At 43.6% G+C, this 248661-nt stretch overlaps 1 protein-coding gene across 1 annotated transcript; it reads left to right on the forward strand.

The window, feature by feature from the left end:
- The first annotated feature begins 33497 nt into the window (after positions 1 to 33497).
- RORB (RAR related orphan receptor B) lies at positions 33498 to 177709 on the forward strand. The gene is made up of 10 exons (XM_028749099.2): positions 33498 to 34077; positions 132290 to 132375; positions 135250 to 135391; positions 142390 to 142791; positions 164738 to 164859; positions 166607 to 166739; positions 167832 to 167939; positions 170364 to 170474; positions 175196 to 175308; positions 177113 to 177709. The coding sequence occupies exons 1-10, from the start codon at positions 34071 to 34073 to the stop codon at positions 177266 to 177268; spliced, it is 1380 nt and encodes a 459-aa protein (XP_028604932.1). The 5' UTR covers positions 33498 to 34070; the 3' UTR covers positions 177269 to 177709.
- The last annotated feature ends 70952 nt before the right edge of the window (positions 177710 to 248661 follow it).

Below are 248661 nucleotides of genomic sequence, written 5' to 3' on the forward strand. Positions count from 1 at the left end.
TGCTGACGGTACTAAGTTAGGTGGGCCAACAGGCTGACTGTATCAGGCAGATTCTTATGTTCCTATGCTTTTAGCAGATATGTATCTTCAGTGGGATTTTCTTTTTTTAATGCATGTATCAACAGAGCACCATAAAGTTCTCCACTTCAGCTGAGAGGACTTCAGACACATCCTGTTGCTTTTTCTTCTATTTGCTGCTCCAAGTTATTGGTTTGGGGGAAGTGGTATATAAATGTTGTTCATAAATAAATGTGTTTGATAATGTCCCATCATAATAATGATAGTAACGGACTGTTTCATAGGGGCTGAGGGGCCAACGCCCCCAATATTTCCATTGAAAGGACCAGGCACCCCCAAAGTTCCACGGCAGCTACACGCACACACCACGGGGCATGCTTGTGTCATGTGTGCAAGTCCACACGACACATCAGCATGTCCCAGGGCATGTGTGAGTGACATAAGCACACTGTGAGCAAGCCACGAGGTGTGCTGACATTGCACAACTCCAGAGGCCCTCAATCGCGGGGACAAGGCAGCAGCCCTGGACTGTTTGGGTTTTATTTCTATTCCCCATTTCCCAAGCTGCCAATTCCTTGCCCCAGAAGCCTTTTAAAGAGCTTAAATTTCAGTCACAATTTTCTCTTCATTGAATAGGCTTTGTGCTTTCCTATTCTGACCACTACATTCTCTTTGTAACACATGTATCCTCACAAGTAGGGATAAAGTGCATTATTTTATTTTATTTTAAGTTACCCACATGAACAATGTAAGAGAGCATCTCAGTCTTAATTGACTTAGGTGTGATATCATTAACCAAGCAGCTGAAAAGGACTTCAGCAAAAAAAGGGAAAGTATTATTTAAAGAGAAATGGAGATGCTATAACCTCTCACTTAAACAGAAGATCTGTGCTGCTGTTGTAAGGGGCATATTATTTTTTTCTCAATTTCTCCCCATAATAGTGAATCCTGGCATTAATTTATATAAGGGTAACTTCTAAGCTATTCATTTTGGTCTATAGAAGCAAATACAACTGCAGGATAACTCTCTCTCTCTCTCTCTCTCTCTGTGTGTGTGTGTGTGTAGGCAATTGCCCATCTAGTCCGGAATGCTGTTCTCACAGTGGTGAACCAGATGCCTGTGAGCAGGACCCAAGCACATGAGCACTCTGTGGTTTCCAGCATGTGGGATGCAGAAGCACTACTGCCTTGGACCACAGAGGCCGAGCACAGCTCTCAAGACAACACTGGATGTAAAACAGTGCAGGCGATTCACCCACACAGGGCACCAAGCCAAGGGGATGCCAAATAATCATCCCCATTATCATCATCATCCTATGTTAATATGGGTAAATACATTTTTAAACTGTACCAAGATGAATTATTGTGAAAATAAGAGTGGGGCAAACCCCAGCAGCATGATCCCCAGGGTGCCATCGTGGCTGCCCCCCCCCCCCTTGCTGGGCACCCTACCCCTGCCCCCAGGACGGCACACCCCGCCCCCGCCTGCTCTTCACTCCCAGTGCCGGGGCATGAAGCTCTGCCACTGCTCCCCTGCTCATGACTTGTATCTGGCCATCTAGGCTGGTGGCTCCCTGCCTCCAGTGGGAATAAGTTCCATTGTTAAACCAAGTGCTGCATGAAGAACTTTTTCCTTTTATCTGTCCTGAATCATCCAACATTTAGCTTCTCGTGTTATGAGAGAGGAGAAAACTTTTCTCGGCCCAGTTTCTCAGAAGACCTTTTACAGGGGAAGGGGCTGAAATTCTTCTTTTTCACATCCCCCTAAAAAGGAAGGCCACTCTGAAAATGTTCTACAAATAGTCTCTGTGCTAGGGCTGAAGCATTGTGAAGGATGCAAAATGGTGACCAGGCCACCAACTCGGCAGCAGCAGAAGAAGAAAACCTTTTTAAAAAGAGCAAGAAGCTGTCCTATGGCAATCCCCAATGCCCCTCCATGAGAAACTGCTGAAGAATTTCACCTCCCCTAGAGGCATCTAATGAAATAATTTTCTCCCCACCTTCCAACTTCTCTTACCACCAATATGGTGAAGAATTTTGAGTGCCCACATGCACACAACTCTAGTGTTGGTACATTTCATATTGCAGGGCAGAAAAGAAAAGAAAACAAATATTGGAACAGCACAACAGCAGCCTCACGTTCTTGCAGGGCTGCCAGACTGACCTGTGGAAACTACATCTGTAACTTTATGCATGCCATAGCAAGGGGAAAGTCTCAGCTTCAGAAACAATGATAGTAGCTCACAGGCCCCACATCACCAATCACACAAGCAAATCAAGGACCCAATCCTAATCTAAAAATTCAATATGAACACTAAACGCAAAATTAAACATACCCACAATGTATTATTATTAGGCAGGGGTATGTTTGCTGCATTGTTTTTGGCACCTGCTTAAAAAGAATTGTTTCACCAAGCCTACTAAGGTATGTGGAATTTTAACATGTAATTTGATTGTGTATCCTTTTTTTATAAATTGCTGGTTTCATTTACATTTTAATGTTTGGTTTTTTGTATTGAATATTTTCAATTATTCTTTGTAAACTATTAGAGATCTTCTGTCAAGTAAGTGGTCTGTAAATTTTGTTAAATATATACATGAATAAGAATGTATTACTCATGTATAGAGGATAAACATGTGGAAAGTGGGCTTGGGGCTTCATCTTTGGCCCCACACACGTCCGAGTCCCACTCTGCCTCCTGTCTCCATCATGGTGGTTGTCATTTCCAGGCTAATGTCTGTCTGGAGGAGACTTCTCCAAGAATGTAGGCTTCCTTCACAGTTTAGATCCCTGGGTGATCAGGTTTCTAAATGTGAGACCGAAGGAAAGGGAGAACTTACAAATTATAAATTAGCACAGCCTAGGATCTAAGAAAAATTATCACAGTAGTTGCTGAAGGAATCGGTTTGTGTCCATGATGCTAAAAAACTCTGCTCCACCAAGTTAATAAAATCCCTCCTGTACTCACACTGTTGTCCTAGTATTGCAACTCAGAAATTTGCTTGCAAAGAAAAAAATCTCATCTTCAATAAAGCAAATACTATATTTGCCTCTGCCTTTTTGTCTCCCATTTCCACCCGCCCCCTTTTGCAGAGGTCAGGCCAGAGTGTCATGAGATTACAATAAACTCAGAAAGAGCAGAATTAACTCCTCCTCTCTGCCACAAATTGCTGTAATCATTGCTGCTGTAACTTATAGATGCCCTTCTTTGGCTTACAACAAGCACTTAGCTTAACCTTGGTTGCCCTTACATTCGTAGGAGTTAAGAGGTGGCTCTTCAGATGCTGATACTAATATACAATCAGAAAAGCATAAAAGGCTGCATGCATTAAAAATTCCTGTTGCTTTCTTTCCAGGCTACTCCAATTGTGACCTGCTGAAATATGGAAGCAGCAAGTATTTGTTCCATGAGATACTATGCTTGCCAGAGCATAATTTTTGTAATTGACACCCAAGATCTATTTTATAAACTTCAGTGGACCTATGGTGTGTTTATAATAAAGGAGGTGTGACAGTAAACGGTGATCTTCCAGAATGAAATAATTTATGCAGTATTTAACAGGCTATAGAGGATTGGTACTGAAAAATCTGATATCCAGTGGGGGAAATTGTTACTTGAAAAAGAGGACCATATATTGAGATTCTCTTGTTTAGATCTGTTTTATCTCAATATTTCTCCAGTTCTGAATTCACATTTTCTTCCTGAAAATATATTTATGATCTGGTATATGGATCCTGAAACAAAAGACTTGGGACTCATTTTGAAGAATTTAGGAGTCCTGATATAAACTGGGGGAAAGAGAAGAGGTTATATTTACAAATATGGTTAACCTCATACCCTTAAAGAAAAGTGACATTACAAATGAATGTTGGTTTTATATCAGGTTTTTGTTTGTTTGTTTGTTTTTTTACATCAGTTTAACTTTCATGGCTTTGTTGACATCAGTACACAGTCCCCTCAAGCAGAGCCCACTGCTATTCCAATGCCTGCCTCAGGACGCCTGCATTGGCCAAATGGGTTGAGGAATCCGCCATTCTAATATCCCCCTTTGGAGTATTGTGGGAAATTCACATGGTGTCTGCAAGTTGTGGTTCGAGGACCCGACCCCCGCAATGTGAAATGAATACACAAGGACATGTGATATAAGGTTAATGGGCAAGGAAAGGCCACAACTTTATTGATTACAGCAGTGAAAAGGTATTGGCTTAGGCATTGGATCTCTAAAACAAGTGGGTTTATTCACCAGTAGGTGGAGCCTGCTGATGCTAATCCAACTATAGGCTCACCCCTGATGTCACCGAGGGTCGTGCCATGGCCTCCTGCCAAGCAGGCATCGGACAGAATACACGACCGCCAGATTCCTTTAACGGAATAACCCACGGTAGATAGCATAGGCGATGGCCACACCTAGCCCTTGACACACATGAATCCAATGCCTAACCTACCCACCAATACCACAAAAGTTGTGACGATTGCTACGAGGTAGGCGAAAAAACCAAAAAGCCTAATGCCAAATGGAAAAACTCCTACCAGGCCCCCTGGACAACCAGGGTGACCAACCTAAGGTCCATAGCAAGGCCAATGACCTAAGCCCTAACTCAAAGGGAGTGGAGGGTGGGTGACTCGCGGCGAGACGCCGAAGAATGAGGCCTGGGAGAGGCTGGCGCCGCAGCAAAAGGCTGCTGAACACGCCCCCTCTGAGGCACCTGGTTGGATGCCTGCCGAGGGGCGTGGGCGCCAGCCAGGTGAGGTGGAGGTAGGGGGCTAATGCCCCCTGCTAGGGGCGGTGCTCGGGCTCCCTCCCACAACCACTCCCCTCTCTTCCAGGGAGGAGAGTCTTTGTGCCACACGGACCACAGCACTGCACTTGGGGCCCACCATTGCCACTAGGGGTGGGGGCGCAATGGATTTGAATTTGGTTTGCATTTTAAAACTACTCAATCCACACTTCTCAAAACAACATGTGAACCAAAACATAACTATCCTTTGAACTTTGCTCTGAATCTTACAATGCTTTTCCAACCACAAAAATGTGATTATTAGAGGAATGAGTACATTAAAATGCATTTATTAATTTTTAAAACAGCCCATAAAAATGAATTATAGGAATTATGGAAACTGCTTGCAAAAATGTGTTTATTAAGCAAAACTGCATTTCTCCTGATGTACAAAATTGTGTGTATCAAGAGAAATGCACACAAGAATGTTGACAAATTTTCATGAGAGTTTATTTTGAAAAATTCATAAACTGATGCAGAAATTTAGAGAACTGAAACTCAAAAAACTGGGATGAAGCAAAATTGCCAGATTGGTCCATTTGTAAATGCCACCAGCACAAAGTATGTCCATCTGTGACTACCAAAGTATTAAGAGGACACACAAGAAAGTATTTTGCCAAGGCCTTTACTCAGTGCTGCCTCAAAGAATCCTGGTAAATGCAGTTTGGGAAAGGAGTGGTAGTACTTTCAGAGAGCCCTGCAGTACCCAGGATTCCCTGGGAAGATGTTAAACCTGTTTAATGTGCAAGGTAGATGTGCCCTGAGAGAGAATTAAATATCTCAATAGCTGCTACAGACTCTCGATTGTCTCCTCAGATTTCATGTGTGCTGTTCAGCAAGAGGGGCAAATTTAGTTTGACAATCTCATCTGAAATGCTTCAGTTCTCACCTCTTTTTATATACCCAGAGCCTTATAACCCCCCCACCAAAAAAAGTCTTTTCATCTCCTACGTTATGAAGTTTGAAAAATGTAAATAGCTGGCCATATGCTTGCATGGTTTTCATGCCCCAAAGTATATACCAATATACTTCAAACCCTGACAACCTTTTTTTCCCTTTTTCTTTTTTTGCATAATCACAACCCTCCTACTTTCCATGGTTGATATATTTTCACACCAAAAAATCAGCCAGCATACAAGCTTTACAAAAGAACAGAATCTTTTAAAAGGATTCTGTTCTTTAAAGACAGAAAGGAGGAGCCCAGCCAAACCAAATTTCTGCATATAATACCCTGGGAGAAATACAGTAATAATAACCAAACACCTCAAAATTAAAGTGGAGAAAGAAACGCTTATGTGGACAAGACAAGAGTGTAGCCAAAGGACCTGCTGCTATTATAAATGATCTGCAACTTTGCAAAAGAAATTTGTGCTGAAGCATCAATAGCAAGTATATCTAGAAACTCTCAAACTTTTGACAGGCAAGCCTCTCCACAAAAGGAAGTGCAACCGGTTTCATGATCCTCACTCTCATTACCTAAGAACCTCATATATAGCAGAGAGTGAGATGCAAAGCAGCACTATTGAGTAGGCTCTGCTGATAGATCGGCTTCTCCTTCCCTCAACAGTCACTGGGCCTGGAGCGAGAAAGTGTTTAGGGGGGCCATGACCCCTTTGTGGTGATGACACGGAAGAAGAGCTGTGTATCATCAGGATACACAAACATAAGATTGAGGGGGGAGCACCTGGCTTGCCAGTAGTGCATGTGAGAAGGATCTAGGGGTTTTAGTAGACCACAAGCTTAACATGAGTCACCAGTGTGATGCAGCAGCAAAAATAAATAAAGACTAATGCTATTCTAGGCTGCCTAAATAGAAGTCTAGTGTCCAGATCAAAGTAATCGTACCACTCTACAGTGGTACCTTGGGTTACATACGCTTCAGGTTACACACGCTTCAGGTTACAGACTCTGCTAACCCAAAAATAGTTCTTCGGGTTAAGAACTTTGCTTCAGGATGAGAACAGAAATCATGCTCCGGTGGCATGGCGGCAGCAGGAGGCCCCATTAGCTAAAGTGGTGCTTCAGGTTAAGAACAGTTTCAGGTTAAGAACGGACCTCCGGAACAAATTAAGTACTTAACCTGAGGTACCACTGTATTCTACTTTGGTCAGACCACAACTGGAATACTGTGTCCAATTCTGGGCACTACAATTTAAGGATGTTGACAAGCTGGAATGTGTGCAGAGGAGGGCGACCAAGATGATCCAGGGTCTGGAAACCAAGCCTTGCGAGGAATGACTGAGGGAGCTGGGTATGTTTAGCCTGCAAAAGAGGAGACTGAGAGGAGATACAATAGCCATCTTCAAATTTCTCAAGGGCTGTGACATGGAAGAGGGAGCAATCTTGTTTTCTCCAGCCCTAGAGGCTAGGACCCAAACCAATGGCTTCAAGTTACAAGAAAGGAGGCTCTGGCTAAAAATCAAGAAGAACTTTCTGACAGTAAGAGCCGTTTGAGAGTGGAACAGTCTTGCTTGGGAGTTGGTGGACTCTCCTTCCTTGGAGGTTTTTAGGCAGAGGTTGGATGGCCGTCTGTTATGTATGATCTAGTTGAGATTCTTGCACTGCAGGGGGTTGGACTAGATGACCCTTAGGGTCCCTTCCAACTCTACAATTCTGTGATGCTATGATTCTACACTCACCCTGTATGGTTCTATGAAAAAGCCCTCGCGGGACTGTGAGGTGTTTGACAACCCCTGCCCGGGTGGCCTAGTGCTTTGCTCTTGCCAGCTTGTCACCACTCACTACTCCTGACATGCAGACACAGAGAGAATAATTTGATAATTAATAAGGCACAGTGGGGCAAAGAAATTAAGAACATAATTTTAAAAATCACAGAGACAGAATATAGACTTGCACTACTAAAACAAGCAGAGGGAAAGATAATATAATAATCTTATAATAAAATATAATCACTTGAGACAGCCTAAAGAAGGCTACACACAGAACAGCCCCATAACTATTGGGGGGGGAGCTATTTATATCAAAATATCACAAACTGGAGCACTGTGGCTCAGTGATGTTTTTATCACAGAAATTATTATTATTTATTGAATTTATGTACTGCCCTATACCTGGAGGTCTCAGGGCAGTTCAAAAAACAAAATCAAAATATAAAACAACAAAATATATAATCAAAATAAAAACAACAACCCAATAACACCCCCCCCCCAAAGCCCCACATTTTAAAAGGGCATAGGATGTCAATCAAATCAACCAAAGGCCTAGTTAAAAGGAACGTTTTTGCCTGACGCCTAAAGATGTGTAATGATGCCAGGCGAACTTCCCTGGGGAGAGCAATTTCACAGACAGGGAGCCACTGCTGAGAAAGCCCATTCTCATGTTGCCCCCCTCCAGACCTCTCAAGGGAGAGGCACACGAAAAAGGCCGCAGAAGATGACCTCAGAGTCCAGGAAGGTTCATATGAGAAGAGGTGGTCCTAACAAACTTTTACAAAACCCAAAGGTGTTTCAGCTGTGGTCTTCCTCCGTGGTCTCTGTGCTTGGCAGAAACGTAATGATAGCTCAACATCCAATAAGCCAAATGGAACTGTGGCACCACCTGCAAATGCAAAATACAATAATTAAAAGTGGTATTATTCATTTGAAAATTAAGGTTGACATTTTTGTGCTTCTTGATGTTTCATGAGCTACGTTTGCTCAGTTGGGGTTTTTGTCAATATATACTGTTTGTATTCCTTTGCTTTAGGTATAAATAAATATTTATTTCTACCTAAAGCAAATAAATAATTGAATTCATTAAATTATGTTTTATATATCATATGCATTTACCGGTATATTAGTTTGTAACTGTTTTGGCTCCAGTCTTTTTATTATGCTTTCAGTTTGTTGGTATTTAATTTCTTTCTTTCTTTTGCCACTCAAACAAAAATGTAACCATAGCAAGATTAAATCCGAAGGAAATTTTTTTTAAAGGATTGTAATGATTTGGAGGGAAATGGGTTGATTATACATAGGAACCAGGCGGTTAGCAAACGCTTTCAGCAGAACTCTTATATGTTGCTAGTCCATTGGCTTGTGATTTGTCCAAAGTCACCGCACAGCCTCCTAGTCACAACCTACCACTTGATGATCCATAGTATACAATATGAGATGTGCAGCCATAGAAGAACACACAGCGTCTTGTACTTGGCTTGCATCTGTCTAGGAATTGTAAAGCCCTTCAACACACTGATAATAAAGATAAGCCGCCTATTGTTCAAAAGAAATCAACATCACATATGAACCGTACTTGAGTCAACTTAGTGTGTTAAACATTTTATTCCCAAGTACAAAATGTAGGTACAAAATTCATGTACATAGTGTAGTTCATAAATGGGTGTGCGAGTTTCAAATTTGTCTAAAATATTTGAGAATAGCAAGCAGAAAGATGTGGCTTCTTCTCTGTGGTGATTTTTCTAAACATAGACTGCATTGATAAATTGCATTTTACACATGGGGTTTGTGCTTGGATGTCACTTATCAAGGGCAAAATATTTCATCAAACAACACTTAATTTTCCATGTGTGTTTAGCTTTCTCTTCTCTCTTTTTTCCTGTGTGTGCGTGTATAGAAGAAATGACTGTGGTGCTTCTTGAAAGTCTCCCACTTGCCTGTGCACAACAATGCTGTCAGTTAAAATATCTTCTACTCTCCCTCCCTCCCCACCCTGCAGTTGGCCCCCCGAGAATTCACACAGAGATGGTTTTCTCCTGAAAGCAAGTACTTGCCTTCTTTAGTGGAAAAACTGGATGTTAGTTGCTGAGCTGTTTTTCTCTAAAAAAGACCAAATCTCCAACAGCATAACTTGCTGGTTGCTTATAACATTTTACTCACTGAGATGAGAGCTACTCACTCTTCTATGAGCTGAATTAAGCTTTTCATGGGTAAACAAACAGCTCATGAAAATTGTGTAGCTAGGGACAAGCAGACAGATCCAAACTGAGCTGTCACCTTATATTAGTTATACCCATGAACCCGTCTGTATAGCCGTGCCTTGATCCCAGGATCGCAGAAAACTTGAGGGTTTCTTTTCTTTTTGTAGAATAATTTGTTTTGAGATTAATTGTTTGTATATGCACATATGACCAATTGATTGCATAGGTACAAAAATCTCCAAGATTAAACTTGCCACAGTTTTATCATAGTCATTTGGATAGGAATTCATTGTTCTACAATTGAATCTACAGACTAAACAGTTACATTGTTTACCTATTTGCTTCTTTGCCCAGATGCAGCATCTCCCAGACATTCACCCATACAGTCCTATATTTCCTATTTAATTCTTGAAATGAGAAAGCAAGAACATTTCAGTTTGCCATTTTGCCTTGCTTTTGTCTAAAATGCAGCTTTCATTCTCTTCGGTTCCTCTCAGAGCATTTTGCGAAATCATTAGGCAGCCATGCTCCTCAAGAGACGAGAAGAGACCTTCCCCATGTCCCACCCCCCTTCATCTATTCCATTTTGTTTCATCACAAACGATGGGGCGAGAAATAATACAGGTATACAGAGGATTGTGCTTTCATAACACCCTATACTCTCTAGCATATTGAGTAACAAATATGAGGGATAGTTGTTTCTGAGGTCACAAGTTGTGTTTTTCCTCCCCATCGGCTCACAGCCATGTGTGCGCACAGACACACACACACACACATCCTTTACTAGCCAAACCAGTGAGTTTAGATTTCACAATTGCTTTGACAGCCTGACAACTGATATTACATGACCATAGCTAGGAGTGCTGCATTACTTTTTAGTGGGAGTTATTTCATTCTGTCTCGGAGCCCTAAGGGTGGGGTGAAGATTTAACTGAAAATTAAATTCCAGCAGGGAATCTTTTAATATAAGGGGAGGGGGTGGTCAGAAAGAGAGGGGAGAAACGAGAGGGTTTAGGGGGCGGGGAGAGAAAAGGCCACTAGGGAAGTTCCATTTAAAATGAACATGATTATTTTAAAATGCATTGGTCGTGCTTGACAAGAAATATATGGGCAGAGTTAAAAGGCAAGAGGAAATCAGAAAAGTACAAACCACAGCAGAGCAGAGGTGGCAATTTGAATGAATTATACAGCCCGAGACTTTAACAGGAGTGCTATTCAAGTCAAGACAAAAAGAAAGTTTTACTAACACCCAAACTTCTGATATTTTTATTTTAAAACCGTATTTTTACTTTATAGATTTAATTCATGAATACCTGACAGTTTTGTAAATTGTAATCGGGAAAAATCAGGAAATTACAATATAGATATAGTTTTAGATAGACAGACAAACAGACAGAAGGGGGCTATAGAGTATAATGATTTATAAGACCCATACACCCGGAAGGTAAACTGAACTAAGTGTTGTTTTCTACTTATATTTCATTTGTGAGAACTGTGTCCATACTTATACTATGTTTTTTATATTTAATCTGTTTTATTATTGAACTAGAAGCCAGAAAAATGCCTCCTTAGCTATTGCGGGGGGGTTTTGTTCACGCACATATAGCATTATGCAGGCATTGATATAAAATGCAATTATGATTCTCATTTCTAGAATATTTTAAACCCCCACCGTTACTCCAGATGTAACTGCAAAGGCGCTCCTTTGCTTTGTATGATCTGTGCCTTGCTACATTATAGATTTAAGGATTTCTTCATAGGAACTTATCTTGCTCAAGATTTGTTACTTTATTGCTAAGTCAGAAATTAAGAAGCATCTCCATCCCCCTCTTCACTCAAAAAGAGAAGGTACAATGTGTCGCAGGAAAATCCTTCTTTGACAAAGCAGCCTGAATAGTGGAAAAAGCGAATAATATATGAAATCTTGAAGAAGATATTATATATATATATATATATATATATATATATATATATATATGCAGGTTTTGGTGTCCTCGGGTGTCTTCCCGTGTAAAAGTTGGGGTGTCTAGGCGACGTTTCGACGAGGTCTCACTCGTCATCTTCAGGCTGGTGCTTTCGGCTTCTTGTTACTGGAACAGAGCAGGATCTCAGTGTTTGAGTTCCTATAAATACTGTTGAAGAGGTGTGGTGTATAGCCTCCAATGTTCTGGGCAGAGAGGAAGTTCCCAGGCTTGTGTGACTTTTCTTCTTTTGTTCCTTAATTGTTTGAGGGATATCTTGAGTGATTTCTTGAGTGATATCCTGAGTACCACTTAGGTGGGTCATTAGGTATGGATTAGTTGCTAAAGCCTTTGTGTCTTGACCTCTTGAACTTTGTGAAGAGTTTTTCTGAGAAGATGGCTGTACTGCATTTAGTTGTGCTCTGGCTTGGCTTCGTGTATAGGGGCGAGCTGTGGTTTTGTGGCCTGTGCCAGCCAGATCTGTGTAGGGATTGCAGGGGGGTGCAGCATCCGGAGGTGCCACCATGGTTTGGCTACTGGATGGTGTCTGTAATTTATCTGTGGAGAGGGTCTGGGTTTGGGTCTGGTGTGGTTGATTGGTGATGGCGTTCTGTGTGCACACAGAACGCCATCACCAATCAACCACACCAGACCCAAACCCAGACCCTCTCCACAGATAAATTACAGACACCATCCAGTAGCCAAACCATGGTGGCACCTCCGGATGCTGCACCCCCCTGCAATCCCTACACAGATCTGGCTGGCACAGGCCACAAAACCACAGCTCGCCCCTATACACGAAGCCAAGCCAGAGCACAACTAAATGCAGTACAGCCATCTTCTCAGAAAAACTCTTCACAAAGTTCAAGAGGTCAAGACACAAAGGCTTTAGCAACTAATCCATACCTAATGACCCACCTAAGTGGTACTCAGGATATCACTCAAGAAATCACTCAAGATATCCCTCAAGCAATTAAGGAACAAAAGAAGAAAAGTCACACAAGCCTGGGAACTTCCTCTCTGCCCAGAACATTGGAGGCTATACACCACACCTCTTCAACAGTATTTATAGGAACTCAAACACTGAGATCCTGCTCTGTTCCAGTAACAAGAAGCCGAAAGCACCAGCCTGAAGATGACGAGTGAGACCTCGTCGAAACGTCGCCTAGACACCCCAACTTTTACACGGGAAGACACCCGAGGACACCAAAACCTGCATTCCTATACCCGTGAAAATCTACGAAAGCATATATATATATATATATATATATATATATATATATATATATCTTTTGCTGGCCCAAAACACTGGAGTCTGAAAAAATAATCCACTTTTTTTAAGGGGGAGGAGGAGAAAAGTTCTATCATAAGTTAAAATATCTACGGCCATTTAGATCGAAGAGTTCCTTCTTATGGTGATGCACTGAATAAAAATCACAACTATATCTGGTCACTTGCATCCATAACTATTGGACAATAATATGAGTTCATTGAAAATGAGGTGGGGTGTTCTGATCTTCACTGGGTGCAAATCACATAATCTCCATAGAATTATGATGGCTTCTACTAGCTGAACTGCTAACATCAGCATCCTTATATAGAATGAAAAATGTGCACTTTCTATTGTAGGAAAATGTTGCTATTGTTGTTTAATTGCAACGGTTTTACAAAAATGGTGTAAATAATCTAAAATTAGTAGCCTCCTGTGCATACAAACAGAATAAAACATTGCCCTAAGTGCCTACTAAATACCTAGCTCTACATTTTGCAGTTTTGCAAGGGGGAGTTGAGGGAGAATTTGATTTCATCTGTCAAACAAGTTAACAGACATTTTACTAAATTTTGCAAAGTGAATATCTTCCTTGTTGCTAGTCTCTGAAAATGCATGTTTTGAATGGAAATATTAGCTGAAACTTTATGAATGCACAACTATAAATGTCATATGGGTCATTTTAAAGTGGGGAGGATACATTTTCTATCATGTTAAAATATCTCTTAAGGCCATTTAGATAAAAACCTTTCTTCGCATGGTTGGAATGCTCAGTTGGTATTAACCACAATTGCACCCTACACTTTCCACAAAAAAATTAGCAGTGGTGCATGTTCACATTACATTGCATCGTCATTTCAACAATCCAGTGTAGGGTAAACTCATGGACAACAGAACATGGTCATTCTTGCTGATCCCATTGCTGACATCATGCACCAGCCCCACCCTCTGACATCCATGAGTTGAGCGAGGGTGTTTGCAAAGAAGAGTTTTATGCACCTACTGCCCAGCTGGAACCCTGTGTAGTTGGTGTGTGTACAACTCTATGCATTTTGCATGGAAGTCTAACCCACAGACCACAGACCGCACCCAACTTTGCAATACGTTTGGGGGGGCAATAAAAACTTTATACTTTGAACAGAACTGAGTGGGAAAGGAGTTTTTCTTAACAGGGAACTCTGGAAAAGGCTGACCACTGGAAAGCGAGAAAATTCGGCTGCTCTGCTGGAAGATTCTGCTGCAGCTGTGCATACTCTGCTGATCACTCTGGTTGATGTCATACCAGCAACAGATGGTGGACCCAAGTTTAACAGGTTATGTACCAGCTGACTTCTACAAGTCTATGTGAGTACTGATGCACAAGCCAGGATCTTTAGCATGGAGGAGCTAAGTACATCATTACATTAATTCAGTAGAACCTCAGAAGGTACTTCATATCTAGGTGTGGACAAAAACAAGGTTTTAGAACATTTGATTTTGCCTTTTTTATTGTTCCTTGGCAGGTCATTTTTATCAGTATATATACTGTGGTTAGGGACGCGGGTGGCGTTGTGGGTAAAACCTCAGTGCCTAGGACTTGCCAATCGCATGGTCGGCAGTTCGAATCCCCGCGGCGGGGTGCGCTCCCGTCATTCGGTCCCAGCGCCTGCCAACCTAGCAGTTCGAAAGCACCCCCGGGTGCAAGTAGATAAATAGGGACCGCTTACCAGCGGGAAGGTAAACGGCGTTTCCGTGTGCGGCTCTGGCTCACCAGATGCAGCTTGTCACACTGGCCACGTGACCCGGAAGTGTCTGCGGACAGCGCTGGCTCCCGGCCTATAGAGTGAGATGAGCACACAACCCTAGAGTCTGGCAAGACTGGCCCGTACGGGCAGGGGTACCTTTACCTTTTTATACTGTGGTTAAAAGAAGGATAATGCTTAATTAATGCTGTAAAGGTACATGCTGGTTAGGAACATTCCCGGGAGTCCTGGAGACTATTATCAGAATCTCATTGTAATATATTACTGGTCTTCTTTTATTTTTGGTAAAATTATTCTATCGGTTGCTCGCCAAATTGCACAGAAGATTGGAGACCAATAAATTCAATAATCACCTCATCAACTAGTAATCAGGTATCCCTTTTGGGTGAGACTGCTTTTAAAAATATCTCATAGTAAGTTCCTTCACTGAGGAAACAGCAAACCTAGATACACATGTACATTGGATATAATTCAAGTATTTAATTGAAACGCAACAGTGGGTAGATTGTTTCATCAATTCCCAACTGGCATTGCAAATGTGTAAAAAGCATGGGCAAAGAACAACCAAGTTTTCAGTGTAAATGGGGACTTTTCCCCACAAGATTGGTGATTTTCTGCAGTATATTATAACATATGCACCACTGAGCAGAATGTGTCTGGAAAGGGGGTTTGCATATTGCAAGGACCAGTGCAGTGAATATATCTCTGCAATTGCAGGCCTCTGTCCATAAGGGCCGGTGTAGGATGCAGTGGGCTGGGTTTAGGATTTGCCCCTTGGCTTGTCCACAGTTCCATTTGCCCTGCTGCTTTCCCAGAAAAATCTACTTTTTAGCGCTAAAGGAATCCGAGCGAACATCAATCCGTGAAAACCCGATTGACATTTGACTCAGCAATAAAGATCAGGTTTTCCCAGGGGAAAGTGTCAGGGCAGTTGGGAGTCTGGATGAGCCCACTCTACAGAAACATATTTGGCACCCTGGCCTGAGCTTTCCACCTCTCCTTCCTCCCCCAATCCATTGTCCTGTGCCGCAGCTTTTCTCGGCCAGGCGCCCTCCAGATGCTTTGGTCTCTAAGTTCCATCAGCCTGAGCTGGCATGGCTGGGGTTGATGGGACTTCTAGTCCAAAACTTCTGGAGGGCGCCTGGTTGGGGAAGACTGCCTATGCTGGCTGGAAAGGCTCTTCATTCTCCAGAGACTTCCCCGCCCGCCCAGTGCCATAAATTCCCAGGATTGCCATTTACACCATATGAAGAAAAATCAATTGCTCAACTATGTATTTTTAATGACACACTCCACAAAGCATGATGAACGTTTGAAGCTATAGCGAGGCTATAAATGTGAGGCTCTCCTCATAATGTATCACATTATGCCTATAAAATGTTATTTAAACAGATTGCTTTGGAAGGAAACCACCTTTATTATGACACTAGTTCACTGTAGATTTGCAAAGTGTGGTGACTAACCATGACAGAGGAAAATACTACTTTACTGAAAATAATGTAAAGCTAAACAAGCAGAAATAATAAACATTTTCTTTTTAAAAAAAAAGACCACCACCACACTGCAACAAAAATGTTTGTTTTTAATGTATTAATTGTCCGTGGCTTAACCTTAACCGTGGCAATGCTTATATCATCTATGTCTACATTCAAATCTGATGTAAATATCTCCAGTCTGAATCAATGTACTTGTAAAACACAACTATAGACAACACTACTGTACGTATTTAATAATGATCATGATAGACCTGAGGCATTTCCAGATAATAAAAAGCCTTAGAATTTGCTTTTAGGGCCATGGCACTGGGGGTGTGGATCTTACAGCAGGACAGCCATATTCATGTGTACCACTTCTTTTAAAACAACAACAATACGGCAATATTTATTCCTTTATATGATATTTGTTTATCACATTTGAATGCAATCCTTTTCCCAAGAAGCTCAGGACAGCCTGTGTTGGTCCTTTTATCCTGATAACCATGAGAAGCAGATTAGGCTGTGAGATAGTGATGTTGAAGGCCCATCCATTGGTAAGAGCAGAAAAGAAGCTACACAGACTTCATAAAAAATGATTCTGAGGAAGACATACCCTTTCTGGTATTCACCATTTTTGTTGTTGTTAAATGGTTTAGATAGGCAGTCTTTTTTGGGGGGAGGGGGGTTGTAAAAGGAAATATTCAGCTATTAAACACCATCCTCCTCATTATCAACTTAAGGGACAAGAGGAGGACTCATGCCCATCACCAACAGTGATATCACTGGAACTGCCAAATATGTGTTCATCACATTTCACAAAATCACATTCCACACAATGCTCAGCACTGCAATTGGTAGAAATCATTGAGATGTGGGGTATAGCCCTGTTTCCAGTGACAAAATACTATGTTTAGAAAGCTGGAGAATATCACAACTCACAACAGAAGCACATGTAGATATCCAATGGGATCCAATTCCAAGGAAATAAGGCTAAGCATTTAAAGGATATTTAAGTGTGGAGCCAGCTGCCTGCTCTTTGCCTTTCTGCACATTACATTTGCCAGTCCTTTGACCTGAGCCACTGACAGATAATATCCAAGTGAGGTTACTCCTCAAGTTATATCTGAACAAAAGAGTGAGTCACAGACCCATTTGTTGAGAATATTTATATATACCTTTTGCACAGTACAAGTTGGCTTGTGACCATGTTTTGTAAAAGGCCTCTACATGTAGGTCTTTCACCCAAAGCCAAAAGGACAGACTTCCCCTCTCCTTGTGCTGATTTGGGCTCAGGGTCCATCTGTCTCAATATCGGCAATAGGCAAAGAGCAAGTCCTTCTGGGAAGCAACCTCTGGGAGCAAAGGAGCCAATGCCTAGCGGCTGAGGTCTCTTCGGGGACCCCATATAATATTTGAGGGGCCCCCAAAGTTGACGGGCATTGATATTCAGGTGGTGTGGGTGTGCACTGTCCTGTGATTGATTACATGGTGCAGGGCTTACTGCTCCCCCCCCCCCTTTTATTCAAGTTGGCACCCCTGTCTGGGAGCAAAATTTGGAAGGGCAGCAGGTGGCAAAATCCAGGTGTGGAGGTTGTGCCTGCTCCTGCCCAACAGCTCTTCCATAAGATTTGGTGGCATTTAAAATCCTCAAAGGATGGGGCTTTGTGGAGTTGCCCTCCTCCCTCTCTGGGTCCGTTGCGCAGTGACTAACCATTTGTGTGACAAAAACCATCCCACATCAAGCACCACATACGGAGCTTTCATCTCAGCTCAAGCACAATATGTTTAAATAGAAATTGCTCACATGGATTGCTGCAAGTTATCAAGTGCTGAAACTCCATGAGAAGCGACAAGACGTGGAGTAATGAGCATGCATATGTAAATTAAACTTTAGGAAGAATTATACTTGGAAATAGTCAAAAATGAATCCACTGTGGTTTGTATCCAATACTATCCTTCTGCTGATGGAAAGGTCACTGATGCGGCAGATCCTCCATTCAGCAGAAGGAGGCATTTTTCACCTGTTTCTCCTATTTACAGGCAGCACCTGAGCTTAGGAATTCCCTGCTTTAGACACCTGCCAGCTTCTTTCTAAATTACCTTTATTTGTTTTAGAAGTTGTATTAATTTTATCTTTAGTTTTAATGATGGTGGGTTGGTTTGTGCGTATTTGTTTTTCATTGGTTTGTGGATTTTTGCTGTGTTCTACTTTTTATCTGTACACTTTTTGATCAAGAGGTTTATAAGTTTTCTAAATGACTAAATATTGTGGTCTGCACCCACCTACCCACGTAGGAGCTCCCTGGGCTACCTGAAGGCCCTCTCTTTCCATCATATGGAGGTGATTTACTGCCAGAGGCCTACACAGAATCAAAGAAGGGTCTTCTGTCATTGGAGGCACAGGCATTCTCTTTGCCAGGGGCGTCTTGCCCATAGAGGCAAGTGGTGCAGGGCACCAGGGCGCCAAGTTCTGGAGGGTACCAGGGAAGAGGCGGGGGCTGGGCACGGCACCTCCTGGCATCACCTCACTGCCCCCACCTCGCTGAAGCAGCCCCGCACCCGGAAGCTCCGCCTCTTCCCTGCCAGAGGAGCCACCCTCCAGCTGCTGCCCGCCTCCTCCAGCCCCGCAAAGCTGCAGACAGTGCCGTAAAAAGGTCAGCAACGCTGGGAAACTGGGGGGCAGAGGGATCTTTGCACCACGGCGCCGGATATACTTAAGATGACTCTGCTCTTTGCCCTACCTTGTTATGTTATTGGAAATACTACACAGTTTCTGTCTAAAAGTGAGGAGAAAGGGAACAGGTGGGTCTCCCTGCCCATTCTCCCACATTCTTTCTTTTCAAAAATTAATCTCACTTTTCCACATTCTACACCATTTCAGAATGAAAAAACATATTGTTTTCTGTATTAAGCCACCAATTCTTACACTAAGGAAATACATTTCCCCTCAGTAATATATTATTACGCATACCAGGCATTATAGGTGCGTATTAAACACTAATGGTTTCTCTGGTGTTTGTGTTAAGGCCCTCAAAATAAAGTGAAAAATTCCCTGATGTTTGTGCAGGATTGCTAAAAATATCCTAGCAACATAGAAGCAAAGCTGTCAAGAGAGCAAAATTAAGAATCACTGGTTTAAAAAAAAGTCTGAGTAGGTTTGCTAAGAAACATTGACATTCATCGTGAATCTCATTTAGGAAAAAAGAAAAGAGAGAGCGGGAAAGAAGAGTGCTGAGGTGACATGGCTTATGTATTTCAAATGAAAAGGGTGAATGAATGTTGCCATTTATGGGTCAGTCCTCCTTTGCCATGTATTCACTGAATGCATTTATGCAGTTGGGATAAATGTTTAACCCATTCAACATTCATCTGAAAATAAGTGCAAGATTGTAGACAGACAGATTCATACAGGACACATAGAAGGATGAGCAGACTTACTGACATCATTATGTTCCTTTAATTTATTTTCTTTCATAAGATTAATATACCATTTTATTGGGGAAAGCCACTTATTGCTGGTTTGCATAAAATGATATGAAATATTTATTTTAAAATACCAATAAAATCAAATGTTAAAAACAAGTTGTCCTAAAAAAATTAAAATGTAAGTAAAATCAGCCTGTTTAACTATTAGGTCTCAAAGCAGTTTACGTAATAAGTACTATATAGATCTTTTTATATAGATTATATATATTACATTAAAGGTAAAGGGTAAAGGGACCCCTGACCATTCGGTCCAGTTGTGCCTAGGGTTGCGGTGCTCATCTTGCTTTATTGGCCGAGGGAGCCGGCATACAGCTTCCTGATCATGTGGCCAGCATGACAAAGCCACTTCTGGTGAACCAGAGCAGCACACGAAAACGCCGTTTACCTTCCCGCCGGAGCGGTACCTATTTATCTACTTGCACTTTGACGTGCTTTTGAACTGCTAGGTTGGCAGGAGCAGGGACCGAGCAACGGGAGCTCACCCCGTCGCGGGGATTCAAACCGCCGACCTTCTGATCGGCGCCACCCGCGTCCCATATTACATTAAGAAACATCTCAAATTATTTATGTAATAACAAATGTGTAAAGAATATCCATTATCAGTATAAATAAAATAAGAGAGTACGACAAGACAACATTGTGTAAAATTCAAACAAGCACTCACACAACCGCTGCAATCATTCACTCCCTCAAACATTCTCTCTGATACTTAAACCACCCACAATGAACAATATTACGACCCACATACAAAGGAGCACTGCCAAGCAGGCACATACAAGATTCTCTCCCCATCTCTGGGTATGATTTAATGCCAATTTCTTAAATTGGGCCCAGAAGTGTAATAGGTATCTAGTTCCTACAAGTGTTTTAGCAGCTGTATTCTGCACAAAGTGCAGGTTCTAGACTACCTTTAAGGGCAGCCCCACCTATAGCATATTAGCATAATTTCTCCTGGGTGTGACCAAAGCACAATATCACTGAAGCAAAGTGTTGTTTCTCTAAACCAGCTGTAAAAAGCTGTAAGAAACCCCTCTGATGCTACCTGCACCTCCATATATCATGCCTAGCCCTAGCCCAAGAGTACTCCCAAACTACATTCCTGACTCTTTAGAGAGTGCAACTCTATCCAGAATCGTTTGCACACCACAGCCCAATTTCCAACCCACAATACCTCCATCTTGGCTGTATGCACAACATACACAGAAAGTGCATTGCTTCCCCAGAGAATTATGGGCACTGTAGTTCATCCCTCAGAGAGCAACAGTTCCCAGCACCTTGAACAGACTGCTGTTCCCAGGATTCTTTGGTGGAAGCCATGTTCTCTAAATGTATTGTCTGTACACAGCCCCTCCCTGGTTTCAGATTGCCTTCATCCAGCCCCAAACCACCTCCATACCCCTGTACAGGATTTCAACTGCCTTCTTGGAACAGGGAATGCAAAACAGAGGTAAAACTGTGGGTCATCCACATACTGACAATGTCTTGGCCTAAACCTCTGGATGATTAAGCCCAGGAGCTTCATGCAGATCACAAAAAGCCGGGGGGGGGGGGGGAATTAAACCCGGAGATGGATGGAGCAACTTAATTCTGCTTTGCTGTTGTTCAATCATAGATTGTTGCTGCCTCTTTTTGTGCAGGTATTTGAAATAATATGCAGAAAGACCACATTTAAATTGTATGCCCCCCCTTTTTTTACGTAAAATAAACATATTTGGTGCACATCATAAAATATGGAGAAGTGCATTATCCAACCAGGAGTTTTATTCTGATTCCAAGACCATTTAGAAATTGCAGGGTTGGGTCAATCCACTATGAAAAGTGGACCCAACTAATTCTTCCTCCATCACTAGTGGAAACTTGAAGCCCCACAAAGCCATTGGCCTAGAGGTGGAACAGAAGTCGCCCAGCAATCCCTGCTTCAGGCAACCTGCCAAACAGAACCAGAGCACTGCAATGCCTTATAGTGTTTTTCCAAACTGTACATTTCAGAAAATAGAAAGCACCCCGCAAAAATGTTAAGTGAAAAACATGAATATTTCTTTTATCATACAGGATTTTTTTTTATTTTTAAAAATGTCTGCAGTAATGAACTGCTAGATTGTACCAAAAGTGGGGGGAAATGAAAGGTGGAAAATATCTTCAATGAAGAGTACTTTCCACTGGGGACTCCACTGGCATTCAGCTGTCTCATTTAATTATCAGTTTCCTAATTCAACCATTATTCATGAACTTTGCCTTGTTCTTAAAGAGCTCTGAGCTTTGCTTGCCAATGTTATGGCATATTATGAAGTGTAGCTATGTGGTGGGGGAGGTGAATGGGGTTGGGGAGAATAATGCATCACTTTCCATTGCTGCCATGCATTTTCTTTGAACTCACTGCCCTCTTGAAGGTAGCAGAGGGGAAAAACCTTTTTTGACAAGCCAGATAACCCAAACTCTGTGTGGGTGTCAAATTCAGCATTGTGCAGCACTGGGTTGGCATCAAACCCTCTTGCATTATTTAAGTCAAATACAAGCAGACAAATTTGTGCAGCAAATCAGCAGTAAAAATAATTTGCATGGGGATCTACAGTGGTTTCCATTTGACTGCATTCCTCTCTGAAACCAGGTTGAAATAATTGTGCAAAAAATAAAAATGAAGTTCCTATCAGATGTGTGCAAGAAATGTTGGAGTAGATTCTGCTTAATTTTAATTGGCAATTGGTAATCCATACGTAAGGCAGAAACACGTATATCACTTCTCCAGCTTTTCTCTCTCTTTAAATGAAGGGCCAGGAGTTTGAACTGAAACATTCGAAGGACCAATTGACTCCAGATCTTTTTGTTGTTGCTTAATTACTGACAATGAAACTCACTTGTTGAATACTCATGAGCAAAAAAACTACTTTTGTTAGCCATAATCAGATGTCATCTATTCCCATAAATGACTTTAGTGGTGTGGTTCAAAATTGGAGACGTGAAAAAATGGTACCTCAAAGGAGAGGGTGCACTCATTCGCTGTTTTGCCCTGTGTATATATATATATATGTGTGTGTGTGTGTGTGTGTGTGTGTGAGAGAGAGAGAGAGAGAGAGAGAGAGAGAGAGAGAGAGAAATCTCACAACACATACCTCTCTCTCTCTCTCTCTCTCTCTCTCTCTCTCTCTCTCTCTCTTTCTGTTTGTGTGTGTGTGCTCTACTGACTACCCACCCTGAACCACTAAGCTATACTTGCTTACCAAACACTGCTAGTCTCTGTTGCTGGCTTTCGCCATTTCTAAAAAAATAAAAATGACAGATTGGCAATCTTCAACCGATCCTATTTGGTCCTCATGCTGACCCATCTGACTGGGTTGCTGCTTGCACACGGGGGCTCCACATTTGCAGGACACCAACACAACTGGGTGCCCTGGTCATGTGGTACAAGCTGTTGCTTCTGAGCTGTTGCTTGTGCAAAGGGTTCTTTTTTTCAGACATCCATCCTGAATGTGCAAGCATCAGGAGAAGGCTAGCCTGAAGACCTGGCATCTGGGGTCAGACTGGTAGTGCAGCTGCCGTCCACCTTCAGCTCATGTGCTCTGCAAACAAATTACAGGAGAACAAGGCCATGATCAGTCTTTGAATTGTGCTTAACCACACTCAACCTGGTAGAGCCCAGCAGAGTCTATCAAAAGTAGCTAGCAGAGATCAGAAGAGTGAGCCTGCAACCCCTGTATCAGGGCCTACGACGGTGCAAGAAGTTGTCAGGAACAGGGATGAGGGGGCATGTTCTGCCTTGCAACAAGCTATGCAGAACTGGGGCTATGTTCGCATTAGGTGTCATGAGAGTTAGAAATGGCATACAAAACTCAACCCCCCCCCCCCAAATAGTGTCTGCAACACACTGACCTATCTGTTTGGCCCAATGGGCTATGTCTGGTCACTCTGTATGGCATATGAAAATGTTGTTTTGCTTTCAGGTTTGTTTGTTTGTTTGTTTGTTTGTTTGTTTGTTTGTTTTACTAGCTCTGATAAGAGATTGTCAGAGACAAGTAATGCTTCTGAATACCTGTTGCTAGAAGCCGTAGGAGGGAGAATGCTCTTGTGCGCAGATCCTTCTTGTGGGTTTCCACTGTGAGAACAGTGCTAGACTAGATGGGTCATTTGCCTAAGCCAGCAGGCTCATCTTACGTTTCTAATTCATAATCATTTGTTTCTGTGCTCTTTTCTGTCCAATAGTGTTTTCATTGTGTTCCTTTGGTAGAGTGAGATTTACTTTGTATATAATTGTCACAGTACCAAACTCATTTAGGAGGTTGTTGCTCGGGGGGGCCATGATATGTTGTTCTTTCAAATGGGGGTGAGCCAGCCTTACTGTATTTAGGGGTGTCTTTCTCATTCTGCTGAGTGGGACCCTGGATGTCTGCCCCAAAGTCCCGTCTTGATGGCATTGCTGCTGGCTATAAACATCTTATATGGAGAGCCAACTTAACATCTGTCCTTCTCATACATTAAACAAGCTACAAAACACTTACCGGTAGTCTCCCTGCTGTTCTCACTATACATCTCAGTGAAGAAATTGGGACTCCACACTGTTCTTAGCTAATGTGGTATGCCAGCATTGGAAACCACTTGCCCATGGGCCTAATTAGGTTCAGCAGAGGTACTGATTTGGTCATTTCCCCCTATGATACAAAGGTATAAAGATACAATTGGGACCCTTCAAATGTGGCCTTGTATTTGACACCTTTTCAATTTGGTGCCAAATGTTAACCCCATTGGGATTAGTTCCACTCAGGAGGTATTGATCAAATCCCAGATGTATGCAGGACCTGACATCAGTGCTAATCAACAGTGGCTCCTAGGATTGGCTGCTCTCTGACATTCCCCCAAAACATTCCTTTGCAGTGAGGTGCATGTTCAATCCAGACTGCAAAGAAAAAATGCGTCACCCAACAGTGTGGTGACATCAGGTGATTGGCAAACGGGCAATCCCAACCACCTGTCAAAGTGACCCACAGGAGGGAGGCTGTGGGTGCAGACCACTGGCTGAATTCTGTACCTCACCCTGTTGTATGCCACGGTTCTACCAGAAAGCGACGACTAGTTTAATATCATGTGTTGGTGCCTGCCTCTTTCTTCTGTCCCTCAGCTAGAATCAGCATTGTCTCCACATTCTTCGTGGGTATCAAGCATACTGATTCAGTGCACTTACACTAAACAAAACAAACAAAATCTTCATCTGGAAGTACCCCTAGAGAAAACTCCAAGCATGTCACAGCTAATTTTCCTTTAAAAAAATGCAAATTATCTTCAAGTCATTGAATTTCATGTATTAACAGCAATAATCCTGAAGAAATTGGCCATTAATGAAGTTAACAACCAGTTTGCTAGAGTGCAAGTTGCTATTGGCATCACCCCAGGTCATTAAGTCAAAAACCATCACTTGTTAATAATGACTGATTTTTAATAAAAAATAAAAAATCATTGCTTAAACACTAAATTGGCACTTGATAGGCATTTAAATAAGCTGGAGAACACATTTAAGATTAAATTTCTTCTTTTATCAGTGAAGGCATCTTACGAAAGCTTGTTAGATGTTTCCCATAAAAAAATAAATGTAGGAATTTACTCAGTGCTTTGACATATATTCTCTTCCTATCATCTGTTTTATATTATTATATTAATTAAACTGAGCAGCCCTGTGTTTGTACTACTCTGTGCCCTCCTCAGCCCAAAGCTTTCTGATAAAACTGCCTACCTATTATAATAAATCTTAGTAGCTTGCAAAAATAATAGGGCCTATGAAAGTAAATTCAGCCATTTTAAAGCCTAATGTGATTGTGTTGAACAAGACCATACTGAGCAACCCTGCCCAGGAGAGATTGAAATTGTAATTCAGTGAAATTATTTGGCATCTTTATATGACACTTACACAACACATTCTGGTACTCTGTGCTTACAAAGCATTGAATTATTAAGGTGCATCCAGATGTGGGGAGATTGCATTAGTTTTCCTGATTATAATGCTATCACTTCTGTCTTGCTTTCTAACATTGCTTCTCCTCCAGTCCTTCTACACATGCTTCCCCATGATCCTCCCATGAAAACAGCAGGAAAAACCAGTATGGAGGTGTGCCGCCACAAATTTCATCACTTTACTTCTGCGGTTTTTCAGATTAAGGGGCAGTTATTCTGGAATCGAATAACTTGGAAATGAACTCAAACATAGTGTGGAAATTAGCAGTTGGGAAACGCAGGGGGAATAAAAAACCTGCCATGTGAATGCAGCCTTAATGTTTTGAACATTTGTGCAAAGAGTAGCCTCTCTTTGAAACAGTAGAGCAGGAGAAAGTGGGGGAAGGAGAGACCTGCTAAAATACAGGCTAGCAACTACAGCATGCAGAAAAGCTGCTAAGGCTTCCTTCATTACCTGAGTTGGCCCACTACAACATACCTCCCTCTTTCTGAACAAATGTTTGCCGCTCTTCATACCCTGTGCCAGCCTGGAAAATTAACAGCACAAGCATTTACCAGGAATCTTGAGAAAGGATGTGGAACCTCAGAGGCTGGATATGTTTGATGTATCATAGAAAATGTGATATTCAAACCTATGTTTGTTTGTTTTAATGAAATGCCAAAGAAAATTTTAACACTACAATATGCAGGTTCACAACAAACTGAACATTGTCTTAGAACTTAAAACTCAAATCTCAAATTCAGATTCTGACCTTTCTTTTAATATCTGCATGCACATAATCTCCTTTAAGAAGGGAAAATAAAGGAAAATAAAAAGTGTGATGTTTGGTTCTCCATTTTTCATTGTCTGTTAAAACCAGGGTTTGTTTGTTTTTTCAGCAGAAAGTCACCGGAACTGAGTTCTGGCACCTCTCAGGTGGGCACCATTGCCATTCTAAGAGAATGAGGGAGGTGTTCATGGTGAGTTCCGGCACCTCTTTTTCTAGAAAAATAGCATATGTTAAAACAAGCAGATATAGACACATTCCCCACTCACACATTCTCTAAAGGGTGTGTTCTGGTAGTGAAAATGAAACAGGTGTGGGAAGAGATGTGTATTCTGCAATACTGATGCTGAATTTAGACCTCATGTCAGACCATGGTTCGGAAGTTCAAACTGTGGTTTAGAGCTGCGTGACTTCTTTCCTTTCCATAAAATATTCCCATCTGTAAGAGAAGTAGCCTCCAGAGGTTGCAACTGGTTGTAACTATAGTTTTTCAGTTCAGACTTCATGACACTTCAGAGCATGAAACTTAGAAACCCACTTCAGAGCATGGATTTTGAATCTGTCTTCCTGCCTACTCACACACAATAACTTTTTCAATTTGGACACAATACCATGGCATAAGCCATAACCATGATTCAGGATGAAACCAGAATTCATTCTGAAACATCATTAATCTTTTCTGCCTCTGCCTAACAAAATGATTTTCAATGAGGACAAATTTAAGGTTCTACACTTAAGATCTGGGGGATCTTAGTAGACCACAAGCTTAACATGTAATGCAGCAGAAAGAAAGAAAGAAAGAAAGAAAGAAAGAAAGAAAGAAAGAAAGAAAGAAAGAAAGAAAGAAAGAAAGAAAAGCTAATGCTATTCTAGGTTGCATCAACAGAAGTATAGTGGCAATAGTTCCACACTATTCTGCCTTAGTCAAACCACACCTGGAATACTGTGTCTAGTTATAGGCACTACAAGTTAAGGATGATATTGACAAGTTGGAACATGTGCGAAGGGCAACTGATAAAGGGGAAACCAAGAGCAGATTGAGAGGTGATACGATAGCCATCTTCAAATATCTCAAGGGCTGTCATGTGGAGGATTGAGTAAGCTTGTTTTCTTCTGATCTGGAGGCTAGGACCCAAACCAATGGCTTCAAGTTACAAAAAAAGGAGGTTCTGACTAAAATCAGGAACTTTATGACAGTAAAGAGCTATTTGAAAGTGGAACGGTCACCCTCAGGAGGTGGTAGACTCTCCTTCCTTGGGAGATTTTAAGCAGAGGTTGGATGGCCATCTGTTATGTATGATCTAGTTGAGATTCTTGCATTGCAGGGGATTAGACTAGATCAGTGTTTCCCAACCTTTTTTGGGCAAAGGCACACTTGTTTCATGAAAAAAATCTTGAGGCACACCACCATGCCAGATGGGGAAAAGTCACTTTTTACTTATGTAAAAAAAAATAAAAAAATAGTAACAGCATAGAAGGTAATGGTTATCTCTTTGATGTCTGATGGGAGGGCATTCCACAGGGCGGGCGCCACTACCGAGAAGGCCCTCTGCCTGGTTCCCTGTAACCTCACTTTTCACAGTGAGGGAATTGCCAGAAGGCCCTTGGCACTGGATCTCAGTGTCTGGGCTGAACGATGGTGGCGGAGACGCTACTTCAGGTATACTGGACCGAAACCGCTTAGGGCTTTAAAGGTCAGCACCAACACTTTGAATTGTGCTCGGAAAGGTACTGGGAGCCAATGTAGGTCTTTCAAGACTGTCGTTACGTGGTCTCGGCGGCAGGTAGCAGCGCTCACAGCTTACGGACTGCACCGTGTAACAGGTGTCTGGCCCAGCAGCCTAAGGCGGACAAGCCACTGAAACAGGCATTCAGAATCCATTCATTTCATAAAACCTGCAGGGCTCAATCTCTGTGTTTGTGTATGTGTGTGTTTCTGCTTTGCCCAAGGGTCTGGGGGTGGGAGAGAGCTCTTTAGCATGATGCTTTTAAAACAATTAAATTATCAACAAACAAACCTGATGATACGAATAGCAACGTCAGGTGCTACGGGGGGGGGGGGAGAAGGGGGCCTACTCAGAAGTAAATACTGCGTCCAGGCGCAATTAGCGCTGATTTAAGGTGCACCAAGACTGCCTAAAAACCTCACCAAAGATATGCAACAAAGCGCTTCGTTGCAGAGGGGAGAGTTTGTGCACCGTGGAGGCTGGAGGGCTTCTATTCTACATGCGGGGGTTGGGGGGGCGAGGAAAATGTGCTCCGTGGGGGGGCGGGGAAGGCAAAGTTGCAAAAGCGCCCTGCTCCTTCTTCCGCGGAGGGAAACGCTCCTGCGGAGGCAAGAGGCAGCGAGGAGGCGACGAGGTGAGGCTTTTGTGAGGTAGGGAGAGGAAAGACGGGGGAGGGAACCCAAGGAGGATTTGCACGAGGGAATGAAGGGGAAACGCGCCTCCCACGTGGAAATGCACGGGGTGGGGTCGTGGCGGATCCGTGCTGCGCGCTCGCGTCGTGCGGCCCAAAGTGCTGCAGGATCGCCAATGCAAGACCCCCTTTTAAAACCTCCCCCTCCCCCAGCTCTGGAAAAAGTTGCAAAAGCGCCCTGCTCCTTCTTCCGCGGAGGGAAACGCTCCTGCGGAGGCGAGAGGCAGCGAGGAGGCGACGAGGTGAGGCTTTTGTGAGGTAGGGAGAGGAAAGACGGGGGAGGGAACCAAGGAGGATTTGCACGAGAGGGAATGAAGGGGAAACGCGCCTCCCACGTGGAAATGCACGGGGTGGGGTCGTGGCGGATCCGTGCTGCGCGCTCGCGTCGTGCGGCCCAAAGTGCTGCAGGATCGCCAATGCAAGACCCCCTTTTAAAACCTCCCCCTCCCCCAGCTCTGGAAAAAAAGGGGGAAGGGGATGGCGTCGGCGTCGGGGTGCGGAGGCTGCCCGTGCCCGGCCAGGCGTCGGTGGCGGTGTCAGCGCTGCTGCAGTGGCTGCTCCTCCTGCGAGCAGTGAGTGGAGCGCAGCCGCAGCGGCGGCGGGGGGCGCGCGCGCGCTAGGGCGCAAGGCTGGCGGTGGCGGTGGCGGCGGGGAGCCCGGCGGAGGAAGGAACTTGTCCCTTCCCTCTGGACTCGCGCCCCCCGCAGATGTTGCGCCCGGTGCGACTGGCTCCCCTGGCACCCCCCACGCTACGCCACTACTCCCACGGCACACTAGGCAACGTCCGGCGGCACACTAGTGTGCCGCGGAACACCGGTTGGGAAACACTGGACTAGATGACCCTTAGGGTCTCTTCCAACTCTACAGTTCTATGATTCTAAGCTTTATTTCGTTGTTCTGGTTTTTAAAAAATTAAACCATAGTTCATGAAAATTGTAGGATATAGATCATCATTCATAAATTACAATTTATAGCTAACTTTGAACATAATTGTACATTTGAAAAAATTCATAAATACATTTTAATCAATAAATAGTATTTTAACGTACATTTCTTGATGTGCTCTTGGCAGTGCAGGAAAAAATTAAGGTTTGCATCTCAGTATTGTAAAATATTGTGAACATTCTAGAGGTACAGTATGATCTTTAGAAAAATTAACACTCTTCATGTTGATTCAATTGGAAGCATAGATAGAATATTAGGACTGGGTTTTTTACTGTGCTGAGCGAACTATTGAATCTAATAATGCATAAAGACATAACATTAATAATATTCTTGTGAAATATTTTAAATCATGTAACTGATTATGTAAAGTATTGCTAATTTAACAAGTTTTTCTTGGTGTTTTTAAAACACACCTTGCTATACAAATCAGAAGAAAATGACATGCCCTTCAAGAAAAGGGAAGTATATTAATGCAACCTGACATAAAATGAATGATAAGCTATGCAGGAGTTTGACTAGACATAATGTTCCTCTGCGCATGCCTTATGTGTCATTTTAAAGCACAGAGTAGCAACAAAGAAGCAGGGAAGAGTTACATAATGCAGAAAGTGAGCTCCAGCTATAGCTTCTCAGAGGGAGATGCCTGTGTTCTTGAAGCAGCAGAGACAATTTTCTGCTTCCATGTTTGTAATGCAAATGCTTAAAAGAAAGTTTTCAAGTACTGTATTCAGTGACTTCTGAAAGGTTAGGAATGCCTGGCATTCAAGTTATATTTGCTTCGGGCAGATGCAATTCAAATATTGCACAGTGCCCTATCCTGCTTTTTAATGAAGCACAGAAACAAATAGTGATTCTGGGTCACATAATTCTTTCTTTCCCTAAAACAGAAAGAGGGGTTATTTGAAGGGGGTGCAGAAGTCATGCAGTAGGTGCAAAAGGCTTAATGACTATGTTTTCTCTCCAGTAATTTTTAATGAAGTAAGTAAATTAGGCATAATGTGGTACGATGTTAATGCAGCTCTGATTGTCGTCACTTAGTTGTTTAAGAGTAATGAAGTGCTGCGCCCTTTAAGCATAGCCTTAAAATATGTCGCGCGCACAGCTGCAGAAAGGGGCTTCTGTTGCTGACTATTCCGAATGCAACTTCTCTTTGTTCTACCTGAAATCCACACATATGAATGATGTACCTTTGATAATTCTTTATTTGTTTTCAGCTTGTTAACTAACATATTTGAAACTAAGCGGAGGAATTAGACTCAATTTTTTACCAAATAAAATCCAACCCCTAATCCAGCAATTTACATAGGCATCTGATAACAACCTAGTGCACGGAATGGATATTTTAAGTGTACAGATTTGTAAAGAATCCCGTTCTGTGGTGAGAAAAAGAGATGATCCAGAAGTCTCCCTTCTACATGTGCAAGTAAGCACACCACTTGATGTCAGGAAGCTAGATGACACATGCAGATCCAAGCTTGTAAATGTGCCTGCGGATGCACATCATCCTTGGGAATCCCCACAGAGCCACCACAAGGGAGGCAAAAATGCAATGCACATGGGAATGTGACTCTTCGTATGTGCTCTTGTCCCCCCCCCCCCACTCATTACTAGGCATGCATTACTACTTAGCTAACTCTTATTCAGAGGCATACAGCATAATAAGGGGGGGAAATTAGCATGCCTAAGTTGCAATGAATTAGCTCAACAAGAATGGTTGTGTGAATATTTCTAAACTGCAGCACATACTATTGCTGATACTGCATAGATTAGCACTAAACAGAAAGTGCAGGAAATGCTTCTCACCACATTTGAGGAAGAGGAGGAAGAGGAGATTGAATATGGTTGTTCCATTCATTTTGCATCTTGCTTCAAAAATTCTGATGGTCATTCTGAATTCTATGAGACTGAAAGCAATATTCACAAAACTTCAAAAAGATTGTTCATTGTCTCAGACAAAAATCCTAGTTTGCAACTTGAATGTGAAATTACCTGAATTTTGCAACTGAGTTCTCAACCAAAAAAATACATGCAAAAAAGTGCCTCTTAGGAGGAAGTGTGCACAAGATGCATTTATATGTGCAAAATGCATTGTATTAGGGGAATTTATTGTAAACATGTGTAGATCAGTCAAACCACCATACAAAAATGAGTATACAAGAAATGTGCATGCAATGAATAATAATTTTTGGTGCTGATTTATTTATTTTTAAGTTTGCAAACTGACATGGCAATGGGACAAACTGAATTTAAACCTAAAAAAGATGAGGAACTGGTAGAAATAAGTATTAACAGACTCATCTATCCCTCTCTGATGAGCTCAGACATTCTTCCCTACATTCACTGAACGTGGGGAGGAAAGGACTAGAATCCAATCTGATGCATCCACCCCTGAAATCCGCTAATCAGCTAGCCCCAACCTTGACCTCTACACACACATATGCAGTACAAGGTGCTTCTATATAGACTATGATTGAGAACTCTGATCATGCAACGTTCCTCACACAAGCCTCCTCACACAAAATTGCCTCTCCTGCCTCATGTGCAGGTAGAGTCAACATGCTCAACCCTGCATGGAGAGAACCTATGAAGAGGCCTATTATTGAAGCAGTATCACTGTACAAATGGAAGACTTCAGCAGTTGAACTGGCAGCTGGATTTTCAGTGTATACATTTGGGCAACAGAACTACACAAAGGAATTGCTCCAACATGATTTGCATGTCCTCTGGATGCCACACTTCGGTACCTACCAGACAAGGAGGTAGAAACTTCAATCAAAGCAGGGGCTTTGAAATCCTAGGTTTGGGCAGTCCTGTCTATGCTGAGCTTGCCAGCTATTTTGGAGATCAGTATGGGATTCATCATTGCCTTCACAAATTTGGCAGGTGCCTCTTACACTGAATTAGTATGTCTGACATCCAAACAAAAGAAACCCCAGCATCTCCAATCACCCTGAATCCTTAGTAGGAGAGAACATTGTGACACTTTAAAGTAGGGTTGCAGAAACTATGGCCCTCCAGACCTTGTTGGACTCCAACTCCTATGAGCTCCAGCCAGCATGTGCAATGGGCAGGTATCCTGCAACATCTGGAGGCCACAGGTTCTCTGCTTTGAAGTCTCCCTGGCTTTCTCTGGCATGCACTTAATAAGCAACAGCCTCCTGAATCAGAAGCATGGCGTGAGCTTCTTCGGATGTTCTCACAACTATTTGAAAGAAACAATGTCGAATAAATTCTGTGTGTTCGGCGGTTTGCCTCCTCCAGACGGGACCCTGCTAGTAGCAGAGAGAGAGAGAGAGAGGTCCACGCAGAGCAGAGAGAGAGAGAGGTCCACGCGGGAAGTTCAAAGGGAGTCCCCGACGGGACAAGCAGGGCTACCGGGAGCGGCTTTTGGAAGGGCGCCCCCTCAGCCGCGCTGGCCCGACGGGGGTTGGGCGCCTGGGCTGCTCAGCCCCACGATCTGCGCGCGTCTCGTTTGAGAATCTCTTGGAGTGATTTGCGGGTGAGGGGCTGGCAGCAGAGGGTGGGGGGGGCACATTTCCAGAGGGCGACGTCCTTCCCGTGGCCTCCTCGGCGCAGCTTTCCCCACCCGGCGCCTTGTCCCCCAGCGAGAGGCGCGCGCGCCCAGTCCAGCCTTCGCGTCTCCGTGCGCCGGCGCGCCTTCTCCTTGGCCCCGCCCCCCGCGTCCGAGCCGGCGCTTCTCCCTCCGCCGGGCTCCCACCTCGGGCGCCTCCCGATTGGCCGAGGCGCTGACAGTGGGCGGGGCTCGAAGTGGCCGGCTCCCGCCCGCCCTCCGCTATAAGCCTCTTGCCAGCTTTCCCTCAGCACCTCTCGCCCTCCGTCTCCCGCGCTCGGCGCGTCCCTGTCCAAAGCGAAGCCGGGGAAAGAAAGCTGCTCCGACAGGCGCGGGTGTCATGTGAGAAACGCACAGGCTCTGCCCTCCCCACGGCCCTTTCCCTGCCGGGGGCTTCTTTTTCCAGAAAGAAACTCCCGTCCCCCCCCCCCCTCGCGCCCGCCGTCATTTCTCTCTCCGGCTCCGGCTCCGAAACTGACAAGGCGACCACGACCCCTCCCTCCCTCGCCCGCCTCCCCCTCCCGCTCCTCACTTCAAGGGATCACAAAAGAAATCTCGGGAGTCGCTCGGGGGGCGCCTTGGACGCGGAGAGCCAGCGCGGAGGAGGGCGCCCCGGACGCCCCAGAAAGACCCTGGGCTGCAGGGCGGAGGCGCTTCTCCCGCCGCGAGAAAGAAAAGTGTGCGAGAGGAAGCCCAGGCGAGCGCAGCCCCGGAGGAATGCTCTTGGCAGCCGAGCAGCCCTGCTCTCGCCGCCTGCGCTCTCGCTGAGAAGGGGATTTTAAAGCTGGGAGCTACATGACTGCGCGGAGCAGGGAAGCGCCAGCATCATGCGAGGTAAGGGCTGCTGCATCGGGATCCGCGGGGAGAGCGGGGCGTCGGGCGGCCCAAAGGGGGCTTGGCGCGCGGGGGGGGGGCTCTTAACAAATCTGCTTCGGGGCGTCTAGAAGGGATCAGAGACGGAGAGGAAATGGATGCTGACGTTGTCAGAAAGTTCTCACGTTCGTGTCTCTCTTTTTCGGAAGCATGTCCTTTATTATTATTATTATTATTATTATTATTATTATTATTATTATTATTATCATCATCATGAAAGGTGTCTCCGTAGGGCCTGAGCGCTTTCTCCGCCTTCTTCTCCTGATACTCTAGCAGAAGTTTCACGAGCGGCATCCTGCGTGACAACTTCTCCTGGAGCGTCTTCTAAGTTTGTGGGAGGCTTCCTTGGGTGCGAGTTCAGCCCCAAACGCTTCCTGGGGAGAGAGGCTGACTTGGCGCTTTGGAGGCTCGCTCTTTGGGGAGGCGGGCACAGAGTTTGGAGCGAGTTTCGAAACAGAGGCCCCCAACTCGGTCTTCTCCCGGTGGGCGCCCACATCCACTAAGCAGGTGGCCGGTGCTCAGGGATGGAGAAAGGGAGCATCGCTCTTCTTTCCAGAATAAAGGGGGGGGGCACGTATTTGCGTGGAGAGCCGGGATATCTTGGTCGGCGCACCGAGTGCAACTTAGCCCAAAGGGGTGCAGGTAAAGACCGGAGGCAAAGCATCCCAAACTTGAGACGCGCCCATTTTTAGGAGGGGCCGCGATCCCCCTGCATGCTCGGGGGCAGCAAGTCCCGGGGGAAGGAGCGGCAGCTGGAGGCTCCTCTTGGCACAGATGGCTCCTTTTCCTGGGCCCTCTTGGTGTCTGAGTAGTGGGGCACCTTCGTCCACCTATGCAGGTGGTCCCCACAGGCAGGCATCTCTCTCGTGCTTAGCCTGCTGGCATCCCATTCTTGTTGACTGTCTTTCTTTGGAACTCACCACTCGTGGCACCACCGGTCCTTGTTCAGTGGCACTCGCCGTCCTTTGGCATCACTGTTCGAGTCCAAGGCTGGCGATAGGGGTGGGGAGGCGGGGTTTGAAGGGGGTGAGCTGAAATGTTTGGAGGACAGGGGACTGAGCTGCCTGCGGCGGTGGATCCTGCCTCTTGGAAGGACTGCCGGGGTGTCCCTCGGCCAGGAGAGTCCCCCGAGGTGCGGTTAGGTAATTCTAGGCTCCGGACTCCATGGCCTTACGTGCGGGAGGAGCGGCTCTCTCTTTAGAGAGAACGTGGATTCCTTCAACTACTTCAAAATGTGACGAGCTCCCCCCCCCCCAGCTTATTCTGCTGAGTGGACTTTTCTGAAGTCTCTCTGAAGCCCCACCCCCATCCCGCATGTTGACTCGACTCGTTTTTAATTTGCGAGGAGTTCCTTGAGCCGACACCTGCTTTTACCTCTCTCTCTCCTCCCCCAAAGAGACCCTAGCCATCATTCCCAACCTCCATTTCCCAAGCACATCCCACCACTCCACGAGTCCACTCTCAACTGTTATTGCGGCCACACGCGGATCCTAGTATTCCAAGTTATCAGCCTCGTATTCCCTAAAGCCAGTGAAACTCGAGTTTGTTGCCGTGGGCCCTCTCCGGCCTGATCCTTATATTGATGTATTTATTCCAAGTGCTTTTATACCGCGCTTTCCGTCAGAAAAGATCGCAAAGCTGTTTAGAAAGGTTCCCAAAGCATTGGATGGAGAGGTTGGGGGGCGCAGGGAGTGGAGTCCAAAAAAACCCCAGCCCAACGTTGATTATTGTTATTATTATTATTATTATTATTATTATTATTATTATTATTATTATTTAAATGTGTATACCGCCTTTCACCCAATTCATGTCCTTCTTACATCACTCCTTCCGTGCAAAAGTGTTTTTCAAATGATAGACTTACAGCTCAATCCTAATCATGTCTGTTCCATTGAAGTCAATTGTGCTTACTCCTAGGTAAGTGGGGTTAGGATTGCCACCTAAAACCAAAAAAAAGGGGGGGGCGCATATTACTCTCCCATCCAGCGCGTTTTCCGGTGGACCAGAAGCCTTCGGCCGCGCCGGTGGCACTGCTCCATCTTTCTGTCTTGCGCGCCTAAGGGAGCTTGCGGTCAGCTTTCTCGCCGGTCTTCTGACCAGCGCTCTTGGCCCTGTTCTCATGTTAAATAAGGCCGGCCCAACGGGCTTCCCGCCCCTTCACTCAGTAGTGGATTGGCCGGTGCCTTTGAAAAGCGTAAGGCCACTGCTCTCTAGCAGTAGCTTAGAAGAGGCACCCTTGCTTCTTCGCTACCCAAGCACGCAAACTTCAGGATTGCGCATGGCTCTGTTTCGCTCGCTCTTACTGGGCCGCTCAGAAGTCTGATGTGACGGGCGCTTGCGCCTTTCCTCGCTCCCAATATCTAACCCACTCCCTACTTAACCCGGGTCCCTTTTAGGGAGACTTCGGTAAAGCTGGGAAAGGGGCGGGAGAGTCTCACAAACTTGCTGGATATGTATTTGCTGAGTGAACTTTTCTGTCTCTGCTGTCTCTCTCCCGCAAACGAGTAGGAGGCGGGGAAGGCAAAAGCGGAGATAAAAACTGGCAGCGCCCTCCAATGCAGAAGGGAGGGGGGCCTATGTTATGTTATGATGTTATGTTATGATGGGGAAGCAAAAAAACCCTGTCTGTGTGCGCGCCCTCGGTTAACAGTCTCACTCCTCTCTAGATCCCCGGAGACAGACTGTGCGCGAAGGGAAATAATTTGGGGTTGGGTGTTTGAGGGTGGTTGGGGGGGTGTCGAGGGGTTCAGTTTTAACTTGCTGATCTAAGGAGAGGAGAGACTCAGGGCTCATCCAGACTTCCTTTTGTGCAGTGTTTCTAGGCAAAGGTACGAGTTCGGGGTCGGAGCGGAATTCCCGATTCCTACTAAATAATACTAATACCAATACTCATACTAATAATACCAGAAGCGGGGGGTGAGATCCCTGGGTGTTGATGCGAAGGGGCAGTTTCCTTCAGGCCTGTAAGGATTGTGGCTGTGGGGAAGAGGTGCTGTGCGTTGCAGGATGACTTTGAGCCTAGGGACAAAAAGGCGGGTGATGATTCCCCGGGAGCGGAGGTCAGTCAGGGGTGCTTGGAGCTGAAAGGGGCGCGCGCAGTCGGAAGGACTCTGCTGGAGCGGCGGCCTGTGCTCTGTGGAGGGCCGGAGAAGGCCTGACAGCAGGCAGTGCCGTGGGCGCTTCCTTGCCATTGCTGGGCCTCGGAGAGGGGAGGAAGAAGGAGCAGCACTTTGGGCGGGGGGGATGAGGAGAGAGTAAAGAAAAGCTGGGAAGAAGCCGGGAGGGGACGAATATGGGGGGCGTTTCATATCCACTCCATTGGCGCAAATGTATATATTTTTGTATGGAGAGGTTCCTGGGGTGAGGCTGGCCTGTTGGCTTTCTGACCTCGCAGCTCAGAAATGCACTCTGCACGCGCTCAAAGCCATTCTCAGCTTCGATTCTCGCTTTAGATGAACTGGGTTTCAGAGGCTCGGCTGCGGAAATCTGGGGTTGTTTCCTTCCGGCCTTCTCTTGACTCCTGTTTTTCTGATGGAATGGGACGGAATTGGAGGAGGCGGCTACAGTGGCTAGAATGGACCACGAGGGTGGGAAGTTCGAAGTAAGATCGAGGACACTCCACACATGCCGGAAAAAAGCCCAAACGGATGACCCGACTTATGTAGGAAGTGGGGCTACTGTAGCATTGTAGAGTTGCTATATTTTGAAATGCAAAATGACGGCCATTCAAAGCAAATAAATGCAATTTGTCTCAAATTTTACCCCTGAGAAAGAGGACGTGTCCTGGAAAAAGAGGACACATGACAACCCCATTAGAGACTAACAGTCTTTTATGCCGTGCATGTTTCCTCGGAAGTAATCCTTGCTGTGTTCAATGGGGCTTACTCTCAGGTAGGTGCGCACAGTGAGTGCTAAACACACTTATTAGGGAGTAAGCCGCTTTGAGATGAGTGGGATTTCTTTCGGGGGTGGGGGCTTGAGTTGCGTGGTGGGACTGAGTTCCATGGGACTTCCAAGTAGACATCGCTGAATCGACATTTTTTGTGTTGGGATATTTGGAGGACAAGATCCTGTTGGGTCATATGCATGAAGAGGTGGCAAGCATGAGCAGTGGAAAACCAAGCGAACCACCACATATGCGGGAATGCGCTGCCAAAATAGAAGGCGCCGCTCTTGGTTTTGGGGAAAGCGCCTTCTGGACCCGGATAAGGCACTTCTCTGATTCGGAAGCCTCGCGTAGTTCTGCGGCCTCCCATTTCCCTTGGCCAGGGAAGGCTCTCCTTCACCCGCGTAATGTAAACCTTCGAAGAGCATTGTTGGCGAGCGATGACCTGGCTATGCGACTTGAATGGTTCTGCAGGTCGACCAACCTCGGGTATTTCTACCTGGGGAAGCAAACCCCAAAGCGACCAGCTGTGCTTACTTTCGAGTAAGCAAGCAATAGGATGCACGCCCAGTAACTGGGTTGCTGAGCACAAAAAGGGGCAGGCAGGGATCTAGAAGGTGTAGCTGACTTGAGGCTCAATAAAGGGCCTGTGTCAGTCCGACCAGCCACTGTCTGGTCTGAAACCCAACCGTTTTGCTTTTACCTAAGCTATGAATCCGGCAGCATCTGCTGTCTTTTCTCCGTCTGTCTGTCTCTTTTGTATGTTTCTGTGTTGGAGCCGGGGCTTGTCATGTGCTCCACTGACCCACTTCTTTCGGCTGAGAAAACAAGTCCAGAGACCAGGGCAGGATCCCCTCCGCCCAGTCTCCAGCGCCTGACAGGCAGAGATTACTCAGCGAAAGCTATCCAGATTTTCCAAGCGCTTTTCTTTCATAAATATTTTTATAGGTTCTATATATCACAGGACACCACACACACACACACACACACACACACACACACACACCTTGCCGACGTCTTCCTTAACACCATGCGTGAACGGCAGTTTCATTTGGACTGTAGGTTCCTTGCACGTAGAATCGGCCTGAAAATATATTTGCAGGACTGACACATGGTTTCTCAATTACTCCACAGACAGATGCAAACGAAGCTTCGGTGGGAAAATATAGAAAGGCTGAGTTATAGTCCCTTCCCACCGAAAAATTGCGGGGTTCGTTTGTGTATGTCTGCTTTCCTCTCCACCCGCAATGTGCTGCTTTTACAATATCTGCTGTTCCCCACACACCAGTCTGGTTCTGTTCACCCTTACGCTGAATGAAGTCCCATTAAACTCAGTGCGACTTATTTCCAAGGACGCTTGGGGTGCAAGTTTGCTCTCATCTAGTTTTAAAAACGGCCTTTGCACCATGTCATCAAATCTGCCTGAATAAAGCGCGAAGGAAGATGTGCCCCCCGTGGTTTCCCGAAGGATGCGAAATTCACAGCCGCTCCAAAACTCCGATGGACCTTCCTGGATTGGTGGACTTTACCCCTTCCTAAGTAAAATGGGTTTGGCAGCCCTAACCTTTACCGGAAGCCGGAGCTAAGGCCCAAGAAGTCAGCGGCATTTACTTCCAAGTAAGTGCCTTCCCACCGCGCTCCGCGGCTGCACGAGTGCACATAGAACTGCTGGCTTTGAAATCAATGCCACGGATGAGGCCCCGAAGGGGAGCGCCGTGGCTGCTTCCGTTTCTGCCGGCCCACAATCTCTCTGCCTCTGCATCTTCTCGCTCGTGCCCCGCACGACCAAAGGCGCCTTCTCCCCCCGCCCCGTGCAGCAGGTGACGGGGCCCCGCCACGAAGACCACTTTCCCCTGGCAAGGCCCGCCCCCGCGTCCCCAGAAGCCGAAAGTTCGGCCGAGGGCGGGGAGGGCGGCAGGAGAGCCAATCAGAAGGGCCTTCTCGTGACCAGGACATGGCAGGAATCCCTCCCGCTCGCCCTTTTAAACGTTTTGTTGTGACGGGGGTGAAATCGGGGCCGGCTCGAGGGCCTCGACGTCGGGAAACAGTCCGGGGAAACTCCCCCCCCCCCCTCGCCCCCTTTCCTGGCGTCCCGCGTCCCCTCCCCGCCACCCGCCACCAGCTTTGCAAGCTCGGGGGGATCTTGAAGGCTGCGGCCCCCGCGGCAAAGAGCCCATCCAAACCATATTTGCGCGGATGCAGAACCTGCGGATCTGTGGGCCTTCTTCCCAGGCGGTGGCTGCATTTCAGACGGGCAGCCGAGGTGGGGAGCTGGCCTTTGGATCCCGCCCCAAGGCATTGCGCCTCGCGCTCGCTTCCACCACAAAGCAAGGACCGAATGGCGCCCATCAGCCTGGAAATCTACGGGGCGGGAGAAGAGTCAACTCCCAGCCATGCTATAGCAAAGGCTCCTGTGTTGGTTGCCGGCATAGGCCCCTCTTGCAGTAGGGGTGCAAGCTTGACTGGGGGCGCATAGGTTGGGTATAGCGATACGTGAAACATCGAGGCGTCTTGTAGCACCTTAAAACCCAACAAATATCTCATGGCCCACGCGCATTCCTGGATTAGAGAGTTCCTTTCATCAGATGTACCCGATTCCGACCAAGTGGAGTCCAGTCTGAAAAAGCGTTGCTAAGTTAAACCTAGTAGGCTTTGAGGTGCAACAAGACTCCCCTCTTCTCTCCCCCGCGCTGACCCTCTACCAGCTCTGCCGTCACCCACTGCTGTAGGCGGAGGCTTCGTCCCATGTTAGGGGTCCACAATGGTGGATGCAACTTTGTCTGGATCTGACCACAAATCCTAAATAAATCTGGGTATACTGAGCCATTTGCTTGCATTTATGAGTAACGGGCCTTTGTTACCACGGAAGAGCAATGAAATGAAACGTTGGCACGAAGCGCAGACAGAATAAATCGACCGAGTAAGTCAACATGACAGACTTCTAATAGTGTAAAGCTGCGCTCCAAGCCCGCATCGCGCAGCCCGATCCTATGCACGCTTACTCGGAAGCAAGTCCCACCGTCCTCTGTACGGCTTAAGCCCAAGTCAGTATGGTTAGGCTTACATCCTCAGGCCCAGTGCACTTGGTGGGGCTTCATGGCGAGGAAAGATGGTTCGCATCGGTGCTCAGATTGAAGTTGGACTCAAAACGCCTCTCCCTTTGACACCCCATTCTGCTGGGACAATGGTGCCAAATGAACCCCGATATGTCTTTTGTTTCATTTCAAACAACAACAACAACAGCGAGTATCCCAAACGCCGCCGGGTTCATCTAGGATCCTCCAGCCCACAATCCTAGAGAAGGTCTAGTACAATACTGTAGTGGCGATTCGTTCGATTTAGGACCGGAGTTGTTTGTTAATGGAATATTAATCACACCGCATTTTCAGTTCTGTCCCTGAAGGGGAAGAGGACACGGGAATCAATAGATTTATTGGCATTCAGCAAAATCAAAGCACGTTAACCTTGCGAGGCTGAACACGCGGTTATAGCAGAGGAGGCGATAAAGGTCTTATTTAGCGGCGATATATACATCTCACCATCTCCACTTTCGAAAGATCCCGCATTTTTTCGCTCCTCTCCATCTCCGCCCCTCCTGGTTGGTTGAACTTCAAACTTCAAGTCAAAGTAGGCGAAAGGGCGGCAGAAATGAATTGTTGATCTGCCAAAGTAAGGTCTGAAGCGTGGGTAGATGAGGAGGGGGTCGGTCTGATTTTAAAATCCTGAGGGGTGCTGTATCCCTGCCCTGAACAGAATTCGATGAGTTGCAGCGTTTTTTCAGATCCCAGAATGAGGCTCTCTGTATTAAGGCGATTCTCTCGTGTCTTGTGCAGCAAAATTTCACAGGAGCCTGGGAAGAGCCAGGTTAACGTTTTCCTGTAATTCAAGAATTCTCTGCTATTGCCACTGTATAACGGAACCACAGAAGTATATTTAGCATCTGGTTTGATGCAAGCTTCTTTGTGCGTTTCACACATTGATCTTGCCCTTTTCAACTAATCGCTGTAGTTTGCGATTAAAAGATCTCTGACTCGCCGAATGGTTCGTGGTTGTGGGGACGGAGGAGCTGGCAGAAAAAAAGAATTCATATGCAATTGTTAAAATGCCCATTTGAGCTGGAAATTTAAAAGGCACTGCCTGATTCTACCAAAAAGAAAAGAAATGGAACATCTCTTGAACACCTTTTTCACATTAAAATACATACTTATAGAATCAGTGGGCAGTCCAGATTTAAAAGAACAAACACATCTAAATTGTGGCTTTCCCATGCAAAAAACCCATGGATTTTGATGCTCTGTGGGATACTTAAAATGTCGAGGGTTTTGATACTTCTTAGTGTTGCTGGGTCTGTAACCAAAATGGTAGAGAAGTGACAAGGTTAACTGAAGCTGACGATATCCTAAGCATGCCTTATCACTAATAAGTATCCACAACCCATCATTTATTGTAAAGATGTGTTAAGCCAATACATCGCAAATTGTTTTCAAATCTGTACTTTTAAAACTTTACAGTGGCAACAATGCATCCAACCTCAGCTTCACAAATCTGGCATTCAGGTGTGTGGGTGTGTATTCTTTTTAGCCTCAGAATAGGCCCCTAGGAAGTAGAATGGTTCCCCCAACAATTTGGAGGTTTTTGGGATTATCAAAAAATGCATAAAACTCAATCTTCATGACTCAAAATATATAATTTGTCTGACGGTGAAATGTAGGTAATTTTGCAAGATTATTAACATAAATAAATTTCTCATTTAATTATCAATAATTGTGTGTTACTGAAACATGATGATTAATTCTGAATGCCATCCCAAGGAATGATTTTTTTATTCTTAATTGATTTGGTACAATATCTGTGAAACAGTCAACAGCTATCCATAATACATTGGCCAGAATTGATACTTTTATTTGAGTTGGTCACCACTGGGGTTCAGTTTTTATTGATGTGAGCAATGAAAAAGATTCAGGGAACCATTGACCATTAAATATACTATTTATATGTGGCATAAATAGATACGACCAGGCTTATTAAAGGAACTGTGAGTAGAAAGGCCTTCAATGACCATAAGACACAAGCCAACTTTGCAGCAATACTTAACAAATCTAGGGGACATACAATGCTGTATGATACTGCTTAGTACCTTGGATACATTGGTTTCATTTTGCATGGACTGATACCTTTCCAGTCATATTACAGTACATAAATCTAGCCTGAAATTGAAAATGCCGTGATCTTTTTGAAACTCTTTCCATAGATTAGTATTTTTTCTGATAATGATGCTTTTCTCACTGTTTTTTTAATTAAATAACATATTGAAAGGTTTTACTTTAGTAAAGTGCTTACAAATAAATATAAGAACAATTTTAAAAATATATTTAGCCACATTTGAAGCACTTTTAGTAATAACAATTCTGCCTTGGCCATATGTTTAACCCCTTTTGGATTTTTAAACATTATATTCTGTTAGACACAGCCCCTTTGAGGGTGATCAGTCTAGAATATTATAAGAAACAAATAAATTGAGATGAAATTATCAGGGGGGAAATTCAACAATGAAACCAAAATAATTCTAGTAACAAGCATATGGTCCAAACATACAGAACTTTCTTTTTGAATTGTCCATGTTAATCTAAACAGTCTTGGAATTTTTTCCATTTAAAATTAGATATTAGTATTGAAACATATTCCTATTTTCAAAGGAAGGCCAAGAAACTTTAGGAAATGAAGAATTAATTTATAGTTAATTTACAGAAATATCTCACATTATAAAGCACATACCCCTTTTAATCCAAATGCATTTGAAATCAAATGAAATATTCTGTGACTTCCTAGGTAAAGCAAGGGTACAATTAATGCTATGAATATATTGTACCAGTAACAGCCACTTGCAATATTTTTCTAATGGTTATGTAGGGCAAGAAAGCAATATCAGAAGGGAAAACCCCCAAGAAGCCATCAAGCTCCGTTTTTGCTTTACGCAATGGAGTCAGAGGAAAATGCTTTGGCGTCTGTGAAACTGAAGGATGTCTGCTCTTGTAACTGAAGACAAAGGAAGCACACAGGAATTAATATTGATTGAAGTAATCATCAGATGAATGGAAATTAGATTTACCAGTGTACCAATACAATATACGTGAGTCAGCCCTTTCATAGTCCATGTTGTGTCTTCAGTGCATGACCCAGCCCATTCATACCTTTACAAGACAACCCACGGGTATTTTAATGACAATCATACTAATTACTAGAAGTGTAAGCAACTATCAGTAATTACACAGAACTCATAGTGAGCTAGATAGAGAGTGCAAAGAAATTCATAAAACATTAAATAAGAGCATCCTGAAGAATACAAAGACCTCAGTGACTCATGGAGTCATATACTGTTTGCATATTAATAACTCATTTTTGGGTAAGAATACCATTTAAATCATTTTTCTGTGGTTTCTATGAAAACTGATTGTACAAGATCCTGGTAAGGTTACAGTGAACAGGGACAGTCTATTTTATATGTCTTTTTGAATGACTACAATGTGTTGTTTGCCTTTTCCAGTTCAAATATAATGCAGTCTACCTTAGTTGGAATGTACCGTAAGTTTCATTTTAGAATTAAACTAAAATTACCGTATTTTTCGCTCTATAACACGCACCCGACCATAACACGCATGTAGTTTTTAGAGGAGGAAAATCCGTAGGCATGCCACCTGTAGGCATTCCCTCCATAACACGCACAGACATTTCCCCTTACTTTTTAGGAGGAAAAAAGTGAGTGTTATGGTGCAAAAAATACGGTAAGTAATGCCCTGCAGTAATAACATTTATGCCTGTACACCCAATACAATAAGGGCTATAGTAAATTGCCATCTGTGCTATGTCTGAAAAAGCCCTTTGATTCAAAGGGTTTCTTAGTGTTTACTTGGTTACTAAATTTATTACCAATATCCAATGTTGGTTCCTTCAAATTCAGATACCATGCTTCTCTCATTTTTCACCAGACTTACCTTTTTTAGGTCTAAAGTACAATTACACACCTTGTGCATGATCAAGCCAAGTCAGTCAGTGGATCCCTACTGATTTCAAAGGAACATCTAAGCAAATGCTTCATTTCCCACTGAAAGGAAAGGAAAATCCACATGCTTAATGTTTGTTTGGATCATGTCCATTGTGTTGCACCTTTCCAAAACGCATAGTGCTGAGAATTTACTTTGAGAAGTGTTTGCAATTTATCTCAGCATGCAAAGTAGACTGAGTGTACTTTTTATGGTGTTATTATCAAACTATTCTGATGGACTGTAATTGTTTCAAGAACTAGCATGAGGCTGTATAATAAAATACCTAAGGGTTTTTTTTTTAAGACAATGCCAGATTATCTCTGGATTAAAATCTCCGTAAACAAAGTATTCTTTCAAGAAAAAAAAAGGTCAAGCATTGGTGGTGGATACTCATGAGATGAACTCATTATTTGAGAGATTATTTCATAGTCTACAGGGAAATTTTGCTATCCTGAGGCTATTCACATGAACAAGAAAAATCAGATTAGAATCTGTGTACTGTATGCCCATGTGAAATCTGGTGGCTTGAAGTTTTATGAAATGCCAAAGATTAAACATTGCCTGAGATAATCAAAACTATAAAACCATTTAGCATTTTAGAAAGGGTGCAATACTGGTCCCACTGAAGTCAGTAGTAAAACTCCAGCTGATTTTAATGGATTGCTGCCAAGCTTTGTTGTACAGTCTCCAAACTCCTGTTGAAGGTATGAGTATGAAACAGGAGTAGATTTTAAAACGCCCCGTTGAATAGATGTTGTCAAGGTAGGATTCAGAGGAACTTCTTCCTCTGGATGAAGAAGGTGCTCCTTCTAATGAAAGAAGGTTTACTCTGCTGCAGGAAGTTCCTCTGGATTTAGCCAATAGTAAGGAAGCGGGGAAATCTGAAATTTACAAAGTACTCGGAAATAAGCTCAGTGGGACTTTGAGTTCAGTTGAGTTTATTCTCCAGTTAGTATGGTTCAGATTGTAGCCTTGCTGCCTTGATTCTACATACCCAGTTGACTAACAGCACAACCCTACGTTTATTCAGAAATAAGTTTCATGGTGTCTAATGTGTCTTGCTAGCAAGTGTCCTTAGGACTACAGCCTTGATAAGTAACACAGTTGGCTACCCAAAACTCAATAAACCCCTAGTTCCCAGAGTGTTGGATAATTCTCAGTTTGTCTTGCAGGAATAACTAAAGTAGCTTTATATTGTCTTATTAGACATTTTGTTAATGTTGTTTGGTAAAAGGGTTTAGAGAAGACTGGGAAACTTGATCAAAAGGAAATTGACAAATATATAATTGGACCATTTTAACATGTAGCACGTCAGCCGGGTTTTGCAATTCCTTAATCTGAAATTTGAATGTAAAATATATACAGTACAAGGCTTTAAAATTCATTTTTGTTTTCTATCCTGCTCATTCATATATGCAGTCAAATAGCACGATAGAGGCTGTCCAAAAAGACAATACTAGCATTGTATGTAGAGAAAACCCCATAGCTGTGTTCATTTCTTCCTGTTCTATTTTATGGCTGTTTGCATGATTTTATATTAAAGAAAGGACTTTGGATGGATCTTTTCTAATCTAAAAAGTATTAGTCTTTAATTCTATGCACAATTTTCCTCAGGTGTATAGGCTTCATGTCATTCTACCTATGCAATGTCACTGAGAAAATTAAAAGAAAATATGTGTTCAGCTGATCAATGCACAATCATTGTTTTATAATTCCTTTATTAATTCCCATTTTGTAATTAACAAGTTGCATGACCATGTTATGACATCCTGTGCTATATTCCAGAAGGAATATTTTGTTGCATCTGCACAGTAATTGGCTGCACCACAGAGATTTGTGAGTGATCATAGACTTCTGTGGGTGTAATCCAAAGCTGTTGCTCCACTTGCACAGCAAACTTCTGCATGCACAATGGAACTACCTCCTTCCCCTTCAACCTCTGCAGTCCCCTCAAAATATGCTCCAAAGGACCCTCCAGAGCAAATTCTGGGGAGGCACAAGAACAAGGGGAGGTCGAGTTGTGTGAACAGAAGTCTGTGTTCACAGCGTTGGATACTCCCATATTTGTGTTGATGCAAGAAAACAGGGAAAGAGTTGTGATAAGGATTGAGTTGTTTCAGTTAGAAGACTTCTAGGCGGCCTGCAGACAATAATAGATTCTGTTTCAAACAAATCTATAAGAAAAGATGGTGCTTGTATAATGGGGTAAACTATTTTACCAATAATATTCACTGCTGAACTGTTGTTGTGACAACTTTATTGTTCAAATGATGTGTTACTTTGCATGATCATTTGCTAGCTGCCCTGGAAGGGGAGAATATAATAATCTTGAATGAATGAGTGAAGTAATCCAGTACACACTAAAGAGTAATACAATTTTGCAAAAGTATTGAGGGATCATATTGGTAGGCTAAGTAGGTTCTTGGAACGGCATAATTCAAAGAATGCCATCTGTGCTGGAAGAAACACATGAATTTATGCTGCTCTGCTGTTTCTGGAGTGACTAGTTCTCTGTGTAAACTGAGAGTGCATTTCAAATGATTTGTGATATCATGGGGAGTATTCTTCAATGCGTTCCAAGAGCTACTTTCTATACTGCGTTTCTTTTGTACATTTTTATACCTGAGTTGTTGTTTTTAAAGAGACCATTCAAAAACATAGGGTATGAATGTGACAAACAGGAATCTGGGAATGCACATACTTATGGGTGCACTTGGGGTGAGAGTGACTGCGCTCCCTTGTCAAGTGTACCTTTCATGATTGTGTAATGCTTTCTTGACTTTGTAAAGTTCTTGGACATATTCTTACCATGTACTACTCTCTGCAGGTAAGCAAAACCCACTGATCTGGTTCTGGGATGGGCAAAGAACCTGTATTAAAAATTACAGACACCAGAAAATTGTGCCTAGGCCACTTCAGCAGAGTTATGTGGCTTGAGGTGGATTTTTACTGTCAAATGCTTACTGTTTACAAAAAGCTAAATGACAAAAATAGCAGCCATATCTTTGGTCTCAATATATGCACATATCCTGCCCCCAAATACACCATCACATATTCAAAAGCATAATAATAATAATAATAATAATAATAATAATAATACATTTTATTTATACCCCACCCCTCCCCTGCCAGAGCCGGGCTCAGGGTGGCTAACACCAGTAAAATCACAGTAAAAACATAATAGGGGAGAAAACCCCAATTTAAAATACAGGTTAAAATGCAATTTAAAATGCAGCATTTGTGCATTTTATGTGACTAGATTTTAATTTATTGATTTTTATTCTTATTTATTTATTACATTTACACTTCATATTTCTTCCATGATGCAACTGAAAGCAGCATACAAAGAATTTTCAGGCAGTCTCCCATCCAGTTCAGATCCAGACCTGTTTTGCTCCATCAAGGTGGTTGCTCCTGCCTTCAGAGAAGAGCTTTGCTTAAAGGCACAGGCTACAGCTAACTGGAAAGCACAGGGAATCAGAATGTTTTATTACAAATGGTCTTTCCAGACAGGCCAATCTGAGTTGAAGTGCAAATAAGTAAAGGCAAATTTAGTGCCAATTGTGATTTCAGAGGACTTAGGATTGGCTTAACTAGTATAAATATGTTACATGTTTAATGGAAGCAAGTTTGGCACCTGTGACTGATGAAGAAAATGATATAGTCTACAGATATCAGTTTGAGCCTAGTAGGGGTTTTTCCTCACACCAGTTCTATGTATCTGCACCTGAATAATCCAAAAGAACTACATTTTTAAGATTTACCTTTTGTATTGACATTCCCAACTTATCTTTCAAAATTGCTTCTTCACTGGCAAATATCTAATTATAAACAATGCACTGTGCTAAGTCTGAAGCAGAAATATAATGGAGTGGCAATATTAAACTCTAAATGAAATCATCTGCTCCTTGCTTAAACCAATTTTATGAATTGCACCTTAACGTTTACATTTTCAAGAAACAAAATACTGTTACTTCTGGATAGAAGCTCCCCACTTCAAAAGCCAGTCCTTGTGATCCCTTAAATAATTCTTAGTGTGCAATACTATGCATGTTTACTCAGAAGCAAGCCCCACTAAGTTCAAAGGGGCTTAGTCCTAGATAAGTGTGCACAGGATTGCAGCCTTAATAAACATTCCAGATAGATGCATAATAAATTCCGCAAACTACAAAATATTTATTTGTACATAGAACTATTACAGATCTAAAATGACACACTGCTCTCATCCAGGGAATCCTGTGCATGGTGGAAGTCTGTGTGTAATAGCTTCAGTGCTTGTGACTCCTTAAATCTGTTGCATAGAAATCAGAATGGGGAGAAACATATGGTTCCATGTGCATTATTGCCAACCATAGCTCTGAAACAGTTGTCGTCTTGCTTGACTGCCTCAGCCTTTTGTGTGCTTGCTACAGCTGGCATGCCCAGGAGAAACCGTGTGGATCACTCGACTGGATTAGGATGTCTATCTGATTTTTAAATTATTCACAATCAGTGGCATGCTTGCTTACTCAGAAATAAAGACCCATTGAATTTAAACACCCTAATCCAGGATTACAGCTTTATTGATTTTGATGGTCCATAGGATTACAACTTTATTGATTTTGATGGGGGCATCCTGCTTAAAATCAAGCTGTGATTTTACTGATCTGCATTTCCATAATGCAAATATACATGTTTTCTAATAACTTCTGAAGGGCAAAAGGATGGGGTCAGATCATGCTGTGAAAATAATCTAAGGATAGACTATGATGGGCTTCCTCTCTGCCATTGCTTCTTAGTGGCATATTATTTATATCTATAGCTGTCTTCCTAATTTATTCAGTAATTGCCATTGGCAAAGAAAAGGGAAGCACTACAATTTGCAGGTAGCTGTCTTCATTTCTGCATGTGGCTTTGCATCCAATACAGGAAATAGGCATTCATCTCCCACCCCCACCAACCGCTCTCCCTTTCCTTTTCTCATCTCCTTCCATCCTTGTTTACCTATTGTTGTGTTTACAGGGCAAATGGTACAATTATGCTGTTCACTTCAACATTTGTATGAATGTCAGGCCTTATCCCCTGGCCAACTTTTCAGCTCTGCAATATTGGAACATGCAAAGCATGCAAACAGCATGAAAAATGTTCCTCATTTCAATTGCTAAAATTAAGAATGATCAATATCAAATCATGCAAATCACATGTTTGGTTCAGTTAAAGGGTTAACGGGTTTTGTCTCAGTGACAGAAGTAGAATCTGTAAAACAGAAATTCACCAGTCCAGCAGGAGAGTGGCTGTTTTTGAATCTCCAATTTTTACTCAATATATGGATAAACAAAGCAATTGTTTCTGTTCAGTTACAATTTTGAAAATGTTTACTTATTAAGGAAGCATTTATTTAATTTGCCTTCATAAAGACCTCCAAAGAAGAAGACTCCACCACACTCCTTGGCAGCAAATTCCACTGTCGAACAGCTCTTACTGTCAGGAAGTTCTTCCTAATGTTTAGGTGGAATCTTCTTTCTTGTAGTTTGGATCCATTGCTCCGTGTCCGCTTCTCTGGAGCAGCAGAAAACAACCTTTCTCCCTCCTCTATATGACATCCTTTTATATATTTGAACATGGCTATCATATCACCCCTTAACCTCCTCTTCTCCAGGCTAAACATGCCCAGCTCCCTTAGCCGTTCCTCATAAGGCATCGTTTCCAGACCTTTGACCATTTTGATTGCCCTCCTCTGGACACGTTCCAGTTTGTCAGTGTCCCTCTTGAACTGTGGTGCCCAGAACTGGACACAGTACTCCAGGTGAGGTCTGACCAGAGCAGAATACAGTGGCACTATTACTTCCCTTGATCTAGATGCTATACTCCTATTGATGCAGCCCAGAATTGCATTGGCTTTTTTAGCTGCCGCATCACACTGTTGGCTCATGTCAAGTTTGTGGTCAACCAAGACTCCTAGATCCTTTTCACATGTACTGCTCTCAAGCCAGGTGTCACCCATCTTGTATTTGTGCCTCTCAATTTTTTTGCCCAAGTGCAATACTTTACATTTCTCCCTGTTAAAGTTCATCTTGTTTGTTTTGGCCCAGTTCTCTAATCTGTCAAGGTCGTTTTGAACTGTGATCCTGTCCTCTGGGGTGTTAGCCACCCCTCCCAGTTTGGTGTCATCTGCAAATTTGATCAGGATGCCCTTGAGTCCATCATCCAAGTCGTTGATAAAGATGTTGAATAAGACCGGGCCCAAGACAAAACCCTGTGGCACCCCACTAGTCACTCTTCTCCAGGATGAAGAGGAACCATTGATGAGCACCCTTGTGGTCAAGATGAGCACCTTCATTGTGGTCAAAACTGGTTGCGTAGTATATTTACACCATCCTATTTACAAAATGATCCCAACCAAACAGGCTGGGTCTGGGATGATCGGTGTGGCTTATTGAGTAAATATTGCCTCTCTCTGAACTGGCTTAGTTTAGCCTCAGTGATGTCATCACATAGCCAGATCCAATTTGGTACATAGTGCTGAGATATCACCCTGGTTACTCTGCAATTAGTGATTAGTTGGGCTCAACTATGTGATAAATTCTGAAAGAAGGGACAGTAATTTGATGGGAGATGGAGTGCAAGGTAGCAGCATATAGGGAGAAAATGATAGTGAACGATATCAAAGTTAATATAATATTCTATGACATCAGAATTGGGGGGGGGGGGTTGTAAGAAAAACACTACTTTTGCCTCATAAATTGAAATGGAAATATGTTCAGTCCATTCCTAGTATTTAGAAACATTCTTTGCATGTTTATTCAGAAGTAAGTTCCAATGAGTTACTTGCCAGTAAATGTCCATACAGAATTGCAGCCATTAGACCTTGAACCAGAGCTCAGTGAGTTCATGTGTGTACGGATTTCCCTATTCATTTTTCAAAAGTCTCATTCATGTCTTTGTGTGCCTCTCATTGAGTGTCTGAAGCCGCATCTTCCTTCAAAGTGAATCGGGAAATATTGGTGAGCTTTGTGTGTATAAGGATGCCATCCACAACTACCAGGTAGCGCTGCCAGGGCCAGTCCAGCCATCTAGCAGAGTGAAGCAGCCGTCTTGGGTGGTGGAATCCCACAGGGTGGCACACTAGTGGTCTCCCCGCCCACCCCTGCCGCCACCACCAGGGTCAGGTGGCGGCATTCAGCCGAGGCTCGCTGGAAACCTCCACAGCCATCTCAGCTGCATGACCCTGGTGAGTGAGGCTTCGTGGGGAGGAGTAGCAGGGAGGAGGAGGAGGAGGAGGAGAAGGAGGAGTTTGGATTTGATATCCCGCTTTATCACTACCCGAAGGAGTCTCAAAGCGGCTAACATTCTCCTTTCCCTTCCTCCTCCACAACAAACACTCTGTGAGGTGAGTAGGGCTGAGAGACTTCGGAGAAGTGTGACTGGCCCAAGGTCACCCAGCAGCTGCATGTGGAGGAGCGGAGACGCGAACCTGGTTCCCCAGATTACGAGACTACCGCTCTTAACCACTACACCACACTGGCTCCACACTGGTAATACCTTCCTGTTTGCCTGTTTGGCAAAAATAGATGGGCTGCCCCTGATCACTGGATTAATTAGACACAAATGTGGGTGAGTGTATTAAATGCTTCCTACTATATTTAAAATCATGAATGAAAAGCAGATGTTTTTGATAATACTTCAGCTGAACAACATTCACATTTTGGTTACACTGCAGTTTGTTTCCAAAGTCACCAATTCTGAAAATGGCCTATAGATATGTTTTCTAAGGAAATGAGTCCCCCAGTTTTACTTATAAATAAATTTAAAGTGGCTTATAAAAATGTTCATGTAATGCATAAAATAGTCTTGGACCCCGAGACTTATGATAACTACTGCTTAATCAACAATATATCTTATTGGGAGCAGAGCATCAAGAGGTGGCAGCTTTGGGCGCCCTTGGATGGAACTTGTTATTTTGACCCCTTTCACTTGGCTTCAGGCCTAGCTCTGGGACGGAACTGGCCAAGTTGTTTCTCCTGGATCACTCAGTGGCTGTTGCTACTGTTAACCACAGTCTCCTCTTAGACCATCTCCATGAGTTGTGAGTTGGGGGCTCTGTTTTATGGTTGTTTCACTCCTACTTGGAGGGCCAGTTTCAGACAGATCGCTGTGCCTTAGCCAGTTGATCTGAGGGCTGTGACAGGGCACAATCTTGACCCCAATGTTATGTAATATCCTATGGTCACTTCATATGATCACTGGAATGTCTGGTTCTAAAATTATATGCAGTGCTGATATAGGCATCAACTCTTGGGGGCCCCGGGGGGCCTCAGCACCCACAAAACTTCCACCGTGGCTGCCCAAGCACATCTGTGGCCACAGTGGGCCCCAACAGAGGCCCTGGCCCAGTTGCCACTTCTGCAGTGCTGGAGAGCCAGTGGAGGCAAGGCAGCGGGCAGCAGCGGTGGGCAGAGGCCAAGCAGCATGCAATGTGATGTCATGACATGACAACATGCGCACGTGATGGTGCAAGTGATGTTGTGATGTCACACGTGCACACAGCTGGGCACCCACAATCTGGGGCCCAAGTCGGTGCCACTGAGTGCTGATTTGTCTGGTGTCTCAGAGAATGCTAGGACTGCCTTGTTATATACTCCTTTGTCACCTGAAAGCCAGCTAAGGGTCCAAGGGTTTGGGAATTGTTGACAGCTCACTTTTCTCTGTTAGGGGTCTGTTAGGAGAAAAAAAATCCATCTGCATAATTTTCACATTGAATAGTCTCAAAATTACGACTGGCTATGCCTCAGAAAATCTCAACAGAGGGATCATATTTAATATGGGTAGGGAAAAGGCAGAAGAGGGAAATAAAAATAAGTAACTGTATATTCCTCTGTATCTTTTGGGCTATAATATCTTAATCATGTTGCATAGGGCATTGAGATCAGAACCACAAATAAAACACTGTGTGTGGACTGTAGAATCTCATACCACCGGTGCCAGAAAAATTAGCATAAATTAAATGACTGATTGGTTTATGGAATCAGAATTATCATTTATCACGATCATTTTCATAGCACTTTGCAGTCGATGAGATGTTTTACAATTGTTATCTCATTTCACTAAGCAAACTAAAGCTGTGTGGTAGGTTATTCACAGAGGAAGAAAGCGGAGTGCCATGCCATAGTTAGTTATTTATTTAATATCTAAACCGTGTCACTCTTACCTTTCTTCAACAGAGCTCAAAATGATTAACAGCAATTGATTAAAACTATGGATTATGAACTGGGATTTATTTATTTGTTTGTTTAATGGGTATATGGATTTCAACCTGAATGTCCCACATATAAATCCAACACATTTAGACTCATGTACTGTAGTTCTGTAAGATTTTCCCTGCTGTTTGGAAGTGACCAGTCATTGCGCTAATAACACGATGTCTATTTGCAAGGGCTTTGTTAAATAAGTTGGTGGTCTCCATCTAGTTCTTAATGAACTTTCTCCACAAGACCCAAAAACAAAGCAAAGGGGGGGGGGGAATGTGAAATCCTGCACTGCAGTTAGCACTAATTGAAATTCCTGGTAGCAATCTCAGCAGTGAAGGCCAGGGCTTGAATGGACTGGCAAGGGGGTGGTTTCTCTCCCCCCCCTTCTTCTTCCTCCTTTCTTTCCTGTCTTTGGCGGACACAATAGTGGAATGGCATGAGAGACACTTGTGCTGCAGCTCCTTAGAGTCCCTCCATCCCCCCCCCAAGATTTCATTATATTAATTTGACATGGCATCAAGTTTTCTGGTATTAGAGTGCATGTCAGAAAAATGTAAACATGCTAAGATGTAGCACAAAGTGTTATACAAAAACAGAGGCAGCTACACTGGCTGCAGTCCTGCATTTCAACAAGTTAGAGGCTTAACTCTGTGTATATTTGCTCATTTTGCTCATTTCCCCCCGCTCTACACACAACATGTCCTTTTCACAGCCCTTCACATCCTCCCCCCCCCCCAAATATATTTATAAGATGTCTCACTATTTTTTAGCTATGCTATCCATGATTGCACTTGATCTTAGGACCTTCCTCCTAAATAAATTTGTTTAAAAGTGAGACCCATTGCTGGTGCTGGTGCTTTTAAAATGGAGCTTGTATAGTTTGAAAAGGTTCAGAGAAGGGCAACCAAAATTCAGGACAGACAAAAGACAGCACTTCTTCACACAGCACTTATGGAATTCACTCCCAGAGGAGACAATGATAGACAGCAACTTGCTTGGCTTTAAAAGAGGACCAGACAAATACATGGAGGAGGATATGGCTATCAATGGCTATTACCCGCCATGGCTCGGCTCTGCCTCCATGGTCAGAATGGCTTCTGAATGCCAGTTGCTGGAAATGGCAGGAGGGTAGATTGCCCTTGCGCTCAACTCCTGCTTGCAGGCTACCACAGGCATCTGGCTGGCATTACAGGAACAGGATGCTGGACTAGATAGGCCTTTATGTTCTAGCAGACTGTTATGTTCTTATGAGGGGGTTGTCCTGCTTCTGTTGTACTGTAGCGCATTCATGCCCTTCATGATGGCAATAACATAGTAACACTGGGAAAGCATCCCAAACCAACTCTAGGGGCTCTGGGTGCCTGAGCACCCACAAAAAATCCTGGCACAACATCCGGAGCCTTGTGAAGCACTGGAAGTCACATCCGAGGCCTCGCAAGACCTTGGAGATGCTTCCCTGTCCCAAAGCAACTGATAAAGCAGAATTTGTTTGGACAGTCCACCACCAATGCACTATTATTGCATAAATGACATTTTGCCCAACACACCTGCAAAAAAAGAAAAAGAAAAATACCAGTCTAGAGGAGTCTGCACCCTCAGTCCAATTTCATAATGTAGAATGAGAGATGTGTCTTTATTCTTCTTGTTTTATTTTCTGCAATTACTTTGGCCTTCAGAATTTGAGTTGTCAGAGTTATGAATGCTAATCAGTAAGATAAAGCCCACATGAATATTGTCTTTTCTGATGATAAAGTAAATTGATTTTATCAAAGGGACTGCAATAGAAAATAGTTTTTAAAAGAAATGTATTTGGAGAGAAATAGAGAAAACAGCAAAGACAGTTGTATTTGAGAGATAAAACAAAATCCTTGGCTTGGAGAGGAGGATAGAAGTTGATCACAGTGTCTGATTATTCATTTCCCTCTTATCTCATTGTTACTTTCAAAGGAAAAGTTTCAGCAACATAACAATTAGCATAATGATTTTTTGCTTCTACAATTATGGATTTCTAATTTAGAAATAAAATATTTATCTATCATCTATCTATATATCTATCATCTATCTATCAACAGTATAACTTTGCCATCCTGGAAAGTGATGTAAATAACAGGCCAAACTAATACCTGTAAGACTGATTTGGAATATTAATCAAATACTGTTCCCAGCCAGCCTCTTTTCACTTCATTGAGATGTTCATGGTGTAACAATACCTGTCTCAACATTCCATATACCTGAAGCTAAAAAAAGGCAAACATTCCCCTCTTGAGAGGGTGCAAAATGCTAATGAGGGAGAAGCTCCACTATGAAGGCTTCAAGAGCCTACACAGCATTAGCTGAAGAAAGACCACCGTTTAGTGGTGCAGCACCTGCTTTTTGCATGCAGAAGGTCCCATGTTTAATCTCTGGATTATTCAGAGAGGGCTGGGAACATACTCTGCCTGAAACCCTGGAAAACGGCTGCTGATCAGTGTGAGCAATACTGAGATAGATGGATTTAGGCTCTGGCACGCTGTAAGGAAGCTTCCCATATTCTTCAGGGCTGCAACTAGCAAATGGTGCTGTGTATCAAATATGAAGCATCCAGTACTGTTAGCTGCCAAATATAAAACAGCGTAAAATATCTGTGATAGGCTGACATTTATAACCAGGGGCTTGGAATGCTAGGCTGAGGAGTTCCTTGCAGTTTGTAACAGGCTTGACTTCATGCCTTCCAAACCTACCCTTGCAGTGGACTGAGACATCATAAGGAATTGAAAGCTACACTTCACAGGTTTCTCAGTATTTTCCCTAATATAATACACAGTATTTGTGTGCATTTTTGCCTGATATACACATTTCAGCAAGCAATTTTCCTAAATATAATTTCTGCATTTTATACATTATTTGATGGAAAACTGCACCACCAAATTATGAGTGGTGCAAATGTGTTTTGGTTTGCATATTTTTTCCAGAAAGTGCAAATTAGTCATATATTAGTAGTCATATATTAAGGTAATCAAATAATCTCAGATGCCTACTGATAATATACTATGAAATATTGAATATGTTATGGATGGTTCACCAGAGAATTCCTAGTAAATATATTTGTGGAGCCTGAAGGGCAGTGGTGGGGAACTTTTGCATCAGCTTTCTTTTTACCCCAAATTCTGAAGCAAGTCCTTACATTTCTAAATCAGATAGAGCCATTAACAATATATTTCAGTTTGGATCAGGGATTCCCTAAGCATCCAAATTGTTCTGTGCTGTTTGCTGTCCATGAACCAGATGGCCATTCCCCCACCCCTAAGAAATGAAGTGAAGCTGACCAGGGAAATGCTCAGAGTGGGGGGGGGGAGGTGGTGGGCAGGATCTTTTGTTTTGACAGACAGGTCTAGCTTTTAGGCACAGTGTATTATTTCCCAGGGCACTCCAATTATGGTGATTTGAGGGAGGCATTAAAAACTGCATTTGTTATAGATCTTTTAAAAATTATTTTTAAAAACCAAACTATAAAGGTGCCATGGTTTAAAAAACAAAACCCCAGATGTGTCTGCCTACAATTTGACTGGCTCAATTCACATTGAAGGGGCTGCTGTTCCTGTAAATTTCATCCACTTTTGTGAAAAGGGGGGAAGTTACCACTGTGCTTATATTTCCCATTGTAGTGAAGAGGGAAGCAGAGCCCCAGTAAAGAGTTGAATTGGAAAGACACTGGATGCCTCCAAAACCCATTGGGCTGCTACCCAAAAATATAAAAAAAATATATACAAGGTGGCTCTTGTGTCTGGTGTGCACATCCTTACTTGTGACCCTCCATTTTTTTCTGGATTCCATCTCCCATCAGCCTCTGCCCAACATCTTAGCATTGGCCTAAGGGACCTGTGGAACATTTTCCAACTCAAAGGCTGTATTCCTGCATGGAATCTCCCAGGGACCACATCCCAATGGTGGTTAGGGCCACATAAGTTGACAAAGCAAGCTATGTGACTTAGCTTTTGACAGCAAGTGTCATTCACCTTTGTACAGCAGACTGTGAGTCAAAGACAGAACTTCCTACACCCAGACCTGTCCATCTAGGCCAGGAAGCCTTGTCACAGTTCAGGGACACATTCCAGCCAGGCAAAAGCACTTGAGGAGGGTGCAGAGCAGGACCAAGAAGGGGTGTAGCTTGGAGAGAGTCCCAAAGGTTGAACATAGAGATCTAGAAGGCTGTATTTGCCCTCCAGGCACGAGGTCCTCCACTCCTGCATTGTACTGACCATCTGTATCACAACTGAGAATACAGTGGTACCTCGGCTTAAGAACTTAATTTGTTCTGGAGGTCCGTTCTTAACCTGAAACTGTTCTTAACCTGAAGCACCACTTTAGCTAATGGGACTGCCGCTGCGCAATTTCTGTTCTCATCCTGAAGCAAAGTTCTTAACCCGAGGTACTATTTCTGGGTTAACGGAGTCTGTAACCTGAAGTGTCTGTAAGCCAATGTACCACTGTACTACACAAGAATACTAAACAAGTTCCTAAAACAATGAACATGTGAAAACACTCACATCCCCTTCTCTGCTTTAGCCTGCCTCTTTATTGCTACTCTCCTAGTGCAACGTGGTAGCTTTACCTCTCTTCACTCTTTAGGACTGAGAGGCTGAAAAATCAAATTGAAGAAAGCAGAAAAATTATGATCATGATACTTGATCATTGGTAGTTGATAGTTATTGATAGTTTTTAATTTATTTGCTTGGGGAAATTTCCAGCCTGGTACTGTAAATTATCGTAATGCAATGTTGCAGCTGTGCAGAAGAGCGTTTCCTTTTCCCAACCCTGTTTTGCAGGGAGGGTGAAGCAAGTGGGTTTAAATATTGGAAAACTAGGGGAGACACTTTAGCCTCTCCTTCAAGTACATCTCCCTCCAGAGTACATTTACTTCCATCACAATGGACTAGAAGAGATCCTTGTTTAGTGTGGCAGTGCCCCTGAGACCTAATTTAGCTTTTATAGGAAATTCAAAGAGACAGAGTGAGCAAGACAGAGCAGAACAAAGATGTGAGTTTGCACAGGGAATATTGATACTTGCCGTTTGCTTCTCTAAATCCTTAAAAAGATTCTGCCGGGGCGGGGGGAGTGCTGACTTGGACTTTTTCTGAAAATGGACAGCTGAGCTTAAGTGCTACGTGTTAACATTCCATTATGTATGTTCTGTAGTCAAGAGGTCCTATCACCTTGATACAACTATTTTGTCACTTTCTAAAATATATCATATCATACTGTTTAGAAACAAGCAAGTCTTTTTTAAAAAACAAAACACTGCTGGTGAATGTTAGTGTGAATAAAATCAAGGCATCCCCATTCCTGCCTCTTTTTAAAAAACAAATACCTCCAAACTAGATGAGAACCGCGCTTTTAATAAAACACACTTTCAAATGAACAAGCCTGTGTTTTCCCCACTGCCAAGCCCTACAAATGGATCCCGACAGGCCTTTTTCATGTGTAACCCACATGAATCGTATCCAGCAGAGTTTGCTCAGTTTTTGCCCTGATTACCCATCCCCTGTTGTACCCATTACATAAGCTCCCCTCGGATCCTGAGTAGCGCTACTCTAAAAACACAACATGAAGCTATTGTGTGCATTTGGAGAATTTTTAGTGGGAATCAGTCAATTAAATTGCTGTGAAAGGAAGTAGCTGCGGTGCATTGTGTCATTCTGATCTCAGTCACAGCACATGAGTGATTCTTTAATGTGCTGCTGGCACTATTATGAAACACGTTTTTCATTAGTTAAAAAAAAACAGGTAAACTATCCTTCAGATGATGATATTTGTAAGCAATTGTGTGTATGAATTTGTGCTTGATTGTTTTTCCCTTTTTACACTGTTCCTCATATTAAACGCACATGCTAAGGGTTTCAGCCATTAGATTTCCCAATTTCCTCGTTTAAATGTTCCTATTTCGTGAGGATCAGCTACCTGGATCTGATTCTTCCTGATATTACAAATATTTGAATATTTAAAACATTTTTTCCATATTCTTATATAGTGTGTGTATATATAATATATATATATATATATATATATTCTGTTCATCCAGATGTGGCTTTCATTTTTTTTTAAAGACCTGTATAAACTCTGATCTTCTGCCACCATATGGAAAATTAAAGAGAACCAAATGGTTTCTAATAATATAAATATCTATGTTTTTTTAATCAGCTTATTCAAGCTGAGTCCCTTTGCCATTTCCTTCTGTTCAATAATACAAAGTATCTGATAGACTTCCTACAGAAACCCACACCAAGAGAACTAGTTTGTTCCATAGTTTGTATCATATTGCTCAGCTGAAAACTATTGTTGCTGTTGTTGCTAAGCAGCTAGATTTATAGACACTGATAGAATTATGCAGTTTATCCAGTCAAGTTCAAATAAAAGGTCAGCCATCTACATCAACACAGCAGTAGAGCCAAATGAAGTAAAATAAAAAGCCATATTCTTAAATATTATTGCTTTCCGTAATACAGATAGCACAGGTGTATTGCAATATGATTATGTAACTGAACTACACATCTTTGGTTCTGCCTTCAGCTAATTTGATTACCAGTAATAGGTCCATCCAAATCTATTTTGTTCAATTTCTTTTATTATATGCTCTGAAAGCACATATGATGGTCGGGGAGTGGGGGGAGAGAAGATGATCACTGGAAAAAATAAAAAGTTTTAAATTTTACAACATAGTATCTAATTTTTTTTAGGGGTTTTGGTTTCATTGTAGACCTTAGAAGCAGCTGCAAGGTGCCTCTCTGCACAGTAAAGTCTATTAGTGACACACCTGAAGATAAGCAGTGATACAGTGGATTCCGTGGTTTGTCCCCCAAACATAGGAAGCTGCCTTATACAGAGTCAGACGATTGAACCATCAAGCTCAGTATTGTCTACGCTGACTGGCAGCTGCTCCCCAGGTTTCAGGCAGGGGCCATTAAGCTTATTGCAGTCTGACTTGCAACCTTAATGAGGTTCAGGGAGAGCCCTCACCCTTTCCCAGGCAAACTTTATAATGTGAAGAGAGGGAACCAGCAGTGTGGCAGAAACCCTGCTGACTCCACCCTTAAGGCCTTACTGCCCCTGTGGATACTTCTGGACATCTATTTTCATTGGAATGCGTGGAATGGTAGCACTTTCCAGAGGAAGCTGGTTTAAATCAGGCTGGGAGGCATTGGAAACAACATCTCCTAAGCATCCCAGTGACAACAGGTGCTTTTGAGTAAGTCTGAGCACATCCAATATGTCTGCCTTGGCAATCTTCTCTTCTGATCCTGCAAGGCCATGTTTGCTTGGGAAAGAGGAGGAATGTGGAGGACTGTCCAGAAGCTCACTTGAGCCTCAGCTTTCTAAACTTTCTTGGATTACTCTAATAAAGCCATTATGTTTGAGAAAGACTGGAAAAAACAAGCAAATTGCAAGGTGAGCCAGGGGAACTCACCCATCCTTAAAGCAAGACTGGCTTGTCTGGTAGGTCTCATACTGTATAGCAAAATCAGGATTTGCCTCCCTTTTCATTTTGTTTCGTTTCGTGTGACTCAGTGAGCTTAGTACAAGTGCCGCCATTCTATCAGAGGGAAATGGAAAATTGTTTTACCATGAAAATTATGTTTGCAATCTTCAGATAAGAAAATAATAATTCTCCCTTTTAACAAAAAACATCAGTACAGAGATGCCAGCTTGTGAATGAGATGGGGGGGCACTACCATGCCTGTCACATCATGTCCAGATGTTGTGCCTGGCTGAGGATCCAGGAACGTGGCAGCAGCAGGGCATTAATGGCCAGTGGCTCCTCCTCCTGCTGCTGCTGCCGTGGGCCAGGGACTGTTTTCCCTCTCCTTCCTCAGACACAGATAGGAGTGTTTCCCCCCTCCCTCCTTCTTTCAGGCAAGGTGGGGCAGCATAGCTGAGAAGAAATGAAGTGGGTCAGCTCCAAGGAACGTCACACGAGAGTGGAAGCAAGTCAGCTACTGGGCCTCAAGGAGCCCCCCCCCCCATCACACTTCACCCCATGGCCCATGCAGGGCTCCACAAAGCCAAGGGAAGATGCAGAGTGGGTAGGTTGGGCAAGGGCAGGATGCAGCTGCTGGCAAGAGGAGAAGTTCCTGAGCCACAAGGGCTCAAAAGACGCACCAGTGCTCTGCTTCTTGGGGATAATGCTGTGTTCCTAGCTCCTCTGACCTGACATGGTGAACACTGAGTCACACACACACACACCCCTGGTAAACAAATGGGGGGGTGATGCTTTGTCCCCAAGGATTCAGCATCCCTGCTTCAGTACATCAAAATCAGAGGAAAGCACGTAATTCAGTGTTTGTGTGTTTAAAGTAAAAAGACTGAAGGACATAAACAAGATGTGCTTAGTCTGTCCTTAATACCTACTGTGCATTATTAAACTCTTGGCAATGTAAAATGAAGACATTATAACGAGTTGGGAGAGTATATTGATTTTTTTTCATTATTAGCTAAAGGTTTGCAAGCAGGAGAAACCCTATTCAAACACCATGGCAGCAAGCAGTCATATTTCCAAGATTCTTTTGTAGAATACAGCAGGAGACCAAAGAGCATTTTGCTTTAGTTAAGTCAGTTGTGTGGTTTGATTTCTTTTTAAAGGACTAGGAGGCTAAGGTTCTTTTTCTTTCTTAGTGATGACAGTTGTGTGTCAATAAAGCAAAAGTCTCTGTAGCATAGGTTTGCCTCTTCCTCTACTGCTGCAGCAGATAAAATCAGGGACATGATCCACCTGCTGCTCAGTTGCATGAAGGGAGGGGAGTAAGGATCAATGGCTCCCTCTTATCTCCATCCAGCACCCATGACTAGTCCTAGCACTCAATTAGTTTGATGACCACGGCTCTGGGAAGGAGACTTTGAGCAAAGTCAGTAGAATCTAGGGATGTATAAATGCGCCTCAATCAATTCTAAAAATTCATTCACACTTTCATCTTGTATTTGTCATTCAGCTGCAATTGGTTTATTTTGCCCAAGTCTTTCTTCCATTTCATTGGCCACTGATGTGGAAATGTAAGAATTTTTACTTTTATGTATATCATAGAGCACAATATCTCAACCACCAGTAGATATTTACAGATAAAGTACCTTTTCTTGGCACTACTTTTCAAAGGTAATGAATTTCCAGAGAGGTAGCCCTGTTAGATTTCTGCTGCAAAAACAACTAACAGTCTTGTAGCATCTTAAAGACAGAGTTAATAAGGTGACTAATGGTCCATCACAAAGCTATCTATGACTGCAATTCAGCCATTGAATATACCCATTGAATCCAGTAAAAGGTAAAGGTAAACTACCCCTGGATGGTTAAGTCCAGTCAAAGGCGACTATGGGATGTGGTGCTCTTCTTGCTTTCAGGCCAAGGAAGCCGGTGTTTGTCCACAGACAGCTTTCTGGGTCATGTGGCCAGCATTACTAAACCGCTTCTGGCACAACGGAACACCGTGACAGAAGCCAGAGTGCAGCAAACACCATTTACCTTTCTGTTTACTTATTTATCTACTTGCACTGGTATGCTTTCAAACTGCTGGGTTGGCAGGAGCTGGGACAGAGCAAGGGGAGCTCACCCTGTTGTGGGGATTTGAACCGCTAACCTTCCGATCGGCAAGCCCAAGAGGCTTGGTGGTTTAGACCACAGCACCACCCATGTCCCTATTGAATCCAGTATACCCATTGAATCCAGTGACCCATAGACCAATATAAACATGGTGTTCTATCTTTTTTCCATCACTCAGGCACCACAGAGGGAAAGTTTAACATCCTGTTGATATTTTGCTCTTTGTGTGTCCAGAGTGTATGAATTACTCCTCACTCAGCTTAATGCCAACTTTCTTTTTAATTGCAACATTTTATTTCATAAATACATATTTTAGTCAGAAAATGGTTGTTCATGTGTGCCTGTTGAAACATGATGCTCAAGCTAATTTGTCTGGAATGTTTGTTTTATGTTTGAGCACTTTAGGTTCTTTCTCCTACCATGTAAAAAAGAACTTTAATAAAGAATGGAAATGGGACAAGGACACTTTTAAAACAAAGGGGATAGGTGGATGGGATGGCTTTTCTCACCTTGGCAAAGAGGCTCAAACTTTAACTCACTGAGGAATGCAGATGAAATCTACAGTAGCAAAACAGTTCACATCTTTCCATGTGAAAAGAGCAATAAATAGTGCATTCCACTGATTTTAAAAATCCCCAGTAGGAAGGAGATTGACACTGCACTCTAACCCCATTGGCCCCATTGAGTGCAGCGGGGTCTTACTTTTGAGTGGAAACGGTTAAGCCTTAGCCTTAGTGCATGGTGGCTGCTGCCTCCAGCAGTGAAAAACTTGCACAAAGTCAACAAACAACGCTTAAAAATAAAAGCAATAAGGCAACTACTGAGACAGCACCAATTATACAAAAATGAATATGAAAGTAATGTACTTACATGTAGAGCAACTTACGTATCTATCTTCATATAACGTGTGGATGTTTTGTTGTACAGATCTAAGATAAAAATCACTCATAGCAAGGGTCCATGGCAGGATGAGAGATGAACAGGTGGGCAGAAGGAAATCTGTTTGATGGTCTCTTTCCTCCAACACCCCTAGCAAAACCTAGTTTTTCTCTTTCCAGTGAACATTTCTACAGAACTCTGTCTGCACCCGCACCCCTGGTTCCTTTTGTTTCCTGAGCTGAAAAAGCCTCATGGGAGGAATTGTTTCCTGATGTCTTTTCCTGGACATTAACTGAAGCATTGGAAGGCTAGCTGATTTTGTTGTTATCTTTTTTCACTTAAACTGGTTTTTCTTAAATGTAACAAAAATTAACAATGGAAAGATGTCAGGGACATGGTAGGTAGGCTCCCTGGCTTACTGTGTTACAAGGAAGCCTGGGTGAGGCCATCACGTGGTTTTCAAAAAGCCCAGACACTTTGGAAGAATGCAGAGCCCCAGAGGAAGGATTTGCATCATGAAAGAAAGGACACCCTCAAAACCTTCCAGTCATCTTGAAAGTAAGGTAAGTGTAATGAAACCTGCACATCCCACACAGTAACGATTTCCTTGATTCCCCCCCCCCTTTCCTCTTTGATAGTTTTTGAATGAAATTACTTTTTCTTGTTAATTGATGGGGATGGGTCAAAAAATGCAGGAGACATTTTCAGCCCAGTACCAGATTACAACCAGTGGGTTTGTTGGCAGCAGTGAGTCAGTCATATAATCTTACCTGGCTTCTAGGTTCACTGAGACATGTTATAAATTTTTAAAAATATATTAAGCATTAATTTTGTGATGATAATTTTGACAGTTATGCTCCATGATGTACTTTCTAGAAAGCAAAACACATAAAGTTATGGTGCTGAAATAAAAAAATGGTAGTTTACCAGCATTTTGAAAGTATTGGTAAAACACCATGAACAAGTTTCTTTCAGCAGAGGAACTGTGACAATATCTTCACTTAATCAGCTTTTTTCTCTTCATTCCCGACAGTGTTCCCCTTACTTGTTACTCAGACCTGTTTGTTCCTGCTGAATGGAGCAAATCCTTCTTAGCGCTACATATGCATGAACAGTTTGTACTATAAAGAAAACAGCTTTCTGTTTGACCACACTGAACAACAGCAGGACACTTAAGCCATCTGGGAAATAAGATTTGATCAGAATTGTATAAAAACAAGTACAACAAATTTAGGAGTAGGATTGTGGCTGAGGGGCAGAGCGCCTGCTTTGCATGCAGGAAGCTCCAGGTGAGGCTGGAAAGGCCTCCTGCCTGAAACCATGGAGAGCTGCTGCCCATAAGTGTTGACAGTACTGAGCGAGATGGACCAGTGGTCTGACTCAGTACAAGGCAGCTTCTTGTGTTCTGGAAATGATAACAGAGAGGTGAATAGCCTGCATTGCTGCCCCTGTGAATCACTGAGTACTTGCAGCCCACTCAAATCTTCTGAAGAGCTCGCCAAAAGAAGAAGTATATGCTTGGTGGCAGCTCCACAAGGGCATCCTTGTGGAGTATCATATTAGCAGTGACAAGGTGGAGGTTGTGCATACGGTCAAGCCAATCCATGCGCTAGGCAGTTTGCATGGAGACACTGTCAATGAAATGAACGACGGTTTTTGTATGTGCCTTTCACAACACAAAGTGAACTTACTTATTTTTCTGCTGTGTTGTGCCACCATGAAATATTCAGGTACATATATGCAGCTGATTTTGACTCCGCTGTTACAGCGAATGAATCTCAAGGGGTGTCCAGAACACTGTCTAGTCCTGTTCTGTTGAATAAGTTTCAGTTAGTAAGGCTCAAGGTGATTGTATCAATCAGGGCAACCATGTGTGTTTTGGACCCTTGCCCCTCTTGGATGATAAAAAACTATCGGGGGGGGGGCATCAGGCTGGGCCAGGGAGATGATTAATGCCTTCTTGTGAGATGGGGTGGTCCCTGCCTGCTTGAAGGAGGCATTGGTAATACCACTCCTCAGGAAACCCTCCCTGGATTCAGAAAATCTAACTACAGGCCTGTTGCCAAACTCCCCTTCTTGGGCAAGGTTCTTGAGAAGGTGGTACTGGTCCAGATCCAGGAGTTCTTGGAGGAAACTGATTTTCTAGATCCACTTCAGTTGGGGTTTAGGCCCAGTTTTGGCACAGAAACTGCTTAGGTCACCCTGTATGTTGACAAACCACATTAACTTGATCAGTTGGAAAGAGACCCATCTCAAGTTGGCATTAAATGCTGACCTGTAATGTTCTGTTGTGTGTGTTCTTACTGTTTGAATCCTCTTAGGAACATAAGTAACTTCTTTCCTTCAAGTCAGACCATTAGCCTGTCTAGATCAGTATTGTCTACACTTATACCCTCCAATGTTTCTCAGATGAAAATAGGGACATTTTCATCTGAGGAATGTTGGAGGATATGCTGCCCCTTCAGTGTCAGTGTTTCTGCCACTGCTCCCACCCCAGGAGTTCTCATCCCCCCACAACTGACCCTCATTGATTTCCCCCTTTTCAGTCCCCTTGAAATTCCGGAACTGTCCCTGGAAAATTGGGACACTTGAGGGATATGTATGCTGACCAGCAGTGACTCTCTAGGTTCTCAGACAGGCATACCGGTGACTGAACCTGGGCCTTTGCCTGCAATGCAGATATTCCACCACCGTTCCCCTTACATCTTACAGACATAAGCTCTGTGTATCCAAGCAGAGATTGCCTTGTACGTTATATATACAATGCTTTCAGAATACGATACTGTTACTCACACGTATGAAGCCCAAGGGTGGAGGGGTTGGATTCAGTAGATCCTACAGAACACCACAGAGCCTGAGAATGAGAAGGTTATTTTTGCCTGAAGCAGACACTTTCATGCTAAATAGATCAAAAGAAGAGTGTGTGTCTATTTGTGTCCTGTTGTTCTGCTCTGAAATGCTCTTTTTATACACACACCGCCATGAAATGGGAAAGATGATGGAATGGCACTGGGCCCCTCATGGCTGACTTGGAAGACGATGGCTGCTCAGAGTATTTTGACACAATAATAAGGCATTACTTCTATGGTTATTGCATCATAAAGTTGTTGCATCAGGATAGCATTGCTTCCTTCCCCTCCCCCATCCATTTTCTTAACTACAAAACTAAGTTCAGAATTCGATTTGGCAGCTGCTGAGGCTCCTTAATATAGCAGCAGATGAACCCAGGCAAGGAACAGATCTATCACTGTATCTGACTGATCTTTCTGCTTATGCACAGTGACAAATTCTCACCTCTCCATATAGATCAGCAGACACTGTAACCAGCCAGTCACGCATAAGTTATGACAGCACATCACATGCTTGGCAATTTGGAGCCCTGGGGAACAAGGTGAAACATGTATTTATTTTATATGGAAACAGCAGCCTTTTCCACAGTGATTGGTTGGGTTCCCGTGCATCCTAATGCAAAAAGGCATAGATGCTCCCCTCACTAATTCCAAAATAGGTACAAAAATGTATCAATAAGGGAGAGAGGAAAAATGCTTTAAACCTTCCTTCCTTCCTTCCTTCCTTCCTTCCTTCCTTCCTTCCTTCCTTCCTTTCTTTCTTTCTTCATGGAGTCAATAGTTATGAATGGAATTAAATTAATGAGTCAATACTTATGAATCTAATTAATTAATTTAAATTAAATTAGCAAAAGAATAACAATCTGCGAGAGTGTTCTATTTTACACACATCCCCTTCACATACATGCATTCACAAACATACGCACATGTTCTGGATGCCAGCTTTCCAAATTTGCAAAATAATAGTAAATGAGGGGTGAGGAATCATCAGCTATATCTTTCTATATCCACTTACATACCCGCTCTATGGCTTTGCACCTACCAGCGGGCTAAGGCTTTTTCCACCTGGCTCATCTAAAAACCTGGTACAAAACTGGGACTCTTTGAAAGCAAGTTGCTACCTATTAGATTCATTTTTTAGGATAAAAGCACTGAAACAGCTTTAGGTTTTCATACATTTTATCCATTTTCATATCCAGGTATCATTTTGAGAGGGAACAAGGGGGGTGGGAGTCAGTCCTTTGAGGTGCAGGAAAGAACAGCGACTCTTAGATTACACAGAACCCCCTAAGGTTTTATTATCTACTTACAATACCTTAAAACTCTAAAAAACCTCCCATCCCATAATATGGATAAATTCCATTAGACAGTCCTTTATAGATGACAGAGCCTTTTTACACATGGAGAGATAGCCAAGGACAAAGCAGGTTTAAAACTCTGGACTAGTCCATCATTCTAATCTGAAAGGAATTTCATAATCATCTAGTATCACTTTAAAGCACAGTCGCAGTCCCCAAACTTTTTGATGAAAGAATATCTTCTGAAGCACTAGAAAAGTAACTTGCTACAAATTCTCCCTGTCACTCTTTGGAATTTGCCTGATAAGAAACAAAGTTGTTTGATATTATAGATGGATGAACTCACTCAAAATAATTCCATGGAAAAAGTCTACTCCACTCGCTCCATGGAATTTGGAAGATCTTGCACAGCGGAGACTTGTCAAAGTCCATCACCCAAGCCCATTGCTTGTCCAAATTAATCTCTGCACTTGAAATTGGATTTAAAATGGGGGTCCAATACTTTGACCATTGACATATTTGATTACTAGTAAGAGGAGAAAATGCTGGTGGATCTTCTGAAAAGTATGTTATTAAGCAGAGACATTGTCCCATTAAAAGACTCCTAGAGTCAAGGTACAGTGGTGCCCCGCAAGACGAATGCCTCGCAAGACGAAAAACTTGTTTGAGTTCTTGCGAGTTTGTTTCCTTTTTCTTAAAGCCGCTAAGCCGTTAATAGCCGCTAAGCCGCTAAGCCGCTAATAGCCGTGCTTCGCAAGACGAAAAAACTGCAAGACGAAGAGACTCGCGGAACGGATTAATTTCGTCTTGCGAGGCACCACTGTACATATTATGTCCAAGCAGGGATGGGGAAGGAATTATTTTCAGTTAGCATTAAAAGGCAACTCTACCTAATTTGTACCTTCCAAAGCAATGCATGAACTGAAACACTGCCATCCTTTGAAATTCACACGTTTCTGAATTTTGCAATGTTGTTCTCTAGACAAGTAATGTGTACAAAAATGTATATACTAGAGTAAAGTGTACATAAAAATGGAAACATTAGTAAAACTAACATAGAAAAAATGTGTTATATTCAGGAACGTAATCTGTACATTAGGCAAAATTGCATGCAAACATTAGGAGAAACTTGCACCCAAGACCAGATGAATTTTCATGAGGACTTAAAAAAAGAAGAAGCAAACAGAAGTGGAAGTGTGGAGAACTGAACTTAAGATAAAGACACTGAGACAAATTGAAATGGACAGATTCTCTCATCCCTGTATTTAAGCTAGGATGCACCTTTTTTCTTACTCAAAAGTAATTGCGGGGAGCCAATCCAGATAAGGCACCACAAGGACAGGAGGTTTAAATATTCCCTCCAATCTGCAATCTCCCAAGACTCCTTCACACACAGTTCAGTGTGACAGCCAGTTTAAACCAGCTGCAGCTAACTTGTGGCAGATGTTGTTGGACCTCAGAGGCCATCATCCCTGATGACTGGTGATGCTGGCTGGTTCTGATGGGAGGTGGACTCCACCAACATCTGGAGAGTCACAGGTTCCCCATGACATTTTAAAGAAGAAATAATCTGACATTTGTGCACAGCTGCTTTCCTAAAACTGGTCACATGAATTACAGTTAAGAAGTGAAATTTCTCCTCAAGCATTCCCTTGTGAGTGAGTAAATGATAATGCTTCTCTTCATCAAATAGATTTTTGTGTGCTGCTGCTTGGATCTAAGAGTACGCAACATAGGTGAGTGGATCATGTTATGAATTTTGAATTTTCTTCTTTAATTTCTGTAGCTTTCATAGAAAGTTTTGGTAATTCATTCTGGCTACCTTTAGAAACGGTGTTTCCATGCGCTGCTCTGGTTTCGCCAGATGCGGCTTAGTCATGCTTGCCACATGACCTGGAAAAACTGTCTGCGGAAGCAAACAAACACTGGCTCCCTCGGCCAGTAAAGAAAAATGAGCGCTGCAACCCCAGAGTCGTTCATGACTGGACCTAATTGTGAGGGGTACCTTTACCTTTACCTTTAGAACATATCTGTGAACCTCCTTCTTGTCACAGTTGTTTCCTGTGGTTCCAGAGAGGGAAATCCAGATCAAGCAAATTGGAGAAGTTCCCTCTGAACTTTTGTTGTTTCTTCTCTGAGGCATTTGGGACTTAAAAACTCAGCCCTATATGTGCTGATGTTAAAATCAGTCTGATTGTGTTCTATGGAAGGTAATTCTAGAGAAGGGGGCATATATACCGGTATATGTGTGTATACACACATTTATAGCCACCATCTCCTTCAGAAGGCTACATGGTATGCATCGTACACCCCCCCGCCCAATTTAATTTCACAGTAATAATTCTGGAATACCATTGTTCCATCTAGTTCAATATTGCATATATTGACTGGTCGTGGTTCTCTTGGATTCCAGATAGAAATCTCACGCAGCCTCACGGGAGGATGCCATGAATAGAACCTGGGTCCTTTATTTTTTTATTTAGCCCATTCAATCTCAGTTACATCACATCATCCTGCCACACTCAAGGTGGTGTACATGGTTCTCCCCTTCCCTCATTTTACCCTCAAAACAACCCTGTGAGGTAGGTTAGGCTACAGTGGTCTTCACAGCTGAGTGGTGATTTGAACCTTGGCCTCCCAGGTCCTAGTCTGACCTTCTAGCCACTGGGCCACCCTCAGTCTCCAAAGGGCTTCCACTCTCCAGAGAGACTGGTAATTTAGGAAGCTGCCTTATACTGATACTAACACCTTATACTATGCTGCCTTATCCCACCCACATCATACATGTAAAGCACTCCTATATCATTTACACCACTCTTATACAGGGTGAGTCTTTTAAAAGAGGCTACGTGGAACATGTGTACTCCATATCCACGGGGCCTCTTTTAAAGGACTCACCCTGTACCATCTAGCTCAGTATTGTCAATACTGACTGGAGCAGATCTCCAGGGTTTCTGACAGAAGTCTTACCCCAGCCCCACCTAGAGACTGAACCGGGGAGATTTTGCATGCAATGTAAATGCTCGACCACTGAGCTATGGCCTTCCCCAAAGGGAGGTTCAGTGGAATGATGGGTGCCAAATTACCCAGTGTGTTTCATAGCTGAGTGGGGATCTGAATCTGCATGTGCTTGCAGCTTAAATCTTGTTGCAAGTTCCAGCTTCTGTAAGGAAATTATTATTATTATTAGTAGTAGTAGTAGTCGTAGTAGTTGGTGCTTATTTCAGACTCTCTTTTTTTAAAAGTGTCCTTTTCATTGCTGTTTTTTCTTTTGGCATGTTATTAATGCTGGTGCTTTGTTTTGGCTGAATAATTAAAAAGTGGCAATCTCCAGTGTATCATGAAGTAAACCTGAGAAGACAAGTCAAGGGCTACCTGGGGTTTCAGTTTCTGCAGAAGTCCAGTTTGAATATTTCTCTCCTCTCTCTCTGTTTTTTTGTTTGTTTTTTTAAGAGTGAAAGGCTGGTGTCTTATTTCATTCATCACTTATCTGATTGCTGCTTTGAGACAAGCCAGTTTTTGTTGCAGAACGAGTTAATACAAAGGGGGCCGATGGAGAATGGGGGTGGGGGTGGGGAGGATTGGAAACAGTAGCCTCAAAAATTCTGACAACCACAAGGAATATTTGGGAGGCACCCGCCACTTTCACTGACTCTCCTCTGCTCACCTCCGTTCCTCTCTTTCCTTTCCTTTCCATCAAAATTGCATATCTAACCACAGGCAGCCCCAGGGTGCCTAAAATGGAAATGGTGTCATGTTGTCATTCTAGTATTGTATATAACATCTCGTGTTCGAGAGGGAGAGAGAGCACAAACAGGCTCAAGCTAAAACTTGGGAACGCAGCGTATCATAAACCACTAATTAAAGCAAGTGGTACCCAGCCTCCCAGATTGCTTCTCCACCTCCCTTTGCTTTCCTGACAGCTACTAAGTTCAAAGATGTCTGCAGTTTGCTCCACTCCGTTGCAGAGGTGCTGTATTTTGCTCCATTCATGAAAGCTTTTCGGCACTCTCTGTATAGCATATGACTCTAAATCTTATTTTTCTGTAAACTACAGTAGAGACCTTTGTCCCTACTGTGATTTAGCTTCTTTTATTAGACCGTGACGGGGCTCGTATCCAAGAAATGAGCGGATTTACTAATCTTGGGACAAGTGAAAAGCAGGAACTTTTAAAAAAGCTATTATATTTTGTGAAAACCGCAAATCAGATCCAGCTTATACTTTTTATTTGATTATGTTCTATAATTGCAAAAGCAAACTTTTTGAGGGAGGGGGAATTACTGTTTATTGTCATGGCAAGATTCCAGTTTGGCATTAAAACTGAAAAAGAGTAAGTTACTTGACTGGAAGAAGGAAACCAATTCCAGTGTCCACGCTTTAGGGAGGGCTGCTGTTCCAACTAGATCTATTTGGAGCCCAAATAGATCATTAACAGGTTAATCTTGCATTTGTCTACTCAGAAGCAAGCCCCACTGATGGCAGTAAGATTACGACTGTGTACATGCTACAGTGTTACAGCATGGTGAACTCATCAAAGCCTTCAGCTGATTTGCCGGTGGGGGGTACAATGGTCACCATGGCTAAAACGAAAGATGATCTCCTTGCAAGATCTTGAGGGAGGGAGTTACATGCCATGTAGTCCAATCAGATCTCATAGATGGTCAGAGTAGAGGCTCCCTTTAAAACAGGCGTCGGCAAGGTTTACTGGCCATGGGCCGGATCACTCCCATGGAGATCGTCCGTGGGCTGGACTGGCACAGCGCAACGCCAGAAATTGTGCTGTGCATGTCAGAGGTTCCGTAAATTGCTTCTGCACATGCCCAGATGCTGAAAATCGTGCCTACATAGAAGTGATTTTCTGGACATGCGCAGATGCGATTTTCGGTATCTGCGCATGTGCAGACGTGATTTCCAGCACCGCTTGACAAGTCCCCACACTGCACTGCAGTGGTTTAGCGCAGTGCGTGGGGGGCTCGCCGAGCAGGTGGCTCGGTTCAGGGGCAGCTCGTGGGCCGGTAAAATGTCCTTTGTGGGCTGCATCCAGCCCATGGACCACACTTTGCCAACCCCTGCTTTAAAAGGACTGACTGCCATCTCACCCAGCTCCTTCATCCTTTTCATCATGTAGAAGAAACCTTTGATGTGATCTGGCATTGGGACAGAGACCAAGGTTGCTGTGGCAAGAAGGCCCGTACTGGATGGCACGACTGGGATGGTTTACATGTTGGTGGCCCCCTACCAGTTTGCAGGCCGAATGGGGTGCGAAGAAGAGTGTTAATGTACACGTGGGTCACACAGACCTGATAATCCCATGTGCGTTTTTGTGCATGTTTGTCCACACATGATCACTTTCAACTGAACTCTGTCTCAACATTTCCCATCCACACTAACAAGCAGTGCTTGATGAGACATATTTGCACTGCATTGGTGTCCCCTCACCTCAATTAGCACCTCCCCACCCCCCCTCCCTGCACATCAGAAACCCAAAGTGAGCATGCATGCAGGGATTTGTCTACCTGAGCATGGGACCATTTTAAAATTATTTTTGAGACACAAGTTTTCTGATATACAAAACAGCAGGGGTTTTTTAAACAACAACAACATATGTGTTTCACTACTGGCCCACCAGCAGTTTAGCAATGAGCATATTTCCAATAGAAGTCAGGGCACAGTGATAGATGGCACCCATGTGTAGGAAAAACAACCTGCCCACACAATGTGCTTCAATATGCCCAGTTTATTAAAATGCAATTTTGTGCTGGATTTTATTTTCCTTACTGTATTATCTGCAGATGAGGAAAATTCAAATGAAAGGAGGGGGAGGTCAGGCTGTCACTTAAAAGCAGGGCTGGCCCACTCATGAGGCCGGGTGAGGCAGCTGCCTTGGGTGGTGCAAGCCCAAGAGGCAGTGCTGTGTGGGTGCCATGCCCACCCCACTCTCTCTGACACTGGCAGAGAAGTCGTGCTGGCAGCAGCACCAGTTTCTGGCAAGATCTCACAAGATTTGGCTGGAACCTGCCATTGTTTCTACTGCTTTGTGGGTACCACTCTGCAACCCAGGTAAGGGAGGCTTCGGCAGTGGGGTAGGGCAGCATGTTCCCATTTTACCTCAGGCAGCAAAACAGGGCACACTTCCTCTGCCTGAATAAAGACAATGTCACATGGATGATGCAGAAAACAGGCACATGTGGCATGTATTGAGTCCACTTTAAACTGCTATGTGTACACAGCCTAAATACCAAACAAGAGGGTTTAGGATTGAGGTCTGTACACACCTCAGTAAATCTCACAAAACTCAGTGCAGCTTACTTCTGCGTGCAAAAGTATAGGACTGTCATATTAAACAGTCAAAATGTAAAAATGTTTGGGGCCTTCACGGAATTGGCAGGAGGTTACCTAGGCTTGAAAACAGTCCTTTGCCTGGTCACCTGTGTTGATTAAGAAATATTTTTAGGGGACTCGACAGAAGTGCTTTATAAAAGTTAGACTGACAGAAGTATGTTTGCGCAATTTATGTGGAAATAAACCACTGAGCCTAGGGCTTGCCGATCAGAAGGTCCACGGTTTGAATCCCCGCAACAGGGTGAGCTCCCGTTGCTCAGTCCCTGCTCCTGCCCACCTAGCAGTTCGAAAGCATGTCAAAGTGCAAGTAGATAAATAGGTACTGCTCCGGTGGGAAGGTAAACAGCGTTTCTGTGCGCTGCTCTGGTTAGCCAAGCTGTATGCCGGCTCCCTTGGCCAGTAAAGCGAGATGAGCGCCGCAACCCCAGAGTTGTTCACAACCAGACCTAATGGTCAGGGGTCCCTTTACCTTTACTTGAAAGGCTGGATAAACAACATGGGTTTCGATAATGCTTCTGCTATCAGAACGCTGTATGGCTTATGCAGTACATTGCCAACATCAGCATAAGCTTGCATGGGACTGTTTCACACAACACCTCCCATCATTCCTAGCCATTGGCTGGGTCTGAAATTTGAGAGCCCAAAGAGTGATTAAAGTTTCAGGTAGGTGCTAACATTACTGCTTTCTGCTGCTTCCAAATGTAGGAGTTGACAGGGCAGTTTGTGTACAAAATCAGTATGGAAGAACGGAGGAGGAATAACCAGGAATAAGCCTAGCAGAGGATAAATGACATGCATCAAGCTCCTACTGTTGAATGCACTATTTTGACACTTTAAGAGTACTTATCTTTAAGCTCTTAAAAATCCCATCACTTGTAGATGACTTGCCAAGCTTCTATTCAGCTTCTTTAAAAGTCATACAGTGTATAACATTATCTGTTCTCTTCTGCATATATTTCTTCTCAGATTTCACAGTAAAGCATGCATATTTCTTTAGAGATCAGAGCAGCAGCAGCATTAACACATCCAATGTTAGGGTTGCCATATTTCAAACAGTGAAAATCTGGACAGAAAAGTTGTTGAGCTGACATGGATTGCCATACATCCGGATTTTCCCAGACATTTTTAGCGATTTCCACCCGGACACTGCTTCCCACTGCAGGATCATCTGCTATCATCTGCAGGACCACCCTCTGCTATTCCTCTTTGCCCTTACCTGAGCAGTTCCCCAGGGATCCCTGAAATAATGTTTTACAGCAACCCACACTCCGTGTCCTGAACTGGCCCAAGTCTGCTGAACTTTATAGATGGACCTCTAAGTTATTATTGTTCAAGCAACCTCTTCACAGATTCATGACGGCTCCTGGCTTGGATGCTGATGATCACACTATAAGAATTTCCGTTGTAATGGCTTCAGCACCAGTGTAGTCCACACATCTCCTTCATTTTCAGACTTCACCCTCCATTCACACTTGTTTTGATTAGGGCTTTTAACTTGGATTCACTAGCTCTGCATCCACACTGGTCCTGTATGAAGGCTGACATCCCTTATTAGCTATGGATTCTGCAAGCACTGCTTCAGAAATCAACGAAAATGAAGTCCAGGTATTGGCAGGATGACACTGTTTGCCACTGTTACTTATTATAGTTAAATATGAGACCTATAAGCACACACAGGCAGGAATGCCATCACCAGCTTTTGCATGTGCACACAGAGTTAATTCTCCACAACAATTGGCAATGCAAAAGACACACCAGTGTATTCAGGGCTAACGTATGCAACTATTATCATTATGTAGTGGGGAAGGTCCACTGCTTTTTAAGAGAACTCACTTTATGTCTTAAGCTTAGGATTCCAGTATTTGTGTAACTCAGGCAGTGCAATCCTTATACATGCTTACTTAGATGTGAACTCCGCTGAGTTCAGTAGGACTTACTCCTGGTCTGTGTTCATCGGACTGCTGTCTAAATGATATTAATAATGCTTTTCAAATGGTTTTGATATCATTGAAGTTCACTTCTGGGCTACCACCTGTTTCCTTGGCCCATATTACTTATAATGAAGCCTTTGGTAATTTTGTAATGTGTACTACTCAATTAAACATCATTTTGAAGCATTCTAATTGCCACTGCTAATTATATGATGAAATTATAATCAGCTAGTCATCATGAAATTGTGACCTAACTATTTAATCCCAGAATGCTTAGAGAAAGGTATAATATTTTTGAATTAAATTAAGATAGTAGAGGTGTGTGTGGAGGTGGGGGAGGGGTAATTTTAAAAGGAGACCAAAGGCAAGGTAATGGGTTTGTGCATTTTTTAAATTCAATTTTATTTAATTGAAAAGCTATTACAGGTTTAAGCACAGAAAAAGTAAAAGAGAGAAGGAAAGTAAAAAAAAGCCTAGGATTTATTTATTTATTTTAAGATGCAGAAGTTTGACCAGCTGTAAATACTACACGATAGATTGGCTATAGTTAATCTTTCTTTTAAGATTAATGCTTCCTGCTTCCTAACATATTTAACAGAGGAAGGACCATAGCTCAGTGGCAGAACATCTGCTTTGAGTGCAGAGGATCCCAGCTTCAGTCCCCAGCATCTTTGGGTATGGTTGGGAAATTGACTGGCAGCCAGTGTAGACAATGCTATGCCAGATGGACACCTGGTTCTGCCATTGCCCTGACCCCCTTCCCTCCCCATAGCTTCCCATCCTACCCAAGGGGGGGGGGGGAAATGGTTTACCAGTGGAGAGGGGTGCCCTTTGGTACAGGAGGGCAGTGCAAAAGAAATGCTTGTAAATATGAAAGAGTATCAGTTCCCTCTGGGCTGGAAGAAAGGAAGCAGCAGGGCAGGGGATCCAGCGTTGCTCAGACATCCTTCTAGAACTGGATCAAGCCTTTGGTAATGTCCTCACTCCACAGGAGACCCTTACAAGGCATATCTATGCTGCACAGGGCAGGGGTTGGTGGGCCATAAGAAGAGCCCAGCTGAATGAGGCCAAAGGCCCATCTGGTCCAGCACTATGTTCTCACAGTGGCCAACTGGACACTTATGGGAAGCCTGAAAGCAGGATGTGAGACCAAAACACTCTCCCCTCTGGTGTTCTACAGAAACTGGTCCTCAGGGGTGCACCACCTCTGATACTGGAAACAGGACATAGCCACTGATAGCCTTTTCCTTCACAATTTTGTCTAACTCTCTTTTAAAGTCATCCAAGTTGGTAGCTGCCTTTCCGGACATCTTCGGGAGAAGAGAAGGCTAAGGAACAAACCCTGCACTCAAATCCAGAGTGGAGTCCCTAAAACAACAGAATTGGAATTATTATTGTGCTTCAATAATCCAAAAGATCTAACATGCTAAGATAGTGACAAACGGAAGTGTAGGATTTGCTACTGATCTATAGTTTGATTTGCTCTTTTTGGGGTTTGTTTTATTTTTTCCTTTAAACAATTTACAAAGGGGAAAATGGAATAAAAACGAAGTAGAAAAATGAATATGGCTGACTATGTGTGTATTCGGTATTGTTAATGTTTTCTTCAGATGGTGAATTGCTAAGATGTAAATAAACTCCATTCCTCTTCACGATTCCTCTAAATGGAATCTCTAGGGGAACAAGAGAGAAATAATAGACCCTTCTCCTTGCTCATCATAAAGTTTTACAACTTGATCCATAAACTGGTTACTCCAGAGCGCTTGATGCTAAAGCAGCAAAGCATTATATTCCACTTGTATTTCCCCATTACTCTTATTTTTTGTTCTTTTAAATGCTTTATTAAAGGTGAGGTTTAATAACTGTTAACATATCTTCTCTTAAATTAATAAAATTTCAATTAGGCAAGACAATTTTTCTGCGTGACCCTGAAGTCTAAGGCTGTTCAGCTCAGTAGCAGAGCAGCTGCTTTGCATCCTGACCGTCCCAGATTCAATCTCCAGCTTTCTCAGGTAGGACTAGACCTTCACCTGAAGCCCCAGACAGCTGCTATCAGTCAGTGCATAGAAACACCCAATGAGCTCTATGAGACAATGACCCTTGTCTGTATAATGCACCTTCTGATTACTGTATTATCTTTCGAAGGGTCTGAGATTCCCCACCACAAGCACAAAAGGAAGAAATACAGAAATAAAGACCATGATCTAGAAATGCATACAGTGCACCAAAGTTATTCAATAAGATTTCCTATGACCATCTCTCTGCACCAACACTCTATTTTTTAAACTGTCCCATTCGCAGGAGAACTCTAGGGGTGGGCTGGGGTGGTGCTCAGATCAACAGTGTGTGATAACTAGGGACTGTTTCCCACTTCAGTGGATGTTTGGAATTTGGAGGTTGATAGAGAAAAATGAAATAATAGATTCTAGAGGTGTAGTCATGTTAATTCTGTTTCAGCTGGTCCTGGGGGAGAAATTAGATTCAGTTTGCATTTAAAGGCAAACCACCTAGGAGCACAGGAGGTTGCCAAATGCTGAGTCAAACCATTGGGCCCATCTGGCTCAGCAGTGTCTGCACCAACTGGCAGCAGCTCTCCAGGATTATCAGTCAGGGAGTGTCTCCCAGCGCTACTTTAAGATGCTGGGGATTGAACCTAGGACTTTCTGCATGCAAAGCAAATGCTTCACCACAGAGCTATGTCCTGTTCCCAAAGTAACTCACTTGCATTTTCAAAATAGTACAAGAATAAAAATTCAGCCCACCTTTGGAACTTAATCTTCTCTGAATTTTGCAATGCAGTTCTCCAGCTGAGTGACACATACAAAAATGCATAAACTGGAGTAAAGTGTGCATAAAAATGTATTGTTTTAGGTAAAAATAACATACAAAAATGCATTATTTTAAGGGAAATTGCTTTGCAAAAATATGTTTATTGCTCAGAATTGCATACAAATATGCAATTAGTATAAATTTGCACCAAAATGCTAATGAATCTTCATGAGGACTTTAAAAGGAAAAGTGTAAACTGATGTGGAAATGTGGGGAACTGGAATTAACATATGCTTTCCCAGAGAGAGAGAGTTCTACCATTGGGAAATCATCACATAGAAAGCCCAGTCCTATGTCATGGCTCCTTTGGCCAGTAGGCAGTGGGTGTTAGTTTATGCAGTTGCCAGAGCACTTGAAGGTTCTAGAACTGAATTGCCCAATTAATTGCAATTCAAAGATTTCATGCTACAGTTTCCCTGAAAACTGTCTTTGTCCAAGGATGGCCTTGCCTGTAGTTTGGCTATGAGGATAAATGTATGGAGTGTTACGCAAAGCTATCTCACTCTTCTGGTGGGATATGCAGGGCTTTTAGCGCATCTCATGCAATGAACATTTTCAGTGAGTGGGTGAAGACCCAAGGAAGAAACATTGAAGGAAGGAACAGTTCTGTCCTGTAGAGTCTGAATGGTGCTTGTGTACGAAGAAGACAACCTGCTTTCTATGCAGCAACCAGTTGGTCAGTCACAAGGGAAAGCAGCTAGCTGTGACGGCTAGGCTATGTCTCTGAACACCCAGTTCTGGGAATCCCAAGTGGAGAGAGTGGGTTTTGTTTTTGTGGGGGGTTTTGCTCAGGTCCTGCTTGTGGGCTTCCTGTGGGCAGATATCTGGGTGGCCCCTGTGAGAACAGGATGCAGGGCTAGATGGGCCCTGGCCTGATCCAGAAGGGTTCCCTGTGTGTTCTTATGGAAATACCTTGCCACAGAGAAAATGCTAAGAGAAGCTGTTGCCACTTACATATTTTGTGTGCAAATGTTGCTTCTTTGCCTCCTGGCAAAAAGCCTTTTTGTTAGCATAGTGTACCTTCCTTTACTTTTACTATACCAGATGCCTTTACCAAGTGTAACATAATTTAAGGAGGCAGATACGTTGAATGAGCATCTGTAGTGAGCATGGTGTAAGAAGCCAGCATGGTGTAATGCTTTGGAGTGTCTCAGGTACCAGGATTGAGGTGATCCAGCTTCAAATAGCTACTCAGCTGCAAAAGCCCCTGGATGACTGGTGCTAATTGCCCCTTCTCAGTCTGATGTGCCTCACTGATGTGCCTTGCATATCACCCTGAGCTTAAGAATGACCTGAGTTCTTCTATCACAGCCCAACCACGGAGAGCGCTGTTAGTTCTCCCCTAATTGGCCTCTGCTAGAAGTTGGGCACTGGGTGTCACTGGTCCCATTATTGTACCTACTGCTGTATACTGCCATGTTATATTGTATGAGTCGGTGGCACTTAAAGAAAATTAAGAACGTAAGAAGAGTCAGCTGAAGCTGGTCAGGGCCCATGTAGTCCAGCATCTTGTTCTCACCGAGTGGTCAACCAGATGCCAACGGGAAGCCTGCAAGTGGGACATGAACACAACAACATTCTGCTCACCTAGTGTTAAAATAATAATGAATAAATATAAATATCTCCTACACCAATCACTGGGGAACAACAGCAGGGAAGGGCTATTGTGCCCAGGTTCTGCTTCTGGGCTTCCCAGAGGCTTCCCAAAGGTCTGGCTGCCTCCAATGGAAAACAGGATATTACTAAATAGGACTGAACTAGGTGAGACTGATAGGAATGGGCTAGACAGGCCTTTGGCTTGATCCAGCAGGGCTCTTCTTAGGCTCTTAGCTCTGACTTTCAGCCTTGTAAGGGTGCCCAAGATATTTCACAATATCTAAGGTGGTTAAAAATAAATGATAGCATTCGCTGAATTTGAAACAGCTTAATTTTAAACAACAAAAGAAAAAAAAAGCACTGGACAGCACTTTCTGACAGCCAAGTACAGTAATTCATTTTTGTATTTGCCTGCTGTGTGCATTTACATTAATTTTTCAGAATTGAAAGTCAATGTAATTATGATTCATATTATTCAAGTTCCTGTTTTGTCTAGTGAGACAGCAAAATGACAGAAGTATACTGGCATGAGAACAGACTTGCCAGTTCCTTCTGCACACCAGAACCCACCCCCACCCAGAATAAATATTCTGTAGGTTTTCAGCCCATATCAGAGGACAACAGAAATGCCAGACCCAGTTAAAGCCATATTTAAAGGAACAGGACCTTAATAAGTACAGGACCGCTGCTGCTTACTGATCAAAATAAAGCTACCCACGTCTGTATTTAAGAGATTCAAATATTTGCAGTGCATGCTGTACATTTACAACCATGAAAGTAGGCAGTCACAACCTTGCACATTCAGTGCTGAAGTGTTCAGGAAAAACCCCTTACATTACAGGATTACCCGTTGCTTGTATGTCACAGTAATCTACAGTGCCCTGCAAAAATGGTGTGCGTGTTTTTTAAAGGAATGTGCAAATAGCAAGGTTATTACACAGCAGTCAGAGCCAGTTAGGGAATCAGCCCAAAATAGCTGATATGCAGTGCATATTTGACTGTATCAGAATCACAATAGGATTAGACAAATAGTTGTGATTCAACCACTTTGAAGGGAGAGTAGCAAATCACGTGTATTTAACTTCTGCTTACCTAAGATTCTTTTAATCCAAAAGCAATGGAAGGTGGAAAAAAGACGGTGGACACAATATACATTGCATTAGAGCTGCACAGAAGACGTGCCAGTCTTGAATCAGCTGTTTTGCATTATTTTTTTCTATTCTCTCTCACATGTGAGCTTACCTTTTTTTAAGGCCACCAAAGAGCTGATTCTCAAAGTATTTCGGCAGCCCCAAGAGAAATGTCTTTGAACCCTTTCCTCCCCTGTCACTTAATAGCTGTTTTGATATTCAGTGATCTGGATTTCAGGATAGCACAAATCTCCTCCTCCCATTCTCTTTCTGCTGTCAGCAGCTTAGTTTCGAAGCCATTCAAGAAATCGTCAGTCATGCACTGCCAAGTTTTACTAGAAGACTCACATCTTAGCAAGAGAGAACTCTATATTCTGTCAGCCAGCATTGTGTGCACATGAGGAGCAAGTGGAAGGAAAGTTTCTTCTATCACCCTCTTCAGAGAGATGCAGTTAGTGAAAGAGGGAACCTACACTTCCCTTCCCAGTTCCAGCACAATCATGGCAACTGAAGCTCCCTTGCTTGACTATGCATCTGACAAGGTGGGTTCTGGCCCATGTAAGCATATGCCACAATATGTTTGCTAATATTTAAGGTGCCATGAACTTCTTTGTTGATATTATCATTAATATCATTGCAATGTTTATCTCACCCTTCTTCACCAAGGAGCCCAGGACAGCAAACATAAACTATAAAATAATACTTTAAAAAGATTATAATATAATAATAATAATTATTTGCCTCAACAAGCTAAAATACACCTGACTTTCTATACAGATGTGCATACATGGAAAGATGCCTCAAATTTTATTTATTTATTTAGTGAGTTCAAGGTGTTGTACATAATTCTCCCTCTTCTCATTTAATCCCCACAGCAACCCTGTGAGGTAGGGTAGGCTGAGAGGAAGTGGGTGGCCCAAGGTCACCCAGTGAACTTCATGGCCGAGTGTAGATTTGAACCCTGGTCTCCTAGGCTTAGTCCAAAACTCTAACTGCTACACCACATTGGCTCAATATGATTTGAGTGGTTCTTCTATGTATACACAACTGTATGGAAAAGTCATTGAGCTTGAGACAGCCTTGGAAGGTAAGGTTGTTTATCCATCTAAACTTGTGCTGGAAAGCACAACTTCTGTTTTCCAATAACTTTATAAAGTGAGAGTTAGATTTCTCTATAGCCTGTGAATGAATTTCCATTTCTTTAAGGAAATACAGTATGCTTTAATGCAGGGATGGGGAACCTCTGGCCCTGCAGATGTGGTTGGGTTCCAACTCCTATTGTCATCCCTTGGTCATGCTGCCTGGGGCTCCTAGCAACATCTGGAGAGTCACAGATCCCCCCTCCACTTTAATATTGCACAGAATGGCTGCAAGTGCATGAAGAAAGAGAAGAGGCATCCCCCCGTGTGACTGACACACACACACACACACACACACACACACACACACTCTTACAAAAAGGAGAAAAAGATACAAAACCCTAACTCATTCCCCCCTCCCCACTTCAGGATGGATCAATCTAGTTAAGGTTGCCCAAGTCCAATCTGTGATATCAGTAGTTGCCATTCAGGGTTAGCATTTTTAAAAAGGATGGCATAGTTCAACAAAATCATCTTCATCATTTGTATTATTTAATGCGTGTAATCTGTTTGTTAATTTTTCTAATAAAGCAATACACCACACATTCTGCTTCCATGGGAGATACACAGATGTTCCAATCCTTTCCTATTCTGTGCCACTAGTAGACATGCCGCTACTAAAAGAAAAGAAATTAGTTTTTTATAAAAAGATTTCTTGAGAAACTGAGATGCAAAACACACCAGAACATCCTTTACATTAACATTGAATATATTATATTGACATTCTAATTAGCACTTTGGTGTTTAGACTGAGGGGGCAGCGATCATTTATATCTGTAGGCCAACCAACTTCCTCTTGTCCTGAGGGTTTTCCTTTAAATTGTGAGGACTCAGCGCTGGTGAGCCCTGGCACCTGGCCAGCCCAGATACCAACCCTCTTTCCTTGGGCTCATTCTGAGACTGAAGACAAGCCGAGCTCCGCCCAGCTGCTAAAATTAACAAGGTGTCTTCTCAATCTAACCTTTATTGTCAAAGCAAAAGCTTTACAAATAAGCCAAGTGCTTCATGTGGAGATGTGCTTCTCGATCAGGAAATGGATGCAACAGTTCTAAGTATCTTCATGCCTATTGAATCTGTCACAGCATCTTTCATTAGGTGGTAATAACTTATACAATTAAGAAGCTTGCACCATTTAACTCAGAAAAATGACACCCATGGGACAAACCATTCATGACATTGCTGTGCCTTCAGGAACATAACACAGAGTAAAGAACAAGAAGCACCACACAATTTTTTTGCAAAGAAATATCAGACATACATGCATGCTATGAAATGAAAATGCACAAAGAATGGACCAAGAGTCACAATTTTGTTAAATTAACATAGGTGACTTGCAACGTAATTAACTGATGAAATGCCTTACTTCTCTATTATGCAATGCAGAAACAGAGAGCAAGGAAAGAACAGATGTTATCAGCTGAGCTTATCAGATGATGCCCACCTTCACTCAAAGCATCAGATTAGTAAAACAGCAGCAACAACAACAGTTAACTTCTCTTTGCTGCTCATGCACATAGCCATCAACTGTTCCCCTGGGACTCATCCCATAATAGTGAGACTTGTGGCCATGAGGCCAGCAGAGGTGCTCTCTGTCTAGGGATGGGGGATAAATTCAATTCAGTTTGCATGTAAAGGCAAACCTGCCTAATTTGCACCTTTCCAAATAGCTTGTGAACTGAAACGTGGACATCCTTCCAAAGTCACAGTTTCCAAAGTCTGATTTTGCAGTGCAGTTCTCCAGCCAAATAATGTGCACATAAAACACAATAAAGTGTGTCTAAAATGCATGTGTTAGAGATAATAACACAGAGAAATGCATTAGGGAAAATGTGAATATATGGGGTTTTACAAAAATGGGTATACTGGGCAAAATTTCATAAAATGTGTATATTATGAGAAATCCACACTAAAATACTAATGGACTTGGGGGGGGATGAAAACTGATGTGGAAACTGGAAAACTAAACTTAAAATGGGGGGGGGGGGATCCCTATCCCTGTTCCATGTTCTATTGAACTGGTAATGTGCCTCATCTTGCTATTTCCAGTGCCTCATAGTCTGCATCCTTCCCCTTTCTTTTATTTTTCCCTGTGTGTCCATTTTTAGTTTGTACAGTCGTGCCTTGGTTCTCGGACAGAATGTGTTCTGGGAGTCCGTTCAGCTCTTGGAACTGTTCGTCCTGCAGCCAATCAGAAGCTGCACCGGATGTTCGGCTTTCGAAAATCGTTTGGAAACCAGAACACTCACTTCCGGGTTTCGATCATTCAGAAGCAGATTTGTTTGGGAGTCAAGGTGTTTGAGATCCAAGGTGCATGCGCCTCAGGGCTGATACCTGTTCTCTTATAGTGTCATGTAAAGTGCCATGTATTTGGATGGTGCCCTATAAATTGACTTCTCAGCCTGTCAGCTAGCCCTGCAAGATTAAGTAGCAGGGTGGGCTGATGAAGATTAGGCTACTGAGTTGGGGGGGGGCTAGTCCTGTTCCTACTGGCCTCCTGTTAGATGTACTGGACAACCCTGGATAACCAAGCTGCTCCTTTGCCCTAAACCTTTAATTCTACTCTTTCCCAGGAATAAAGGCAAAGGCTAGAACAGTAAAGGCAAAGGCTAAACCCCATATTCCATGGGCTCATAGGCTGCAGAGTATTGTTCCACTGCGAAAGTAGTTCTGTGGTTGGGGATACATATATTCCAAAAAGTCCTTGCTGGGTTTTTGGGGACGTGGGCAGCTGTTTACACCCCTGATCAGCTTTTGCACCATTTTAAAAGAATCCTTCATGCTGAATATTGAGTCCAGCAATTTCAGATCATATCCCATGATGATTATATGGCAATGCTGTGTAGCCTCTCAGATATGTCTGCATGGCATCCAAAAGCCAAGTCAAGCTAAGTGAGGGTGGGAATCATAGTCCCCACTTACCCATGGGAAAGTACCTGGGGTGGCGGCAATGTTTTTTTACAGCTTATGAAAAAGTGCCCATGCCCAAAGAGCAGCTTCCCCAAACAGCATGCCATGTTGCTTTTAAACTCTTGGGTAATTTCAGCCTTAAACTGCAACAGGATAGAGGATGCTGATGAGTGGATTTAAAAAATAAAAAATAAATCCCATTATGAATGCAGGTCTTGTGCTTAGGCTTCTTTGGGACTCTGGTGATAACCACAATAATTGAGCCTTATGAAAAAATCAATAGATTGAAGAGTGTTGAGATATCTTCATGCTGTTTTTAAATAGAAGCATTTTGCTATAGCTAGGGTACCTAGTCATTTAAATTTGTGCCTATGCTTTATTTTCAAAAGATCAGATACCCAAGAATAGTCAAGAGCAGTGTTTTGTGCATGCCATATTTGCTGCCTTCAGTTTAGAATGTAGATGGGCATTGTAATGCAGAGTTCCTGTGAGCTTGATCTGACAACCTTCAGCACAAAGGCAAGGCTCCTGTTGTTCGACAACCAGACTTAATGATCACAGCAAGTAGGACTGAAATTTTATTGGCGCTCTTCAGTGTGACTGTGATAGTGTTGACACTAAATCAAATTCAATTAGCAAGGGCTTGCTAATGAGTTACACAACTTTGTGAAGGAGAAAGGACAAAGCAGTTTGCCATCACCAGAATGGAGACTAGTTACTAAATTGGGGTTAACGGAGCAATAGCACAATAGAGCTGTGAGATTTTCTCCGGAGGCCACTGTGAAGAGAGAGAGAGAGAGAAGCTTTTCTAATTAATATTTTAACAAACATGTTGTCTTGGAGAATATGGCAATGGGAAGGAACATGCATGAAGCTTTGTAGTAATCAAGAGCATTTCCAATTATTTTTAAACAGTGATGCCATTAAACAACTCTTAGGTCTGGGAGAACTGGAAATATAGAAGCTCAATATCCTAATGGGGAAGTCTACCCATGAACTTTTTTTATCAGCTGCTTGAGCCCAGTTCACACTTAGCTGAACCTGGGTTTAGTGATTGGGAGTATGGTGTGACCTTCACCACCTCTTTGTGCAATGATGCACACACATACACCCTTTATCTGTTTAGGAGTTGCCCAGGACCATTCCCAATTCAGTGTAAATGGAAATCATTCATTGTCCTAGGTCACAGAGTATGGTCTGAAGGGGCCCTGCTGAAAAGTGAGCAGGTCTCGGTGTGGAGGGAGGGAGGGATACTAGGAAGGGAGGCTGCCTAGGAAGCTTATGTAGATTGTCTTGAGCCCCTTGATGGATAAAGCTGGAATGTATAAATGGGAAATAAACTCACCATGGAACACTGATTAATTTCAATTTTCAAAGTGAGTTCAAGAGATAGCCAAAACTGAGCACAGGAGCCAGGGGGAATTCACACCTGAGAGGGGCCAGGCAAGAAGGGGGCATATGCAGTCCCACAGCCACTCTCATCCCCAAGTTCTTGACCAATTCAGATCTCCTTCTCCCTTGTGTCCCTGGTTGGGAAGAAGTGGGAATCAGCTGAATGAAGCCTCAGTGTGAAGGCTGGAAGGCTTCATGAAGAAGTATTTTTGAAGTGCTTGGTTAGGTTAGACATTTTAAATCTCAGTCCTAGAAATGAATAAATGTTAGGCTTCAGTCTCTCTTCTTTTAATAAATCCAAACAAACACCATTCAATCCTATTGAATTAAAATCCACCACAGAAGTTTTAAAATAAATATGTACATTTTTAATAAAGATAATAAAAAAACCTACTTCCCGCATGACGACCAACCAAGTTAAGCCCATTTGAGCACTATAGGAGGGCTGAGTAATGACAATTTTGACACTGATGTTTCCATTGTCCACTGTTATATAAAGCTTTTGTAATGCTTGTGAATCTGAGCTTTTATTTATACAGGAACTTTCCCATCCCCTCCACCTTGCAGTACAAAAGTGTGTTTTTTCCACTGAGAGAATTTCAAGGATATAATGTTACATTAAATAGGCTCTCTACTGTTAAGAAGATTCTTCTAGGTGACTAAATGGCAGCAGTGTAATGGGAGCAGTTTGATCTTTAATCATAGTGTTCTATCGCCTTTTTCATATTGTTTCTGCAGTTGATAATGAAGTTGACATTTTATATTTATATTGAGAGTGGGTATTTTTTTAAAGACTTTGCACACCATTCTGTAAAAGAGTTTTTGTAGTGGTTAGAAAAATTGTTGCTCATCCATTTCTATAGATTTTCATGCCTTTTATCTAAGGACTTCACTTTGTTTCACAGCTTTTAGGAAAGTATCACAATTCTTCCGAAGGGCAGATAAGCATTTCCTTTAGAATTGTTGAATTGGGAATGTAGGGAATGGAACTCAAATGGTTCTGTATGCAACCCACAACATACATGTGACTGATTTTCCTGTACTCATGCATTCCTAACAAATCAGACCACAGATCAAAATGCAAACTAGATCATGTGAGATCTAGTGCAACACATGCAGAAAGCTGAAATGAGAAAAAGGAGTCCATCTGACAATGAAAATTTTTAGCAGAACACTCTGACTTGGCTCATAAATGTCCAAAGTGAACTGTCAACCATCCCAAGGTAGACTGATAATCTTGCAAGCACCAAACAGAATGTCTGGAATGATGGAATTATACCCACGTGAATATTGACAAGGATTGTGAATTCATTTTTTTAAAAAAATTGTCACATTTGAATATACGTTTGGCAAGAAAATGGGTTTATGCTCACTGGTCTGTCTCAGTATTTGGGGACCTCAACATATGTAATGGATTACTGACATCTGCTTGTGACTTCCAACATTCACTGCAGTCTGAATATTCACTGTAGCAGTCATTCACACACACTTATTTGTTTCAATACTTCCCTGGTCAAAAGGTTGGAACAGGTAATGACAGAGTCATGACAAAAACTATAGAAAAAGTAGTCTCAACCTGGTCACCTGCTAAACATACCCTGTCAGTCTCCCTAGGTTTGTATTTATAGTCAGAAGCAGTAATGGGACATTTAAAGAGAAATAATTCTATAGAACCCTCCCAAGTTCAAACTGCTGAAGCAGCAATGTCAGAAACTGAAACTGTACTTCAGGGTCCCTGTTCTAGGAACTAGAAGGAATTAGGCATGGAGAATTGTGATGGGCGAAGCCAGATTTAAGTGTAATGAAGGAACTATACTAGCAATGCATATTTCATGTGAGTTGGTTTAAATTATTGTATTATGTGTGCCTTACTTTATTTTGTTGTACACTGTCCTGTGACTGTAATGGTGAAGGGCAATACAGAAATACTTAGATAAATAAAACCTGGCTATATACCAGGGGTCAGCAAACTTTTTGAGCAGGGGGCCGGTCCACTGTCCCTCAGACCTTGTGGGGGGCTGGACTATATTTTGGGAAAAAAATATGAACGAATTCCTATGCCTAACAAATAACCCAGAGATGCATTTTAAATAAAAGGGCACATTCTACTCATGTAAAAACATGCTGATTCCCGGACCGTCTGCGGGCCGGATTGAGGAGGCGATTGGGCCGGATCCTGGGCCTTAGTTTGCCCACCCATGCTCTATACAGTCATACCTCATGTTGCGTCCACTTCAGGTTACATCTTTTCAAGTTGCGCCCCGCAGCAACCCAGAAGTACCAGAACCGTTACTTCCGGGTCTCACCGCTCACACATGTGCAGAAGCACTAAATTGCTTTGTGTGCGTGCGCAGACATGGCACTTCTGGATGAGAAAGCTTCGATTTGAGGGCATGCCTCCGGGACGGATTACGTCTGCAACTCGAGGTTCCACTGTACTAGTTTATTGATTTATGTTGTCCTCCTGTATGCTGTTTTGCTTAATTTTCATTTCTTTAAATTCTTTTGTAGAGGACATGCCTTCGAAACGCATTTGCCTTTTGCCAGTGAAATCATGGTGGGCCTATTATACACTGTTTTTTCCATGAGTTAGGATGCCCAGGTGAGGAAAGAGATACTTAAGTATTTTTTGCACCATCCCAGAACCACCTTAAGCCATCCAAGCCTTCCTCTAGGCTCCTTCTGTGCAAACACCTTTGCCCGTGGACTAGGATCACTTTCCCAAAGGCGTAAAGACTCTTGCAATGCTGATGCAGCCTTGGCACTGCGTTCCCAGAGACGCCAGGCTTCCTGGCCCAGGGGAGCTCAGTGCTATGCACCTGGAGAGGCGGTGCTGGGCCAGGAGCCAGGAGCCAGGGGCTGAGGGGACCGAGGCAGGCAGGTGGTGGTTGTGTTCACATTCCCCACCTCTCTCTAAGTGCTCCACTGCACACACACACACACACACACACACACACCCTGCCACCCCCCACCCTGCACACTTGGCTAGCGACGGCCTCGCTATCGGCAGGAAAGGAAGCAACCGCTGGCTTCTGACCACTTGCTTCCGCTTCCACAGTACAGCTTTTTGTGCTCCTAGAGCTCTGGGCATTTTGGCATTTTTAAAAAATCCCCCCTGGACATATGGCAACCCTAGATGCACATTGCAGCATGTTAAAGCCAGACGTTTTGGCCTTAGGGCTCGCCCACACTGCCACTTGTCCCATGCCTAGAAAGCATGGGTCTGAACAAGTTTCTGCTTGTCCCGTGCTTTCTACGCATGGCTCCAAGCAATTTTGCTTTGCCCTACCTGGAAAAACTGCTCTTTAGTGCTGAATCTGAACAAAGGGCAATGCATGGAAAATTCAGCGCTAAAGATTGCGTTTCCCCATGGAAAAGCAGCCGGGCAAGTGGAGGTCTGGATAAGCCCTTAAACAACCACATGGCTTTGTTCTGAAGTTGGATTGCCTTAGATTGGCTTTTAATTGAGTGACAATTCATACTTGTCATGTAAATATTTAGTGGGCTAAATAATTGGTGGACTAGCTAGTTAATACAATTATGTAATTGTGACCAAGCAGCAGAAAACCAGGAGAAGCGTTCTGTGTAAAAGCTGTTTCGCCATAGGTTTGGCCTGTGCTCTAGAATAAGATTTTAAATAGCCAGTTTGGCTGCTAAAGTTTCCAGATTCTTATTCTATTCATTTTACCTCTCTGCACTGCAAGCTGTATTTTAGTCAGGATCAATAACACTTTTGAAGAAATAGTACTACAGATTTTGGAAATCTGGCAGCATTAAAATTTATCAGGCAGAAGGGTTGCCTTTTTCTTTCCCTGTTCCTCAGGGCCAACATGTAAAATGTGCAGCTAATGATTACACCCTCCCCACTTAGGAATCTCACAGATTAATACTCGTCTTTGGTTTCTCTTCATAGACTTGAAGATCAACATTGGCCACTTGAAACAGATACCAAGTTGTTCCTCTGACTTTTACAATAGTTTTCATAATAGTGGTGCTGGTAGTAGTAGCAATAGTAATTGAATTATTATTATTATTATTATTATTATTATTATTATTATTATCATTTTATTTATACCCCACCCATCTGGCTGGGTAGAATACAGTAGAATTGTAAATAATACTAATACTAATACTAATACTAATAAATAGATCAATCAGGTCCATCTTCTACACGTGTCATTACATTAGACATACAGGAGTGTTGCCACTGAGGAGAGAAGGTATTGGAAAGGAATTTCCAAGTGCAGAGAACTTGGATGTGCCTAGTACATCCACCATTTCCCCCCCTGATAGCTCAAACTGTTAAGCAGAGATCAAGTGTGTTTGTTTATAAAGTTATGTGAGAAGGTCTCTATGTGATTGCCCTACCTAGATCTGATTCCCATTTCTGCTTAAACTTTCTTTCTGTGTTATCTTACATTTGTAATTAGAGCTATAAATTGCCCTTAAAACTCTTTTAGAATCTATAGTATGTATCTTATAAATGTTTAATTGTAGTGAAGGCCTTCTCCCATGATTCTGGAGGGATAAATACAGGATATGGGAAAACCTAAAGGCTAGTTCAGGTATTTAAAATGTTTTTCCAACAGTGAAACCTGACCTTCCTTGGAGACACTTCCACAGCATGACATACTGAGAATCAGACTATGCAGCAGTTTCTGCCACCACAGCATCACATTTGGAATTGCTGCCAGAGAATGGAAGATGCATTTACAGTTGGCTCAAGTCGCATTCTTGCGTGGCTGGTCCCCTTGTGGGCCTTTGCATGCAAAGTGAACTGTAGACTCCTGACTTTTTATGACTAAAAGATGACCTCAAAGCTACTCAGTGATGCTTTTAACTGTGGATGATGAAGTATTCATTTGACCTCAGGGATGTGCTAGGGAAATACCTGAGGGTTACCAATACACTTTCTAGGCAGCCATTGGCAGAATGTGGAAGTGGTGAACTGAAAAAGAAGTTTTGGCCCACACTCGGTCCATTGTTGTGGGTCTTGTAGTACCAGGTGCAAAAGCTGCAAGGAATCTGGGTGAACCATACACTGTATGAGGCTCTAGTGAAGAAGGGTAGCTTGGAAATATTCCTCAGACGCGGAGTGCCAGATGTTTGGGCGAGTGCAGCATGAGAGCTGCTCAAGGCAGATCATTAGGGAGGGAGAATGGACAGATCATTCCAACCCATATGCAGTGGGATGCTCTTTCCTACATCCATGCTGGATACCAGGAATATATCACAAAGTGCTGGTCACAAGAGCAATAATCAGCATGGTAGCCTTGGATCTCAGCTGAAATAGAAGAAATACCCTCTCCCAGGTGCCTCTGCCCAGGAAGAGGTTGAGTTTAAGTAAGAAAAAATATGGAATGTATGAAGTGGCCTAGAATTGTGTGGTTTTTAAAAAAATAAAAATAAATAAAGTTTACCAGCTAAAGAACATTAGCTGTAAAGCATTCACTTTGTATGTACTTCTATCTTTTCATTTGCTAGGGTTTATCCCCTGCCTTTTACTGTCTAGAGTTAGGCACAGACGAGGAAATGGTCCCTTTTTGTCCTCCTTCGTTTAACTAGCCAGGTTGCCAGAATTGTGCTCAACACATTTCTATTGTGGGAGAGAGAGAGAGACATCTGGACTTTTCATTGGCAGCCTACATAATAAACCTCACATGAAAGAGAGCTCCATGACCCAGTGGTTTTCCCCCTTTTAAAAAAAAATGATCTGTGTAGGTGTGAGTCTTTTCTGTCCAAGTGATAGAGGAGACATTGAGTTTTAAAGGGATACGGCTTATGTACTTTCCTAGGTTTTTAATTGGATTTTATGACCTGCGAAAGACAGCCCTGGTTTTTGTCGGTGTGTGTATTTTAGTCCTCTTCTTAGACCACTGCTATTCTGTTTCTAGAAGCGTAAGCTGACCTGGCTTTTAAGTTGCTTGGATACCTTTTTTTAAAAAAAAAATATTCTTGCATAATTTTCTGCTGAGGCTAGATGTGGCATCAATCACGCTACATGTCTGTAGCTTCATCCACAGTTATAGTCTACTCTAACAAGTAGTGGGATCCTAAGAAACATGGTGGGTTTTCCTATCTGGGCACTAATATTATGGGTGGTGGTTGCTGCTGCTGCTGCTGTTCACAACAGCATTTATATCTATTAAAGAACTGGGGGGGGGGGGTGTCCTGAGTTTTGGTTCTGAGCCTTGTAGAGGAAGCAGGAGCAACCTAAATTAAAGTTTCTTTTAACTCATCAATTTAGGTGTAAATGTCTCATTTCCTTGAAGTGTAAATAGAGTCAATTGGGATAAAGACCCTTTGCTCTTTCCCGCAGTCCTGGTCTGGACCTTAGCCTCTATGCCTGCTATTTGCACTGAAAGGAAAGGGCTAATTTATGCCAAATAGTGCAAGTAGCAGGTGCTGGGGGGAGGGGGTTAAAGCTGCTCCCCTGCCTCACCAGTATCTCAGTCTTGATCCCACTGCTGCACCTGCTATTTGCCCTCAAAATTCCATTGACGCAACTGACAACTGAATGAGAATGAGGTCACATTTCATTTGTCCCTTATGCTATTAAGTTATGCAATGTGCTAGCAGGTGGTTTGAGATGTTCCTTAGTAGTATTGACATAGAGAGGTTACCAGGTGAAGGCTACACCCACTGATGTCTTTGTCCTGCCTGCTTGCACAACTGCCTGCATCCTTGGAAGGATCTCTCATGTTTAGTCCTATCCCTGCTTATGGACGGAAGAAAGTTTTGAATCCTAGAGATAGATGTGGCCTTTTGAATCCTAGAGATGATGATTCTGCCTATAGTACTCAAGCTGGCAGGGATGGGTGGGAAAGAAATTTGAATCAGTACACATTTTTAAAAAGCTAATATACCTAATTTGCACCTTCCAAAACAATATGCAAACCAAAACTCCATAAAATGTGCACTTCTCCAGCTAAATAGTAGTTACAGAAATGCATATACTATGGTAAAGTGTGCATAAAGTGCATGTAATTAGTGAAGATAGCATGCAAAAATGCATTCTATTAGGGTTTTTTTTTTTTTTTGCAAAGAAGTGTAAATTAGGTAAAATTGCACACAAGACTTGCAAGGCTTGTGAGAGTGGACTTCCTCCTCCTCCTCGTTTTCTGTGGGGCCCTGAGACCCCTTCCCAGGGACCACATGATGCACTTCTTCCCCATTATTTTGCTATAATTAGAGGTGTTTGGAAACTGTTGTTACATCTGCGCAAGAGAGGCAACCTTAAGTCCTGGCCTTGGAAAAAAGCCCAAGTTGACCCCTGAAGAGCTGATGGGAGAATCCATTGCAACTTTCCCACAGCAGTGTCATCAAGGAAGGACTTGGGGGCAGAGGTCCAGGGCCCTGAAGGAGGTCAACTCATTTTGTGACCTGAAGACAATGAGTGACCTGAAGAAATGCACATTGCCATCTACAGAAGTGGAGGTGTAAAACCTTCAGTCCATAGTGTGCTGTGTAATCCTACACCTGCTAACTCAGCAGTAAGTCCCATTGCGTTAAATGGAACTTATTCCCAAATTAATGGGTATAGGATTGTATCTTAAAATTACCTAACCGCACCACTCCTTTGTTGTATTAAGTTCTTGTGGGACAGGGCAAAAAAGATTGCCAGAAATAGGAGGTGAACTATTTTAAGTGAGAACTATTTTTATATTTTCCATCTAAAATGTAAGGAGCCCAAATTGACACTTTGTCTACAAGCTGCAGTTGCTGAAACTGGCCATGAGGAAAACAAAATCCCATCTCTCTTGTAAAGTAGACTCAACACAGCTGATACGATTTGACAGAGAGGCCAGAAAGACGAAAATCCTGCAGTGCTATTTTTAAAGATTCCACTTCTAGAAAGTACAATTCCTTGTTGGTAAAGTTTTATATATTGATATTGGAAGCAGCACCCAATTCCCGCCCCCCTTATTTATTTGCTCTATGTAGAATATTTGTAAAGTAAAAAAGCTGAGATTTATTCACATTTAGACTACTATAGGAAAAAATGACCCACAAGTATTTAGAAATCACTACCTTTCGTGGGTGGCGCTGTGGGTTAAACCACAGAGCCTAGGAATTGACGATCAGAAGGTCAACAGTTTGAATCCCCACAATGGGGTGAGCTCCTGTTGTTCGGTCCCAGCTCCTGCCCACCTAGCAGTTCGAAAACACGTCAAAGTGCAAGTAGATAAATAGGTACCGCTCCAGCAGGAAGGTAAACAGTGTTTCCGTGTGCTGCTTTGGTTCGCCAGAACCAATGCTGGCCACATGACCCGGAAGCTGTCTGCAGACAAACGCCAGCTCCCTCAGCCTATAGAGCGAGATAAGTGCACAACCCCAGAGTCGTCCACGACTGGACCTAAAGGTCAGGGGTACCTTTACCTTTACCTTTACCTTTCAAAGCTAATATCTCTTTGACAAACTAAAGTGCTAATTGGAAAGTTTCATGTTATTTGTTTCTGCATTCATTTAATCAATCTATTTCTTAAATTTGTATTTACTGCTTCCATAGAGAACAAATAGGAGAACAAATTTTCAAAATCTTTAACAAGGACAAATAAGACAAATTAAAACAGTATTGTAGATGGCTGTTATATCCTCAAAAAAACACACAAAAAACAACACAGCATCCAGTTTGATCTAAGTGATCTGTTTTCTAAAAGAGAACTGAGAGGAAAACTAACAGACAATCCTCCCCCACACACCTTAAGAAGTTTCATAATTTGGGTGCCTCTACCCAGACAGCTCCAGGATTTATACCCATCAGATAGCAAGGCAGCATCAGTAAAACAGTCTCCAAATTTATCAGTGTGCAAGTTTGGTGCAGGAGAGGGGATATATGGGTAAATCCAAAAATGGCAATAATATGGGTGGGAGTAGGAATTCCTTGTGATGGAATTGGATGAAGTGGCACAGCATCTCCTCCAGAATGAATTAATCCTGCCAAGTTACAGCTGAGTAGGTCCATGGAGGTTGTGTTGAACACATTGGTGGTGAGGAATTAAGGAACCTTCTATGACTTTTTTATTTTAAAAGTGGTAGAAATTTATGAAATGCAGGTTGTTAGCCTATTCTGAGCGGCTGAATCCTGTCAAATCTCAGAAGGATAGCTGAAGTGGTTTTTCTGCAAGAACAGCCTTTATAGTTTTGGTGGGGCTAAAAAATATCCACTTAATCCCCCCTATTGTTTTGTGGTTATTTTATGTAATGATGGCTTACATAAATGAGGTTACTCTAGGCTTTAAAATAAACCTGACAAATTATGGAAAATTAGCTTGGGGGGCGTGGCTTGTGCGTGTTAGACATTTTCCAAGCAAGCACCACTTGCAGAACTATCAAAAGCACAGAACATCTGCTCCCCAAAGCACTGTGATGGAAGAGCTACCCCCTGGATTAGAAGCTATACCTGTCAATCACAAAAAGAGTTCTCCGTCCTCTGTCATTTTTCTTATTTGGCAATATTAGAGAGAAATTTTGCAGGCATTTTGTCTGCACAGTTGTTTTTCAACATCAAAATCTCTGAACTACCCCAAATCATTTTAGGGATCCCCTCTTCTGTTCTAGGTGTTTGGAGAAGTCCTATTTCAGCTTTGCAGAACTGTCTGAAATGACCCACTTCAATTCTTGATTTGGCATTAATTAACCTCAACATAGACCCATTTAAATTAATAAGCATGACACAATTAATTTCAATGGGTCTACTCTGAGTAGAACATAGTTGACTGCAACCAATATAAATTAAAGGAAGATTATGGAGGGAAATAGAGGAATTATTGCCAGAAAAGAGGCCCAAAGAAACATGGTTATTTACAGCAGTAAGAGGCAATTGTGGGTTTGATTTCTCTCACATCTTCTTTTTCTGATCTTTTCTCTCTTAGAAGGAGAGACTTTTCTATTATTAAGCAACATTTCACAGACACTATTGCAGAATAGCCTCTGTGTTATTTCCTTCAAATTCACACCTCAAACTAAAAGTGCAATATTTCCACCTGCCTGGGAAGGAGTGATGGCTTATATTGAGTGAAAATGTGTGAAGTGAAAATAATTCAGACGACAAACAGAGCAGGTGTTGCGCATCTTTTCCCGGGTCTTTGGTAGAGGCGTGTCCCTTGGTGCAGAGCCTTGGCAGGAGACTTGGCTTGCCTTAGCTATTCAATAGTCTTATGCTTGATTCAGTGAGTGAAAAATTACCACTCATTTGTACCTGATCTCAGTAAGTGTCTGGCCCTATCATATGCCTGTTTACCCAGAAGTAAATCACATGGAGCTCAAGGGGGCTTTCTACCAAGTAAGTGAACACAGGAGTGCCACCTGTGATTCTCTTATGAGCATTCTGTTCCACCAGTTTTTCAGTACGTGAGAGCTTTTAAGACAGAGAGAAGTGTATTCTGCAACACATTTATTTGCAGCACAACTTCTGTAGTTTAAGAGTGGTTTTCTCTCTCCCCCCCCCCCCCCAATAATGTTCAGGTGCAGTGGCATCATTTAGATATTTTGAACTATTTCTTTTTGCTTCTGTTTCCAAATAAACATGGTGAATTGTTATAACTTTGCCTCAGCAAATTGTGGTTAATCTTAACTAGGGTTTAGTAAAGAAAAACTAGTTTACAGTCCTAGTTTGTTCCCCTAAACCATAGTTAAGCTTGACCATGATTTGGTGTTCAGATATGAGGGTGGATATATAAACTTTTGGTCTCTTCATGGCTGCACTGGAGAAAGGAGGAGTGTCCAGGTATTCTTTCTGGATCTGGAGCCAATAAGCACACCAGACAGAAGTCACACACAATCTCCCCTTTGAAGTCTCTCAGCCCCACTCACCTCACAGAGTGTTTGTTGTGGGGGAGGAAGGGAAAGGAGAATGTTAGCCGCTTTGAGACTCCTTCGGGTAGTGATAAAGCGGGATATCAAATCCAAACTCTTCTTCTTCATCTGGAAGAGGCTGAATGCTCTGGAGGGACAGGCTGCTGAGGCTGCAGTGACCTCGCACGTGTGGGGCACTCAGCTGGCCCCCTCAACATTCAGGGACCCAGGGGCCCTTTCCAACAAATATGGAGAAAGGAATGGTGTGCCTTAAATATAAGGTGTGAACAAGACATTACATGAATTGACAGTGTGTGATAATATATGAATGGTATATAATCACATATATGTTGTCACACTATTGTGATGCTATTGGCATGCTAGGCATATACTTTGTTCTGGCCATCAGTCAGGGTCATCAGCAGAAGCAGTTGAGTGAGAAGTAACTGCACATGTAGGTTTTGCTAACCCTCTGTCTGTGTTGCTGTGCATCAGTCTGGCCCCTGAAGTCCCGTGGCTTCATCCAGTTCCTCACAACTTCACCAAGTGGGGAGCCCTTTCTATTCATGTAGTCTCCCCATGCAGTTTAGAATCCTTTTGTTCCTGCACTATATTTCAGAAATGAGGAGAAACATGTGACCTCAGGGGTGCACCTAAATGCAGGGCCTGGCAGATCCTTTGTCTCTGCATTCCCCCTTCTTGTGAGTATGCATGGCTTGCGCTGAATATCTGCACACCTATACAAATGCTCAGTTTCATCTGTTTGCAGGAGCATGCTAAACTTTGTTCTTCCTCGCACTCCACTTTTCATCAGGAAAAGCAAGCAGCTCTCCTGCCTCGGGTGCAGCAGTGACGTCTATGGTGAGGGGGAGCCACCCTTCGAACACTGGCATGTCTGCGGCTTACCTGAAGGGAGCAGGGGCAGAGTAGGGCAGGGTGTGCCTGGGCCACTAGATTGACTCCACTAAGACACCTGCACAGCCCTAGCCTCCCAGCCATCCTGTCCCAATGCAGCTGTGTCTGGCTGCACCAATGCTGGTGTTGGGAGAAGAAGAAGAAGAGGAGTTTGGATTTGATATCCCGCCTTTCACTCCCCTTCAGGAGTCTCAAAGCGGCTCACATTCTCCTTTCCCTTCCTCCCCCACAACAAACACTCTGTGAGGTGAGTGGGGCTGAGAGACTTCAAAGAAGTGTGACTGGCCCAAGGTCACCCAACAGCTGCAGGTGGAGGAGCGGAGACGCGAACCCGGTTCACCAGATTACGAGTCTATCGTTCTTAACCACTACACCACACTGGCAGATCTGCCCGCTATTTGGGCTTTTTCTGCTAGGCTAGTCTTTTACAAGGCTACATAAATCTGCTTTGGTTCCTTTGTAACCACCATTGATTGTGGATTTTGTAGGAGCATTGCCAGGTAGATTTTTCCGGTGCCAGCACCTTATATCAGAAACCTGTATGGTACATGTGAAGCATCCTATATATTTCTTTAATATTTACAAGCTACATGCTTCCAACAGTGCAGGAAGCTCTAGGCAGCACCCACTGCATTAGAATTTAGAACTGCAGCATGAACTTAAAAGGCCTCTGATTGCTAATGCGATCAGAACGTGACTTTCCCCAAATGCCATGAAACCTGAGCTCTAGCAAATCTTGTACAGAGACTCGCAGGAGATTCTAAATACTGCCATTCTGCTCCCTCATATTTTATATAAGCAATGCTTATTCAGGGTGATGGCCTGTATTCAGGGTTCCAAATGAATTTTTCAAAGGCTGGGCTAAAAGTTAATTTCAGTCTTTCTGGCATTATATTTGCATAGTTATCACATAAAGACTGTTATCCATTTTATATCTGTCAGTGATGATAAACTACATATGGATGAGTATAAGCCATTGATTCGTTTGTGGAGCCTAAGTTGCTTAGAAGAGAGTGTCAGACATCTACATGGCATTTCAGAGCAATGTATTCTTATATCTGGATATCAGGTGAGCTGAAAAATATGTACAATTCTGTGTCAACTGGCAGGTCCCTATTAAGAATGCATTTTAGAGAGTAAGTACAGAGGCAATACAGTGATGCCTTGGTTTAAGAACAGTCTGGTTTAAGAATGATTTGGTTTACAAACTCCGCAAAACCGGAAATAGTGTCTTGGAATCCGAACGGTGGAAGGGCACCTGCGGCGGGAGCAGGGCCGTCTTAAACATATCTGATGCCGTGGTGCAAAGATCTCTCCAGTGCCCCCTCCCTTTCCCAGAATTTAGAACTCGGGGCCCAACTCGTGGAGCACCCTGGGAGCCGCCGCCCACAGAAGATGCCACCGATGTGGTGGACGCGGTGTGGCTGGCCAGACCGCTGGAACCCCACACTCACTTGCGAGGCTCCGGAGACCTCTTCCTCCTCTGCTGCCTGACAACGACAGCCCACTGCCAGCGCTCTCGCTGCTGCCCAGCGGCCTGAGGGCCCAAGGAGCAGGAGGCGGTTGCCACACCGCCGCCTGTGCCCTGGGGATTGGTGGTGGGGCAGCAGGCATCGGTGAGGCGGAGGAGGCCCCTTGGGAGCCACTCCCACCACCGCCACTCCCACTGCTTCCTCGGACAATAATGACAGTGGCTCAGCGGCCACTGCCTCAGAGTCAAGGAGTGGCTCCTCGCCTGCTGCTGCCATGGAGCGCTTGTGGGAGCAGCACAGGCAGCAGCAGCAGCATCACCAAAGTGCCCTCCAGAAGAGGGGGGTGGGCCGAGGAGGGTAGGAAGGAAAGATGGTTGGCAGGGTGCAGCTGGCGGCATGCAGGGAAAGGAGAGGCTGCCGGCAAAGCTGTGCAGCTCCCCCACTTGCTGGGGGGCCCCGAGAGGCCGGTGCCCTGGCGCAACGAGCCACTAAGCCCTATGGGAAAGATGGCTCTGGGCAGGAGGCCTCATTAGGGAAAGTGAGCCTCGGTTTAAGAACGGTTTTGGTTTAAGAACGGACTTCCGGAACGAATTGAGTTTGTAAACCGAGGTACCACTATATAACACTTCAAAATCTGCTAGTGACTGACTCACTAATTTATAAAGACTGTATAGATGTTGTTTGTTTGATTATAGGCACTGCTAACATATCTGTTGCAATTTGCATGTAATAGTGTATATGGAGAATGGATCTGTAGTGAGATAGCTATAAATATAGCAATAAATTATAGATCAGATTAGATATATTCTCATGCATGGGGATATTAGATGCAGAGCGCTAAAAACAGCAAAATGTAATGAAAACCTATTTGGCAGACAGTGTCTATCCAATCATTGTAATGTATTTGTGTTAAGATCATTTGGTATTCCATTTCAATAATGAGGAGGATAAAATGAACAAAACAATTGTAGGACTGTTGGGCAAGTTAATAAGAAGTTTCATGTGTGCATATTTATTATTTATTTATCATTTGTAAATATTTCTTTCCTGTAATAATAATTTGTTCTGAGATTACACCATCAATGAACTGTGAATTTGTATAAGAGATGAAGTATAAGAAAACTGGTAATATTTTACTGGCTTGACTTCTCTCAGTGTAGGATTGTGCAACCTTGTACAATATATAGAGTTTACCATTAGATAGGACAATTGTTTAAAGATGAGGGGGGTGATATGGCCCCTTCCCTGTGTTCTATCCATTGGCTGCAGGTTCTAGCAAATCTTATAATCGGGTTGTTCATTAGTAAAGAAAATATGAAGTAAACAATTAAAATTGAACACTCCAGAAAATCCAGATTGAACTGTGTCTCACCAGATGGACTGAGATGGCAGGGAGCCCTGGGGTGGAGGACAAATTCTTAGACGAAGGTATCCTGCTTCACAGAATGTGGGTCAAAACCATCCTAATGCATAATCCATGCTTCTGGTAGGATTTGAACTCGGCAGAGTTGTCCCTTCCCCAGACTCCACTTATGGGAAGCTCTGGTACTGCAGAGGCCCCACAGTGTCTCCCCAAAGACCAACAGAGCATACACCACCCCTGAGTTTGATGCAAAAACCCCAGACAGGGTGTTGTGGGGTCAGAGCAGGGTCAGTGATGAGTCCACAATTCAATTCCTGGGAAGGGGTAAGATTTGGGCCTCTGTGCTGCAGCTGCCTGGAGTTGACAAAGCAGAATAGTTGGGAAATGCTCCCCTGCACATCTTCGCCTTCCACACTTGCCAGCACGTGCCACTTCCCTCTCCCTTGCCCCCCCCCATCAGCTACCATAGAGATATATATGGTTTCATGTGAAAAAGATTGTTTTAAGATTGAGGCCTATGCCCATTTACCTGGGTGTAAGCCTCATTGAAACCAGTGGGACTTACTTCAAAGTAAAGTACTGTTAGGCTGCAATCCTAGACATACCATATTTTTCCATTTATAAGACTATATTTTTTCCTAAATTTTAAAATAAGGGGTCGTCTTATACACGGATAGTGCACAGTGCATTTTGGGTTTAAAAAAATAGGAGTCGTCTTATACATGGGGGCGTCTCATAAACAGAAAAATACAATACTTCCCTAGGAGTAGTTCCCATTGAATTACAGGGGACTTATTTCTGAGTGGACAAGTAACTAAAAAGACAGTAAGTCCAGTGATGTAGTTTACACCTTAAATAATCTTAATGCCCAATTAGGGAATTGAAGCACTGCAAGAGCAAAACATTAGTAAACTCTCTTTGGGATATAAAAGGTGAAAAACTCAAATGTAATGAGAATTTATGTTGTGAACAGTCACAGTCACTGACACTGAACTTGAACTATGCTTTTATATCTTAATTTCAGCTCTATTTATTTTGTGTTAGGGTCATTTCTCTTAAACTAAAATGGCCAGTAAAATTTGGTCAAGCGCTCATTTTGTAGTAATGCCATTGCTGCCATGCTTGGAAGTCAATGAGTCTGAAAAAGAGTATCTGAAGGTCTAATTTGTCACGTAGAATAAATACGATAGTGACTTTCTTCTTCCCAAAGCTTTCTGAATATAATCAAGAGCTTAAAAATATCCATTCTGGCATGCTTCCACTTCCAGATTCCATGCAATCTAGACCTGTAGGATGAAATGATGATGTTTCACTTTTTATTTCCCACCATATATTAGATCTGAAGTTGCTGGCATTATGTTGTTAATATTCTCACATACTTTCCTTCCCAGCACCCTTTGTTGTGGAAGGAACTATGGGATCTGGGATCAAACAAGTGTGGGAAGGCTTGTTTATTTATCTTTAGATTTATATCCCATATTTCCTTCAAAGAGCTCAAGTTGGCATGCTTGGTTCTCCTCCTCTCCATCTTCACAACAATCCTGTGAGGCAGGTTAGGCTGAGTGACTGGCCCAAGGTCACCCAGTGAGCTTCATGGCTGAGTGGGGGTTTGAACCCTGGTCTGATACTCTAACCACTGCACTACACCAGCTCCTGTTTTAAACTTTAAAATTTACAAGAATTATTTGAGAATAAGAAGGGGTTCATTACAGTACCTGATTCATTCTGAGGAGGGAAAGAAGAAAAGCTTATTTTATTATTATTATTAATTATCATTATCATATTTATGCCCCACCTTGTTTACACCCCAGGACTCAAGGTGGATTAGGAAAAGGCTTTATGGACAAGGCCAAATGCAATTGGTTTCTCATGCAAGCACATCCCAGGAGTCCATGGAATGGAGATACAAAGAGAGAGAACAAAAACAATCCAATAGTATAGGAGTATGAGCCAAAAGGTGTGACCTTCTCTCTGACAGTCATTCCCAGATCCCTGAGACTAGGAGCCATTCCGCAGAGGTGATCTATGCTTTACCGCTGAGGATCCATTCAGCAGGGAGCTGTGGTCAGTCACAAGTTCCTGGCAGGTGTAATTAACAAATAATGACATGTAATTAATCAAATAATGTGTGTTCTGTGTCATAGTAGTGCAGAAAATCTAGTGACCCGAGACATGAGCTAAAAGTGTGCAAAACATTCCCTTTATTTCTGCAGAGATTTCCACTAAGAGTTTGATCACCACCTCCAATCAAAATTAAATCTGGTATAATCAGACATCAGGGCTGTGCAGGATTGCACCAGGAAAATGCTAATATCCATATCAGAGATTGCATCTAGTAGATTACCAGGACATCCCTATCCTGAGCCAGTAAAAGCTTTTTCTTTATCTTCTGAAGGGTCTCCAAAGAAATCATGTGCCAGCTTACAAAATTGCCACAAAATGCCCATTTCAATGTATCTTTCTCGTTTTGCTTCTTCTTTTTTTTCATTTTTCATACTCATACTTCTGTTTTCTCATAGTTACAGGAGCTGAAATTCTTATTTCAAACACAAACCATTTCCCAATCCAATCAGTGAGGACCATCTTAGCACCTCTGGTTGTTGACACTTCAAAGTGATGGGAGGACGGGAAATCTTTAAATATACACAAACTAATGGCGTTAGCAGCTGCATTTGAGACACATTTCAGCTAAAAGCCTGCTGTTACGTGTAATAATCCCCTTTCCTTACTGAGGAAAAAGCATCTGAGTCACCTGAAGAAATGGGATTCATATTTTCTCCCAGACATGTCCTTTTTTGTGCATGCTGTTTAAAGACTAAACTCTATAAAACAGAATTGACATGATGTAATTACTTGCCTCTTACACTGTGCTAACTTAATTTGCTTTTCATTCCCAGGTATTTAAAAGACCATTATTTTCGCATCAGACATTACTGACTGCCAATTAAAGCATTAGATCGATGAAGTAGAGAGAGAAGAAGAGAGAATTTTGTTATAAAGATTTCCAGGTAGATCTACTGGTAGAGGAAAGAAAGGGAAAGAGTGTTTTACACACATACACACACGCAAATACTTAACTATATATTAATGAAGCTCCCTGCCCTTCAGCATCGCCAAAGAAAAATATATCAGTTGGGAAGGGAAGGAGAAGTCTTTGTTGTCCAGCAGATACTAATGGAAAAGTAATAGGAACTGAACCAAGCGGTTGCTGGGGTGTATGTGCATGTATGTGGGGGTTTCAAGTTCCCTTTCTTCTCTTGGAGATATCAACTAAAGTTGTACCCAATGAGAGTGCCTTATCAGAGACTGTCAAAGTGCCATAGTTTGGCACCTGTTTGCTGGTATTATTATGTTTCTGCTGTCTGGATGCTTCTTACTAAGCCTAGTATTACAGCTTCCCTTGGATCTTTTCAACTGAATGATAAGAAATCATTATGTCCAGTGAAATGTGAAGCTAGGAATGGGTAATAAGGAAGGTATAACCACCCAAAATGAAAATGCAAGTGCAGTCTCTTGTTACTCACTATCATTTTAAGCAATAAGAGATATAGTACTAAGATCTGTCTGTCATGTACAGTACTTTGAATTCAGGATGTTTTTCTCCCCTCTGCAGTTATAGAAAATGTTAGTACTTTGGAGGTGCAGAAAGTCATTGTAATTGCATTATGCATAAGAATGGTGCAGAAAGAGAATCTGGTTTAAAGGACTATATTTTCCCTCCTCTAAATGAGCATTAAAATATGGCATGAAAGGTCATTATAAGCACACCATTAAGACATTTTAATAAAGATGCTATTTCTCACAACGTTAATGTGATTATAATTTAAGGATTTAAGAATATTATAGAAAGTAGCTTAGTGTTTTACCATGGTCATACACATTCTACTGGTTAGAAAAAAGGAAAGAGGAAAAATATTTTGATTGTTCCAAAGCTCTTTTTTAAAAAAATATTGTCTAGGAAATTAAGTTTTTCCTCACTAGGAAGCAGGAATGATTTGTACATTGTCTGTCAGAGAATCACACACTTGTTAGAATTAGATACCTAGAGGATGTTATTATGATTCTCATTATACTTTCCTCACTGGATTATTTAACTACCAACTTGTGAGAACCTGTAGTTTATTATCTAGAATCATCAGACTGAATCCAATACTATTCCTACTCAGAGTAGACCCATTGAAATTAATAGGCATGACCAACAGAGGTGCATTTCATTTCAGGTGATTCGGAGAGTTGATACATGTATGAGAAGCTCTGTGTTTACATATGTGTGTGTAGTGGGCAGAGAGAGAGAGTCCCCAAGAGTCATGAAAATGCTTTAGCCTGTCTTCAAAGAACTGCACAACTAGTTCCCAATTTCCAAGGGAGCTCTTTTCAAAGAGCATCTCCTTGTGCCCATTAACTTCTTTTAAAAGTTTGGATACATGGATGGACGAGGGTGTGGGTTCTGCCCTCTAAAGGGGGGAAATAGCTCTTTGGATCCTGGCCTTCAGATATTGCCTGACCTGAGACATAGAAGACTTTCAGTTATCTTCAGTGCCTCATCTTATTTTCTCCCCCGCCCCTCTTTTTTTTTTTTTGTATTGCATTCTGTTTCATTCTGCTAATCAAATCAACTATAATTATAACCTGTGGTAATAATTATTACAATCCCTATTGTTTTAGGGGTGCTTGGAGCATTGACTCTCATTTATCACACACATAAATGCATCAAGTCCTTTGCAAAGTTTAGGGCTACTTGAAAGCATTCTATAAATGAAAAGTATTGCCATTACTGCTAATGTACAATTTAGAGCTTTTCTTTGATTTTTCACAATGCCGCAAGTCACCCTTGGCAACTGATTAGTTCCTTAAGATTTTGATGGGATAAACCATTCTCAGACTTACTACTGGAGAGCTCCCAGTGTGATTTCTCTGTGATTATCATGAACATCGGGCAGAATGTATGTTTGGCTTTGGTGAGCCTCCACTAAGAGGTCTCACTTTCTACAATGGTAGTACCCATCCAGCAAGATGAATCCAGATTTTTCTACAATGTTTAGGAGACAGATCAGCCTCTTCCTCTCATTTCACAAGACTCCTTCTGTTCCCTCAGATTTGGAACTACAGGTGAGCTATCTCCACATAAGATTTTGCAGGGAAGTCAAACCTCCGCAGTGAAGGAAAAAAATACCCCTAGGAGACACTATATAGGAGATACTATAGACAAAGTACCAGGAGCCATCTTGACATTGCATTTTCCAAACCTCTACTCATGATTGCTGGCTGGGTGACTTTCAGGAGAACAATCCCAGCCCAGTTTAATTAATCTTATTTCTAAGGTTTTACAACCGTATTTAATTAACCTCATTTCTAAAAATGTTGCAGTGAAGAGTGGCTCCTTCACTGTCCTGTGTAGTCCTCTCCCTCACCACACTCTGAATTTAGTCCTTGAGTTAACGTGAGTATCATGAGCCAAAGCATTCCCTTCTATATCCTGTGTTAGGACTTGTGTGCTACTCCTTATACAGCTAGAACAGCATCACTCAAAAACAATAGAAGGATATCAGCAGACTTCAGGTAACTCCAAAGTTTGTAGAAGTATGAATAATGTTTTGGGGAGGGGGCTAAGAGGGAGGGGGGAACCAATAGCCAAATAATGGCAGTGTGCATTTAGCGGCTACAGAATATTGACTTACAGTTGTGGGAGGGTGAATGAAGTGGAATGGAGTACTGTACCATTGGGGAGGGCATGGCTGACTGGCTAACTGAAACAGTGAACAAGAATACTCCATTACATGTTCCTTATGTACATGGGGATATTTACTCCCCCTCCACTTATAACAACCTGGGAGCATGGTTAAGAGAACTGGCACAAGGTCACCCAAGAGGTGATGTATGTCCATGTGGGGACATGATCCCAGTACTCCTTAGCAGTCTGTTTCCCCCCCATTGTTTATTGCTTCCCATGAAACATCCCAAAGTGATTTAGCAATAAGAAAAATCAACAATAAATGTGTGTGTTTTGCTACTGCACTGTGCATAATGATGGCTTTGAAAAGCAGAGAAAATAGAAAGTTATCCTCTTGATTCATTTATTTTGATAGCTCAGTGATTCCCAGACTGAGTGTCAACAGGACACACTGATGTGCTTTGGGTCATGAGTAGAGGTGGAAGGAGGCACTGATTTTCATCTCATTCTGTGTTCATCACAATCTGCGCTGTTTCCATTCCATCACATTTCAGTTTCCACTAAAACCTTTCTTATTCATAGCTATCTCCTATAGTTGAAACATAATTAATTACTTAATTTCAATGGTAGGAAAATGGGGGGGGGGGATGTTCAGAAAATAACACAATTATTTACATAACATTTGCAGACAAAAACAAACAAACAAATACCATTCATATTTGCTTGCCTAATTTCCATTCTGACTTCAGAACATGCAAATTCTATCAGTTTCCACTTCCATTTCTGGTTCCAACAGAATTTTCGGATACCCTACTTGTGAGTAGGGCAGAAGTGTGCCTTGGAAGATTACTGTGATATTGGGTCCATCCACCACTCAAATGATGCTTAGAGTAGGGAATCATTGCAGCATTGACCCTAAACACAGGATGACAGTATCTTCCAGAGAGGAGTAAGAAGGCTATCCAAAGATTTCTTGATGAAGTGGATGTTACATATGGGAGAAACCCTAAAGCCCTGTCTGATCCCTGGGACATGACTAACATTGGAAAGTAGCAGCATAAAAATAGCAACAAATAAAACCATCCGACTTGGATTGATAAAATCATTAAAATGAACAGAATGATTCCATACTAGCTCTTTTTGGGAACTGCTTAAATATTTTATTGCAATTAAGCAGTGTAGAAAGTTTGTGTAATAAATTAAGAGCAGTGAAATATACTTCTAAAGAAAAAAAAAACATTTGGAACATTTAGGTCTCTAGCCCCCTTTTGAAGGCTTGCAGTTATGAAGCCATACAAACTCAGCTGGAGTAGAGTTACATCAACATAGGGCCACTGCTATAAAGGCCATCTCCTCACCCCTGTTAGCCTAATTGCTTGCACCTGCAGGTACATAACTTGGGCCTCCCTCCAAAGGCTTTATTGAAGCTGATTCTGCTTTTACTCCAGGAGTGATTTTAAAGGGACAATATACATTTAGACTAGTAGGAATCTTAAAAAATGCACAAGCAATAATACACATCACTCGTCTACCTCTTAATTACTTTAAAGTAAGAAAGAGACAGTTCCCCCACTCCTCCCATCATAAGGGAGTATAGGGAAAAGGAAATTCCCTTTTATTCCCTGTCCCCTAGCTCCTAAACCCATTTGCCTGCAATTTGGTAGACTTAATTCACTCTGAAAAGGCCCATTTGCCAGTAAGTTTCATCCACTTTGTCCAAAAAAGGGAAAGTTATAGCTCTTTTTGATTCTTCTCTATAGTGACTGAGAGAACACAGAGCTTTGTTTTATATGGAGTGACTTTGAACCTGAAACAAAGACAGCAGTGGCAAGTGTGCAGAGTGATTTGGACACTCCAAACTTTTTAAAATGCACAGATACAACTTAAACCGTGGGTCCCATGCATTTTCCTACCATATACTGCAAAAAAAAAACCCCCAACTTCACCATTTAATGAAACCAGTGTGTGTGTGTGTGTGTGTGTGTGCGCGCGCGCGCGCGCCTGTGTGCACTCTGAGAGATCATAGCTTGAGAAAGCTGCAAAATACAATTACCTTTATTGTTACATCTCCCCAATTAAGTTTATTTCCCAGACCACAGCAGTGACCTTTCAGTCAGCTAAAATCTCTTCCTTCCCTCCTTACATTAACAAAAGTTGGCCTTCGCATGCATTATTCACTGGCTGCACTTCGAAACAGAAGCCTTTGGTGTGTTTAGAAGAATGACTTAAAAAATGGATGCACTCTTTTTGTCGCCGAGCGCAGTCTTGGTCTCTGGGAGCGCAAACAAGAAGTGCTGACAGAGTGATTAAAGTGAAGTTCTTGGCTTCTTGTTTTAGAAAGGTTTGATGTTGTATTTTGTATTATTAATGAGCACAAGACTCAAGATTAGAAACCCAGCAGTGATGCTTTCTTTTGCAGCTGACCTTGCAATCTGGCAGCCAGGGTGCCTTTCTTTTTCCTCCAAAGCTCACTTCAGTCAGAAAGTATCCCCCAAATCAGCTGTAATCATGTGACTTCCACTCCTATCCACATCACTGTAAATGACAACTCAGATAAGGAAATGCGCAGGTAATTGGTGGGGACAATTTCCTCTGGTTCTGTTGCTTATCTGGATTGCATGTCCACACAGCACATACATTACTTCAGGTGTATCTGCTAGAGGCTTGCCATGATAGTCATCTTCAGATATCTAAAGGGCTATCACATGGAGCAAGCTTGTTTTCTCCTGCCCCGGTGGGGGGCAAGGAGGGGTAGGACCCAAACCAATGGCTTTAAGTTACAAGAAAGGAGATTCTGACTAACCATCAGGAAGGAATTTTCTGACAGTAAGAACAGTGGAAGAGACTCCCATGAGAGATGGGCGACTCTCCTTCCTTGGAGTTTTTCAGCAGAGGTTGGCTGCCCATCTTGTATGGGCTCTTTAGTGGAGATTCCTGCACTGCAGGGGGTTGGACTAGATGACTCTACAGTTCTATGATTCTGTGTCATCACAAAGAGCTTCCAGTGTGGCAGTAGGCATGCATCTAATCTGTGCTTCCCATAGTTTCAGTTTCTGAAATACATTGATGTGATGGGTACGGCAGCATCAGTTTTCTGGTTGGCTCAGTTTTCAAAAGGGGAAGAAGTCTGGGCCGAAATCTTTTTTCTACTTAAAGGACACCAAGCCCAGTATTCTCTTTCCAACACTGAGGTTCCAGATTCTTCTGGAACCTCAAAAACCTGCCATAGTCAGGCCACCCTGTCATAGACTGCCTCCAACATCTTGTTCTGGAAGGCGTGCTATCAGTGAACACTGGGATATGCAAATCTGCCTATTTCCAGTGCATGTCACTTTTTCACATTTCTAACCATAACTTCATTCCATTCTGACTCTACATTAATCTGTGAAGTTTCAAGTATACCCATCGACTAAAAATGCATATTTACATTTGTATCTTCTAAAAAAATGCATATTTAAAGATGGAGCAGTTCCATGCCAGTTCTGCATTAATTTGTGAATTTAATTTTCTCTCTCTCAAAATACATATTTACACATCTACTGCCCCTCAAAATACATAGAATCACATTTAAATGTGTATTTCCCCCTCAAAATACATATTTTAATGCATGATTTGATCCACTTAAGCTGCTGAGAACTGCATTGCAACCTTTGGAGGGGTGTGAAATCCAGTGGATAGCTGAGTTCCAATCTGCACATTAGTCATTTCTTCAGGAATTCATAAAGATTGACTTCTTCAAGCATGCCTAACTGAACACTATATTGCCAATTAGCTATCTTCACTAATAGCCACCAGGAGAGCTAGCCTCCATGTCCCCATGTGAAAATCTGAATGGATGATATGTATTAAATTAGCATAATCACTTACCTTGCTGGATTTGCTACTCCCATTGAGATTGCAGGAGTGTGAATGATGACATTTGGTTTTAGCCTTAGTCAAATCTTCCACAGACACACTCAGAATTCTTTGGGGAAACTCCTGTTTGTATTGCATGTTTGTGTGTCTGTCTTTGACTCTACACCCACGTGAATGATAAAGAATTGCCCAAGTACCAGTCAATTCATTAACGTACAGTTTGCCTATACAACAAGCTTGTGTTGTGTGGTTGATTCTGTTCTACAGTAGTAAACCAGAGATCGGGGAAACCGTGTCTGAAAGGAGTGACTATAGTAGAAAGGTATGAGTTTGTCACACTGACTCTGTTCTTTGCTCTAGCAAATGTTTGCATGGAGGCTGGCCATTCCTGAGTGCCTCTGCAAGTGTCAGACCTACTGACTCAGAGTAGAAGGCGTGCCAAGATAAAATATGGCAGTCACTAGGACACTTGTAGGGACGCGGGTGGCGCTGTGGGTAAAAGCCTCAGCGCCTAGGACTTGCCGATCGAAAGGTCGGCGGTTCGAATCCCCGCGGCGGGGTGCGCTCCCGTCTTTCGGTCCCAGTGCCTGCCAACCTAGCAGTTCGAAAGCACCCCCGGGTGCAAGTAGATAAATAGGGACCGCTTACTGGCGGGAAGGTAAACGGTGTTTCCGTGTGCTGCGCTGGCTCGCCAGAGCAGCGATGTCACGCTGGCCACGTGACCCAGAAGTGTCTCTGGACAGCGCTGGCTCCCGGCCTCTTAAGTGAGATGGGCGCACAACCCTAGAGTCTGTCAAGACTGGCCCGTACGGGCAGGGGTACCTTTACCTTTATAGGACACTTGTGGAACCAGATGCTATCATGCAGCCTAGTAACAGGAGACAAGCAATGCTGTAGCCAGATTTTATGGATTTGTGAAGAAAATAATTTTTAGAAGTCTAAGGGAGTCCATGTATTTAATTGCTACCTTTATATGCCACCTGCCCTCCAAGGAGTCCGCAGGAACATTGTGGGTCTCCACAACCATCCATTTATCCCTACTTTTTAAAAAAGCAGGGAAGGCATTTGAATCTCCCTTTAATGATCAGTAGTGCAGCTAGAGTGCAACTTTAACCAGTAGTGCAACTTTGGGGCAGGACCCACAGCCCAGGAGGTTCCTAAATGGCCCCCAGGGGTGGAGCCAGGGGTGACGCTGAACACAGCAGCATCATGGCTTCAGTGGCCAGAGGCTCCTCTTCCACGGGCTCCTGCTGCTGCCACTGGCAGGCGGCCACCCCTCCTTCCCCTCCACAACAGCAGGAGGAGCCGGCCACTGAAGCCACGCTGCACTTGGCTCTGCACTCGGCCTCCTCTGTCCCCTGATTTTTTGGACATGGCGGCAGCCCCCTCCCCAAAATATTGGAGGGCCCTAAAAGAGCTCAGTCCCCAGGAATTGACACCCCTGGCAGCAGGGAAGTCCGTGTGGCCCCACAGGTTGGGGCACCAGATTGAATTTGCTGATGTACCTGCACAGCCCTGACCTTCAACCAAGACCTTAAGGATCAGTGGTTATGTATCAACAAAATGCCTTCCCTCTTCCCACAACAGTATAGATAATTTTAGAAGGTCATTTTTGCTCAGCTGCACCATTCATAGGACTCAGGGAAGACATGTTGCCTTGCTTGTTCCTTGGCTGCCAGATGTAATTCCTCAGCATTGACAGAGATCATGCCATAGGCATATTGGTATAGAATTTCATCTAAGCCAGGAGGTAGTGTCTCATTTGCTACAACTTAACCTCCTACAAAGACTGAACCTGACTCACTTTGCTCAAATGTCCCAAAGAGCTGCAGCAACTTAGATGTCACAATTACAAGACTTGCAACCGAAACTATTCTTTGCACTTATACTTACAAGGAAGACAGTAAAAAAGGACACTTAGAAGGTTTGTTGGAACAAAAAAAATTCCTTGCAGTAGCACCTTAAAGACCAACTAAGTTAGTTCTTGGTATGAGCTTTCGTGTGCATGCACACTTCTTCACGAAAGCTCATACCAAGAACTAACTTAGTTGGTCTTTAAGGTGCTACTGCAAGGAATTTTTTTTGTTTTGACTATGGCAGACCAACACGGCTACCCATCTGTAACTGAAGGTTTGTTGGAGTTTGCATGGATGAAGTAATACAAAAGAGCAAGAGATACAGAGAGAGCAAGCCCACAAGTTCATCTGATGACATTCCCTAAGGATAATGCTTGCTTCCCACAATGAAAGCACTTATCTTTTAAAATTGCACAAGGTTTCTAGACATTGCTACTGAATTTCCTTTGGCATACTAAAGTCAGTCAAGGAATGTGCACCCTTCAAGAAAAGTTCTGCAGGTCTTTTTTGAAAGAAAGAAAGAAAGAAAGAAAGAAAGAAAGAAAGAAAGAAAGAAAGAAGGAAGGAAGGAAGGAAGGAAGGAAGGAAGGAAGGAAGGAAGGAAGGAAGGAAGGAAGGAAGGAAAGAGACGAAGAAGCAAAGGCCAGTTTCGGGTGAAAATTAGCACCATTTTCTCATCTTAAGTAGAGCTATGTTAAATTTTACATAGAATTCACTCTGGCCTGTGCGGTCCCCTTTAAAGCTTTACTCCGACAGAGATGGGTGCGTTGCCTTTAAAACAGAAGCCTGCAAAAGTCGCTCAACTACAGGGAGAACAGACTGGATGTACAGAATTCAGCTAGATCCATGTGCTGCATTGTGTATATAGAAATGGCTGCAAGGTGCCCTTTTATCTGGTGGGTTATTTTTGACGAACTATGATTATCAATATATGTGTATTTAAAATGATTTTTATTCTATGACAACAAAAATGTCTTCTGCCCTTTTATTAAAGATGGGCAATGACCCACTGGTTCATGTCAGGGCTGAGGCAGAAATAGGCAAAGCCTTTTTCCTCACAAAAGAGAAATTGCTCATTTTATTTCTGAGTCAATATAAATTCACTCCGATCTTGATCTTGTTAGACCAGCAGTGGTGCTCTGGCCATGGAGAAAGGGAAAGAGGGAGATCTCCCCTCCCCCTCGTGTGGCACACTAGTAGTGCACCAGAACAAAACTACATTTCCCAAGGGCCTCTGGGCCTAGCATCCTGGAGCACCACCAGCATGCTAAAGAAGGAAAGCCTCATATGGCTTTCCTAGCCATATAAGGACTTCTTAAAGAAACTGGGGATTTGGAGGATGGGGTATAAGTGGTGAATTCATCTCCAGTGTAGATTTTTAACATTATAGCACCCAAGTCTGAGCTTTGCTAGAATTTCTGGTGTATTCTATGGCATTCTAGCTGGCATCTTATGATTTTATTCATCAAGTTTGATGGTTTTGTTCCCCTTGGTTTATGTTGTTTTTGAACTTTGATGGAATAGATTCCATTATCGGATTTCTCTCTCTTTCTGCCTTGTCCAGAAAAGATGCTTATGCTGAGAGCCATAGCAATTCAGATTGCTAAAGTCTTCCTTGAGGATATCACATTCATATATTTATATATTTTCATCCAATTTATATCCTGCTCTTCCTCCCAAAGGACACCATGATGTGAGTTGTGTTTATTTTGACTCGTGCTGAGAACCTGCTGGAAATTGGGGCTTCCTTCTATACACAGAGCAAAGAGATATGTGTGTCAGGAGTGCCAACTTGAATAAAATATTGGGGGGCCCAGGTAAGCCCTGTCCCGCATAATCGATCACATGATGCAGCACGCACACACCATTTGAATGGAAATGCACATCGACTTGGGGAGAGGGACAGTGCCATCAGATATTTTATTGGACCTCAGCCCCTAGGAGTTGGTTTCTATGATGTATGTGCTTGCCACACATGCTAATTTTCACACAAGGTAAAAGATTTGCAGGAAATTGCCATGGATATTGTCCACCCATGGTTGTGAAGCCATTTTGCCTCATTCATGGGAGTTGTCTACTCAGCTGGTGAATGTAAGAGGTGAATGAGAGATAGGTGAACTCTTTTTGGATCAATTTGGAATTTTGCTTGGCTCATTGAGGTACAGACTAAAATGGCTCAGGTTATTTCTTTTCTCAGATTCCAACATTTGGGGCCCACATGGTCAAATTCCAAATACTATAACATCATCTGGATTATTTTGTTATATTTATCCTCTTACTCTGGCAGATCCATATTTTAAAGCTGCACACCAGAATGGCAAGGCAATTCACTAGGTTTCGAATTTATTTTGGCTATTACTTTGATCAGAGTTTTTGTTTTCTGCTCAGTGTAAAAGTACAAGATGAGACCGTGAACATTAAGAGTTTTTTCCCCTCCTGTGATCAGAATGAAATGTTGCAACAGAAGGAAATTAAACACCAATTATTTTTCAAGTCAGGGAAAATTATGGCCCACAATATCAAAGACTTGTGTTTTGTGAAATAAAAGGGCTATGGCTAGCTCTATTCTTTGGCATGCAACTCTTCATAGGGAGCTTTTCTTATTAATCAGAAATATAGGATGCCTAGGACTGTAGAATAGGAAATGGAGTTTATGATTCTTTGGAAGTTACTCATCTTGAGTTGGAAACATTGCTCTGTAGTCTGAACGTAGGCAACAAAGCTATATATATGAGAAACCTGCAAGATTTTCAAAGAAATAAATAAATCTGCTTTAATGATTAATTTTAATTGATCTTATCCGCTGTATGTTTTATGTACACCACTTAAAAGCATCATCAATTAAGTGATATAAAAACAGCTTAAATAAATAAATAAGATTTACAAGTCAATCTTATATATGTTTACTCTGGAGTAAGGCCCATTGAAGTCCTTTCCAGGCATTATAAAAGCAGAAATGTCAACATGTGAGAGGGCAGTGGAAGTGAGTGCATTGCTGCCAGGCTCCTCCGTTTCAGTCACCTGACAGTGTGCAGAAAGTGATGGTCTGGAGCAGGGAGCCTTTTGTATCTGTAAGGACTCCTCGTGTGTTTCAAACCCCAATTTTCCATCCAGTCACCTTCCAACAGTTGAAACAGGCTGAAATGGCAATGAAGAGATGGAAGAGGTAACAGGCTCATTTCCGCTATCCCTCAGGGGTTCACATTTCCCTCTTCATAACCTGCAGTGGGTGCTTGTTCTTAGTGTGTCATTGCGTGTGGGATTGCAGCCTCAGTGCATAGCCCTACAGCCATGGACCTCAGCCTTCCAAGGTCAGATCCCACCCTGCAAGGTCAGACCTCTTTTTCCACCTTTGGAACAGAAGGTCTGAACTATCTTGTAGCCACCAGAATTTTCATGTTTAGGATTTTTCAAATAAAGCAGAAAACTCAAGGCAGAACTGCTAATATATATTTTAATACGAAATACTTGACATCTGGTTGTCTGCAAACATAGCTGGTTTGCCAAAGAAAGTATTATGGCCTGCATTTTTTTATAAAGAGAAAATAGTAGGGCTTAACAGACAGGCTGTGTGTGCCAGCCGGGGCCACAGACAAATCACTGCACCAGCCTGGGACTTGCACAGCCACTGGGCCACCTGGAGCCCAGTGTCATCATATGACTCATGATGCAGCAGATCCCAGGCAGACTCAAGCCCTCCTCACCCCTGGAACGCCACAGAGGATTCTGCTGAAGGGACAGAAAAGGGAACTTTGTGCTGGCACAGTGACACGGACATCACCATGTGGGCAGAGGGCCCAATCCACTCTCACTTCTGCTCGGTGCAAAAGGGGTTTGGATTGCAGCCCCAAACATCTAATTTCTTTGTGTATTAGAAAGCAATCCTGCTCACTTCACAACTCTCGGGGGGGGGGGGGAGAAGAGTTGCTAGTAAAACCCCATTCACCAAGTCATCTCAAATACAAATAACAATCCACAAACTTCAGCTCTTCCACAATTATTATTACCCCACTGAACTAAATGCTATCACAGTTATGTGGACCATAAATAACGCTAAAGAAGAACCTTTTATCTATGGTTTCCTCAAGCAGCTTCTTGTCTTGTTTAATGAAATGGCGCTATCTATGCCACTAAGACCCTGCTCATTTAATCCTTTTAATGCAACCTAATAAGACTCCTAATAAGAGTCTTTGAATCAGTGCAGGTGCCGTCACCAACCCACAGAGCAACAACATCCTCTAAAGCCAGGGTTCACTTTTTAGGGAGAAAAATTCTCTCTTGGATTTGTCAAAATGTGTGAAAATCAACCTGGCATAAAAACAGATTCAGCTGGTGAGTCTTATTATTTTTATTTTATTTTGCATTTTTTCATACTGTAGGATTGTCACATGAGGGAATGTGACACTCCTATTTATTATGGTAATTCTACTATCTCAACCATGAACTGGGGAAAGAATTGAGTATGACTGGTTCTTTCAATCATCTTTTACAGAACTTTTTGTATTATCTTTATTATAAAAGTTTATTTTTGGTGAAAGCTGTGAATAGATAAATAAAGTAAGGGAAATATTGGGATTTTACTGTGGATTAAGTATTATCAAGAAAGATGACAAATCAAACTGACCAGACAAAAATTTTCTTCAGATTTTAAGGCATTTTTGATGCAGGAATGGGGAACATGTGAGCTCTTAGACCTTGCTGGACTACAACTTCCATCATGGCTGACCATGGCTATGCTGACTGGGCTGATAAGATTCAGAGTCCAGCAACATCTGTAGGGTCACAAGCTCCCCAGCCCTGATCTATGGGGTCTAAAGTGAACCTTAGAAATTTGACTAGAACAAGAGATCTCTGGCTTCTCCTAAAGCCATACACAAGCAACTTCGTTAGAGCAAAGCAGCATAACTGCACACGCATCATATGTGTGATCTAGACTCTGTAAACATGAACATGGACCCAGCTCTGGAGAGTTTATGCATGGACAGCTCATAGGCATGTGAGTTCTGTGAAGATGTTATGCTGAATGTGTGTAGTCTCTGGTCAATGGGCAGAATACTAATTCTTCTATGTTAATTAATGCTGCGTGATCACATCACCTGCACAGTTCTCCAGTGTGTGTGTAAAGATGCTCAGGCTCCCAAGCCAGCTTCACCACACCTGTCTGACTCTGCAAAGGTGGTAGATAGTGAAGTCCAAGAGAATCCAGTTAGCTCAGAAGGACAAGAGTCAAACTTGATTTCTGAATATTACTTGTCCCTCTGACAGCCAGGCTTAAAGTTTTGCTATTGCCAGGACTCCTGTTCTTTGGTTGGAATAATTAAGTTGAGGACAAGAAGGGGGAGACTGTTCCAACCCAGGATAGCCAAGGAGAATAGTGATGTTAACATAATCCAAGGGCTCACGTGAGAAGTATTTGCCAATAGTGAAACCATATCATTCTATTGCACTTTTGTAAAATAGTGTTACATTCAATCCTTCAGTGCAGAAGGATTTGGTTTTATATATTAACGACTGTATTTAAAAGGTAGTTGGGGGGGGGGGAGTTAAATTTAGAATTATGCTCAGATCTTAAGCCGTACTCAGGAATGCTCATTCTTCCATCCCTCCTACTGTCAAAGGATTATAGATGGTGATTTTAGTTAGGGCCTAAAGTTGTTAAAAGCCAGTATGAAATTCTGCAATTGTAAGATTCCAGATCTGTAGTGCTCTTGGCCTACTTAAATGGTGGCAAGTCATTGCCCATTTTAGTTCAAAACTTGCACTCATTTTTAAACATGCTGTTTCATGGCATTTGTTGATGTTGTGACCTTCGGCTGTTTCACACACTGAAGGATTTTACCACTTTGTGTAGGAAATAGTTAGCCAATGCTCTGTGCCCCCATTTTTTATAATGAAAAATCCCTGCCATCTATCCCCTCAACCATGCAGGTAACATCACTTGTGAAGTGGGTACTCTATATCACTGCTCAACTGTGCAGACTTCCAATTTGTATAACCTTTCTCCTCCATTCTGACTGACCATTTGTCTGAAATGTCCAGCAAGTGACATTATCTGTGTGGTGTAGGGGGTGAACTGGACACCCACATTTGTTCCTGCACATAAAGTCTTCCTGTGGCCCTGGGCAGCAATAGCTGACTCTTTGTACACCCTCATTGCTGCCATGGTGTGCCCTGCATAGGCAGAAGGTTGGGGCCAAGTGCAGATTCCTGAAGCATACACGTAGTGAAAAGCGTGTTCAAGGATATGGGAGTTGTAGCCAACAACATCTGAAGGTCCACAGATCCCCCATCCCTGACTTAGAGGACACACCAGGACAAGAACTTCATTGTTTATTTCTAACAAGAATGGAACAGTAGCAGGAAAGTCCTGGCTCAACCAGTTAAAACTAGTCACCTACTAACTAAACTTTACGATGAAGATTTCAACATATCTCCATGCTTTTGTTTACCGCAGGGGTGCAGGACCTTTTACAACCTGAGAGTCGCATTCCCTCTTGGTCAATGTACTTTGGAGCACATGCCAGTAGTGACTAGGGCCGGAGGCTAAAGGAGGTGGAGCAAGGGATGTGACTCTACCCTTTGTACAGTAAGGTATATTTCAACCTCACAAAAGCTGAGTTATCTTTCTTTCTCTACACACACACACACACACTTCCAATCTTTCATTCAGGCAAGCAAAAGGCATCTACACAGTCCAAATGACACTAGCAAGACAAAAGCACTCAAGGAGCGAGCGGAGCAGGATAAAGGATGTGGTCTGGGATGGAGGCATGGCCAAAGAAGGGTCCTCAGGGTTGGAGAAGAAGGACTGGTTCCCCACCTGCAGTTCCCCACCCCTGGTTTAAAGAAACAACTACTGAATCAGTACTGTTGAAATCAGTACTGTTGAAATGCTAGGTAATCTTTAAGGCTTCCAAATAACTCAACCAGAGTGAGGGCTCATCCAGACTTCCTTATGTGCTGTACTTCCCAGGCACCAGTCCATGCTTTAAAGCTCCATAGCCAAGCATTGTTGTTTTCCTGGGAAAGTGTCAGGACAAACAACCCCAACACCAACCCTGGGTGGCGTTCTATGTAGTAAGAATACAGTGGTACCTTGGGTTAAGTACTTAATTTGTTCTGGAGGTCCGTTCTTCACCTGAAACTGTTCTTAACCTGAAGCACCACTTTAGCTAATGGGGCCTCCCACTGCTGCGTGATTTCTGTTCTCATCTTGAAGCAAAGTTCTTAACCCGAGGTTCTATTTCTGGGTTAGCGGAGTCTGTAACCTGACGCGTATGTAACCTGAAGCGTATGTAACCTGAGGTACCACTGTACTGTCAGTCTTCCTATCTGCAATCTGGAAACTATCAGTAGTGTAGATCCAGAATTTAAAAGGCAAAATACAGGAGTTTCAAGATTTTCTTCACAGTTTGTACTCGTGCCCTGGCTCCCTGCTTGCTTGAGCTAGTGGTAATATCCAGAATGACCATAATTCCTCTGCCGTAAATTTGATTGCATTGTCAGTGACAAGTCCACCTGATATGCTAAAGCGAACAAATTTAGATGTCCACTATTGATACTCTTTGGTTGTTATGGGTTGTGGTACAACATTCATTGTCATCAAAATACTTTCTAGACATCCCTGAAGCATTGCTAAAATATTTAAGCCATCCTAATCTGATACAGTATAAGACTTCTTGAACTTCTGGATCTGATTGAATACAGTGTACCTCGGGTTACAGACACTTCAGGTTACAGACTCCACTAACCCAGAAATAGTACCTCAGGTTAAGAAGTTTGCTTCAGGATGAGAACAGAAATCGTGCTCCGGCGGCACGGCAGCAGCAGGAGGCCCCATTATCTAAAGTGGTGCATCAGGTTAAGAACAGTTTCAGGTTAAGAACGGACCTCCAGAACGAATTAAGTTCTTAACCCGAGGTACCACTGTAGCTTTTTTCATCTTATTATGCTGATTTTCAAATGCTGGTAGAGAAACAATGCTATATTAGGTTAAGGGCTGGTTAACTACCAAAATATTTTTTCTCTTTTTTGTAATGTATATAATTTGCTTTTTTGTTGTTCTGTTTTGTTTTCTACGTGGGTATTCTTCTTATTGTTGTTTTTTGTGTCTTATCTTACTCTGTGCACTCGTAATTATGTACTTTTTATTTTTCAATAAAGAATAAAAAATAAAAAGAGTAACATCACACAGTATAAATAGAAGCCTTGACATCCTACTCTAACTAGTAACCATCAATTGCATTGTGGGGCTTAGGACAAGGTATCTGCCATGACCAATTTTTTTCATAGAACATACTTGACTACTGGAGTGAATCTCATTATTAGATGTTCACATTGTAATGGTACTTGACTTAAATCTTTTCTTCTGCTTAAGGTCACTGAAGATTTATGGTCTGTGAGGAAATAAGTTGGACCACATCGGTATCTGTAAAAGCTGTGGTAACACTCAGACTAGTTCATAGCTGCTTGCATCAGCACTAACCATTGTAGGCTTGTTGACATCACAGAACTTTATTGGAGATCAAGTCCATTTTTTCATGAAGGTAGCCTCATGTTCTAATCCTCAAACCCAGGACATGTTGGGTTTCAGTAACAGGCTTATTGCCTCTATTGAGCTGTCTTGCAAATATCAACCTATATAGATCACCATTCTGAGAGAGAGCACCTCATTTCTGTAATGTTAGATTAATTGATATTTTTGGGTCCCTTATGACTTGGAGCTCTTCTGAGAGTGGCTTTATTGCATGTTGTGTGATCACTCTATTTCACCATGGTAAGAAATTAATTTCTCCTTGTTTCACTTGTGTCCAGATTCATAGAGCATATTCAAAATGACAGATAGTGTTTTGTCATGGTATTTCATTGATGTGCCATGAAAACAGTGGCTCCTTTTATGCCTCCAAGGAGTTCTGCCATTTTTCTGTGAAAAATCTCAAGAGTGTTGTGATTCCAAATGGCAAGCAATGATAACAAGAGGTCCCAAAGAGTCTGAGAAAGATAGTCAGTTTAGTGCTTTGCTTTGCCAAAGGTGTTCACTACAAACTACTTGAGACATTGACTTTGGAAAGTTCTTCAGCTTCTGTTGCTTTTGGGAGAAAGTCCTTCAGTATGGAAAGTGCATATTTTTCTCTGACTGCTGCTTTGATAACCTATAAAAATCAGATGCTGATGACTGGGACAACTGGTGCAAACCACGAGGTAGGTTAGGCGAGTTCCCTAATTATGTCAAACTCCTTCATCTTTTCTTGTTCCATTTCCACATGGCAGAGTAACAGAATGGGGTGTTTCTAGTAGTATTCTGCATAGTTTGGTACTAAGTCTTGAAACAATGTACACCTTTAGGTCACTGTCTCCAAATTTAACATCTCCTATTTTTCAAAAGTCCCATTCTGAAAGCTACTCTTCAACGGAGATTATATTGCAAACATGATGAACACTAACTGCTCCTCTTTATAGATTGTTTCTGTGTTATGGCATCAAAAACCAGGGTAGAGCATCCCCTGGGCTGTGTAAAATGTTTTTTGCCTTGTTAATATCTGGAATGCTGTGAAATAACTGTGACAACACCTCCTCAATTCATCTTGAAATTAATGACAGTCCCACAAATAGTTAGGTTTGTTCTTCATGGAGAGTAAATAACAAAATAATGACATCTAAGAAGAAATTGGCATTAATTGCTGTGGTCACACACTGTACCGTTTGGACATGATACATGATAGCAAAAAAAAATATTGTGAGACCTCCAGGTATAGGGCAATATAATAATAATAATAATAATAATAAAACACCCTTTTTTGAACATTTCCTGCACATTGTGAACATATTCCACTTGCAAAGGATGAGTCTTTCCCCATCATACTATTTTTAAAATAGTCAGATTGTTTTCTGGGCTTTCTTTTGTGCAGCGTTTGCAGATATTTGAGCAAAGAATTTGCCCTTTACAAGATATGTGCTCCTTCCAGTGTTATCTCTGTCATGTCATTCCCAAGTTCTATTTGCTCCCTGAGCTGTCTGGTAATCAACCCTGATTGCCTTCCCACCTCAATGGCTTTGTGAAGGGTTGATTCTTGGGGGAAAGGTATTGGGTTGGCCCTGTGGGCTGGGGATAGATGTATCTTGTCTGTAAAGCACATTAATATAAATATGTTTACAAGCACAAAAGCAGGGCACAACTTGCTATATCACTCCAGCTACTTTGGTGTATTTTGAATGGTAGAAACATATTGTCAGACAATTTTCCAATATACATTTGACCAAAAGAACAAACAGTGTGTTAGCTTTTATGTAGATGGAGAAGCAAGCTGTTGCAGAATAAATAACTACAACATATAGCAAACACATAGCAAAGTCTCCAGGGGTGTGTGTGTGTGTGTGTGTGTGTGTGTGTGTGTGTGTGTGTGTGTTTTGCTGGGAGTTGTGGGCATTATCCCTATTTTGAAACTTGGAAGGAAATGTGTCACTAGGAAATTTTAGTACGCCAAGAGATTATTGTATTAAACAAATTTGGGAAGAAAATTTATATATAGAAGACAGCAAATAATTTGGTTTGTAAATAGAAATGTCATATTGCATACTTTTCATTAAGATTGCAGGTACCCAGAAATATATGGAACACTTTTTGGGGGGAGGGGGGACAAGGAGTAAAATGTAATGTCTACACAACCCCCTCCTCCTTATGTCCTGAAAAGTGTGGCCCTTACTACTTTACTGTGTGGTCATCATTACTACTTAGAGACAGCCATTCCCTGGGCAGCTTTATATAACACCAGCTAAAGCTGCTGGAGATTATGTGCAGAACATTGAATCTGATGAGCTCAAATATGAGATGGCCTGCACTAGCATAATATTTGGGATTACAGTCGTAATCTCTTTAGGGAAAGTGTGCTGTATCAGGGAAATGGTATCTTGAATCTCTGAGGCCTAGTGGGTTTGAAGAACAAATAATCTTATGTTTATTTTGCAGCAATGTCTTTGTCGCCGTAGCCATTCTAAACTCACATTTCTTACTCCCATTCTCTTTTGTTAAGGGTTCAGAACATAGCTCCCATCATTTCATTCAGTAAACATATTTAGCCCAGAAACTCAAAAGTAAATGCAGTTTTAGGGATGCAGCCACTTATTACTTAATATATAAAGTAAAAACTAATGGCCAAAATTTTTAAAAAAAGGAAAGCTGTGAAGCTAGGTCATGAACCCAGCAGGCATTCAGTTTTTCCCCTGGACAGCAACCTTCCAGTGCCACATGGCAAATTGCTTTTAAAAGGGATTTCCCAAGCTGATTTATGACAGGGGTTTGGCATAAAAAAAAACTCCACTGGGCAATGGTTAGGGGTGTAAGAAGGCATAGGTTTTCATTCCTGACCCATGTTTGTCAGGACATTTGTTATTGCAAAGAACAATGACCGCTCCCCGCTTAAAAAGGGGGGGCGCCCTTTCCGTGGACGCGCGCAGCCCTAGATCTGGAGCAGCCCCATCAGCATAGGCTTGGCTTTGCCTTCCCTCAGGTGGGATACCTGGAGGTCTCTGCCTACCTCAGTCAGTTGTCCAATCCCACCTGGGGGAAGCGTTGCCAAGGAGACCAGGCCAGGTAGGGGAGGGATTACCTGCCCACACAATAGAGGGAGGATCTTACCTGGGAATCCTCACTTGGCTCCAGGGCTTCTCCCACCCTACCCACCCTCAGTTAATGTCTTATTTTGCAGGTTAACTTTTCTTCACAGGTATGCGGGCGCTGCTACGTTAAGGTCGCTGTTAAAGGGCCGGAAAGGAATTTCCCTGCATTGGCAGGTTTTGCCTTTCCCGTAGCAAAACGTCACAACTTTGGAGGTATCAGGTCTTGGGCGGAATCCTTTAGTCCATCTTCCTCTTTGCGGCGGCGATACCAGGGTTCCCCGTTAAAGGGGTTTTCTGAAGGGAGGCTTTGACCGTACGCCGAAAGGTCCTCATTGCTCTCCCCTGCGGCGGCGGCGTAACGGGGGCGGCTGTCTCTGCTTGAACATATGTTCTCCAGAGCCGGCCCATCCCCCCCCCACACACACACACTGGATAACCCTGATGCTCCCTAGGTCCCCAGCTGGGGACTGGGGAGGGAGAACGCCCAATGCCTGAGCCAAGGTCTACCCACATTTGAAATTTAATAAAGTTGTGGCCAATTTAATCCCATAGCACGTTGTCTTGAATCATTATTCCACATGACGGGGGGGACCGCTCGGGATCTGGGGACTCCGCCTGTCCACGCAATAGCAAATACTGATTTATTTGTTGGAACTAGCAAGTTCTAGTCCCATTTCCATTCTCGTCCACTGTGGCTGCTTCCTGTGTGAGACTATGCATAATAGTACATTTTTAAAAAAGCTGGCTGTCATCTGTAGTGTTCCAGTGAGGCTTTCTTCTCTTACACCCATTGTTGGCTGAGCTGCTGTGACATCCTGAAAATGCTTGCAATAATTGGCTAGAATTATGCTGAACATACCAAGTGGCTTTGGGTTTGTTAAAAAATCACCTTGTTGCACAGTTCTCTTTCATGAATCACTTTTTATAGAATCAGTCTTCACCATGCCTAGTTGCAAGAGGCACCAGCAGTGGCTGGATGTCAAACATGTTCAAAGCCTCCATACAGGGGTGCCAACTTGAATAAAATATTGGGGGAGCCCAGGTAAGCCCCACCCCACATAATCAATCACACGACACGGCACACACACACCCCATTTGAATGGCAATGCCCATCAACTGGGGGGGGCAGCCCCCTTAAATATATTATTGGGATGTGTGTGCAAAGGGACCTTGACCTCTAACACTTGGCACCTTATGCCTCCATAGGTACCAAACACTAATTACCTGGTTTTGTCGATTCTGGCAGTGGTAACTGATAAAAGGGAAATAAGTGGTCCTGACCAAAATAGGTTCCAGCCAGTCCTTACCAAAACAGGCCATTGACCACATGTTCCTAACAGGTGCTCTTTTTTGCATTTTTGTGAACATCTTAGCTCAAGGAGTGGCAAGTTACAAAGAGACTTGAATAGAGGTTGCATGAATGAAAGAGCTATAGAAAGAGCAACAATAAGCTTTTCCAGATTCTGAGCTTACAACTTTAGATCCCCCCTCATGTGGGGAGAGTCTTTGCACACAAACAAGCTGTAGGTATGTAGCCCTTCTCTATACAGTATCTGTGACTTGTATCTCCCTCGCCCTGACTCTTCAGGGCAGTCTTCTCCAACATGGTGTCCTCCAGATGTTTGGGACTACAGTTCCCATCCTGGCCTGGCTGGGACTCATGGGCGGTGGAGTCCAAAACATCTGAGGGGCACCAGGGGTAGGGAAGGCTTGTGTAGAGAGATACCATGTGAGGTTTGTAGGCTGTGTGCAGAAATGTGGATGAATACATGAAGGAGGTCAAGGGTGAGGCCAGTGGGCCAGCACTGCCAGCCTCACCCACACGTTGCTTGTCTCTGCTCATGTCATCTGTGCAGGGCTTGAGCATTTTATTAATGATCAATAGGGATATGTCCTCAGAACAGGGCTTAATTATTGAATAAAAGAGCAGTCAGATATATTTATATACGTTATATTTGCAAGTATTTTTCTAACAACATTGTCACAACAGATGACAGAGGTGGAAATATATCTTCCACACAGACAAGTCCACAGAATCAAGATCACAAGCAGAAGTTAAGAAGGCAGATCACACCAATATTTATGGCAAATTTTCATATTTCAATGTGGCATTAGAATGGCATAGACCTGCAAAACATGATTAAAACTTTAAATACGGCAAACCTGGTAAGGGAAACTCATTTTTTGACCACCCTGGAAAGAAAGATCCACAGGCTGTATTATTTTGTCAGTTATTTGACTGCCTGCATGAGGAAGTGTGGCAAGCTTTGAAAAAAGAGAGGGAAACCTAGTTCTAGATTGTCGAACAAAGCTGCAATGTGAACAAGGTGTAGGAGCTGCTGACAATCATTAAATCTGCAAAGGAAACCTGGTACACTGGGTGTTAATTACAGTAATTCAAGATGTTTCTGAGAATACACAAGCTTCTTTTTCTTCAGGCCTGTACAATTAATTGATTTGAGTTTTCTGTTACAAGTCCTTAAACTGTCCTGCTGTCTGTTAGACAAAAGAGGAGTGCCTATGAGAACGCCATCAAGTCTGCATTTCCCAACATCTTTAAATCTCTTTTCTCTAGGCTAGTGAGGATGCCTGTTCCGTGAGCTATCACAGTCATCAAGTATGTTTCCCCCTCTTTTTTATTAGTTATGGAAAGAATCCGGAGCCATTTGTCCTGCACAGCATTAGGTACGTCCAAGTGGCTTTAACTGGAAGGATGAGAAATGCAACTGTTCCAGCATTTCCAGTTAACTGCTGTCAGAGCTGTGTAGGAGGGAGCATCAGCCAAACCTTGTCCCTCAGTTCACACGGTTGGTGTGGTGTTTGGCACATAGCCACTAGATGGCGGTGGGTAGGGAGACCTGACTGTTCAAGCAAGAGAAGGAACTCCAGCTGTTGTTACAGTTCATCACAAAACCCAAGTGGCTCAACCTTAGAACTGAGAGAATGGGGGCAATGGCAGCTGGAAGCATATAAACTTCATTGGCAGCTTTCCTGCAGCGATGTGCATTCTGCTAGAGCACTTGGCTGTGCACCATAATACTTGACAAGCACTGTAAGATGTTGACATCTAGAAAGGCTGCTTCTCTTACACTTTCACCTGATATACCCTTCCTTAAAAAGGGTCACAAGTGGCGTTACCATCAATTTCCTTCTCTTCTGTTTGCTGTCTTTGAGTTCACTCAGGGTGTATTTAGACATTAGGAAAACTTCATTATTTTTCCTGATTATAATGCTAGTGCACCTGTCACATTTTCTATTGTTCCTTCCACACTGCAGTACCTTTTGTGTTATGGAATTGTGCCTTTTTGACCAATATGACCGTGTCCTGCTAAATTTCATTCACACCAGGGGCATGGTGTGAAACAACTGACATATTGGGCAATGTCACTACTTTCCCTTGCTTTCTGCGCATGCTTCTGTCCCCCCCATGATTCCCCAATGAAAACAGAAGGAAAGAACTGGATTCCAGTCTATTGCCCAAAATTTTGTCACTTACTCCCGCAATTTTCAAGGTTAAGGGAGCTGTAGACCGATATTTTATTGGAATCAAAAAACATGAAGATGAGTGCAAACATGCACTACATGTAATTCATTTTCTGATAGTGGCTTTTGCGTCACGTGAAAGCTTAAATATCATGCAGAAATTGAGGGAACTAAGGAAAGAAATGGAATAAACTGCCATGTGAATGCAGCCTCAGTCCCACAGTCATGTGGAGATAGTATTTGAGCGGGAAGCATGAATGCACACTGCAAACATAGTGCAGTGAGTCCTGCAATCCTAACAAGCACTTGGAAGGAATTTAGCAGTTCTGTCCAGTATGCAAACCAGGCCTGAGGAGCTTTTAAAAAAATACAGTGGTTACGAACTTAATTTGTTCCTGAGGTCCATTCTTAACCTGAAACTGTTCTTAACCTGAGGTACCACTTTAGCTTATGGGGCCTCCCACTGCTGCCACGCGATTTCTGTTCTCATCCTGAGGTAAAGTTTTTAACCCGGGGTACTACTTCCGGGTTAGCGGAGTCTGTAACCTGAAGTGTTTGTAACCTGAGGTGTTTGTAACCCGAGGTACCACTGTATGTGCATGTTTCATATTGCATGGTCAGTTTCTGTTTCCTTTCACAGAATTAGTCAAAGTGATAAACCTATCTCACAGACTGGGGAGGAGAGTAGTGCGGCTTCAGTATAGCCATGATACTGTGTTATTCATTCTTTTTTTAAAATGAAAAGCTGCAGAAGAATTGTGGCTAGATGTGTGCTCCAGAGCAGGAATGTAGGAGTGCCCATTCAGTGTCTGTCTTATTTTTTAAAAAGATAAACATAGAAAATCTTCACAAAATGGTGATGCATTGTGATTGGGGTAGGTAGCTTTTCTGGCATTTGTCATTCATTATTTTTAAAAAAACAAACAAATCCATGCATTGGTACTCCTATGTTAGTGCTGTGTAGTGAAGATAATCTGGACAGATTAAAGCAATACAGAATAAATTACTGTAATCCAAAATCTTGATAATTTATTTAAGTACACCCAAGGGTTTGGCCACACCCAGAGGTCCGTTTGATTCTCTGTCCTCTGGTCATCAGCCTTCGCCTTCCTATTTTCCAAAAGCCAGATCACAATCTGCTTTTGAAAGTTCTGCCATTGCCAAAGCTGCTTGTGATATCACAAGTGAGGCTGCTATGTAAGAAACGCAAGCCTAACACACCCTTGCACGCATTAACCTAGTTGTACCATTCTTTGCATCTCAACGTGATACTCTCAGCAGGCATATGAACAAATGTTCTGGGTTTGTGTGCTTAAAAAAAAATTGTAAGCGTTTTACAAAAATTACATGTTTTTCAGAAATTCTCAGCTCAGCTCCCCAAAATAGCAGTTCTTGAAACATATCATATATCATGTTATCAGGCATTTTTGGTGTCTCAATCCATGCATGGTGCAGTTTGAAAAGCACGTTCCAAGAGCTCTTGCAGAAGCTGCTGGACCACAGAGATTACCAGGGCTCCATTCTGTATCCACACACTTCCCTCTGTTGCTTCTCTGGAGGAAACAGACTTTCTGCTCCTAGATGCAATGTGCTAGAGCTTGTTCTACCCATTTGCACAATACTCTACAAATTCTGCATCCCAAGAGTATTTCTGATGCCTGGAACATGTGTTGCATGAACAAGTGAAAAAGCTGCTTGTTTCCCAAGGAATCTGTGAATAGCTGTCTTCTGGAAACCAGCTTGTAATTCATTTGTTTGTAGTGAAATTGTTCATTTCTATACAACATCTTCATATAAATCATTTGTGGCTGTGGCATATTGAATAGCCCCAAAGTAATCACTGCTAAATAATTTTACTTAGTCATAAACTCTCATCATACATCATGCTTAAATTGTGATGTATTTTGTAAAACATAATTAGCTTTTTTATGTGCACTTTTTGTAGAACAGCCAGTTTGCTTGACTGTAAAGCCGGGCATCTTGAGATTTCTTTCTGATATACAGAAGGGTTCTTGATCCATATCTCTGAATGTGTTCAACTGACAGTCCTTAGAGCTGACATGTATATAACTTATTGGCATGGTGAAATCTGTACGTGGTGAGCCTTTTCACCTCATTGCATATTTCCCCCCACCCAAAAATCTGGAGACAGTTCCATACATTCACAGCTTTCCTTCAAATCTGTGGCCCACTGGAAGTTGCAGGACCAACCTCCCAGTATGACCAGTGGTTGGGGGGTGGGGCTGTAGTTCAGTTTCTCCACCCATGGTTTAAATTGTCCCTTACTTTATAGAGATACTTCCTGTTTTACTCTCTTTGTAAAAACTATGTTCACCATAAATACTGGTAATTGGCTGAAATAAAGAAATAAGTTCACCATAGCTGTGTGGTTCACATGAATTACTTTATGGCCAGATATATAACATTCACTATGTGATTATGTGGTAAAATGAGGCGTTTACCACATTGAAAACCAATATGTGATCTGGTACTTATTGAGAGATAAAGGATGGGGGAAATGGGATCTCCCTAGCTTTCAAAATGCAGTCAGTCTTGCTCTTTGGATGCACCAATCTGTAGATGCTTATGGAAACAATGAATGCCTTGTTGCCTCTATCAGTCATATGGAGTTTCATGAAAATTTTAGATAACTACGGTTTGTATTTGTGATCATATGATATGAACTGCACCGTGTCAAGAGCAATTGAGGACTTGTTATTACACAGTACATTATCCAAGGGTGTGGGAGAGGTCAAGATCACTGCCTGCAAAATTATTAGAAGGCTGATGAGAAGCGAAAGACTAATTTGTAGAGGAGAAGAATGGATTTTCATGAGGTATAATTAACAAAAGGAGAAGTCTGACTTAATGTCATGATAAGTAAATTCAGGGTGAAATCTGTGGAGCACCCTCTCAAGGGGAATGGGAGTAGCTTGATAATGTGAGCTCATTAAAACCAAACTATATGAAAGGTTTGAGAACTTACATCAGTGTAGGATACAATTTCACAGTCACTTGTTATGGCTAGGCAGGAAAAGGGCTTGTCCATCTGTCTCTTCCATGATGCAAAATTAAGGAAGAAAGAGAGAAAATTGTATTGTCAAGCATGCACTAATTCTTTGTTTCTTTTCTAGCACAAATTGAAGTGATACCATGCAAAATTTGTGGTGACAAGTCTTCTGGAATACACTATGGAGTCATCACATGTGAAGGCTGCAAGGTATGAGACGTGTGTGTGTGTGTGTGTGTGTGTGTGAGAGAGAGAGAGAGAGAGAGAGAGAGAGAGAGAGAGAGAGAGAGATCTGTATTCTGTGCTAGTTTTCGTCATTTCTATAATTATAAGCTGTCATATATGCTTTCAATAAGGACCAATATTTTGTACAAAATATCGCCTTCTTGACGTTGCCTTCTTGACTTAGCAATGAAATTATACTCTAAATGCTGCTGTGTTTGAATTTTGGAATTATCTGTACTAGCAACTATTTGAACTAAACACTGATAGTTCAGTATAGAAGTTTCCTAATTAAAAATGTTTTAAATTTACATGGATCCTCCACTTTCTCCTAGTTAACGTGAAATAAATTCTGTCAGGGAACTTCCAGGTTGCAGGTTGTTATTCATGAGGAGAGAGCTTAATCACAAAACCAAATCTGGAGACATGCTCAGCTCATACCCTCCAACATTTCTTCGATGAAAATAGGGACATCCTAAGGAAAAGTAGGACATTCTGGGATCAAATAAGAAACTGGGACAACTTCTCCAAATCAGAGACGTCCCTGGAAAATAGGGACACAGAGGGTCTGTCAGCTCTGTGGCTTAGCTCAGCACAGTATTGGAGCAAAAGGAACTGGGGAAGATTTTGTGAGCTCTTCTCTGGGAGTCCACACAATCAAAGTCTGGTTTACCACGTTGTGTGAACCAGGCCTTTATATGAATAAGTGGAGGAAGCAGCAGGTTCCCACATTAAGAGTCCCTGTACAGCTAGCTATATGCACTTCCTCACAATTAGCCCAAAGAGGTATGTGAAAAACATTTTTAAAATACCGGTATGTAAGGCTTTATTAATGATCATTAGTGATGTCAAAAAATTCTGATGAAAACAGAAAAGACATCGGAAACTGTCAATGTTTGCTTATTCATCCAATGTCCAGAATAGAAATCAATCCAGCATATATGATTGGTATTTTCTGCAACTGTTTGTGTCTGCAAATGCTACACAATGATATATACCTGAGGACATTTTTTCCAATTTGCATTGTGGAATATCCAATTTTCATTCACTGAAACGAATGGTGTGGAGTCATATAATAATAAACTGATTAATTGTGCAATTAATTATGTAAATGTCACCATAGCAAATAGTGAGACAAATAATATGTTTTCTATCAGACACCCTGCAGAATAGAAGCTGTGCAGCCTGGGACGGACACAGGGCAGGCGGGGCCTCCTCACCTCCCTAGGGATCATATGGAGAAAGAAAATATGTTTAGGTACATCAAAAAGGATTTCAGTACCATCCAGCTCAAGCTTAGAACAGAGACTTAGGCTGCTGTCTTAGACACCCTCCAGGAATTCTGGACTGCAGCTCCCACCTATGGACCATTGCCCAAGCTCGCTGGGGCTCATGGCAGTCGTGGCCCAAAACATCCAGAGATCACCAGGTTGTGGGAGGCTGCTGTCTGCACTTGCCTGAGACGTCCTTTTGCCTAGGATTGCATTGCTAAGCAAGAGTTTCAAGTCCGTCCAACTATTATGATAAATATATGGATTCACTCTCTTTGAAAACGATAGCCAAACCCCCAAAACGCTTTGAATAAAGGTGTCTTATATTGACCAGTGATCCATGGAAGTTGCCTGGCAGCCATTCTCAAGTATCCTGGCCAAACAACATTTCTCATCCTCATTGGAGATGCTGAGGAGGACAGACCATGCACGAAACATGCCCTTCCTTTAAAATGTACATTTGGCCATCTGCCAGCACCATCAGAACTGAAACAATTCCCATCCTGATGCTGCTGTGATTTGTGATGGTCATAGCGCTGGATTAGCCTGATTGATACAATCATTTAAAACCCAGCATAAAGACGATCAGGAGCAAATCTGGCTTTGAGCAGAAAAGGAGTTCCTGGCCTTCAGAGACAGTTGAACCAGCCAGTGCTGCTCCAAGGCTCAGTCCTGTTTAGATGTGATTAGCATTAATGGCTACCTTTGTGTGTGCCTTGTGGGCAGATGATCCCCCTCAGCCCTGCTGCATGGAGACAGCTCATGGAGATAAGGAGAAGCTCTCCCACTTCAAGCAGGTTTAACCCTATTGTTTTTGAACTGGTTTTAAAAGTATCAGATCAATTAGCCTAATCTCTTCTGCTGCAACCCTGATGGGGTGGGGAGGGGAGGGGGCAAAGTACCAGCTTTCATTTCAATTGTAATTATTGATATGTTTTAAACAGATTTTATATATGTATATCTATTTAAATCTATTGATGTTCAATTGTATTTTAATTATTAATTTTTTTCTGTTTTTAGTGTTCTTGTTTTTATCTGCAAGCTGCCTTGAGTCTAGTCAGGGGAAAAGGCAGGGTATGTTGGTTGTACTGTGGTGCTGATAATGCCAAGGTTGCAGGTTCGATCCCTGAATGGAACAGCTGCAGATTCATGCATTGCAGGGGGGTGGACTAGATGATCCTCAGGACCCCTTCCAATTCTACAATTCTATGAAATTGATGGTGCTGGTGGTGATATTACAGAGGGAACTATGTCAGGGTTCCTCCCTAACTTTTACTTTGATTGGGTATGGAGTTCCCTCTATGGCACATGCAGAAACGACCTTCCTGACCCACTATTAGTCTCTTCCGCTCAATCCGCTGGAACCTTTCTTTGCACGCAGGGGAAGTCTCTCACTCACTGAGGGTTTGAGAAATTAATATAAGATAAATAGATACCACTCTGGCTCTAGAGGTTGGTACGCAAAGAGAATCTCATGATGATTTTCATTATCTTTATGACTTTTCTTGCACATCGCAAAAGCAGCATTTAGAAAGTACGTTACACAATGTCATTGAATCAAGCTCTCTCTCTCTCTCCCCCCCCCCCCCAGGGATTCTTTAGGAGGAGTCAACAGAACAATGCCTCATACTCCTGCCCAAGGCAAAGAAACTGCTTAATTGACAGAACCAACAGAAACCGTTGCCAACACTGCCGACTGCAGAAGTGTCTTGCCCTAGGAATGTCTCGAGATGGTAAAGAGCTTGCTTCCTGCTTCCACAGATCAATCCTTTGAAACTCATTGCGCTCTGCTTTTCACTCCCGACAGAGAGGCATCTTGCTGCTCTGTAACAGAGACCGTGGCTGTTCCCAAAACCTAAGGCATTTTGATGTTTGATGAGGTGTCTATTGGAGAAAAGACTAAGATGAAGGGTGATAAAATGGTTTGATATTGCTAGTGGACAATTTGCAAAAGAATAAATAATAAGTATTGGGCCACAATTCTGTAAAGAGTCGGTGGGTGGAGGAGAGTCTGCATAGCTTGAGGCATCTCTCCCTCAGCCACCCTACAGCTGAGGGGGAGGCAGTGGCCAGGCTCGATGTAGCCCGCCCTGCTCCGGCTTGCCCCACCCCGGGCGGAGGGCTCATGCGACGCTCCAGGCTCCTGAGTGGCTAGCTAAACCTCTGGCCAAGAGCAGCCGTATAACTGACTGCCTCAGTTTGGACACATCAAGGGCTGAAATAGCATCACATACCTGTGACGTCACACAGGCATATGAAGCCAGGAGGAGGCTAGGACCCAGGCCCAGCCCACCAAGCTTGGTGGAAGACCAGATGAGCTTCCTGCCAGCTGGGCTGTGGCTGGAGTGGGAGCTGCCAATACATCTGCCACAGCAGCTGCAGTTGGTGGTAGTGGCAGCAACGGAGCACTGCAGCAGAGCACCCTGGCTGTAGGAGGGCTGGCCACTTGCAGATCCACCTGAACTGTGATCGCCACAGTCACTTCTCCCAAGAGCCCCACAGTTGTGGCGGGAGGAGAAGGCAGCCCTGCCCCGGCGGGGTAGCGCAAGGCAGCACTCCACTTGGCACTCGGCCTCCTCCACCCCCTCAATATTTCAGGGTAGGGTGAACCCCTGTTAAACAACATAGAGAGGGCTGATGACACCTCAGCCCATAGGAGTTGGAACCTATGTGTGGCAGGATGGAGGATAATGAGGGCACATTTGTAGGTCCCACTGAGCGCCTGACAAGCCACCACAATTTGGGGCTGTGTGTCTGTAGCATGGAAGATCCTTGAGTACACTCAGCTCCCGGCTGCAGACATCCATCCCCTCAACATGCAGCTGCAAGGATGTTGGTGGGCACAGGTCTCTGGGCGGCTTCCAGCAAAATATAAAAACACCATAAAGCATCAAATATTAAAAACTTCCCTATACAGGGCTGCCTTCAGATGTCTTCTAAAAGTCATAGATATCTGTTTGACATCTAATGGGAGGGCATTCCACAGGGTGGGTGCCACTACCGAGAAGGCTCTCTGCCTAAACAGCGCCATGCAGAAACAGTGCTTGTTACTGCTCTTAAAATATTACATGTAAGCTTTTAGATTACAGGTGTAGGTGTTGAAAGCAATAGTAATAAAATGGAAATCTGTGTTATTACATGTTCAGATTGGATATTCCTTAGATGAATCTGATGCAATAAAAAAAAGAGAGAAAACCAAATACGGTAGTAAAGAATCCTAGCTCAGAGGCCTTGCATTTCACAGGCCCAGTAGAGATAAGGTAGGGAGGGCAGGATATGCTATAGGTTGAAACAGTGCTTTTTCTGGGGGGAACGCAGGGGTAAGCATACCTCTAAACATTTAGTGAACCTTTGTACTTTTGTCCATTTACTGTATTTATTTTTCCTGATTTGAACTACAAAATGGTGATTTTCTTGAGTCAAAATGAGAGTACCCCTAAACATATTTTTTTTTTGGGGGGGGGGGAAGCACTGGGTTGAAATATAATAAAAAGGGCCCGTTCCTCTTGCTGGTGCCGTTCATTTTTCTTGCAAGGCAGATCTGGCACAGTGAACACATTGAATGTTCATGATTTTGTTTCTGACTTGTTGAGCTGCACAACTCCACCAGGGCTGTAGGATTCAAGCACCAGTAGCAAGTAAGGCAGAATTATTTGGCTCTTGTCTCATTTCCCATTCTCGGATGCAACATCCCTTTAGAATCTTTCAGCCATGCTTTTATCCCATCACTTTCCCTCACCTCTAGACAACAAAAGTTTTTTTTAGTTAGTGTAAAATAAAATGATCCTTTGAATAGCTTAGAATGAGATAAGTGGTTTATGTTTACTTTAAAGTTAGATTTTTAAAATATGTTTAGCACATGGTATTTTACTGGCCAAGTGGTTTTGTTATGGTTATGGTAATTCATTGTGAGTTCATGAAAATTCGTGGCAAAACAAGCACAGGAAGGTTAATGAAGTTTGTCTTCTAAACTCAGTGCAACTTCTTGGATGTTAAAGTTCAACGATCTTCTTTCATAAGCCCTCATTTTTGCTGAAAGGTTATTGAAATTGTGTTAAAAGTATTGGCATTAAAGGAGCGTCTCCTCTCTGCCCTTTAGGGTTTTGATGTCGGCTCATACAGGTCTTCGAATACAGCTGCTAGTACTGTGCCCTTGACCTGTCCAAGAGCTTCCAAAAGTTTGAAAGCCTTTTCTATTATTTAGTCAGGAAGGCAGAATTGCTCACCCCACGATACTTGTCAATCTTTGTGGCCTTTATAGTTTAGCCATTCATATGGAGACAATGAAATGGAAGGTTCCAGAGGATTTAAAATAGTCTTCTCCTGAGATTTTGTGTTTTGCCAAAAGGAAATGTGGAACAGTTTTACCTCAGTAGTTTATCATACTTGATGCTGATAGTAGTCCTGTTCAGAGGTGCCAGCAGGGCAGAACTTCAGAGATGCAGTCCAGGGCCCACTCAGCAGAATAACAGGAGAAGGGCCAGAGCGCAGGGATAGAGCAAATGTTTGCAGGCGGAAATCCCGGGATCAATGTCTGCCCCCTGCAGGCAGCGGCGGAGCTAGCTGCTCAGGTGCCTGTGTGGGGGCATGTCCTGCAGCCGGGGCGGGGCAATCCGTGCCCATGGGGGCGGGGCGAGCCTCTCCGCCACCTCCCTCTCAGCTGTAGGGCGGCTGAGGGAGAGGCAGTCGGCAGTTTTAGGCAGCACAGAACCTGCAGGCGCCTAAGCCACCACATCACTCCTAAAAAGTATGCCCAATTTTTTAAGCTCATTTTGTCACCCCCCTCAGTGATGACACCTGGGGCAAACCGCACACCCCCCCCCGCACCCCCTTCCTCCGCCACTGTCGGCAGGTAGGGCTACCTGAAATCCTGGGAAGCTGCGCCAGTCCGTGTAGACAGTAGTGAGCAAGATGGAGCAATGGTCTCTGACATAAGTCAGTTTTCCCCGTTCCTAGGAGGGGCCCCAGTGCAGCAGGGCTGCCTTGCCACATTTCAAAGTGAATTAATACACATTTTCATCCAAAAGGGATCGAGACCTCCAGAAGTCCATGAAGTCCAAAGTTAAAGATCACCTAATTGGACCACTTGTCCTATTAATAAATGTACAAAGAGAAAAAGTTAAAAAGTAAAATAAAAGCCACCCATAGTTTTATGTGTCTACATTCTTTATAGGTGATGAGTCCCACCCAAAACTAACTAAGTTTTGCTCAAAGTAGTCCTATTGAAATTAATGCTCCTAACTTCTTTGATTTCAATGGATCTGCTCTGAGTAAAATTTGACTGACTGCCACCCATATTACCTAAGTGCCCTATTGTATGGTTGGTCCAGAATACCATAGGTAGCACCTTTTCCATTTGGTACCACTATGGGTCTTTTGATTAACTGCTCAGCACTTGCTTCAATATGTGTTCCATGAATTATATAAATTGTCTGTGCACATCTGGAGCTGAGCCTTTGCTGTTGTAAATCACAGATTCTGGAACCTCTTCCAAAGATAGGTCTACTATACCACATTACATAGCACATGCCTTTGCTGCATTTTTAGGAGTAATTTCGGAAGCAGCAGTTGTTACGGCGATTTGTGACAATTCTTTTGCTTGATGAAGTGGGTGGTTTTATATGGCTTTTTTTGTTTTGTTATTTTAAGCTGCTTTGAGACTTGGGAGCAGAGACAAAACATATAAATATATTTGAGCTCACATGCGGTATTGAAATTGTTAGAGTACTTTCTGATGAGCTACAAACCATGTAGCCCATAATGCTTATATTACAAGACACTTATATTGCTAGTAGAAAAAAGCCTGAAATATGATACTTGTACACCTCTTCCCTAAAATGGGGGGTCAATATGCACTTGGTTAAGGTACATCAGGGCCACCCAGCAGGATTCAATAGAGGATGCATGTGGCCCAAAATACGGTAATTGCTAGAAAAGTATGAAAGGAAGACATTTGTAAGCTCAGAATCCATAGCATTGTGAAGGAAGTTTGTCACATTACTTCTTGATCACCAGAAAACTGAATTTGGTGCACATACAGCCCAAGAAGCAGTCATTATTAGACAGTTTTACATTCATCCATAAAGACATGGCAGAGAATGTTCACTTCAAATCAAGCAACATTTGAAGCAGAAGGACTCTCATGTCATTTTCAACGGGAGCCGCAGTTGCGGCTCAGGGCTGCTAGCCGCCAGGCAGAGGTGGCTTCTGATTCCCACATGGCCAGTGGGGGGGGGGGGCGTCATGTCCTCCCTCACCAGCTGTGGCCTCTGACAGGGCCTACCTGTGAGTGGTCCAACCTGATGGGTGGGACCTAGGTAGTGGACCTAAAGGCAGACTTCCCCATTGGACTTCAACCAGGTCTGTTCCCCAGGTTTAAAATGGGGCCACAGTTGTCCGCAGTGGCTCAGTCAGGGTTGGATCTCCCACCCTCCCACCCCTTACAGCATGTTTTCCTCTGCAAAAAGTTGAGGGGGCAGGTCATGCTTAGGGCCTTGCTATGAAAACATTCCTCCGGGCAAATTGGCCCTTTCTGGGGGGTTTTCTTCCTCATAGTAATTGTCACAACTTGCTAGTAGATAAGGGTTGGATCCTTAGTCAGGAGGGAGAGAGCCACACCCCTCCAAAATATGGGGTACCCCATTAATGGGGTCCAGGGCTGGTTCATTTGTCTGGATGTCCAGACTGGGGGCCGATGGGCCATAGCACCTGCCTGAGGTGGTGAACTTGGAGGGGTCACCTTGATTTGATGTATGTCATAGGGCAACACCTAACTCAAGATCGACCCTGCCAAGCAATCAACCAGCAGTGGCTTGGATGATTCAGGATACACGCCTAATGCCTACACCAAAACCTACTGCCATCTGAAGTCAATAAAACTGTGGCCTGTTTTGATCTCAATATACTTGTCTTGTGTTTGTTACATCCTTCAAGCCCAGCCCTGCCGGCACCAGGTTTCTTTGTCCACTCAGAGTTCATTTTAGGCGTTGGGAACTTTCAGTTGCAGCAAAGAATGCAGCGCTCTTCAGGTGCAGCGCTCATCTGTCCTGCCAATGCAAGAGGGTTCCAGACTATGTAGGGTGCCCATGTGCCCTACTCTACAGAGCACAGCTGTCAAGAGTGCATCAAACTAGAAAAAAGGGTCATGAAAACCTTACTCTTGCTTTGCCTTTTGCAAAAAAAAAAAACCACTTAGCAATAATTGGATTAACTTCATTGGCCACTGTACAATGGTCTCTTTGCCTTTTGCAAATGATGGAGAGATGCCTTTGAATTATGACATTGACTTATTCCGATGGAAACACAATTTCTTCTTCTTTCATCTCAGGAGGAATGAACACATTTAGCACTTTAAGATTATATGTTGCAAATGTATATCTGGAAAGTAATCCATGAATATGTTGCTTCTTTGGAAGAAATGCCATTCCTATAGAGTGTTTACCTTCAAGTCTGTTATTTCCCCCTAGGCCTTAACTGTAACCTGTAACATTCTCTCTCTTTTTCCCTTCAAAATAAGTGTGTGAAGATAACAGCCACGTTGACAGGTTGTGATAATAGGGCTTTAGGGCTTGTTATCTTCAGAAGGTACTAATCCTGTTAGTGCACAGATTAAAGGTTTGGGGAAAATTGATAAATCACACAGGATACAAATCTGAAGGCTGTACATTTTTATAGAGCACTGGTTTGCTCTTTGGTGAACATGGAGAGATGAAAAAGAAATAGCAGGCCTGCTCATTATTCACAGCAGGATGTTGGCTGCTTGGCACATTTACTTGGAAACAGGTCCTATTGGTTTCAGCGGGACTTACTTTGGTGTAAGTGACTGGGGTAAGGATCACAGGCTACACCCTAAGGCTTTTGTCTGTCAAAAATGTAGCAGCAGGTGCACATGTAAGAGAACAACGGGTTGCCATTTTGTGATGACGGTATCATATGGTTCAACTGCCCCCATGAGATCAAAGCAGATCTTACCATATCGAGTCTCCTCCATCATTTCAGAAATGAAAATAGAGATAGACAAATGTGTGTGTGTTTTTAAAATTATATTCTACCTTTCGTCACCAGAGCTAACAAAAATATATTTAAATGAAAGAGCACAATTTTGTCTTTTAAAGCAGAAGATAACCTGCTGCAGTGTAAACAGAAACATAAATATTTTGAAATATTTCCAGTAGCAGTTCAAAACACATATGATTTAGTAAAAGGAGCATCTTCAGATACTCTGAACACAGAGCTTTAGGATTTTGAAACAAACTGGGAAGCTCTTTAAGGACCAGCCTGTGAAAGCCTCACTCCCCCCACCCCACCCCCAGCTAGGAGGCTGGGTGCTGCATTCTGGCCCAATTGTAGGTTCTGGTTGCTCTTCAAAGGAGGCTCCACAGAGAGTAAATTACAGTAAAGTGATCTTAATACTGGATACTAGTTATGTAATGTAATCAGCCAAACTAGAGTCTTCTGAAAGTCATATAGTTGTTGATCTCTTTGACATCTGCGGGGGCCATTCCACAGGGCTGGCGTGACTACCGAGAAGGCCCTCTGTCAGGTTCTCTGTAATCTCACTTCTCACAGCAAGGGAACTGCCAGAAGGCCCTTGGAGTTGGACTTCAGTGTCTGGGCAGAACAATGGGGGTGGAGATGCTCCTTCGGGTATACTGGGCCGAGGCCGTTTAGGGCTTTAAAGGTCAGCACCACCACCAATAATGCCTGGGTTTTTTTGGTTGATTTGTTTCAGCTGTAAAGTTTGGAAGAATGTCCAAAAAGCAGAGGGACAGCTTGTACGCAGAGGTACAGAAGCATCAACAGCGACTGCAGGAGCAACGGCAGCAGCAAAGTGGCGAGGCTGAAGCCTTGGCCCGAGTCTACAGCAACAGCATCACCAATGGCTTGAGCAACCTAAACAATGAAACTGGTGGCACTTATTCAAACGGGCACGTCATTGACCTGCCAAAGTCCGAAGGCTATTACAATGTGGATTCTGCCCAGCCCTCCCCAGACCAGTCTGGCTTAGACATGACTGGAATCAAACAGATCAAGCAGGAACCTATCTATGACCTCACTTCAGTACCAAACTTGTTTACCTATAGCTCTTGCAACAATGGGCAATTAGCTCCTGGGATAACCGTGGCAGAAATAGGTAAGAAAAGTCTACCTTTAACCTCTCATAATGACTCTGTGTGCTTGTATTTCTAACCGTGCAGTTTCCTTTGGAATGGATTGGTCCTGAGGCATATGTATGACTGGGTTTGTTGTGGATTCAGTTAACAGAATTCTAAAATGTTTACATTGCGTAAATGGAGCAATTCATGATCTGTTTATGAAGCTGAAACACCAGAGCCACTGATGAATCAATCAAGTGATAATTACTAAATAGGGAGCTTGTATCAAACGAGCTCATTATCAGGAGGGCTTTAATGATCTTTTTGACAACTATACACATTCTTGTCAACAAAGAGCTCTGAAGGTGGATCATTAATAGAACTCACTCTTAAATTAATTACAATGCACAACATCATTGTTTGATCTTGCACTGAACACTCTGGATTTATACCAGTAAAACTGCATCTCGAATAGATGGGTTCATACTGTCTTTGTAAACTCTTTGGAAGATGTTGTTTCATGTGTTAGGGTATCATTTATCCAACTTTGATGGTGATGATTGATAACCTTGTTGTTAGGTGTCTTGCATAGCAAGAAAAGTGATGTTTTCCTGGTGAGCAATGTTTGGTTCATACCCATAAGAAGTGTTTTAATTACAGAAACCAACCAGTTGTTTACCTTGCTTTCAGGTGATGCATATTGCACTGATATCTATGGCAGAGTTTCTCTTGTATTTTTTAAACTTATCCTCCCTTAAAGTCCCTTTCATTTAAGGGTAATGCATACAAACCAGCGGCCACAGAAGAGTTCATTGAAATGTCCAAGACACCAAGGCAACAGCTGAAATATTTAGTTCTTCAGCACCTTTCCTTAAAAGGCTGAAAGCAGTGTACATATAATTAAATATATATATTAAAAGTGTACATATATTAAAAAGCCAAAAGAACCTAAATATTCCACTCCCAAAAGTGCTAAGAAACTGAAGGAATGAGAAGTCTTGACCTGGCCATAGAAGTTGTATAAAGGTGCTGTCAGGCAAGTCCACCAGGGAAGAAAGACTGTTCAGCCAGTATGGATTGCCACAGACAAAACCATGCAGTGCGCAGCCATGGAAAAGGGGATTTAATTAGTTTGAACTTTAAAATATAATACGTTGAGGGAAGAGGAAGACCATGTTTTATGGGCTGTGGCGTTGGTGATGCAGCCCATGAACCAGCTTCTTTCCTTTAGAGGGAGAAAAAAGGGTTAGAAAGCACTGGAAATGAATTCAGGTTTGGTTTAGCCAGTCCTTCTGTGGATCTCGTGTCTTTCCTGTTCCCTAGAAGTTGGCAATGCAGTCCAGTTTCTGAGCTCTTTCCTACAGAGATAAGGGTCAGAAAGGTACTAAGAAGGGACGCGGGTGGCGCTGTGGGTTAAACTAAAGAGCCTAGGACTTGCCAATCAGAAGGTCGGCGTTTCAGATCCCCATGACGGGGTGAGCTCCCATTGCTCCTGCCAACCTAGCAGTTTGAAAGCACATCAAAGTGCAAGTAGATAAATAGGTAAACAGCATTTCCATGCACTGCTCTGGTTTGCGGCTTAGTCATGCTGGCCACATGACTTGGAAGCTGTATGCCGGCTCCCTTGGCCAATAAAGCGAGATGAGCGCCGCAACCCCAGAGTCAGCCATGACTGGACCTAATGGTCAGGGGTCCCTTTACCTTTAAGGTACTAAGAAGACAGCGATTTCCATATTGACCTGTGTTTGTTGCAATCAGTGCTGTTTCTGTCATGCTGCAGTTCACTTTCTGCCAAATACTAAGTTATTAATCTCCCTGTCCATTATTTAATGTAACTATTTATGTAACTTATGTAACTCACATTCATTTCAACAGGAAACTGAAACAATGTAAAAAATAATTGCCTATTTCATTTGCTTGACTAATTTGCATTCCTGACCACAGACAAACATTCAAACTGAAGCAATGTCTGCTTCCTTTTCCACTTTCATCCATATTCTCCAACACCCCTAGGAGGAGGTACAAAAGCTAAAGATTAATTATTCACTCAGATGTATCCCTGTTCTCCTTTGCATCTGGTAAGACTTCCAGGTCATCAGGCATGTCTTCTAAACAACCTCCTCAGTACATACCTCCCTTCCTAGAAATTGACCATGAACAGGAGGGGTTGCCACCATTTTTCTGTCTTTGCTTTTGTGCCATTAACAGCAGCCTGGTATGCAGAAATTTAAGCAAGACATTGCCTGGCATGAAGATAAATAAAAATGTACAAATAAAAATATGGTATCAATTGGAGGGAGCCCCCCTGGAAATGGCAGACTTGGTCCTAATCCAACCAAAACATGTAATAATTGCAACATTTTAAAAAGGGAAATGTGATATTAAAATCCGTTTGATCTAGTTGCATTAGTGATAAACAAAGTATGAGTCAGTGATTGGGAGGGGGTGGAGAATACAATAGCTACCCTGTTAGGTCCCAGGCCATCCCATGAGAAAGCATGATTGAGGGTTGAAAAGGTTCTAACCACATTTTCCAGATTGGGATCATAGCGCTTAGCTCCTTGCAAAACTGAACAATGCTTCCTTTTGCTTTAAAGCTGCATAAAAGCCTTGAATGCTCAGCACTCTATGCAGATTACTTGTGCTGCCTTTAAAGCAAGTCTGCCAATCCAAGCTTGTTCTAGTATTGCCAGGTCCTGAGCAAATGGGGAATCCTGTGCCTTGGCTTGACAAAGAAAAGGTTAGCAGGTGTGCTGCTAAAAAGCTGCACCCCATAGATGCCAAGTTACTCCTTGCTCTGTTGTCTTTAAAAATTCACAGGGACTCTTTTAGAACAGGAATTGGAAATCCTAGTGTGAGTTTTACACAACACAATTTGTTTTCCAAAGATACCACACATTCATCTAAGTGGAAAAGTTCCCCAGATGTATTAAACAGGGCTCAGGGTGGCATATACTTCTATACTGAAACATACCTTGTCTTTGTTTTCATTGAAACCCCCCAATTTCTTATGCTGATTTGAAATGGTATGGAAACTTTTTTCCTACAAGGAAGCTTGAGAATTTTTGCTAAAAGGCTATATTAGAGATCCCTAGCCTGTTCCCAGGGCTGGATGCCCTGTGGGAGTTTAAGCCAGTTTATGATTGCAGTTTAGAGGTGCTTGTTGGGTGCTATGCAAATGTCACTGCTTCGGACTCTGCTGAATTTACCCAAGGCAGTAGCTCGTCCCGTGTTTGAATGTGTTTACTAGACATTGATAAATTAGCTACAGAATACACCCCCTTTTATGCAATTTCTTTCAACCCAGATTTCTTCGTTGCACACAAACTGATTCATCTAGGGACTCCTTGTGCTACTGTTCCTTTTATCTTTCTTCCCCACAACTACTTTTTAAGATCCCACATAGAAAATCATTTTTAATTACTCTACTCTTCCTTTAAAGATCCTGTGTATGCATCTCAACTATATTTATATGGATCAATATTGCCATCTAGTGAGTAATTTAACTACTACTATAGCAAGAGCCTAGGCAGATGCAATTGAGATGCAATCAAATAACAGGGTATCTATTTAAAAGTTCTAATCATATTCAATAATTATTTTGACACCATGCCTAAACAAATTCAAAGGGGGGCATTCCCCCCTCCCCCTGTAAACTATATTACTGCCTATGCTAAACTGTGCTTAGACCATTTATTCAGAATTGGTTCTCACTTAGTACCAAAGGAATTATTCCCAAGTAAAGCATGTATATGATTACAGTCTTAAGTGCTCTCAGCAATCCTTGGAATGAAGCCTTGTAAATTACAATACAAAAAATTACTTGATTTCCTCTGCATTTCTAAAACAAAATTTAAAGTCAAATAAAGCAATGTTAAATGAAGTTCTCCCACAGTATCTACCATCTACTAATTTCTACCATCTCAGAAATTACTGTTAAACATTATTAAATGTTCACTCCTGAAAACGGCACATATTTCCCCCTCTTCTAAACTCCCCTAAGTTTAAATTGTTAGGGTTTGGGGGTTTTGTCTGAAAAGTCCTACAAAAGGCACTCACTTTAAAAAGTGCGTATGCCATACTGTTCTCTCTCAACAGCCTCTCTTGTACTGCCCCGTCGGCAGGATGCACAAATCAAACCCTAAATCTAGCCCTTTCTCTGTTTGTGCTTTTTTCACAGTATTACATTCACTTCACCACATTTCCATGTTGATTTGTGATTTCTTTAAAAAGTCCTCATGAAAATTCATCAGCATTTTATTGCAGGTTTCTCTTTAATGTACACATTTTTGTATGCAGCTTTGTGTAATAGTCAAATGTTTGCAATGAATTTCCCTAATGCCATTTTGTATGTTATTTTCATTAATATAAGCGTTGCTATGCACAGTTTCCCCAATATATTCATTTTTATAAACAGTTTCGGGTCAGGGAACCGCTTCACAAAATTCAGAAAACTCCAAATTTTGAAGGTTAGATGAGTTTCAGTTCATATATTGTTTGGGGAAGTGTTGATTAGGCGGGTTTTGCATTTTAAAAGTTAGCAATGTGGCTTCACTGCTTCTGGTTGGTTGTATTAAAAGGGTTATAACATTATTTCTCTGGTGTGTATTGAAGGTTGTTTATGCTGGGAGGGTGAAAGTCATTTATGTTCGGGTGTTGAAGGCTGTTTATGCTATTGCCACCAAAGTCAGCATGCTGAAAAATTGTGGGATGGAGAAAGAGTAAAGGTGGCTGGTGCTCATTGGACTGGTAAGGAGGAAGGCAGAGATGTCAACAAGAGGCGGAGCAGAGCTAACAACAGGCAGAGTCAACTAATTCTATATTTGCCCCGTCCGCTCCGTGACAAGTTCTACAGAGGAGCAAGAAGCTGTCAGGCAGCACCACCCCCTAGGCTGGGTGTGAGTAAGTAAGAAGGCAGATGGGGGCTGGCTGAGAGCAGGCAGCAATTGGTAGGGCAGTGCCCCATTTGCTCTAGCAGACAAGCCTCCACTGGCAGTGAGGTGCAGAGAGAAAAATAGAGACACATGTGCTATCTCAGGAATAGCTGAGAGTAATGAGGCTGCAAAGAAATCCATGGGAGAAGGAAAGAAAAAAGAGGAGGAATAGAAGTGGAGCTGCAGCTTTCTGGGGTGGTAGAAGGAAAGGAGAATGTGATGAGCTACAAAAGGGAAAATGAGGCTGTAGAGAGACCTGGAGGGAAAGGGAAAGCGAAAGAGAGAGAAGCTCAGAGAGGGTTACAGACATGTCTGGTGGTGCAGAGAGAAAGCGAGAAGCGAGTGGACTGGGCTGGGCTGTGATACAACAGAGCACAGGATGAAGTAGAGGGGGGAAAGGAAGGAAGATGAACAGAATTTTTTAAAAAAATGTGTGTTTTGGAGTGAAGAGAGAAAAAGAAACGGGTACCAGTATAGAATGAATTAAAAAGAGCACAGTGATAAAATTGAAAAAAGAAAAAGAAAAAAACTTTTGTAGTTAACATAGCCATGCTATTCTTGGGTAAGAAAAAGGTTCCTAGTAAACAGTAGAGTGATTTACGCTGTGCATCCCTGCTATAAATTAATCCAGTTCATCATATGTTCTGGGCCATCTAATAAGGTCACTATAAAATTGACAAATGATGGCCCTTGGCAGTGTTCCTAATTGAGGTTTAATCAATTTACACTAGTGCCAAAGCCTTTCAAATATCCTCCTTTTTGTTTGGAACGGCAGTGAGTGTTCCAAGTGGGAGTGGAAGACACCATCTGCCTGCAGTGAGCTGGAGCCCCCCCCCCCCCATCCACTTCATGTTTTGTTTATGCCACATCATTTTGAGGGCAAAAGATTGGGAAGGAGAGGGGGCAATTTTCTCATAAAAATGTTTCTGTGAAGCAGCCAGGATAATTAGTCCTGCTCCAGTGTGATGCATCACTGCTACTATAATAAAACACACACACAAATAGATTAAAAATGTCAAAATATTTAGCTCAACATATTCAGCAGTATTTTATTATGTTGTGAACTACCCTGTGATCTTTGGATGAAGGGCGGTACAGTGGTACCTCGGGTTAAGTACTTAATTCATTCCGGAGGTCCATACTTAACCTGAAACTGTTCTTAACCTGAAGCACCACTTTAGCTAATGGCGGCTCCTGCTGCCGCCGCGCCACCAGAGCATGATTTCTGTTCTCATCTTGAAGCAAAGTTCTTAACCTGAAGCTCTATTTCTGGGTTAGCGGAATCTGTAACCTGAAGCGTCTGTAACCTGAAGCGTCTTTAACCCGAGGTACCACTGTATACAAATATCATCATCATCATTACAAAGAAATGTATATGCAAGCACACTCACCTTGTTTTTAGAGGTGTTTAAAAAGAAAGACAAAAAACAGCCGCACAGAACTCCCAAGCTGTTCTATCAACTCTGAGGAATCTCCTAGGATTGGCACAAGAGATCACTGGGACATGGGTACATTTACCTTTTAGCAATGGCTTGGAGCCAAAGGTATTTTAAAATTGGCAGACTACATTATTTGATTTTTGACCCTTAGAGCTTTACATAAGACGGTTTGATATTTACTTACTTGCATATTTTCTAAAATGTATTATATGCTGATATTGAGTTACTGATATCAAATGAATGGACCTTGGTTTATAGAAGGATAAAAAATGGTTATAGAAGTGAAAGATTATAGAAGGGAAGAAGGGAGGGTTGGAGAGAGAGAGAGAGAGAGAGAGAGAGAGAGAGAGAGAGAGAGAGAGAAGAGAGAAGTGAATCCCATATTGAAGCTTGGTGATAGCAGTGGGCCCCAGGTCTGAAGAAGTTGGGCTGCTTGTCCCATCAGCTCCTAAAATGAAGTTGTAATTCACCATGGAGGGCACCATTTTGATTAGGGCCATTTCAGAAGTGATATTGTCCTGCTCATTTTTGAAAGTAGTTAGAAAATGGGCATATTTTATGTGAATCACAGGTACAGAATTTTCCAAAACACATGTCCAATATCTGCATTTGACTCTCCCATTACTGCTGAGAAATACATATTTCTCTGCTTTGCTAAAGTATGGGAAACATGTCGCAGAGGTTTCTTGTACCATATGTTTACTAGAAAACCTGTGTATATTTTACAAGTCATTATTTTCCACCACTGAAAGTTGCATCTATTTTTGTTTCATGTTGGTGTGACCACATCAGCCTGACTTTAGTCAGCTCTGCCTGCTTACAATCTGTCCAGGGAAGGGCACAGCTTGTCACCTTCGTCTTCCTTACTCAGAGGCCACAACCGGATCGTGAAGCCCTATCGTGTCACTTGAAGCAGTTACGTCTCCCGTAAGAACTCAGGGAACTGTAGTTTGCTAAGGGTGCTGAAAGTTGTTAGAAGACCCCCTTTTCCTTCACAGAGCTACAACCCCCAGGTTTGCCTGGGAAGAGGGACTAATTGTTGAACCACTTGGGGAATGGTAGCTCTGTGAGGGAAAAGGGGGTCTCCTAACAATTCTCGGCACCCAAAACAAACCACAACTTGCAGGGTCCTTTGGGGGAGCCATGACTATTACAGTCATATAATGGTGCTTTAAATGTATGATGTGACTGTGGCCTCAGTTATTCCCTTGTGCAGCTCAGCAGGAAAGAAGATGGGGAGAAAACTAGAAAAAGTTGGCTCTGCCAATCATTGCCCACTGAGAAACTACCTAATTTGCACCTCTCAAACCAATATGTGAACTGAAATCCAGGTATCCTTCAAAATTTGTACTTTTCTGCATTTTGCAATGCGGTTGTTCAAGTATATCAGGTGTACAGAAATGCATCTGTGAGAAAAGTCTGCATTGAAATGCATATTAGAGGAAATTAGTCAAAACTGCCTACAACAATGTGCTTATTAGGGGAAATTCACACTAAATTGCACTCTATTTTTCTTGAGGGTCTTTTAAAAAATCACAAAATGCTGCAAAAATATGGAAATATGAATTTAAAATTAGAAAAATGAGAAACAGAGAGAAACCAAAACTGACAGATCTGTCCATCCCAAATTCTTACGTTGCAGAAAATAATTGTTTACAATGTTTGAGGCATCCTTGAAATAAAAATTGTTGCTAGAAGAATTTGCAAACAAGAGGAGGAGGAGGCGGTGGCTGGGGAGGGGGCTTCTTCTGATAATCACCCGAGGCATCCCTTTTCCAGAGAAATGAAAGAATTTCCCTAATCATAAATTCATGCTTGAGATTCTAAGGAAACTCTGACTGCAAGAGAACTTGCTATCCAGAGAGAACTAACTGAAGAAAACCCACCACTCATAGCAGAAGGGAAAAGAGAATATGAGCTAGAAACGGGTAACTGAACAGAAAATGGAAAGCACCAAACATTCCCTCTATGGTTATAGGAAGACATTGTTCTGGACAATCAAGGGGAATGGGCAATCCTTCCACAGTCATTATGGAAGTCTTTAGCAGGGCTTACCCCATAAGAGGGCAAAGGATAGAATTTGGAGAGGTCTCTGTATAAACCTGTGCACATTCATGTTGGGAGGGTTTGAGCCCCATCCAGGCCCTGCCTGCACCATCCAACACAGGCTCTCCATATTTCCCAGCTCACCAGGTTTCACCGGGAGTCTATCCAAGCCAGCCAGTGCCTCTTTAGACCATTACCTGGGCTGAATTCCTTGCTTTCATTTACAAAACAACAAGCTTTTGTCCCTGGTGGAAGCCAAGAGACAAAATGTGTGTTCTTCCCATGGGCTTCATGAGAAGCAAACCCTTTCTCATTTTTCAATATTTGTAGGCAATAAGTAACACAAAAGCTACAATTGACATTTATGGCAACACATTTTCCCATCCAAGAGAGAGTGGAAGCAGAGAAAGAAACAAGGAGGGCTGCCAGCCAGTTGCCTGTGAGAAGCTGAGCCTGTGCCATTTAGCCCATGAAGGCAGAAGTAACAGAGAAGTGGGCAGGTGATAGCATGCCAAGCATGCATGTGGCAACGGAGTGTGGTGTAGTGGTTGGAGTGTTGGACCAGGATCTGGGAGACCAGGGTTCAAATCCTCACATGACGCTCACTGGCTGACCTTGGGCCAGTCACTGCCTCTCAGCCTAGCCTACTTCACAGGGATTAAATAAGGAGGGAACCATGTACACCACACTGAGTTCCTTGGGTGAAAAGGTGGGATATAAATACAATAATATATATTTTTTAATGTGGGAAGCAAGCAACAAGCCTATAATTTCTGTGGTCACCACTTTAAAAATAACTACTAAGGGACAAGAGGATAAGGTCTGAGTCCACATTTAGAGCACAAATTGTGTGTGAGAGAGAGATTGGAATCATTTCAAGATCCCCCTGTCAGGGGAACATTTTGATGCTGACATGCCCCATCCCATATATATTCTCAAGTATATTTATGGTTTCTTTTTCCAAGTCTTAGTGTCCCACTCCTCTTGTCTAACGTTTGGGATGCGTTGGGTGGGTTGTTATTGCTGCTGTTTTCTCCTGCATTTGTGGCAGTAAATAAGAACTTGGTGGTACAGAAAGGGAGTGTGCAAATAAAAATGTTTTTGATACAGGCTTGATATGACTTTCTTTTTAGAATATTCCTGAAATATTAAGCTGGGGGAGCCTGCAAGTGTGAGAGGGAGAATGTTTCCAAGAACATAACAAAAATTACCCAAAGTAGCATTTGCTGTTTCAGAATGGTGTTTTCCTTATTGGACATAATATTTGGGATTAGAATCTGTTTCATCTGCTGCATATACTAGGAAGGGCAATGTTGGTCACTTAAATGAGGTGCAAATAAATTCCAGAAGGGGATCTGTGTTACATCTCTTGCAGTAAAAATGAAACAGACCTGTGGCAACTTTAAGGATGCAATCCTAACCCAATTTATCCGAGTAAGCAGCAATGAATTCAATAGGACTTACTTCTGAAAAGACATGAATTGTGCTATAAAAGATTTATTACACTAAAGCTTTGGTGGACATCAATCTACTTCATCAAATGCATGAACTATTATTCTCAATCTGTAGGGTGTGAGAGTGCAAATAATAACAGAACAAGGTGAAAGCAGTAAGGAAACAATACAACTTTCCCACTGGATTGGAAATCAACATGTTTTGCTTGGGTAGTGCAATAATTTCCTTAGTTTTCATGAGGATCCGAGTAATTTTTTTTAATGGTTAAGGTGCATGCTACTGTTAAGTGGATTTCATTCTTCAGATGCTTGACCATAAAAAATCCAGAAGCTACTTCTCCATTTTTATTTTGTAAAAGCACTTCTGTCCAGATCAAGAGTAGAAAGAGGCAAAACAAAAAAACCAAAAGCTCCCTGCTATCACCTCCTCTTCCCCCAACAGATATTATGCTATTCAATATACAGTGGAAGCTCTACTTACAACCATAATCCGTTCCGGAGGTCCGGTCCTAACTAGTAACATACGTAAGTAGAGCTGCACTTTTCCATAGAAAGTAATGGAAAAGTGAATTGATCCATTCTAGACAATGAAAAACACCCCCTAAAACAGCAATTTAACACGGATTTTACTGTCTAATGAGACCATAGATCCATAAAATGAAGGCAATAATCAATGTACTGTACTATAAAATAAATAAGACAGTATTGTAGATGGAAAAAAAATTAACATTTATGTTTTTTCTTACGGGCACTGATGATACAGTAGTCATTGTTTGGATGGGGGGGGTGCGGCTTTTATCCATTTATGCAGTCACACAATCAACCAGTAGCTGAAGTGGGTGCCAGACAGTCACAAAAACAAGTGCTCCACAGCCGGCGGACTGAGCTCCGGCAAACCAGAGGCCTCTCTCCAGCCGCAGAGGCCCCAGGGCAAGCTCCGGGCTGCCAGCAAGGCCTCTGTTCGTATCTAGAGGCAAGTTCATAAGTCGAAGCACCTACTGAAGGTTGCAACTGGAATCGTACGTAAGTAGAGCCATACATAAATCGAGGTTCCACTGTACTCTGAAAAGCAACTTGAGCTCTGAAGTTTCCACTGAAATCAAATAGGCACATGCAATCCTTATATTCCATTGCCTACCAAAAACCTATTTGTTTTGCCAAGCATTTTTAGAGAATTTGCTTCAGTGCTGGTCATTTGTTCTGCATTTTGAAAATTTAATAGTTTAAAGATTTAAAAGTTTTAAAGCTTTAATGATTTTGATGCTTGTTAAGAGTTGGAGTTTACAAAGATCCGTTAAAATGAAATAAAAAAAACCCTACAAACATAACTTACTGCTTTTCAAAAAAATTAAGACTGCTTAAAAAGCAGCTCACAAGCAGAGAGCTAAACTAGTTTAACAGGGAGGACAGGCTATAACTGTTCTGTGCCTTCTCAGCATATTCTGAAAGAAAAGCAGTTTCTGCCCCAAAATGTGTCTGTGATGGCTCTGCAAGCTTCTGTGTGTTCCCTTTTGGGCGCCTCTACACAGGCAATTCCTTCTTGTAAGTAGTGGCTGGTGCCCAATGGGGCTGGCTGGGAAAAAGGCAGGAAGACCAACAGTAGGTGGAGCAAGAGCCCACGACAAGCAAGACAGACTCCTCCAAGTTTTGTATCCATCCTCCTCCCTGGAGTTCTGCAAGAGCTACAGTTAGACTAAGGAAGAGGCAACTAACAAGCAGTGCCACCTACTGGCGTGGCTGTAAGAAGGCAGGCAAGGGAGAGCCGGGTGAAGGCAGGCCGAGGGCGGTGGGCATGTGCCCCTCTCCTCTTAAGAGACCAGCCTCCACGGCTGTCCACTCGGGCTAAGCAACTCCCTCTATGCCAAAGTTCAACCATTCTGATCTGTGTCAGTTTCACATCTGCTATCTATTTGTTTGTTTGTTTGTTTATACATACCCCGCCCATCTGGCTGGGTTTCCCCTGCCACTCTGGGCAGCTCCCAACAGAATTAAAAGCACAATAGAACATCAGATATAAAAAACATTAAAAACACTATCCATAAATCTTTTCTGTCATGTTTCAAGCTTAATCTTCATTTTTAAAAATAAAAGTTGTGTTTAAGTACATGTTTAAATGCTATTTAAAAACAACAATACCATATTTAAATGTGCATTTTGGAGCCTCACTCTTGCATCACAATATTCAGAGGAGTATGAAATCCAAGTGATGATAAAACGTTCTGATATGCCCAATAGTCCAGGAGGTGCAGATCAGATGTGTTTTAATTGCAATTGACAGAATCAAATTACACATCCCTACTACCCAACCTAGCAGTTCGAAAGCACCTTCGGGTGCAAGTAGATAAATAGGGACCGCTTACCAGCGGGAAGGTAAACGGCGTTCCGTGTGCTGCACTGGCTCGCCAGATGCAGCTTTGTCACGCTGGCCACGTGACCCGGAAGTGTCTGCAGACAGTGCTGGCTCCCGGCCTCTAGAGTGAGATGAGCGCACAACCCCAGAGTCTGGCAAGACTGGACCGTACGGGCAGGGGTACCTTTACCCAAGGAGCAGCAAAGAGGTGGTGCAGTCAGTTTTTAGGTCCTCAAAACCAGCTTCGCCCTGGAGTTAGCCTTGACTGCAGCCGTGGTAAAGGCACCCCTGTCACTGAAAAACATTACAAAATGCATCTGTAGCTTTGCTATAATGTTTGAAAAGAGCAGGAGAGGAACACTTTGCTTGCCAGTAAAATCATCTTATTGTGAACTGCACTGGCTCAAGAGTTGCTGCTTACCTTGCGGTACTTTTCATGTCTTTTCACAAATTGTTGTGATTCTACCTTTAAGCTTTGCTTTGTTTCTTTCTAAATGAAAGGCAGTACAGTATAGGAATATTTTAAATAAATCAATAAGTCATGAGAAATGAAAAGCAAACCGTCATGAGACTAGGGCTAGCCCCTTCCATTTGTCCACAGGTGGGGATCCTCTGGCCTGCCCGGCTTCAGAGCCTGTTTGGGGCAAAACCAGGCCTGATGTGAGATATAAGTCAGCAAGCAAGGGGTGGGTGAGTCAAAAGCACCAGGGCAACAACTGCAATGATTGCCCTCAACAAGAAATGTTTATCCTGTTGTATTTACAGCCCGTGTTTTCCTTAAAACTACTGATATGTTCACATTAGAATAAGTGTTAATGGATGACCCAAAATGAAGATCCCGAATGTCCCTGTTTAGAAACCTGAATTTGAGCTCATCAAATCCTGTTGTTGGTGTCTCTTAAACATCAGCAGAGAATCCTGTAGCAAAGCTCATCTGTAGCTTAATCTCTGTTGCTGTAAATTCCATTTATAAAACTAATGCAACTAATTGCCTCTGGTTCACTGACTTTTCTCCTGGTGCAGTCCCACTCTTAGCTGCTCCAGAAAAATATATACCAGTCTTTTGGACTGGGGTTCAGAAGCATGCCATTTGTCATGAATGACCTAGCAGTACTGAAGCGTTGGGGCCAGTAGTATTAGTTCTAGTTAAGAAAGAGAATGTGTGATAAAATGATACAAATAAATACTTCCAAGCACCAGAGTAAAGCCATGGAGCCAATACAGCATTAATTCAAAATGGATCCCTAAGAGAACTCAAGTCAGTGTATAAGCTGAAATGAGCTCTTAGCTACTCAGCTGTATCCTAAGGGTAAGTAGCAAATTAAAATTCATTATTCATTTTAATTGAGGATGATTATCAGTATTTTAGGAGACATACTTCAAAGTTCTGTTATTCCCTGTGCATAAGAAGTGGATGCTAAGAAAGCAGGGCTCTCTCAAGAGAAAAGAGGAACAAATGAAAGAAAGAAGGTGCTTCGGAGACACACTGAGCACGCTGGGCTCTGAGCAGTTTATTCTTGGGCCAGGCAGAAAAGACCTGAATAAAAAGACACGAGGGTCGTATGCGGAATCACATTATGGGGCCAGAGACGTGCCTGACCTTTATGCCACATTAAGGATCTCTCTCCAATACTGTTAGTAGCGTAGGAAACGGGGGGGGGGGGCACAGGGGGTGTAGGGCATCATGGGGGTTGCTGGGCGGCTCAACAACTTTGGGAAATCTCTTTTAAAAAGCTCTGCCCCAGACACCAGCAGGGGGTGCTCTTAGCCTTCCACCAACATTCCTATTGGTCAATTGACTGACTGACACCAACATGTGATAAAGAAGTCCAGGCTGTGCTGCAGTTTTAAGCAGATTCCATTCTTTCTGCTGAGTAGTGAAGCTTCAAAGGAAACTGGCTTTTTGTGGGGAGAGCCACAAATTGTGAAATTTTCAGACTTTCAGAAATCTCAAACCTTGGAAAGGTTTGAACTTTTTCTTTCATTTATTTTTAAGCATCTTTTTTGTTTCCTGGGTACTTTTATTCTGATCGTCTATTTATAAAAATGATCCCACCAAGATTGCAGGATATCAAAGTGAAAGGTTGTGAAGGGTCAGCACTGCAGGGAAAAGCCTTGAAAGCACGCCAGTGCGAGTAGATAAATAGGCACCACTGCGGCAGGAAGGTAAACAGCATTTCCGTGTGCTCTGGCACTCGTCACAGTGTCCCGTTGTGCCAGAAGCAGTTTAGTCCTGCTGGCCACATGACCCAGAAAACTGTCTGCGGACAAACGCCGGCTCATTTGGCCTGAAAAATGAGATGAGCGCCGCACCCCATAGTCACCTTTGAGTGGACTTAACCATCCAGGGGTCCTTTACCTTTTTACCTAATCAGTGCTCACCCCCACCCATTTTCTGCCCTTTCTTTATAGATTTCACTGCAAGATATTAGGAGCTCTAACTACAATTCCCTTCTTGTTTCAGATTTTTGCACATTCAAATTTTAAACAGAAAATGCCATCTCCTAAAACAGACTGAATTAAATTGTCCTAAGTAAATAATTAATAAGAATCAGGAAATTAAGCAAAAAGGTCAAAGTCAAAAAAGGATCTTAGGTATTCATTTCCAAGTGTATTTATTTACTTTATCCAGGAAAGCGCTTTACTGCTTTTGAGCTTGTGCTCCTAAATTTAGTGTACAGCTTCCTATAAAACAAGGAAATGTTAAACTCTCATTTAAAAATACCACAAAACTATGCAACAAAATGCACTGCTTGCTTGCTAAAGGAACATAGGGAAGAAATGGCATAGACTTCCTTTGAAATAACAAGTCCCATCTATAGGCCTCATTTGTTTGGCATCCTACTTCTGGCACAAGGCATCTCTGAGAAGAAGGCGCTGTTCCTTTGAACAGTCTGAGCAGCACAGGACCCAAGGTCAGTCTAGGCAGGCTGCTAGTGGGGGCAGAGAGAGGGAAGAGGGAGGTAAAGGTAAAGGTACCCCTGCCCGTACGGGCCAGTCGTGTCCGACTCTAGGGTTGTGCGCCCATCTCACTCAAGAGGCCGGGGGCCAGCGCTGTCCGCAGACACTTCCGGGTCACGTGGCCAGCGTGACATCACTGCTCTGGCAAGCCAGAGCTGCACACGGAACGCCGTTTACCTTCCCACTGGTAAGCGGTCCCTATTTATCTACTTGCACCCGGGAGTGCTTTCGAACTGCTAGGTTGGCAGGCGCTGGGACCGAACGACGGGAGCGCACCCACCGCGGGGATTTGAACCGCTGACCATGCGATCGGCAAGTCCTAGGTGCTGAGGTTTTACCCACAGCGAGAGGCAGCTTAATCCTTTCCCCTCTGGTCATTTTCAGATGGAGAGAATTTTTAAGGCAATAATCAGTCTGCAGTCTAATAAGCCAGAAGTTGCTTAACCCTTTTCTTTCTGGCCCTTTTCCAACTCATAAACACTCCCCCACAATGTTTCTTCATCTTGATCCCCACTTTTTCACCATCTCTTTAACCTCCCAGTACAGTTTGGAATGATTATGAGCTGAAAAATAACCAGCAGAGAGAAAAGGGCTTTGTAGCCTCTGTCCATTCACTCTTCTTCTGACCAATCTTAAAACCTGGGTGATTTTTTACTCTGAGGTAAAATAATGATCTCAGTGTGAAATGTTGTTTGAGCCTGTATCTGTGTGATCATATGCTCATTCCCCAACTCTGAACTGGGCTCCAAATTCCATGGTTTTAGGCAAATGACATTTAACACTCACAGAGAAAAGCAAATCAGTTTATTTCTTGGGCTTGTAGGAGGCAACCTATCTTTGGCAAAAAGCCTTCACACTTTCCAAGAGTTATAGAGATGAAGTTGAGAAGTATGAGCAGCTGGTACTTCACAAAGCCAATAAGATTTAAGAAACAGAAATAAAAGATGGGCTGTAGCATGAAGTGTAAATCCAGTATATAATAAATTGATGCTTTCTTACTAAAGTAAATAACTATCATTTTTAACAGCATCTTAAGATCTAACTGATAATGCTCCTTTTCTGTACATGTCCATGTTGCTGATATTTTATTTAAGCCTTCAGTGAAACTCACATCTTAGCTATAAGTAACCTTTGAAGATACTCTTCTGCGGAAAAGTCTGCTGTAGTCTAAAAATAAGGGACTATGGTGTCAGGAAGAGAATCTACTGAAATCAGAAATAGAAAAGGTCAGTTGCTATTTTGAAAGCTGTGTACTATATAACTCCAGTTTTGACATGAGCACTCTGCGCCACACACTGTCATTTTCCTGCATCATTGCATTATACAATCCCTATGGAACTCAAAGCGGGTGGAGGGTCACTTTTCAACCATCTAGGAGTCACTTCCATGGCACAGATTGTAACACTGGAAGAATGTATACCACATCTACCTGCAATTCAAATAGTAATCCAGCAACCTAAGTCTGAGGCATGTTGAGCTGAGAACAATTAAAATAGCTTCCATTTATACCTGGTGTGGTCATGATATGGAGAACTGTCAATATGTACTTCCACATCATGTGTGAACTGACCATGCTGTCACTGACTTAGGACATTCCACACAATGCAGAAGCACTTGTTGACTCTGTACATGAGTGCAGCGACTAAAGTAAGGCATCACTCTAGCCCATTTTAAGCATTGCCTGTATAGCATATAGAGAGTCCAGACTTATGAGTAGATAAAGTAAAGGGTAAAGGTACCCCTGACCGTTAAGTCCAGTCACGGATGACTCTGGCGTTGCGGCGCTCATCTTGCTTTATTGGCCGAGAGAGCCGGCGTACAGCTTCCAGGTCATGTGGCCAGCATGACTAAGCCGCTTCTGGCGAACCAGAGCAGCACACAGAAACGCTATTTACCTTCCTGCCAGAGCGGTACCTATTTATCTACTTACACTTTGATGTGCTTTTGAACTGCTAGGTTGGCAGGAGCAGGGACCGAACAACGGGAGCTCACCCCGTCATGGGGATTCGAGCAGCCGACTTTCTGATCGGCAAGCCCAAGAGGCTCAGTGGTTTAGACCACAGCGCCACCCACGCCCCTTATGAGTAGATACAGGTATACTATAAATCCTTGGTACTTTATATTTCACGGGTATGATTTTGGATAAAAATTGAAATGCAAGAATTGGTGTGTATGAAAAATGTGAACCCAGGTCACTTTTTACTGAATGCCACAAAGGACAGTCATAAATTGTTTCTCTGCTGAATATAATGTAAAATCCCTTCCTTCCCCAAATGGCAACATAGGCTGGATCTACACTGACCTATTTAATGTGATTAGAACCATATTAGATATATTGCTCTAAAATGTCACTTGTAAAATAAAGCATTTATTACCTTTGTTTTTTTCACCAAAATGCTGTCTCCCTACTGCTGGTTGTACTGCACCACCCTCTTGTGTCACATTTTAATAACACATTATGAATGTTAAAAGTAAGACGTTATGTGTCCATATACGTTATCCAAACCATTCCTTAACCCTTCCTGAACATTAAAAACCTTAAGTGTAGATACATCCATAATTTCTGATATTAGCACTGTGACCCATGAGATGAAATTAATGCAAAATGAAACAACTAGTGTACGAGAACAATAGAATAAAATTTGAGAGGATTGTGGTGGAAGGGGGAGAGAAATAAGGACAGAGACATACTAGTTAAGTTTGATCACACATGAAAAATGCAGAAAACTGGAGATGCCTGACGCTCTGCTTGATGAAGAGATAGGTGTTCCCGTACTTAACCGGGATGAGCTTGCCCCACCAAACCCCATATTTTGGGCTCACTGGGACAGGGAGTGCCCCATCAAGAGGCAGCGGACTGGATGATCTTTAAGATCCCTCCCCACACTCCTTGTCCACTTTGCCTCTGGAAGAGACGTTTCCTTCTTCCTTTCTCAGCATTTCCATTTCTCCTCACTAGCTGTGTTTGGGAAAGGGTTACTCTTCTCCAAGAAAGAAAGGGAAAATAATAATTTGATTAGTGAAGACTCATCCAAATGATCTGAAGAAAATAATTTGAGTGTTACCTGCTGTAGTTCTACATAAAGTAAGTAATTCTAACCAGTGAACAAGAAGTTTTGTGGTGAGCATGCTCCATGGCCAACATGACGTGGGGATTCTGAATAGCAGGAAATATGGATCATGGAGACTTTATTGGTTGAGGCACCAGGCCTCTTGACGGGATAGAAAGTTGCATTCATTCTGAAGTGTCTGGGTAAAAACAGATCTCTGCTCCTCTTACCCGCCCACCCACTTTAACTGGCCTGTGTTCTGTTGTTGGCTAGTCTATGAAAAAGCTCGCATTAACTTGGACTCTTCATCTCTAGCTTTTTTGTGGCTTTTTCAAAAGACCTTTCAGCCCACTGTCTTCCATTCGAAGACTAATCCCTTTCTCTCTTTCATCAATGCCAACTAAGCAAGCAAGCAGCCTCCGATGCTTATGTAACTCTAATCAGCCCACAGAATGAGCTGTCAGACTCGGGTCCCCTGAGTCCAAGCACAGCCTTTCTTTGATACATTCCAGCTCCGCTGGCCTGCGGCACAAGAATCTCAAGTCTGCCTTTGCACCTGGCTTGCTTTCAGATGCCAGCACACAGAGCCTTGCTGGCAGCGGCTGCTTCTGCTGCCCACCCTAAGGCGGCTTTGCACACCTAGATGGAGGTTTGCCATCATCCTGAGGAACAAGGGGCACATGCACAGAAAGCTATGATGTGGCGCGGCAGAGGGCTTTAACTTCAAAAGCTGCTGAACCAACTTATTTCAAGATAACTAACATTTATGAGACAAAATAGTTTAAGAGGAGCAGTGCTTCAAAGGTGAAAATATTAGCTATGCCAATCAATAATAGTGCAAGGTGGTTGTTAAGTGGTTTTGGCTACTTTGTGGAGGTTGCTTGGAATTCTCCACATGATTTCTGTTATTGCTTGGAAAGCTGTTTGTATGCAGTGGCTCAATGGCCAGGATTTTGGAGGTTTGATTGGAATTTCAACATCTTGCCCTGTTACCAAAAATTGAGATTATTTTAATTTAAAAAATACTATCAGTGCAGATCCATTTGAGACTGGCTGCATGTGTAGCAAGGTGTGCATATGCGCACTGTGAATGTGAACCTGTGCCTACATTGCTGCCATAGGGAAATATGTCCTTTTACAAGAAGCATGTGAAGTGACTGGGATCACTTCATTGGGTGAAACTAGAATGGTACTTGGTCTCACAGTGACCACAGATCCTAAAATATGTGTCTATACTTTACAGTCTTTATGGGACACAAACCTGCCTATACAGGGGGCTGGGCCTTGGCGGCCCAGGTATCCTCGGTGCCATTGAGTGCCTCTAGCCTGCCATCTACATGGGTTGCCTGGGACAGTGATCCCTGCTCTGGGACCTCCCAGCTGGATTTCTGTACTGTCTTGTATAGTGTGCTCTCATTAAAAGAGAGCCCGTGTTGCGCTGGGGGCCAGCCAAGCCACCCCTCCATTGCCAGGCGGGTTGGGATGGTTGGTCTCTGGCAGGGATTGGTAGTTTGAGCTGCTGGGGTAATTTTGATGTTGCTAATTTGGGGGAGGGAACAGAGGTTTTTAAAGCAGTGCACACAGCATTCAGCTTTCTCTTTCGCTGCGTGCACCGGATCACCCACCCTCCCTCCCTTATTTTAGGTCTTGTGCGTTGACCTTGCTATGCCTGTCATGGGGTCGTCTGCCATCAGGGCAGGGGCCTGGTAGGAATTTTGTCCATTTGGCTGATTTGTAAGGTTGCGGTTAGGCATTGGTTAAAAATTGGTTGGAGGAGGGGTAAGGATTGGCTGTGCCTGCCCCTCCAATGCTGCTGCTGCAAGGGAATTCCATTAAAGGAATACAGGGGCTTGCCATGCTTTCGTTCAAATCCCTGGAATCGAGTTTGGCCCACGTGAACCCCTGGGAACATGCGGGGAGAAGGTGAGGGCCCGTGGCACAGCTCCAGTTTCTCCCCAATATTGTTTCCCCTTACTGACTTTCGCTGGAATCCAGAAGTCAGTTCTGTCCCCAGGCAGGGGGACAGATAGTCCTAACCAATGCCTAAGCAACCACTCACATCCATGTATGTTAATAAAGTTGTGGCCAAAATTATGCCAAAAACCTTAAACAAAAATTCTATGTGATGTGGGGGGGGGGTTGGGGGGGGAGTATCTTGGGGACCTTGACACGCAAGTGGTGTTGTCCCTGAAGATGACTTGAAGTAGAACTTGGCTTATAAAATTCTGGCTGGTTTAGCCAAGTAGATTTGGATTACACAATTTATTGGAAGAACTGCATTGTCTGCCTGTTCACCTCAAAGCCAAATCCAGGAGCTGGCACCTACCACTGAATTCATAAATGGCTTGGGACCCAAATGCCTAATGGAACAACTCTTCCCATAACAGTCTGCCCATGTCTTCAAAGTCTTCATCTGAGGTTCTTCTCTGAGTGCCTTCTTTAGTGGAAGTATGTTATACAAGCTGATCTTTGGTGCCATAATTAAAATCTTTTCAGTGCTAAGCCAAGTCACCTTTTATTTGTCATGGAATTTTTAATGTTTATTCTGCTTCATTGTGCCTTATAGTTTTTGCTGCTTCTCCATACATATGTTGTACTTGGTATTAATAATTTTTATTTATTTCTCTTTTATACTGCTATGCTGCTTTTATACTGCTATCATGAATATTTTAAATAAATGGGTTAATTAAATAATGCATACTTCCAGATCCATGAGCTGAGCTGAGCGAGTGCCATTTTGAGCAGAGAAGCAGCTCAGCTCAGCTCAGCTCATATTGAGTGTCCTTGTTGTGTCTTACTGGCTTTTTCAGCAGTTGTGCAATATGGTAGAATATAGCTATTGTACTATATTGCAGAATGTCTCGTTCCCTGTTTTCTAGGGCTCCTGCAGATAACCTATATATTGAGCATTCATCCTGTTTTGCTTGTAGAAGTTAGAGTATATCAATTTTTTATTGAGCATTCATTCTTATTGATTTGCAAGGAGCAAGCTTCCTGAATTTATCCTGATTTCCTTTTGGGGTGTTTATAAGCCATTCATTCATTCCACCCTTTTCAAAAATGCATTTCCCCATTACTTTCCTGACCACAAAAGAGTCTGTTACTTTTTTTAAGTGGATTTGTTGCATGGTGGGGATAAAGCAGTTTCGTCCACTTAAAATGCACAAGTCTACATTCCCCAATATGGGCTTGAATCTCTTCCACTTCAATTTTGCCGCACTTGCATTCCACATGTACTTACTGTTAGTTGCTGTTTTGCCATCACCTTATGGCCACAGGAGTGATGTTCAAGCAAGATGTACAACCAAAGATTTGTGTTTGTTGTTGGCTGATTATCGGATTATGTTATTTGACCCTTGCAAAGACAAATTAGGTAATAGAAAGTGCAAGTAATAAATTGCTGCTTCTACATTACTCTGAATTGTTTATTCAGTATTCCCCAAAATGTGATCCTGGCAGTGGAGTACAGTACCACTAAAAAAAAGTGCCCAGTGTGTTGTAGCAATGGGGAAAGTGTTCTTGAGACTGTTGTTCAGCTGCCAGCTCATAGTATGGTCACTGCAGTAAAGGACTGGCTGTCGTTACCCTCCTCTTTACTATTATCCTAGTATTACTAGATAACATTCTTATTTAATTCTGTCCTGCCTTCTTAGCATAAGAAAACATGATTAGAGCAATGTAAAACAAAGTATATTTAAAATAATAATGATTGTGAAGCAGAGTTTCTTCCTTTTTGTTCCTCTTTCTTAGACCGAATTGCACAGAATATCATTAAGTCCCATTTGGAGACATGTCAGTACACAATAGAGGAGCTACACCAGCTGGCCTGGCAAACCCACACATATGAAGAAGTCAAAGAATACCAGAGCAAGGTACCAAAAACACAACTCACTGTATTAGGCTTCTATATTCTTGTCAGATGGGCAGCATACATATTATTATTATTACTCATTCCCTAATCACTGTTGTTAGTGCATTATTTCTGCCAATTAATTGCTGGATAACACACTTGAGGACAGCACTTTTGAAAAATGGCATTTTAAAACAGGAGCAAAGTCTTAGGGAGGAATTCATTGGAGCACTATTGCAACCAACACACACATCCAATAAACAAATAAAATAACAGACCCTCCAAGTGTCCATATTTTCCAGGGACAGCCCCAGGTTTACAGAAGTCTTCCCGGTTTCTGGTTTGATACTGGAATGTCCCACTTTTCCTTAGGACATCCCTGTTTTCACTGGAGAAATGTTGGAGGGTATGGCATTTATGTGACACCCCCTTCCCCAAGCCAATGAGATGCAACCTTTAGAAGACATCAGAAGGCAGGCCTGGATAGGGAAGTTTTTTAATGATAATGTTTTATTATGTTTTTATATAAGTTGGAGGCTGCCCAGAGCAACCCAGTCTGATGGGTGGGGTATAAATAATAAATTATTGTTGCTGTTGAATAGGACATCCCTTACCCAGTAGCAGCAGGGTCCCTTTTCCTTTTAGAATAAAGTTTTAGCAGCCAGCTGGAAGGCTGGCTCAATGGATGCCAAGGGGTGAGTCTGAGGACTCCAGAGCACCCACAAGCACTGCATGAGGAACCCAGTCATAAACAGGCACTGGAGCAAGAAGATGCTCCGTGTGTTAGAACAAGCCTTGCTCAAGCAGGTCACATCAGCCACTCTTGGGGCTTTGCTCCTTGTCCTCTTCAGCTCTGTGAGGGAACATGGCAGAAAAGACATGGGAACTGAGTCCCATTGGTGGATTCGTGTTGTTCCCTAAAATTAGCAGTTCCCACATGTGTCAGGGCCTTTTTATGAGATGTTGGTGTGGATCCTCCTCCACTCAGATAAGAAAGCATACAAGGGATTGATGGACTCAGATGTCCCTCGATCTGCTGGTGGAAGTTCAGGGGCTTACTGGACAAAAAGTCTGAATAAACCTAAGGAAAAAGCACATTCTCCAGAAACCAGGTGAGACATGCACATCTCTACCTTAGAGCAGGGGTGGGAAACTGGATCCAACATATAGACTGCTTTGACAGGTGTGTGCGGCCGTTTACATTGGGCGAAGCATTTTCATTTGCTCCCAGTTGTTCTTTGGCAAGTGATGCTGTCAGTGCCAATGAGCAGAACAGCACTGACATCACGCTGCTTTGGGCAGGGAGTGGTTGCACTATGGAGTTCCTCAGAGGAGGTCAATTCAGCAGTGAGTACACCCTGAAATTTGCACCCTGGACTTACATGAATGTTTTTGTGTTTAACACCACAAAACAGTCCTATTAAACAGTCTTATTTTTTCTTGCTATTTTAATTTATGCACTTAGTAATTATCATAGTAGGTTAAAGCATCTGCACAATGGGTGGTATTCAACTAAGTTTTTCTGAGAAGACCTATTAAAATACTTAAGTCATGTCACACATTTCAGTGGGTCTACTTGAAGTAAAGCTTAGTTGAATACCACCTATTGCTTCGGTAACCATAGGATCTGCACCTATCACATGAGTAATTGTCATCAATATATTATTGATCATGTGGCTGAACAGCATACATTCATTTCATGTCTGAAGGATCAACTTGCTTTATGATTACTATCTGCTCTCCTTTTGCACGCACATTTCTTCTGGAAGTCAAGAGAAGCATTATGGCAGCAGTGTGCAATCCAGATCACACATGCCATTCAGTACGTGGTGGAATTTGCAAAGCGGATAACAGGCTTCATGGAGCTCTGTCAAAATGATCAAATTCTACTTCTCAAATCAGGTGAGTAAACAGGGATGGTGTCAGTGTTTCCATTAGGCTTCATGACCAAGGGCCCTCCAGGTGTTTTAAACAACAACAGCTGGCTGGGGCTCATGGGAGTTGTAGCTCAACTTCTGGAGGGGATCAGGTTGGGGAAGACCGGTCTACAGTTAATTTACTAACAGCAGTATTTGAGGAACAGAATTACCAAAGCTTACAGAAACATTGATAAATCAGCTTCAGGATTTAAACAGGGTATCAGATGGGACATCATGCTATGTCACTGAAAAAGCTGGAGTGTTAAACAATGCCTAAAATTTGACTTTGACCTAAATGTACAGAGGATATCCCGTTGTACCCCCTTACACCTGAGTAGAAGTGAGAGTTTTAAAATGCTCGTACCCTTTGAACTCAGTGGGACTTACTTCTGAAAAGACATGGATAGGGTTGCCCTGCAAATAATGTTGAGCTGGAAAAAGGACAAAAAAAGACTGATAAAATCAACTTCACTACAGAACTGCATTATCATCATTTCAGCTAAGCAGCTATCTTCTAATGCTGTTTTTTTTTTCCTTCTTCCAATGCCTATCAAAAATAAATAAATAAATGCAATGAAAGTGTTTAGAGAACACAATATTTTACATATATTTTGTTGGTTTAAAATTATATTCAATTGTTCTTTTTTCTCTTAATGAGATGGGGAGGGGGGGATTTTTGGAGCAAAGCATGCTGGACTGTTTTACTTTTGCAAGACAACCTCAACTTCAAAAGTAGGCAAAGCGAGGGCTTGGTGGTCCACAATACATTCTCACTGTTTCCATGCATATTCAGCCAGCACTGTTATGATTAAATTAGAGTAATTCTGTGACTTCCCCCTTCTGTGAAAGGGGAGAAGCAGCTCATCCGCTCATTCACTGCCTTTTTCACAGAATATTACCGAAATCCCACAATTGCAAAAGAAGAGCTGCAGGCTGGCTTGCACTAGCCATTGCATCTAGCTGTGGAGATCAGGAATAAGAATTTGTTTGTGAATACCTTCTGCTTCCAGCAAATGGTTGAATGCAAATATCTCATCATGATATATCTGTACAGTAACTTTTGCTGTCTTTCCAGGCTGCTTGGAAGTGGTTTTAGTCAGAATGTGCCGTGCCTTCAATCCACTCAACAACACTGTTCTGTTTGAAGGAAAATATGGAGGGATGCAAATGTTCAAGGCTTTGGGTAGGGTGGTTTCTTCATTGTTTACTCAAGCCATAAAATTGTGGTGTGATCTGCGTATATAACGGTGGCACCTGCAGCCATATATTATCAAATGAGTATCAACTCATCACCATTGAAGATATTTGAAATGAAAAGAATCTGTTAGATTCCACTGTTATTCCCCAGGCACTGCTTGTTTCCATATAAGTGAGCTCATAGGTTAATAACACTCTCATTAATCTGAACCTCTGATTGTGTAATCATCATTTTAGATGCTTCTTCTCCAGCCCTTTGGGTAAACAGAGCTGGGAGAAACCTTAACGCCATATTAAGATTTGGGAAAAGGGCAAAGGAGAAAGAATGTAAATCAGGGCTTGGATCCGCTTAAGTTTTTTATTTACTGTATAAGGTATAAAAATGATGCTAACGTACACTGAAGGTGGAAAACCTGAACTGATGTTTACTCTGAGTACTAAACACCAAGTATTCACAGGGAAGCTCAGGGCAAGAAAAAAAGGCATGGACACAGAGCTTTAAAGCACAGGTCTGTGCCTGGAAAGAGCGAGGCAGAGGTAAGTGTGGATAAGCCCTTAATTGCACCACCCTTGACTAACAACAACAACAACAACAACAACAACAACAACAACAACAACAACAACTGTACCCCACCCATCTGGCTGGGTTTTCCCCAGCCACTCTGGGTGGCTTACAGCACATATAAAACATAAGAAAATATCAGACATTAAAAACTTCCTTATAAACGGCTGCATTCAGCTGTCTTCTAAAAGTTGTGTATTTCTTTATCTCCTTGACATCTGAAGGAATGGCGTTCATCTGAAAGGAGGGTGTCACTGCTGAGAAGGCCCTCTGCCTGGTTCCCTGTAACTTCATTTCTTGCAGGGAGGGAACCACCAGAAGGCCCTCAGAGGTGTCTGGGCTGAACAGTGGGGGTGGTGATTCTCCTTCAGGTAGACTGGGCCAATATGCTGCTGTCCCGTTTGTACTGTTGTATTTCACTGCTTTATATCTTTTTGTGAGCCTCCTTTATATTACTATTGTATGGCAGAAACAAAATCAGTGCTCAAATATAAACTGTGAGAGTAATCAGAGTAAAATTATAATAATCGCGAAGTGATCAAGAGCAAAAGGTAAAGCTGATTCATGAAAAGGGATTATATTAGTATCCACTTATAAGTGTACCTTCATAAGTGTGCCAAATAAATTTAAGCCACAATACAAGGCACAGGTGTATACATTAAACTCCGGTGGAAATGAGTTGGAATTATTTCTTATCTCTGAACTTTGTCAGCCACTCTGGAGTCTCGTCTTCTTCTTTTACAGACTGGAGTAAAAGTGCTTTAAACGAGTAAATAAGCACATACAACTATATATTTGACTGGAACCTCATATCACACTTAGTTCTTTGTTCTATGTTATGTTATGTTTCAATTGGGCTTGTGGGAGGAGTTCTTTTCTGACTATTGAATTGGCAACAACTGATAACCTACTGTAAAACTATAACTCATCACACAGAAAGATTAGAAAAGTAACTGAAAACATACCTAGCCTTCTTTGTAGCGTTCGGCACAATAGTTGGTTCTTTCTCTTTTTGAGTTTTCCACGAGGTTGGATCCAGTGCTTTTTTCTGGCATACTCAAGGGTACTGGCTGGATCCAGAGTTACCTCTAAAGATGGAAGAACTTGTGAAAGAGCATGAGATTCAGCTAAGGTTCCCACTGAATAAAGATGATTTTTAGCAGTTCCCCCTTAAGCCTCCCCTCCAACCTACCATGTTCATCAAAGTATGATGCTCTTTAGCAGTTATTTCAGAGGTTGCAGATGGAAAGGAGGAATCAACAAAATACAACCAACTTCTTCCAGTAGGAACTTCCCATGACTGGAGTTTCACTCACAGGAACTCTGGATTCAAAATGCTGTATCTTTAGGATATATATGAGGCAAGTTGTATAAGGCCTCAAATAAATCGCCCAAAGGCAATAGTTCAGTTAGCTTCTCATTTGCACAAGAAATGGGCCTGGCTATAAGAAAAATGACAAGTGGTCTGTTGTCCTGTCACTGAAGTACGATAGCAGTGAAAGCCATGCTTGCTGACCATCCCTTACAGACCCCAGAGAAAATATCCTCAGTTCTCATGTACTCATGCTAATGTTCTGATCTCAATCAGCAGCTCTTCAGGGAAGATTGAAACTACTTTTCCTCATAACTATCTCTAAGCACCAAGAATGTATGTCTTGTTAGTGTAGGAAATTGACTGGTTCTTCTGCATGATATATATGTTTCACTGCCTGGATGTAAGGGAAATGGAAGAGAACTGATGCCCATTCATTATGGACACATGCATGCATTTGATCACAATAATATTCCTGGGAAAACATTACATGTGAAGCAATATGATCTTATGTTGACTTTGTTTTCTGCACACAGGTTCTGATGACCTCGTGAATGAAGCATTTGACTTTGCAAAGAATTTATGTTCCTTGCAGCTGACTGAGGAGGAAATTGCCTTGTTTTCATCTGCTGTTCTGATATCACCAGGTAGTTATCTTCAACAAATTATACTTTCCCACCTGCGTCCCATAGAAACTTCACTATTTCCTGTTCTTTTCAGCCTATGCTGATTACTGTTGTTCTTCACATAAGTGCGTACGTTAAATTACTGAATGGGTTTGATCTGTCTTGTATTTTGCCTGTAATTCAATAAAAATTACAACTGAAGAGGTTAAGCATTGAAGCTGGGCTACATGATCCCTGAAGTTTACAGGAACAAACTTGGGTAAATATGTGCTAGAGCAGGAATGAGCAATGGTCGGCCAGATGGTGATGGATGGTGCCATCACGCCAAACCGTTGGCATGCTAGCTGGAGACTGACCACACTGTCCTACTGCATGGCTTGGACTTTACCATAGTGTATTATATTGCAGTGCTTCTGCATAGTGGGTAAGTTTATCCTGATTCATGTGGCAGGTTTTTTAAAGTGCTTCACAGCAGCACATAACCTGGTGACTCTTCCTTTTTCACATGGCAGAGAGCAGCGGCTGAACAACCAGTGTAGGTTGTTGTTGTTGTTGTTGTTGTTGTTGTTGTTGTTAGGTTACAACAATTAAAACACAATGTTGAAAACAACCTGAAATCACAGAAATGATGTGGTTCCTAAAAGATATACCGTATTTTTCGCTCTATAACACGCACCTGACCATAACACGCACATCGTTTTTAGAGGAGGAAAACAAGGGAAAAAACATTCTGAATGAAACAGTGGATGTATCATTTTTGTGCTTCATGCTGTGGCCACAGACATGTGATCTGATGGTGAATTTGGGGTGACCCAATGCAAAAATCCTGAGAATCCCTGTGGATCCATGCTTTGTAACCACATTTTTGCACCATTGCAGCCCCAGGCAACAGTGGGTGCGTGCTTTTTTTGGTGCAGGCTGTAGCCATGGACATGCTATGTGATCTGATGGTGAATTTGGGGTGACTCAATGCAATGATCCTGAGGATCCATGTGGATCCATGCTTTTTAACCACGTTTTTGCACCATTGCAGCCCCAGACAACAGTGGGTGCGTGATTTTTTTGGTGCAGGCTGTAGCCATGGACATGCTATGTGATCTGATGGTGAATTTGGGGTGACCCAATGCAAAGATCCTGAGGATCCATGTTGATCTATGCTTTGTAACCACATTTTAAGTGGGGAGCGAAGGAAAAACAAAGAAGGGACATGAGAGGGGTGTGCAGAGAAGCAGCTGGCTAAGAATGCTGGAGAGGGATTTAACCGGTGGGAGGAAAGAAAGGCAAAAGTCCCCCCCCCCCCAAGCCAGCCATCTCTCTCTCTCTCTCTCTCTCTCTCTCTCTCTCTCTCCCTCCCTCCCCCCTCTCTCTCCCTCCCCCCCTCTCTCCCTCACCCTCCCCCCCTCTCCCTCTCCCTCCCCCACTCTCTCTCCCTCTCCCCCAGCAGCACCGGAGCACAGAGAGGAATTAGAAAGAACGACACTCTGCTTGCCTGGAGGGGAGGGGCTTTCCCTGCTCTTTGTTCCGTTTCAGCAATCACAGCAATGAAACAGAGGGGGGTGGGCAGTAAGACCCTGAGGCAGAATGCAGGAAAGCTGCCACTTCCTCTTTTCAGGTTTCCCTTCTCTGTGACTCGCGATTTGACTTTTGCTTGATTTTTTGGCTCCAGGGACCACACATTCGCTCTATAACACGCACAGACATTTCCCCTTCCTTTTTAGGAGAAAAAATCTGCGTGTTATAGAGGGAAAAATACGGTACATCTCAGGTGCCAACAGCCAGCATAAAGAGCTACATCTGTTGGAGAAAGAGGCTTGGAAGATATTTTTTACTCTCTCATAGCTACCAAGCACATTAAAACTTGGTCAGATTTAAATCTCACCTCATCAACCTTTAAACAAACAATCTGCATGAAAATACTAGAATAAATCAGACATTTAGTTTTCCAAATAATTGAAGAGGTTACTCAGAGTTTCAGGAGTTACAGCAAAAAAAAGTCTCCACCCACAGGCAGAAAAGCAAAGAAGAAAAAAGGATCCAAATGACTTAAAAGAAAAGCACTTGGTTTCATCACAAAAGGATTGTGCAAGCTTTAGGAAAGCTGCAGGGTGTAAAATCTATTTTAGAGAGATTCATTCACTTGATTTTTCTTTGTCAGGGAGCCATTCCACATGACTCCTTTCTTCCAGGAAGACAGCACAGAGAGAGGAAAGGGGGGATCAAAAGTTGCTGGGAGCCCACTAAACTCCACCCATTGGCAGCTTGAGCTCAGGGCCCAAGTTAACCCTTTCATGCATGCAAGTGTGAGTCAGTAACTGTATACTGTATTGCAACAGCATCTTCAGTATTTGCCAAAAGCTGCATAAAGAAGATGCCAGATGTATCTTTGTGGGGAGAGAGTTACAGAACTGCCAGAGAGAATGCCAACCACTTTTAAGATGCTGAGGACAATGGAACTACCAAGAGAAACCTCTCTGCAGGGAAGGAGGTGGGCTTTCAGGCAGTGGCAATTTGCACAGCTAAACCTGAAGGGTGGAATGGCCAGGCATGCCAAACTGTAAAATAGTATTAGTGGAGAAGGAGAAGAATTGATGTTACAAGTTACAACTGCTGCTGTGTGCATGTTTGAATACAGAAGAGGTATGGCATACGGACTATATAGCCATATAATTCTGGATATCGTACAGCAAAGTTTCCATTGCACTTTAATTCAATTCCATTACTAAACTTGCGGACGTTTTCCTGGCAGTTATTTGATATTCCAAGGATAGAACTGAAGTATTATTTTGTTGCCCCTGTTACATGCAGCATTATCTTGATGGAATTCATCAGCAGGATAATAAAAAGAAAAAATGAAAATTGCAGGAAAGCAGCTAAACCAGGACTGCTCTGGCCGCTGCCAAATATCTCCACATATGAGAAAATAAGAGGTTCAGAACTACAGCAGAAAAGATGCCATTTCTAGTCCAAGAACCAGAAAGCACCAATCTTCAGTCAGAGCAGGAACTGGGAGAGGACATTCAGCATATTGGTTCAAACCATATTGCTTGCAATGGAAACAAACATTCTTGTTTTCAGTGGAATGTCCTTTAAAGTTATATGGTTTCAAGTTTCAGAAATTAGTGTCCCAATCATAGACTTACACAGTGGTCTGCTAGATGGTAAGATTCCAAAACATCCCCAGAACCTGCCTAGTACAGCTGTGATATGTGAGCATCTTGCAGGGGCTGGGAAAGCCATAGGGCAAGGGTAGAGAGGAATGCATTGCTAAAGGTAAAGTTAAAGGTACCCCTGCCCATACGGGCCAGTCTTGACAGACTCTAGGGTTGTGCGCCCATCTCACTCTATAGGCCGGGGGCCAGCGCTGTCCGCAGACACTTCTGGATCACGTGGCCAGCATGACAAGCTGCATCTGGCGAGCCAGCGCAGCACACGGAACGCAGTTTACCTTCCCGCTAGTAAGCGGTCCCTATTTATCTACTTGCACCCAGGGGTGCTTTCGAACTGCTAGGTTGGCAGGTGCTGGGACCGAGCGACAGGAGCGCACCCCGCAGCGGGGATTCGAACCGCCGACCTTTCGATCAGCAAGTCCTAGGCGCTGAGGCTTTAACCCACAGTGCCACCTGCGTCCCCTCAATGCATTGCTACCTGCACCTAAAGTGAAAGCTAATATCAGATAAACCCAAATACTAAAAAATTAGCTCTTATGAGATGGGGAGCTAAAATATTGCACTTCCTCCTGATGGTGGGGTTACAATGGCTACTTACCCTATTCGGGTGGAAGGCAGTTGTGGCCTGTCGTGGCAGCCAGGACTCGTGGGCATGGCCGGACACACTGCAGGATGGGATTGCCCACCAAATCCTTGGCCCCTGAGGGAGCAGAGCCTCACTTATGGACTGGGAAGCAGATGCTTCTTCTACAGTCCACCAGGGATGCTTTAAAGCCGACTGAGCCTGGCACCTTCATCACAGCTGGCAGAAGAGCAAACCGTCCCTCCCTCCTTGTCATGCTTTTGTAATGTGTCTTGTTTAACCTTATTTTGCATTCCAAGTCACTTGTTTTTTACTATTCCTTCTTTTACCATATTTTCATTGTAGTTGCTTGTTTTAATCATGTTTACCTCCTTGTAATACCTGACCTTGCTCTGGTTGCTAATGGTTGCCATATTTGGAGCCAGGAAGAAATGCAAACAGGCGAGGTTTTGCCTTTCCCATAGCAAAATGAGCAACTTTCCCCATAGCAACTTTGGGCAGGTAAGGCGTTGGGTGGAATCCTAGTTATCAAGGTCCCAGTTGAATTGGTGCATCACCCTGACCAAAGATCAGGTGTGTACTCAGGGTATCCTGTTAGAGGGGCCTTGGTGGAAGTCTCTGTCCAGAAGCCAAGTGTGGGGCAGGTGGGAATGGCCACCTTCGTAGTTTGGCGTCTTGGGGACACCATAAACCTTGGCACAACTCTGTCAAAGTTTCAGCCCTCTAGCAGGAGGCTGGAATGGATATACACCCAATGCCTGAGCAAAAGTCCACCTGCATCTGGAATCAATAAAGTTGTGTCCATTTCTAATCCAGATTGTAGTCTGGTTGAGTTTGTTCCTTTATGCCTTAGCTATAGCTTCTGCACAAGGAGGGGCGGCTCTGCAACTGGGACCACAACACTATTAACACCTATTGCTACAAGTCATCTTTCCATCTTTCTGGCTTTAGTTTATGCCTTCATTTGAATTTATTTTATTTCTTTTGGCCAGATCGGGCTTGGCTGTTGGAACCAAGGAAAGTCCAGAAGCTTCAGGAAAAGATTTATTTTGCACTTCAACATGTGATCCAGAAGAATCATCTTGACGATGAGACTTTGGCAAAGGTAGCTCTTCAGTACACAAACTGACACTCCTACATAAAAAGTGTGCAGTTAATTAATATTGATTTTAATTCCCCCCTTTTTCTGATTGGCTATTAGTGATTCCAGTGTTCCTGCCCCCAAAGGCTTTCTTGTTTGAATCAAATAGTTCTTCTCGCTCCTACCCAGGAATTTTCCTTGTACATCAGAACTCACCATGTGAGCTTCAAACATTGCTATGGCTTCTATTCCACACACATGCTAGAATCTACCCCAGAATTTAAAATCTGCTGCATCCAGTGTATGAAGGGATTTGCATGGCTTGGAGCTGTGTTGACGGAGTCTCCCTGCCCTGCAGTTTCCCCCACCCATAGGCAAGGGAAGAATGCATGCCCAGCTAGAAAGCGTGCCTTTTCGCTCCAGCTGATCTGCTGATCACAGGCTAATAGGCACAATGCAACTGCAAGTCAAGCTTGCTGATGTTAGCCACCAATTTAAAACATCAGTCAAGATACATTATAAAAACTCAAAAGAAAAATAATTCAGTTTCAATCCCCATGCTCTGATAATTTGTATTACAATTAATTTATTTTATTAAAAAAAACTTATTAGGCTCTAATTAAATTTTACAGCAGAGACCTGTCCCACCGCCTTCATGATGAATTGTTGTATTCTGCTCTTAGTTTTATTGTGTGAATTTGAATGCAGTTATCTGAACTGTTTTCACTGTAATTGGAACTGTTTTATGACGTTTCATGCTTATTATTATTATTATTATTATTATTATTATTAGCTGCTTTGGGTTTATTTTATAAAGAAAAATAACCTCATAAACATAAAGCAGCTGGGCTGATTTGGATAAGGTCTTTGGTATGGCGAAGGGAATTCCAACACTTCCCCTCCATCAGGAGCAGCCAGCGGATGAGGCCGCAGTGCCCCAGAGCTGCTCTCCCAACATGGGGAAGCCAAGCCGGTGCTTCCATCACTGAGCGTGTGCAGTGTTCCTGACCTTGCCACCTCCCTGCCACACCCCATATCATTTGATGAGCACCAGCAACACGAGTGCCAGAAGGGCAGCTGCCAGCCACCCCAGCCATACACACACCAGGGGCTTCTGCTTCCTGTATGTTATGGTCCAAGTCTTTCCCATGCAGCTGCTATTAGCCATGGAAAAGGAAAATATACAGGCATAGAATGTGTGCCTCCATATATTTCCCTCCATTGCTCATAGTCTGCTCCTGTGCCCCAAGGGCACTCATAGGAATGTCACAACACAAGAAAGAGGAAATCAGAAAGCAAAATCCACACATTAAAAACACCAGTATAAATAAAACTAAAAAGCAGTCATATAAAGCTACTGGAGAGAAACATCAGCAGTAAAGTTTTAAACATTAGAAATCTCTCAGATGAAAAGTGTTCTCTGTAAAAACTGGCCAGAGATTGAGCCTATTGGCTCCACATAGAGGATATTCCAGAGCTGTAGTGCCACCACTGAAAAAGCATTAACTCTTGTCCTTACATACCTAGTGGCCTAACACATAAAACAAGCCCTCTGAAGTTGATCTTAAGATCCAGGTAATCTGTACAGCAGGTGGTGCTCCTTCAGGTAGCCAGAAAATAGCAGCTCCAGCAATGTGAGGATGTAGAACCCCACTTTCCACTCAGAAGCCCCAACCCAAATCACATGCACACACCTCTCTGTGTCATTTTCATGCACAGCTGCTGCTTTTAGAAGAAAATTGCCAATCAGTTTAGAAATCAGGATTTCATGAGACAATTTCTTTAAGAATAAACTTTCTCTCAATTTGCTTCTTTGTCTGTCTTATAGTTAGTAGCCAAGATACCAACCATCACTGCACTTTGCAACTTGCACGGAGAAAAACTGCAGGTATTTAAACAATCTCATCCCGATATAGTGAATACACTGTTTCCTCCGTTATACAAGGAACTGTTCAATCCAGACTCTGCCACTGGCTGCAAGTGAAGGCAAAGCTAGAATATTTCATGGAATGCATCACTCTTCAGACAAAAGAATTGTTTTCATGGAGACTTTCTTAAATATGTCACTACTGCAACACTAGGAATGTCCTGCACTTAATAGAATTATTTTTCACCGCTACAGTTTGAAGAATGTAAATATGCACCTCTGAGTGGGGCCTGTTTTTGTTTCTCTTCTTTTTCCCTTTATGTTAATTTTCCCCTTCTTTTTGTTTTGTTTTGTTTATTTTTAACTTACCAGAAATTTGCAAATATAGAACACTGGGTGTTACCTTTATTTTTGATTTTATTTTATTGGGGGCTTTGTTTTTGGGAGACAAACTGTTTATAGAAGTTTATTGTAGATATAAATGAAAACAGAGGAGTACTTTGCGGTATTACTCTTGCTGTTTATTGTTCAAATATAATTTAAGAAATTTCCACTAAACTAGGCTTACCTATTTCTATGTTTTTAGCTAGTTAAATGCATGTGGCAATATGTGGCTGTCTTGGAAATAGGTGTGTGTGTGTGTAGGTGTATATATATATATATGGGCATGAGCCTTTCCTGCCTGGGTGCCGTGTACGGCGTGCATGGAGGATAACTCAGGGGGCTTAAAAGAGCTCTGTTTCAACCCTCTCCTCAGCCAGTGTTCCTGGCCCTGTGCATGCAGCATTCTAGGGGAATCTGGGCAATGGGTGGTCTCTATGTGCCTCCCATACCCCCATCTGAGCTTACATGAACGAGCTCTAGGGACTTCCCATTCTCTGTAAATTTCCATTATGCTCTGCACAAGCTGAGAGGAATAAGTGAAAACAGGCCTCCCTTATGCCCTTTGGAGATCTTTTGACACATGGGCAAGGATCATGTCCTGTGTGTATACATACATGGATAGTATATACCAGGGATGGATGGCTTTGACATTCTCTATCCTTAAAACAGCAGTCAGGTGCCAGAAGTCTATTTCGCTGCACACCTCTACTTCACCATGCCGGGCGGCTAAGCTCCAATATGCCCAAGAGAGATGAAGTATTTAAAAAGCATTCATACATTAACACACATAAAATCAACATTTCCTTTCCTCCAAATAAAACACTAGGCAAAGTTTAACCACAACTTGATTCAAATTTGGTAGCAACCCCAGACTCAGGATGAAATTGGTTGATGAATCACCAGATAGCCATCCCTGCTATATACCAATATAGTACATATATACACACACATATATGGAATACGCAAACACTTGCTGTAGCTTAAAAAATGCCTATTTTCTAGGGACGCTCTTCTGCATTTTTAACTCTTCATGTAATGTGCTAGTTTTATGTTGGGCAATTAGGATTTTGCTCTGCCATCCACCCATGTATAATGACAAGATGGTACCTTTTCTGATCAGTTTGTATATAATGTGAATGCAGTACGCAGTCAGTGAATGAAAAGTCAGGTTAGTATTATGGTGCCAAAGCCTTGTCTGGATAATTCAAATGGACAGAGAAAAAGTTATTGGGAGATTCCCCCCCCCCCCCCGTGATAAAACATATATTAAACCTAATATTATAGGACACAATGCCAATAGAGTATTTAAACCACAGAGTAAAAAGTAGACTTGTCCAAAACAGTTTTTTGTGAATCAGAAAGAGTTTATTTTATTAACACTTTGTCAAACAAAAATAATCACTATTGCTCTGATATTCCCCAAGGGTGGTGGAGCAGCCCAGTGATGTAACTCTGAAGGAGTAAAGTAAAAGCTACAAGAGCAAACAACCTGTTATCATCCACTAAGGTATTATTGTGAGGCTGTGAGGTGAAAGTGGAGGCTTTCCATCTGCATACCCATTGTTGAATGCAATTTTAATATCCCAGTGTCTGGATCAACAGCTGTTTTCACTAGTTCATTTCAAATCCAGGGCTTTCATTGCTCAATTGGTACGTCTAAACAATACAGGAGTGCTAGTTCAACCCATTGAAGCACCTAACATTAATACCCCTGATCTCTGAACCATGAATCTTCAAGCCATAGAGCTTCTACATAACATTCCATTAGCATCTAAGAGATTTCATATGAAACCTATCCCCTACTCCCCAACCCCTACGGTTGTAGATGTGTTAAGAATTGCAAGGGCAGAGCCATTCCAAGAGCAGATTTCTCCCAACTGTAGACTGGATGTGTTGTCCTTCAACAGCTATCCAAGGATGGTTTTAGAAGATGCTAGTCAGGACGCAAGAATCCATGTATAAACCTTGCCATCTCTGCAACGTATTTGTGGTCTTCTAAAACTGCCCTGGCCCACCTTCCAAACCTCCTGGAAGCCTGCTAGATACTATAGGATGTATCCTCTCTTGCCTTTCTTCTGCAACCCATTATGTTCCACCTTCTACTGCCTCTTTTCTATGACACAAATATATTCTTTATACCCTCTGACAACAATGGCCCATAGCAATCACATCAGACTTGGGATAAGCTTTTTTAAAGTCCATACTGTACTATATGCAGCTCCTAATTTTATTGAAATCTGTTCTCTGCATTCCAGAATTTCGTTTGGAAAAGCACAGCTGTAAAAAAAAAAAAAAGTAGAATGAGTTTTTTGGTGGTGGTGATTTAAGCCAGTACCCCATTTTCCAAAATAGCAACACATTAACTGACATATGCAAATTCACTTTCATTTCCTAAATTAATTTGCTGTGCCACCTAGAGATTCCAACGTAATTTACAAATGTTTGTCCTTTGTTGTAAATGAGAACAAAACCATTAAATGCCTGACCTACATTAGAACTAGTGAAGATCTTGCACTCTATTTCATGGAATCATAGAACTGTAAAGTTGGAAGGGACCCTAAGGGTCATCTAGTCCAACCCCCTACAATGCATGAATCTCAGCTAAAGCATCCATGACAGATGGCCATCCAACCTCTGCTTAGAAACCTCCAGGGAAGGAGAGTCCACAACACTCCAATGGAGACTGTTCCAGCTCATACTGTCAGAAAGTTCTCCCTAATGTTTAGTCAGAATCTCCTTTTTTGTAACTTGAATCCACTGGTTAAGGGCCTAGGCTCCAGAGCAGGAGAAAACAAGCTTGCTCCATCCTCCATGTGACGGCCCTTGAGATATTTGAAGATGATGTTTCCACTCAGTCTCCTCTTTACCAGACTAAACATACCCAACTCCCTCAATCATTCCTCATAGGAATTGGTTTCCAGGCCCTTAAAGCATCTTGGTCGCCCTTCTCTGCACACTTCCCAGTGTCCTTATTAAATTGTGTTCTGACCAAGGCAGAATAGAGTGGTACTATTACTTCCCTTGATCTGGACACTATACTTCTGTTGATGCAGCCTAGAATAGCATTGGCTATTTTTGCAGCTGCATCACACTATTGACTCATGTTCAACTAAGACCCCTAAATCATTTTCACATGTACACCAGGTCCCGTCCCCCGTCCCCCCGGTGTAACTGTAGAACCTTTCATTTGTCCCTATTGAAATTTATTTTGTTAGTTTGGGCCCAGTTCTCCAATCTGTTAATGTCATCTTGAATTCTGATTCTGTCTTCTGTGGCATTGCCACCCCTCCCAGTTTGGATGAATACCTTCAACAATGGTCTCAGGACAGAGCCCTGCAGCACCCCACTTGTCAGGTTTTTTTCCAGGATGATGAGGAACTGTTAGTAAGTACTCCAGGTCTGATCAGTCAACCAGCTACAAATTCACCTAACAATTAACTCCCACATTTTATCAGCTTCACCACAAGAATATCAAGGGGGACTTTGTCAAAACCTTACAGAAATCAAGATACACTACATCCACTGCATTCCTCTGATCCACCAAGCTTGTAACTCAGAGAGAGAGAGAGAGAGAGAGAGAGATTTGTCTGGCATGGGGGGAACCCATGTTGGATGACAGTAATCACAGCATCCTTTTCTAAGTGCTTATAGACTGACTGCTTAATTATCTGTTCCAGGACCTTTTCTGGTATTGACATAAAGCTGACCGGACAGTAGTTACCTGGGTCTTCTCTTCCCCACCACCACCACTTTTTGAAGATGGAAACAACATTTTCCCACCTCTAGTCCATAGGCACTTCACTTGTTCTCCAGGAATTATCAAACATTATAGACAGAGGCTCTGAGATTACATCCTCAAGCTCCTTTAGTAGCCTTGGGTGCAGTTTTTCAGGTCCTGGAGAACTGAATTTGTTTAAAGTAGTTAAGTGTTCCCTTACCTCCTCTTTTCCTGTCTTGGGCTGCAACTCCCTCCTTGCATTGTTGATTCTGCTTTTACCAGGTTGGGCATCACTTTGCTTTTGGGTGAAGACAGAGGTGAAGTAAGTGTTGAGCAGTTCTGCCTTCTCTCTGTCGCACAATAGCATTTCTTCATCTTCTGCATGCAAGGGACATACTATTACTTGTTCTTCCTCTTGCTTCAAACATAGCTGAATAAACATTTTCTTTTCTTATTAACCTCTCTTGCAAGCCTGAGATCATTCTGAGCTTTGGCCTGCCTGACCTTCTCCCTGCAACTGTTGGCTACTCATGTTTACAGTGGTGTAGCATTTGAAGGGCACAGGGGCTGTAGCCCTAGGTGCAAAATTGTTGGGCACAGAATTTCAACATCTGGTACTGCCTCAATACAGCTGCATGCTCCTGGTGCTGGGCTTCTCCATGCGAACCAGGAAGCGAGCTCTCCAGATAGAGGAATGAATTTTATTTTCTTATCTCTGCAGCTGCATCTCCTGGTGACACGGATGCCATTAGGCAATTGAATGTGCATGCGCACTCCATCCTTTTCCCTCCCACTCATCTGCTCCTCTGCACTGGCAGCCCACATTGTGTGTGTACCCTTCCTTCATGATTTCCCCTTCCTTCCATTTCTTTATACATGCCTTTCTTACATCACGTCACAGTAGATGCAGTCTCCTGAAAGTGGAATTATTTTGAAGTATATATAAAAAAATTAATCCAATGATGTTTAGAATCATTAACCAAACCAGGATCAGATCTTCCACTTCCCACCCCATCACCACAGGCTATGTCCCTCCAAGTGGCTCTGGGTATCACATCGCCATTTCCTTCTGCCCCTTATAAAGCTCCTGTGCTTTTAACAACAGAGAGACAGGCAGAAGTTACACTATAAATGGCACTGGTTTTTCAGCGACTGATAAAGAATTGTTTTACAAAATAAGAGTCTGAGCTCCATGCCAAATGAATAGGAAAAACCTCCTTTGAATACTCTTGGACTGCCTCCTGCTTCTTTTTTCTTCTGCTTTCCCTCTTCAAAATAACAGGATATGGCGAGACAACAGAAGCTGTCCTTGTAACGGATACCCCTTCTTCCTTTACTTGATTTGTCTCTCCTCCTCTGGAACCAACACAGCAATAACACTTTATATTGTATTCTGATAATGTAAAAGCACTGAGCCACTTTATTCTCAGTGTCTGAGCAGACAGATGTAGACTGCTTGTTACACTTCTACAGGGACTTAATTTTGTATAAATGTCACTCCTGCTGGCTCTCTGTATAAAGAATTAATTCCAAGAGTCATATTTCCTTCTAATGGAAAGATTACTTTACTGATTGCTAGGAAAACAGGGTAATAGAAGACACTCAATTAAACCAAGCTGTTTCCAAATGCAATATATATTTGATGATTGGTTTGTGTTAGGGACCTTGCAGGATTTGAGGCAGGGAGGTCTTGAGCTCTTTCAACTCTCATCTAACATAATCTTCTTGTTTTCCTTCTTGATACTCTTTGTGGGTTCTGCATTATGGGGATGTTGGGATGCTCCCAAGCTGTAGGATTTGGGTTGAATCTGTTTTTGTTGAATCTGAGGATATATTTACATGGGCTGAAGATCAGTACTCACTTTAACTCCACACTATCAACGTGTTAAAAATGACAGACAAAGAGGGAGGTGGGGTGCCAACGGCAGGCAGGTTTTCATTTTCAAATGAGCACACATAGTGAGGTTTGCACCAGTAAAACGAGAATTCTAATGGTCCAATCCAAAAATAAGGTCACCAAACTATTGCCCTATGCCAGGAATTCATTATGTGAAGTAGAGACTATGGTGCACAGGCAGATTCATATTACCATTCCTTTATATAACCACAACTTCTCTCCCTGTTGGAAATAGCACCGCAGGCCACCCATCCAAGAGCTTTGCAACAGGGTACAATTGTGTTTTCCAAAATGGTAATATGGGATCAATGGTGAAATGCATATGGAATTGAAACTTTGAAACTTGAGACAAACAGCTATTTTTTTCTGGACACTAAAAATGTGTGTGTGTGTGTGTGTGTGTGTGTGTGTGTGTGTACACATGACTCAGCCATTCTGCCTCCTCTTTATAAACTAACCAGTGTCTCTGATATGCTGTAAGAACTGTATATCGAACACTAGGGCCATCTTATTCTTTCCTTTCAAATCTTCACTTTGTAAATGACAATCACTGCTTGATGCAGATGTTGCACTGTATGCCACTCAGGGATATTACCTTATTAAAAATAATAAGATATATAAAATGACAGTAATAATAAGGAAACCATTATTAGAAATGTGTTGAAAGGCACAATTTGAGATGCCAAAATGTGGAAGACCCAGACAAGGCTTTCAAGCCAGCTATTAGAGATGATGAGGTTACAAACTGAATTCACTGTTACTATTTCCTCAGCAACATGCACCACTGATTTCACACTTCGATTGTGAGCACGAGATCCATATTGTGAATTTCCATCCTTCAGAATCAAATTCTGACCATACAAATAGAATTTCAAAGTACAGTACTGGCATATTTGACATTTGGTCTGCAAAGCATTTTCTGTGGTCAAAAAAAAAGGATGGATTACTTGCACTACCATTATAAACACACCTGCTTGAATATAAGTCCTTGTTAAGGCAGCAGGACTTGGGATTTAATATAAGTAAGTGTGTTTTGATCAAGATCTTTGACAGACAATTGTAACACATTTGCATAATTGCTACAGTTTTGCTGATTTACCACATGGAAAAATATATGGGATAGCAGTAAAATAACAACCAAGTTGTTCCTATTGCAAAAGAATCATCCAGCTGAGCCCCTCTATTTGTTGACAGACCAAAGCACTTCATAGAGTATCCCACCCTTAAAATAATTAGAGCCAGCTCACACTCCCATTTCTGCTACCAAATATTCTCCACACAATTGTCTTTGAGCAGTATGTGCCTATAATCGTACAAAGGAAGTACTGTGTGGATTGGTGGGTATCTCTGAAGCGATTCCATGATTTGTACCTGTACTTTTTAAAACTTATGCCATTGCAAGAACGACAGCAAAGTGTGTAAGCTCTGTCCTACCATTTCTTGCAGTACATTTCTTAGAGCTCATTTGGCCAAAAGGAAATCAAAAAACACCCCTCAGATTGGCTTAGGAACTGACCCTTCAAATTAGGTCATTGGAGATCCTGGAAACAGTATTTCCCAGTTCAAATGATGTCCAAGGAAGGGGCCACAGTTCAGTGGTAAAGCACTTGTTGCATAGGTAGGAGGCAACTGGTATCTCTATGGTTTGGGGGTTGTTGTTGTTGTTGTTTTAAAAAAATGGATCTTGTAGCAGGTGTCAAAAGAACTCTCCATAGGATTTTGGAGATTGCTTCAAGTCAGAGCTGGACCAGACAGGCAAATAGTCTGACCTGAGATCAGGCAGCTTCCTGTGGAACCAAAGGTACAGCATAGGCTCTACATAAAGCTATTGATGCATTTGCCCACTGAAATTCTCTACTTTAAGCCTTTCTCTTTCATGTCACATTCTAGAAACAATTGGAGAAACAAGATGGGTGAATGTGCTCATAACTCATGTGCCATCCTGCACCATCCTTCCACAACTTCCTGCTCTCCAGACGTTTTGGGCTACAACTCTTATCAGCCCCAGCCAGCATGCTCAGGGATGATGGGAGTTATAGTCCAAAACATCTGGAAAGCACGATGTATTGGAAGGCTGTTCACCCACAAGCTTGGAAAGGTCACTTAGATATCAGTGATGGTTAAGTTTCAGAAGAGAGGAAATGGTTGTGGGGTTTAGGGGAAGAATAGACATTAGGGCAGACAGGATATGGGTTATAAAATCTCAAAAAAATTATGAAAAGTTTGTAAATCTAAAGGCATCCATTTCTGTAAACATGGTCTTTACTTTAACACTTCACCATTGCACCATTGCAGGAAAGACCGCTTACCATCTCAGCGGCGGCAGCAGTTGCAGCCTGGTGAAATCAAATTTGAACTGGCCAATCATGGCCAAGCTAGGGGCAGTACTTTTCGAGGTCTATCTCCACTGCATTTAAACTGGCTGCTTGCCAGGTAAGTGGGCCATGCAGATGTATGGCCTTGCAATGGGGGTCACTCAGGTCACCGTATTGAGGGCCAGGGAGGAATTTGCCTGCAGACAAATTGAGCCACTTTGGAGATTTTGTCTACCTCCCTCACAGCAACTGTCATAACTTGCTGGCAGAAATAGGCATTGGGTTCAGAGGCACCGCCTTTGGGCCAGCATTGGAGTGGCTCAGCGCCATGTAGTGCGCCTGTGGCATCACGGCGTGGCACATGGTATGTGCCTGTAACATCACGTGTGCACACATGAAGCCAGGAGGAGGCCCAGCGCCTAACCCAGCCCACTGAGCCTCCTGCCAGCCGGGCTGCAGCATGGCTGAGGCTGGCAGGGCCTGAGTGGCAGCCGCTGCTGCATCCACCACAGCAGCCATAGTCAGCAGCAGTAGGGGGAGAAGTGGCGACAACAGAAATGGAGCGCTGCAGCAAGGTTCCTGGCCACAGGGGGGCTGGCCACTTGTGGACCCACCTGAGCCACAGCCCTTCTGTCGAGAACCCCACGGCAGCGATGGCGGGAGAAGGAGGCAGTGGCAGCACAGATGCTTGGGAAAGGAGGTGGCAGAGGCAGTGGAGGCATGGGCGGGGAGTGCTCTGCTTGGTGCTTGGCCTCCTTCGCCCACCTCAATATTGGGCGAGCTGAGCCCCCCGGGAAACCATATAGAGGGGGCTGAAGACACCTCAGCCCATAGGAGCTGGCGCCTATGATTGGGTTGAACCCTTAGTCTAAATTGGGGGGGGGGGGTAGGAAGGAGCCCACTTGTTGCTTTTTGATCAAAGTATCAAGGAACCCCAGTACAGGTGTTTGGGGGAAAGGATTCTGTCTGAAAACCCAGATGGGCCCAACAGGCCATCAAATGGCTTCCTGGGGGGATTGTCCTATTTGATGTGTGTCATATGGGGATCCCAGGAATGACCATGAATCAGGTAACAAATAGGTTGGTTGTTTTGAGACACATGCCGAAGCCAACTGACATCTGGAATCAATAAAACCGTGGCCATTGCGATTCCAAGATGTTGTCAGGTCATTTGTCCTGCTTCCTGTGTTGCTGTCCTGTCAGCTGGAGGCACCTGGGCCAGCAAATAAAAGAAGTGGTCAGTTGAGCGTACCCTTCTTGCCTAGCAAGATCTTGGCTTGAATCCTTGGCAAAATTAAAATGCTACATAAATAATGGATGAGGGAACAGGAACAGTAGAGAAAGTTAAACAACAACAACAACAACAACAAGGGGGGAAAGGCTGCTGCTTCCTATTCAAATTAATTCATCCAGCTTGATTTTTTGAGACAGCCATAAACTGTATAGAGATTATCTCCAAGTCTGAGGGGCAGGTCCTGTTAGTTATTGTAACAATGGAAGACCTCTGATCTGACTTTTGTGCAGAAATAAATCTTCAATACTAGAAATGCATTTTGAAACCTTTACTTGCAGAACAAAGTTTCAAACGTTACAAAATAACAGAGGTACATTGTTTCCAGTTTTACACACTTTCTCGCACTGGTCCCAGCATGAGCCTTTAAACATCTGACACTATTACCAAGGAGCTTTCCAAAATCTATGTCTCCCTCCTCCTCCTCCTCCTCCTCCTCCTCCTCCTCCTCCTGCATGCAGACTGACCAGCACCCAAAGACCTATAGCCCCTGCTGCTGTGTCTTTGGGGTGCAAGCAGCTTCATTTGCATATATAGGCACTCGGGAGCCGAACATAAAACTCAGTCACCCATGGGTGGAAATACAGCAGCTCTATAGGAAAACACTGGCTACATGCCTAAAGCGTTCTGTAGAGCAACTGGAATACAATGCAGCTAAAACATTTTATGTAACATGAAACTGAATTTCAACAGGTCCTTCCCTTAACTATAGATGCTAGGACTGAACCTGGGACCTTCAGCCATAGGAAGCTTGTGCTCTACAACTCGCTCTAGTTCCTCCCCTTGACAGTCCAGACAAAGTTGACTGTCCAGTATAACCCACACACCAAAGACACAGGCGCAATCTCTGAAGCCACAGAACTTTAAATACTACTTTTATGCATACTCTGTAAAAGCTTCATGGTACAAAGATTTGCAGAATTTAGGCCTGTTATTAAGCACATTTAGTTTGAAGCAAGTTCTGTTTATTACAATAAAATAAATACATTTTAAGATTGCAGACTTTGGACTGTAATCCAAGTGCATTTATTAAGCGGTAAATTCAATGGAAATCATTAAACTTATTTCCCCCCAAATTATGTTTAGAATGGAGGGTAAGGGTATTTTCAGAAGCAAGGCTAAGGGTGGTATTTGAATGTTCTGTTTAAAATTCACTGGTCTTGACATGTATTTGATTTTATAATGCCTTCTACTTTCTATATCACATTATTAATATTCACACTGGTCATTTTGCCACTTGTGAAACCTTAAATATGGGAGATATTTTAAGTAATCTTTTACTCTGATAAGCCTCCTATCTAAAATTTATGGCTAGGTAATTCTTCCTCAAACCAGCTCTGTTTATACTCTTCCCCTCAATGACATTGAGAAACGGTAGCTCTTTCTTGTTGAGAAGGTACCTGATATTTCTCCAGTGGTAATTAAAGCAACAGTTCTTCCTAAAACAGCAATCTGAATGTATAGTGACATGGATTGATTGTGCTCATATACTAGTGTTTTATAATAATAATAAAAAATCATCTGCTCAGTTTACATGAAAAAGAATAAAGAAACGCACAAACATTTGTGAGGAGAGGCGCCTGTGGTGTGGGGCTCAAATGGTCCTCTGCATTACTGCAGATTATGAGGATTAAACTGCGTACAGTGAGTTTAGTAACTTGATGTATAATACTTGCCTATTTTTCTCATCCCAGTGGTTCAACCACAGAACAATGGATGAGTGAAAGTCAACAGCATTGGATATAGCAGCAATAAAATCTGAGTGTTATTATTTTTTATGAACATTTGCAGAGAATGTTTGCTTTGCACGCTGTCTTCTGTAAGCTAACATAAAGAAAAAGCTTCATCTACTATAGATACCAGTGTTGATTTTATTTTATGGCTTAATTGTTGGGTTTTTGTTTTATTCTTTTTGGAGGATGGAGCTGCTAACTTGTGACTGAAAATACTGCTGTTGTGTGAGAGGGGAATGTATGCTTGTTCCTAGAAAAGGCAGATACCCTTTAGCATAGATGGGAGTTGGCAACAGTCAAGTATGTTCAACAGCAAATGGAGTTCAGAAATAATTTTTTTTAAAAAAAACACATTACCTTGTTGTTGTTGTTTTATTACATTGCCACATTCATCCTTTATTATTCAAGCAGCATATATTATTCAAGCCAGTTGGTAGAGACGAACAGCCTCTACCTTGAAGAGTATTCTACTTAAAACAGCTTATTTAAAGAAAGAGAAAAGCACTTATATTTGTCTTTGATTAGATTCCCAGCTTAAAGAATTGAAGCAAAACAGATTAGTCTGTCAGCTTCTTCTAGGGATCAAATGCACTATGATTGTGTTCTTTTCAATGTGTCACTTCAATGTCTGAATCAGGCAAAAAAATGTGTTATTTAATAAGATGCTCTACAATGACATGACCTTTAGAAGTTCTTTCATGCAAAGCAAGCATTCCTCTCTGGGTGGTGAGGATTTGCTCCTGCACTTATTTTGGAAAGCCATCAAATGGCGTTAGCAAATATGGTTCTCTTTGCCTGCAACCTGGCCTACAGCTTACAAGACACAGAGGCACAGTGATTGTATCCATGGCCATAAATAAAGCACAAATGAAATATATGAGGCTTTCCAAATTCGTTTTGAATCCATGTAGGTAGGAATGCTGCAATGCCTTTTGTCTAACTTTCCCCCACTCTAGGGCTGCTTCTTCCATTGATATTTCAAGCACTCACATTACGTAGTCCATGGCCAGATCTTTTGTAACATGGGAGGACCAGAAACACTTAGCAGCTGAACATGGCAGTTGTAGTAGCTCTGCTTTCTCCTGGGGAAGCAACAACCCTAAGGTGAATAAAGGGACAGAGAAGGATGTCAGCAATGGCATAGTTGCCAGGGGAGAAAACACAGGACGGTACAAAAGCCACAATAGGCATCAGAAAGGACATCTGAACAGAGTGCCCTAAGAGACTTGCATGGGGCAGTTCTGAGGATATAGCTGAGGATATATTTATCTCTCACAGAAGCTCCATTAACCTTTTCAGAGTAGATCCAGGTGGATACATAAGATGTTAACTAGCACAGCCATTACAGGTTGTGTTTTGTTTTTGTTGACTGTGAGAATAAAGGGTTCAGCCCAACAACCCTTAGGCACCACCTCTCTCCTTGTGCTGTATTATGATCTCAACAGTCCGCTAAGGACATCCTCTTTAAGAATGCCATCGATGTCCGATTTGTAAGTGCCCTGCAAGTGTTGAATTTTCTACCAATTAGATTGCCAAACTCCAAGCCATGGCATCTTTCAGCTGTATTGCTGGGCTGGCCTTTGATACTCAGTTGAATCAGGAAGCAGAAAATATCAGAGAATTTGATGAATATTTCACAACTGGTCACAATACCAAAAATCACTCTATAATGTCGTCGCCCCCCCAAAAAAACCCTAAAAAAGCTCAACAGCTTTGGCTGCCCCCCCCCCGAAATCCTAGCTACGGCCATGATTGGAAGGGTGCAATTTAAAAAGCAGCCTTCAGACGACTATCGTGTCAAAGTAACTTGCTCTGGTTGTAAAAATGAGGTGCGACTTACATGAATTAGGACTTGGAATAGCTACACAATCTCTTTTGCTTACTCAACTCTCTACCATCTGCCTCATTTGATCAACAACACTGAAGAAAAACACAAAGTAAAACCTGAATATGTATTGTAGAAATGTAGAAGACAAATACAATATTTTTTCAAATGGAATTACTTTTAATAATATATACTCACAGAAGGTCTAATACTATGTATGCTGTCTCTGTATTTTTTCCTGTAAATATCTTTGGGACAGTTTAAAAACACTGATTTTTTTCCTATGTCTCTGTTTAAGCATAAGACTTTGTAATGCTTTTATAAAGAGAAAAAAAACATCAAAGAGCAAATTATGTACTTGCTTCCTATGAGTGTAATGTACTCTTCAGTTTTTTATGGAAACTGATTGTAATAGATAAAGCCTTTTGAACAGCCTTGGTGTTAGTGTCACACTCCTGCTTTATAACAGGGAGGAGGAGGAGAGTTGTCAATGAATTGTTCCAAATGGGACTGTGCACTGAAAATTGTGCATTAGAAAAATTCTGTTTCCAGAACAATTGCTCAAAGAGCATATGAGCAAATCCACTGGTATATTTTTCTGCGCACATCCCATAGAAATAAACGAGAGGTGTGTAAGTCCAGACGAGTACTGCACTGAACTGTTGGTACAAAGTTGTGCTGCTCTCATTTGCTTCAATGGGATTTGCACAGGAAAAATATTGTAGTGAATTGAGCTTTATGCCTTTTGACAAAACTTTCCAGTGTGGATCAGCAGAATCTAATATTTCTCTCCAATGAACAAAATATTTTTATACACTTTTCATTTCTTATTTGAATCTGAGGTCAGATCACTCAGTAGCTACAAGATGAAGCCATAACTGACCTTCACCAAATAAATGTTTTAAGGACCATAGTAGGGGGGGAAACCTTCACTGTATTACAGCTATGAGAGAGGCAGACAGGAGCACAAATACAAGTGCAAATGGTTTGGGTTGCCTTTGCAGGTCACCTAAGTTTGATTTTCATGGGTAATATTTTATGATGACCAATTTATTTTAAAAAAGTAATAAGATTTAAATAAAACTTTCTAATATTTTTTGAAGAAGAAAAATCCCTGGAGATGCTTCCTTGCTTTTAGAATTATGAGAGAAACTGATTTTCATATACTTCCAAGTTTCAAAGGTTAACTATTTTTATCCTATTTCCAGTAACTTTTGTTAACGTGAAGTGAGATGTTACATCTCTGTGCTGTTGGAACCACAAGTTATTTGGTGCTTGGCTGTAGCTGTTATTGTTGTAAGTTTATTTTATCTTCCTTTTAGGAGTAGTTTGCAACTTTAATCAAGCATGCTCACCACTCTTAGAAAAAGAACAACAAAGAATCAGAGTTGTGTTCTGGCCTGAAAACAAGGATAGACGAAAAAATACCCAGTCAAAAAGATTCACTTGAAACCATTAATTATTATTATTCCCTAGAAGTAAACATCTCATAGAATCAATATTAATTTCCCCCATGAAGCTTAATTGTATGATAAAATTAATAACGATGTATTTTATTGGCCTTTAGATACAGAAAGCAAGCACACAAACAGATGACAAAACATTTGTTTGACATCTGCAGTTTCCTTCTGACATCGTTCTCTCTCTCTGCTCTTTCTCCCATGTTTAATATTTATGTGAACGTGAGTAAAAACTACAGCCTGATTCATTTAGAAAGTGACCATTATTATTATTTTCTTATAAATGTTTTAGGACCAGCATCCCCACAACCCATCAAAAAATTTAAAAAGGTTTTCTATTTCTTTAGAATGTAATAGCTTTTTGTCTTATTTTATGTCCTGTAAGTTATTAGTTCAATACTGTTAGCATTCCATAATAATGCACACATGATTTTTGAATGTTTTCTGTAAATGACAATCAATGTTGATGAAGTTCCTTTCTTTAATGCTGAAGAAAATTAAAAAAAAATGTATAAGAAATCAATTGTTTGACATGATTTGTTTTCCTCACAAAATTTACTCTTGTCCTTTGGCTAAAAGCAGGACACTGTGCAGTTTAATAGATAGTTCCTGCATTCTGTGACATCGTTGCATGGCCAAAAGATGGGATGTTGAGTGGGGTTGGGCAAATGAAGAGGCCAGGCTATGCAGATAGGAGCAGGCTCAATTATTAGTTGCACTGATCAAATACTGTAAAATAAATGGACTGCAATCTAGGAAAGAGTCCCTTGTAGGCAATGAGATCAACACTAACCTGGAGTTAGATAGAAAATGATTATTCACTTCAGGTGATCAATAATTTCAGGTTTGAACAGCCAGGTCCTACTTGCACTGCCCCAGGTGTCTGCTGTTAAAGTCATTCAGCAGGGAAAAGGTAACGCCAGAATTCTAAGACTTTTCATCTGGGACTGAGCTCTGCCAAATGCACCTTCTCCCTAGGAACTGCACATGAACTTCCAAACAAGAGTCTGCTGTGGTCACATCAAGAAGGATAAGGAAGAGAAAGATGGGACATCCCAGCTGGAGGGCCAGTTTGGGAAAGGAATGTGCACACCTCTTTATGAACAGATCTCCAGACACATACAATACTCCCAATTTAACAGGCCTTTTATTTGTGTACATAATTTTGGAGCTAGGAGTGGCTATAATATTTGATAATATTCCATCAACTAAATATGCCTGAGAGCCAAACTACACTTGGCTTTAAAGTCATCACGTGGAGTTATATGAATCTTTTGGGGGTTTTTAATCTCTGAAGAGCAACCTTTGGGAGGTCCAATCAGGATCAATTCCACAGTTCATGGGAAAAGGAGGCAAATCCTTTCCTATTCCAGGTCACAATGAAAATCTACCTCCCTGAAGCTGCTACTTGTGTCCTCAAGTGCAGTGAGCCTGCCACCTGGGTGCCTAATGGGTATAATCACAGAGACATGGTACTACATTTTTGGGTTGAAACTGTCCAAAACTGTATTGATTACAGATGTGAGTGCTTTGGCTTAGGCACTGGGTGATTTCCAAATCAATCAGCCCACCTGCTGACTGCCAGTCCCAGATAGGATGAAATATATCAAGTAGGATCAGCTCATCAGAGTTGCCACTGGGGAGGGGGTGCTATGGCCCTCAGTCCCAATCTGGGTTTATGGAAAGACACACCTCCCTTGGATCTGGAGACTTCTTAGGAGAGGAAAGCAGTGCCCTACAACTCCCTGCCCCCTCCATTCCTCACTATGCATTCTACCCAGTGCCTTCTCTGCCAAAGCTGTGACGATTGCTATAAGGTAGGCGAAAAACTCTGGACCAGACAATATGGACATAGAATTCTTCCCTGGCCCCGAATACAGCAACCGATACATCCATAGCAAGGTCATAACACATAATAACATCCAATCAACCATAACATATGAACTCTGAAATTAGTAGGAAAAAGCTGAGGAGGGTGGGGGAACAATGCACGACTGCAGTGCCATGGTTTTTAAATATGTTGGGCCCTTCTTAAGAGAGTAGACCCAAGTGAAAACCTCCGGTGGTCATCTGGTGAGCAGGATTTGTACAAGAAGGAAGCTTCCGTTAGCACCAACTGGTGACCTGTTTGGTTGATTTGGGGGCATTGAAATCGATGGGATTTAAGTGCCCCAAACCAGGATTTCCATTACTGATATATGTAGAGCATATAATACTTTCGAATCTCAGAGGTGGGATCTACACACATATTTAAAATGCTGTGAAAATGCTTTTTTAAAAAAACGTTTTGAAAAATGCATTGAATTTTGCCATCTAGTGTCACATTTGTGTACTGCATTTTACAACACATTTTAAAATGTTTTATTTGCAGCTGTGTAGCTGAGTCCAGAGACACTAAAATAAAATAAATTATGTTCTCTATGTGTTTTTGTTTCATTTTTACACAATATACATTTTAGTTAATGAGTTTATGGCTGCCTGCAACAAACAGTAAATGTTCTTACACCTAGGATTGTATCTAATGTTGCACAAATAGACTTCTGCTCACGCAACAGGACTTCTCCTTCCTTTCCTTTCCTTTCCTCTTCCTTCACATTCCCCATAAATCTGCTCTGGGGGGTCCTCCAACCCTCTGGTGATGTCAGGATGCTGTCAGCGGCTCCTGGCTGGTTGCCCAGGAAAATATAAAGACAAGGAAAAGTTTCTTACAGTCCTTTTTTATTTCAAACTTTATACAGAGAGAGGCTATAGAACCCAGCCTCTTGGGATAATGGTGTTGTCCCGAGTGAATCTCCATCCCCCTTCTCTCCCATATCCTCATTCGTCATCATCACCACCTCCTCCACTAACTGCCCTCTGTCTTCAAGCCCTTTGCTCTCCAACTTTTAAGGCTTGCCGGGTTCTGGGAGATGGTGGGTCTGGAATGCTTTCTAATGACAACATGTCAGTCAGCTGCTCTGGCCCTCCCATGATTTCCCAACTTTCCCCCTCAAAGGCCTCTGAGCTGTGACCTCCAGCAAACCCCTGTTGTAAATCTGTACTGTCTTGCTTTTCCTCCTCCCTGGAAGGGTCAGGATGGGGAGGCGGTCTCTGCCATTCCTCCTCTGCCAAGTCCCTGACAGGTGAAGATTCTGAGTCTGCTACAGAGGAGAGAAGAGGAGGGTAGATGGAAGTCGGCTGCATGAGCAGAACAGCAGCTTTTCCTATGAGCCATAATATCTTGCTAATCTTCACCCAGCATCTCCCCGTTATGATGAGGAGGATTTATTAAATTTGTACTCTGCTCTTCATCTCAGGATGGTTCGTAGCATAAAAATACAAGATAAAAACACAAAATGCATACTAAAAGCAAGAACAAAAGCAAAGCAAAACAATAAACCCCCCACCCCCAACTGACATTTCCACACAATTCTTCTACGCTCAAGATGTTGACTTTTTGCTATAAATTCGGTGCCAATCCATTCTTCCAAACGAAACCTCTTTTTGCAGGTACTTCAGGACTCTGTTAACATTGGTTTTATTTATAAATTTGAAAGCAGAGCATAAACAGAGGCAAACAGGAGGTTCTTCTACACAACAGCAGATGACTATGATTATGTATTTTTAACCTACCCTTCACCATAATATTTTGAAGGCAGGTTAGTTAGAACAATTTTCAACCAATAGAATAGAGGGGATTCTATTCTATTATTCTATTCTATTCTATTCTATTCTATTCTATTCTATTCTATTCTATTCTATTCTATTCTATTCTATTATTAGCCTTATGTATGTTGTTGTTGTTTAGTCGTTTAGTCGTGTCCGACTCTCCGTGACCCCCTGGACCAGAGCACGCCAGGCTATATATGGTATCAAAGGCCAGGGTGCATCTTCTTTACCACAAAAACTATACACTAAAAGCAGACCTCTGTTACCCCACACCAGATCCTCAGAGATATGTCCTGCACCTTCAAGTAGGGTTGGGGTGCGGGGAGAAGTTTGATGCAGTTCTGATTTAAAGGCAAACCTACCTCATTCATGCTTTCTGAAACAATGTGAAAATTGAGGTGCAGCCATCCTTCAAAATTTCTCCTCTCCAAATTTAGCAATGCAGTTCTCTCCAGCCAAGTAATGTGTACATGGACAAGGGTCAGGTGTGCTCCCAAAAGGTACATATTAGTGAAAATGATGTGGAAACATGCATCATATTAGAGAAAACTCTTTTGCAAAATTGTGTGTTTTAGGCAAAATTGCACACAAAGATGTGTCTGTTAGAAGAAATTCACGCTAAAATGCTGAAGAATTTCCCTGGGGACTTGGGGATGGAGCTTGAATCACAAACTGGTATGGAAATATGGAGAACTGAAGTTAAATATGGAAAAATGAGAAACTGGGAGGGGGGGCCAATGGAAGAAATATGCATGTATAAAAATGGTCTTTGAAGGTACACAACACAGTGTGACTTTAAATGAAACTATGGGTGAAACCAGGGCCGTCTTTAGCAGATGCAGCGCCGGGGTGCAAATATCCACCCAGCACCCCCAAATTACCATGGATAGTGTTGGAGTGCTCGTAGCTGCTCACTGCCAGCCATTGGGGGGGCACAACTGTCTCCCATGCCGCTTCAGGACAGTGATCTCCGCAGAGGCTTGGGAGGGAAGCTGCACACCCGCCAGCCTTGGTGGGGCGCAGCTGGTGGGTGTGCAGGGAAAGAGGAGGCTGCCGGCAAAGCCACGCAGCTCCCCACTCGCTGAGGCGCCCCTGAGAGGCCAGCGCCCCTGAGCAACACACCACTAAGCCCTATGGGAAAGACGGCTCTGGATGAAACATTAGGGCTTAGATGGAAACATTTTAAAAGTAGGCCATGCTGGAAATAGACATATATTGTACTGAGCAAATGCCAATATTCCACCAGGTTGCAGAGCAGAAAGAGAGAAAGGAAGCAGGGTTATTCTATCATGGCTACTCAGAGCTGCCTTTGGCTTTTCCGCAAGTGTCACCTAGCAGCAGTCATCCCATCAGGGTCCCTGCACTGTTTCCACCCCAACTGGTCATTATAACTTTAAGAACTAGTACCTGAGCTTGTTCCTTTCCTCCTTCCTCCCTATTCCCCTTTCCTTTTATGTCATCTATTTTAGATTGTTTTTCACTATCTTTAAACCTTCTCTGGAAGCTTTTTGGGCTAACAGTTGGAATAAAACACTTTATAAATAAATAAGCCAATGCACTGTGCATATATTCCTAGTATATTCTGGCCAAGTCTTCAACTGCCACTTTTAGAAAAGTCACCAATAAAATGAAGAAGATATTTTTAGAACTGTCACCAAGGGGAAAGTGAAAGAGTAGGTAGAAATAAGTGATGCTGAAAGAGAGATGAGCCCAGTAATATTCTTGCAGGGCAGAGAGGAGCTACATTTCACTTTGTTACAGATACAGGATCCCGATAAGTGGAAGGGACTCAGGACTCATCAAGACTGACCCCCCCCCCCAACCTCATAAACTCATAACAATACACTACAATTTAGACTGGAATTTTATGTATAGTAACAGGAAATTAAAATAGGACCTATTCAACATTCCATAGTAAGAGGATGTTACAATGTGGAAGATATATGGAAAAAAGAAGGGTGTTATTTTTTCTTTTCTTTTTAAGCAACAAACTTGGAAGTAGGTACCCAGAGACACCCAAACAAGACAGGTAAAGTGATGAAAGATGTTAAGATGCATAGTCTTCTCTATTGGATAACAGAAAATAGTAATGTTTCTTTTGAAATATGTACTGAACGTATCACTGATGAGAAAACATTGCAAAGAGTTGTTTTGGTTGTGTAAAAATGTGCAACAGTTTCACCACCTGTGTTTGTTTACTACAGATACCATGGTGGCGGCCTAATGGTTAGAGTGCTGGACCTGGGAGGGCAGGGTTCAAACATCCACCCAGCTGTGAAGCTCACTGGGTGACTTTGGGCCAGTCACCATCTCTTAGCCTAACCTACCTCACAGGGTTGTTGTGAGGATGAAAGGGGGAGGAGAACCTTAAGATCCTTGGAAGATAAAGGTGGATATAAATATAATAAATAAGTATGTAAAATACAGCGGGGGGAAAGAGCATAAAAATGTTTTTGGAATTAAAGGCATTCTGAGGACCTAACGATTTTACAGCAGCACTAGAGTGCTATGGGAAGGGGAGATTAATCTTTCGTTCCACAGTCACGGAAGGATATAGAGAGCCCAGAGATGGGCGACTTGGGAACATCAGGCAGACCTACCCAGAACTGAGAGGACATGAGGCACCTCCTGCCCTCCCCTGCCTGGTGCCTTTGCCCTGTGCAGCAGCAGCAGAGCTGAGCAGTGCTATTTTTGCAGAAAAAGAACTCACCATGAACACCACACTTGTTCTCTTAGAATGGCAATGGCGCCCACCTGAGAGGTGTTGGATGCAGCAGTCACTTTGCTCTGTTGGCTCACTCTCCACCCCCAAGCCTGCAACAGAGAGGTGAGGGAGAGGAGCTGGTGTTAGGGAGGCAAAAGGACTGGCACACCCCCAGCCTCTCCCACTCACCACCGCTCTGTTGAGGGACTTGGGGCAGGGAGGGAGTGGAGAGTGGGAGAGGCTGGGAGCACGAGAGATAGAGAGTGCTGAGCAGCAGGCCTCTTCCTGGTGCATCAACTTTGCCCCCTCAGATATGTTATTGCAGGGGCCAAATTACCTCGACCCCTAGGAGTTGGCACCTGTGTCGTGGTGGTCAATGGATTGGCTGAGAGAAGTCATAGACTCTGTGGAGATGAGGGCATACAGAGCAGAAATGGGATAAGGGCAGCCAAACTTCACAGGGATGCATGGACAAGGAGTGAAGGTTGGGTTGGGAGGAAGTAGGAATTGATGGGTGTGTGGCAATAATTTATATTATTATAGCTACAGAATGTACTGATGCCAGGGGTTGAGCTTGCCTAGCTTTGTCAGAGGTGGGGGCCAGTGGCACAATCATACTGCTTCTTCTACATGTGAGTGCTTTTCATACAAGTAGTGGATAAAGAGGTGAGGACAACTTTCCCCATCACTGGGACAAGAGTGACCACAGCCCTAAAGGCACAGAAAGCCCCAGTGGGTCAGGATTGCTTCTCCTGTGAATGTTTTGTACTTAGGTATTTATTTTTCCTGCCCAGAGTAAAGGCTTATCAGGTCTTTTCCACCCATGCTCTTTCCCATGCTCCCTTTTTAGAGTCAAACGTGCACATTGTAATGGGCAAATAATAACAAACAAGCACCATGCTTAAATAGGGGGAGGCCTATGCCCATCTCATAGGGCACCATGGACAATGGCCCTGGTCCCATCCACGCCCACCATTAACAGGTGTGTTTCTTTCACTTCCTTGCTGCAGGTGCTGCTTTCCACAAATGTCCATCCATTTGATAGTCACAATTTCAGCCCCAAATTGGTAGGTCTACTGCAGGCGGAGCCTCATCAGAGTCATGTGGAGGGGACTGATCAGTTTCCCTGCACCTTTCCTAATGCCCAAGAGCAATGGGCCCATCTTCCAAAAGCGAACTCCTAGTGCTGTGTAAAGGAACTCATCAGCAGTTGTGCAACTGAAAGCTTTGACCCCAAAGTTTAAGAATTTCAGAGCAATCTTGCCTTCAAATGAGCAGACAATTAAAAGAGATAATTAGGGCATTTCCAACCTCCAAAACCTTTAAATGAAAATAATCTACACTCCAAGCTAAGTTAATCAGGCTCCATCTATTTTCCCTATCGCTGCAAATCACCACAGTTTCCAACTAACAAGAATGGGTTGCCCTACTTGATCCGACAGCCCTTGTAAGAGAAGCACTTAGCATAACATTACTATCATTACATCCCCAGGTTAAAGGCAATGAAACTCCGGGAGTGGCAAAGTCAAATCAGTTCAATTGTCTGATTGTTCATGCTCACAAAGTAGTGAGGTCGGCAGGGGTCCGGCATAAAACTTAGGGTTTTTATAGAGGAGCTCCTTTAAGGTAATTCATTGCCCTCTGCAGTAGCTTTAAATCAGAAGGGATAGAATGGTCACAGTGAACATGGCTCTTAACGGTTCTCGAGAGCTCAGTAGCAGATAGCCAGCTGCTAGGCCAGATGTCAAAGGTGCATTAAGAGCACTTGCGCTTGATCTCACCCATTCCGGGGAAGTGCAATGGATGTGGCTTGAAGCACTGCAATAAAAAAGAGAGTGATTAATGAAGCAGCACAACTTAATAAAGCAAGTTGACTCCCGCTTCCTTCTCGCAGGCATTTTCACTGTCCACAAAGCAGTTCTTTTACTTACCAGCAGGGACGTGTAAAATGTTAATCATCAATCTGTGGGCCATTAAAGAAGTTGCTTTCCCTCTCTCAACTTGAAAAACCAAGGGGGGAAAGATAATAGGTTTGGTTAACAGAGCTCTTCAGATAATGGAGGATGTTCAGAGGGAGGCATTGATGGAGTCAGCATGGGAGCTCAGCACATTAATCCAGCCTTTGCTTAAGGACTGCTGAGTTCCTAATGCTGGGCACTGAAACCCATGCCTGAGATGCAGGCCAGCCCACTTGCATGGCTAAACAGTGCTGACTTTCTACAGGCAATCCAGGTAGACAAGGAACTGGCCTAAGACTGGAGAATGCAATGGATACTTTTAAGCAACCCTCCAGAGCAGATGGGGCAGGGAGAAGATGGGGGAAAGTCTAGTTGCATGACCTGCTCATCACACACAGTAGGAGTATATTGTTGTGTGCACCAAGTCTCGGAGTGGTAAGAAACATTGCTTACTTTGCAATGAAGATCACTGGAGACTGTGGTGTCTTTAGGGTGTATGGTTTTATTTGCACATATATACAACCTGAGCATAAGATAGTAGGACTCACAGTATTCACAATCCAACAAATCATGCTTCCCCATTTGTTTTCTAGGGGGACCCCCCAAGCCATAGCTTGGTTTCAGCACAGAAAGCAAGTCAAGTCTCTGTCTCCTTTCCAAGCCCAGCTTCAGCTCTTGGCCTATTGTTCTCCTTCCTACAAGTTGATACGGTCTTCAGCCAGATGCAAGGGGTGTGGGCTACTCTTTCTTCTGCCACCACCATTTCCTAGTTAGTCCAATGGCAACATGGTCGAGTCTTTAGCCATGGAGATAAGGTACTTACAGGCCTGGTTAGGACCATTAACTTAACAATAAGACTGGTTTGACCACTTCAGCAGTCCCTTCTAGAAGCTACCATCTTAGATACAGACTTTGTTGGGACTCAATGCATACTCCAAACCAACACTACTTCGCTGAAGCAAAAGATATTACTGAACACCAGTGCAAATGGGCTACCAATTCCTGAAGTAGAGTTCTGAATTAGTGTTGCTGGGATTGTTTAAGTCCTCCCCAAAGACTATGGTACAATAGTGTTGTGTGAATGTGCTTTTATCATGCAATAAAGCTCATTTTATCGTGTGATAAAATCCTGTCGGCCATTTCTCTGGTCTGGACATGGCCACTGGAGAGAGATGAGGGGAGAAGACACTTAAAGACTGCTGTTAAGCACTGGGATCTCTGCACTGAGAAAGCAGCATTTATGATTCTATCAGTTCCCATTAAAATGTTTGTTTTATAACACAGCATGAACAGAGAATGTATTTATGTGCGGTTGAAGGTTAATAGGCTGTCAGATCCGAACTAACAAATACTGCAGTGCCTTAGCTGTATTGCAAAGTGTGGATAAAGTGACCTCGAAGGCTGCTATTTAAAGGCAGGAGAGGTGAAATAATTAGAATCACACAGAGACAGAATCTTAAGTGGTGACAATCAAAAGAACACAAAGGGGCTTGCAAAATCAAGAAGCCTGTCAAAAAGCCAGTCCAGCTGGGATTTTCGGATTGGATTCTGGATCTAAAATCCTCGTAAGTTCCCACATTTACCTGGGCTCTTCTTTATTCACACATTTTTTTGTAGTAAGAAACTCCTGAAGCTTTCCATAAAATAGAATAACCCTTCACATCACACAACTGACTGCCCAGGTCTTTTCTTTGGAGTATTTGCAATTATTTTTAACTTCACATTTTGTAGCTTGTTAAGACAGAATTGGAATGAAAAATTAAAATTAAAATACTCCACAGACTACCAAGTAGTTCTGATTTATGCCTCTGCCGAGTCTTTTAATTGGAAGAAGTTGTCAGGCTTTTACTTACGACAATAGATTGCAACCTGGAGAAGCTGCCTTTCTCAAGAAAGTAGGAGAAGATGGAGCTACTTTTTGCCCTGTGCTACTTTCCCCTGGTCTGCCTCTGCTCACTCTTCCTCCAGGTATTCTGTAGCATGCAGGACCCCACTTATTCTATGCTATAAACTATCAGCATTCCTCATAACAAAATTGCCATTTGTGCTTTTCATGGGAACAAAACTACTTTCTGCATACTGTCAATTCAAACCTTGCATGCATTTAACTTGCATGAACACAGCTGTATGTATTTGGTGACGGGCCAGAAGGTGGTGAGCTTAAAAGCTCTATCCACATTGGATTTTCCTGGTGCAGAAAGAGCTTTTACGTTCTCCACCTTGACTACTGGGCTCTCAGAAGGTCTTGTGCAAGCTACAAAAAACTTCCACAAGATCTCATGGGAGCCTCCCAGAGTCCCGTAAGCATGACCTACTCAGTGCACTGGTTGTAGAAGAGTAGGGGACATTTCCAGGGTTATTATGCAATTTTGGCTTTCTGGGCAATCCCCAGAATCTAAAACCCATGCAAGTTGTGAGTCGATTGTATTTTGCTGGACACCTTCAACAGAAAAGGTTAAAAAAGTTTCACATTCATTTTATCCATCTTGCAAACACTCTAAGACAATGTTATACAGTGGTACCTTGGTTCTCAAACTTAATCTGTTCCGGAAGTCCGTTCCAAATCCAAGGCATGCTTTCCCATAGAAAGTACAGTGGTACCTCGGGTTACATATGCTTCAGGTTACATATGCTTCAGGATACAGACTCTGCTAACCCAGAAATAGTACCTCGGGTTAAGAACTTTGCTTCAGGGTGAGAACAGAAATCGTGCTCCGGCGGCGCGGCCTTCCCCTTCAGCCCCGCGCAGCCTCTCCTTGCGGAGGGGTTGCGCGCGGCTATGGAAGAAGGCAAGGCAGCGAGCGGGATGGATCCCGCTCGCTGTTTTGCCTTCCCCTTCAGCCCCGCGCAGCCTCTCCTTGCGGAGGGGTTGCGCGCGGCTATGGAAGAAGGCAAGGCAGCGAGCGGGATGGATCCCGCTCGCTGTTTTGCCTTCCCCTTTAGCCCCGCGCAGCCTCTCCTTGCCGGGAGATGCTGCGCAGGGCTTTCCTGGCTTTTCTGGGAGGTGGGGGAATTCCCCCACCTCCCACAAAACCGGCAGAAGCCGCGCACACTTTAAAAGGGCTGCACGGCTTCTTCTGGCTTTCCTGGGAGGTGGGGGGATTCCCTCACCTCTCGCAAAAGCCCGCAGAAGCCGTGAGCTCTTTAAAGGGGCTGCGCGGCTTCTCCTGGCTTTTCTGGGAGGTGGGGGAATTCCCCCACCTCCCGCAAAACCGGCAGAAGCCGCATGCACTTTAAAAGGGCTGCACGGCTTCTCCTGGCTTTCCTGGGAGGTGGGAGAAGGGACTGATGCGGCCAGTCAGTCCCTTCTCCCTCCTGTGGAAAAGCCCGCAAGAGCGCACGGAGCTTGTGTGCGGCTCTTGGGGGCTTTTCCCGCCTGCCTCCCCCCCTGCATTCGCTCCATAGGACGCACACACATTTTCCCTTGCTTTTTAGGAGGGAAAAAGTGCGTCCTATGGTGCGAAAAATACGGTAAGTACTTAACCCGAGGTACCACTGTAATGCAAAACGGATTAACCCGTTCCAGACTTTTAAAAACAACCACTAAAACAGCAATTTAGCATGAATTTTACTATCTAATGAGACCATTGATCCATAAATTGAAAGCAATAATCAATGTACTGTACTATAAAATAAATAAGACAGTATTGTAGATAATAAAAATTAAAATTGTTTAATGTTTGGATAAGATATAAGGATTTGTTTGAAAAGAAAACCCCAAGATAGTTGTCACCAATGGAAGCGAAGGCACAGAAAAAACTCAATATGGAGGCCAAATGGCCGAAATATTGGGAAATTCTGGAACAAGATGGAGACAGAATAAAATTGCAGAGCTTTGAAAAATTGAAAAACAAAGTGTGAGATTGGCTCCATTATTACCAAATAATGGAGGCATACAAATTGGACAAAAAAGTTGGTTTCCAGGTGGAAAAATCAAAATTGGAAACAGAATTGTTAGATCCAAAAACCAAGAATTTGTCAAGAATGTATAACTTGCTGTTGAGATGGAACACTCAGGATGAAATGGTGAAATCAGCTATGATTAAATGGGCACAAGATGTTGGACATAACATTATGATGGCTGACTGGGAACAGTTATGGACCACAGGTATGAAGTTTACGGCATGCAATGCCCTAAGAGAAAATTTAATGAAAATGATTTATAGGTGGTACATGACGCCAGTCAAGCTTGAAAAAAATTTACCATTTGCCTGACAATAAATGTTGGAAATGTAAAGAGACTGAAGGTACATTCTTTCATCTTTGGTGGACATGCCCAAGGATTAAGACATTCTGGGAGATGATTTATAATGAAATAAAAAAGGTATTTAAATATACCTTCTTGAAGAAACCAGAGGCCTTTCTCCTGGGCATGGTCGGCCAATTGGTATTAAAGAAGGATAGAACTTTTTTTTATGTATGCAACAACAGCAGCAAGAATACTCATCACGAAATATTGGAAGACACAAGATTTACCCACCCGGGAAGAATGGCAGATGAAGTTGATGGACTATATGGAACTGGCGGAAATGACTGGCAGAATCCGAGACCAGGGAGAAGAGTCGGTGGAAGAAGACTGGAAAAAGTTTAAAGACTATTTACAGAAATACTGTAAAATTAATGAATGTTAGAAGAATGTTGGAATGAAGTTATATGGCTTTAGTAGAAAGGTTATAAGGAATTAAGTATAAATAGATTAATAGAACATTAAAGGAAAAAATAAGGTTAGTTTGTGTTAAGATAATTATAGGATAGAAAACAGGGGAAGATGGAAAGGAATTGCTGAAATAATTAATAGAAGTGGAATACAAAAAGGGAGGTGTGAGGAGGTTGTTGAAATATGTGAAAGAAAGATAAGATATTGGGGGGGATCTTTTTTTTAATGTGTTTTTAAATTGTTTTTGTTTTGTCTTGTTAGTTTAATGTTTTAGTGTTATGTAGTGTTTTTGTATTGTAATGTATTGTTTTTTCTTTGTGTTTTTTTTGTAGTGTTTAAATTGTTGTAAAAGTAATAAATATTATTTTTTAAAAAATTAAAATTAGGTTTTTTTCCCCTTACCTGCAATGATGATAGTCATTGTTTGGATGGGGGGCTTTTATCCATTTCCGCAGTCACACAATCAATCAATCAATCAATCAATCAATCAATCAGTAGCTGAACTGGATTACACAGTCACAAAAATTAACTGAAATTAACTGAAAAAGCCTCAAAAACACAAAATAAATAGCAATAACAAAAGCACCAAACATAATCCATTCCAGAAGTCTGACTTTATTCTATCTTGTCTTTCTTCCATGGTGGACCCCAAAGCAGCTATATGGGGTTCCAGGTCATCTTCTAGAAGAGACTTTTTTTAAAAAAAGATATTTCTTGGGATTTTCCATCTTATTACATTAAAAAAATCAAAAAAACAAAAAAGTTAAAAACACAAAGTTTACAATCCTTATTTTCAATAACATATTTCCCTGACTTCCCCACACCTCCCCTTCTTGTATTCCAATTCAAATTGTTAATTCAACAAGTTCTTGTCCCCAATTTTTAACCTTTTTATATTTAATTCATTTTAGAGAAACCAATTTTAACTTATAAACATCAATGTTTGTACATCAGTGCTCATTCTTAAAACCTTTTTCTAAAGTCGACCCAAATTCCCTTCCACGAATTCCCCAATTTTCATACTAATAACAAAACAAAATAAAAAGAAAACAGAATATAATTGTGCACCCTTTGGATTCCCAAACCCCACCCCACCCTTTCCCGGTTTCGATCCCCAACAAATGTCCATCAGTCTTAGTCTGCTATCAGCCTGGAGATCTCACGTCCGAGGCTCTTAATTCTCTCTCAATTCCTCTCTGCCGGTTTTTTTTTTATAGTCCTTAGTATTAAACACCAAATCTCGGAGAAGCTCTGTCCCAATAGGGTCCATGTTTCTTCCAGCCAGACCTCCATACTTAAAAGTGGAGCCCGAATCTTGTTTCTTACTCCTTTTAAGTCCAAATGTCCCAAAAGCTCCAACTTCCACTGTCAGGGGTTCAGGAGCAGAGGGACAGGAAAGGGAGGAATTAGAGACCGAGGGAGAGGAATCCGAGGGAGAGGTCAGCGATGATAGCCATCCGAGGTCTCTAAGTCTCTCCAGCGAATCAGAGGATTCACAGAAAGGGGCTCCCGTGGTCAGAGCTAGGGGGTTGCCAGAGGGAACACCCCAGGAAGGAGGGGCCAGAGGGGACTCAGAGAGCAGCAGCTGGAAATCGGGACCAGCTTCCCCACCGGAGAGCAGTAAGGGGGAGGAGTCCCAAGCATCGGCAGCAGGCAGCTTTCCGTCAGCGGAAGGACATGAGTCAGGGTTAGCCACGCCTGCATCAGAGAGCGAGGAAACGGTCAAAAGGAAGGTCAGGGGCAGCGCGCGCGCGCCAAGTTCAAATGTACAAGAGGGGGGCGCAATGAGCAGCCCGGAGAGGGAGCCGGGTCCCAAAGCCCGCCGAAGAGAGGGGGAGGAGTCCGAAGGGTCCGCTTCCGAGGCGTCCAGGAAGGAAGGCACCCAGGGGAGGTAGTAGGACCCAGAGGCGGAAGGAGAAACGTAGAAGGTGGAGTAAGGCTAGAGTCTTAAACTGGTGTACAGGGGGCGGAGACTCAGACGAGGCTTCGCTGGTCTAGGGTCTAGACATAGAGACGCACGCTAGGGTTTGAAAATGGGAACTAAACTTCAATAAAGACTTTGTACAGTTCTGCTGACTAGCGTTGGTCTTCTGTGAGCTGGGACCTGGAGGCAGTCTCTGACAGTAAGCCTCGTCTCAGAGTTTCATCGGTTTTCTTCGCCTCAAGCATCGCTACGGGAGCGAGGCAGGGAGGGCAGAAGACTGGTGCCTTGCGAGCTCACAAAAGTCAGGCGAGATGACTACAGAACAGAAAATAGCTTCCCTGGAAGAAGCGGTGACACAACTCAGTGCTGAAATAATCGCATCCAGGAAGAGAGAAGAAGAAGCGGCAGCTGCCTGCAGAGATCTTCAAGCCAGGTTGGAAGGGCTTGTGAAGCAGGGGCTACCGGGACCCAGATCCGAGGGGATTGGGTTGGGGAAGAGAGGAGGCAGCATTGTATCTCATTTTGATGGGAATTTGCAGCAGTACCCCAATTTCCGAGCAGACGTGCTGTTTGCGCTGCAGCTGCTGGATAGAGACTTTAGAGATGAGCGGGAGAAAGTGGGGTTTATTTTGTCCCATCTGCATGGGGACGCGAAAGCATGGCTGCGCAATCTGTGGAGGGATAAGGATCCAGCGCTCCAAAGCGCAGAGGCATTCATTAAGGCAATGGACTCCTGTTTCTTATCTAACATAGACATTGACATTGCCCGGAAAGACATATTTGGGCTAAGACAAGGGAAAGCCAGCGTAAGGCAGTATCATTCCCGGTTTTTTGCATTGGTCAACGCGCTGAATTGGGATAAGGATTCTCCGCCAGTTAGAGACCTTTTTTTGGAGGGATTGAGCCCACAGATCAAGGATGAGATGGCACGGGGAGAGAGACCCACAACCACTCAGCAAGTGGTGGAAAGAGCGCTGTCGATTGGGGTGAGGCAGGAAGAACGCCCATGGAGCAAAGAAGAAGGGCGTTGGGGACGCACACCAGCGAGAGTGCCCCCCCTCTTGCCCAGAGAGGCAGCGCGTGCGCAGTCCACGCCTCCACAGGGAGGGGGCGAAGAGCAGATGGAGATTGGCGGTGCTAGGGCTCACTCAGCTACCAGAGCCTTAACACCGGGAGCAGTAAAACCGAAGCTGCCTAGAAGGAACAGGAAGTGCTATATATGTGAGAGTGGAGAGCACATGGCGAAAGAGTGTCCCCAGAGGATCCACAAGCACACTGCAGCTTCAGTGACAGTATTGGACACAACTCAGCAGAGAGAACCACAGCAGGGAAACGACGAAGTCTGGCTGGAATAGGAGGCACTGGGGCCCAGCCAGACGAGTCAGTGAGGAAGTCCCCAGAGATTTTGCAGCCCACAGACCCCCTCCCGCCCAAACCAGTGGTGCAGCTCACCGCATCGCTCCAGCTGCCCAATGGACTCACCGTAGAAGTGCCTATTACAATTGACTCTGGCAGTAATGCCGACTTTATAGGACTGGAGTTCATTCAACAACACAACGCAGCATTACTGCCAGCCACGCTGCCCCTGAAGGTTATCACGGTGGATGGCAGGGAACTGCTAGGGGGGCAGGTGGTGCAGCAGACGCCGCCGATGGTGATGCAAATTGGGAATCACCGGGAGGTCATCAGCTTCAATGTCACCCAACTGTCGGACACGCCTGTAGTATTAGGCATGAGTTGGCTGCACAGGCACAGCCCAGCATTGGCTTGGTACCAGCGCCAACTGACTTTTGGCTCCTCCTACTGTGCGGAACACTGCATTATACCCAGCCCAGAAGGGGAAGAGGAAGACCCGCAGTTACAGTTGGGCACGCTGCAAGCAGTACCCCTCAAGTATGCGGAGTTTTTGGAAGTGTTCTGCGAGAAGGAGGCGGACAAGCTACCTCCTCACAGGCCCTATGACTGCAAGATTGACCTCCTGCCGGGGGCGACGCTGCCAACTGGGAAACTGTACTCCATGTCTGAGGATGAACTGCAAGAACTCAGGGAGTTCATAGATCACAATTTGAAGCGTGGGTTCATCCGGGAGTCAAAAGCGGTGGGAGGCAGTCCAGTATTCTTTGTGAAGAAGCGGGACACGCCCCAAAGGAGGCTGGTCGTGGACTTTCGAATTTTAAACTTGAAAACCAAGCCCTCAGCCTTCCCCATGCCCAAGATAGACGACCTGCTCGCGACGGTGCGGAAAGGACGCGTTTTCACCAAGTTGGATCTACGTGGGGCGTACAACCTGATTCGCATGCGCGACGGCGACGAGTGGAAGACGGCCATGTTCACGCCACTGGGCACCTACGAATACAGAGTTATGCCCTTCGGATTACAAAATGGCTCTCACACTTTCCAAGCCTTTATGCATCATGTGCTGGCGGGGCTCCTTTACAAGAAGTGCGTATGCTTCCTGGACGACATCCTGATTTTTTCAGAATCGCGAGAGGCGCACGAGAGGGATGTCAGGGAAGTTCTGCAGAGACTGAAGGAGCACAGGCTGTACGCCAAGCTGGAGAAGTGCCAGTTCGACGTGACGGAGGTGGATTTCCTGGGCTACAAGTTGTCGGACAAGGGGCTCGCCATGGACAGCGCCAAGGTTCACGCAGTTTTGGACTGGAAAAGCCCACGCAATCGGAAGGAAGTCCAGCGGTTTGTCGGCTTTGCCAACTTTTACCGCAAGTTCATCAAGGGATTTGCCATGCAGACAGCGGCCATCACCGACACGCTCAGCTCCAAGAAGAAGAAATTCATCTGGACGGAGCAAGCGGAGCAGTCCTTTCAGAAACTCAAGCGTCTCTTCGCGTCCGAAGAGCAGCTGCTGCATGTGAATCCCAGCAGACCCATGAGGGTGGAGACAGACGCCTCAGACAGAGCCGTGGGAGCTGTCCTGTTGCAACAAGACCAGCAGGGGGACTGGAGGCCGTGCGCCTTCTACTCGAGGAAGCTCAGCAAGTCGGAGCAGAATTACACTATCTGGGACAGGGAGTTGCTAGCCATACATGCAGCATTCAAGGCATGGAGGCACTTCCTCATCGGAGCCAGACATACAGTGCAGGTCCACACGGACCATAAGAATCTGGAGTACTGGCGCACGGCTAGGTTTCTCAACCAGAGACACATTAGATGGGCAGAGTTCTTCGCGGACTTCGATTTCAAGATAGAGTACATTCCAGGCGACAACAACGTGATGGCGGATGCATTGTCCAGAAAGCCGCAATACCTTGAGGAGGCGGCACCGTCGGCGGCCAAGCACATTTTCGCACCGGAAGCGTGGGCATGCGCGTCGGCAACCGTGGACCTGGACGCCGTACGTCGCGCGCTGCGGGAAGACCCCTTCGCACAGGCCAAGATGGAGGAGGTGCACAGGGGCACAGCGAGGGCCGACGAGTTCCAGATACGCGATGGGTTGCTCCTCCACAAGGGAGCACTCTACGTGCCGGGAGACGACCTCCGCGCAAGGGTCCTGCAGCAGCTACACGACGCTCCCACCGCCGGGCACTTTGGCAAAGAAAAGACTGTCGAACTAGTAGCCAGAGACTTTTGGTGGCCCAAGATGCGGGGGGAGGTAGCGGATTACGTCTCGAGATGTGACACCTGCCAAAGGGCCAAGTCAGTTCACAAACCGCCGGCGGGATTGCTGGAACCGCTGCAGACACCGTCTGAACCGTGGGAGAGGGTGGCCCTGGACTTCGTCACGGATCTGCCCAGCTCGAGGGGAAAGACAGCAGTGCTAGTGGTGGTGGACATGTTTACTAAAATGGCACACTTCATTCCGTGTGCGAAGGTAGCCACGGCAGAGCAGACCGCCAAACTGTTCATAGACCACGTGTTCAAAGTCCACGGTCTGCCACGGTCTATTCTCTCCGACCGGGGGCGACAGTTCATCTCGAACTTCTGGCAGAAGCTGATGGGCATTCTGAACGTCAAAGTCAATTTGGCGTCGGCGAGACACCCACAGACCAACGGGCAAGCGGAGAGGGTCAACGCCATCATGCAGCAGTACCTGAGATGCTACGCCAATCAGCAGCCCACGACATGGGTGGACTACCTGCCACTCGCCGAGTTCGCTTACAACAATACGAAGCACGTGTCGACGGGGGTGACGCCGTTCTTCGCCAACAACGGGAGGCATCCCAGAACCTTCCCGGGTTTAGAGAGAGTGGGGGAGGGGGAGCCACAGGCAGCGGAAGCCTTAGCGTCAGAGTTGCAGGAAGTCCACGAACAGCTCAGGAGGCAGTTAGAACTAGCAAAGCACGCATACAAAGTGCAGGCCGACAGACACAGAAGAGTTGGGGAAGACATACAGGTGGGAGACTGGGTCTGGTTAGCAGCGCAAGCAGTGCCGACCAGATCGTTAGCGAAGAAGAAGCTAGGACATAAGCAGCTAGGACCTTACCAAGTCCAGGCACAGGTCAATCCAGTGGCCTTCCGGTTGGCTCTTCCGGAAGGTTCCAGAATGCATCCGGTGTTCCATAGATCGGTGCTCACGCCCTACAAGGCACCTCATAGATTTCAGGAGCCAGACACAGCACCAGACCCGCTCAGAGAAGGGCCCAGAAAGGGGGGGTCGCCTAGGAGGGGGCACATCAACGAGGTCACAGAGATTTTAGACTCGAGATGGGGGGAAGAGGGAGTAGAATATCTCCTAGCCAGAGAGGGTACCCCGGCCAGTGCCAACAGCTGGGTACCGGACTATGCCTTGGAGGAGCCTCTGCTCAAAGAGGAGTTTCATGCCCTCTTCCCGCACAGGCCCATGCCAGCAGAGTATTTCGACGACTGGCTCTTCACACCCACTCTTTCAGCCAGCACATTCCAGGGGTTCGCCTCGGACGAGGAACAGGCACCAGTCCCGAGCTCCCAGGTGGATTCGCCACCGGGGTCTGCCTCAGACCACTCGTATTGGTGGGACGATCAACAAGAGGAGCAGTGGCGCAGGAAGTGGCTGAGGGGTCCTTGGCTGGGACCACCCGAAGAGGGGGAGGGGGGCGAGACGGACATGGACGTGTTGGGGGAAAACGTGGGGTTCGAGCACGGAGACAGAGAGATGGAAGCAGAGGAGAGCGACGTCGACGAGTACATGGGGGACGAACTGTATCCTGCACGCACCCCCGCTACGACGGAGCACCCAGTACCCACACCGGAAGGAGGGGAGGGGGGAAGGGGGGGCTTCGAGGGGGGGGGATGGATGTCAGGGGTTCAGGAGCAGAGGGACAGGAAAGGGAGGAATTAGAGACCGAGGGAGAGGAATCCGAGGGAGAGGTCAGCGATGATAGCCATCCGAGGTCTCTAAGTCTCTCCAGCGAATCAGAGGATTCACAGAAAGGGGCTCCCGTGGTCAGAGCTAGGGGGTTGCCAGAGGGAACACCCCAGGAAGGAGGGGCCAGAGGGGACTCAGAGAGCAGCAGCTGGAAATCGGGACCAGCTTCCCCACCGGAGAGCAGTAAGGGGGAGGAGTCCCAAGCATCGGCAGCAGGCAGCTTTCCGTCAGCGGAAGGACATGAGTCAGGGTTAGCCACGCCTGCATCAGAGAGCGAGGAAACGGTCAAAAGGAAGGTCAGGGGCAGCGCGCGCGCGCCAAGTTCAAATGTACAAGAGGGGGGCGCAATGAGCAGCCCGGAGAGGGAGCCGGGTCCCAAAGCCCGCCGAAGAGAGGGGGAGGAGTCCGAAGGGTCCGCTTCCGAGGCGTCCAGGAAGGAAGGCACCCAGGGGGGTAGTAGGACCCAGAGGCGGAAGGAGAAACGTAGAAGGTGGAGTAAGGCTAGAGTCTTAAACTGGTGTACAGGGGGCGGAGACTCAGACGAGGCTTCGCTGGTCTAGGGTCTAGACGTAGAGACGCACGCTAGGGTTTGAAAATGGGAACTAAACTTCAATAAAGACTTTGTACAGTTCTGCTGGCTAGCGTTGGTCTTCTGTGAGCTGGGACCTGGAGGCAGTCTCTGACATCCACCTTAATCAGATTTGTAATCCATAGGTCTTCAGATCTCCACATAAGGAGATCTCTCCATTCTTCAATCTCCAATTCAGACCAGATTTTCATTATCCAGTACTTATTTTCCTTTGTAATCATCATGTCAGGCCTCTGGCTCTCCTTTGTCATCTGCAACATTACATCTCCTCCTTCCTTTTCCTCTGAAACAACATATATCTCTTTCTCCACACTCTCAAATCTCTCAAGTTTCTCTTCTTGTCCAGCTGCATGTACTTCCTGAGTCAAGTCCTTATCAAATTCAATGAATTTGTTTACTTTTAAGTCCAGAGTTGCAACATTGGTAGCCAAAACATCAATTTGGCCTTGTAACTTTCCCAAGAGAAGAAACACTCTGTCCAATTTAGCTTGAGTTTTTCCTCCTACAGCCATTCTTGTAGTGTCCTAAAAACCCCTCTAGAGGGATTTTGGTTACTTAATCTTCCTTCCAGTTCAAATCCAAAAATCAAGTTAATTTGTATCAGTTCTTCCTTGTTTTCAACAAAATAACCAAAATGAAACAAATATATCCAGCAGAGACAGCAGAAACAAAGTTCTGTTTTTCCTTCTTGACAGCTAATTTGACAGCTGTCAAACTCTTCTATGTCTCCTCAACAGGCTCTCTTGCGGATCACTCCCGGGTCCGGGGGGGGGGGGTGGCACTCTTCTAGAAGAGACTTAGACTTGCTTAGTTTCAGCAAGAAGACTGCCTTCAAGTCCATCTCCAAAGACTCAATCTTGGTACAGTTTGAGACCCTTTTGAATCAAGCTATATCAGCTATGCTTCACAGTGAACTGGGCTGGATTCCTGCAATGCCTACCACACACAGCTCCACTGGTTTTTCCCCTTCTTTGACTTGATACCACCTATGACATAGTTGGGGCAATGTTTTAAAGCATGCCATTCCTATGTATTTTACCAGACAGGCACAAATCTGCCTGCAGAGAGAAGTCAATGTCTTCTCTCCTTACTCAGTTCCTTGGATTAGAAATATTTATAATTTATTTGAAAATCTATGTTGAGAGAGAGAAATCAATATAAAGAAAATAATTGCTTCTATGAGAACATAAAAATCAAAGTTACAAACTAAAGGAGGGTTATCTAATTTTGTAATATATACTTCAGAAAGTTTAGTAAATCTTGACGAGTACACCTTGCTCCAAGTCAACAAAACTGGAGACGTAATTTGATATGTAGCCCTGTTGCCCAGCACATTCCAGTAGACAAGAATGCTTGCCACTCACAGCATTGCGTGACAAAGTGCAACACCAACAGCCTTGTCTCTAGGGTCAACCTCTCTTGTGTTATATAATCTTTGTGGAGTTAAAACATTTAGCAATTGTGGAACAATGATACTGGCAGTATTTAAGATTCATTTGATGGTAGGCTGCAGTCTTGGAAGTTCATAATCAGATTCAGTCTTCTCCAAGCTAGGTTTCAGCTGCCACATAGTGCACTGAGCTTAGCTGAAAATATCTTCTTTGTTGGTTTGCTCCATACTGAGATCTTGGAAATGGCTTGCTTAGAAGACAAGAAATTAATTCACTGAGCCACACTTGGGCTTAAAAAATGAGCATGGGATCATAAAGTGTACTAAAAAAAACTTCCATATTAGCCAGGTCATATGTCAAACATCCCCTGGGAAACCTTCTTCCTTGTGACCCAGCCATCTGAGGTGAGGCAGATCACAATAGGAAAGGCAGCCATCTTTGTGGTGGCATCTGGTGTGAGGCAAAACCCTTTAAAAATATATATATTAAAAAATATCCAGGTCTTTGAATGAATGAATCAATTTATTTCAGTCACGGACCAGAGTGCAAGCATATACAACAACAGAGATCATACAGATATAAATATATTAAAATTAAGCTCTATAGTCTTTAAATAATTTTACTTCTAAAAATAGTTTAATGCTGCTATATTTATTATGCAGAATTGCCACAGTCTTAAACCTTTTCAATGTTTGCATTTGATTTTACTGTGCCCTGGGGAAAATCTCCTTGAAAAACGAGACACAAATCTTATAACCATTGCTCCTTAGGGGTCAGAATCCTGTAACATGTTGAGGTCTACACTTCCTTATTATGTTACCTTTGCTCTTCTATCTAAATTTAAGTTGGCAAGGATCTGGATTTTTTGTTGTATCTTTCTTTATCATCATCATTAGGATCATCATCTATGTTACTTGGTCAAGTACCATTTTAATTGATAGCACCAAAGAAATAATAATATTAACAACAGTGCTTAGAATATTCTTGGCACAAAATAAGTAATGGTACCAGTTGCCACCATCATTGTCATGAATGACGCAGTGGATTCAGCCACAATCCCCACCATCATTATGGGGGGCATAAACAAAGAGTAAACATGATTGGCTTACCTACCCCTGGGGTCAAAACCAAAAGCTGGAAAGAAGAGGTGCCTTCAGACTCCAAGGACCAACTTTGAAAGATGGAAAGCATGCTCAGAGGGGCGTTTAGCAATTAGCTGCTTTACATAAAGGGAAGGTTTTATGTAATTCACAATGGCACATAAACCGTAACATTCCCCACTCCCCCAACATTAGTTGTTGACGTGGCTACCATTTCTAGCTATTATGGTCACTCAGTGTAGGAAATGAATTAAGATTCTCCACAGGGTCCTCATTTGTGTGGTATATATTAAGACTAAAAGGCTACTTATGTAAATAGTTACTCTTACATCACTACTTATTTGCCTGCTAGCTGAGTTGCATCCAATTTAGCAAAGTGGCCACAAAATGTGTAATTTCACATGAAGTAGCTTATCCAATGGCACTAAGGAGGTTTATTTACATAATAGTTATTACCTGAAGTGATTTAATGTACACACAGTGCCCCCTTTTGTCAAATGATAATAAAGAACACAACTTTTAAAAAAAAAAAATACATCTAAGAGGCCAATGCTTGAAATTTCTACTCAGCCATCAACTTCATTTGAGTTTAGTTATGTAACTAGAAGCATGGCCAAGCCAGAAAAGGGGGTGTGATTGAGCCAGAAACTTGACACTTCTTTAAAAAAAAACAACAACAGAGGATACATACAGTTGACTACTTGGGCGGGGGGAGTGCCTTGTTCCATATAATTCAGAATATTTTTCTTCCTGATATTTAAGGGGTGTTTAGTTGTGTGCCATGAATTTTACCTGTATTTTTGTAGATGATTTTTATGTGTAATGTTCAGTTTGAAATTAAAAAAATCCTTCCAGTAGCACCTTAGAGACCAACTAAGTTTGTTATTGGTATGAGTTTTTGTGTGCATGCACACTTCTTCAGAAGTTTCATTTTGAAACTGAAGATGATGCTCTATTTGGGTATTAATTGTGTTTTATATAATGTAGAAATTCTCATATTTTGTGTTGTTTGTTGTTGTTTAGTCGTTTAGTCGTGTCCGACTCTTCGTGACCCCATGGACCAGAGCACGCCAGGCACTCCTGTCTTCCACCGCCTCCCCCAGTTTGGTCAGGCTCATGTTTGTAGCTTCGAGAACACTATCCAACCATCTCATCCTCTGTCGTCCCCTTCTCCTTGTGCCCTCCATCTTTCCCAACATCAGGGTCTTTTCCAGGGAGTCTTCTCTTCTCATGAGGTGGCCAAAGTATTGGAGCCTCAGCTTCACGATCTGTCCTTCCAGTGAGCACTCAGGTCTGATTTCCTTAAGAATGGATGCGTTTGATCTTCTTGCAGTCCATGGGACTCTCAAGAGTCTCCTCCAGCACCATAATTCAAAAGCATCAATTCTTCGGCGATCAGCCTTCTTTATGGTCCAGCTCTCACTTCCATACATCACTACTGGGAAAACCATGGCTTTAACTATACGGACCTATATTTTGTGTAGTCACTGTTTATTTGGGGTGTTTTAACCTGTGTTGTAAACAGCTCAGAGTTTTGTTTAAATATAAATAGTATACAAATACAAATTTCCCAAATAAACAAGTGAAGCATCCTAATGAGATGGTTGTGGTTGTATTGTGGCAAGTCTTCCCACCCACCACCCAAAATTAAAACCCTCTTTTCCCCTCCCATTTTATTCCTTTTTCCATTAAGTTTGAGTTTAAGTGATTTTAGTTATTATTATCAACTCATTTCATTTTTTTTTTTTTTTAAATATTTTTTATTGCTTTGTTTTCCAGGGTCAAAGTACAACATTAATACATCGTCAATAACACAACAAGAGCTTTTTTTTTTTTTTTTTACAAAGTAAAAAAACAAAAAAGAAAAAGATTCACTTTTTCAGATCCTTTTTCAACATCAACTGGACTTCCCCACATCCTCCATCCCTGCTTTCTTTACAATAAAAATCAACAGCAAATTAAAACCTTGTTTCATTGGGTTGGGGAAGAGAGGAGGCAGCATTGTATCTCATTTTGATGGGAATTTGCAGCAGTACCCCAATTTCCGAGCAGACGTGCTGTTTGCGCTGCAGCTGCTGGATAGAGACTTTAGAGATGAGCGGGAGAAAGTGGGGTTTATTTTGTCCCATCTGCATGGGGACGCGAAAGCATGGCTGCGCAATCTGTGGAGGGATAAGGATCCAGCGCTCCAAAGCGCAGAGGCATTCATTAAGGCAATGGACTCCTGTTTCTTATCTAACATAGACATTGACATTGCCCGGAAAGACATATTTGGGCTAAGACAAGGGAAAGCCAGCGTAAGGCAGTATCATTCCCGGTTTTTTGCATTGGTCAACGCGCTGAATTGGGATAAGGATTCTCCGCCAGTTAGAGACCTTTTTTTGGAGGGATTGAGCCCACAGATCAAGGATGAGATGGCACGGGGAGAGAGACCCACAACCACTCAGCAAGTGGTGGAAAGAGCGCTGTCGATTGGGGTGAGGCAGGAAGAACGCCCATGGAGCAAAGAAGAAGGGCGTTGGGGACGCACACCAGCGAGAGTGCCCCCCCTCTTGCCCAGAGAGGCAGCGCGTGCGCAGTCCACGCCTCCACAGGGAGGGGGCGAAGAGCAGATGGAGATTGGCGGTGCTAGGGCTCACTCAGCTACCAGAGCCTTAACACCGGGAGCAGTAAAACCGAAGCTGCCTAGAAGGAACAGGAAGTGCTATATATGTGAGAGTGGAGAGCACATGGCGAAAGAGTGTCCCCAGAGGATCCACAAGCACACTGCAGCTTCAGTGACAGTATTGGACACAACTCAGCAGAGAGAACCACAGCAGGGAAACGACGAAGTCTGGCTGGAATAGGAGGCACTGGGGCCCAGCCAGACGAGTCAGTGAGGAAGTCCCCAGAGATTTTGCAGCCCACAGACCCCCTCCCGCCCAAACCAGTGGTGCAGCTCACCGCATCGCTCCAGCTGCCCAATGGACTCACCGTAGAAGTGCCTATTACAATTGACTCTGGCAGTAATGCCGACTTTATAGGACTGGAGTTCATTCAACAACACAACGCAGCATTACTGCCAGCCACGCTGCCCCTGAAGGTTATCACGGTGGATGGCAGGGAACTGCTAGGGGGGCAGGTGGTGCAGCAGACGCCGCCGATGGTGATGCAAATTGGGAATCACCGGGAGGTCATCAGCTTCAATGTCACCCAACTGTCGGACACGCCTGTAGTATTAGGCATGAGTTGGCTGCACAGGCACAGCCCAGCATTGGCTTGGTACCAGCGCCAACTGACTTTTGGCTCCTCCTACTGTGCGGAACACTGCATTATACCCAGCCCAGAAGGGGAAGAGGAAGACCCGCAGTTACAGTTGGGCACGCTGCAAGCAGTACCCCTCAAGTATGCGGAGTTTTTGGAAGTGTTCTGCGAGAAGGAGGCGGACAAGCTACCTCCTCACAGGCCCTATGACTGCAAGATTGACCTCCTGCCGGGGGCGACGCTGCCAACTGGGAAACTGTACTCCATGTCTGAGGATGAACTGCAAGAACTCAGGGAGTTCATAGATCACAATTTGAAGCGTGGGTTCATCCGGGAGTCAAAAGCGGTGGGAGGCAGTCCAGTATTCTTTGTGAAGAAGCGGGACACGCCCCAAAGGAGGCTGGTCGTGGACTTTCGAATTTTAAACTTGAAAACCAAGCCCTCAGCCTTCCCCATGCCCAAGATAGACGACCTGCTCGCGACGGTGCGGAAAGGACGCGTTTTCACCAAGTTGGATCTACGTGGGGCGTACAACCTGATTCGCATGCGCGACGGCGACGAGTGGAAGACGGCCATGTTCACGCCACTGGGCACCTACGAATACAGAGTTATGCCCTTCGGATTACAAAATGGCTCTCACACTTTCCAAGCCTTTATGCATCATGTGCTGGCGGGGCTCCTTTACAAGAAGTGCGTATGCTTCCTGGACGACATCCTGATTTTTTCAGAATCGCGAGAGGCGCACGAGAGGGATGTCAGGGAAGTTCTGCAGAGACTGAAGGAGCACAGGCTGTACGCCAAGCTGGAGAAGTGCCAGTTCGACGTGACGGAGGTGGATTTCCTGGGCTACAAGTTGTCGGACAAGGGGCTCGCCATGGACAGCGCCAAGGTTCACGCAGTTTTGGACTGGAAAAGCCCACGCAATCGGAAGGAAGTCCAGCGGTTTGTCGGCTTTGCCAACTTTTACCGCAAGTTCATCAAGGGATTTGCCATGCAGACAGCGGCCATCACCGACACGCTCAGCTCCAAGAAGAAGAAATTCATCTGGACGGAGCAAGCGGAGCAGTCCTTTCAGAAACTCAAGCGTCTCTTCGCGTCCGAAGAGCAGCTGCTGCATGTGAATCCCAGCAGACCCATGAGGGTGGAGACAGACGCCTCAGACAGAGCCGTGGGAGCTGTCCTGTTGCAACAAGACCAGCAGGGGGACTGGAGGCCGTGCGCCTTCTACTCGAGGAAGCTCAGCAAGTCGGAGCAGAATTACACTATCTGGGACAGGGAGTTGCTAGCCATACATGCAGCATTCAAGGCATGGAGGCACTTCCTCATCGGAGCCAGACATACAGTGCAGGTCCACACGGACCATAAGAATCTGGAGTACTGGCGCACGGCTAGGTTTCTCAACCAGAGACACATTAGATGGGCAGAGTTCTTCGCGGACTTCGATTTCAAGATAGAGTACATTCCAGGCGACAACAACGTGATGGCGGATGCATTGTCCAGAAAGCCGCAATACCTTGAGGAGGCGGCACCGTCGGCGGCCAAGCACATTTTCGCACCGGAAGCGTGGGCATGCGCGTCGGCAACCGTGGACCTGGACGCCGTACGTCGCGCGCTGCGGGAAGACCCCTTCGCACAGGCCAAGATGGAGGAGGTGCACAGGGGCACAGCGAGGGCCGACGAGTTCCAGATACGCGATGGGTTGCTCCTCCACAAGGGAGCACTCTACGTGCCGGGAGACGACCTCCGCGCAAGGGTCCTGCAGCAGCTACACGACGCTCCCACCGCCGGGCACTTTGGCAAAGAAAAGACTGTCGAACTAGTAGCCAGAGACTTTTGGTGGCCCAAGATGCGGGGGGAGGTAGCGGATTACGTCTCGAGATGTGACACCTGCCAAAGGGCCAAGTCAGTTCACAAACCGCCGGCGGGATTGCTGGAACCGCTGCAGACACCGTCTGAACCGTGGGAGAGGGTGGCCCTGGACTTCGTCACGGATCTGCCCAGCTCGAGGGGAAAGACAGCAGTGCTAGTGGTGGTGGACATGTTTACTAAAATGGCACACTTCATTCCGTGTGCGAAGGTAGCCACGGCAGAGCAGACCGCCAAACTGTTCATAGACCACGTGTTCAAAGTCCACGGTCTGCCACGGTCTATTCTCTCCGACCGGGGGCGACAGTTCATCTCGAACTTCTGGCAGAAGCTGATGGGCATTCTGAACGTCAAAGTCAATTTGGCGTCGGCGAGACACCCACAGACCAACGGGCAAGCGGAGAGGGTCAACGCCATCATGCAGCAGTACCTGAGATGCTACGCCAATCAGCAGCCCACGACATGGGTGGACTACCTGCCACTCGCCGAGTTCGCTTACAACAATACGAAGCACGTGTCGACGGGGGTGACGCCGTTCTTCGCCAACAACGGGAGGCATCCCAGAACCTTCCCGGGTTTAGAGAGAGTGGGGGAGGGGGAGCCACAGGCAGCGGAAGCCTTAGCGTCAGAGTTGCAGGAAGTCCACGAACAGCTCAGGAGGCAGTTAGAACTAGCAAAGCACGCATACAAAGTGCAGGCCGACAGACACAGAAGAGTTGGGGAAGACATACAGGTGGGAGACTGGGTCTGGTTAGCAGCGCAAGCAGTGCCGACCAGATCGTTAGCGAAGAAGAAGCTAGGACATAAGCAGCTAGGACCTTACCAAGTCCAGGCACAGGTCAATCCAGTGGCCTTCCGGTTGGCTCTTCCGGAAGGTTCCAGAATGCATCCGGTGTTCCATAGATCGGTGCTCACGCCCTACAAGGCACCTCATAGATTTCAGGAGCCAGACACAGCACCAGACCCGCTCAGAGAAGGGCCCAGAAAGGGGGGGTCGCCTAGGAGGGGGCACATCAACGAGGTCACAGAGATTTTAGACTCGAGATGGGGGGAAGAGGGAGTAGAATATCTCCTAGCCAGAGAGGGTACCCCGGCCAGTGCCAACAGCTGGGTACCGGACTATGCCTTGGAGGAGCCTCTGCTCAAAGAGGAGTTTCATGCCCTCTTCCCGCACAGGCCCATGCCAGCAGAGTATTTCGACGACTGGCTCTTCACACCCACTCTTTCAGCCAGCACATTCCAGGGGTTCGCCTCGGACGAGGAACAGGCACCAGTCCCGAGCTCCCAGGTGGATTCGCCACCGGGGTCTGCCTCAGACCACTCGTATTGGTGGGACGATCAACAAGAGGAGCAGTGGCGCAGGAAGTGGCTGAGGGGTCCTTGGCTGGGACCACCCGAAGAGGGGGAGGGGGGCGAGACGGACATGGACGTGTTGGGGGAAAACGTGGGGTTCGAGCACGGAGACAGAGAGATGGAAGCAGAGGAGAGCGACGTCGACGAGTACATGGGGGACGAACTGTATCCTGCACGCACCCCCGCTACGACGGAGCACCCAGTACCCACACCGGAAGGAGGGGAGGGGGGAAGGGGGGGCTTCGAGGGGGGGGGATGGATGTCAGGGGTTCAGGAGCAGAGGGACAGGAAAGGGAGGAATTAGAGACCGAGGGAGAGGAATCCGAGGGAGAGGTCAGCGATGATAGCCATCCGAGGTCTCTAAGTCTCTCCAGCGAATCAGAGGATTCACAGAAAGGGGCTCCCGTGGTCAGAGCTAGGGGGTTGCCAGAGGGAACACCCCAGGAAGGAGGGGCCAGAGGGGACTCAGAGAGCAGCAGCTGGAAATCGGGACCAGCTTCCCCACCGGAGAGCAGTAAGGGGGAGGAGTCCCAAGCATCGGCAGCAGGCAGCTTTCCGTCAGCGGAAGGACATGAGTCAGGGTTAGCCACGCCTGCATCAGAGAGCGAGGAAACGGTCAAAAGGAAGGTCAGGGGCAGCGCGCGCGCGCCAAGTTCAAATGTACAAGAGGGGGGCGCAATGAGCAGCCCGGAGAGGGAGCCGGGTCCCAAAGCCCGCCGAAGAGAGGGGGAGGAGTCCGAAGGGTCCGCTTCCGAGGCGTCCAGGAAGGAAGGCACCCAGGGGGGTAGTAGGACCCAGAGGCGGAAGGAGAAACGTAGAAGGTGGAGTAAGGCTAGAGTCTTAAACTGGTGTACAGGGGGCGGAGACTCAGACGAGGCTTCGCTGGTCTAGGGTCTAGACGTAGAGACGCACGCTAGGGTTTGAAAATGGGAACTAAACTTCAATAAAGACTTTGTACAGTTCTGCTGGCTAGCGTTGGTCTTCTGTGAGCTGGGACCTGGAGGCAGTCTCTGACATCCACCTTAATCAGATTTGTAATCCATAGGTCTTCAGATCTCCACATAAGGAGATCTCTCCATTCTTCAATCTCCAATTCAGACCAGATTTTCATTATCCAGTACTTATTTTCCTTTGTAATCATCATGTCAGGCCTCTGGCTCTCCTTTGTCATCTGCAACATTACATCTCCTCCTTCCTTTTCCTCTGAAACAACATATATCTCTTTCTCCACACTCTCAAATCTCTCAAGTTTCTCTTCTTGTCCAGCTGCATGTACTTCCTGAGTCAAGTCCTTATCAAATTCAATGAATTTGTTTACTTTTAAGTCCAGAGTTGCAACATTGGTAGCCAAAACATCAATTTGGCCTTGTAACTTTCCCAAGAGAAGAAACACTCTGTCCAATTTAGCTTGAGTTTTTCCTCCTACAGCCATTCTTGTAGTGTCCTAAAAACCCCTCTAGAGGGATTTTGGTTACTTAATCTTCCTTCCAGTTCAAATCCAAAAATCAAGTTAATTTGTATCAGTTCTTCCTTGTTTTCAACAAAATAACCAAAATGAAACAAATATATCCAGCAGAGACAGCAGAAACAAAGTTCTGTTTTTCCTTCTTGACAGCTAATTTGACAGCTGTCAAACTCTTCTATGTCTCCTCAACAGGCTCTCTTGCGGATCACTCCCGGGTCCGGGGGGGGGGGGTGGCACTCTTCTAGAAGAGACTTAGACTTGCTTAGTTTCAGCAAGAAGACTGCCTTCAAGTCCATCTCCAAAGACTCAATCTTGGTACAGTTTGAGACCCTTTTGAATCAAGCTATATCAGCTATGCTTCACAGTGAACTGGGCTGGATTCCTGCAATGCCTACCACACACAGCTCCACTGGTTTTTCCCCTTCTTTGACTTGATACCACCTATGACATAGTTGGGGCAATGTTTTAAAGCATGCCATTCCTATGTATTTTACCAGACAGGCACAAATCTGCCTGCAGAGAGAAGTCAATGTCTTCTCTCCTTACTCAGTTCCTTGGATTAGAAATATTTATAATTTATTTGAAAATCTATGTTGAGAGAGAGAAATCAATATAAAGAAAATAATTGCTTCTATGAGAACATAAAAATCAAAGTTACAAACTAAAGGAGGGTTATCTAATTTTGTAATATATACTTCAGAAAGTTTAGTAAATCTTGACGAGTACACCTTGCTCCAAGTCAACAAAACTGGAGACGTAATTTGATATGTAGCCCTGTTGCCCAGCACATTCCAGTAGACAAGAATGCTTGCCACTCACAGCATTGCGTGACAAAGTGCAACACCAACAGCCTTGTCTCTAGGGTCAACCTCTCTTGTGTTATATAATCTTTGTGGAGTTAAAACATTTAGCAATTGTGGAACAATGATACTGGCAGTATTTAAGATTCATTTGATGGTAGGCTGCAGTCTTGGAAGTTCATAATCAGATTCAGTCTTCTCCAAGCTAGGTTTCAGCTGCCACATAGTGCACTGAGCTTAGCTGAAAATATCTTCTTTGTTGGTTTGCTCCATACTGAGATCTTGGAAATGGCTTGCTTAGAAGACAAGAAATTAATTCACTGAGCCACACTTGGGCTTAAAAAATGAGCATGGGATCATAAAGTGTACTAAAAAAAACTTCCATATTAGCCAGGTCATATGTCAAACATCCCCTGGGAAACCTTCTTCCTTGTGACCCAGCCATCTGAGGTGAGGCAGATCACAATAGGAAAGGCAGCCATCTTTGTGGTGGCATCTGGTGTGAGGCAAAACCCTTTAAAAATATATATATTAAAAAATATCCAGGTCTTTGAATGAATGAATCAATTTATTTCAGTCACGGACCAGAGTGCAAGCATATACAACAACAGAGATCATACAGATATAAATATATTAAAATTAAGCTCTATAGTCTTTAAATAATTTTACTTCTAAAAATAGTTTAATGCTGCTATATTTATTATGCAGAATTGCCACAGTCTTAAACCTTTTCAATGTTTGCATTTGATTTTACTGTGCCCTGGGGAAAATCTCCTTGAAAAACGAGACACAAATCTTATAACCATTGCTCCTTAGGGGTCAGAATCCTGTAACATGTTGAGGTCTACACTTCCTTATTATGTTACCTTTGCTCTTCTATCTAAATTTAAGTTGGCAAGGATCTGGATTTTTTGTTGTATCTTTCTTTATCATCATCATTAGGATCATCATCTATGTTACTTGGTCAAGTACCATTTTAATTGATAGCACCAAAGAAATAATAATATTAACAACAGTGCTTAGAATATTCTTGGCACAAAATAAGTAATGGTACCAGTTGCCACCATCATTGTCATGAATGACGCAGTGGATTCAGCCACAATCCCCACCATCATTATGGGGGGCATAAACAAAGAGTAAACATGATTGGCTTACCTACCCCTGGGGTCAAAACCAAAAGCTGGAAAGAAGAGGTGCCTTCAGACTCCAAGGACCAACTTTGAAAGATGGAAAGCATGCTCAGAGGGGCGTTTAGCAATTAGCTGCTTTACATAAAGGGAAGGTTTTATGTAATTCACAATGGCACATAAACCGTAACATTCCCCACTCCCCCAACATTAGTTGTTGACGTGGCTACCATTTCTAGCTATTATGGTCACTCAGTGTAGGAAATGAATTAAGATTCTCCACAGGGTCCTCATTTGTGTGGTATATATTAAGACTAAAAGGCTACTTATGTAAATAGTTACTCTTACATCACTACTTATTTGCCTGCTAGCTGAGTTGCATCCAATTTAGCAAAGTGGCCACAAAATGTGTAATTTCACATGAAGTAGCTTATCCAATGGCACTAAGGAGGTTTATTTACATAATAGTTATTACCTGAAGTGATTTAATGTACACACAGTGCCCCCTTTTGTCAAATGATAATAAAGAACACAACTTTTAAAAAAAAAAAATACATCTAAGAGGCCAATGCTTGAAATTTCTACTCAGCCATCAACTTCATTTGAGTTTAGTTATGTAACTAGAAGCATGGCCAAGCCAGAAAAGGGGGTGTGATTGAGCCAGAAACTTGACACTTCTTTAAAAAAAAACAACAACAGAGGATACATACAGTTGACTACTTGGGCGGGGGGAGTGCCTTGTTCCATATAATTCAGAATATTTTTCTTCCTGATATTTAAGGGGTGTTTAGTTGTGTGCCATGAATTTTACCTGTATTTTTGTAGATGATTTTTATGTGTAATGTTCAGTTTGAAATTAAAAAAATCCTTCCAGTAGCACCTTAGAGACCAACTAAGTTTGTTATTGGTATGAGTTTTTGTGTGCATGCACACTTCTTCAGAAGTTTCATTTTGAAACTGAAGATGATGCTCTATTTGGGTATTAATTGTGTTTTATATAATGTAGAAATTCTCATATTTTGTGTTGTTTGTTGTTGTTTAGTCGTTTAGTCGTGTCCGACTCTTCGTGACCCCATGGACCAGAGCACGCCAGGCACTCCTGTCTTCCACCGCCTCCCCCAGTTTGGTCAGGCTCATGTTTGTAGCTTCGAGAACACTATCCAACCATCTCATCCTCTGTCGTCCCCTTCTCCTTGTGCCCTCCATCTTTCCCAACATCAGGGTCTTTTCCAGGGAGTCTTCTCTTCTCATGAGGTGGCCAAAGTATTGGAGCCTCAGCTTCACGATCTGTCCTTCCAGTGAGCACTCAGGTCTGATTTCCTTAAGAATGGATGCGTTTGATCTTCTTGCAGTCCATGGGACTCTCAAGAGTCTCCTCCAGCACCATAATTCAAAAGCATCAATTCTTCGGCGATCAGCCTTCTTTATGGTCCAGCTCTCACTTCCATACATCACTACTGGGAAAACCATGGCTTTAACTATACGGACCTATATTTTGTGTAGTCACTGTTTATTTGGGGTGTTTTAACCTGTGTTGTAAACAGCTCAGAGTTTTGTTTAAATATAAATAGTATACAAATACAAATTTCCCAAATAAACAAGTGAAGCATCCTAATGAGATGGTTGTGGTTGTATTGTGGCAAGTCTTCCCACCCACCACCCAAAATTAAAACCCTCTTTTCCCCTCCCATTTTATTCCTTTTTCCATTAAGTTTGAGTTTAAGTGATTTTAGTTATTATTATCAACTCATTTCATTTTTTTTTTTTTTTAAATATTTTTTATTGCTTTGTTTTCCAGGGTCAAAGTACAACATTAATACATCGTCAATAACACAACAAGAGCTTTTTTTTTTTTTTTTTACAAAGTAAAAAAACAAAAAAGAAAAAGATTCACTTTTTCAGATCCTTTTTCAACATCAACTGGACTTCCCCACATCCTCCATCCCTGCTTTCTTTACAATAAAAATCAACAGCAAATTAAAACCTTGTTTCATGTGTATTTGTATTTTCATCTAATTATTTACTCTAAAAGTTAAACTTTTCTCAAACATAACTTAGTTTCAATCATTTCCGAATCTCAATACTGAAGCTTGTTTTTCTCAAAACTTAGCAAATTCTCAACATTCATATAACTTAAAATGTTTTTGTAAATAGTCCTTAAATTTTTTCCAGTCCTCTTCCACTGCTTCTTCTCCCTGGTCTCGGATTCTGCCGGTCATTTCAGCCAATTCCATGTAGTCCATCAGTTGCGTGTGCCATTCTTCCAGTGTGGGTAACTCCTGTGCTTTCCAGTATTTGGCTATAAGGATTCTTGCTGCTGTAGTTGCATATAGAAAGAAAGTTCTATCTTTCTTTAGCACTCTCTGGCCCACAATGCCCAGGAGGAAGGCTTCTGGTTTCTTATAAAAGGTATACTTAAATACCTTTTTCAACTCGTTATAAATCATTTCCCAAAAAGCCTTCACCCTCGGGCATGTCCACCAGAGGTGAAAGAATGTTCCTTCAGCCTCCTTACATTTCCAACATTTATTATCAGACAAATGATATATCTTTGCAAGTTTGACTGGGGTCATGTACCACCTGTAAATCATTTTCATAATATTTTCTTTTAAGGCACTACATGCCGTAAATTTCATACCGGTGGTCCATAACCTTTCCCAGTCTTCAAACATAATGTTGTGTCCAATATCTTGTGCCCTTTTATCATGGCTGATTTAACTGTCTCATCTTGAGTATTCCATTTAAGCAACAAGTTATACATTCTTGAAAGCACTTTCGTCTTAGGTTCAAGTAGTTCTGACTCTAATTTTGATTTTTCCTCCTGGAAACCAATTTTTTTGTCCTTTTTAAAAATCTCTAAAATTTGGGCATAATGAAACCAGTCTCGCACCTTTCCTTTCAATATTTCAAAGCTCTGCAACCTCCAAGTGTCCCCTACTTTTTCTATTATTTCACAGTATTTTGCCCAGCCACCCCCCATATTAAGTATTTTTGTGGCCTTAGCCTCTATTGGTGACAGCCACCTCGGAGTTTTGTTTTCGAGTAAGTCCTTGTATTTAGTCCAGACAATAAACAAAGATTTCCTGACAATATGGTTTTTAAATAACTTATGAGACTTTACCTTGTCGTACCACAGATATGCATGCCATCCAAAAGCATTGTTGAACCCTTCCAGATCTAGGACATCAGTGTTTTCTAGCAAAAACCAATCTTTCATCCAGCAGAGGGATGCAGCTTCATAATACAACCTTAAGTCCGGCAGGGCAAATCCCCCTCTTTCCTTTGCATCTGTTAATATTTTAAATTTTATTCGGGGCTTTTTGCCCTGCCAGACAAACTTCATAATGTCCCTCTGCCACTTTCCAAAACACTCCACCCTGTCCACGATCTGCAGGGCCTGAAACAAAAACAGCATTCTTGGCAATACATTCATCTTAACTGCTGCAATTCTTCCCAACAAGGAAAGTTTCAATCTTGACCAGATTTCTAAGTCCTTTTTAATTTCAGACCAACATTTTTCATAATTATCTTTAAACAAGTTCAAATTTTTCCCAGTCAAATTAACCCCCAGGTATTTCACTTTTTTAACCACATTTAGCTCCGTTTCCTTCTGAAACCCCTCTATTTCTAAAGGTGTCAAGTTTTTCACCAAAACCTTAGTTTTTTGTTTATTTAGCTTGAATCCCGCCACCCGACCAAACTCAGAGATTAGTTCTAAAGCTCTTTTTGTACTGGGTTCTGGCTCCTGTAATGTCAAAACCAAATCATCTGCAAAGGCCTTCAGTTTATATTGTTTTCCTCCGACCTGTATTCCTTCCACCCGCTGGTCCTTCCTAATCAAGTTCAGCAACACCTCCAGGACAGAAATAAATAGCAAGGGTGATAGGGGGCACCCCTGTCGTGTTCCTTTTTCAATTTTAAACTCCTCTGTCACCACATTGTTTACTATCAATTTAGCTTTTTGTTCTGAATAAATTGCTTCAATACCATTTTGAAACGCCCTTCCCACTCCCATCCCTTCCAAATTTTTCTTCATAAATTTCCAAGATATGTTGTCAAAGGCCTTCTCCGCATCTATGAATATCAAAACTGCTTTCGTATTCAAGTTTGTCTGTAGTAGTTCCAGGACATCCACAATGTTCCTAGTGTTGTCAGACAAATGTCTGCCGGGGAGGAAGCCTGCTTGGTCTTTATGAATTACTTCATTTAAAACTTTTTTCAATCTATTTGCCAAAATATCAGCAAAAATCTTGTAATCCACATTTAGGAGTGAGATAGGACGATAGTTCTTAAGTTGAGTCTTTTCGGATTCCAATTTTGGTATCAAAGTAATGAATGCCTCTTTCCACGATTCTGGTGCCCCCTTCCCCTCCATAATTTGGTTGCATACCTCCATCAGTGGTTGAATCAAATATTCCTTCAATATCTTATAATACTTGGAGGTAAGTCCATCTGGGCCCGGGGATTTGCCTAATTGCATGTTCTGAATGGAACTTTCAATTTCCTGTTGTGTTATTTTATAGTTCAGGGCTGTTTGTTTATCTTGTGTTAATTTTTCCAGGCCGTAGCTTTTTAAAAATTTATTTATCTCAGTCTCCACTTGGGGTCCTTGGGTATACAATTTTTTAAAATATTTCTGGAAACACTTTCTAATTTCCTCTGGTTTCTGAATACATTCTCCTTCAACCTCTAGATTGGTAACAAAGTTCAATTTTTGTCTCCTTTTCAGCTGCCATGAAAGCAGCTTCCCACATTTATTTGCCGATTCAAATGATCTTTGTCTCATCTGTTTAATTTTCCATTCAACTTCTTGATTTATCAGTTTCGCATATTGTGCTTGATGGAATTTTATTTCTCTTAAAACTTCTTTTGATTTTGGGTTAAGTCTCAACCTTCTCTCTCCGTCCTTTATCTTTTCCAAAATCTTGTCCTTTTTACCATTCCAGAGTTTTTTCCTAATAGTGTTCTGTTGTATCAGAAAACCTCTCATAACAGCTTTACTTGCGTCCCAGATTGTTTTCTTTTCCACCGAAGTGTTCAAATTTATTTCAAAAAAGTCTTTCATCGTTTTTTGGGCCTTCTTTACAATCTCCTGATCTCTAAACAAAGAGTCATTCATTCTCCATCTGAAGGATCCAGCTGGTGTGAGTCTCAAATCCATTTTCAAGGCGTTATGGTCGGAGCAAGTTTTGGGGCAGATTTCAATTTTTTTGGTCTTAGGTGCCAGTCCTCTAGATATCCAGATTTGGTCGATTCGTGTCCAAGATAGGTGGGCCTCAGAAAAGAATGTTCCCTCTTTACCTAGAGGGTTCTTTACCCTCCAAATGTCAATCAAGTCCATATTGTCTGTAAGTTCAAAAAAAGTCTTTGGTAGTCTGCCATCTTTGGTCAAGTTTTGGTTTTGTGACTTGTCCATATGTGTGGAGACAACCCCATTCATATCTCCCATCAGAATGATGTTATTATAGTCAACATGGTCCAGCATTGTCTCATGCAGCTTCTTGTAAAATTCTGATTTCCCCTCATTCGGTGCGTAGATTCCTACTATCAGGAATTTTTCTCCTTGTGTTTGTATTTCAATCGCCAGAATTCTTCCTTGTTCATCTTTAAACACAAATTTTGGTGCTAGGCTCTCCTTAGCATATATCACTACTCCTCTTTTCTTGACTTTGTCTGATGAAATAAATTCTTGGCCTAGTCTCTTGTTAATTAATACTCTTCTGTGGAGCCTGGTCACATGAGTTTCTTGAAGACAAATGACGTCTAGTTGTTCTTTCCTCAATATATGAAAAATCCTTTTCCTTTTTTCAGGGGAATTTGCACCATGAATGTTCCAACTAAAGAGCTGCAGAGACATCCTGGATCAGTTTGTCAGCCAATAGGGTTGTCTCCCTTGTCGTCTATTCCTGGAGGTGGATCTTTTTGACCAGGCAAGGGGGGTGGCCAGGTACCTGCTGTTCCTTTCCGAAGGTCCTCCCCGTGATCGTTCAGGAACTTTTCTTGCTCCTCCGCTGTTCTGATTCTTACCTTCTTCTCTTTCCAGTTGAAAGATAGGCCTTGGGGGAATTCCCACCTGTAAGGAATTGTGTTGTTTCTGAGTAATCTTGCCAGATCTTTATATGTAGTTCTTAAGTCCAACAGCTGTTTTGGTATGTCTCTGAAGATTTCTGCTGTCTTTCCCTGTATCACCAATGAATTTTTGAAATGTAGGCCGAGTATATTATCTTTTTCTTGCTTAGATCTCAATATGACCAAGCAATCTCTTGGTTTATCCTTTTTGGCCACTCTTCCCAGTCTAAAGGCGGTGACAATTTTAAAGTCCTTCTCTTCTGCCAAACCCCAGAACTTGGATATTTCTGCAGTCAAAAAGCTGATCAGATCTTCCTTTTCTGATTCTGGGATATTTCTAAGCCTAAGATTGCTTTCTTTGCTTTTCAGCTCCGCCATAGACAGGTAGGCCTGCTGTTCAGTAACTTGTCTACTCAGTGGTCTTACTTCTCCTCTTAGTTCCTCTATCCTTTTTGTATTTAGGTCTGCTTTTGCACTTGCTTCCTCGGCTAATTTTCGACTCTCTGTTGAAGTCTTTTCAATATTTCCTATCGCCTGTGTGTTTTGAGCAACTTGGTCTGTCAATTTATTAATTGTAGCTGTCACCTAATCAAATTTAGCCGCTTGTTCATCAGCTTTTTTATTTAAAGCTGCCAGTTGGTCCAATATTTCTTTAGAGATAGGGTCTAGCCCTCCTGCAGCCATATCTTCCAAAACTGGCTGTTTAGATTGTCCTTCTTGCAGACCCGTCACAATTGGGACTGATGACCTACGATGCTGCACAGGCAAAGTTAATTGCAATAGTTCAGCTTGTTTTGCTTTTTTGCCGGCCCTTGTTTTTCCTGCACCACTCATTCCACAGCTGTCTATGTTTCAAGGTCAAATTGTAAATCCCATGGGAAAGGCAATCCAAAAAGTAAACATCCAGACACAAAAAAAAAAAAAAAAATAAATTCCAAAACAACCAGCAGTTCTCAGAGACTTATAGTTCTACAATCCAGCAGGGGGAGCACCCCAGAAGTTAGAGAGGAAAGATGGAAATTTTCCTTTAAGTTCCCAAGTAGGGTAAATCCAAAACAGAGGGGGGGGAACCCTCTAAATTCCCTTTAAACTGCAGAGTATAGAAGATCCTTGCAAAGGTGCTTGCAACAGTTCCTTTCTTGTAACTTGCAAAATAGCCCACTGAAACTTTGTATCCCTATACACAGTCACCACAGTCTGATGTTACTTTGTATCCAGCCAGCCCGAGAGCTGGGTCTCTTAACATTTATAATCCACAAAAGGGAAAGAGGGATAACCCAAACTCTGTCCACTTATAGTACAGTCTTAATTTGTCTTTAACTTTTGACAGTCGTTTCCGAATTTGCAGGGTAAATTCCAGGTTCTTTTTAACTCCTTTCCATGCTTCCGTTTTAAAAAAACTTTGCTCAGCACTTTAAACAGGGACGGAAGACTGACTTCCTTTTTAGCGTCTCCCGCTTTCAGCCGAGATTCACAATTTTACTGTTCAAATAAAGTCTCAAATCTCTTACTCACGAGTATGTTGTTTCCAATCAAATGTTCAAAGAAGAAAGGTCAGCGCTCATCAGCAGCAGCCGCGCGGCTTCACTTCCGCGGAAAGAGCGATGGATTCACAGCACCGCTACCCCCTCCACGTTCCGGAGCCCCTTACGGGGTCCCTTCTGCGTTTCCGAGGTAGCTCCTGGTACCCGCCGAATCCCACGGCCACGGGCTCACTCTACCCGTGGATTTTCTGAATGGGTCGTCGCTGTGCCGTAGCGCACGACCCTTTTCCGCGGAGCCCCTCTTCAGCAGCTGAAGAGGACCGCCATTGCCGTTTCGCGCCGCCTCCGGAAGTTATCAACTCATTTCAACCTTAATTTTATTTTTCTTTGCAAATCATTATCAGTCCATTACAAATTATCATCCCAGTTGTTGTTTTTTACCTGCTTTTATTTTAAATTTATTATTTCGCATTATCACTCCTTCATTTGTTCACTGTTTCCTCCCCACCACTGCAGAATTCCCCCCATCATTCATACTCACTCCCCAATTCTGCAGAGAAGGTGATGACGACTGGCTGAGTTCATTTAAGTGTATAGATTTCAGCCTAAAGTACTCTTAAAGATCTTACCTGCTACTCCTGAACCAATCTGAATAGAATTGAGCCCCACTGCTTTTAATTACCTCATTCACGCATAGTGCTGCGCCAAACTATAGCTTAGTGTGGATGAGAGCTAAGCTATGGTTTGTGTCAGAGACTGCCTCCCGGTCTCAGCTCACAGAAGACCAACGCTAGCCATTAGAACTGTACAGAAGTCTTTATTGGCATTTAGTTTCCATTTCCAAACACTAGCGTGCGTCTCTACGTCTAAACCCTAGACCAGCGAAGCCTCGTCTGAGTCTCCGCCCCCTGTACACCAGCCTAAGACTCTAGCCTTACTCCACCTTCTACGTTTCTCCTTCCTCCTCTGGGTCCTACTACCCCCCTGGGTGCCTTCTTTCCGGGATGCCTCGGAAGCGGACCCTTCGGACTCCTCCCCTTCTCTCCGGCGGGCTTTGGGACCCGGCTCTCTCTCCGGACTGCCCATTGCGCCCCCCTCCTGTACATTTGAACTTGGCGCGCGCGCGCTGCCCCTGACCTTCCTTTTGACCGTTACCTCGCTCTCTGATGCAGGCGTGGCTAACCCTGACTCATGTCCTTCCGCTGACGGAAGGCTGCCTGCTGCCGATGTTTGGGACTCCTCCCCCTTACTGCTCTCCGGTGGGAAAGTTGGTCCCGATTTCCAGCTGCTGCTCTCTGAGTCCCCTCTGGCCCCTCCTTCCTGGGGTGTTCCCTCTGGCAACCCCCTGGCTCTGACCACTGGGGCCCCTTTCTGTGAATCCTCTGATTCACTGGAGAGACTTAGAGACCTCGGATGGCTACCCTCGCTGACTTCTCCCTCAGATTCCTCTCCCTCGGTCTCTACTTCCTCCCTCTCCTGTCCCTCTGCTCCTGAACCCCTGACATCCATCCCCCCCTCGAAGCCCCCCCTTCCCCCCTCCCCTCCTTCCGGTGCGGGTACTGGGTGCTCCGTCGTCGCGGGGGTGCTTGCCGGATACAGTTCATCCCCCATGTACTCGTCAACGTCGCTCTCCTCTGCTTCCATCTCTCTGTCTTCATGCTCGAACCCCACGTTGTCCCCCAACACGTCCATGTCCGTCTCGCCCCTCTCCCCCTCTTCGGGTGGTCCCATCCAAGGACCCCTCAGCCACTTCCTGCGCCACTGCTCCTCTGGTTGATCGTCCCACCAATACGAGTGGTCTGAGGCAGACCCCGGTGGCGAACCCACCTGAGAGCTGGGGACTGGTGCCTGTTCCTCGTCCGAGTCGAACCCCAGGAATGTGCTGGCTGAAAGAGTGGGTGATAAGATAAGATAATATTTATTACGGCCATAGGCCCATACAGGTAAAAACAACACATAAGTGACAGCTTATGCCGTGGGGAAAAGAAAAAACAGTCGCTAAAACACCACTATAACAATAAATACTATAAGATGGAAAGGCATGCTACGCCTTAATTAGCTTGTAGCGCTCCTTGGCGTCGCTTTTGGGAGAGGACAGCGACCAGGAACCTAGCCACTTTCAGGGTCGTGTGGGAATCCTTATCCTGCAAGATTTGGGCAAGGTGGAATTTTGGTGGGGTACCCTCTAGTTTCTGTATGATTGATCCCAACAAATTTGCCCGTGGCACATTGAACAGGGGGCAAGTGAACATAATGTGCTGGAGCGACTCCGGCGTCACCTTATCACATTCGCACGTGGCGGGGACTTGGCCCTTTGAGAATCTATGTCTCAGGACATTGGAGGGGAAAACGTTGAACCTCGCTTTGGTGAAGGCCAGTCTATGGGCAACAGTCGAAAGGGAGGAGAGGTATGATGGAACGCAATAAGTTAAAGTGATACCAATGTTCTGGGGCGAACAAACACCTCCCCCCAGCGTGTAATTTTGCTGCAAGTCGATGTCATCCAGTCTTTGACGGATCAGTCTTTGAGCAGTGATTTGGTCTAGTTTTAGGGAATCTGAGGGAGAGATTCCATAGCTCAGGAGTTTGGCATGAATTTTACTAGTCCAAAGGCTGGAGAATTCATCTCGCCATAAGCATTGGGCAAGGTAATGGTTTGGTAATCTATGCCACAATGATAACCAGTAATTGAAGACTTGCTTCCACAGGCAAGTTTCTAAGGATGCGATCTTCAATTCTAGTCGCATGGCTGCGTTGCTTACGCATAGGGGGAGCATTAGGAGCCGACGTAGGAATTGGCTTTGCAGAGTCTCAAGGGGAGCAAGATCTGTCATCACGGCCCAGAGCGGGGCAGCATAAGCAAGCACTGCAACCACTTTTGCCTTGAACACCTTTAGGGCCGAAGGGACATGCAGAGCTCCGTCCGAAAAGAAAAATCGGAGGAGCGCATATAACAGGGTTTTGGCCTTGTTAAGTAGGTGTTGAATTTGAGCTTTCCATCCCAAGTTGTATTGAAAAATAACTCCTAGATATTGAAATTTTAGGACTTGCTCTATTTTTGCTCCACCAAGCTTCCATTTGTATAATCTCCGGCTTCTGGAGAAAATCAGAATCTTGGACTTAGCATGGTTGATGGTTAATTGGTTGAGTTGGCAATACGTGGCAAAGATCTTCAGAGCTCTGGTTAGTCCAACACGTGTATAAGATAGAATTACCGCGTCATCCGCATATAAAAGGAGTGGGCAGCGGTAATCCGCTAGTCTAGGCGCGTGTGTACTTGGAGATGAGTTAACTAGGGATGCTCGCATGTCGCTGATGAAAAGGTTGAATAGGCAGGGAGCCAATATACATCCTTGGCGCACTCCCTTGTTTATTGGTATCGAATTTGTGAGGTCGCCCGCAGGAGTAAGTCTCACTCTGGCAAGGGTACCTTCGTGGAGCTGACTTATGAGCCATAAGAGTCTTCTATCAATACCCTGTTTCGCAAGTTTCTCCCAAAGAATATTTCTAGGAACGCTGTCAAAGGCTGCCTTTAGATCTAAGAAGGCAGCACAGAGGTTGCCCCGGGGAGGGGAGGAGTACTTCCGTGCCAGATGATAAAGAATTATTGCATGATCTGTTGTAGAACGTTTAGTTCTGAACCCTGCTTGTTCGTGGCCAATCTGGTTAGTCTCATCTACCCATCGCAATAATTTAGTCAGCAAAAAGCTGGCATAGATTTTCCCTATGATCGAAAGGAGGCTGATGTTGCGATAGTTTTCCGGCTCCGTTGGAGAACCTTTTTTATGAATTGGTACTATAATGGCCTCCTTCCATATTTTGGGGATGAGACCGGAAGCGTTGATTGCATCGAAGGTTTTGGCCAAGATGCCAGCCCACCATTTTGGGTGTAGTTTGATGGCTTCAGCAGGGATCAGGTCGGGCCCAGGGGCTTTGCCCGGTTTCAGCTGAGCTATTAGCTTGGCTATTTCGTCAGGATCGGTGGGAGGCCAAATAGGTAGGTGGGTGAACAGATGCATCAGATGGTCGGAGGGAGCATCTGCCTGTGAGAAGCATTTCTTCAGGAACACTTCCCATGTCGGTGCAGAGATGACTGCCCTTGGGTATTTCCTCACCCTTCTGTTAATCAAAGACCAGAATTCCCTGGATCTGTGTGGTTTTGAAGCAGTAATCAAAGCCTGCCAACGATTATGTTGCCACTCACGCTTGGCAGATTTCTGCGTGCGTTTGTAGACTTGCTTGGCTTGGGCATAACTAGCTGGCAGAGTAGATGCATCGGAGGTCTTATATACATTATATATAGCACGGAGGCGCTGTCTTGCTTGTTTGCACTGAGAATTATACCAGGGGGCACCGTGAGTATACTCGATTCGATTTAAATTTTTGGGTGGTAACCTAAAGAAGGATGTAAGATCAGTCGTATGATGGTGGAAGCGCTTCAACACTATGCTATGCTCGTCTGAGGCAGAGCCTATGTTGGAATGGGGCCCGAGGATTTCTTTTTGAAAGAATTCCTGGTACCTTTGAGCCTGGGTCTCCGACCATTTGATTCCTCTTACTTGGAGAGATTCGTTGGTTACCATCTGGGTCGCATGTCTATGAGCCTCCGGCTGCCAGTTCAGGGAAAGCTTAGCTACAAGGGGAAGATGATCACTAAATTGTACATTTTCTATCTTAAAAGTGGAAATACACTTAAGTAGATCCCTAGAGACCAACAGGTAATCGAGGACGCTGTTTGATTTAACGCTCAGGTGAGTGAAATCCCCTGGAATATCAGGGAGGCATGTGCCATTTAAGGGCACCAAATTCAAACGGATGGCCATTTGGTAGAGGAGTACTCCAGCCTCATTTGCTCTGTGGTCTTTAGAAGTTCTCCTCATGATATATTCCAGATCATAATTATCAAGGTTTGGGGTAACCCACCATTTGGCTTTGGTCAGCGAGTCCCAGTTTGCTGCTGTGCGGGCATTGAAATCGCCACCTATAATGGCCGGGGTGTTAGGGAACTTAACATAGCATGAGAGCAAATGCTCTTCTAGCGAGCCCCATTTAGAGCCCAGTTCGAGGGAAGAACCCCCAGGTGGCAAGTAAACATTTGTAACTAGGAGTGAGATCTTATCCCCCGCAATCAGCCCGGTAAGGGCATAGGGAGGCAAGGCCTGTACTAGAGTAAATTTAGCATGTAGGTTGAGGGAGATGCCTATTATTAGGCCCCCTTTAGGGCGGCCTCCTTTCAGGGAGGGGCAGGCAGGGAGTTCTAGCAGCTCAAAGCCATTTAGGACAATTTTCTCTACTTCCCACGATTCTTGGAACAAGATGATATGAAACAGGTTAATAAACTCCAAGAATTCTGGCTCATGTTTTTTTCCCCTCCAGCCCGCGATGTTCCAGCTGAGGACTGATAGGGGGGAGTTCCTGTTGTGTTCAATTCGCTGTCAATTCGGGGAGAGAAGTGAGTCCTTTGGAGGCAGGGCAGACCCCACAAAAAAGTCAGTTATTTTACTTTGCATGGCAGGCACCTGCTGGAGGTGCCTAATCTTGAAGTTGGTAGTGAGGTGTTCAGACTGGGGCGACAGAACGGGTCTCCCGCTGGCTGGCCCAAGGGCGGACACTTCAGTGGGAGACTCCACAGGATTTGCTGAGACTGCCCCACCGCGAGGTCTAAAGGTCGTCGATGAAACCATTTGATTTATATGTCCGGCCGGGTCTTCAGTCCAATCCGGGTCATTTTTTGATGTAAGTGGAACACTCCCCTGACCTGATGCTAGCGAAGGTACTGGGGGTGCTTGACGTACAGGTACTGTTTGTATGTCGGGTCTATGCCGCTCAGGGGAATATGAGGATTCCAGTTCTGGCATTGATGGATTGGATGGTAAGGAATTGTTTTGGTGGAAAGGAATCTGAGTTACACTCTGAGTTACACTCTTCGGCGGGGGACTCTTGGGGGGCGAGTCAAAATTTATCAAGAGTTGGGATGAGAGGCCAACTTGTGAGGCAGAACCTGGGTCTGCCCAGCGTCGGTGGGATTTGCCCACAAGTGGGGGAGGCATGGGTTTAGGAGCTGGACTGAGGTATGGAAGACTTCCTACTTCCTTAAAACACGGCTCCGAAAAGCTGGCAAGGTTATCCTGAGAAGTGGGCAGGACTTTTCCGTTCTTCTGGACATGTATGAGCTGATGATTAAGTACTTCTAGTCTATCAATTATTTCTTGTTGTTCCCTCGGTGGAAGGTCGCCAAAGGTGGCTAAAAGCTCTCTTTCCTCCGGTGGGGTCAGAGAATTACTTGCGCCAGGGGTTCCTTTGGAGCTCGTGGGGACGTGGGGTAAGTCCAGTTTTGGTACGGATGGATATCCTCCGGAAAAGGAGGCTCAATGTCCCGAGGTGCTCCCGACCTCTCCGACAGGGTCCGCTCCGTGTCGTAACCGGCAAGTAGAAGGGGATGGATCATGCTATCCATAAAAACTCTTGTTGGGATGATATCATACCTAGCCAAGAGTGATTTCTGCCTGATGATAGCTGAAGGGATCCTTGGAGAGTAAAACGCAAGCATCACTTTCTGTTGCCTGAGGTGCTGGTTCAAAGGTAATACTGCAATGAGATCACATTGTGTGATTTCTATGTTTAGGAGATTGCTTAGATGCTTTTTGACCCCATCCAGAGTGAGCCACCTTGCTGACCCTACCCCGATATTTAGGCAGATTTTCTTAGGTTGCAAAGACAATGCTTGCTGTTTCAGTGCAGGATTTGGTTTATATTTAGGGATCACACTTCCTTTTTTGGTTGAGGGTAAGGTTCTCTGGCACTTCATTTCCCCCGTAGCTACAGTTGGTTTAGACTTTGACCAGAGGTTATCAATTTTCTGTTCAAGGTTACATAGCTGGGAGGATAGCACATCAATCTTCTTGAATATGCAATTAAGGGTTCTGACCACAAGGTGGAGATGTTCATGTTGTTCTTGTCTTGCACAGTCCTCGGCACCGGCGTCCTGCTCCACCCCCAGTGGGACACTCCCTCTTCCTCCGAGCTTGCCGTCCACAGTTTTAATCTGGGGTAAAAGTAATTCCTCTGGTGTTGACGTTGTTTCTGGTGACATTAGAGGGTGAAAACGGTTCTGAGTTTTCACCCTATAGCAGTGATCAGTGGGGACACTCCATTTGCCAGACACGGGGGGGTCGGTTTTTGATTGTTTGGCTCTTGGGGAGGGCAAAGCCTCGTCACAGTCCCTTAGGCGTTTGCCTTGGCCCATCGTTGTGAGTCTTTTAAAATAGCAGTGCTTAAAAGGTAATAAAAGGTAGTAAAAATAGAAATACAAGCTGATGTGAGCTGGCGGAAAACCAGTGAGTCGAAGGCTGCCGGAGGATACAGTTATCTGCTCGTTAAAGCTGATTTACGATGCAGGCTTTACAGATTATCAGCAATTTGAACTCCTGGCATGGGCTCCAACACCCTGGTGCAGTCTTCAGCAAGAACTTGAGAGGCTGGGAGCCACAACACAGATTTTGGGGAGGATTCGAAATGACTCCGGCAGATGCGTCTTACCTCGTCGCCATTTCTACAGCCGCATCCCAGATCAATCCAAAACAATCCTCCTTCGTCAAACTTAATTAAAATCTGGCATCACACCAGTGGAGAGTCCAGCAATTACTTGTCTAGCAAAATGCAAAACTTAAGTAAGTAACTTACTCCATTGGTTGTAAAATCCAAATCGGGAGAAGAGGTCGGAGAGAGCTGGAAGAAGGAACCTTACACGGCGGCCATCTTGAAGCTCCCCTGTGCGGGAAGAGGGCATGAAACTCCTCTTTGAGCAGCGGTTCCTCCAAGGCATAGTCCGGTACCCAGCTGTTGGCACTGGCCGGGGTACCCTCTCTGGCTAGGAAATATTCTACTCCCTCTTCCCCCCATCTGGAGTCCAAAATCTCTGTGACCTCATTGATGTGTCCCTTCCTAGGCGGCCCCCTCACTCTGGGCCCTTCACTGCTCTGGTCTGGTGCGGTGTCTGGCTCCTGAAACCTATGAGGTGCTTTGTAGGGCGTGAGCACCGATCTATGGAACACCGGATGCATTCTGGAACCCTCCGGAAGAGCCAACCGGAAGGCCACTGGATTGACCTGCGCCTGGACTTGGTAAGGTCCTAGCTGCTTATGTCCTAGCTTCTTCTTAGCTAATGATCTGATCGGCACTGCTTGCGCTGCTAGCCAGACCCAGTCACCCACCTGTATGTCTTCCCCAACTCTTCTGTGTCTGTCGGCCTGCACCTTGTATGCGTGCTTTGCTAGTTCTAACTGCCTCCTGAGCTCCTTTGCTAGTTCTAACTGCCTCCTGAGCTGTTCGTGGACTTCCTGCAACTCTGACGCTAAGGCTTCCGCTGCCTGTGGCTCCCCCTCCCCCACTCTCTCTAAACCCGGGAAGGTTCTGGGATGCCTCCCGTTGTTGGCGAAGAACGGCGTCACCCCCGTCGACACGTGCTTCGTATTGTTGTAAGCGAACTCGGCGAGCGGCAGGTAGTCCACCCATGTCGTGGGCTGCTGGTTGGCGTAGCATCTTAGGTACTGCTGCATGACGGCGTTGACCCTCTCCGCTTGTCCGTTGGTCTGCGGGTGTCTCGCCGACGCCAAATTGACTTTGACGTTCAGAATGCCCATCAGCTTCTGCCAGAAGTTCGAGATGAACTGTCGCCCCCGGTCGGAAAGAATAGACCGTGGCAGACCGTGGACCTTGAACACGTGGTCTATGAACAGTTTGGCGGTCTGCTCTGCCGTGGCTACCTTCGCACACGGAATGAAGTGTGCCATCTTAGTAAACATGTCCACCACCACTAGCACTGCTGTCTTTCCCCTCGAGCTGGGCAGATCCGTGACGAAGTCCAGGGCCACCCTCTCCCACGGTTCAGACGGTGTCTGCAGCGGTTCCAGCAATCCCGCCGGCGGTCTGTGAACTGACTTGGCCCTTTGGCAGGTGTCACATCTCGAGACGTAATCCGCTACTTCCCCCCGCATCTTGGGCCACCAAAAGTCTCTGGCTACGAGTTCGACAGTCTTTTCTTTGCCAAAGTGCCCTGCGGTGGGAGCGTCGTGTAGCTGCTGCAGGACCCTTGCGCGGAGGTCATCTCCCGGCACGTAGAGTGCTCCCTTGTGGAGGAGCAACCCATCGCGAATCTGGAACTCGTCGGCCCTCGCTGTGCCCCTGTGCACCTCCTCCATCTTGGCCCGTGCGAAGGGGTCTTCCCGCAGCGCGCGACGTACGGCGTCCAGGTCCACGGTTGCCGACGCGCATGCCCACGCTTCCGGTGCGAAAATGTGCTTGGCCGCCGACGGTGCCGCCTCCTCCAGGTATTGCGGCTTTCTGGACAATGCATCCGCCATCACGTTGTTGTCGCCTGGGATGTACTCTATCTTGAAGTCGAAGTCCGCGAAGAACTCTGCCCATCTAATGTGTCTCTGGTTGAGGAACCTAGCCGTGCGCCAGTACTCCAGATTCTTGTGGTCCGTGTGGACCTGCACTGTATGTCTGGCTCCGATGAGGAAGTGCCTCCATGCCTTGAATGCAGCATGTATGGCTAGCAACTCCCTGTCCCAGATAGTGTAATTCTGCTCCGACTTGCTGAGCTTCCTCGAGTAGAAGGCGCACGGCCTCCAGTCCCCCTGCTGGTCTTGTTGCAACAGGACAGCTCCCACGGCTCTGTCTGAGGCGTCCGTCTCCACCCTCATGGGTCTGCTGGGATTCACATGCAGCAGCTGCTCTTCGGACGCGAAGAGACGCTTGAGTTTCTGAAAGGACTGCTCCGCTTGCTCCGTCCAGATGAATTTCTTCTTCTTGGAGCTGAGCGTGTCGGTGATGGCCGCTGTCTGCATGGCAAATCCCTTGATGAACTTGCGGTAAAAGTTGGCAAAGCCGACAAACCGCTGGACTTCCTTCCGATTGCGTGGGCTCTTCCAGTCCAAAACTGCACGAACCTTGGCGCTGTCCATGGCGAGCCCCTTGTCCGACAACTTGTAGCCCAGGAAATCCACCTCCGTCACGTCGAACTGGCACTTCTCCAGTTTGGCGTACAGCCTGTGCTCCTTCAGTCTCTGCAGAACTTCCCTGACATCCCTCTCGTGCGCCTCTCGCGATTCTGAAAAAATCAGGATGTCGTCCAGGAAGCATACGCACTTCTTGTAAAGGAGCCCCGCCAGCACGTGATGCATAAAGGCTTGGAAAGTGTGAGAGCCATTTTGTAATCCGAAGGGCATAACTCTGTATTCGTAGGTGCCCAGTGGCGTGAACATGGCCGTCTTCCACTCGTCTCCGTCGCGCATGCGAATCAGGTTGTACGCGCCACGTAGATCCAGCTTGGTGAAAACGCGTCCTTTCCGCACCGTCGCGAGCAGGTCGTCTATCTTGGGCATGGGGAAGGCTGAGGGCTTGGTTTTCGAATTCAAGATTCTGAAGTCCACCACCAGTCTTTTTTGGGGCGTAACCCGCTTCTTCACAAAGAATACGGGACTGCCTCCCACCGCTTTCGACTCCCGGATGAACCCACGCTTCAAATTGTGATCTATGAACTCCCTGAGTTCTTGCAGTTCATCCTCAGACATGGAGTACAGTTTCCCAGTTGGCAGCGTCGCCCCCGGCAGGAGGTCAATCTTGCAATCATAGGGTCTGTGAGGGGGTAGCTTGTCCGCCTCCTTCTCGCAGAATACCTCCAAAAACTCCGCATACTTGTGGGGTACTGCTTGCAGCGTGCCCAACTGCAACTGCGGGTCCTCCTCTTCCCCTTCCGGGCTGGGTATAATGCAGTGTTCTGCACAGTAGGAGGAGCCAAAAGTCAGGTGGCGCTGGTACCACGCCAATGCTGGGCTGTGCCTGTGCAGCCAACTCATGCCTAATACTATAGGCGTGTCGGACAGCTGGGTGACATTGAAACTGATGACTTCCCGGTGATTCCCAATTTGCATCACCATAGGCGGCGTCTGCTGCACCACCTGCCCCCCTAGCAGTTCCCTGCCATCCACCGTGACAACCTTCAGGGGCAGTGTGGCTGGCAGTAATGCTACGTTGTGTTGTTGAATGAACTCCAATCCTATAAAGTCTGCGTTACTGCCAGAGTCAATTGTAATAGGCACTTCTAAGGTGAGTCCATTGGGCAGCTGAAGCGATGCGGTGAGCTGCACCACTGGCTTGGGCGGGAGGGGGTCTGTGGGCTGCAAAATCTCTGGGGACTTCCTCACTGACTCGTCTGGCTGGGCCCCAGTGCCTCCTCTTCCAGCCAGACCTGGTCGTTTCCCTGCTGTGGTGCTCTCTGCTGAGTTGTTTCCAATACTGTCACTGAAGCTGCAGTGTGCTTGAAACTCCTCTGGGGACACTCTTTCGCCATGTGCTCTGCACTCTCACATATATAACACTTCCTGTTCCTTCTAGGCAGCTTCGATTTTACTGCTCCCGGCGTTAAGGCTCTGGTAGCTGAGTGAGCCCTAGCACCGCCAATCTCCATCTGCTCCTCGCCCCCTCCCTGTGGAGGCGTGGACTGCGCACGCGCTGCCTCTCTGGGCAAGAGGGAGGGCACTCTCGCTGGTGAACGTCCCCAACGCCCTTCTTCTTTGCTCCACGGACGTTCTTCCTGCCTCACCCCAATAGACAACGCTCTTTCAACCACTTGCTGAGTGGTGGTGGGTCTCTCTCCCCTTGCCATCTCATCCTTGATTTGTGCATTCAGACCCTCCCAAAAAAGGTCTCTAACCGGCGGAGAATCCTTATCCCAATTCAGCGCGTTGACCAATGCAAAAAACCGGGAATGATACTGCCTTACGCTGGCTTTCCCTTGTCTTAGCCCAAATATGTCCCTCCGGGCAATGTCCAGGTCTATTTTGGATAAGAAACAGGAGTCCATCGCCTTAATGAACGCATCTGCGCTTTGGAGCGCTGGATCCTTATCTCTCCACAGGTTGCGCAGCCATGATTTCGCGTCCCCATGCAAATGAGACAAAATAAACCCCACTTTTTCCCGCTCATCTCTAAAGTCTCTTTCCAGCAGCTGCAGCGCAAACAGCACATCTGCTCGGAAATTGGGGTACTGCTGCAAATTCCCATCAAAATGAGATACAATGCTGCCTCCTCTCTTCCCCAAACCGATCCCCTCGGACCTGGGTGCTGGGATCCCCTGCTTTACAAGCCCTTCCAACCTGGCTTGAAGATCTCTGCATGCAGCTGCCGCTTCTTCCTCTCTCTTCCTGGATGCGATTATTTCAGCGTTGAGTAGCGTCACCGCTTCTTGCAGGGAAGCTATTTTCTGTTCTGTAGTCATCTTGCCTGACTCTTGTGAGCTCGCAAGGCACCAGTCTTCCACCCTCCCTGCCTCGCTTCCTTAGCGATGCTTGAGGCGAAGAAAACCGATGATAACTGGAGACGAGGCTTACTGTCAGAGACTGCCTCCCGGTCTCAGCTCACAGAAGACCAACGCTAGCCATTAGAACTGTACAGAAGTCTTTATTGGCATTTAGTTTCCATTTCCAAACACTAGCGTGCGTCTCTACGTCTAAACCCTAGACCAGCGAAGCCTCGTCTGAGTCTCCGCCCCCTGTACACCAGCCTAAGACTCTAGCCTTACTCCACCTTCTACGTTTCTCCTTCCTCCTCTGGGTCCTACTACCCCCCTGGGTGCCTTCTTTCCGGGATGCCTCGGAAGCGGACCCTTCGGACTCCTCCCCTTCTCTCCGGCGGGCTTTGGGACCCGGCTCTCTCTCCGGACTGCCCATTGCGCCCCCCTCCTGTACATTTGAACTTGGCGCGCGCGCGCTGCCCCTGACCTTCCTTTTGACCGTTACCTCGCTCTCTGATGCAGGCGTGGCTAACCCTGACTCATGTCCTTCCGCTGACGGAAGGCTGCCTGCTGCCGATGTTTGGGACTCCTCCCCCTTACTGCTCTCCGGTGGGAAAGTTGGTCCCGATTTCCAGCTGCTGCTCTCTGAGTCCCCTCTGGCCCCTCCTTCCTGGGGTGTTCCCTCTGGCAACCCCCCGGCTCTGACCACTGGGGCCCCTTTCTGTGAATCCTCTGATTCACTGGAGAGACTTAGAGACCTCGGATGGCTACCCTCGCTGACTTCTCCCTCAGATTCCTCTCCCTCGGTCTCTACTTCCTCCCTCTCCTGTCCCTCTGCTCCTGAACCCCTGACAGTTTGTCTTAATGTTATGTATAAACATGGGCATGTGGTTTGTCTGCTGCAAACAAGAATTGAGAGGTAGGTCAATAACAAACCTTACATCATGCTAGGAATAGGAGATGAATCTGACCAACTTAGATTTCAAGTAGACTCACCTGATCAGATCTAAGCAAAAATGTTCCAAATTGCTCAGAATCTGTAGTCTTGTGGGTGCTTTTATGAGGTGGTCTGAGGGTTCTGAGCTGCATTCATCCCTCCATTTTTTTTTCTTTAAAATTTCTAAAACAGAGCATCCAGCTGCCCACAGCACACAACTTCTAAATACATATTTTTTCTATCCATATCTCTGGAAAGAAAGTACCAGCTACTGGCTCCAATTTGGCAGCCTGGGAATACGACAAAGTGCTGTTTAAACCACCCCCCCTCTCTCTACCCTGTCCTTGTCCCCACACATCCTGTATGCAAAGGCAGCTGTAGGGAAGCACAACTGGCTCAGTTGCGCTGAGTGTGGCACTTCTGGGGCGCTGCAGCATGCGCCACAACTATGAAGTTCAACGGAAGGCAGGGGCTGCCAAATTTTAGCACCACACACGGTGCCACTGATATTTGAGGTGCCAAGTGTGTATGTATGTGTGTGGTGTCAAGGAAACAGTGTGTGTGGTGTCAAGGACGCAGAAGAGGAGTGGGGACACCCTTCGTAGTGTTCCCAGACTGTCACACTGGAGTTAATAGCTAAACTGTACTTGAGCACCCACTCAAGGCTAGCTCTGCCATGGGGCCAAGTGAGGCAGCTGCCTCAAGCAGCAAATGCGGGTGTGCGTGTGGGAGAGGAGCAGGAGCAGGTCCCTCCAGCTATTCCCCATGAGGCTTTTCCTTTCAGTCAGCCTGCCCTCTGCCCCCTAAGCTGCCCTGCTGCCCTCAGGTGTGGGAGTAATTTTATGTTGTGCACTGCTCTGAGATCTACGGATGAAGGGTTGTGTACAAATTTTTTATTATTATTATTATTATTATTATTATTATTATTATTATTATTATTATTATTTCATTACCAGTGTCCAGTCAAATGTATGTAGAAGAAGGGACACCATGTTGTCCTTCACTTCACACAGCAAAATTTCTTGGGCTGGCCTTGCAATATATTTGGGGTGTCCAGTCAAAATGATAAGGGTAGCAGCACATTGGAGTAGCTCAGAGACGTTGTGGTTGGAGGGAGGAGGGTTCATCACAAAGGCGAGAGAGAGAGAGAGACTCTGAAAGTCCCCTTTTCTCTCCTTGCTGCCAGCTCTATGGAGCAGGCTGACAGAAGCCGGATGGCAACCAGCACCAAGTGTATCCCATTATATACCTGGGAAATAGGTGGTTTCAGCATTCCTGCTTAAATCCTTCAAACAAAGGACATTTAAAAATTCATTCTGTTCAGGCACCCAAGTCCTGATCTGTTTCTTCTAGGTTTTTGTGTATGCAATTTACTTTTTAAAATTTCTATATGGGTTGTCATATTTCCACACAACCTGTTCTTGGGGAACACTCATTTATTTCTGTATACTTGTGGGGGGAGAGATGCAAACGCAATTAATGTCAAGTAGGCAAAGTAATGGCTCCCTCTTTTTTTCTTTTCCAGCACAACCATTACACACTGTTCAAATATTGAATAAGAAAATACTTTTGTTCTTTGTTTGAGGCTTTTCTTCCCTGTGAGGGCTCCTTTAAATTAGGGGATTGAAATGAATTCAGGAGAGAACCAGTAAAGCAGAGAAAATATAAAAAGCCCTTAAGGCAATAACGAATGTTTGAAAGGAGAAAAGTGCTGACAGTCACCAACGAAAAGGTTTATTTTTCTATAATACAGGGGGGCTTTAAAAAAATAATTATTGATGACCCTGTTATGTTGGAAGTGTCTTGATTTTGTCCTTTAAAAATATATAAAGAAAAATAAAAACAAACAGAACAGATTTCCTGTTGAAATTAGCATTCATTTTCAGTTGATATAGTGGATATTTTCCCCCTTTAAGACAATAGAGAAATACATGAGAGATGCTTAGGACATTCCCCCTCACAATTTATGAGGCAGGATCATGCACTGGCTTACTAGCCCTCATCTCCAAGTGTTAAATGTAAATATGGTGTGTAGGTGTGTATATTTCCATGTGTTTTAGTCCATCCTCTCATTCTGTTTGGAACACCTATGGAGGATTTACACCTGCCTCCCACCATTATGCATACATCAAGAGTATGGAAGAAGAGTAAATGTGGACAGTGCTATTTAGTGCTGCTGCACATACTGCCATTTGTTTACCCATTCAACAAAACGTAATAAAAGCTATTATGTGTATGGTTCTGTTTTAAAAGTATAAATTATACTCCACTGCCGCCTTGGCCAGCTCTACCATTAGGCTGAGTGAGGCAGCCATCTCAGGCAGCAAATGCTGGGGTGGAGAAGGCAAGGTTTTGCAAGGCAGTGTGGTGTGCGACACACAGCCTGTGTCCCCTGAGCGATCCTGCTGTCCTCATGTTGCTAGTACAGGTGTACCGGGGAAGTTGAACAGAATCTGTTCCAGAAGTCCGTTTGACTTCCAAAACGTTCAACTTCCAAAGTGTGGCTTTTGATTGGCTGCAGGAAGGTCCTGCAGCCAATTGGAAGCAGCAGAAGTCCCATCGGATGTTCAGCTTCCGAAAAAAACAATCAAAAACCAGAACACTCACTTCTGGTTTTCAATTGTTCGGGTTGACGTACGTCGTGGGGCGGCTGCTGCGATGGCACCCCACCAGGGATGGCACCCCACCAGGGATGGCACCCAGGGCGCACCACTTCCCCCGCCCCCCTTCATCCGCCAGTGCCCACTCCTGCCTCTGGCCTTCTGTTCTGCTCAATTCACTATATCATAGTTGCAATGCCCTGCAGCGCCCCCTAGACTTGGCACCCACTGAGTTGGAACTGATTGCACTGCCCTAAATCCACCTCTGCCAAAACATTTTCTTTTGGATTTGAGAACAATAATCAAAAATTGTTGCAATTTAAAATAAATTTAGCGCTTTCAAGTTTTGTGCTTTTCATTTTTTCTACAATT

This window comes from Podarcis muralis, chromosome 11, assembly GCF_964188315.1.
Source record: "Podarcis muralis chromosome 11, rPodMur119.hap1.1, whole genome shotgun sequence".
Lineage (NCBI taxonomy): Eukaryota > Metazoa > Chordata > Lepidosauria > Squamata > Lacertidae > Podarcis > Podarcis muralis.

Bases quoted from the DNA above. Each gene is read 5' to 3' on its own strand.
- RORB (XM_028749099.2), top strand. The intron at 164,860-166,606 runs GTACCAAAAACA...TTCTTCTGGAAG, and splicing joins TCAAAGAATACCAGAGCAAG to TCAAGAGAAGCATTATGGCA. The intron at 170,475-175,195 runs GTAGTTATCTTC...TCTTTTGGCCAG, and splicing joins TGCTGTTCTGATATCACCAG to ATCGGGCTTGGCTGTTGGAA.